General features: G+C 36.4%; 3 protein-coding genes and 1 pseudogene across 5 annotated transcripts; 3 read left to right on the top strand and 1 right to left on the bottom strand.

The window, feature by feature from the left end:
• Positions 1–72,573: 72,573 nt before the first annotated feature.
• On the bottom strand, positions 72,574–98,805 carry ANGPTL5 (angiopoietin like 5). The gene is made up of 9 exons (XM_069469025.1): positions 98,287–98,805; positions 86,989–87,173; positions 86,260–86,404; positions 84,084–84,187; positions 83,112–83,205; positions 80,871–80,971; positions 79,066–79,186; positions 76,797–76,982; positions 72,574–73,508 (listed from the first exon to the last, which is right to left on the bottom strand). Exons 2-9 carry the CDS (start codon positions 87,082–87,084, stop codon positions 73,189–73,191), a joined length of 1,167 nt encoding a protein of 388 aa, XP_069325126.1. The 5' UTR covers positions 87,085–87,173; positions 98,287–98,805; the 3' UTR covers positions 72,574–73,188.
• CEP126 (centrosomal protein 126) lies at positions 97,543–210,836 on the top strand. Its single transcript, XM_069470474.1, has 10 exons — positions 97,543–97,670; positions 105,009–105,128; positions 123,913–124,058; positions 127,127–127,238; positions 135,942–136,140; positions 139,431–141,582; positions 146,270–146,382; positions 148,915–148,990; positions 153,615–153,824; positions 210,625–210,836. Exons 1-10 carry the CDS (start codon positions 97,543–97,545, stop codon positions 210,834–210,836), a joined length of 3,468 nt encoding a protein of 1,155 aa, XP_069326575.1.
• LOC138385655 (U1 spliceosomal RNA) lies at positions 124,156–124,297 on the top strand (annotated as a pseudogene).
• CFAP300 (cilia and flagella associated protein 300) lies at positions 210,811–240,735 on the top strand. Of its 3 annotated transcripts, XM_069469022.1 has the most exons (7): positions 210,844–210,953; positions 211,162–211,243; positions 219,763–219,838; positions 225,763–225,929; positions 233,102–233,274; positions 239,510–239,576; positions 240,607–240,735. In XM_069469022.1, the coding sequence occupies exons 1-7, from the start codon at positions 210,844–210,846 to the stop codon at positions 240,733–240,735; spliced, it is 804 nt and encodes a 267-aa protein (XP_069325123.1). The 3 variants fall into 3 exon arrangements, with proteins under 3 accessions (XP_069325125.1, XP_069325123.1, XP_069325124.1); XM_069469023.1 differs by lacking the exon at positions 239,510–239,576 and having other exon boundaries at positions 233,102–233,269; XM_069469024.1 differs by lacking the exons at positions 225,763–225,929; positions 239,510–239,576; positions 240,607–240,735 and having other exon boundaries at positions 210,811–210,953; positions 233,102–233,329.
• The last annotated feature ends 17,092 nt before the right edge of the window (positions 240,736–257,827 follow it).

Here is a 257,827-nt window from a genome sequence, read left to right as displayed (position 1 = left end):
TGATATTCTTATCCTCAATGTATAGCACCATATATTTACTGTTTTCAGAACATCTAACACATTGTTCTATAGTTATTTATCTACATAATCCTCCCCCACTGTACTCTATGTCTCCGAAGATGAGGAGCAGCCTTTTATTCTACTTTGAGTGAGTTGTTCAAGTCCGAGCACAAGGGATGGAGGAAAGGGAGGGAAAGCACAGGGCAAAGGGAGGAGCACAAAAGAACAGGTTGTGCAGTCATTATCACATTTTTGCTTGGCTATTTGACAATCGTATCTACCAAGATGAGTTAGACTGAAGTTTTCACACACATTCTCATTAATATTTTCACTACCTCTGAAGATGTGTCTGCTTTTCTGGCAATCTGAAAACCTAGCATTTCCGGCATTGCAGTTTGCACTTATGTGGAGTTTGTTTGTTTTCCACCTGGAAGGTTTTTATCCCTACAGTTATCTAAAGATAACTAAAGATAACTAGTAATGACTTTTGAAAACCAAGGGATTTAGAAAAAGTCCACAGAGTTAGTGACAGAGCATTAGTTTTTCCTGGTAATAACGCAGGGAGAAAAACACAGCAACAAAAAGTCTGTGGCTGAACCTACAACATAAGATTATCTTTGCAGAGGTTCACACCGACTAATAATTATTCAGACTGCAAAGAATGAGGAAAGCAATTACCAGACCTGACTGTCATAGAAAGGTCATCTTTAATCTAGGCAACACTGGGTGGTCTCTGTATTAAGAGGGCAGTGGGAAAAGGGGAGAGAAAGTCATGCTGGAAGGAGGACAATCTTGTCGGATGGCATATGCCCTTTAAAATGACTCACCCACTGGGGCCTGACAGTGTCTGAATCCGTTGACCCACAAAGCATATTACAGAACTTACTTTTCAGGTCAAGCTGTTGCCAGAAGCTTATGAACAAGCCTCTCAACTCCTCCCATGTGCTTCTCTGAATAAAATGGAATGGAAGTGCCAAGGAGAAAACAAAAATGAATGGACATCCCAGGGTACAGAGATGATAGGAGGGATCCTCATGCAGTTAATAATTCTTTCTGCATTTCAGATTGAATGATAGCACTAGATCCTTGGCCTTGGAGCCAAGGCTTAAGTATGCACTTGCATCCATTGCAGCAAATAGAAGCAGAGCATGATGAAGAATTGCCAATTTTTAAAGTTCCTGAATTGAGCCAACAGATGAAACTGTGCCAATAGGCAAGAGTTCCCAGAGCTAAGAGGATGGACTCCTTGAAAAAAAAAAAAAAAGAAGAAAGTGGAAAATGAGATGAATGCCCATCAATGGACAGTTGGCAACTGCAGATGGAAAAATGAGAAGGAAACATTTACATGATCGGCCTGAGCTGCTCTCAAAATCTTGTAGACCTTAAGATAAGGATTTCAAGTATATGATAAGAATTATGATATCCTTGAGACAGGGCTCATTGTCTAAACATTTTAGTAGCCCCTACTACATCTACCCTACTTTTGGGTTTATATTATTAATAATTGAATTTAAAACATTCAAATTCTCATTTAGTCCCATTTTTCCTTTTCTAGATTTTTGTTTCCTTCATCCATTTTTATTTGATAATATGCCAGTCTCCCTTTAAGTCATTTGTAAGCTCCTGATATCGCACACATCATTTGCCATATAGTTTATCACATCTTACCTAGCAACAGGAAATATATTTTATATGGCACAAGTCAGGCAATCAGAAACCTATTGTTTTTAAGGTCTTGTTTATCGGTTTTGCAGAAAATAATCGTTATGATTTATTCAGGAGGTTTGCATACATCTGAGTGCCTGAGGCTCTCTACTGCAAGTACTTTTACTAAACATAGAAAAAAGTTGCCATTCATCTTTTATCCTGAGTTTGTGATTTTTATTCATAATGTGTTTGTGAGAATCACACAGGTGTTCAGTAATAGTGGTTCCACATTTTTTCCTGGATTTTCAACTTCTTCCTTTTTGTTGGCTATTTTCTCTAAACATACAGACTTCTCAAGAATCTGACATCTTAAAACACCTACATCCTACACACACGTGTGCAGACACACACACACACACCCCTCCCTTACCCTATCTCCAAATCTGTCTACCTCTATGGCTCTAATTAGTTTCACAACAAAATTCTTGGTATGTTTGTCTAAATGCATTGACTTGGGTAACTCTCTTCTCATTCATTTCTCCATTCACTCTAATCTGACTTTTGCCCAAGATTGCTATTTATATCCTAGTTTCCAAATTCTAAAAATATATTTTGATATTTCCTTTACTGGAGCTGTTGTTTTAGCAATCCATCAATAAATCACCTGAACCAGAGTCTTCAGCTTGGTTTCTAAGGAGCCCAAGCTCTCAGGAGGAGGCTATGAGAGCATGAAGGAGCTAGGATAGAAAAGAGGAAGAGAGAGAGGTTAAGCAAAGATGTGGTTTCCGGTAGAGACTAGTCTTCACCTGATTCCGCAGGAAGCTCTGGAACATAAATTGTACTGCAGAGTCTGTTTCACCCTGAAGCAAAGGATCAGAGCTTCTGCACATTTTGTACAGTCAGACATTGGGGAAATGACCAGGCATAGCTAATAAGGCCCTCTAATTGCCCAAGGGCAAACCTCCAAAGTGAAAGAGAACCCAAGAAATCTGGTGAGTAAACTAACAGCACCTGACATATCTTTCTTCCCATTTGACACTTAACTACTGGTTCTTTCTTGACACACCCTTATTTGGTTTCTGCAACACTCTCTTGGTTCATTTTCTACTCCTCAGCATCTTGGTTTTGCTTCCTATTCCTGCTCTTTAACTATTGTTATTCTCCAGAGTTTTCCCACTCTGCTCTCTTCTCAAGTGATCTCACTAACATGCACCACTTCAAATACCACCAGTATGCCTTTGACTCCTGTCTTAGGTCAGGTTTCCTAGAAACAGCCTGAGATGAGGATCCTTGCTAAAAATTATTTATTAAGGAAATGCTCTTGGAGGAGGGAGGTAAAAGAAGCAAGATAAGTTGAAGAAAATAACCAGTCAAGAATGTGGTCCTGTCTGGAGACTAGCTTCAGTTTGATACCATGGAAGAGCTCTGGATTGCAAACTGCACACAGCTTTGGTCTCATTTTAAGGGAAGAAGGCTGTGCCCCTTTGTACCCTCGTTGTACCCTTATGTCAATCATTGATTTTGGTCTGCCTGAGAAAGCGGGGGGTGGGAGGGATGCTGCACAAAATCTCCTGGGTGAGAATATTAGAGACAGCTAATCTTCTCTGACAATCTACTCAGTCTGACAGCTGTTTCTTAACCAACCCCGAAAGCATCTGCTGAGAGGTGGGTACACGAAATGGTAAAGGAGATTTGGGCAAGGCACCAACATATCCACTACAGTCCACCCTTGCATTGCTCAGATCTACTTGCTTTTCACAGTAAGTTTATTTAATCTAGGCACAACTTCTCCAAGATTCTGATTAGTCACAATTTCTGGGAAAATTTCAAGAGGAAGATCAGTGACATGAACTACAGCCCTAGCTGCTGCAAATGGTCCCAAGGCCATAAATATAACTTATCACCTCCCTCTTCCTATTCTAGATTTCCCTCTACTTTGTCTACAACATCTGAAGTAGGTGGCTCCCTGGTGAGTTAACCAAGAATTTCATCTTTGTGGGGTGTCAGCCCTGGTTACCATGCACTTGTCAGTCCATGGTTGCAGGACTTGTCCATTAACAGATACAAGGAGGCATGGGAGTACCTTGACACCTCAGGATGACATGAATAATAAGTATATTCCTTCCTATTATGTAGCAGAAATCTTTTGCTCCTCCCATGATAATCAAGGTCAATTACTCCAGCAACCATGGTATCTCCTTTCTCGGCTTGCTAGTCGACTAGCCCCAGAAGCCAAAAATGACTAGGCACAAACTGTAGCTTTATGTGTACCGTGACTCTCACGATGCCCCTGATGAAAGCATCCCTCCTCTGCAAACCATAACTTCCAAACCTATAAAGCCTAAATGGTTGGGAGACACAAATTCTCCATTTACTAGGAGCATTAGTGAATAGGATTATTCCTACTTCTATCCTCTGGTTCTGAAACACATATATTTTACCTATAAGAGACACACAGCACCATATAATGGCTGTTGGTTTAAGATGAATACCACATTATGAAGGATAACCTCCCTATTCTTGCAGTGTCACTTCCAGGTTGGCATCTCAGCCACATTTTCAAGAAGTGGCAGCTTCTGTATGGTATGGAATATAGTAGGACCAGTAAACTCATGGACATGTACCAACAGCTTCACCTCTTTTCTTGGACATCTGGTTTGATCTGATGTTATGTGAGATTCCATAATGGTAGAACAGACACTGTGAACCACAGGGTAGTAAAGTCTGAGACACTGCAATACCTGGTAAATAATACCTGGATTTCATGCCAATCCAATCAGAAGTAATCTCTAATCTTTCCAGCATAGAAGGAATCTTGTATAATCAACTTCCTCTCAAGTGGCCCCTGCATAACCTCCATCACTGCTACTAATACCACTCTAGAGCCTGAGCTCATGTCACAGACAATGGGGTGGCCAAGGACAGCGACTGGCAGATGTCTCCTTGTCCTTCATTTTCCAATCATGTTTCTTTCAGGCCCCTCGAAAACCCACTAAGCTATTCACTACTGCCTGTGAGTCCATGTGTACGCTTGCCTTGTGCCAATATTCTTTCCACTCCCAGCTCTGCCCACTGGGAGGATTTCCCCTCATTACTGTGTTTTAGGGACACCCCTGAGTGGGGCTGTAGTGAATCAGTGCCAAGTTCCAACCAATCTATCTGTGACCAAGCTGAGCCTTTTCTTCCTTCATCAATTTGTCATAAGGAACCCTCCATATATAAATTTAGGCTGAAAAGAAGCATCAATAACAGTGGTAGGTGATGGGTGCCTGGACCACTTGCTCAAGGAGCTGACTTGTGCCCTCTGCATGGGCCACACAAGTACCACTCCCATGCTGACTTGGTATATCTGACAGCAGTCAGACCATGATGAACAGTTCTAGATTCATGGTCACTTAGGCTCCATGGGGAGACATTCTGTTTCCCTTAGGGCCAATAGCATGACAAGAGCTCTTTTAACAGTATATAGTCATTGTAAGCTGCATAAAGCTTGTCCTTACTCCAGAACTTTATGGGTCTGCACTGTTTTTCCTATTTGATTTTGCCAGGAATCCAAACAGCAACTTTCTTTACTTAGCAGAGCTGCTTATCCTGAAAAATTAGACCTGTTACAGTGTCTTTTCTTCATCTTGATCTGATCCTCTCTCAAAGTGAGAAACTTTTAATTTCACCAAATCAATTGAGCATGACATAATAACAAGTGTAGAGCATGTTGACGCCAAACCACAAAGAGTCCTAACAAGTTTTGTGCTTCTTTCTTAGGGGTAGAAAGTGCAAGCTGCAGGAACAGTCCTATATTCTGGAAGGGATATAGGTATACCCCGGACCAGTAGATCCCTAAACACCTCACTAATGTGGCATATCCCTGAATTTTTGTAGGGTCCTCCTCCTACCATCTGGAGCACAAGTATCTTATCAAGGTATACAGAATACTCACCACTTCTTGATCAACAGATCCCATTAACATTATGTCATCAGTATAGGGGAGAAATGGTCTTCTGTAGAATGTCCAGACAATCCAGGTCCCCTTGGATTAAATTATGACAAATAGAATGAATATTGTCTTGATAAGATTTTGAATGTATATTGTTGATCCTTATCTTATGAATACAAACTGTTTCTGATTTTTCTTCTTCGTGGGTAAGTAAAAGAATGCATTTACCAAATCAATAGTAACATACCATGTAGGCAAAGTCATGTTAATCTACACTAGCAAAGATATCGCATCCAGTGTACAACTGCATTAGGTACCTACTTGGTTAGGTTTATGGTACCCCATCATCAATGAAGTTACAAATGAGAATTTAACCAATCCTACAGGGAGATCTGGAGCTTAGAAGGACTCTTCAGACTTGTCACAAATCCAGGCCTTTAAATTCTCCCTATCAGCTAATCATTGGCAAAATGCTATTTTCTGGGAAGGAGTATAAACTGGGATGATTCAGTTCCCTGAGGCCAGTGGCAGCCAATATTCCCAGAAGCTGGGGTATAAGTCACCCCTGAAGAAGAGGGCATCTGGGTGAAGCATGATAGTATCTGCTACACTTTCTTACCTTGCCTTTGATGGTATAATCTTGCCACCTGGCCTCAGCTATTCCAGGATCCTATAATACACAGTACTGCTAGGAATGAGTTCAGAAGACCATCTCTGAGGTCTCAGTGAAGCCAGTACTCCCTCACCTGTGTATTCCTTATTGTGCTGGCAAATGGAGTATCCTGAGGAACATGGTAAACCAGTGACTTTTCTGTTCTTATATGGTAGATCCACTCCAGCATTCCTACTTTTCTCTTTTAAGATGGAAATTCTATTAATCCATTCATGAGTTGAAAGGCAATTGGGTTGATTCCACATCTTTGCAACTGAGAATTGTGCTGCAATAAACTTTCAAGTGCAGGTGTCTTTTTGATGAAGTCTTTTTTTCCTTTAGGTAAATACCCAATAGTGGGATTGCTGGATCGAATGGTAGGTCTACTTTTATGCATCTCTGCTTTGTTTAATGAAAAATCCCTTTTCCTATAAGCTTTCAAATAGAAATGCCAGCACATTTAAGCCCCATCTCCTGTGGCCAAAAAGTGTCACAGGAAAATGCCTTCACGTTGACAAATTCTTCCTAATCCCATTGTATATCCCATCCCCCTCAATCTAGCACCTTCAAGATTCCCTTCCAGTCATATTCTCAAACTTCCCAGCAGTACACATAAGCCAGGTCCAGCTCCCCCTTTGACATACACTATTCATCTTCCTTTAGCAAACCAATACTTGTTCAGTTGGTCTATGTAAATATTTGATCCAAGTCATGGAATAATAGCCAGGAGGAGAGACAGAGGTAGATCCTGATAAGGGAAAACATTAGCTTAGAAGGCACTGCCTTTTTAATTTCTTTGCATAGTTTTCAAGTAATGGGGAAGGGACCTTCTATCTTCTAACAATGGGTCGTAGGCCTCTTCTGTAGACCCAGAAGGTTCAGAGGAGTCTAAATATTTAATAACCCCAGTGCATCTATACGAACAACAACCCCATTCCGAGTTTCAGGATCCTACTCCTTCCTCAGCCAGGCTGACCTTGGTGTAGAAGACTTGCCTAGGTTGAAAATTGAACCTCCTATGAAGTTTTACTACTCTGTGCCTGATCTTCATCTGTGTCTATCTTCCAACTGCAGGAGATAAAAATCCCTCTAAACACTGTTTTGGGGGGCAAAGGAGAATAGATAAGCCTAGTGAAAAACATCCCCAGCCCATGGAAAAGTTGTCTGCTGTGAAACTTAGGAACTAGGCCTCACAGCAGCAGGTAAGTGGTAATCAAGCCGGTGAAGCTTCATCTGTATTTACAGCCGCTCCCCATCCTTTATATCACTGCAGAAGCTCCGCCTTCCTCCACCATATGTGAGAAAATTGTCTTCCATGAAGCTGGTCCCTGGTGCCCAAAAGCTTGGGAACCACTGGTCTAGGGCATGTCTTTTGAGGCTTTACAAATTGGTCAAAATCTGTGTGTACTCTGATTTTTCTTTCAGAAAATATCAAAGTCCTAACATCTTTCTAAATGTTTATTTTTAGAATGTTATAAAATCAAACTGATAAACAGATATAAAGACTGAAAGACAATGCAGTACAGAAAACTAATAAGTCGATTATTTTCAAGCCTATATTATCTCAACATCACTCCTAACCCATGGTCAAAAATATTCTGTCACCTGTTATTTAGCATAATTTTGTAAAATTCAGGAGATTATTTGCCAAATATATTTTCCCAAAATTATTTCTAAATGAGCCACTAAAGACTACAAAGAAAGATATGTTGTAACATTCTTGGTGTGAAGCTGTTTAATACAAAATAATTGAACTCCTAGTTGTCAAAATAATGTTTTCACAATACAAATTATAATATATGATATATTAATGTATTATATTAATAAATATAATGTATGAGTCAAAATAACACATGCAATATTAATGTATCTGTTAATCTTGATTAAATCATAGCCCAAATTTCTATGTTGGACGATCTAAATTGTTATTATATTTAATAGCATTACAAACAGGTTAAAAACACATCACATGTTTATTATATGATTTATAACCCATATTACTTGTTATGTAATCTCTCTATCCCTCAGTTTTCTCATCTGTGAAATGGAAACAATCATACTACTGTAGTCATAGAGTTGTGGTTTCACCAAGTAACATAAATAAACCTTTTAGGGCAATGCTACCATACAGGAGGTACTCAATAAATGTTAGCTATTATTATTTTATTCTCTTTAAAAGTAAAGACATATTCAAAGATATTTCAAGAAAGGGTTATGGCAATTCATCTTCAACACTAAAGTGCATCTCACACAGAAGCTATGAATCACCAATAACTAAAGTGACTATCATAACCAACTCCTTATGATAAATCAGTGTCTGATGTTTTACTTTTGTTTTTATGAAAAAAAAGTCTGGGAAAAGAGATTTCCCAATCATGTTTGTAGCATGATTTGATAAACTTTAGAATAGGTTATCAATCTGCTATAATCTTGCTACAATTTTAAGTAATTTTCTTTTTCTGTTCTTACAGATATCCACTTATGAACACCATCATATCATGAAATTACAGACTCAGATTTTAGAATTGAAAAGGGCATTCATGGTCATCGAATTCAAGTTCCCATTCAGAGCAGAATTTACTCTACAGTGTAATGTCGACAACATCTGTGACAAGTTTGGCCTCAACATCTCCTCTGTGATGGACATTTGTTGTTTTGCCTGCTGAGCATACATCCTGCCTTCTTTTGGCAAGAGTACCCATAATTTTCTTCTGGGGCCCTCCTCTACCTCTACTCTGTTGGCTCATGAGAAGGACTCCTATTCCAGAGGTTGCATAAGTAACCTAGGATTGACTCATCAGCATATCAAATCCCCCTACCCACAGGAACTGATTTGGGGGTAGATATGCAACCCAAGTTAGTCCAAGGAAACTGAGAAGAGAGTCTCCCTTTTCTACCAATTTACAACTGGAATGATACAGGTCTGGGTTACTGATGGCTATTTTGCAACTTTTTTATAGCCCGTGGAACAGAGAATAAAGCCAATACATTGGAAAACAAAAATGAGAGATTTAGATAAATAGGTTTTCAGTAACATAATTTGAGTTGTTGAATTACACTACACCTGGAGTTTTTAGTTGAGTGAGCCATTAAATTTCTTTCTTGTTGTTGTGGCTTTGTTTTTGTTTTGGCTTAAGCCAATGAATGTTAGGTTCTCTGTCACTTGTAAAGAGAAGTATGCTAACTGATACAGCAAATAGGTGTGTTCATAAGTGGCTCTTACTAATACGATGTCACTGAACTGAAAGAACTTTCTCTCTATATCCTGCACCCATAAGCTCATTTTAAACTTGAGGCCAACTTTACCCTCCATTACTAAATTAATAGCATCTCTTTGCTGTGTATATAGCCATGTTTGACACGCAGAGAACACTCAGTGAAAGTTGATTGATATATACAAAAATCTACTTTTCCAAGATTATATGAGAGTTAAGATTAATAGTCAAATTGGATCCCTAAATACCATTAACCAAACTGTCTCTTGCAAGATTAACTGCATTTTTATCTTTTTTTCCTTCAAAAGTCTATAAAAACATAGCAGGTATTCATTTGAATCAGAAGCCCTTTAAATAAGCTATAAACAGATTTTAAAGAGTTAAAAATGTTTATATTTTAAAACATCATTGTTTATAATCATTAAAATGGTATGTGAGCCAATGTATAGTATGGTATGAAACCACTATCTAGCAGGGAATTAATCAAAGTATTCCTTGATGTAACTAAATAGGTATAATATCACCAACATCAAGCGTCTGTTATGTGCTTAGACACAGGCACTGTGCTAAGTATTTTGCATACATTATTTTATTTGATTCTCCTAACTATCTATACAGGAGGTACTAATAATGATCTCTCTGAGCCTCAGTTTCTTCATCTGTAGAATAGGGATAAGTAATTACCCAAGATTACATAACTACTAAATGTTGAAACCCAAGCAGGCTGACCTCAAAGCTTATGCTCTCAATCTGAAGAGATCACCCATAAATCTACAAAACATAGATAATCATTCTGAATGGCAAAATAAAAACAAAAATCTCTTTTTTATTTAATTAACCTAAATTCTCTTATTTTTGCTCAAACACATTCAATTTCTCAGAGTGATGTTCAAGAGTCTATAGAATGTATTTCCATCCCATAAATATTTTCATGCACTCTTCAATCTTTAGGCATCATTTCAAAGCATCATAATGAATATTAAGCAATGATGTCTAAAAGTACAAGAGAGTCCACTATAGGTCAAAATATTATGTCAACAGGCCGTGGGAAGAGACTGTTATTACTGAGTCACCCAATTTTTCAAAACTATTTTAGATTCTTACTAAAGCGTGGGTGTCTTTGTATATAGATTTTCCAGCAATGACAACTTTGCTTCCTTTGCTTCCTTTCTAGTCTATCTTTCCCTTAAGAAAAGTTAACCATATTGGGATATTCTGATAAAAGCCATTCTCACTGGAGTTAAGTGGTATCTCATTGTGGTTTTGATTTTCATTTCCCTAATGATTAGAGATGTTGAGCATTTTTTCAAATATTTGTTGGCCATTAGTCTATCTTCTTTTGAAAAGTTTCTGTTCATGTCCTTTGCTCACTTTTTAATGGGGTTGTTTGATTTTTTTCTTGCTGATTTGCCTGAGTTCTTTATAGATTCTAGTTATCAGCCCTTTGTGGGATATATAGTATGCAAATATTTTCTCCCATTTTGTAGGTTGTCTGTTCGCTCTCATGATTGTTTCCTTGGCTGTGCAGAAGCTTTTTAATTCAACCAGGTTTCATTTATTTATTTTTGTTGTTGCTGTGATTGCTTTTGGGATCTTCTTCATAAATTCTTTGCCTAGGCTGATGTTGGCATGGATGAGGAGAGATAGGAACACTCATACACTGCTGGTGGGACTGCAAACTAGTGCAACCTCTATGGAAAGTAGTATGGAGATATCTCAAAGAACTAAAAGTAGAACTACCATTTGATCCAGCAATCCCACTACTGGGTATCTACCCAAAGAAAAAAAAGACATTCTATAAAAAAGACATATGCCCTGAAATGTTTATAGCAGCACAATTCACAATTGCAAAGATGTGGAAACAACCCAAGTGCCCATCAATCCATGAGTGGATTAATAAAATATGGTGTATGTATACCATGGAGTTCTACTCAGCCATAAAAAATGGGGAACTAATATCTCTTGTATTATCCTAGATAGAGCTGGAGCCCATTCTTCTAAGTAAAGTATCACAAGAATGGAAAAACAAACACCACATGCACTCACCATTAAATTGGTACTAATCGATCAACATTTATGTGCACATATGGAAGTAACATTTATTGGAGATCAGGCAGCTGGGAGGCGGGAGGAGGGGATGGGTAAATTCACACCTAATGGGTGCGGTACACACTGTCTGAGGGATGGGCGTGCTTATAACTTTGACTCAGGCAGTACAAAGGCAATTTAGATGACCAAACATTTGTACTCCCATAATATTCTGAAATAATAATTTTAAAAAACAATAAAAACCAGAATGAAAAACAAAAAATAACAAAAAAAAAAAACAAAACACACAAACAGAGAGAGACAGAGCCTGGATTTGAATCAAAGCAGCCTGGCCCCAGAGCCTTAACCAACACCACAGATTGCCTTACATGGAAGGAAAAAATGTTTTGAACACTGGAAAAAAAAAAAAAAAACAGTTAACGATAATATAAACTACAAAGTGATAAGTAATGTAAGACAGAAGAATGACACACACAGAATTAGTCAAGGAAAGCTGACATGGGAATCACGCCATAACTTTTTTTATAGGAAAAGAAAATTTATTTAAAATAAAATCAATGCCCTCCATTCTTTCCCCTAAATCTCAGGATGGTTCATATTGGAATGGTGGAGAGATCTCTGGATTTCCTTCACAGATGTTCCTGTCCACGCACATCATTCATGCATCCCAGGGGCACAGCTGCTGCCATTAGTGACTTATCTAGCTTCTGGTGACAGCACCTTCCAATAGCGATTCCTGAGGAGTTCTATCCACCATGGCAGGAATTTCTATCCTTCTTGCATACCCTGTGTCTAAACAGTGTGTGGCACAGAGGAGGCATTCAATAAATATTTTTGAATAAATTCTTTAAATAAAGATAGATCTTCTCAACCACTACTGTGACTCTATTTGGCAGCAACCACGAATGAAAATTGCCTTCAGTATCTGCTTGCCTTAACCACTCCAAGTTTAAGGTATTTCTGGGCCCTGGAACAGCTCTGAGATTTCCAGACGCTGGATAACTCAAGGGTAATTTCTGAGCACTACTTCTGTTGAGCAATTGAAGGAATGGTCCCTACAGAGCCTTCTAGGCAAAATCATACACAGCTCTTTCAAGCAACAGCTCTCTGAAGGAATGGTCTGTAGAATTGGAATCTGAGTACAAATCCAATAACCATCACAAAGTCACACAGCTAGCTGTCAGTTTCTTCTTCCTGTGGGCCAGACCAAGGTACAATTCCCTTGACCATCCAAGGGAATGCTTTTGATAGTTGAAGTTATCAATAATTCAGTTCATCAAATATGTATTAACTATCTATAATGAGGCAGGCACTCTTCCAGATACTTACATATGGCTCATAAATTTCTCCTAAGGGCTTCAACCTTCACATATGGTTTGATTTCTTACATTTATACAGCACTTTGTAGTTCACAAAACACCTATAAATGTATTTCCTAATTTAGAGCTTCACATCAGTTCTGTCAGACAGACATAAATCATTTCCATTTCACCAATGAAAAAAACTTAGGCTTAGAGAAAATAAGAATGTTGTCTAAAGTCACATCAACTCTTAAATGCCTTGGTAGCCTGAAAACAGCAGAGCTTGTTCTTTTGCCAAAGTCAGGAACATTTTTCACTAGATCTCCCTTTTCATTCTCAGGGACTATATTTTTTTTCTGCTATTGTTATTCAAGGTAGGTATTTATTGATTTATTTATATGTTCTATTTTTAAGCACCTAATCTATTAAGATACTAGAAATACAATGTGTAAAACACCTTTTCTCAAGGCTACTTTATATTCTAGTGAGAAAAATAAAAATATATATAGGTATTCCTAAAACAGGAAGTGACCCATGTCATAAATGAGATCCAAAAATAAAAATAAATAAGAGAGATCACTTCCAGCTGGGGAAAGAGGACAAGTAAGACTTCCTGCAAACAAGACATTAGGAATATTTAACTAAACCAGAAAAAAAAAATCTATTTAATGATCTTTGCAAAACAGCCCATTATTTTGGTAAATTATAAGCTAAAAAAAAAACATGAAAGAAAACTATGACCCATTTAAAGTTCATGACATTATTCTTCCATCAGAAAAAAAATTGAACATGAAAGACATATGCATAAATTCCCACACTGACAAATTGTGGATGCTAAGTTAATAGAGGATCTCCACCCACCCACCCCCAACTCACTTTCCATTGGAGGAAATTTAGAGTCTAAATTGATAGAAAATTATAAGCTTCCCACTTTAGCAGAATGAAAACTCATCAGAGATAAATCTTAGTCAGTGCTGGCAGAATCATCTTCCTCCTGGTTAAACTGCATGTGTTAAGTGGATTTCATATTCTGTTCATTCACTTGATTATACATAACACAAAAAAGTGGCAGTCATGTACAATCCAAATTTGAATCAACTCAAAGCATGTCCTTAGTGCCAATGCAATTACTGTTAGCTTAGACACCCAGGTGGAAACTCATCAGGCAATATTGTCCTCTTATAGCTGATTGTGTTCACCAAAAATGTACTTGCATCAACAACTAGCCTGTCTTGTTTTTCATGTCAATTTTTCCTCTAATTTTAAAGTATTATACTGGAACCATGAAGAGATACGGTTTTGTTTTAGAAAAGCAATGCTTGCAGCTAATAGCTATGTTTGACTTTTTTTTTTCTTTTAGTCACATGTCCGTAAGGGCAGTTAGTATTTGTTTTGATTTCTCTTTCAATGTGCCATTAAGAGAAAAAGGAAAATCACTACTATTTTTTCAAAAGTTCTGAAACTTTAAGATTAAAAACCTCAAAACCACTGGAGTAGAGAAGTCAGGGCAATCATAAGCCTGAAAACAGGAGCCCAGATCGACAGGGCATAGGACACTACAATAGCATAGTGAAATGAGCCATGATGCATGTCACCTCATTCTGTGGCAATAACCAAAATTTAAGTCCTGGAGATGCTAATGCAGATTGTGAATAAAGCAGTTTACCATACACCATATTTATACAGTACTTTATAATTTTGCATTCTCCAAAGTTTTTATATCTTTGATTTTTTTATATTTGCTTTTTTACTTGAAGCAAATATTCTCATTTTTCAGTTGCAGAAATTAAAGCCCAGAGAAGATTTTGACCAAAGTCCAATAATGAGTTTGTGAAGGAGCCAGGACATGAATCTTGGGCTTCTGGTTCCCAGTCCTAGTGCCTTTTCCCCACCCCATATTTCTGCTGGGCAGTTTGAAAAAATTCCAAAGTAAGAGTAAGTGAGCTTCTTTATGATGGTAAGTGGTAGAGTAAAGGGATGCACTTCACTTAGCAAGAGGGGGCCCAAGCTAGTGAATTAGAAACTGCTGTGAGCCAATATGTTCAAATTATTTAAATCCTTTTTGTTTCTTATTTCAAAATATTAACTAAGGGGTCACAAGTGTTTCTGTTTCATGGATACCTTGAATAGTGCTTAAGTCAGGGCTTTTGGTGTACCTGTCGCCAGAATGTGTTCATTATACCCAATAGATAAATTTTTATCCCACACCCCTCTCCCACTCTACCCCTTTCTTGGTTTCTTTTGTCCTTTATATTGCATTTTGCCCATGTGTACACATTGTTTAGCTCCCACTTATTAGTGAGAACATATGGTGTTTGGTTTTTCATTCCTGAGATACCTGACTTAGGATAATGGTCTCCAGTTCCATCAAAGTTGCTGTAAACAACATTATTTCATTCCTTTTTATGGCCAAGTAGTACTCCATGGTATATATTAATATATACCACATTTTCTTAATCCACTTATGAATTGATGAGTACTTAGGTTGATTCTACACCTTTGTAATTGATTGTGCCATGATGAATATTTGAATGCAGGTGTCTTTTTGATAAAATGACTTCATTTCCTTTAGGTAGCTACCCAGCAGTGGGATTGCTGGATCAAATGGTAGATCCACTTTTAGATCTTTGAGGAATCTCTATACTGTTTTCCATAGAGGTTGTAATAATTTGCAGTCCTACCAAGAGTGTATTTAACATAAGTGTTCCTTTCTCTCTGCATCCATGCCAGCATCTACTGTTTTTTAACTTTTTAATAATGGCCAATCTGATAGGCATAAAGTGGTATCTCATTGTTGTTTTAATTTGCATTTGCCTGTTGGTTAGTGATGTCGAGCATTTTTTCATATGTTTGTTGCCCATTTGTCTATCTTCTTTCAAAAAACTTCTTTTCATGTCTTTTGCCCACTTTTTCATGGGGTTGTTTGCTTTTTTCTTGCTGATTTGTTTGAGTTCTTTATAGATTCTAGTTATTAGACCTTTGTAAATGTATAGTTTGCAAATATTTTCTCCAATTCTGTAGTTTGTCTATTCACTCTGCTGATTATTTCCTTTGCTGTGTAGATACTTTAATTTAATTGAGTCTCAATTACTTATTTTTTTGTTCTTGTTGCTGTATTTGCCTTTGGGGTCTTAGTCATAAATGGTTTGCCTAAACCTATGTCTAAAGAGTTTTTCCTATATTTTTCTTTTAGAATTATTATGGCTTCATGCCTTACATTTAAGTCTTTTATTCATCTTGAATTAATTTTTGTATGTGGTGAAAGATAGGGGTCCTGTTTCATTCTTCTGCACGTGGCTATCCAATATTCCCAGCACCATTTATTAAATAGGGCTTCCTTTCCCCAGTATATATTATTGTCTGCTTTGTCAAAGATCAGTTGGTTGTAAGTAGATGGTTTTATTTTGGGGTTCTCTATGTTGTTCCATTGGTCTGTGTCTCTACTTTTATATCAGTACTATGATATTTTGGTTATCATAGCCTTGTAGTATAATTTCAAGTCAGGTAATGTGATGCCTCCACATTTCTTCTTTATGCTTAGGATTGCTTTGGCTATTCAGGATCTTTTTTTGATCCAAATGAAGCTTAGGATTTTTTGTTTCTAGATCTGTGAAATATGATGTTGGTATTTTAATTGAATATGTAAATCACCTTGGACAGTATGCACATTTTAATGATGTTGATTCTGCCAATCCATGAACAAGAGATGTTGTTCCACTTGTTTATGTCATTTGCAATTTCTTTCTTCAGTGTTTTATTGTTCTCCTTACAGAGATCTTCCACCTCCTTGATCAAATATATTCCTAGGTATTTTGTTTTTTTTTTGTAGCTATTGTGAATGGTATTAATTCCTTTATTTGACTCTCAGCTTGACTGTTTAAAAACCAGTATATAGAAATGCTACTGGTTTGTGTACATTGATTTTGTACCCTGAGACTTTGCTGAATTTATTTATCAATTCCAGTAGACTTTTGGTGGAAAGTTTAGGGATTTTTAGATACATGATTATATCATCAGCAAACAGGGATAGTTTGACCTCTCCTTTCTCAATTTGGAAGCCATTTATTTTTTTCTCTTGCCTGATTGCTCTGGCTAGGACTTCCAGTACTATACTGAATAGAAGTGGTGACAGTGGGCACTCTTGTCTTGTTCCAATACTTAAGGGGAATGCTTTCAACTTTTCCTAATTCAATATGATGTTGGAGAGGGTTTGTCATATATGGCTTTTATAATTTCGAAGTATGTTCCTTCTATGCCTAGTTTCTTAAGGGTTTTTATCATGAAAATGTGCTAGATTTTATTGAATTCTTTTTCTCCATCTATTGAGATTATCATGTGGTCTTTGTTTTTGTTTCTGTTCATTTGGTGAATCACACTTATTGATTTGCGTATGTTAAACTGTCCTTGTATCCCTAGGATGAAACCCACTTGCATGGTGGATTATCTTATTGATGTGCTGTTGAATTCAGTTTGCTAGTATTTTTTCTTTTTTTTGAGGAATTTTGCAACTATGTTCATAAGGGATATTGGTCTGTAGTTTTCTCTTTTTGTTGTGTCCTTTCCTGACTTAGGCATCAAGGTGATACTAGCTTCCTAGAATGAGATAGGGAGGATTCTGTCACTCTTGATGTTATGGAACAGTTTCTGTAGGATAGTTACCAGATTTTCTTTGTACATCTGGTAGAATTCAGCTGTGAATACATCTGGGCCAGGACTTTTTTGGGTTGGGAGATTTTTTATTACTGCATCAATCTCACTACTTAAATCCTTTTAAAAGATCAATTAAAGCTACTCAAAGAAAAAACTTCCAATCTAAAAAAAAAAAAATTGGAAAATCTTGGAGTCCCAGAATAATAAAGAGTTAAAGTTCATTTAGGGATATTTTATTACCAAACTAGGAAGTAAAATAAGATTTCTGTATCAATAACTAATAATTGAGAACATTATTTACAAGGTACTTAATGCACACTATACCATTAGATCTTCATCATATCATGAAGCAGGTATTATTGTGGTCTCCATCTTATAGATGAGGAAAAGAAGAAACAGAGAGGTTGAGGAATTTGCCCAAGTCACAAAGCTGAAAAGTGGCAGAGACAGGATTTGAATGCAGGAAGTCAAGAGCCTAGTCTAAAGTCCTAATGACCATACTGCCTCTACTAGCTACTAGTTATTGCATCTAAACTATGTCAAGATGTTATGTCATATACTTTACATACAATTCATATTATTCCTAGGAATCCTAAAATTGATAAAGTCCTCATTTTGTATATTTCACATGTGGAAAAAACAAATTTTAGAGACTACATGAAAAATAAAAGAGCCTGAGAGGAGCCTCTTATGAGAGAGGAAGGGAATAGTATCATGAAAACAAACCCCACAACAAGTAAAATAAGTTATTTAAATGCCCATTTCATTTATTAGTCCACTGGTAACTTGGCAAGAGTCATTTCAGGTAAGACATTTCAAGGAAGGGATAGAAATCAAATTATAGTGGGTTGATGAATAAATAATGTGAAGTAAGGCGAGATGAGGTGAGGAAGTTTCAAAGACAGCATAGAGGAAAGAAGAGAGGGCAGTAGATAGAGGGGACAGACATTATGTCTAACATGAAAGACATTTGAGCATGAAAGACAAAGGACATGACAAAGAGCCTCTATGTAGGGAGAGATTTAAGATATGGGAAGTCAGTGAAACTAAATCCCCTAAAGAGAGTAAGAAAGATGGACTTCATAGCACCACTGGGGGGATTTGCCTTAAACAGAGGGAGGGCCAACCACATCAAGATGTCTGCTATTAATATATTGAGGGGGATTAAAGAAGTGGAATAAAATGCAAAACACCAAAATATGAGTTTATTTTGATAGGTGAAGAAGAGGAGAGATGAGTGGTGGAGAGCCATCTGAGCACACAGGGTCATGGGAAGACTTTGGAGTTCAAAAGATGAGACAGTCTCTGTCAACAAAATGTGGATCAAAAGCTTAACTTTAAGAACATTGGGCATATGGAACAGTATTAGTAACAGCTTGTCATTTGAGGAAGTATAACATATAAACATTGCCCTATCCAACAATACACTCATGTATTTTAGGAAATAAATTTGCTAATTCCCACCACATTATTTTAGGACAGGCAAAATTATTGTGAGTCATTGGTTATGTGGAGCTGCTCCCATCATGATATTTTAATAATTTTTTTCAAATCAATTTTTATTCAAACACGTCCTGCTGCCTCTGTGCCTATGCTTCCTACCAGTACAGTTTCACCTCCCAGGCTGTCCAGAAAGGCCTATGTGTCCACTCAGAAGGAGAGCTTCCCAAGAGCCCACATCAGACCTTTTCAGCAGGGACTGGCTTCTCTCCTCAGTCCTCTCAGGCTGTGGCCCCTCACTACTGAAAGGGCAGTCTGCAGACTATGGCATAGGCAGTAGCTGGGCACTTGTTAGGAATGCAGAGCTTAGGGCCCATCCCAGACATACCGAGTCAGAATCTGCATTGTATCAAGATCCTCAGGCCAGTTGTGTACACACTAGAACTTGGGAAGCACTCGTTTAGACTTCTCATCACAATCTGCCTTAACTTTATGTAGGTCTGCTTGTTTCTCTCTCTCCCAATTTCCAATTTCAATTTCCAAAAGAAAACTGATCATTTCTCATTTGTATTCCCTATAGCACATTTGCCTCTGAAAAAGAGTTCCGAGCTCCCTTAGTTCAGTGTAGGCAGCCCTTCAAATCATTTTCAGGTTCATCTTCTGCTGTTACAAGACCCTAAACCCAACCTACTTGGTTCTACCCACACTCATGCACATTTAAGCCATATGCTGTCATGCCACAATGACTTTTGTCATGCTGTTCTTTTGACCTTTCCAAATCCTTTTCCTCCTGGTAAACTACTAACCATCATAAAAGTCAGTTGTCACCTTTCCTAAAAAGCCTGATCCAACCATCCCATATGCAAAGCTGCTCTTCTTTCTACCACTATTTCTCTTCTTTATATTTCTAATATATAAGGTATAAACATTATAATAATTATCTGTTTCCCCAAATAAAATATGAAGTCCATAAGGGCAGAGCCTGTATTTTATTCATCTTATATCCCTGGCACAATATCTAGCACCTAGGCTGAAATCAAGACATGATTATAATGGTGATATATATATATATATATATGTGTGTGTGTGGATATGGATATAAATATCAATATACTTACCTTACTTTTATATTATATATTTTATTTAAGTATATTAGATTTTATATATAGCATATATATTTTTACATATTCAATTTTATATGTAATTTAATTACGTTTAGTTTATATAATTAGTATATATACTTTACATATATCTAGCTTGTATTTATACAAAATTCATAAATATATTTAGCTTATATGTGCATTTATGTGTGTCTTTAGGATATATGAATTAGCTGAGTTTTCTCAGGAGAAAATATGAGAAGAAGGTCATGAGAATATATCAAAAACAAGGAAGTCGGAGAAAATGTTTTATTCCCACAGCCAAAAATGACTAATACAATGGCATAAATACCATGAGCTTAGGGGATTTGTTTTTGGCAAAAGCTACATGTGCTAAATAGTTACCCAAATATCTAATCACCTAGGTTGCCACAACTAGATAGATAATTATTTTATTTTAGGCTCTGCAAGACTTTAGGCTCTTCTAATTCCTATTTGAACTACTTATAATACAAAAAATTGGTTTTTTTGGTCATAGTTTCAACAATCAATAAATAAACAAGTTTTCATAGAATATTTAAAATGTATAATATCAGAGTCATAGAAGGAATGGTCCCTGCTCCAGGGGAAAGGAAGGAGGGAGTTGAGAAAAAAAGAATTATTCAGCCCCTACTGTATGCCAGACATTATTCTAGACATTTTCCATGTATTCTCATTTTTATTCTCATGACAACTCTAAGGGATAACTGTTGTGTTATTTTCCTCCAACAATATTTTGTATCTATATATTCATAAATTATTATTTAATAAAAAGTGTATCTCAAAATCACCAAGAGCAAAAATGCTCATCTTAGCACTCATCTTTCAGAATAACAATGTCCATTTGATTTTAGACTGTCTGACTAACAATTTTAATGCATCCTGTGAAACAACTTGCCACACCACCAATAAACACTGACATAATACTGTTTTAAGAGCTAAATGTGGTGGAAAAACTTGCTAGAAAGTTTTTATATATAAGCTTCCCCAAACCTGTCAACATTCAGATACTTTCCACTAACAACTGCATCAATACCTGACTTCGGTTGATGGTGAGACTCAAATACTAGGCTAACTGTAATAGGTTTACATATACCAATATGTCAGGAGTGTTCTGAGTCAACACTTCCACAAAGAAGATCCTTTGATACTAAGAAGCCAAGATAACTACTGTTCATAGTGTCATGGTTGTAAGTTGTGTGGGTTAACAGCAACCTTATTGAATGCTCTCAGTTCTGAAAAACACATTTCTACATCTATTGAAATACCAAAAGAGAAATGTTATGGTTAATTTTTTGTATCAGTTTGACTGGGTCATAGGTGCCCATACATTTGGTCAAACATTGTTCTGGGTGTGTCTATAAGGGTGTCTCTTGTTGAGATTAACATTTGAATCTCTGATAGATTGAATAAAGCAGATTTCCCTCCCTAAAGTGGGTGGGACTCATCTAATCAACTGAAGACCTGAATAGAACAAAAAGGGAACTTTGCCTGCTTGACTACTTGAGGGAAAACATCAGTTTTCTCCTGATGGAGAAACCTAAATTCTAGTGCCTAGGACTGTAACTTACACCATAAACTCTCAGGCCTTTGGACTTGGACTAGAAGTTACTCCATTGACACTACTGGTTCTCAGGCCTTTGGACTCAGACTAGAACTACACCACCAGCTCTCCTGTGTCTCCAGCTCACCAACTGCAGGTCTTGGGACTTCTCAGCCTCCATGATCATGTGAACCAATTCCCTATAATAAATTGAGAGAGAGGCAGGGAGAGAGAGAGAGAGAGTAGTATAATTGATAGTTCTGTTTCTTTGGAGAACCCTAATAAAATAACTTATGTTTATAACTCATCACTTGCATAAAATAAAGGACAACACTTGAAGCCAACTCCTTTGGAAATACTAGAATTGTCCATATTCTCAGCAAGACTCCTGTGGTGTTTCAATGATGTGCAATCAGCATAAACATCATGAATTAAAAGTTGAAGTCCCACTCTGTCACAACATAAGGAGAGTAAGCATGGTTACTGAGAGCTCTGGGGAGAGAATTCAGATCACAATTTAACAGTGCTTCCTTAAGGCCTTTACATACATCATGTCATTTAATTCTTATAATAACCATTATATAGACATTTTCCTGACTTTGTAGGCTTTATAGGCTTAGAGAGTTTAAGTAACTAGCTCTATCACTTACTAGCTGACTGACTTTAGTCAATTTAACATGATACTCTTGAAAGAGGATGTCTTCAGCTTTAAGTTGGGATTGGATTGCTTACTCGTAGAGATGTTCTAATGATCGAGTGATGATGTACATAGTACATCTGAAATATAACAAATGTTCAATAAATACTGATCTCTTTTCCCTTAACTGTAGGTCAGCAAAATCCCAATAAATAATAACCCAGATCATATCCTAGAGTCTCATGTAACTATCACAGGTTGTTATTCAAAAAAGAATAAAAGGATAAAGCTCTAGCTGTATATTTTCACACTAGAAAATATATAACTGAGCAGTTCTTCAGCTGCTAGAGAATCTTTAATAAGCAAATTGGAAATTTCAAATTTTATACCATCCAATCAGTCCCAGTGTTGGCATTTCAAGATCTGTTTTGAATGCTGTCACTAAAGTGCTCTTGGAAATTATGGTTTTGCTCGTAAGATTATTTACAAATGTGGCTTCTATTCTCTTAAGCATAATGCTTAATGTATCCTTTTCATCATATATGATTTCTCTGAGATTGTATTGATCATTTTCCACAATGCAGATTATGCATAAAATGAAATTCAGTGTTTGCCACAAGCAAAGGATTATACAGACCTGCTGCTCCCTCCTGAACAAATGTTACCCAGTCCTCTTTACAATGGGTGGTTCGTTGTGGTGTTAGTGGCTTACATCGTTTGGTTTTAGTTCTTTCTTGACTGGTGAAATTGACTCAAAGTTTGGGATTCATAACTTAAGGAAATAGTAAAATTTTCTTCTTTTTAAGTAAAACAGTGAAATATTGTAAAGGATCTTTAGTTTTAAATTCACTTCTTTCTCTCTGCGTGTCCACATTTGTTACATTTTTTGTGGATGCATGACTTCACACTATTATCTAGCTTTTAAAATCACCCCTAATAATGGAATTCATGCTTGACTGTGATAAATTAAATATAATACATAGTCCTAAAAGTTGTATTTACATTTGAAGTTCTTTTCCAAAAGCTTATTTTGTAGAAGTGCGCCTTTTTTGATAGAATGGATGCCAATTCCTTACCTAGTCATTTGTTTTCAACTACAACCAGCTGTGTGATGGGTCTTGGGTACAACTCCGCTCATTCTATGCTCCCTTTCTATACACATTTCTTAGAAATTTGTTTTCCTTATTTAAGTTTAATATATTATCTGTAACTGAGAGATCTTTGGAATATTTCTTTTTACAAAGTTTAGTTTATTCTTTACCCACTTTAGATCAGTTTTTACTCTCAGATATTTTTGCATGGATCATGGGTGAATTTAGCTTGAGAATATTGTGAATATTTCTAAAAAGACAATATACTCATTCATGAGAAAATTTGAATGAAAACATGATAAATTAAATAGAATCATTTTATACTTTTTAAATTTCATTCACCTGTAGTTGGTGATCTTATTTATAAACAGCAGAGAAACAAAACATCATGAGGAGGCTTAAGCAATAAAACATATTTTCTACATCTCTCAACTTTTTTTCCTTTCTTCCCATTCCCCCTTCCCCTAGAAACCACAGAGCCCCCTAGAGCCCCTTTTGCCCTCTCTGTTCACAAGTGTAAGGAGAAGAAACTCTGACTACAGCCAGGAGAGCTGAAAATATATGAGTAATTTTCCAGAACAGTCCCAGGACCCAGTGAAGTTAAAGCAACAAGGAGCCTCTCTGGCCCACCTCACGGTCTTCCTATGTCTGCTGCCTGGAGCCTCTGTCTTCCTGTATTCTCCTCTATGGCCATCCTAAGAAAAGTCCTCATTAGGGAAGTCGACTGATGAAAGAAGTCCTCATTCTCATTGGATAGTTGGTTTTTTCTGGGACTTTTTATCTGACTTATGAGTAAGAAGTAGCAACCACATATATTTTATGCTTCATTTATTAACTTTTTTAAATCTTTACAATCTGTAAGCTATACAGAACCCTATAAATGCTAGGACTTACTTCACTTCTCCAAGGGGGAGTTAACCCTGTTTCCTAACCCAAGCAAAAATCCTCTCACAAATCAAAAATCATTCCACTACCTTAATTGGATAATACTTGCGAGAAAAATACTAACTTTCTCATAAATCTGAATGTTTTTGCAAGTGAAAACAATTGAATTACTGATGACATTGAAGGTTTTACTCATAGCAATCAGAAATCTGGTGGGGAGGGTACATCCAACCCCTGGGGAAAATAAAGAGAAGTAATGAGAAACATCCTTTCAGCTGCACTCAGCTAAATGTGGAATATAACATCAAAACATCCTAAGAAACAAGACTTCCCAGCCTCATAATTTTAGAAGTAACAATTTTCCTATTACTTTTCAGGGAAAAGTTGTTGATCCTACAATTTTTTTTAAGTTATCTTTGAGATTTTATATACTATAATTAATTCAAATACATGGAGAGATGAGGGAGAAGTCTTTCCTTCAAATCACATTCTTCCAAAATCATTCTAACTTAACAAAGTCTCCTAAAACCTTCAGAAAATAGTCATGCATCACTTAACAGGGATATGTTCTCAGAAATGCATCGTTAGGTGATTTTGTAGTTGTGCGAACATCGGAGCGTACTTATACTAACTTAGATGGTATAGCCTACTACACACCTCTGCTATATGGTACAGCCTATTGTTCCTATGCTACAAACCTGTCCAGCATGTTACTGTATTGAATACTGTAGGCAATTGTAACACAACAGTATTTGTGTATCTAAATATATCTAAACATAGAAAAGGTACAGTAAAAATACAATGTAAAAGATAAAATATGATACACCTGTATAGGGCACTTATTATGAATGGAGCTTACAGGACTGGAAGTTGCTCTGAGTGAGTCAGTGAGTGAGTGGTGAGTAGGACATTACCGTACATCACCGTAGACTTTATAAACGCTGTATACCTAGGCTACACTAAATGTATAAAAAAATAATGTAACGGCCAGGCGTGGTGGTTCATACCTGTAATCCCAGCACTTTAGGAGGCCGGTGCAGGAGGATTGCTTGAGGCCAGGAATTAGAGACCAGCCTGGGCAACATAGACCCACATCTCCACAAAAAATAAAAATTAGCTAGGAGTGGTGGCGCTGCCTACAAAATAATACAGTAATTGCATTACAAGGTTATGACTGCTACAACTTCACTAGGCCATAGGAATTTTTCAGCACCATTATAATCTTATGGAACCATCATATATATGTGATCCATATATTGCCCAAATTGTTATGCGGCATGTTACTGTATTGTCTTAGAGCAGTGACTTTGCAACTTTAATGTGCATCAAAATCACCTGGAGGACTTACTAAAACAGAATGCTAGGCTCACATCTGGAATTTCTGATTGAGTAGGAGTGAGATGAGGCCTGAGAATTCAAGATAAGGTCAGGAAGTTTCTGTGATACAGATACTACTGATGTAGGTGTCACACTTAGAGAATTATAGGAGGCTTAAATAAGCTACCATATTTATGATATTAGAGAGAACTACTCTCTAATATCAATATATTTTTGATAGAAAGTTAACCATTAAATGAACAGAGAAATAACTCCTATTATGTCCTGGAATGGTAACAAAAATCTGTATTAGATGATTCAAAAAGTAGCTCTTTCAAAATACAATGTCAGATCCCACTACTAGATATTTACTCAAAGGAAAAAAAGACATTTTATAAAAAAGGCACTTACGCTCAAATGCTATAGCAGCACAATTCACAATTGCAAAGATGTGGAATCAACCCAAGTGCCTATCAATACATGAGTGGATTAATAAAATGTGATATATGTATACCATGGAGTTCTACTCAGCCATAAAAAATGGTGATCTACTACCTTTTGTAACAATGTGGATGAAACTGGAGGCCATTCTTCTTAGTAAAGTATTGCGAGAATGCAAAAGCAAACACCACATGTACTCAATACTAAGTTAGAACTAATTGATCAAAACTTAAGTGCACATATGGAAGTAAAATTCAAGGGAAATCAAGTGGGTGGGAGGGAGGAGGAGGGGATGGGTAAATTGACACCTAGTGGGTACAAATCACACTAACTGACAGAAGGGCACACTTACAACTTCGACTCAAACTGTACAAAAGCAAATTATGGGCCAGGCACGGTGGCTCACGCCTGTAATCCTAGCACTCTGGGAGGCCGAGGCGGGCGGATCGTTTGAGCTCAGGAGTTCGAGACCAGCCTGAGCAAGAGTGAGACCCCGTCTCTACTAAAAATAGAAAGAAATTATATGGACAGCTAAAAATATATATAGAAAAAATTAGCCGGGCATGGTGGTGCATGCCTGTAGTCCCAGCTACTTGGGAGGCTGAGACAGGAGGATCCCTTGAGCTCAGGAGTTTGAGGTTGCTGTGAGCTAGGCTGACGCCACGGCACTCACTATAGCCTGGGCAACAGAGTGAGACTCTGTCTCAAAAAAAAAAAAAAAAAAAGGCAAATTATGTAACCAAAATGTATATACCCCTTTAAAATTCTGAAATTAAAAAAAAAAAACACAATTGGAAAAAAAATACAATGTCAAGATCACACACTGGTTGGCTGATGGGACAGTGGTGAAACGCATGGTACTGTTTCAAGGTATTACGTCAACTTCTACTGTCTCCAACCTATAACCTGAACTAGTCATGAGCTTCACATTGGAAAGATCTTCAGAGGACAACCAGACAAATGTCACCAGTGCCATCTCTGAAAGAAAGAATATCTGAATAGGAGACATTGGAAGCACAAATTAAAGAAAAGTGGAAAAGATGGGGAACTATAAGAAAATGAGGCTTTGAAAAGGCAACACAAAGCCTCACTCATGGTCTGTTATCTGCTACGGAAAGTTTATTCCAAACTATAAGAATAGATCTTGGCTTGATACTGAAAATAAACTTTCCCAGTCTTTGCTCTGTGTTCATTTGTCTTTTTCCTTCCTTCCTTCCTTCCTTCCTTCCTTTCCACTTCCTAATGGTGGAAGTTTCCTATTGATGTTTTTTATTAAACAAGACCACCATTAAGGCTGCATAAAAGTGATGTATTTCATATGGTTTTATTTAAAGACAATCATGTTATAACATTTCTGGAGGGCAATTTGGCTGTATAAAGCAAACACTTCTCAAAAGTATATTCTCTCTGACCTAGCAAATCTGGTTTCTTGGAATTTATCCTGAGGGAAATTAACATGACTGTATCTTCAAATATTAGCAACATGGATATTCATGAGAGCAAGTTTATTTTTAAAACATTGTGAAAACCTACATGTCTAATAAAGTAACATTTTTAAATCTGTGACACATTGAAACAAGCCATTTAAATACTATAGAATAATTTTTAATTGGCATAGAAAGATATATAAGATATAATACATTTAGAAAAACAAGTCTAAAACAGTATGTTTCAAATTACCATTTTGGAAAAAAAAAGTATATATGAATATGCAAAAGACCATAAGTCTACATCAAAATATTAACCTATAATCTCACTATCTAGGCTAATAATTATTCAACTTTTTTTTTACTTGCCCATATCTTTTACAATAAACATGTATAAGTTTTATAATCAAAAAAAATTAAATTTAAATCATTTCAATATTTTTAAATAGTTATGAAGATAATTTTTCAATTCCATAAAAGATAACGAAGACATTGGAGAACTTTATAAAAGCTAATTTTATTTTTGTGTATAGATAAATTGAACCAGGTAACCTTAGGATGGTAAGATCTTACCCAGTTCATAAACAATAAGAAAAAAATCATCTGAATTGATCAGTGGAAATGTTCAACAAAGCAATTATAACTCCATTTCACAAACAAACACCATTTTTTCCATGAAAATTTCCTAGGGTGAGTAGGAACTGACCAATCTTTAAAGAGTGTCACATTATTTCATTGAAAATAAATTTTATTGTTTTTATTTGGTATTCAGTAAATAATGCTTCTATTCATAGAAAGGTAAATATTCCAATACCTACACATTAAAGAACATAAACTTAATTTCCTTTAGTTAATGTGTCCTAAAATATTCTGTCTCAAGTTCTGGCTAGCACAACTGTTTATAGAATAGAAACTACAACCTGCTCGGGAACATGGAGGTATTTCCAAATTGTGTTATTTTCTTCCTTCATGCTAAAGCTTGAATGGCTAGCATGTATACCAACCCTTACACATGCCAACTTCCAATGGTTCTCAAAATGCCAATAGGAGATTCTTTTTTATTTAAAAAGACTGCCTTAGAACTGGATCCTACCATCTAAGTTCTAGTCCCAAGCCTTCCACTAACTGCTCTGTGGTTGTGGTTTAATTACTCAAACAATCCTAGTTTCTTAAATTCCTCTATAATGGTGAAAAGCTTGAAAAAGATGATCTCTAAATCATAAGATTCTTTCTGCCTCTATCATTCTTATTCTAGGGACTCTTTCTTGCTAATTAAATATTCTCCACTTTGTACAAACTCCAAAGACATGAAAAAAATTATACAAATAATTCTCATTATTCTAGAGGACCCTTTGAAAAATGCAAACTGGAAACAATTATAAAGCTATTTATAAACACTTACTATTGGAAATGGAATTTTCTGTTTGTTCAAAGTAAGCAATGAAAGGCAACTTCCTATTGAGAAATCAAAACCTAAGAGAACTGTTATGGAAGTGCCCACAAACGTAAATGACAACTTTTCATCTATTTTTAAATTAAAGTTTACTAATGACTCATCTTTGCTATTTGACTATAGAGTGTATTCAATTTTTATGTTTGCATGCAGTTAAACAATCTTTACTTTTGAACACTGAAATGATTTATATTCTTAATTTGATTTAAAAATAAAATAACACTTCTGAAAGTTTCTAGGTCCTGCTTGTTTAGATATTACCTTGAGCAGCTGATATCAACCAATTAATGTCAATACTACAAGTATTTGTGAATCTATTTGAAGTTTTTGCAATTCATTCACATAATTTATTATCATGAGTATCCAATCAGATAATGTTGCATAAATAAAACATAATAATTCTCATTTTTCAAGTAGACGAGTGAAGAAAGAAACCAATATTATAGTGTGTACTTAGTCATTAAGTTTTTCTAGTTTAAATGAAAGTTCTAATCTAAACTTCACAAAGATTACTAGATATAAATATTCTCTAAACAAGGAAACAGAAGCTCAAGAATTTTTAAAAATTGTTCCAAGACTAAATAATAAATAATGGTGAATTTGGGGTAATAATCAATTAAATATATTAAAACATCTCCAGTTTATGGCTCTTCATGTTTGAACATTTCTAAATTTCAAGTTAAAAGGTATCATAACTCCTCCTTTAGATATTTAGAAATTTTCCACTTAATATTCTGAAAATAAACATCTTTACCCTGAAGGTAATTCAAGTAGATCTTTGTACTTTGCAAACTAAAAAGTCTTACATAAATCATTTATTGAAATACACACTTATTCAATATGGAAACTGAAATATACAAAGCATCATATATTTGCATACAAATGAATAAAATATAAGTTTTCTAAAAGTTAATTTTGTTAAGCAGATCAATTTTTCTGTCTTACCCTTCATATCCTTCACACACCCATTCATCCATCCACCCACCCCTACTACAGGCAGTGACCATGCTAGGGCCGGAGATAACAAAGATGCTTCCAGCCCCCTAGGGACTCACACTGCAGTGTAAGAGACTCAGAAAAAAGTAATGCAATTTGGAAAAAAAAAAAATATTATTATAGAATGTGAACAAAGACCTTAGGGCCTACAGAAAGAAAACAAACTGTAAACTTTTATTTACATCTTTAATGCATCTTTGCCAATCCTTTGTCATTTTGAATTTGGCATTTGAAGTAATATTTAAAACTGCTGCCAAAGCACCAATATTCCCATTGCAAATTTTAGTTAGATGAAGCAGTGGTTTTTAGTGTTTTCTATAAGTAGTTTTTATATAATCTAGCTGTTCAGTGTGCAGCTAGAAAAAGAAATACTTTTATATTTTAAAATAACATTCGCAACATTTAATAGGATACCTGTAGTGATGAAATTTTTCACAAACAATGATAGGACAAGGATACAAGAATATAATAATGTTTGTCACAAAAAGCCAAAAAAAATGTACTATCTTGATTTGTTTGTGACTTGGATAAGGAACATCATAAAGAAAAAAAGAGAAACATTGCCATTCCCAATATTAAATACTTATGGTGCTTTGGAGAGCTGGAAGGGACCCTAATGACATCATCCTCCTTCAGCAGTTGTCTAACAGAATCTGGGGCACTAGGAAGAAGATCAAGTGGAGCAGGAAAGGCACAGACACACAGAGTTGCAATGGTAGGGGAGAGCCGGGGAGCTATCAGCATATGAGTGGGGAGGAATATTAGAGCTCAAATCCAGACAATGCTTGATGGCAAGAATTGATGTAGCTCCTATGAGAGAAAAATGAATGCTAGAAAGAAGACTAAGTATCCGTTATCATATTGCCTACATTAACATAAGCAGTGTAAGTTGCTTCTAAAATCTGCCCATCCTCTTCAAGCTGAGAAGTCCATCTTCCTCCCCACACCCCTACCTCTTTAAGAGGCAGCCCATTCTTTGGGGGTTGGAGGGCTGGGGGTGGGTAAACTCACAACTAATGGATGCTGTAAGCATTGTAGCAAGGAAAGGGCACTCCTCAAATCATGGTTTGGGTGTGGCAAAGTCATAAGATGTAACCAAAATGTTTGTACCGCCATAATAACCTGAATTAAAAAAAAAAAGAGGCAGCCCAAGTATCAGCACAACAAAGAGCTTCTCCGGCCATCTCTCCTCACACTGATCTATCTTTAAGAGGCAGGGCTGGGTTTTGGTGAAGAGCACAGACTCTAAGCCCTGCTGCCTGGTTTACACCAGATCTGCCACTTGTGAGTTGTGTGAGCTTGGGCAAATAACTGAGTTTCAATTTGCCTTTATGAGGGAACTCATGTACACCCCCAATGTAACAAATCAGGACTCTACAATTGCTTTATGTCTTAGTTTGTCTCCTTAGCTAAGGGATAAGATTCCCGTCTGACAAAATTCTAGAGTATATGATAAATACTTTAAGTGCTACTGAAAAATTAGTATGTATTAAATAAATTAAGATTTGAGGTCTGGGAGATATTCCTATACAATAACATGAATTCTCCAGTTCCAGGCATTTGAACTTGATTTCCAAGATGTTTTCTAGCTCACTAAGTCTTTTAGATTACTGACAAGAAACCAAGGCTCAGAGAAGTGAAGTGATAATACCAAGAACAAACAGCTAGTTATCTGCAGGGCCAATTGATTCTGACTTTTATTCTTGTATTCTTTCTCTTATGCCATATGGGTAAAGAAAGATAAGTTGTTTTAATAGTTTAAGTACACGCCTGCCTGTGTGTTAATAAATTGCTTCTTAAAAGCCTTTCAAGAACTATTTTCCATCATTTTTTTTAAAATCAAAAATGCATCAGATATTCTTGGAAGTGAAAAGTGGAGAATCCATGAATAGCTTGGCTATCTGTAAGGTGGTTAAAATAAATACATACAACATATACACGCTATATACACACATACACATACACACACAGTAAAAATATGAACATCTATATTCTCCTGGAAAATAGGGTACAAAATTTTAAGATAGGCACAGTGGGCCATAATCCAAAAAAGAGATAAGAACCATTGATATAAATGATCGATTAATTCTCTTCCACTCTAAAATTCCATGATCATCTCATTAAATCTATTCATTATAAATAGCTAGATTTTTGTGGTCAAATATTTCATAATTAGCATGGACTGAAATATAATACTATTTTAAACTTCAAAAAAGAATCAGCTTAATTTCTATTTATAAGACAATGCTAAAAATAAATATTTTCGTCCTTTCTGGCCGTGGGTCACTGCATTTTGGAAGTCAGGGAACGAGTGAACTTTATATGACAATAGAGAGCGGCACAGCACAAGCTGCAGCTGTGTTTGCATCCGGGAAGGCCACGTCACTCCTCATCATAGCAAAACACCGCTTTCCAACCGTGGGCATCTCAAGCTGTGCGTCATCATTTATGGGAATGCTCTGCCTCCAGTTTGTACCGAGTCAATCTATTTTTAAAAACAAAAATATAATCAATTAGAACATAATAGAATAAATTCAGTACAGTAAAAGGACCCAAGTCAAGAGGGATCAAGAGACACTTCCGTCTTCTCTGGACAACTTGCTGAATCTTGTCCAGCAATTAGTTTTCTCTGCTATAAAAATAAGTTGGGAATCAAATCTTCCCCAGTTTTTTGTTTTATGGGTTTTGGCAGGGGAGTTTGTTATTTGGGGGTTTTTTTGTTTTGTTTTTTGTTTTTTTTTTTTTTTTGGTCCATCTTCTAAAACCTTACTCAACCTAGAGATAGCTTCCCTCAAATTATTTATACCTGGCTGAACAAAGAATGGAAGGAGAACCAAGAAGACCTAGCACAGATGAAGTCATAAGAGGGCTTTTGAATTGTGACTCAGCCCTCCAGAATGCAGTATTATATTTACAATGCTGCAAATTCTCAGGTCAGTTAAAATAATTTTGCCTATATTCAAAAAAGGGAAGTTTAAAAATGCCTTCCAGAAACAAATGATTTAGGATTTCATAGCTTTTTGGAAAATATAACAGCAAACATTTACATATAGGCACAGGAAAATTATTTATTTGGACTCCATCAGATAGAAATTTGGACAAATCTCATATTCACTTTATGAGGCAAATGGATGAGGTTCACTGCTCTCCAGTGATCAAATAAATCAAGAACTGAGAGGGAAGGTGTGTAAGGGAGACTATATGCTAATGTTTGCGTATTTTTTTCTATTTTGTATGTCACTTTCAATTGTTTCAAGAGGAAAAATAAAACCGACATATGATAACATAGCAATTGAGAATTAATTTTTGTCTTAGTCTATTCAGTCTGCTATAACAAACTATCATAGGCTGGGTGGCTTAAATGGCAAACATTTATTTCTCACAATTTGGAGGCTACAGAGTCTGGGGCCAAGGCTCTGGTGAATTTGGTGTCTGGTGAGGGATCTCTTCACAGTTCATAGACGGCCATCTTCTCATTGTGCCCTCATGTGGCAGAAGGGGCAAGAGAGGTCTCTGGAGTCTCTTTTATAAGAGCACTAATCCCATTTATGAGGGCTTCACTCACATGACCTAATCACTTCCCAGAGGTGTCACCTACTAACACCATCACATTGGGGGTTAGGAATCCAGCATATGAATTGGAGGGAATACAAACATTCAGTCCATAACATTTCACACCGACCCCCCAAAATTTATGTTCCCCCTCACATGAAAAATGCACTTATTCCATCCTAATAGCCCCAAAAGTCTTAACTCATTCCAGCCTCAACTCTCAAGTCCAGACTCCCATCTAAATATTATCTAAATCAGATATGGGTAAGAGTCAAGGTACGACTCATCCTGAGACAAATCCCTCTCCATCTGTGAACTTGTGAAACCAAACAAGTAATGTGCTTCTGAAGTACAGTGGTGGGAAAGACACAGAATAGACATTTCCATTCCAAAAGAGAGAAATAGGAAAGAAGAAAGGGGTAATGGGTCTCAAGTAAGGTCAAAACCTAACAGAGCAAACATATTACAACTTAAGACTTGAAAATAATCCTCTTTGGCTCAATGCTTCACCCTCTAGACCCACTGGGGCAGCAATGTCACTCCCCTGGCTTAGTGGGGTGCTGCCCAAGCTCTGAGTTGCTGTGGTGGCCCCTCCCAAGCCACAGCTTTCTGCTATGGCCCTGCCCCCACAGCAGCTCTCTCCAAGGCTAGGATCACAGCCCTGCAGCTCCAGATGGCCCCGTCTTTTGATACGTAGATAGAGGCAGCCATACCTCTCAGTTCCATGTCCTCTGGGCCTGTGATGACTGAACTGCCTTTGGGGTCATTCTTCCACTATCTTTATGAATAGTATCTGGCTTCTGTTGAGATGGCTAATCTATACTAATTTCCATATCAAATGATGGCTTGGCCACACCCTCAGTGTTCTCATTTTTTTTGCAATATGAATAGGCTAAGAATCTTTCAAATCTTTAAGTTCTACTTTCTTTTTGCTTAATAAAAGCAAGTCATTAACCAAGAAAAGTCATTTTTCTTTTCTTGCATTTTACTATAAGAAGTTGGAAGAAGCCAAGTTGCACCTTCAACACTTTGCTTAGAAATTTCCACAGCTAAATATTTAATTTCATTGCTTGCAAGTTCTACCTTGCACAAACTCTAGACTATGAGCACAAATCAGCCACATCCTTCACCATTTTATAACAAAGATCTCATTTCCTTTAGTTTCCAAAACCATCTTCCTCATTTCCTCAGAGACCTCATCAGAATGACCTGTGCATTCCATATTTCTAGCAATATACTGGTCATGATCACTTAGGCATTCTCTAAGAAGTATGAGACTTTCTCTAAGAAGTATGAGACTTTCTCTACAGCTCTCCTCTTTTTTCTTTAGCCCTCACCAGAATCATCTTTAAGGTCCATCACAACAATACAAGGTTTTTTTCTAGCATGCACCTCAAAATTCTTCCAGCCTCTATCCTTTACCCAGTTCCAAAGCCATTCCCACATTTTCTGGTATTTGTTACAGCAGTGCTCCAAGAAGAGAATACCAAGTCCAACAGAATACTGAGTGGGCCCAGCAACAGTCAGTCTTAAGATAGAAATGACACATCTACGATTGAGCCTAAGCTGGCTCAGTGAATCAGTTGTATGAACAGGTAGCCCAGACCTTCACATCAATTGTATTAAGGATTTTTGCATATCTATTAATGAGGGTTATTACTGTTCTGCAATCCTCTTTCTGGTAATGTCCTCTTCAGGTTTTTGTATTGGGGTTATATTGGCTGCAGAAAATGAGTTGGAAAATCTTCTAGCTTCACATGCCATGTCCATTTCACCATGCCTCCCTTCCAGCAACTTTTAACACTTTCCTACACGGTAACAATTAACAAATTTGGATAGTATATACTCCGTTAAAAAATTGGATGAGCAGGTGCATATATTTGCACTCCAAAGTTAACTTAGAGTACGGTATCAGTAATTAGCACTGAGTAGCAAGATTATTGGGGACTTTTTTCTTTATGCTGCTACAATTTTCTAAGACTTTTTCCAGAAAAAGAAAATAATTTTAAAAAATAAAAGTGATGACAAAACTAAGCACATTGGAAAGGACAGAATACCCTGGAGTAGCATGGAACATTTCTTCCTATTGTTAGTTTCTATGGTTATGCTGAGTTTTGGGTACTACAAAGACTGAAGTAGCTGGATGTGCGTGAGTACAATTGATGTCAAAAAAAAAAAAAACCCCTAGGAGATCATTTGTGGCACTGTTGTACAAGAGCTAAAAAAATGAAAAAGCCCACCAATTTGAAGCAGTATTTTAAAAAGTAGAACCAGACTATAGTTCTGAGAAAATTTGATCAGTTTTTATTCTTATCTGGAATTATATCATGCCTTCTCCCTTTCTACTAGGACTAAATTGATTCGGACTGTGCAAGTATAAAGTAGGTAGAGCTTTTTCAATTTTATGCAACGTGAACAAATACCCTAGTGCTGATCTTTCAAGCTTCAGCTGTAACTTCATGATTTAAAAGCGTACTGGCATGCAATTATTGGCTATGTTTTTCTATAAACATTGCATTTTAATAGGTAAAGAAAAAATGGAGGAGTCACAAGAGATGAACTTCTACCCCTCTCACACTAAATATTAGCAGAAGCTCTTTTTTTCTGGCCACTGACCTTTATTTTATGTGTCCAAGCTATCAGAAAACTGCACTAAGAGAACCAGAAAAACTATGTGGGAGGCTGAGCCAGTCAGATATAACTGCTGGGTTCTCTGTTTTTCCTGGGCCATTCCCCCTAGCAGTTTGTAACCAAGGTCTTGAACAGCCAGATCATATCACATCAGCCTTTCTCACATAATGACATTTATAACCACAGCTAGCACTAAAAGACAAAAAATTATAGTTACTATGTGTTATTTCATTCTGCTTCATTCTGGTTTTCAGAAGCCTGAATTGGTAAACCCATTGAGTCAATTCTCCCCAAAATAAAAGTGTCTCAGAACCTTCCCTCTTTGTCCCATCTCCATCATAACTATTACCGCAGTGTAAGATTTTGGAGTTGGACAGTATTGGTTTCAAGTTCTACTTCTCATGTGTGACTTCTGACCAGCTATTTAACCTCTTTGAGCCTGGATTTTATTGTCTATAAAATAAGAATATCTACCATGTGACATTTTTATAAAGATAAAAGATAATGTATAGTAATCACTTAGCATTGTACTTAGTACATAGTAGGTACTCAATAAAATGATGGCTAACTTGTGTTTTATTCTTTAATGTATAATCTAATCTTGATTATGACACCCTCCTAATGGAACTCTCTGCATTCTCTTTCCTCTTTAGTTTATCCTTCCTACTGGTACCAAAGCTTCTATATTTTAAAAAATTAAAAGTTAAAGAAAAGGAATCATACAATTTCCCTATTGATGAATTCAGTTACAATGCTTACAAGATCAACTCTCCAATCCTTATCACATCATAAAATGCCTTCATGGATTGATTCTCATTTCCTTCCACTCCTCTCATTTATCAAGCCAGTGGCAACATTTGAGTATCTACTATATGGAAGGTATAATGGATATGGTGGCAAACAAGACCCCTGTCATCCATGTTAGTGGAACATATATAACAAGCTGCAGCCACCAGCAAGTTTTAACTCTCCCCTGAGCAGGATTTGTTTTAGCCCACTTATGAAAGCATAATTGTTCATGCCTCCAAGTATCAAATAGGGGCTACAATAGAGATGAAGGTGAGAAGAATCAAATCTTATCATGGGAGCTGCCAGAGGAAAGGAAGATAAATATAAAAATGATAAATTCAGCTGCTGGTTTTAGTCTTGACACTGGTGGAGGAGAAAAGTGCTGCAGGAACCAATGAAAGTACCCACAGCTGGAGGACAGTCCAAATCTATTTGAGGTGATTATCAAAGAGACTTCCTAGATAAATTGTCATTAGTGCAGGGCCTTAAAAGTGAATAGGATTTCTACGACTAGGGGAGGTAAAAGAACATTCCAACCAGTGGGAAAAGCAGCAAATGAGGCTGATCCACTTGCCAGCCAAATTTAAAGTTATTGGAGAAACCCATTACTCAAGTGTAATCTTTAGGATGGCTAAACTACTGGAATTCTGGTTGTCTTAAAGCAACCATTCTCAAACTTTGATGTGTGTCACCATCACCTAGAGAGGTAATAAAGCAAATATTGGCTCAGGCTTATTGGGGTAAACTAAGATCTGAATCTGGTTTTGCCAGTTTTTTCAGGTGATTCTGATCCACACAAAATTTTGAGAACCGCTGATTTAAGAGAGCTCAGCTGCTGCTTTTCAAAATGTGGCCCATGACCAGGAGCAGCATCACCTCGGAGCTGGTTAGAAATGCAGGATCTCAGAACCCTTCCCAGACCTACTGAATGAAAATCTGTACATTAACAAGATTCCCATGTGATCCACATGGACTTACAACTTTAAGAAGAACTGGTCTAAACCGGTGCCTCCTAACCCTAGCTTCACATTAAAATCACACAGGGAGCTTTAAAAATTTCTGATACCTCGATAGGACCCTCCGGTTCTTATTTAATTGGAATGGGTATGGCCTGGATGTGGGAATTGTAAAAGCTCCCCAGGTGATTCTACTAATAACAAACAATAAAGTTTGCGAATCTCTGCTCCAAGCAATTTCCAAGTGTTCCTGATTTTTCTTTTGTAAGTTAACCAAAGTAAGATGAGAACCTGGGTCCTTGATAGTTTTTAATTAGTCCCATAAATTCAAAACAAATGTAACTAGAGAAATTTTAATTAAATTATAGAATATTTGAAGAAATTGATCTTTTCATAAACTTTATTTTACATACATGTACACATGCTTAATTTGAAATAGTTATAGAAGGAAACAATAGAATATAATAATGTATCATCTATGTTAGCTCTTCAAGTTGTAGAAGTGTCCATATCCAAAAATTAGCAGCTAGTTGCAAAAGTTTGTATGAATTTTTTAATTGGTTAGGGAAAGCACCTGATTTTAAAAGTACTCCTCTAACAAATAAAGACCTGACATTTAGAGGGTATTTTTAACCTTAGAAATCAATAATACTTGCATATAGACCATGTCTGAATTGTCATAAATTCAGAATTAGCTTATATAATTTAGTTTGATTTTACAATTAAGGATATAGTCTAAGGATACTATGTATTTGAAAAATCATAAAATTAATGGCTTGTAGGTAGGATTTTTAATAGAGAAAGAAAAGTCTTGCTGCATGAAAATCATGGGTGAAACTGAATTTAATCTATGGATTTAATATGTTATTTCCATCTTCTATAGTGTCCTATTACTAGTAATATTTAAGACTATGTTGCCACCTGCTGGTAGACATTTTAAGAATTTAATATAATTATGTAATGCTTATTTTGTTTTAAATTAAATTTAACTCTTTGCTACTGTTTCCAATGAATGTTTCACGTGAAAACTTCATAAGTGAAAAACATTGAACCATCCTATAAATCTGGAACATAATTAAGGCATATTACAAATATGCTTTGGGGAAAAACAGAGAATTTGTGAAGAGTGTTCATTTACATGCAGGGTTTTGTCTATTGTCACCCTCAGTTCAAAGGCTTGGCCCTGTCACTAAAGCTAAGGTTGTCAGGAACCAGGGATAGAGACTCTTCTTTGGCAAAGGCATTGAAGCAGAAAAATCAGATAAGTCTAGGATTCTTGTGAACTATAAAATTGCAATGCTCACATAAAAAACAATTGGTGGCAAAACAGAAAGAAAGTCAGAGAGAAATAGAAAATCATGTGTGTACATATACAGAGACATGTGTATATATAGATATATTAGGAGGAAGATTGTATAGAAAAATATAGGAGATTATTCAACCCCTCTGGATGTGATTGAACGTCTGTCTGTTCCTAAGAAAAAAAGTATGTAGAACCCATAGAAGAAGCCAACATGTGTCCCAACTTCCAAAAAGTGGAAAAACTCTCCAAATTTCCAACAAGGCACTTACAACATTACTACTTATACAGAGACTAAAATACTTAAATACTTAAACAGACTATATCACCTACTCAATGTCACCAGTATAACTTTATGAATAATTTATTGACCTTAGAAACGAAGCATGGGCAGGCACTGGTATTTACAGCCAGTTTTTAGGGATATGTTCAACAATAAAATTCACAAATGTTGATTGATACAAATGGGGATAGCTAATATTCCTAGGTATTAACATAAATTAGATGAAGACAAAGCCTTAATAGTCTGTGAGATAAGAATTCTGTTATTTCATAAACTATGGGTTTGTTTTTGTTTTTGTGTCAATAGTAACCATTGTTATCCCTATATTGGGAACCTACATGTGTGATCTAAGTAACATTATAAAGTAGGAAAGTAACTTCACTGTAGAAAGTGAACATGTTCCCATACTGGAATCTGTGGACTACGGCATCAAGGAAAGAATTAAGAATACCAGTTTGTCAATATCTTGCAACGTAGTCTGATGCAGGTCACTTGGTTTCTATATTTTCTCACCTGTAAAATGAAGTCGACCAGATTAAGGAAGGCAGCTAGGTTTTATGGTGTGATGGTTAACTTTATATGTCAACTTGGCTAGGCCAGGGGACCCAGATATTTGGTCAAACATTATTCTAGATAATTGTGTGAAGGCATATTTTAAATGAGATTAACATTTAAATCAGTAGACTTTGAGTAAAGCAGATTACCCTCCATAATGGGGGCAGATCTCATTCAATCAGTCGAAGGACTTAACAGAAAATATGTGGAATCTAAAAAAGTGGATCTCATCGAATCAGAGAGTAGAATGATGTTTACCAGAGGCTGGGTGGTTGGGGTGGGGGGCATGGAATTGGGGAGATATTGGTCAAGGTATACCTCATTACAGCCAGATAGGAGGAATAAGTTAAAGAGATCTATTGTACAGCATGATGACTGTAGTTAATGACAACATACTGTATTCTTGAAAAACACAAAAAGAATGGATGTTAAGTGTTCTCACCACAAAAATGAAAACTATGTGAGGTAATACATTTGTTAATTAGCTAGGTTTAACCATTCCATAATGTATATATACTTCAAAACTTTGTGGATTGTATATAATAAATACATATGATACTATCTGTCAATTTAATATATATTTTTAAAAAAAGAAAAAGACTGACATCCTCTGGGAAGAAAAGAGAGAATTCTGCCAGCAGACTGTTTTCAGATCAGACTCAAACTCCAGCGTCACCTGTCCCCTGAATCTTCAGCTTGCCACCTACCCTGCAGCTTTTGGACTTGCCAGCCTCTGCCACCATCAATCATCACACAAGCCAGTTCCTTAAGGTCAATCTTTCTCTGGTTCTGTCTCTCTCCCTCTCTGTCTCTCTCTATATACAAATATATGTGTGTGTGTGTGTGTGTGTGTGTGTGTTATATAAAATCTCCTATTGGTTCTGTTTCTCTGAGGAACAGTGACTACCACACATGGTAATAGATTAATATTAGGTAAAGTTATAAACAATGTCCATTTGTAGGTTAAAATGAGGCATATTATTCCCCAACACTTTCCCCACATTAAGGTAACTGATAAAGCAAAATTAGTCTTCAGAAAAAGAGACTGATGGCTTTGAAGATTAAAATAGTTTGACATCATGAGGAGGTTATTCTGCTACAATAATGCACATTCCCCCTGCCCCGCTTCTTGCAGCCGACCATCCAACTACTGCTCGCTGTGCTGAAAGATAACGCAAAGGGATCTCTCCTACAAAGGGACACATGTCCCCCTCCAGACTGCTCCCCACCTCATCTACTGTCTGATGAAGGGGCCCATCAGACACTGCACTTTCTTCTTTGTGATAAAAGATGCAAGATGCAATAATTTATCTTTTACTTTGGAGGGAATATCCAAGAACACCCCTGACCACTGGACCCCTAAAACGTCATGGATGTGACAAGCCCTTGAATCTTCATAAGGTTTACCTGCCTCCCACCCTTTGAGGTACCTGTGTCCCACAAAGGCCTCCTGCATGCGACCCAGCTCTTGCTTATTCTGCCTGATTATCTTGGTCAATTCAGGCTGCTGTAACAAATTACCACAGAATGGGTGGCATCAAACACAGTTCTGAAGGCTGGAATACAAAATCAAGATGCTGTGATGGTACACAAATAGTTCTGACTTAAGCATCACAAAAGCTATCCATGTAACCAAAACAGTTGTATCCCCTTCATATTTTGAAATAATAAATAAATAAATGGAGAAAACAAAAAAAAAAGAATAATGATCATAATAGAACTTCTGCATTTCTTCTCAAAAAAAAAAAAAAAAAATCAGGATGCCAACATGATTAGGTTCCAGTGAGGGCCCTTCTCTGGATTACAGACAGTTGTCTTCTTACAGTGTGAAAGAATCAAGGAAGCTCTCTGGGGTCTCTTTTATCATGGCACTAATGCCATCCATGAGGGCTCTGTGCTCATGACCTAACCACCTGCTAAAGGCCCCACTTCCTAACACCATCATATTCAGGGTTAGGATTTCCACACACAAATTTGGTGAGGACACAAACATTCAGTTCACAGCACTGATCAACATACTGTCATCAACGTGATACATTCGTGTATGATGCTTTTCGGATGTCCAGATGATCCAGATCTCCATGGACTATGATATGGCTAAGGGAGGAAAAGTTAACATGGCCTGGAGAAAAATATAAATGTATAATTTTGTCCATTCAAGGATAACTCTTTCTGATCCTCTTTTCTCATGAGGATAGCAGCCATATTACTCTACTCTAACATAAACACCATACCTGACATGGCACCTGCAACTGGGGTGAGTGTTTGGCTGCCCCTGCCATAGTCTGTAGTGATCTTCCAAGACCCATATGGTTTCCACAGGGGGCAGAGTGGGAAGTTAAATGGAGATATGATAGGGCCACCACTTCTGCATCCTTTAGATCTTTAAGAGTGATACTAATCTCCACCATTCCCTGTCCCCCTATGAAATATGATTTTGTTTTTTATTTACTATCTTGGCTGGTACTATGTAGGGTGATTTCAGGGGCTTCCTCTTAACCTTTCCCACAATAATGGCCTTACCCAACAGGCTATGAATCCAATGTGGGTGCTCCACAAACTCCCAAGTGTGGCAAACCCAACTGTACATTTGGGGACTGGGAAAATGACCACTGGGTTCATTCATGGATCCAATGGATCCACTGTAACCTGGGCCTTGTCCAGGACTCCATTTATTACATGGCATCCCTCTTCCATGAAAATGCTTTGGTTCTCTGGTATTAATGTCATTTCAGATCCTGTGTTTAAGAGTCCTTCAACTATTTGTGTCTTCCTCTTTTCCCAGTGCAGTTAGGTGAAATGGCCATAGGTCCATTTTAGGAAAGACAGGAAGATCATGACCATGCATACCTGCCATGGTGCTATAGAGTCCTTTCCTGAGAACTCAGTTGCCTCTTAGTCAATGTGTTCTGAGTTCTAACCCAGCTCGGGTTTGGATATTGGGCAAAAGACTGTGATTTTTTTTTTAACTGGGAACTGCTGTAACTTTGCCTGACCTAGTAGCCAGGAGGGAGCAGGTCCTGAGAGGGGCATGTGTCACTTCGCAGCAGAGACTCCTATGCATTGTCTTTCAGCACAAGGAGGTAATATTTCTTAATAGGAAGTTGAGGGCCATTTCTGCATGTTAAAAAGATTCAGGAGAGTGTGAGAAGCCAAAATTTGAGGCAGCATCTACCCAGATATCCTCATTCTATGTGTTGGGGTCCTAGACTGTCATAATCAGGGCCCTGAACTTGATATAACAGACTTGTGTTGGTGGGATCTTTAACCATTTTTGACATTCATTCATTTCAACTCTCGGATCCTTGGCTTGGTCCTCATCTTGATGTGCCCTCCTGATACAGGAGATAAAAGGTTTTTTTTAATATATACAAGGAGCCCCAGAATTTCTGATCTAATTTTTAACTGCCTGTTCATTATGTTTCTGTGGCACAAAAACTCTTAAGGACATCCATTCAATTCACTCATTCTGACAGCTTCTCTTTCCTCCATATGTCTCAAACACCTGACACATTGCACCCACTAATGGTTTCCCTACCCACCGTAGACCATTAAAATATACCACCAGTGAAAGTTGTATGTTCTCCTACCAACAGTAATAGGGTCCTCATTTCCAACTAAGCAGTAAGTGATTCATTTCCAAAACCCTATCATGTCACCTACTTTTTGAGTCTATATTTCTGGTACCAATTGTTGCAGGTTGTGTTCTCCAGAAGCTAACTCTGAGACTGAATTGGGGTGCAAGATTATTTTCTTAGGAATTAATACTTATGAATGGGAGGGGGATGAAGCAGACCTGGGCAAAAGGAGAAATCAAATTGCAAGGCAAGTCCAACAAATCTCCTAACCAAACAAGCACAGCTCAAAAGTGAGTGTTGCTTACCAGAGTTATCCTGCTTCGGGCTGCAATGGCTAGGATTTTTTACCTGCCTTACTGAATCACTGGGTGTGGATTTCCCCAGCAAGGGGGTGACTCTGAGTAAGAGTGCTTTCTACCACGGAGGCTGGCCCTGAAGGAGCTGTTTGGGCACCGCACTCTTCACCGCTGAGCTTCTATGAGTGACCTGGGTGGCACATCTCTGCATCTACCACATGGTGGCAGTGGAGAAAGGACTGGGCTAAGCTATAAAAGGAAAATTCATCTGCCAAAATAATTGTAGAATATGGCTATTTGAAGTTGGCAAAATATGGGGAAGATGTATGGGATTGGATTGGAAAATGTGAGGCTGCCAGACCAAGGAAGTACTAAATTTTAGTTCAGGCTGTATTTAGTGATATGGGTATAATTACCAGATCATGGACTCAACTATGAAAGCTGAAGCAGCTGGAAGTTGCTTTTTTGCTTTTCATTTAATGGATAGAAGCTTGAACTCAAAGGTGGTCCAAGCTAGGTTCTGGCCTCTATAGTGTAAATGAAGAATTTCTGTCAACTAAGACTTTGCAAGATAGAAACCCTGGAGTTGATTTATCACATAGGAACCAGACAATCACCATCTACCTTCAAAAATATCCTGTTAAAACATGCAGAAGACACACTCTCTCCATCAATACATAGGAGAGGAGTGTGTCAACATCTCCAAAGTATTATAGTGGTAGTTCTCTGTATACCACAATGGTGGTGGAAGATGCTAAAAACTAAATGGATTCCCTAATTTCAATGCTAAGATGTTTCTGAAGAGGCAAAATCAAGTAACAATACTTCACCAGGGGGCTCTATAGCTCAAACCATTCTGTACCAGAAAACTCTACTGCTTTTCATAAAAATCACGCCCACTTTGACTCTGCCAATTGTTATTTGAACATGAAATTACTAGGATCAAAATATTTGGACAGTTCAATAATGTTCAACTTTTTATATAACAAAAATTCTGTGTCTTTGGAACAAAGGTCTGTTTTAAGCCTCCAATATAGAGAGCCATTGACCTTCACCAAATTCCTAGTGCTGTATCAGTTCACAGTCCAAGAACCCTTTAAATATAAAGGAGACCAGCAGAACCACCACAGACAGATAGCCAGACTGTACATTGCACAACTTTAGAGGGCACCACTCCCTACTATGATGACTTTCCAGAATAAGGCTATGAAGCATCTTGAGGACTGAGTCTTGTTTTCTAATTTATCCAAAGTCAGTACTGGCTGGGCACGGTGGCTCACACGTATAATCCTAGCACTCTGGGTGGCTGAGGAGGGAGAATTTCTTGAGCTCGAGAGTTCAAGACCAGCCTGAGAAAGCATGAGACCCCATCTCTACTAAAAATAGAAAAAATTAGCCAGGCATGGAGGTGCGTGCCTGTAGTCCCAGCTACTAGGGAGGCTGAGGCAGGAGGATTGCTTGAGCCCAGGAGTTTGAGGTTGCTGTGAACTGGGATGATACCACAGCACTCTAGCCTGGGCAACAGAGCAAGACTCTGTCTCAAAAAAGAAATAAAAACAAAGTCATTACTGAAAGTAAAATGTGTCTGATGAAGAATCCTGCCTTAACATCACAAGAAGTTTGCTAATTCATCCTCTTGGCTTTCACTAATGGCAACTACAAAAATTTTTAAGGCTAACTATGTGTTGGAGAAAGCGAAATACACAAACCTTTCAGGGATTATTGGACATTGGTTCTGATAGTTAATTCCGGGGAAACCAGAATGCTACTGTGGTCTTCTTGTCATAGTGGGGACTGGTGAGGATCAAAAGATAAGTGGGTCATTGACCCCAGAGCACTTTATCATAATCCCACTGGAACCTGAAGACACCACACGGTTATTTCCCCAGTTCCTCAATGTTTCATTGTTGTAGATATCCTCAGGAACTGGCAGAATCTGCACATTAACTTAGGACCTATGAAGGAATGGCTGTTATAGTAGAAAAAAATAGAATAAAAGCCCCATTAGCTCTTCACTCTATTAAGAATAAATCAAAAGCAATGTTTCATCCATATTATTAATAGTATCTCTAAAGTCTTGAAGAAATTCAGGGTTAAGGATTTGTATCACATCCCTACTTAATTTTCTAGTTTGGCCACTGTGAAATGTAGATGATTCTTAGAAAATGAGAGAGAAATATTTTAAGCTAAATCAGGTAAAGACTCCCCTTGCTACTCTTGTGTGTGAAAACCTGATAGCATCTAACTACAAGCATCTGCAACTCCTTGTCTAAGGGCTTTCTCTTGCTACCAAAGCCAACTTGACCAAGTATAGAGCAAATCAGAAGTACCAGGGGATTAACACACCCATAGACTAGCCAGCAACCAAGAACTTACAAGAGCCCTAAATTGGGATAACTCTGAGATGATTACTTCACTGCCTCCCACAGTTCCCCAAAGGGACTGAGACTCAGTTGCCAAAAAAATAACCTGCTCGATAACACTCCCCATACTGACTTCCTTCCCTTTTTGTTTCATTCACTTTCCTAATCCCTTACCAGTGCTTCCTCAGAGTCTCTTCCAAATAACCAGTTCCACCCAAATCCTATCTCAAGGTTTTCTTCTGGGGGAACCCAGCAGAAGAGAAATCTATGTCAGTTAGAAGCAATGGATTATAAGTAAGTTCCTTTATAATTAAAGAAAACTCTCAGGAATATTCCAAGATTTCATTTGTAGAATCATTCTATTATAGAAATTCAATAATACTGATATCAAGGCAAAAAGAACAAAATAATAGCCTTAGCTTGTGAACCCTCATTCCCAACTTGATGTCAGAGAAACCTTTTCAGCTTCCAATCATTCCAGAAGTACATGTTCCTATCCCTTGGGCTACTATGTTCCCTGCAGTCACCAATATCTTAACCTTGTTCCCAGCTTATCTTAAATTTTTACCAGAGCCCTCTTTTGGTCAGCTACTCTCCCTAGAAAAAAGTGCGCCTACCCCACAGGTTGACATCTTCCAAGTGCTCCATGACCTCTCTACCTTTAACCACATCTCCTTCTCCTTTGCTTGAGCCTAAACGTCTTACAACACTAGCCACTCCATAACATGCCCAAATTCCATTAATCACCACAACAGCTCTAAGGCAGCTAGATACTCTGACTTTAGAAGCAATTTGAATGTTTTGGAATGCTCACCCCTCCACTTCCCACCAGCCCCTCCACATGGGGTAGGAAAATGGACATAAGATATGTAGACATTGAACAATTGATAGAGGGAGCAGAAATTAGATTGCAACATGGATTAGCTTTAATAGTATGAAAAGCCTACTATATTTCATCAGTATCTATTATCTCAGCGAATTAAATGCTCTTTACTCCACCGTGGCTTAGGAGCATGGTAGGGTGATATTGGGAGAATATTAAATAACTTTGTCCAACTGTGGTAATGGGCTTGAGGTGTCATCAACGTGAAAGGTTAGACTTGAATTCTTATTTAAAAATAACAGAAACTTAAGCTTATCTAAGCTAAATGAGGGATGTACTTTAACAGTGATGTCCATGAACTCTGGAGAGATAGAGAGAGGGAGACACCAATCATCTTGTGATGACTGGAATTTCTGCTGCCACCTTCAAGAAGAAAATTGAAAACTTATGGTCTATGCACATATATACACACACACATCCTAAGGGTAAGATTTTATCACTGGGGTCAATATCAAACAGGATGGAGGCATTGGCAGGAGACACCCCTAACCTGTTCCTGGCCCTTAATTATCTACTGAGATGGACTCCAGCACAGGCTCATACTTTGTTTGCAAATATGATGTGATAGCCCCACTCTAATTGGTGAAACAACTCTCCCACAGCGCACAAAGACACAGCCTAGACAAGTATTGTAAACAACACTACTGGCACAAGGAGAATTTCTCATCTATCTCAAAGTTTTTCTGTAATGCTCTACATTTGGGATGCATTTCTATTACAAAAATGAGTTCCTAGGAAGAACACAGGGTTGGGGAAGGGTGCAAGATAAACAGGAGGAAGCAAGGGAGAAGAAAAAGAAGTGTTCTCCAGCTTGTGATGCAATCTCAGGCCAAGTACCCTTGGACTGGAATCACTCAACAGACACTGGGGACAATTTATACTGTCAGGTCCACTGTGGTGGCACTAGAGGGAACACAAGTGAAGTTGTAGCTGAAGTCCAGAAAAGATGTCTGTGCTATTAATAAATATGTTCTGGTGTTCTGAGATTATGGAAGGGGGATTGCAGTGGGGGATGGTGGGGAAAGATTGGATAAAACAGGAAAATTAATAGATACATGGCCTGCACAGGGGAATGGGAGTGGCAGTACAAGAGGAAAGGTGGCAGGCTCACACAATGAAGCTGTTCCTTTGGAAGCCAGGGAGCAGCCCCCAAACAGCAAAAGACTTCCACAAAAATTCCATTGACATTTCCAATCAGCTGTGGCCATTCAAGAGAAAATCTGTACAGAATTTGGGACCAGATGTTTCAGGCATTAGGGAAAACTTAGGGCAACTCATCCTTCCTTCCTTAGTTAGCAAGGAAAATCAACCATAAATATGGCAGACAACAATTCCCAGAGTGAAATGCAAAGCTACTATGAAGTAGCTGGCCCTTATGCAAGAAAGGCCCTGCTTTAACTGCAGCTATTAGTCCAATTCTTTCTAGGCTGTTGTTCTTGTAGTGATTTGATGTTACTTCTGAATACACGTAATGGACCTGACATCACACATTTTAGACTTCTCCTGACCATAAATTCTAAAGGTGTGATTACTAGGATGGAAGCCCTCACTAGAGAGTTATAAGCAAAGTTTGAAGAATTAGTTGCCTCTCTTCCCTGGGTTCACAGTTTCCATACCTATATCAGCAGTGAGGATCTCTGTTGAAGATCCCCAGTTTAAGACATTTCTGCCCGTGCCAAAGGATATCACTCAGCCTAATTCACCAGGACGCTTAACCCAGAGCTTCTCCCTGACTTCAAGGAGGAAAAGGCCATTTGGAAGCCCAATGTTTTTATACTCCTCATCATCAACACCCTGCTCCAGCATATCCCCAAGTGATTTAAGTTTGTACAAGAGTAGACCTTTATTATTCCAAGAAGCATCCTCCATCAGCACACCAAACATATGAGGGATGTGTGGAAGTGTACAGAGAATCCTTTCTCCCACACTGAGGCACTTTCCCCAACAAGAAATAAGAATGCAGTTGGTCATAATAGGAAGTCTATTAGACTTGAGTAGGATTTTAACAGGGAAAGATGACAACTACTTAAAGATAAAGCCTATTGAGATCCCATGTTAGTATAACCTTTAGTATGAAGTGTGGTGTATGTCTACGAACATAAAATTTATAATCCAGAATTAAGTGAAACTTAGCCCTTGATCTAGTCTCCAATCTATGACAATATTTGGTACATTGGCAAGGGCCCCTTTGGGCAAGAAAAAACTAGTTTAGTTATGATGAATCAATTTGTAATAATTTTATTTTAACTCATAATGTAACCCTTGTTTGGTAGAATTTGTAAGATTAATTTGATTTTTAACAAAGCCTATGATACTACAAATATCAAGGATAAAATGTACTGGGATATTGAATTAAAAACATCTATAAGGTGTGCTTCCATTGAAACCTGATTCCTCCAAAAATCCTTGCACCTATAAAAGAAATGAGAACACTATAAGAAATGATCAGAATCAACTTCTGTAGAACTATAGAAATTAACCAATGGCTTGCACCAATCTGGGAATAATTTATTCCATAAAAATTGCTGAATCTTGGTAAGAACAGGGAGGTTTATAGTTTTATAACTTGCCTTATTCCCATCTCCCCTCCTCAGTTCATAGACTCAAAATCCAATAACATACAATCACAGTGGAAACCAGCAGCCTGTCATACACCAGAGAGGATAGAATGGAGTTGGAACTCCTTCAAAGCATGTTCACAGAGAATTGTCATTATGTTGTCTGCCTGTTGGTTCCCTAGAAGATCCCATTAACAAAGCTGTCTTTATTTTACCTTACTCAGACCTCTCTCATTGTAAAAAATCCTTTTCCCCAGGAGTGTTTGTTGAAAACAATGAGAGGCAATTGTGTAATATTGTAGCTACCTGAAGCAGTGGATAATAGTTGTGACAAACAATAGATTAATTAAAAAGCTTAATGGAAAAGCTGAAGAATAAGCTGTCTGTCCATAGGGACTTTGAAAAGCTATGACATATTCCTGAGAATCTAGAAGGTTTCAACTCAAAATAAGTGACTGAGGCAAAGATCTCAATCAATGGAGGTTTATTAAGCCAAAGTTGAAGACACATCCAGGAAAAACACAAACCACAGACAAATCTGTGGCTGTTTTTCTGAACGGAAATTTCACAGTTTCCATATTTAAGGGGAACAAGTCATGCAGAAAGGAGGGGAAAAGGAGTAGGGTGTGGGAAGTGAGGCAAAAAGATTATATTGTAAGACCTAGGAAAATCTACATTTTACAAAAGATAAGGTGAATATTAGAAAATAGACTAAAGGAAGCCTCAATTGTATAGATGTCCCTGGGTAGGTAGAAGAATGGTTTCATCTATCTTATCTCTGTTCTGCACCTAGGAAGATAAGCTTGTAATTCATTATTAGTGTGGAATCAAACATAGTTTAATTTTAGGAGCTAGACTTAGCCTGTAGACCCAAAGTTATACTTTGCATGTTCTTGTTTATGAGAAGCCAGCAAGGAATTTCCTTATGAATGATCTGTGGAGCCAGTCTTTTGCAGGTGTCTGAGGCCTTTACTTTCCCTTCTGTGTAAGGAGTGTGTGGGTGGGGAGAGAGTCTAAGATTTTTTTGTTTTCCTTTATGAAGGCCACTTCCACACATAAAGCTGTCTGCATGTACAAGGCTACACATATGCTCAGGAAAGGCATGCCCCCAAAACACACACACAACTTCTCAGCGAAGATTGAGAGACTTATTATTCCAGACATTTAAGAAAATTTCTGGCCGGGCGCGGTGGCTCACGCCTGTAATCCTAGCACTCTGGGAGGCCGAGGCGGGTGGATTGCTCAAGGTCAGGAGTTCGAGACCAGCCTGAGCAAGAGCGAGACCCCATCTCTACTAAAAATAGAAAGAAACTATATGGACAACTAAAATATATATAGAAAAAATTAGCCGGGCATGGTGGCACATGCCTGTAGTCCCAGCTACTTGGGAGGCTGAGGCAGTAGGATCGCTTAAGCCCAGGAGTTTGAGGTTGCTGTGAGCTAGGCTGATGCCACGGCACTCACTCTAGCCCAGGCAACAGAGTGAGACTTTGTCTCAAAAAAAAAAAAAAAGAAAAAGAAAATTTCTAACCAATTTCTAATCATTTTTTGCCCATTAAGCTAATCAATCAGATATTACAGTGACCACACATGAAAAAGAATAGACTTCACAAAATTATTTCCAAAACTCACTAAACAAACAAATAACAACAAAAAATAGCAACAACAAACCCTGGGGAGTGGGTAAAAATCTGAATTCCAGAGCTCCAACATTATATTATTAAAATGTCTAATTTTTAACAAAAAAAAAATAAGACATGCGAAGATATAAGAAATTATGGTCTATACAAGCACAAAAAAGAAAATCAATAGAAGCTGTCCCTGAGGAAGACAGATATTGGACTTATGAGACAAAAACTTTAAATTAGGCATTTAAATATGTTCACAGAACTAAAAGAAACCATTTCTAAAGACCTACAGGAAAGTATGAAAATGATCTTTCACCAAATAATAAATATCCATAAGTAGAAATTATTTTTTAAAGAACCAAATGGAAATTCTGGAGTTGAAAAGTATAATAACTGAAGTGAAAAATTCACTAGGGGAGCTCAACAGCAGATTTGAGCAGGCAGAAGAATCAACAAACATGAAGATAGGTTGATTGAGATTATCCAATATGAGAACAGAAAAGAAAAGACGAAGAAGAAAATGAATAGAGCCTCAGAGTCCTGTAGACACCATCAAGGGTCCCAATATATGCATAATGGGAGTCCAAAAAGGGAGGAGAGAAAGGAGCAGAAAAAAAATATTTTATAATATTTTGGTCATAAGAATGACCAAAAACTTTCCAAATTTGATAAAGTTATAAATTCACATACCCAAGAAACTCAAGAAACTCCAAATAAGATACATCCAGAGATGGAATAAAAAAAATTATAAAATTGATTGTGGTGATGGCTGCACAGCTCTGTTAATATACTAAAAGACATTTAAATGTACTCTAAGGCTGTAAATTGTATGATATGTGAATTACATCTCAATAAAGCTTTTTTTAAAGAAGGGAATGAGGTCCTGACTCTGGACAAACCTTGAAAATATTATGCAAAGTGAAAGAAGCCAGTCACAAAAAAGACCACATAGTATAAGAGTCCATTCACATGAAGTGTTCTTAATAGGCAATTCCATAGAGACCAAAAGTAGATTTGTGCTCTCAGGGGCTGGGAGGAAGGGAGACTGGGAAGTTACTGACAATGGATATGGGATTTCTTTGGGTGGTGATGAAAATATTCTGCAATTAAATACTGACAATGATTAAACAATCTTGTGAATATACCAAAAACCACTGAACTGTGTACGCTAAAAGGGTAAATTTCATGCTATGTAAATTTAATCTCAGTTTTTATGAATGCATTTCTCTCCTCCCCAAAAAATTCAGTGGTGGAAGGATATAAAACCATTTTAAAGCTTGTACATGTTTATGAGCATGCTTGTGCTAGAAATTTGGTAAACTGAAATGTTTCTTTAAAACAATACCTACACCTTTTTGGGAGAGAGTTATTACTTTGGAAAATGTCCTGTTTCTTTTTTTTTTAATAAATAGTCAAAGTTGCAGGAAGAATAATAATGAGCAATCTATAATTTAAAAGGCATGACCCAGTGTCAGAGGGCAGACCGTATAGGATAGTTATCTTAGAGCTGAACCAGGACAACTCTGCTTATCTCCAGGAATGCCTAGGATTCTGGCACTGACTCAGCCAAGACAGGGACAGTGAGCTAATGATTTATGATGTGCTGTTTAAATTTCAAATTCTTCTGGTGGCAGCCAGGACCGGTTTGTTTATTGATGTCTTATCCCCGTCATAACCAGTTGGACAGCCTGGCTTGGGTGTGTGACCAAGAGAGACATAAAAGACACTGCTGGAAACTTTTAAGTACCTTTCCCAAAACAAAGATTTATCATCACATAATTATTGGCAATTCAATCTGAAGACAAAGTACATTCTGGTACAAATAAGAAAGACATTGGGGAGCTACTCCTGGAAGTTTCTTGGGCCCCTGTTGCTTGCCTGCACTCTCTTGCTTATGCTGTACTATATTGTTTGGCTTTATGAAATATGCTCTTTGAAGCCTTGTGAGTCTCTCAATTATCCAACCCAGTGCACTCTTTGCATGAGTAATGCATTCCATACTGCAGACCTTTTTTTATAAAAAGTAAAGGAGCAGCAGCCTCAGAAATTCTATTTCAGTGAAACTTTCAAAACCCTGTAAGAAAATAAGTGTTGTCCCATCCCTGGGGCAGTGTCAACATCCCTAGCAGTTGTTCATGGAAAGAGATGCCAAAGAGAATGTTGCCCGTTCCCAAACCTGGAAATCCAAACCTTGTTGCACAATTCAAACCATGAAAATTGGTGCATTCCACAGACAAGAGTGCAAGAGTTACACTGTAGAAGAGAAGCTTATGCTGGTCAACAACTTTCTCATCAGGGCCTGGAATTAAGGGTCAGGCAAACAATCCCAGAATCTAACATTCGACTCTTGAGTACAGCCCCACCCACATTATCTAGACCACAGGTCTAGGTCAAGGACTCTCATAACCTTTTAAGGCACTTTGGCAAATGCATCACAAATATCCTCTAATAATATCTGGGTAGGAAAAGGTTTGGGGTTGAAATATACCTGAACAATTCTGGAACCTGAACATCCAGTTGGAGAACAAGATCCCAAAAAATCTCCTACTCATACAACTCACAATCAGCTCCAATGGACTCACCAGAGCCTTCCTTTGATATAGTCATATCTTTGTGACACAGATGTTCAAATTTCACCACTGAAAAAGTATCAGAAGCACATGAATCCAAACCTGCATGGCTTCTGAGTAGGCTTTAGATGTTTTCCGATGCATTTCTTGAGTTCACACTACAAAGAAAGTAGCCAGGGAAAAGCATCATTCCCTAAACCTAATTACCAGACCAACCTCTTCTGGTTGCTATTTAACCAGTCTGATCATCCACTGTCATTCAATCTGTCATCCTTTCTACCCGAAGTGTAACCAGTGAACAGTGTGGCTTGCCACCACCCTAGAGAGTTTCAGCAATATCCTGGCTCTCAGTTCTCTGACCTTCTCCCTAACAAAGACTACCTATGGGTTTGTATTAGTCCCTCACCTCCCTCCCACCCATGGCTTATTCTGCACTTCATTACAAGGAGCTATTTAGCTCTTTGACATGTGAATCAACCAGCAGTTAGTCCTTTCCACTTGCTCAGAAAATAAGCAAGATTTACAAGGGAGAGTCCTGAGGCAGGCCTTCTGAAGCTGGAAAATAATTTGAACCTCTCCAAATAAATTAAGCCGGCAGGGAATTGAAGTTGATGAGGCATCTAAGTGGGCAATAAAGAACTGGGATCGGGTGGAAGGAGAGCCATGCAAGGCGGATTAAATAAGTAGCACCTGGGAGAATCTCCCAGCCAAGGACTCTAACTAGCCTAAGCAGCCCACTATGCGGTAAAACAAGTTTTCTTCCTGTCTTAGCCCATTCAGGCAGCTAGAACAAAATACCAAAAATTGGGTAGCTTATAAACATAAAAAATGTATTTCTCACAGTTCTGGAGGCTGGGAAGTCCAAGACCAAGTTACATTCAGTGTCTGGGAAAGGCCTGGTTTCTGGATCATTTCTTGTTGAAATTATTCATTTTTTCTGTGTCATCACATGGAAGAAGGGGCAAAATTTCTCTGGGGCCTCATTTTAAGGGCACTAATCCCATTCATGGGGGCTTTATCCTTATGGCCTAACCACCTCCCAAAGACCTCACTGCCTAATATCATCATATTAGGGATAGGATTTCAACATATGAATTTGGGGAGACACAAACATTCAGACCATAGCACTTCCTTTGTCAATACTTCCTGACAAAGTCTAAGGAATAATGAAGAAACAGAATCTCCTAAACTTTTCTCTCAAGGTTCAGTGTTTTCCAGAAAGAAAAAAAGAGAAAAGTCCTTCTTTGAGGACAAAGTTTAGAACTTAGCTCTTATACTCCAAGAACTTACTCCATCCCACCTAGAAAAACAAAGAAAAGGTGAGGAGGAGAAAGAATGAGGAAAAAAAAACAGTTTTGGTTTTCCACAAGCCTTGGCTCAAGCCTCTGTTCAAATCAAGCCTCTGTTCAAATACTTTCTAATCCACCCACTTCCTTTTCCCCTCGTTAGAGTTTGCTTAAAAACCTAGAAGGTGTACCTGCTTGACCAGTGGGCGGGCAGGAGGTCTAATTGGCTAACAGCCTAGAAGACTTGATGGTGTCTCTGGGCTCATTAATTTTATTAAACACGTTTGAGCTGGAGTCAAGTGTGCATGTTGGTAAAGGAGAGATTCATTTATTCCTTCATTCAACAAATATTTATTGTATAATTGCAATGTATTTGGTGCTGTTCTAGGCACTAGGGATTAGTTATGAAAATACAGAAAATCAGTGTTCACAAACCTTACACTCCATTGGGGTAGTGATCTCTGTCCCACCGGAGATGGCAGACACCATGGGAGGTTAACCTGATGATGGGTTTATTAGAGTGGATAAGGGAAAAGAAGGATAATGCCCAGGTTTATGCTTGAGAAACACACAATTTTTCCTCTGTGTTTTTCCCCTAGATTTCTAAATTTCTCTTATGTCTTCCCAGCCTGCTGACACAGACTGTATCCCCTTAGCTGTGTCCCCTCAGCTCTGGACTTGATTCCACATATTCAAGCCCATGTCCACATTCCTGGCCCCCCCATGGGGTTGTGATGGAAAACAAATGATTTAATGGAAGAAGAAATTATTTCTATACTCTCTTGTTATTGATATGACCCTTCGGAATTGTCTGACCAGGGTCCGCACCTGTGTAGCCCTGCAGTGCTCTCTCTACCACTTTCCATCAGGGAGCCAACCATTCTCTGGCCGTGGCCATTTGTCCACCTGCTTTTGTAGGTCACAACATCGACACAGCTATTCGTCGGTGCCCATATCCTGACTCCCCTCTCTGTTGTCTGCATTATAATGAGAACTTCAAAAGTTTATTTTCACAAGTATGCTGACCAAAGTGGCTGAAGTCCAGCAACCTAAATTCATTTCTCTGCATTTTTTTTCTGTCCTAAATATCACTTCATCACATTGAGCACAGGTAGTATTCTCCCTTTAACTCTATGTCTGGCATAGACATAGACACAAACCTTTTCCCAAGGGTCCCTTATAACGTCTGGGATGTACTGGAACTTTAAAACACTAAAATAAAAAACAAACAGATAAACACAGATGGCTCAAGAACTCTGAAACGATATTGGGTATTGCCCATGTGACGACAACTAGGAATAACTATCGTACAGTTAGGAGTCGCTTTATATCCTATGTAATGACACACTAACCATGCAATACGTGAAATATTTGCCTCTGACAAAGCTACCCACATACATTAATGAGAGATCTGTTTCCTCAAGCACTCTTGTCCACCTCAGTGACCTTCACAACTTTTCAGTGATCCTCACATCCACAGTAGCTTGACCTTTAAAGCTTAGGAGTAGCACTCATGTTCCTTCATTCACTTCCATCTCCCCCTCACAGCCCCCATCTGCATTAGAGTGATCCATATATTGCTTTCAGGAATGTCAACAGAAACACAGTGACCCATGTTCCCCTCTTTCACCCTCGTATCTCTTTGTGGCAATACTAATGTCCTTTATGTGGCATTTCAGCCCCACCTCCAGGTTTTCTCTAATGTCTTCCAAAGCTCAAATTGCTTATGTTGTAAGAGACTTTGCTAAAGGCTCTGGCATATGTAGGGTTAATAGGCTTTTCTTGAGAGAGGCTGCCAGGTGTTCCAGGCCACTGTCCAAACTTGCAGCCAAACAGGCTTCTTTCCAGCCTATTTAATGTAGTTCCAGGTACCACGGAAGATTTAAAACTGGGGATGAGTGAGGATCGGTATGGTTTTTAGGGATATAAAACTAAGTGTTTTGGAGCTGCCTCTCTCTCCTTTGTGATTTTATCTTTTACTGAGCTCCAAACACTCAGTTTCCCTCCTTTTCTTTGGCTGTGTAGGAAGTGGCTTTGTGATTGCTAGACTGAGGTAGTTGGGGCATTGTAAGAAAAATGGGAATTTCTGGAGGTATGTCCACTTAAATGGTTGGTGTGGGCACAGGGCTGATTGTGAAAGCAGCGTCTCCATAGGGCAGTCGAAGGGGAAGGAAGCAGCTTGGACTAAGGCATTTTGACCCACAAGGGAAGATTCTTTTGCTCTATTCTAAGGATCATGTTTTGGGAAGAGGTTAGAGGGAATTCAAGGAAGCCCCACTTGAAGGGAGAGGAATAATAAAATACTAGCACATTTTTCAGTCATTCTCACAAATCTCCAATCACAGTCCAGTGGGAACAATTCCCCAGTGCTAGCAGGAAAGGTGTGATCAAGGTAGAGTAGAATGGTGGTTACCAGAGGCTGGGGGGAAAGGGGAGATGTTGATCAAAGGGTGCGAAGTTTTTGTTAGATGGGAGGAATAAGTCCAGGGGTTTTGTTGCACAGCATGGTGACTATAGATAATAATAATGTACTATGTATTTGAAAATGGCTAAAAGAAATGGTAAATATTTGAGGTGATGGATATGCTAACTAGCCTGATTTGATCACTCCGCAATGTATACATGTATCAAAGCACCACATTATACACCATAAATATACACAATTATTACTTGTCATTCAAAAATAAAATAAAACTTTAAAAAAGAGAAAAAGTAATATATGCCACAGAGGATTCACCAAGAGTTATGGAAGTGACAAAGCCTAAGCTTTGCTTCTAATGGACCTGCATTGAAGTCATGGCGCTGCCACTTGCAAGCTAGGTGACTATAAACTAACCAGGTAATCTGTTCCTCCATCTGTGAAATGGCAAAAATACTTACTACAACGTTTTTTCCTGAGGACCTGGAACATCTTCCTGAGAGATAAAGTCACTATATAACAAATAATATTAATAGGTGTAGGAATTTGGTTCGACCTAGGCAACCATTCCAGAGCCATGTTAAAGGCAATATTAAGACATATAGATTGGCTCAGTGTCATTCAACAAATTACTTTTATCCAGAGGGCTGTACCTTCCTCCTGTGTAGTTCTGTTAGCAAGTCTGAACTCTGAATTTGATAATGCAACAATGTCTACACTGCTGTTCAAACCTGCTCTAGTGGTGGCAGTTATTCAGGGTTCAATGACTAAGAAGACTCTCAGGATCCAAACTGGCAATGCTGGCAAATCCAGTTTATTGCAGGAAAAGAATACAATGTAGCAAGAGCATTAAGGTTAGAATATGCATCTCAGCCAAAGGCTATCTCAAGAAAGGGGTCCAAAGACCCTGGGAATGAGTTCTAAGTATTCTCCCTCTGCAGGGATGTATGGGTACACTTTTCTCTCAGGTCAGGCACCATCCATCACCCACATATGCACAAACCCCTCAGGTGCTGTGAGGTCAAAATGGAGTTACAGCCTTCCAATACCTGGCTGGTCATGTAGACACAGTCTTGCTATATAATGGCAGAGCAAGCCCTCTGACGGTTTAACTGAGACCAAATGCAAGTCATAAATCTCGCTGTTATCAGTAAACAGTACAGATGAGCTAGCACAGAGGTGGGGCTGCATTAATTTAGCTGTGATCAAATAAGGCCACATTCAAGAAACTTCAATTAGATATACTTAAAAATGTACATTATTTTGTAAAAATCTAACTACTATGTACTTAATAATTTCAAAAAATGAAAACTATTTCTGAATGTTAAAGTTAATTAACCTTTTAATGACTTTATTGTGTCTGCTTTTTATTGGAAAGCATTTGAATATTTGGTTGCAGCATGGAAGTTTCCAGTTTCAGTTGAGCCTCTAGATGAGTATCAGTCATTTGTAACCTTAAGGGCATCTTGATTTGGACTAGGTAGGAGGATGTAGGTTCACAGCAATAAGTGGTTGAAAAGCAAGAAAGCATTTTTCGGGCATGTTGCCGAAGGTATGGGTATTCTGCATTTTCCCATGTTTCAATTGGATTTTTCTTAACATCAAACAATGACTTTAAAATGTCATCTACTGAGACCTCAATCAATTCCATCTGTAGTTCTTTAGGTGCCTTGGTGATATCAACTAGGTGAAGCTGAAATTTTAACTTGAGTGTGATGTCATGATTCTGAAAGTAAGTGAACCTTTCATTGTATTGTCCAATTAATCGGTCTATAACAGCTGTGTATTCTTCAAATGATTCACATACATCATCCTGCTCATCAATGACCTTTTCTAACTGAGGAAAATGTTCATCCAAAATTTTCTTTTGAAGAAGTGTTTTTCAAAATGCTTGGATTTTTTGCTACATATCACATATAGACATAGTTTTACCTTGCAAAGAAATATTCAAGTCGTTTTGATTTGATATCACACAGAAATGCTGCATTCCTACAGAAATCTTTTTTCAACAATTCACATTGCCAATTCTGTTCTTCATAAAATTTAACTATCTGTTCTGGCAGAGATAAAATTTTGGCTAACACCTGTCCTTGTGATAGCCAACGCACTTTCAAATGATAAGGCAAATCCACACTGAATACTCATGGTTCACCTTTAGCATGTCATGAAACTGATGATACCATGTTGCATTTGCACAAATATAGTTAACAGTACTTATAAATTGTTGCAAAGTGTCACTTAAAATAGTAGCTTCACCACAGATATTTTGCTGATGCAAGATACAATGAAAAGAAATAAGGGCATCTGGATCTGTTAATACTTTTTTACCTGTGCAATAAATCCTTCATGTTTTTCTGTCATCAAAGGTGCACCATCTGTACATACACTCACTAAATTCACCAAATTCAGTCCAGCTTCATAACATTTATCTTCAAAGTTGTTGAAGATATCTATTCCCTATGTTCAGTTCCCAAGAGTGCCCAAAGCAAGTAACTCTTTGGAACAAAGAAAATCTTCTGTTAGGATCTGAATGAATAAAACCTGAATAAAACCTGCAATGAGTCAGTAGTATCAGTCAATTCATCCAAAGTGACTGAACAATATATATTTTCCTTTTGAAGCATTGCATGAGGTTGTTCTGTTAAGTTGAAGGCTAATTCATGCTGCCAATAAGTTATGGTTCTCCTTGAGAGAGGCAGTTGTTTGTACTTTGAAACGTTATCAGAGTCTAAGCATACTACTACTTTGACAATTCATTCTTTCACAATTTCTACATCTCTGAATGGCTTCCCTTTTCCCCCAAATATATAAGCAACTTTATAAGTTGCTTCAGTGGCCTTATTTCCAGGTCTTATTGCTGCTTGGAAGAATTGTCTTTGCTTTTGCTTTTCATCTTTTAATTTCTGCAATACAACCTTACAGGCCTCTCCCTCTAATTTAAAATATTTGTGGTCCTGACGAGTGTTATAATGTTGATAAGCATTGAATTTCTTTAATGTTGATATTGCAGCATCACAAAGCAAAAAAATCATCTTATCCTTAGCAGAAGCAAGATAATATTGCATTTCCCAATCCTCACTAGAAAATCTGTTTTCTTCCTTCAGCATTCTCTTGGTCTTCTTTGACGTGATGGGCTGTTAAGCCAACAGAATTTAAAAATATTGTCAACCTGTGCAACTATTCACAAATTCCACTTCAAACAGAAACACAGTGCACCATTGTCAAAGCTGATAACAGACTGGCATACTTGACCCCCATAAACTCTTGCCAACCAGCCTGGTGCAGTAGTGGCACCAGCCAGGTGGGTAAAGTTAGAACTAAATCACAAGTGTAGCAGATGTCAATTTAGTCCTTATGTCTTACTAATGTTCTAATTGTACTGGTCAATCTGGGAGGATTATTTCATTGAAACGTATTTTATTCTTTGGTATTTTAAATACGTTCATTTTTAAAATAAAATAAAAATATGAAAGACGAACAAAAATGTGTTAATATTAATAAAAATAAAAGGATTTGTTCTGTAAAATTTGGATTCAGTCATAAGGCCGCACTTAAGGACCCTGAAGGCCACAGTTTCCCCACCCCCGAGCTAGTAAAATCCTTTCCAAAATTCCTCAGACTCATGATTGCAAAAGTTGTGACACTATTAATCAGTATATTCATGCCCTGACTAGGGGTCAGTGCTATGAAACTTCAGCAAAATGACTTAGGTTAATTCCAGCCCTGGTGGAATTAACCTCACAGCACACAATCCCACACCCAGGCACCAGAAGCCATGGTACAGTGTACATTAAATCAGCCCCTAAAAAATGCCCCTGTCGATGTGGCCCTAACTCATGATTTCACATTTTCCTTGTACAGTCACACATTACTTAACAATGAGGATATGATCTGAGAAATTCGTCCTTAGGCAATTTGGTCGTTATGCAAACATCATAACAAACCTGAATGGCACAGCCTACTACACACCTAGGCCATATGGTGTAGTGTGTGCTCGTAGGCTAGAAACCTGTACAGCATGTTACTGTACTGAATACTGTAGGCAGTTGTAACACAATGGTAAGCATTTGCTTATCTAAAGATATCTAAACACAGAAAAGGACAGTAAAAATACAGTATAAGAGGCTTTTTTAAAAGGATACACCTGTACCCTTACCATCAATGGAGCGTGCAGGACTGGAAGTTGCTCTGGGTGAGTCAGCGACTGAGTGGTGAGTGACTGTGAAGGCCTAGAATGTCACTGTACACCACTGCACATTCTATAAACACCATACACTTAGGCTACAGTAAACTTATTTGTTAAAATTTTTTCATTCTTCAATAATAAATTGACCTTAACTTACTGTAACTTTTTTACTTCATAAACTTTTTAATTTTTTTTCTTTTTAACTTTTTTGTAATAACGTTTAGCTTAAAACACAAACATTGTACAGCTGCACAGAAACATTTTCTTTATATCCTTATTCTATAAGCTTTTTTTCCTACTTTTAATGTTTTTTATTTTACTTTTTAAACTTTTTTGTTAAAAACTCATACCAAGCACACGCATTAGCCTAGGCCTACACAGGGTCAGTTTCGTCAGTATCACTCACTGTCTTCAACCTCTACATCTTGTTTCACTCAAAGGTCTTTAGGGGCAAAAACAGGCATGGAGCTGTCATCTCCTGTGACAACAGTGCCTTCTTCTGGAGTATCTCCTGAAGGACCTGCCTGAGGCTGTTTTACAGTTAACATTTTTTTATATAAGTAGAGGGAGTACACTCTAAAACAACTATAAAAAGTATAGCATAGTAAATACCCAGGCCAGTAACATAGTCATTTATTATCATTCTCAAGTATTAGGTACTGTACATAATTGTATGCTCAGACTTTTATATAACTGGCAGTGCAGTAGGTTTGTTTGCACCAGCATCACCACCGACAGCTACACGTCACTAGACAATAGGAACTTTTCAGCACCATTATAATCTCATGGGACCATCATCATATATGCAGTCCACAGTTGACCAACACTTCACTATGCAGCACAGGACTTTCATTTAAAATAATAGCGAAGGGAAGCTTTTGCCAGCTGAGACCATTTTGCAAATTAGCTGTATATTTGCTGGGGCCCAGTACCTAAGAGGAAAATGTACCCTTAGGGATAGCAAGAAGACAGAGCTGGGAAACTGTTCATTCTCTTGGTCTCCCTCCCAAAGGGCCTGGATATTTTTCAAATCGTGGATAATCCATGCTTGCCTGAGGCAGCCCCACCCTCCTGAGGGACTTATAGACAAGACCATTAAGTGGTTAGTGTTTCTTCTTGAAGATAGTTTATCTGGTACTGAGTCCTTTTGAACTGGGAGAGGTAATTCCAGATGACACTTCACACACCCCCTAACAGAGGCTCTGAAGTTATTAACACATAAAAGGACTTCTGGCCAGGACACCCTACCCCAACATGTCAATGCGTATCTAATGAAGCTGCCCACCCAATCCTGTTCTGGTGTCCTGCACCACAAACCCCAGCGCTCCTTTTATTCTCAGATAGCCCATGCATTTCCCAGCCCAGCCAGGCCCAGAATAGCACAAATCAAAAAAATGTGGGATAGTTGTGAATCTTTGAACACCAGACATAAGTGAATAACACTTAAGGCCAAAACTCAAATATTAATACAAAAAGACTAATAACTAACATGCTGAAAGTAAGCTACTAGAAAATATTTTTTAAAAGAGGTTTGGGTATAAGAGTATATCTCATTATAGATTACTAAAGTACATTTGGTTATAAACTGTGGAAGCATAACCACTAACCCTGTCAGACATTATCTTATTTGTAGGAAAAAGCAAGGACGAGGGTCATTTATCTTTTAAGGAATGTAATGACTCAGGCAAGAGACGTGGGGAGCCATGTGCTCTCCCCTGTTTTGTCTTCAAAGCATCTTTCCGAAGAGCTGCACATCGTTGCAGAGCCAGGGGCTTTGTGAAATCATGCTGGCAAGCAGAAATGAGCAAACACGGCCTCTCATGTTTGCTACTTTGTCTCACAGGAGTCAGAGAGATCAGATCGAATGACCACATAATAGATTTGGACGTTTAAGTGCTCCAAAGCTGATTCAGTGGTTCCATCATTGTGTTGAGGATGACTTATGAATAACCCATCAGAGAAACAATGCATGTAAGTTCAGTGGGCTTAGAGCAGTGGATCCATTGCTGTGGACCTCTCTGTCTACCGTCGCAAGTATTGCTTGCCAAGAAAAAAGGTCCTAACAGTAGCTGCCTGAGAATGAGCCAATACCAGAGCAGGACTTTCACACATAGTCTTTTATCAGTCCATGTAGCATAAGATTGGATTGTTGCTGCCACAATAAGTCTTCAAAACATAGAAAAAGGACACAGGGACACAAAGGATAAGGACTGCAAAAGGTAACTAAAATCCACATATATGGTTCGCAGAACAAGTGATGACCACTACCGTTGCAAACTCAGTGTTCCATGCTTCTTTCTAGCTTTGCTGGCCATGAATGCAAGCATCACACAGTACTCTTCATTAAGTCCAAGGCTCCTTGCTATCTTTTCTGGGAAGGAAAGGAACAAGAATGAGCAGGACACCCCTAAGCAGCAAGGACAGTTTTTCCAATAAGAATAGTAGATGGCAGCCATTGCCAGACTTTTTCCATCTAGGTTTCATCTGGTTGATGATTAAAGGCAGATATCATTGTTCATGAAAGGGAAAAACTTGAGGCGAATATCCATGTAAGGCCCCATCTCAGAAAACCATCAGTCATGAGCCATTTATAGGTAAAACCCAGATACTGTGAGCTCTGAATCTTTTAGCTGAAGCCAATGGGTTTCCAGGAGCCTTCTCATGTAAAGTTCCTTAAGAATCAATATGGAGAGGAAGGACCCCATAGAGCTAACTTTGCTCTCAGGGGTTTGAGTTCTTCCTGAAGACATTAAAAGATGGGGAAAGAGTGGTCCTGGGAGAGGTCAAGGCTGAGGAAATGCCATCCCAAGCAGAGTTCTGTGACCTCTCAGAACCAGTTCAGAGATGTAGCAGCACACTACTAGGGTTACCTGTCTCCTCTCACCAATCTGAGCTTCTCAGGTCCAGGACAGAGCATGGCCAAGGCTTAGTACTCAATGAAATTCAGAGAAGCTCATCTTACTTGTATGTGCAGGGCAAAAATAGATTACCCACCTAAGGGCAGAATATCTGAAAATGGATGGATATGTTGACTTCTTTCAAAGAGGCCCAAGAACTTGAGGCCAAATATATTGGAGCTTGGAGAAATCAGACATAAATAAACACCCTGATGAAATTATTTGCCACAATCTAGGAGCATCCTCTAGGAAACCAAGGAGAACTCCCTAGGATGACCCACTGGATCTTAGTTGGTGGAAATTTATCCCAAGATGACAGAAAGTTATAGCAACTTATGGTGTAACTGCTTCCTGATCCCTGAAAACAGCTTGATTATCTGTTATTTGCCAGAGGAAGCTAAAGATATAATGGATGAGTTCTCAGAGAATGGAAAGGCCCCCTATCCCCATTAATAAAGGGAGAGATTGGGTTAGAGGAACTTTGGTGCAGAATAAGACCCAGGTTCTGGTCTCAGATTGAGCAGTCCCATTAGTATAATCTTGAGATCCTCACCAGGCGCATCTCTCCCCCCATAAAGTGGGCATCGTGCCCCTCTAGATAAACAGGGCCTAGAAGCACTAGTATATAGAAAGAGATGGAATAGCTCCATATAGGGCAATCTAATGGGGCTGCAAACAGTCCTTATGACAGTATGTGGGGTGGGAACGCTGCAGGATAGTCATTTCCTGAATGGGGAGATGGGCCTTTCCCAGATGCCTGGTTAATAAGTTGATAAGTCTCCTAAAGAATTCCTTTAAGTTCTCCTCAAGGAATGTTGACCCATTCTGGGATAAAGGGTTGGAAGCAGCAGGTCTTGTTAGACTCCTGAGGCTTTGTTTTGGTGCCTTTTTACCAGGTCTGATACATCTCTCAAGGGGATTGGAAATTTAAGACCAGAAATTGGGCATTGCCAGCACCAGTCCTGGTAACCCATGTCCCCTTGGATAAGCCAGCGAGGCTGCAACACCAAGTACCTCTCTGATTGCTTTTCTCTCCAGTGAGCTTAATCTCTCACAGATCCTTTTCCAGTTCATCTTGAATCTAACCCAGGATTCAGCAGACAGTTTATGTAAAGGACAAGATAATAAATATTTTTGCCTTTGCAGACCATACAATCTCAGTGGGAACTCCTCAACTCTGCCATTGTAACATGAAAGAAGACATAGACAATATACAAATTAGTATGGCTGTGTTCCAATACAACTTTATTGACAAATAAACACAGATAGTGGGCCACATTTGGCCTGTGGGCCATACTTTGCCAACTCCTGATTTTAACTATTCTTACTTCTAGACTCAGACCTGTCTGGGGCAATAACAGGTCTAGTGTGGGCAGGCCTGCATGGCCTAGCCATGTGGGAGAGTCTAGAACCCTTTTGGGCCCAAGTTCTCGGCAAGAAAAAGAATGAAGACAAATTGGCAAAGAGATATCAACTTCTCTATCAGCTACCACAAGGCTTATCTTCTAGCCATGATGCTTGAGAATCTTAGAACAAGATTTTTTCTCCCAGTCTAAGACTTCCTGCTACCCTGTATATGACCTCGTTTCTGAGACTATGCAGTGAAAGCAACCATCTAACTCAGATAAACATGTGGCCTCATTAACCTCACAAGGTGATAATCCTTCAACTCTGACATATGGATGTTAGACAACAGTGTGAAATTGTCTCATTTGTCATTTCTCTTAGTTTGAGTTTGCCCAACAGCAAAACCAAAAACAAGGACTTGAGTACAGGTAATTTTCTTAAGAGCTAAAAGATGGATTATCCCTGTGAATGAGCTCTGAAGTCATGTCATTACTTCATAAGATTATCTCCTGCACAGAGAGGCAGTAGTCTGACAAACAACAAGACAATTCCCTGTACATCAAGAATGAAAGAATCAACCCTTGAGATTATTAATAACTCCCAGGCCCACTCTCCTACTTGTTTAACTGCTTGGTCATCCAACTTCATCCATTTAAGGCTCGACCACCTAGATCATTTTTCCTCTCCATCCTAAATCCTTCCATCCTTCTTAGAGGTTTCAACACACAAAATCCTGGTGCCTCAATTCTCTGACCTTTTTACTGCCCAAGACTAAATACTTGTATTTGTCACTCACCGTCATGGCCATATCCTAGACCTCACCACCTGGAACCATATGACTCTCAGAGCCCTGTGTTCAGATAGCACCCCAACCCAGGCATCCAGTTCTTCTCACTTGCTCCGGTGAAAGGAGGGGCTACCATGGGCCGCAGGAGCCCCAGGGCAGGGATTCCTTCCAGAAAATACTCAGAGCCCTTGCAAACCCCTTCTGATCCACAGATTCACTTTTCCTCTCTAAAATACCCTTGGATAATTCTTTGAAAGCTGACAACACAGGGGAGGAAACAGATTCTCTTAACTTTTGCTTTTGTTTGTTAATTTGGGGTGGGCAGGGAATCCAGCTGACTTTTCCCTCAGGGCCACCTCTCCTAGGGTTGAGGATGAAAGTCGAGGAAAACTTTTTCAAAGTCTCTCTCCCAGGGAAAGGCTCTGGTCTTAGTCCTAGTCCCTAGGGGTGACTCTACCTACCTAGCTAGGTAATGGAAAACAGTGAAGGAGTTTAAAAAAAAAAAATAAACACAAATACAACTCACTTTATTGTTTCTCACAGCTTTGTTTAGGGCAGACATAAATCATTCTTCTGCCCCAACTTCTTCCATTTTAAGACCAGTGTTGGCTCTGTCAGGCCTGTGCATCTTCAGCTGTGCACCTGGGAGGAACAATGTGCAGCCTAAGCCATGAGCTATGTTCTGGCTATTCACAGAGATGTCTGCCGCTTCTGCCCTGGAACATTCGTAAATACCCAGGGCACACAGACACCTAGCAGGGGACTAACTGGATGGAGAACATATGAACTTAAAGATAATGGTTCACATGTACAGTCATGTCTCAGTATCTGTGGGGGACTGGGTCCAGACTCCCCCACCCCATGCCAAAATCTGCAAATGCTCAAGTCCCTTATATAAAATGAAGTAGTATTTGCACATGACCTATACACATCCTCCCACGTATTTGAAATCATCTCTAGATTACTTATAATGCCTAATACAATGGAAATGCTATGTAAATAATGCTTATACTGTATTAGGTTTTTATTTGTGGGTTGGATTTTGTTCCAAATATTTTCAATCTAAAGTTGGTTGAATCACCATTGATTGAATCCATGGATACAGAATCTGGAATCCACAGATTTGGAGGGCCGACTGCATTCTAAAGAAATCTATATCTGTTTATATGCATATTCATGTGGAATTAAAAGTTTGATTCAAGCACTGTCTTCCAGACGGTACAAGATTGAATAAAGTATTTAATTTCAGATTATCAACTGTTTTGATATTTTTTTATGGCAGTAAATGTTTACTTCTTATATGTCTGGCAAGTTTTTGAAGTCCTATTTTGAGATGTCTATGGAGATTTTTTAAAAATGTCTTTTTGTGATAAAATTTGCATCCAAGTGTGAAATTACAGTTTTATTAAAGACAAAAATTAAATGATTTCAAATGTGTTTCTAAGAAACTTAAAAGAAATCAAAGTTTTCATTATTCTATTTGTTTCAGTTTCAGAAGCCTAGCGTTGCTGAAATACAAAATGCTTTGGGCATTAGTGGAAAAATGAAATAGCTCCAGTCTTATTCCCAGCTGTTTAATGCATTAAATTCTTAAGCACCACGTAACGAGTATCTGACTTCTTAAACTCTACTTTTATAGAAAACAAAAAGCATGAATATATTAAATGTATAATACTGGGAACAATGAAATGAAAATAGCCTTTTATATGCTTTGATATTTCCAATTTTCCTCATTGCTATTTCTCAAAGCTTTTCTGGTTATGCTTGTTTATTTGAATTGAAAGCACAGGTCCTATGAACCTCTTACATCATTCCTTGGATAGTGAACAACTATGAGACTGATGGCGAGTCTGGTTTAGGCTGATTTTAATAGGCAATAAAGTCTTGGTTTTGTTTTCATCTACCTAACTATCTCCTGCTATTACATCAACATATGGCTTTCCAAACTCTTTATTTATAACATCACAGAAAACCTATTTCAGAACCAACACAAGGATTGATTTCCCCTTACTTAAAGGAAGATTCCCTGCACAATGACACAGTGAGGACAGATGGCTAGAAATAGATTGGGGCAGGGCCAGCCATATACGAGCCTCCATACTGCCCGCCACACCCAGCTGTGTCAGCAAAATGGACAGGGTTGAGAAGACCTGTGTTCAAATTCCAGTTCACGTATGCATAAGTGGGATTGCTGTGGTTACATAATGGATTCAACTGTCTTCATCAGAAAAGTGAGAATACCTAACTCACAGGATTTTCGAAGGACTAAATGAGATCCATGCCTAATATTTAGTACAGTGTCAGACACAGAATAAACACTAACTGTTAGCTATGATTGAATATTCATAATTATGTGTATGTGGATATGTTATATAAAATTAGGATAAGCTGTTTTCTCCTGACTATTCCTCTGCTCTAAACAAATATTATCAATATACCCGTCAACAAGGTTATATCAATTTACATTACTACAAAAGGATGAGTAAGCCCATTTCCCAGCTTCCCAGTGTATAAACACTGAGTAGTGTTACCTGATGTAAATGCTGATGTTAGGTCTTAATTATCATGGTGATTTATGAGATAATTTCATGTTTATTGACCACTTATGTCAACTGCTGTTCATGCATTTGCCTATTTTATAAGGATGTTCTTTTCTTAGATTTTAGGATGCATCATATATACGGAATAAAATCTGTCATTTGTATTTGTTAAAATACTTTTTTTAGTTTTTCCCTTGTCTCTAATTTTGCTTATGATGTTTGGGGTATATGGAAGCTTTAAATATTCAACTAAATCAAACAAAATCTTTCTGTCTTTGAAATAAAAAGATTAACTCATATGTTTCCCTCATATTACATTTGTTTTTTTATATATTTAATGAATCTGGAATTATTTTTATTTTTTAGAGACAGATCCTCACTCTGTCACAGGGTTAGAGTGAAGTGGTGTCATTATAGCTCACTACAATCTCAAACTTCTGGGCTCAAATGATCTTCCTGCCTCAGCCTCCTGAGTAGCTAGGACTACAGGTACATGCCTGGCTAATTTTTTCTATTTTTGCTGGAGACAGGGTCTCACTCTTGCTCAAGCTGTTCTTGAACTTCTGACCTCAAGCAATCCTCCCACCTCAGTCTCCCAGAGTGCTAGGATTACAGGTGCAAGCCACTGCACCCGACCTGGAATTAATTTTTACACAAGATGCTCCTTTTTATTTTCAAATTTGGGCCATTTTTCCCATTACCATTTATCCATCTGTCTCTTCTCCCATGGATATAAAACTCTACTTTTCCCATATTCTATATTACATATTTTTTATCCATAGGATTCTTATTCTACTGACCTTTCTGTTTTCCTCATTATAACTCTTAATTTTATAGCTTTATTGTGGTAGGCAGGATTCTAAGATGGCCTCCAAGATTCCTGGCCCCTGATATGCACACGCTTTCTCCCAGTTATTCAGTCAAGTACTAATCTATATACTGCTGTGAAAAGACATTACAGATGAAATGAAGGTCCCAAATCAGTTTATTCAGGTGGGCTGACCTAATCACTTTAGCCCCTTAAAAGCAGCCAGTTTTCTCTGGCTGTTCTGGCTAGTCACAGAGGTGGAAGTTAGAGAGATGTGTTCTCTCAATTGATGTGGAAGAAAGCAAATATCCCTCTACCAACATCTTGTATTGTTACAAAATCCTCTCCCACCCCCAGAGCACATTGCTCATTAAGACAAGTGGGCTTTCCTACCTGCCACCTGGAGTATTTTTCCCACTAAACCCTATTTCCCATCTGTGATGTGTGTCAGCAATACCTTTGTCCTCTTGACACACTGTTCCCGCATCAGCAAACCACTCTTGGTTCTCACACCCACTACTCAACGAAGTACATCTGGGGCCCTGTACATCGTCTTCTATTCAAAGTTCAGGATGCGTGTTGCTATTTAGACTTGTTTATATTTTTCAGTAATGTTTTATAATTATTTTCAAATAGATCATTACTTGTTTTTTTTTTTTTTTTTTTTGTTGAGACAGAGTCTCACTTTGTTGCCCAGGCTAGAGTGAGTGCCGTGGCATCAGCTTAGCTCACAGCAACCTCAGACTCCTGGGCTCAAGCAATCCTTCTGCCTCAGCCTCCCGAGTAGCTGGGACTACAGGCATGCGCCACTATGCCCGGCTAATTTTTTCTATATATATTTTTAGCTGTCCATATAATTTCTTTCTATTTTTAGTAGAGATGGGGTCTCGCTCTTGCTCAGGCTGGTCTCGAACTCCTGAGCTCAAACGATCCGCCCACCTCGGCCTCCCAGAGTGCTAGGATTACAGGCGTGAGCCACCGCGCCCGGCCTCATTACTTGTTTTTAGCATACCTGTAAGTACGATAGCTTTCAAAGCTCTCATGAATAAGTTAACTTTTTTCTATTTATGACTAATCTATGCTGGCATAGAGAGAAGCTATTGGATCTGTATATTTTTTTTTTCTCCAACTGAACACAGAGTGTTTACTGCCAATTAAGGTGTAAATGGATGAAAGAATAAAGCATTCACCTCTTAAACAGAACCATTTAGCCATGCAAGTCCTCAAAACATGAAAGAATGACCTATAATGATGTCATTCACACTATGGGCATATAGTACTGCTACCTTTTATGCCTGCTTCTAAGGCATGTGGGAGAATAGATAGCAAAAAAGAAAAAGAAAAAAAAGAACAGTTGCTACAATCCCTTAACTTTTCCCAAGGGTCAGGTCACTTCATTTCTGGGCATCTGAGGCTCAAGATTATTAACCAAAATATATATACCTTCTCCTTTGCAATGAGGTTTGAGATCTCTTAGTACTTTTACAGCTTCTCACAAGGCATTCTGGAAGTCACTGTCCACTGCTGATCATTCACAAGTCAAATATGTCTTCCCACTCCCAAGCCCAAAGAAATGAAAATTTCTTGTTGCTCTCTGGATCAGTCTTTCCTTTAACATCCCAACATTTATTCCCATTCTTCTTTTGCCCTCATTGTTTCCATCATCTCCACAGCCTTTATGATGAGACAAAAATGTGGAGCCCCTAGACCTTGCAGTACCATAAGGGAGATTGTCTCAGCACAGGCTCAGCAAGGGTTTTAAGGCCCAGAATACAGACATTAGATGTGGCTTGGGAAGTAGTAAAATTATTGCCTTAACTTGTAGATCAATTTGCCTCTGGTACCCATATCACTACAGGTATAAAAGGCAAGGAAGCCACAGTTCTGTGTTCCTCTAACCTAGCAGGTACCTTACCCCACTGCCAAGACACAGAACCTCACTGTGTGTCTGTGGGATGCCGAGGAGGTTGTGGGGAACCGTGTGTACCCACCTGCATCATGTACATCCTGCTCATGATTTATTCACTGTTTTGAAAGGATATCAAAGTGAAAACAACCATAAATGATGACCCTATTGTCATTTTTGCATCCCAGAACCAAATCAAAGTCTGGTTCTGACCTAGCTTAGCCCTATTCTGGGTTCAGCTACCTCACCCTGACATCTATATCCTCAAACCTACTTTTAATTCAGTCCTCTTCCCACCTCATTTTTCAGCCACTTCTCCCTTCCTTTGTGAATTGTATAGCTGCTAACTCTGGACAAAGTACCTTTCCATTCAAAACTAATTCTTAATTGTTTCCTTAGTCTCTCTTATCAGTAAATGACACTTGGCCTGCCACATTTCCTGCTGCCCTCTCCTGTGGAATCCTCACCATCCAACTCCTTCCAACTTAGTAGAAAAAGTAGAGAGGACCAGGTTGTGCCTAGAGTACATCTGGACCACGGATTCATCATTCTTTCTCCACCAGCTTTCATGTGAAGTTCGTACCATTCCTACTGGTTTAAAAAGAGTTAAGATACAGATGTGGTTAGGATGCAACTGATCAGGATATAAATGTACAGTAAATTTATTACAAATGAGAACAAAATTATTAACCATGATAAAATTTGAAAACAGGAAGAAATTTATTTTGGCAGCAAACTCTTATTACCTGTAAAATATTGTAGCATCACATAGAAATAGTAAATGTTTTAAACACTGTAGTTTATATATTAATCTGCATAAAATTTATTTCTTGTAATTGTCTTCAATAGAAATTATCTATAGATTATATAATTAATCATATAAAGTCAATATAGAAATAAGTAAAAAAATACTCTCTTCAATTTTCCTGACAACTTACTATGGTTTATATGCTTCAAAGAAAAGGTGAAATCTTGTGAAAGCACTATCAATTTCAGGAAGACAAGTTGTAATCCACTTCAGATGAATTTTATTATATATTATTAATATAGGTAGTAGTAAAAACAAACAAGCTATGTTTTCTTTTATAAAATGGTACAAAATTGAAGTTTTCTAATTAACCCATCTAAATGCCATCTACAGTCAAACTTTGGCTAACGTGTTTAAAACACTAAGCAGAAAGACAAACTATATAAAATCTTCAATATATTATCAAAAATAATTGTGGAAATTGCATTAATAAGTTAAAATGAGATTATTTAAAATATGGATTATAAATTCTTCTAATTTTCATGGAAACAGATTTAATCTTGACAGGTGAGCTGTTTTTGGTCCATGTGCCCCACTGAATTCCAGTTGCAAGCAATTTTCCAGGGGAGTGATGAATGCCGTTTAGATTTGCTAGACCACACTGGTTGAACCACCAGCCAGTGTTGTTATTGAGGTGACTGCAGCTCTTTGTGGAGTGACCATTGACCAGGCATGCAGGGTGACACCCGTCATTATCAACATCCGATGTGCTGAAAGGCATTGCATTTTGATTATCTTCTTTTCTGAGACCCCGGAATGCATCACCTGGGTAAAACAGAATTTTTTTAATGACTGAATTTAAAGGCAATTTCCATTATTTTAATCAACCATTACCAGCATAGTAGGCAAAAGCATTGCACACAGAAATAAGGCTTAAATTATTTTTCTACTGTTTATCATGTTAAAATCTGTCGTGCAGATTTTAAATCTTTTTTTTTTTTTTTTTTTTTTTTTTTTTTTTTTTTTTGAGACAGAGTCTCACTTTGTTGCCCGGGCTAGAGTGAGTGCCATGGCGTCAGTCTAGCTCACAGCAACCTCAAACTCCTGGACTTAAGCGATCCTACTGCCTCAGCCTCCCGAGTAGCTGGGACTACAGGCATGCGCCACCATGCCCGGCTAATTTTTTGTATATATATCTTTTAGTTGTCCATATAATTTCTTTCTATTTTTAGTAGAGACGGGGTCTCACTCTTGCTCAGGCTGGTCTCGAACTCCTGACCTCAAGCGATCCACCCGCCTCGGCCTCCCAGAGTGCTAGGATTACAGGCGTGAGCCACCACGCCCGGCCCTTTAAATCTTAATAAATTCTTCAACATGACAAGCATCTTTAAATGGATATTTGTAATAAAATTCACAATCCAAAATGGAGGTTTGGCTGTGTAGACAAAATCAGATAATTTAGGCCAAAAATTATACTTATAAGGGCCTGTCATATTTTGGGGAGACCAATATGGTAATTGATAATTTAGGAAAAGAAAATAATTTACACAGGATAAATTTTGATATCACTACCACTCATATCACTTTAGATAAGAGAGGTGTGAATGAAAGTAAAACTTCTACTTTTAAGAAACTTAAATTTATAGTTACAAAAGTTGTTTGGATTCTTCAGGGGCCAAGTTTATATAGAATACTTAATGGCCCCAAGAAAATTTCAGCTATACTCCTAAGGTGAGCCTTTTTTTCATGGTTCTTCACATGATATATGGATCAAATGGATAGTAGGTAAAACAATACTATTTTTAAAGGGCTTACATTGGACCTTGTATATATGGTATCCTGATATTTACAATATTCCTGCAAAGATTAAATATCTTTCCCAAGACAACCCAGTTAACTAAGTGGCAGGAGCAGGAGCCATATTTTGTTTTATAAAGTTCCATAAAATTAAAAGAGTCTAGGTAAACCCGTAATACCTATGTTTCATCTGTATGTGAACTTTGGCTAATATGATTGAAACACTAACTAAAAGAGAAGCTGCATAAAATCTGTGGAGAAACCAAGGACTATGTTTGTTTCATTATGCTTCTGAATTTTTGGCATCTCTTGTGATAAATCTTTTGAGGAGCCTGAAGAACTTCATTAGCAGTTGCAGCCTATCTTATACCCCAGCTCTGCTGATTATTAAAGTCTTTGACACTGCACTGCATGGGAAACAAAAATACATACATTGCAGGGATATGCAGAGAGTATATAATTTTCGACACCCACACAGTGTAATACCTTTCAAAAGTTGATATGAGAGAGGCAAAACCTATGAGCATTGCCTAAATTGTGTGATCAGTCCATGGATACTCTCCAGCATCAGAAGGATGATACGTCATATGGGCTCCTCAATGGATTATATTTAAAAGCTCATATTAAAAATATATGCATAGAGCTATTTCCTAAAAAGAATAGTCTGTTAAATCTCAACCACCATGTTTTCTATGAGAGTGTAGTTGAAGAACATGACACTTTGTTTTCTCTGAGAACCCAGAGAAATTTCTCTCAAGTTTTATAATCAGGAATATTTGTGCTTCTCATTAAACAACTGTGTTGCTCAAATGCTCAAAATTATATATCTATTTTTGCTCTGAGCTCAAAAATTTGTGGCCCACCTCTACCACACACCTGATCATACTTAACCCTCTGGTTTTATTTATGTTTCTATCCTTGCATTCTGCTGACACCTTTTTATTTTATTATTTTGATTATATTATGTGAACAACAGCTAAAAGTTACTTAATAACCTTATTGGGAAAATGTAGAGCATGGCAAAATCTGAGAGTTCTGGAATGAAAAAAATGTTTGCCATTATAAATTTTATCTTCTAATTAAATGCCCGTCATCTTTTAGAGAACCCCCACACAAACTTTTGCTAAAATAATATGCTCCATATCGGATAGTTCTTTATACTTTTAGAGATGAAACATTAAAAATTGTATATTGTAACTATTTCAAATTTTCCCTATATATCAAAATTTCAATTTCAGATCTTCACCTAATATCCCAAGCCTAAACCTCTCAGATGTCATAGATTCCAACCATACCAGACAGCTCTCTGCACCCTATAATTTTCCTGCTTCTATGCCTGGAGTCAAGCTGCTCCATTTGCCAACATTCATTTGCCAAATGCCTACCCATTCCTCCAAGACCAGATCAGTGGTTCTCAATTGTAAGCATGCTGACATAACCATCTGGCTCAGACTTGCTGAAGAACATGTACTTTCAAAAAGCTTCCCAGGTTGAATCTAACATCACCTCCTTCCATGAAGATTTTCCTGGATATAATTAATTAGAATCATTCTCACTCTCTCTTTGACCACCAAAGCTCTATCACTATTCTGTGTTTTCAATGTTAGTTATTCTCTCCTCAATATTGTGATCACTTAAAAAGCTGGGAACGTATATCATTTTTTTTTATTTCTAGCACTAAATATACATATTGAACAAATACCATGAACAGCAACAACAGAGGGGTTGAATTTAGTATTTCTTAACTCAAATGACTAAATTTTAAGCATTAAAGTACAAATTTAATATCAAGTAGTTGGAAGTTCTAACCAATTAAATTTATTTGTAAATGAGTAGATGCATCAAAGTATAGTGAAAAGAATACTAAACTAGTTGTTCTGTCAACCTGGGTTCTTGCCCTGGTTCAAGTGTGATAATTTGGGAATCTTGGGCCAGTCACTTAATCTTTTAGGTTTTTTCACCTGTAAATTAAGAAGAATGGAGATCATCTCTAACATTCCAGGACTTTAAATGTCAGCCTCTCTGAATATGAAAATGGGACTCATACCTTCCAAGCCTACTCACAGGCTCTCTATCCAAAGAATCAACTAAGATTGCAGATGGCAAATTGTTTTAGAGCATTTCAAAATCATGAGGTGGTACAACAATCATAATAAAGTTTCAAAACTCAAGATCTGGCCAGCTTTCTCATTCCTAATTTTGTCTGCTATTAGTTATGTGTCATGTATCAAGAGAAATGCATTATTTTTATCCTTATGTAATATCGAGTCAGTTATATTTCAATCTTCTGGATAATTTTAGGAATAAAAAACTTACCAGCATTTCCTGAATACCGTCCTAAGTGCATTTTAAAAAATCTTGTTTCATCCTCTAGCCAAAAATTATCATATGATGCATAAGCAAATGTGTCATCTTCAGATTTCAAAGCCACATACAGCATAAAACTGGTATTTTTCTGATTTACTATGTAAAAAATCTTTTTTAGTCCTAGCCAAAATTCTCCTGTAAAAGAAAATGCTTTATTTTAATATACTTTAATACAAATTAGAATAATCCTTTGTTGTTGAATGTTTGGTCTTATTTAGTATTTCAATAACTCTGAGATGGCTTACATAAATAATGAGAGGGACTGGTTGGCCTAGCTCAAATTATCAGTGTTTGCATAATTTACAAAAAAAAAAAAAAAAACAGCAAAAAATCTTTCTAGTTCTACTTCACTAGACTGGAGAGAATCAGACCCTGTTTCATTTTTAACTCTCTAAATTAAATTCAAAATTTCATTTAAAGTCTAAATTAAAAGTCAAGTTTTACCTTGAGGCATATCAACACAAAACCAGTGGAAATATTATGGCAGGTAACAAAATGTTATGTACCAATAAATGTTGGAGGTTTAACCTCCAAATCAACATCTCCTAAAGAAACATTTTCCGAAACTTCTCAGTTGAAATTATTTTCTTCTGTCTTGGAGAACACTTTCTGAACAAATGCTTCTTTGTTATAATGCAGTTGGTCAATTATCTATGACTGGAAACATAATGTAGCAACACTGGAGTATGCCCAGGTTTAGGGTCAACAGTTCCAAGATGACTATAGATCCAAGATGAATTATAAAACTCCCTAATTCAGACAACATACTTCTTGCATGCACATTCTAGCCAATGGCTTTCTACCTTCCCTGCCTACTGTGGCACCCTAAATGTATATCTGCTCTGCAAGATACTCCTCTATTTGAATTATAAAATTACTGAAGGAATTAACAAACTTCAAGGAATTTGGGGAATAATGTGACAGCATTCAAACTCTTCAAAACATAGCTAGGATATTAAGTGCTTCTCCAGAGCTCACCGGGGCATTTTAGTTCCACACCCGCTTAGATCTGAAAAGTATCCTGAGGAGGCACAAGAAGAAAGTGGGCACAGTAAGATGGGTCCCTAGGGGTATGGTTAGTCTCATGCAGTCTGTAACATTTCAATTTAATGTCCCTGCCATCTCTCCCCTCTACCCGAATCTCAAATTGAAGACTTAACAATACATTTTCCTTAATCCCACATAGATTTTAAAAAAATACACCAGTACAAAGCATCCTCAGTTTACAAGAAGGATACTTGCCTGAAGACATTAGGTCAAAACTCATATTGTTTCCCCATAGAAATAAGCATGAAGTAAGGAAGATGACAATTCAAAGCTTATATGGTGACCTATGACTACTTAAATTTAGGAGGAAGCACTCAGTGGAAAATTAAAGGTAATACTGAGAAAATACAAGTATATTAACTGCACTCTACAACATGGCAGTTATCTGACTATAAGGCAAAATGCCCTCTAAAATCATTGCCATGTGGTAGCATTTTTACCACCAGAACTAATGCTACCACTTACTGAATCTTTGGATGACATCATTACGGGAGGTTAAAGATTTTAAATTATAACAGCAGTAACTGTAAAAATTACCAAAATCACCTGCAGAGGTTCCAATGAATGTAAAAATACTTCAGGGTACATAAATACTGGTGTTTCTTTTTACCAGCAAAAGTGATGTTGCATGTGGCAATATTGTATACAGATTTTGCAATTCACCTGGAGTTATAATTTTCAAATTTTGAGCATAATGATCCTTATTGATATTTTTATTAAACACTATGCTCAGTTCAAATAATTTGAATTTGCACATACATGTACCTTGATTGTTCATTTCCTTTGCTAGTGTACACACAGCACACATAATCAAGAACTGTAAGATCTATGAAAACACTGCCTTTCAGTCTTTCATTGTGCAAACAGTGTGAGTACCTGCCAGATCTCTGGGGGGTACATAGTAAACACTTAATGAATGCCCAATTTAGAGTTTTCAGTTAAATCACATTTCAACAGATATCTAAAATTAAAGATTTCCAGATTTCAACTGAAGATCTACTTATTTTAAATAATTTGACAAATGAAAAGAGGTTATTTTAGTCATATTTTGATATTTATAAGGATTTGTTATTTAATGTTTTTACTGAAGATCTGATCAATAGAGACACAGTCTATAGATATGATACCAAAAGGAAGAAAAAAGTTAGAGCAGAAATACATAATATTTGACCTAGAAGGTCGCCAAATCCATCCAGATAATCACACCACAACCTTTGGAAATCAATCATCCCATCAATCCTTTTCTGTATCACAGTCCATCCGCCTCCTCTGTAATCCATGTCGCACATTACCTAAAACAGGCCCAGAAAAGACCAAAATAATGCACTATTATTTTTATTATTTGATATAAAACTCGTGCTTCATCCTTAAGCCTAGAGAAAGAGAAGATACTTCCACTGAGTTTTCAGTGCAATTGTATATGCCATTAATTTATTAATATTTTTGTATCTCTAGAAATAATACTGTTTATTATAAAACAAACATCAATTAACCTAATTACAGTCCCTGAATCAATCATTTTTAAAAATACATAAATATTTGCAGCATTTTAAGGTTATTCTCTTATTCCTCAATTCTATAAATATTTTTCAGTTTAGTAATAAGAGTATAGATCTGATGTGGCCAAATAATGTATTTCTTTACAAATTAACCTTTTCTTTGAATTGAAATGCTGGATTTTTTTTTATCGTGTTAAGTATGTTCATGTGCTTGTCTTTGATTGTTCTTTTCTCCCACACACCTGGAAGGCTTGTGTTCAAACTGGCATTTTCATACAGAAAGGTACAATCTACACCCACTCAGCAGGTGCTCACAAGTGTAAACTGCCCAGAAGAGGACTCCTGTAGGGGAAGTCATAGCAGTGACATAAAGAAGAAAGCAGAGCAATTCTTCTCCATCAAGAATTTCCCACATGGAGACAGAGAAAGGCAGTGTGGAGGAAGTTAGCGAACCAACACTTTCTCACAAAAGGGGTAATTATGCATCCCACTCTTCACAAAATTTGAAGCTTTCCTTTTCAACATCCAGTTTTGAATCTGTAGGTGAAGTAATTTAGGTAATTTTAAAATTATTTCCCACATAATTTCCAATTTTTTGACACTTTGTCAATAGATAAAAAAAAATAAATAAATAATGGTAGTAACTCTAAGAAGAGAAACTGGTAGTACCTACTTAGAAAAAAGTTATTTTTTTGTGTAATAAATACTGTAAGTAAAATATAATAAAAGTATCATAAACTTCCTTATCCACAAAGAAGTGTTCAGAAAAATATATATTACATATATACTCACACACACACATATTCCATCATTATGCATAACCTCTAGTAGAAATTTCTACTAAATATTCTAGGATAAAACTACTAAGGATAGACATAAGAGTAATTTATTTTGTCCATTTTAAGAATGGATCATCTTCTCAATCTGCCTTGCATGCCAATGAAAGGTTTTTCTAAATTATTAATTTCTCATATAATCACATAAAATCATTTATCATCAAAAGAAGTTATAACTGTATATAGGAAGGGAAATCAAAATTATTTTTGGTAAACTTCAAGGCAAAGCACATCAATATTTTCTAATATTCATTGGCTAATTAAAGCAAGTATTTATATTTCATAGTTCTGCCTACTATATAGTTCTGCCTATTATTAGAATAATATAAGACCTTGCACCAAATGATTTACTTTACCTTTTTCTTTTTTTAATACATTCATTCTAACATTCTATAAAGGATTTACTTTAAAGAGTGTAACCACGGAAACTCAAATAGAAACATGAAAGACAGACTCTCTAGTTCTTTTGTTGGTTCATGATTTGGGCATTAGAATTCTAGAAAACAAAAATTTTGAAACTGGAACTTTCCCTAATGTATTTAAATTTTTTCAGGAAACATTTAAATATTAAAACAAAATTTTAATATAGATTAAATCGGTTGGATGTTTATCTTATTTCACATAATAAGGGAAAACCTTACCTCAAATGGGTAACTAGATCCTTCTGGGTGAATTATATATAAACCACTTGGTGTTTTGGTGACAGAGCCAATGGTATCTTTAATATCAGTGCAATCTAAACCTAGAAAAGTAAAATTAGTTATTTAGGATATTTTCAAGTGTGCATTTAAGATTTAATCATTTTCCTGTAGAGAATTGATAGTGCTAATTGAAATTACCATAATTTCCATTAATAATATCATAATATTAACTTCTTGGAAATGAAAAATGGTCACAATTTTAGAAATAAGGAGAAAATATAAGGAAGAACAGAGATTAAAGAATTTATGCTGCAATAAGCCCTCACTAATAATAGATCACTGTTAGTGATTAGTGTTCTAAACTGTTTAAAAGTTTCATTTGGCATTGACACTTATTTAATATACTTTCTAATTATGCATTCTCTTTCCCAATAAATAATGCCCTTTTGGGAATCAAGGCTTATCGTAGAGGGCATAATGTGTAAAGGAAATCTATATGAATGAGGACAAAACTGAAAGGAATAAGCGAATTAACCACTATTGACACATCCTTGTCTACTCTAATCCAGACTTCAGAGACTGATGTGTTGGAGACCACTATTACCAGTAGCCAAAGGAGAAAAGGAAAAATAATTTTCTTCACCAAGAAGAAATTATGCATGAGGCCAGAGCCTACTTTGTTTACAATAGTTAGAACTGTAGCACCCCATAATGATCTTCTACAAAGTATTCATCTCCCCTGGATGGTAAACATATGTATGTGAATACGGATATTCCATTTTCCGGAAGATACTCCACTCTGTAGCATCTTTTATAAATGTGATAAAATAAATCCAACCCTCAGTGTCAATTATCCAAATGCCTAGCTTAGAATCCTAGTTCTACTCCTAACTACCTGAGAACCATTAACTAAGTTGCTTAACCCCTCAAAGCTTTATTTTCTTCATGTACTATCAGAATAATAATAATGCCATCTACTTCATAGTGTTATTCTGACAATTTACATAGTAAGCTATCACATAAAGCCTTTAGCACAGTCCCTAGCAACACAAATATGCAGAAAATATTATCCACAAAAAGTCAGCTGTAAAAAATTATTTACTTTCCCCTTAATTTTCAGAAGACATAGATTTGTTCTGAATTGTTAAAAGACATTTTTATAATGACTTTATGCTCACACATATGATAGAAGTTCGCAGTGAAGGACTGATCTGGGTTGGAGCATCTGCTTTGTCATTACCATCCAGAGAAATGTGAACAGATTATTTCCATTTTCTGAGCTGGATATTCCTCATCTAATGATGATCATTATCATAGCAAGCCTTTATATTGCTCTTCCTATGCATCAGGCAGTATTTTAAGAGTTTTTCATTGTATTTGCCCATTTAATCCTCACATCAACTATCTCAGGAAGGTACTATGAGTTTACTGATGAGAGAACTGACATCAAGGAAGCAGCAGATCAAAGATTTGAAGCCAGGCAGTCTGTGCTCTTAATTAACTACCCTGTTACACTTCCTATATAGAGGTAGTTATGGGGAATAAATGAGATGCAATAAAATAATTTAAAAACAACAAAATAACACGTGCCTCTCTTCCTACCTATTATATAGAAGATTCTCAGGCACTGTTTATTTTCTTACCTTTCTAAGAAAAACATAAAGATCATATATTAGGCCCTCAATAACCTTTATTTGCTTGCAACATTTTGGTATGAATTCATATTTATAAGGTTTATAGGGCATTTTTCTTAGAAGCCCAGGCCTCTATGAATTAATATGCTATCCCTTAGAAAGTACAAAAAATGCTAACTTTCACATTATTTTTGTCATAAATTTCTTTTTCTCTTCAAATTTTATGTCCCAATTTGAAACCTTTCAAACATGTCAAAAAAATTTTTATATAGGTGGGAGGAACTCTGAAACTTTCTTTTCTTCTAACTGAAGATGAATTATTAATAAAATATAAAGAATAAAGCTGCATAAAACTATGCTATTTTCAACAGATTCAGGATATCTTTATATAGCCATGGCTTTTAAATGGTCAAAAAAGTTTCCCATTTTAGGAAAGTACACATTATCTGTGGTATAATTTGTTTAATGCCAGGTATGAGTCCTCCGGTCTATTAGAGAATAGTGAGCTGTATTTTTTCAACAAAACTTTTAAATTCACCAACCTGTCCAGGAAAATTTTAATCTCTAAGAGACTAATATGAAAAGGCTGAAATACCAATGTTCTCACCATGTGACTGAACTGGTCTGTGAGGAAAGGGATCCAGCTGTTTTCTAAAAACTTCTGAAGTCAAAAGGAGAACTCGATTCATGAGCTCATTAACCTAAACACGCACATAACACAAATGCACATTTAAGTAAATTTATGTTTGAACAAACCCCCTTTAGCTAAATTCTGTAACTGTTTTCTCTAAGCCTCTTATAAACCCAGCTCTGAAATACATAACGATGCTCATTTTTGCTAGATTGAATCCTGACTGTTTTAACGAAGAGTAAAGGCATAACTAAACAGCAATCATTAAATTCAATAGTGTCTGCCTCCCTAGAATTAATTTTATCTGCCCCTGTTTCTGCATTTGGCAGCTTCTGCAGGTATGTTCTTCATACCTTGCCTGAACCATTGCTATAGTTTCTTATCTCCCCCTATGGCTCTTCCTCAAGCCATCCTCCACACCAGCTGTCAATTGGATCACGGCATTTCCTTACTCAAACAAACACTTCAAACACATGCCTCACCAAGTTAGTTCCTGACTATCCTTTTAATTAGTTTTCCTTATAAACTCTCAACTTCATCAGCCATTCCACCCTTGCACCAACTCCAAAAAGGTCTCCCCAAATGGAATGCCCTCCCCTCTTTATCCAACCTTTGTGACTTTTAAAGAATTTATTCATCTTTCATGATTCAGCTAACAGGCTCTGTCCTCTGGGAAGCTTTCTTGGACCTTAGGTTTCTTTTTTGTGTCATACTAACAGCCTCTACATTTTTTCAACACATTTTTCTCCTCCACTAGACTGTATGCCCTTTGATTGAAGGTCCATTGTTTTTATTGCTTTTTGTTTGCCTAAGGCTTACTATGGTGCCTCTAATATAGTAGGTACTAAATAGATGTCTAAACATGAATGCATTAAAAAAAGGTTACACCTCCAGCTAACTATAGGTCAACATGCATATGCAATAACAACACGACTAAAAAATCCATACCTGATTAGATAAATAATCCAAGGAAACTTGTTGTTCATCCATCATATTTCTTAGTAGTTTTTTGGTACTTCGTGTGTAGGAAACAATAGAATTTTGCAAATTTCCTTAACCATAATAAAAAGCATCTGCTAAATATTATGTTATAAGAAATAATTACAGTGAAAAATGATAAATTTTACATGATTTTGGATAAACATGTAAACAATAATATCTCAGTTTAACTTAATACTCAGAATTATATATTTTAGATAGTATATATTTTAACTCAGGATTAACCAAAAAACAATTGTTTCAATACTTCTTAATGAAAGTATGCTTTTTAATAATATAGGCTACCCCAAATAATCTGTTATAATTAAGAGACAATATTCTGAGTGTAAATTCTCACTTTAAAAAGTGAGAAGAATAGAGGCAGGAGGCGTAGGATTCATCAATTCTTACTATGGAAGAAACTAAAAGGTAACAATTTCATACCAGGCAAGTTAATTTTAAAAATAAATCTTTGTTTTAATCCTGTCTATTAACTATATTTTTATATAATTAAATTACTAACACATACATACACATACACATAATAAATCTTAGTCAAAGATTTTGGTTAGTTGGTTTCTGACTGAACTTTTACTATACATTTTCCTTCATAAAAATGTTTTTATTTTAATATAGTATTTCTTATGGAAAATTTGTAAGAACATTTCTTCTTTTTTTTTTTTTTTTTTTTTTTTTTTTTTTTTTTTTTGTTGAGACAGAGTCTCACTTTGTTGCCCAGGCTAGAGTGAGTACCGTGGCGTCAGCTTAGCTCACAGCAACCTCAAACTCCTGGGCTTAAGCGATCCTACTGCCTCAGCCTCCCGAGTAGCTGGGACTACAGGCATGCGCCACTATGCCCGGCTAATTTTTTCTGTATAGATTTTTAGGTGTCCATATAATGTCTTTCTATTTTTAGTAGAGACGGGGTCTCGCTCAGGCTGGTCTCGAACTCCTGACCTTGAGCAATCCACCTGCCTCGGCCTCCCAGAGTGCTAGGATTACAGGCGTGAGCCACCGCGCCCGGCCTGTAAGAACATTTCAAAGAACTTTTTTCCTGAGGCATTTGAGAATGTGTTTCCATAATGTCCCATCGTCCCTACTATTTCAATGTGTATTTCTTACTCCAAAGACATTCCCAACAACACAATCATCAAAATCAGGAAATAAACACTGGCTACCTATATTCTCAGACCCTATACAAGTTTCACTCATGATATCAATGATGCCCCCTACAACAAAAGGACCCACATATTATTGCATATGTTATTCTTTAAAAATTTATTTTATTTCTAAGTTTCTCTCCCCCGGCAGTAGAATCATATTAATAATTCTTGATATTTTTAATTCTACTTCACCCAGCTTCATCTCTCCTTTTTACTTTCAGTGTCTCACTTTCTATTTGCTTTTTCCTGGATTAAGACATTGTGGTAATGGGCCTAAAGCTTCACTCACTACCTTAGTTTGAGAAGCCTGAAATACTTGTATTCCACATAGAGTTGATTACATTAAAGTGAGCTTTTTTTTTATACTTGCTGACCTAGGAGTTACAGTCCTGTAAGACCTGAAACAGATCATCAACTCCACCCTTTCTGATCCACTTTCTTCACCCATTCCCTACATACATATATTATACAATGAAAATTACGTGGTTACTAGTTTTTTTTTTTAATTTAGCTTAAAGCTTTTTATTTATTATGTTTAGCTGTATAAATTGGCTGTGAATTTGTTTTATACCTATTGTATTAGTTATTCTAGTGTTCAATACTAACATATTAGTTTTTAGAATCCCCTCCACCCTCTAGCCCCACCAAAAAAAAACTAAGGTGAAATTTCCTAGTGATCAAATGAAAGTAAGAAAATAGCTCTAGCTGAATTGATGAGATACTACTATCAGTGTATTCTGGTTTACCCCTTCCCTCTGTGGCCAGTTGATGTCACAGGGCTGGCTATATGGAAGAAGGACACATTCATTTATAGAATATTTACTAAACATCCATTATATGCCAAACACATAAAGCCTCTAATCTAGGATGACCAGGATGTATATAAAACAACCCAAACAAAAGCTGAGGTATATTTCTTCCATGTCTACCTTAGAACTAATAAATCATATATCTTTATAATTATGGTTATTTTTAATACTTACTACACATGAAATGTTTTTCTTCTCGTGTAATTTTAGTTTTAACATCGCATGATATCTCACAGTCTTCTTTATAAATAGTATCATTACTTTTACTTTCATCTTTCACATTAGATACATCTTCTACAATGTTAACTACAGGAGACGCCTTTACATTAAAAAATAGGAATAAGAAAAAATACATGACATACATAGCATGGCCTAATATATAATAAACAACAAGATTGTAAGGAAAAGGTTAAATTTCAGAACATATGAGGCTGATCATTAGAAAAAATAATGAACTAGTTATTTCCACAAATAAATCTGTTGTATAAATAAAACCAGATGGATAAATTTGTTAATTTCCTAGGTAACCAAACACAGGACTATATTTGAAATATAAAAGTTTATAGAATAGCTTCTTTTTTTTTAAAGCAAAGTGATTTTTTTTTACTACCAAATCAGACATTTCATTATCAAAGTAATTGGAAAATTACAGGCTAGTTTTTATCCTAGGCCTGAAATTTCTTTAAAAATTTTTCACTAGAAATTTATTGAGTCAGTCCTCAGTTTATAGTTTCCTAAGTTTAAAAATAGTAACATTTAAGCAATGTCAATATTTGTAAATAAATGTTTTAATTGTTCCATAAATTTTATTTGGTAGCATAATTAATCTCTTCAAACTTCTAATATATATCTCAAAAGCTAATCCTACTTTCCTAGCTAAAAGAATATTGCTAAAATTCTTACCGTAGGATGATGTATACAGTTACCTTGTACAGCTTCTCCACAAATAAAAATACATACATTTAAGAACAAGAGTAAGGCTTGGGATAGAGACATCATACTTTTCTTGGATAAATGAAAACACTTCTTCAAATATCAGTCAGCTCTCTGTGGAAAGAACTACAGTGCATAGAGTCTTCAGTTAAAAGCTTCTGGAAGGTGTACAACAAAAACAGAAGCCAATACTTACTAGTTTCCATGCCCTCGTTTGAAACAACACCCTTCATATGAAAAACAAGGTAGCCTCTAGAGATCCTGTCTTTTTAAGTCACATAAATACTTTTTATCACTTAATGCCTGCATTATAAATCTAGCCTTTTGCAACATAGGAAATAAATGGATAGATAAATAGATAATAAATAAATAAATGATATAGGTAGATAAATAAAGCATGAATTTATAAATTCATCTAATTTTTGTGAGTCAGATTTTTTCCCTTGGGAAAAAAATACCTTTGATAAGCTATACCTCAATAATTATGAACTGATTTACACAAAAACAGTAAGGAAGTAGAAATGACTGATGGAGTGGGAAGAACATTACATTGGAACTATTTCTATAAAATGCTAAGTAGAAATTTGATCAATGTGGGCATTCAAAGCAAATAATTCAGACTTAAAATATGCTTTTAAAATGCCAAATCTTTAGGACTCTAATTAATGTGTATGTTTTACAATTATATTGTTAAAACTGCAAAAATTCTGAACATAAGAGAAATGATGTTACTGAAAATGACAGCTCTCTGAAAGTTAACAGATCAATGTCTGTAATGAGTCTGCAAATTTTCCCTCAGCAATGGCTCCTTCCCTTCATTCTATAAACATGCCTAAGTATTTGTTATCCTGAAATTAAGAGGCAAAACAAAACTTTCCTGAGTCTTGCTTCTGGTTCAATGTATTATTTTCTCCATCTCCTTTCCTAGCCTGAGAACTGCAGGGCAGGGACCACACCATAGTTTTTATAGCACAAGCATAATAACTGAAACACAATAGGTGTTCAAATATTTACTTAATGAAGAATTATCTTAAGCTAATTGTCTATTCTCTCACTTTACTTCCTCACCACCTATCATTTAAACCCAAACACTCTTATATTTCATTTACTGAAACAACTTTCTCAGAGCTTCTCCAGTGAAGCAGTGAGGTGGCTGGGAGTGCTGGCTCTGAGACCAGACCACCTGGTTTGAAGATTGATTTCACCACTCCCTTACTCTGGAAACTTGGGCAAAGTTACTTAATATTGCTATAGCTCAATTACCTCCTTTGTAGAATAGAAATTGTTTTATGGATGAAAATAATCTAATATATTCTACGTAAGCACTTAGCACAGTATGTGAGGAAACAATAAGCATTCAAATGTTAGGTGGTATCATCATCATTATTATTAATATTTCACTTGATCGATATGCAGTTCTAACATTGCTGACAATATTGATGATCTTTATAATTTATATTAGGAGTAAATGACTATATATCTTTAATCTTAAATTTCTAGTTGAAGTCTTATGAAATTGAAATGAAGATGGCAGAACTTTAGCAAATTTAAACCAGCCAGATGTTAAAATTCTTTGTTCTTTCACAGCTTGCCCAGAGACAAACTCAGGAAATTCTTATTTGAGCAAGAAAATACTCTGGCAGAAGATGGAAAAAATAACCTCAGCCAAGATCAAAGTAAAAGCACAAAAAATTGTCCATCATAGGCTGCTGTATGATTGCAAGGTTAAGTTGAATTAAATAAGCAGGAAGCCATTGCCTCAGTCTGTCTCTGTAGTTTCAGTTCCTTTATAGCAAACTGTAATCTAATTAAGGAGTATGTTTTTTGTAACAAATAGCTAGGTTTCAGCCAATCACAGGCAGCCAACAGATCAGACCATGCCCGAATAAAACAAATGCTCAGCTATAGCCAATTAAATGATTCCTCTACTTTGTTTCTGTGTTGGGCTTATAAAAGTTTGTTGCTCACACAGCCAGGTGGAGCTCTCTGAACTCCTTCTAGTTCTGAGTGCTGCCCAATTCATGAATCCTTCTTTGCTCAATAATCTGTTCAATTTGTCTGAAGTTTTTTTTTTTTTAACATAGTATTCAAATTAAATAAGTTATGTGGAACATGCTTTGTAACCATAAAGTAATTATTATTAGTTTTATTTGTAAATAAAACATCACTAACAATTTATGAGACCATGCTAATGAAATTGGGTGTCTAACAGGCATCTTGCATTTAACATGTTTAAAGCCTAACTCTTGTTACTTCTTCCACTCTCTACCTCTTCCTCCCCATATTAGTAAATGACAATACCCTTTATCTAGGTGCTCCAGCTCCAAATCTGAGAGTCATATTTTGACTCTTTTTTTTTCCCTCACTTACCACAACCATCCATCAACACATCTTATTGGCTCAAAGCTCAAATTTGAAACACTTCTTGCCACCTGCATTGCTACCATCCTAGTCCAAATCTCTGTCATCTCTCACCCAACCTGCTATGATAATCTTCTAACTAGCCTCATTGTTTCTGGTCTCATCCCCTATTTTCTAGTTTCCCCTGCAGCAGCTAGAGGATCCATTATATTATGCTACTCTCCTAGTAAAAACTCTCCTTCCATTGGAAGGAAGTTGGATTTTACATTAAGTCCTTGCATACAGTATGAGTCCCCATTGAATCTGGGCCATGTACTTGTCCACTTCTCCTACCTGACTCTATTCTAGCCATAGTGGCCTTTCTGCTATGCTTTAAACACCACAATATAATTCTGTTCTTAGAGCCTTTTGTACTTATAACCTCTTTTGCCTAAAATATTCTTCATCCAGATATTCGAATAGCAATCTCTTTCCTTCATTCAGACCTCTATCCTAATTTCTCTTCCTTAGAGGCTTTTCCTGAGCATTCCATCTCAAATAGAACTGACAACAGTCTCAATCCCCCTACACTAGTCCATTTTTCCCTGTAACACTTTTCATTACCTATTATATTCTAGTGGAGAAGAAAAACAAATATAAGCTTCATGAGCATAGGGACTTCGAAGTTTCATTCACCTAGAGAGTGCTTGGCACATAGTAAGTGCTCAATATATATTTTCTCAATAAAAAAATGAATTATTTTATGGTTTTAAGGTGTGAAAGAAAAAACATATTTAATACAGATATTTCCTGATAAAATATAGATATTTTAATGTAATATTCTTCTTTATTGCTTAAATCATATTTGCTTCTACTGTCAAGAGATGAAGTTTGTAAAATTCTTAAATTATCTCTCTATTATCCAAATGTCTAATCTTAAAGCCTTATTTTAGAATCTAGGACTACACAACTTAAATAGAATGTGGAAAACCTGCTTAATATTTTGAAGAAAGAAAGAAAGAAAGAAAACATTTAAAGGTCAAAAAAATCCTGTGATAAAAATATCTGGCAAACTTATGTTTAAAATTTCTTTCCTTCTTGGTCGTCTTTGTAAAACAACATTTTGCATAAAGAATGATTATATAAGTAGGCATTTGTAGGCAATTGAGAAACAAAATTATGCTTCTTAATGCTAATATACCATGCCAAAAAGCAGTGAGGTGCCTAGGAGTTATAAGATATCAAACTAATAATATAGTAAAAGCTAGACTTTCAGGAAGACTAAACATGCCTAAATAGTCCAAACAGCAACCACAATCTTCTCACTTGTATTTGCACTTTATGTTGTCCTACTTTGCTCAATCAGCCCTGGAGAGACAGACATGTGATGACAGCAGTGGGAATAGAGTCAAGGCCAATGCCTGTGGCTAGGCCAGTTAAAAACTTGCCAAGATAGCAAATTGTCCAATTGTATATATTTAGCCTTTTTTTGTCAGGATTATATATTTTATTCTCTTGGCATGATCCTGAAGAAGACTTTATTATGTGTTTTAGGTTTTACATAAAAACTGGATTTGTGTGGCACTTTAAAATTTCAGTCTCAAATCCACAGAGCCTTTGTCTCTCACGCTCCCTGTGTCAGCCCAACTTGGATCCCTCTTTACTGTTCCTTCTCCTCTGCTCCAGGATGCCCAAGTGACTAGTGCAGCCTCTGTCACCCTGTGACCTTCAGGTTTTGGAAGATCTGTAGAGAGGATGCCAGGACACCATGGAAGCTGGGAACAGAAATCTCCCAAGGGGAACAACCAGGAAGGCTGACTAGAAGCAGGCTGCACTCGCCACTCTCAAGGAAAGGGTCAAAGGTTGCGGGTAGATGTTCACTTACGGAGAGACCATCTCAGAGAGAGCATTGTGAATCATCAGAGAAGCCACCTGAGACACCCAAAGTAGGGGACAGAGAGGCAGGGTGATCCGCTTAGCAACATTGGAAGGTACCTGGGGAAGTGTCCACACATGGGGAAGGGTTAGGAGAGATCCCCAGGACTCTGCTCTCCCCCAATAAACACTGAAATCTCAGCTGCAAGGGGGCTCCCCCACCACAGCAGGCCTCCCTACTGATCAGGGAGCTACTTGGAGACTGTGCAGCAGCATCGTACCCACCAAAGAGTGGGCACAGTGTGGTCCCACCAGCTTCTGGTCCCAGATCACTACAACAGATGCCAATCTGTGCTCTCAGCCCCAGAGCACCCAGTCTGCAGAGGAGTTGGCTCCACAGCAGCCACCTCCCCATTACCCCTGCCAGGACAGGGAGGGACCAGGGAGTGCGGGATCTCTCGTGTACATTGTGACTGAGTGCCATGCATCTCCCCAACCTCCCCACCAGCTGCCACCCAGGGATCCAGGCAAAACAAATGCTCACCAGGCCCCAGCATCTGCCGCTGCCATCTGGCCATCTCCATAGTGCTGCCAGTGTCACCTGAGGAGCTCTGCAGCAGCTGCCACAGTCGGACTTGGTGAAGGGAAAGCTCCAGCCACTCTGGCTCTGCAGTGGGGCACCGTGCATCTCCCCAGCCTCACCAGGCACCAGTGGACCAGCTGCTGCAGCCCATGGAGCCATCCCACTGCTAGCTGCAGTCCCACAACCCACCCATGCACTGGCCAAGACCCCTGACCTGTCCAGGAACCCACCAAGGTCTCATGACTCACATAGGTACCAGCCAAGTTCCTGTGACCCACCACCACCTGCAGTCTTGCGACGCACCCAGGCACCTGGGAAGGTCCCATGACCCGCCCCATCATTGGCTGCAGTACTGCAATATGCCCAAGTGCCCTCCAAGGTCCCACAGCCCACCCAGGTGCTGGCCAAGGTCCCACACCCATCCAGGCACCCATCAAGGTCCTATAACACACACAGGCAACTGCCAAGGTCCTGTGACCTGCACAGGGTCCTGCCAAGTTCTCATGATCCACCCATCCATGGGCTGCATTCCTGTGACACATCCAGGCACCCACCAGGGTCTACAACCTGACCAAAGTGCCACCCAAAGTCATGCCACCCGCCTCCATGGAGAGAGAATTGCCAGCTCCTTTTTCAAGCTTTCAACAGCAGCCTAGGAACCAACACACCAATCCAAATGAGTATCCCCTAGGACTGACATGGACTGTGACAACCAAATAGAAACAGGGCAATGCAGGAGAACAGCTGCATTACAGGCTCTCAGTAGATCTGCCGCCCTCCTGCTGGAGCAATCCTCCAGAGTGGGACAACAAAGCATTATTTAGGGATTTCACCTCCTTCTCACTATGTTGCCAGCAAGGGAGAACAGGTGCACTGCAAACCTATCAGCCCTGAGCTGAGAGAAGAGGTTTTATATGAGAAGAAACCAGCAAAAGAATTCTGGCGACATGAAAAAACAAGCTAGTTTGACATCCCCAAAGGATCACAATAGATCCATAGCAACTGACCCCAACCAAAAGGAAATTGCCAAAATGTCAGAAATATAATTTAGATCATGGATGGCAAATACAATGAATGGAATTGAAGAGAAAGTTGAAAACCAAAACAAAGAAATAAAAAAAATATTTCAGGACATGAATGAAAAACACGCTAAAGAGGTACATGATATAAGAAAGGATACGTCAGAACTTAAAGAAATGAAAGGGTCATTTAGGGAACTACAAAATACAGCAGAAAGCTTCAACAACAGGCTATATCTAGCAGAAGAAAGAATCCCAGAGCATAAAGACAAGGCATTCGAACTAACCTAGTCAGTCAAGGATGCGGAAAAAAGAATGAAGAAGAATTAACAATAACTCAGAGAAATACGGGACTATGTGAAATGAGCCAATATACAAATTATAGGTATCCCTTAGGGAGAATAAGAAAAAGCAAAAAGCATGGAAAACTTATTCGAGGGAATTATGGAGCAGAACTTCCCTGGGATCACCAGAGATTCAGATATCCAGATACAAGAAGGTAACCAAACACTGGGAAGATTAATAGCAAATAGGGCATCCTCAAGACACTTATTCATCAACCTGGCCAAAGAAAAAATGAGGGAGAAAATTCTACAAGCTGCAAGATGAAAGCAACAACTAATTTACAAAGGAAAACCCATCAGATAAACAGCAGACTTCTCAGCAGAGACAACCCAGAAGGAATTTGGGCTCCACTTTTAATCTTCTTGAACAGAACAACTGCTGGCCTAGAATTTTTTATCCTGCAAAACTAAGTTTCATGAATGAAGGAAAAATAAAGACTTTTCCAGACAAGCAAACACTAAGAGAATTAGTCACTATTAGACCTGCCCTATAAGAAATGCTCAAAAGTACATTATGTATACAACAGCACAATAGATACCCACCAGTGTAAAAACATTTGAATGTTATATCTCACATATCTTATAAAACAATAGCACAAGAGGGAAAACAAAACAATAAGGTATCATCAAACATGATGAACAGAACAGCATCCCACATATCAATGCTAACACTCAATGTGAGCAGTTTGAATGCCCCACTTAAAAGACATAGACTGGCTGAATGGATGAAAACACACAAGTATTTGCTATCTCCAAGAAACACATCTAAACCACAAGGACAAAGACTCAAGGTGAAGGGATAGAAAAAAAAACGTTCCATGCAAATGGAAACCCAAAGCAAGCAGGTATAGCCATTCTCATGCCAGATAAAATAAACTTTAAATCAAAAATGGTAATAACACGCCTGTAATCCTAGCACTCTGGGAGGCCGAGGTGGGCGGATCGTTTGAGCTCAGGAGTTCGAGACCAGCCTGAGCAAGAGCGAGGCCCCACCTCTACTAAAAATAGAAAGAAATTATATGGACAGCTAAAAATATATATAGAAAAAATTAGCCGGGCATGGTGGTGCATGCCTGTAGTCCCAGCTACTCGGGAGGCTGAGACAGGAGGATCGCTTGAGCTCAGGAGTTTGAGGTTGCTGTGAGCTAGGCTGACGCCACGGCACTCACTCTAGCCTGGGCAACAGAGTGAGACTCTGTCTCAAAAAAAAAAAAATGGTAATAAGAAAAGACAAATTAATGAACACAAATCAGTAGCATTTCTATACACCAATAACAGTCAAGCTGAGAATCAGATCAAAGACTCAATATCCTTCACAATGGCTACAAAGAAAATAAAATACCTAGGAATATACTTAACCAAGGAGGTGAAAGATCTCTACAAAGAGAACTATAAAACACTGATGAAAGAAATTGCAGATAACACAAATAGAAAAGCATCCTCTGTACATGGATTGGCAGAATCAACATCGTTAAAATTTCCATACTGACCAAAGTGATTTACAGATTCAATCCAATTCCATCAAAATACCAACATCTTATTTCACAGACCTATAAAAAATAACCCTAAGCTTTCTTTGGAACCAAAAAGACCCTGAATAGCCAAAACAATCCCAAGCAAAAAGAACAAATCTGGAAGCATCATATTATACATCATATTATACATATTATACATCATATATACTTCAAATTATACTACGAGGCTTTTGTACCCAAAACAGAATGCTACTGATATAAAAGTAGAGCCAGAGACCAATGGAACAGAACAGACAACCCAGAAATTAAACCATCTGCCTATAACCAATTGATCTTTGACAAAGCAGACAGCAACATACACTGGGAAAAGGATGCCCTATTCAATAAATGGTGCTGGGAAAATTGGACAGCCACATGCAGAAGAATGAAACAGGACCCCTATCTCTTGCCATATACAAAAATTAATTCAAAATAGATAAAAGGCTTCAATGTAAGGCATAAAACCATAATAATTCCATAAGAAAACATAAGAAAAACTCTTTTAGACATGGAGGTAGGCAAAGAATTTATGACTAAGACCCCAAAGGCAAATACAACAACAACAAAAATAAATAAATGGGACTCAATTAAATTAAAAGGCATCTGCACAGCAAAGGATATAATCAACACAGCAAATATACAACCTACAGAATGGGAGAAAATATTCACAAACTATGTATCTGACAATGGACTAATAACCAGAATCCACAAAGAACTCAAACAAATCAGCAAGAGAAAAAACAAACAACCCTATTAAAAAGTGGGCAAAAGACATGAACAGCAGAATCAAAAGAAGATAGAAAAATGGTCTAAAAACGTATGAAAAAAGGCTCAACATCACTGGAAAATGCAAATTAAAACTATAATGAGATACCTTCTTACCCCTATCAGAATGGCCATTATTAAAAAGTCCAAAAACAACAGATGCTGGTGTGGATGCAGAGAGAAAGTATTGCTTGTACACTATTGGTGGGACTGCAAGTTAGTACAACTTCTATGGAAAATAGTATGGAGATTCCTCTAAGAAATAAATGTAGACCTACCATTCAATCCAGCAATCCCACTGCTCAGTATTTACCCAAAGGAAAGGAAATCATTTTATCAAAAAGATACCTGCCCTTGAATGTTTATTGCAGCACAATTCACAATTGCAAAGATATGGAACCAACCTAAGTGCCCATCAATTTATGAATGGGTAAAAAAATGTGGTGTTTATATACAATGGAGTACTACCCAGCCATTAAAAGGAATGAAATAATGTCATTTGCAGCAACGTGAATGGAACTGGAGACCATTATCCTAAATGAAGTATCTCAGGAATGGAAAGCCAAAGACCATATGTTCTCACCAATAGGTGGGAGCTAAATTATGGGTACACATGGCCACAAAGAGATATAAGGCACATTGGAAATCAAGAAAGGAGAAGGGTAGGAGGGTAAGTGTGAAATACAAACTTACCTATTGGGTACATGAACACTATTCTGATGGACACACCAACAGCCCTGACTTCCATGTGACAAAAACGGTTGTACCCCCTTAATATTTTGAAAATTAAAAAAAAATAAAAAATAAAATATCAGTCCCCAGAGCACTTTCCAATTTGAGTTATTGCATCCAAGTTTGCAAATATTATTTTAAATAGTTTCAACAGGAAAAGTTTATTATTTGAACTCTAAAAAATGAACAAATTGATTCACAAAGACAGAGACATTTAGTGGTGGGTGAATAATCTTTATTTGGTCTGTACATTCTGCCTCCAGTCTGGGAGTTTTTCCATGAAAAAACTGGCTGAAATACAGTCAGAATTTTTATGTGCTTTTATACTGGGCTCCAACAAAAAGTTGCAGACTTTTTCCAAATTTTCACTTGCATAGCCATTAAACCAGTGGCTCAAAAATCCATTTAATTTTCCATATTTCCTGAAACAATTTCAATACAATGATCTCTTTTGGCATATCTTCCCGGGAGATTAGTAGGTTTGCTGTGATGTTCATTTCCAGAATCTGGCAGCAAGGCAAGGAAGGACCATTAGAAGCCTTTGAAATGTTGACCTTATAAGTAGGGCAAAGGCGAGGAAGTGGACTGCAGAGAGAATGGCAGAAGCATCATCGAGGGGGCGAGAGAATGCAAAAAAGGAAATTTTCCACTTCACAAAACTTTTTTTAAAAGACAGTGTTTGGGGATAGTAATGCCCTGGACATTACTCACAACTCAAAACTCCACAACAGGATTCGGTAGTTAAACAACAAATCCAACTCCAAATTAACCCCCAATCTTTTCAGAATCCGCCTGGTGGCATTTGCCTGTATCTGGGGACTTTGCATCTCACTATCTTTAGCCAGTCTCAATACCCCCAGGAAAACACCCTCCTAAAAATGGAGGTAGGAGTGAATCAAACTATGACGCATAATTTTGCTAACTCCAGCAAGGACGTAGGTACCCTGGGATGCCGGGGTCTCTACCCGCTGCCCGCAGGACAGCTCCCAACAGGCGGGGCCACGGCTGCCTCCTATTGGCTGCCTCTGGCCCGGCCCCGCCCCTCCGCCCCGGTTTCCGTCGCCAAGGACGCGGCGTCGGTTGGTTGTCAAGATGGCGGTGGCAGGGTTCCTGCTGACACCTCTACTATTGCCAGGGAAGGTCGCCGCTGCCGCTGCTGCCGTCGCCACTACAGCCCCCAGCGCCCTTGTGCGGGAGTCAGGGCTGCCGCGGCCAACCCCTCTGCGCCGGTGACGTGGGGCCCGAGAGACGGAGTGCAGGGAGGGGCCGAAGAGGAGGAGAAGGAGGAGGAAGCCAGAGCTGCCATGAGGGAGGCGCTAGGGAAGAGCGGGGAGGCGGCGCTGAGGTGAAAGATGCTGGCGGGGAGGCCCGGAACCCGGAGCGCGGTCACCGGACTGGGCACTGAATCCTCGGACACCCTCGACAGAGCCCCCCTCAGCCCTCGGGAGAGCGGCGGGCGTCACCGACCTGGCGCTTACCTGTATCCTTCCCAGTGTCTGCCCAGGTAGCGGAGTTAGAAGCGGGGCCCATCTTTTTTCCCCGTTAGATTTCCCATTACCACTGACGCAAGGTGATCGAAATTAGCAAGTCATCTTAGTGCGAATATTTGCTTTAATATATGTCGTTGCTCTCTTTAGACCAGAAATTATATCATTTTTTTCCTAATTCCATGGCCGCTTCCCCCACCACTTTGTTATCCCACTCTTTCTTCAACTTCTTTGTCAAATTTTTGTGAATTGTAAAATAACATCAACCGTGTATTCTGTGGGGATTATTTTTTTGCCTTCTGGAATTACGCCTTTATGTTCTTTGCTTACATATTAACCACTTCCTGGCTAATCATGCTACTTGGAGAAAGAAATTGCACAAATAAGTAAAATGTTTTGCTGAAGAGTCCATTTTGACAGTTATCCTAGCATGGCCCTAAATCCATTTACCAGAGCTGCCAAAGTCTAGTACAGTTTGGTAATTTGTTTTGTTTTCCATCTCGGCCCAGTCTGTTGTCAGAGAGACAGCAGAGAGGAAATGAGAAGCAAGGGACCTGGACGCTTCACAATCTGGATTAGCTCTGATTTTTCCCTAAGAATTGGTTGCACCCTCCTTTCATGTTGCTGTTGGTTGCATTTTAGAAAATTGAAAGAGTGAAAGAGTTTTGTTATCAAAATACGTAGATCGTGTTTATTCCTTTAGAAAATGTTATGATAATTAGAATTTAACCTTAGTATTCTCAAAGGACTTGGGTGGTAGTGATGGTGCTGTGTAATCATCATCTTCATTCCTGTCAGAGAATGGAATGCCTTCTCTTTCCAAGTTAACCCCCATTTTCTTATCCCCATCGTCTCCAACTTCTTCTGGGATGTTCTTTACACTCGGTTACAATTTTTACAGCAAGTCAACAATTTGTATTGAGTGTCTGCCCTTTGGAAGACACTGTTCTAAGTTCCAGGGATACAAATCTAGTGAGGAAGACAGGTATGTACAGAGCTTCACTAATGGTAAAATATCCCTCCTCAGATCATGCTTTCCTCAAGCTTCTATCCCTTCTTTCTGTCTTTATTTTCTTTGGCCAAGTTCTCAAAATAATAGCCCGCAATAGCAGCTTCTAGTTCTCTCATATATTCATTATTAATCCTCTTCAATTTGGCTTTTGCCCTTGCTACTCTCCACAACAGTCCCCTCAAAGATGTACTCTGAAATGAAAAGAGTCATTTTCTGCATAATTTAATTCTGCCCCCTTGACATTATATTTTCTTAGACACTGAATTCCTATTGCACTGACCCTAACTTATCTCTAAATCTGAAAATAGGGAAGCATTGTAAATGGCTCACTGACAAAGTGTATCTTTCCATCATTTTCATTAATGAAATAGTCATAGATTTTATTTTTTATAATTTATATGTTATGAACTTAGATACAAATAGCAAAGAAAATATTTGTAAATAAAATTGAGCAATACATGGAATGAACACACCAAGTAGACTCTATTCCAAAATTATAATGATGGTTTCCTATAAAGAAATACATTACTAAAAATATACTTAAAACACTAAATATATAGTTAAAATTAGGCAAATTATAAATTATCACCTTAATAGATGACCAATAGACTTTAATAAAATCCAACAACTTTTTGCTAATGTGTAGTGTGTGTGTGTGTGTGTGTGTGTATGTGTGTGTGTGTATTTGCTGGTTTATAGATGTTATTGCTAGTATTTATGTGTGTGTATATATATATGTATAAGTATATTTAAATATACATATTTAAATTGGAATAGACGAATTCTTTTGAACATAGTAAAGACTGTGACACTAAATCAAAATATTATGTTTACTAGTTGGAGAAACACTAAAGCACCTTTTATGTAAGTATCATTTTGGATGTTCTTAATTTCTTTAATGTTTCCCATTGGATACCTGGTACAGAGTAGGTGCTCAAATTAACTGAATGACTAAATGGAAAAAACAAAAAGAAAACAAATGAAAGCACCATAGTCTTCAAATAAACAAGTGTCTTGGTAAAATTTCTATATGTGATTTGAAATATAAATGCAATACTCAGAGGCCATACAGCCTTCTGTTGAAGATGTTTTCTCATTGGAGTCAGAACTTTCTGACTCTAAAGGCTGTAAAAGAACAAAACCCTATGAAGTTCATCTGATTAAAATTAGCTAACATTTCAATCTCTTATAAGAGTTAGAAATAGAATAAAATTTGTTTAAAAAAAAAAACTAAAATGTCTCTCATGTCCCCTTCATACTATGCCTCTTTTTTCCTTATAAATATTTCCAATCTTTGACCTTTCCATTTTATCCTAGCACTCACCTTGCTTCTCCTTCTCCTCTGCCCAGTTTATACCCTATTCTTGATTATTTGCACATATTTACTCACCAACATCCTTAGCTATTTGCATCTCTCTCCTGCTTCAACTGCCCAGTAACTACTACAGTCCTGCTTCTCTATTCCTTTATGCAAATAATAAAAATGCTGTCAGAGATAAATCACAAAACAATACAGACTGTACCACTAAAGACTGGATTGATGGTTTCCAGCTTCACCTAAACAACAATTGGATTCTTGTTCCTCTTAATGCCTCTGCCAGATCTCTATCACCTCCCACCACCCTCATTAAACTATTTTACCACTTCATAAGACATAAATGCCATGAACTCCCCCTAAGTCCCTCCCAACAAACAGTGCAAACCCACATACTTCCACCCACCTGCCTTTTTTCCCCAGCTCAGTGATGGGATATTACTTTTACTATAGGAAGTGAATCCATTCACTTGTGCCGTTATTTCCATAGCCTCTCTTCTTGGTAACCTTGGATTATAAATCATCCCACCTTTCTTATAATTTACTTTCAATTTCTTTGATTACAAGAACCCTTTTAGCTATATTCTAATATCTCCCATCTCTTTCTTATTCAGACCTCTAAAAGAGTGGTCCATATTCACTGTCTCTGCCTTGAGTCACACCTTATACTACATTCCAAAATACACTTGAGCTGATAAAAAGGGTAAATATAAAATAAATATAAAATTGTAAAAATTGGCCGGGTGAGGTGGCTCACGCCTGTAATCCTAGCACTCTGGGAGGCCGAGGCGGGTGGATCGCTCGAGGTCAGGAGTTCGAGACCAGCCTGAGCAAGAGCGAGACCCCGTCTCTACTAAAAATAGAAAGAAATTATCTGGCCAACTAAAAATATATATAGAAAAAATTAGCCGGGCATGGTGGCGCATGCCTGTAGTCCCAGCTACCCAGGAGGCTGAGGCAGTAGGATCACTTAAGCCCAGGAGTTTGAGGTTGCTGTGAGCTAGGCTGACGCCACGGCACTCACTCTAGCCCGGGCAACAGAGCGAGACTCTGTCTCAAAAAAAAAAAAAAAAAATTGTAAAAACTGACAAAATAGAATTTCACATTTTTCATGTATTTAAAAGTATAGTAACTTAACCTATTGAAGGGAAAGAAGAAATTTCAAAGGAAAAAATATTTCAAAAATAATACTAATTTAAACCATTAGTGTAAGGAGAAATTGTATAATTAAATAAAATTTGAAATATCTGGTGAAAAATGCTTGCACTAACTATGATAGAGAATTATCTATGTTGTTATACCTGTATTGAACTTACTGAAATTGATGGGTTTTTTAAATCAAGTTCTCAGTAGATAAATGGCTAGTGACTATGAACTAACCATTCTCCAAGGAGAAAAAAAATTAGTAATCAACATAGAAAGTGTACTATTTTGCTAATATATAAACAATAAAAATAGTTTTGCACGTTGTCTTTCTAAAAGAAAGTACTACTCTGTGCTTATGAGGTTTTATATTTCTAATGGTATATAAATTTATATAACCCCTTTAGAAACCTTTATAAATCCATAATGCATTAAGAGTTGTAAAATGCATATGCCTTTTGTACTGTTACATCTACCTCAGAGAATTTTCTTCAAGGGAATTATTCAGCAGGCTTTAATTAACCCATTACTGTATTCTAAGAACCATGCCAGGCATCAGAGTTATAGAAATGTAGAGGGGACATATAAGATATACTCACAAAGGTGTTTTCATCTGGTGGAGGTTAGAAAAGGCCTCACAGGGAAGAAGTGCTTGAGGTTGTCTTGAAAGGATGAGTAGTTAGCCAAGCATGTGCCAGGAGATAATGGTATGATACGTCATGGCTTGTTCTGTTAATAATTATATTTGTGTGGCTGGGCATAGGATTCATATAGGGAAATATTGAGAAACGAAGTTGAAAAAACTAGATTGTAAAATGTTTTATATACAAGTCCAAGAAATTTGGAATTTTATCATGAAGGTGATAAGAAGCTTTTAGAGAACAACAAAAAATAAGAAACAGGCTGCATGCAGTGGCTCATGCCTGTAATCCCATGCTTTGGAAGGGCAAGGCGGGAGGATCATTCCAGACCAGGAGTTCAAGACCAGTCTGGGCAACATAGGGAGATCCTTTCTCTACAAAAAAAATGTTTTAAAAATTACCAGGACATGGTGGTATGTGCCTGTAATCCCTGCTACTAAGAAGGCTGAGGTGGGAGGACTGCTTAAGGCCAAGTTGCATTGAGCAATGATCATACTCCAGCCTGGATGGTAGAGTGAGACCCCCATCTCCCTGGGGGGGAAAAAAGAATGAGAAACACAATCAGATTTGCATTTAGCTGGTTTGTGTAGGTTCAAATGAGGGGATGGCCAGTTTAGGAGTGAGGAGATGAGTTAGAAGAATACTGAGGTAGTCCAGACAAGGGATTTAAAGTGCCTGAGCCAAGACAGTGCACGGGGATACTGCAGAGGAGAAATAGAATCAAGATAACCTTAATGGGTTTGGGGAGAAAATGGGTTGTATAATGCGTGATTATTTGTGATGGTATTAAAACATATTTTAAACAACCTAATTGGAGAAAGACTTAGTTGGGAGATAAAGAGGTGAGGAGAAAGTAGGGTAGAATAGACTGTGCTTTTAAATTATAATCATGTGTTATTTACCCAATTCTACTAGGTTTAGTTTGGTTTGTTAATGTTAAATATATAAAAATTACCTTCTTTTGCACAGGTATTTATCAGTGATTCTTATGGAAATATCTTACCTTTACAATACAGCTCATATAAGAACCAAAATTTAACCAGCCATCTAATATTTTTTAAACTTGAACAGCATGTTTGAAAAGATGCAGAGGCAGCAGCATTTTTTATAATTCAGCAGGCAAAATTTATACAATACCATTTTATACATATATAATAGAGAGTAATCTGATTAAATTTAAGACTATATGGTTGTCAGAACATTACAAACATTTGTGATTTTCTTTATGCTCTTGTGATGAGATCTCAAACATGTTGAACAGAGAGCAGAATTGTCTCCACTTGCAGCATAGTCCTCCATGCTTCTCACACGAGCCAAAGTAACTTCCCTCCCCTGCCCCCATGTTGCCCATGTGTACCCTGAAAGGAAGTTATGCTTTCCTTTAATCCTGAATTATGACTTTTAGTAGTAACTGGCCATCTTGTTGAAATCTGTATCCTACTAAAGTACTCTATCAGAGAAGTGCAAGATAAATCTTTTCTTTTTGCTTCATTTTTATAAATCCTTCAAAAGAAAACTAAAAATATCATGTGTGTGAGGGTGTTTGGGTCTTTGTGTTGAAGTAGTGCAAAGTTTTATAAAAAATGAAAGTAAAATGAATTATTGCCTATGGTATAAAAGTGGTTAAATAGCAACATAATTGAAAACAAATAAGCTCCCATTAGCAAAGATTTAAACAACAAAAAAGTTCAAATAAACATGATTATTTTGAAATATATAATAATAGAGTTTCTTTATAATATTGATGCTGAATCACAGTAGGATCCCAAAATTAACACATTTTGAATTAACAAATTATGTAAAGCATAATATATTGTTGAATGTATTTTTGTATTCTGTTTTACCACTATTAATCAATTTATGACATATAAAAAATTTTGATTAAATGCATCTCAAAGAGAATTTTGAATCTCTATTTTTGGGAAAAAAGTTTTTTTAAGAAGTTATTAAAAGTTTTTTTAAGAAGTTATTCTAGGCCGGGCGCGGTGGCTCACGCCTGTAATCCTAGCACTCTGGGAGGCCGAGGCGGGTGGATTGCTCAAGGTCAGGAGTTCGAGACCAGCCTGAGCGAGACCCCGTCTCTACTAAAAATAGAAAGACATTATATGGACACCTAAAAATCTATATAGAAAAAAAAAAAAATTAGCCGGGCATAGTGGCGCATGCCTGTAGTCCCAGCTACTCGGGAGGCTGAGGCAGTAGGATCGCTTAAGCCCAGGAGTTTGAGGTTGCTGTGAGCTAAGCTGACGCCACGGCACTCACTCTAGCCTGGGCAACAAAGTGAGACTCTGTCTCAACCAAAAAAAAAAAAAAAAAAGGAAGTTATTCTAAAAAAGACAAGTAGCTATACCATATAATCTGTAACTTTAGTGGAATCTCATAGGCATCTACATCTAATGATGAGGTACTGAATGTGATAAAGTGGTGATTGAATTAACATTTTTTTAAAAAATTCAAAATTATTAAAAATAGAAAATTACTGTGACAAATTTGATAAAGATATTCAATAAGAACAGTTATATAAGTTTGGAAAATCAATTAATGATATCAATACAAAACTGTTTAAGGAAAGTTTAATTTTATATAGTAAATTTCAAATGAATAGATGATTAGGATAAACAAAATATTCCTTTTCTTTTCTGGCAAACTTCTGGATAAATAGGTGACTATGCATGGTTTTCCTAGTTTTTTTTTTTTTTTTTGTAACCAACAAGTAAATCACTAAGTAAATAATCTATATTCCCATATATTCCAATTATATTGCTATTTTATTTTTTAAATATTTGAATAGGACTTTCACACTATAAAGGATCTATTGAAATGTTTAATTTATCTACTTTCTATTAGTGAAATAAAACCTTCTTATTTCATTTTCTTTTACACATGCCTAAGAAGGCAACTAATTAGCAAGTACTCAGAGATCTGTGTAATGAATGACGATATGCAGTCTCCTTATCTGAGCTCATGATTTCTAAAAGTAATTGCTTCCTCCCTCCTGCCCCCAGGGAAAGTGAGATATATCTTAGGTCCTAATACCAAGTCAGAATTTTTTTACATAAAACAGCTGCTGGTGGTACACTGAAAATGTGTAAACATACTAATTGTTCCATAAAAATATCATTACATCATTTTCATGAGGTTGTAATTATATTTATCAGATAGCACTGACACTCATCCATTAAAGATGTAAACCATTGTTCTTAACTTATCATATCATTAGAGATATGAAAATCTACCTAGAGAAGAATTTAGAAGAAGAGCGCCAAATATTACTGCAGCAACAAAAAATATGTCGAAATCGAGCACGTAAATATTTTGTGGAGTCAAATAGGAGAAAAAAGTAAGTAACTGTATTTTACTTAGAAGTATAGAAATTCAAAGTCAATATAAATTAATATTTTCTGTACTTTAAAGCACTTTATGAACCTAAGTCATGACAGTGCTTTATCTGTAAAACACTGATCAAGATTAATGTAGCTTTGTAAATTTTATTATTATTTTTCTGCCTAAAGCATAAGGATGGTGTTGTATTGTCTAGTTCACTGACAACAGTCATTTTTTTGGTTACAAAACAGCTTATTACAGTGTCGTTTACACTACTTAAGATCACTATAAAATCAGTTATCTTCTGTTTTATCATTTCATGATGAAGTAAAAGATTACCAATTAGTATTTAGTCTCTAATAGAATATAATTTGATTTTGATTTATAATTCACTTTTATATAATTTTACTATATGTGCCACCCTTATTCATTCAATCAGAAACATGGGGAAAATATGAATAATGGTGGAAATGTGATAAAAATAATTTTATCAATAACTACTAGAAAAAAGGAGTTTTCTAGCATAAACTAGAAACTATAATAAAGTAAATATGCAGACTATCCAATCACTGCTTTACATTTTTCAGGATTTTAAATTATTATATTTGTTTTTGACACAGAGCAGTTATGCCATTTTTTATTGTTGTTGCTACCTTGTCCATATTTCTGCAATACATGTACAGTAGAAAATCTCTAGAGTTTATTAACTACATCATTGGGTATATGTTGCAAATCTCATTTGGGGAATACAAAACTATTTACCTAAAATTTTTTCTGGCATTATATTTCTCTCTAAATTAACTCTTTTATTGTCTGATGTAGTTGAAAGTATCTAAGGAAACTTCATTTTGTTGTTGTTTTATAAGCATATATTTCTGTTTTTCTTTCATATAGACTTAAAAGTTCAGATGATGAGACAAAAGTCTTATGTAACTAACTGGCAGAATAAGACAGAATGTGGGAAATTTCCCATAGAAGAAGAGGAAAGACTACCAAATAACAGATGAGGGACAAGCACTTGGAAGGGTCTCTAAAATCTATGATAAAAGATTCGTTAAGTATTTGAAAGGCAGAAAAAATTACCTAGAGAATCAATGAAATAATTACTTGGTGAACATAAAGTATGAGGCAGCTGCATTATCTATTTATAAGAATATTGGAGCTTGGAGTTTCCCATAAAGCATAAAAAAAGTAGAATATACTTTAAACAGTAAGTCATATTTATCAAACCTCCACATACAGATATATACTATAAGCTAAAAAATATAAATGGATTCAAATAAGTTTAGATATCAATAGGTTTAAATATTCATGGGTAATACACTCATACTATATTAAAAGAAATTAGAATATTTGGAAATTATCTTTGACTATTTAGAATGTCGTAGAAGACAGTAATTTACTCACTCAACAAACATTTACTAGGAAAATCCAAGGTTTCATATTCTGGAGAATAAAAAATAAGAGGTATGATCCCTGCCCTCAAATTACTAACAGTGAAGTAATAAAGGATGGTAATGCTATGTATTATAGTAAATACTATGATAAAGTCACTTATGAGGTACTGTGGAAGTACATCCCGTAGACTTACAGGACAAGGAAGAATTTCTGGAAGAGTAAAGTCTTATCAGTTAACCAAGAGTTAGCTAGGGAAGATGAAGAGGAAAAGTGCTTTATTCAGAGAGAACAATATATGAAAAGGCCTAATGTTATGAAACACAAGACAAAGGTTCTATGTGACTGATGCTTGGGGAAATGTGGACGAGTATCAGGAGATGTAGCTATAGAGTTGGTAAGAGACATTTTATGAAAGAACTTTTGTGCCAATCTAAAGAGATCAAACCTATCCTTAGATGCTGTTGAAGGAGTGTCAAGATCAGAATTACATTTTAGTTCATTATAGCAAAGAGGTAGAGGATGAATTAAAAGCACAGGCTGGAGCCAAAGAGTACAGTAGAAAGCTGCTATAATGTTCTAGGCAAGATGATGGGTATGAAGGAGGAGTTGGGATTGAGTAGGTAGAGGTCAGGGGGAGTTGAGGATTAATTATAAGTGGTGCATGAAGAACATTGTCAGAAATGAAATACATATAGATTATGAAAACTTTGTTTTAACATTGTAATATAAATCTTTCTAAAATATAATTCACATTTCTATAATCTTTTATATAGATTATGATAAATGTGGTTTGATTTTTTTTCTTCATGCCCTGGAATCATTATTATGAACATCCATCCAGTATTCTCTCTGTTATATTACTGTATTGCCCTTGAGCAATTATTAAGCTTTATATAGTTTTCAATACGTAGTTTCTAACAGATAAGCTTGGTGAGTTCTTCCAGTAAAGATTTTCTATCTTCTCCTTCACTGTTAGCTGTAATTTTTCTTTTTAAAATTAAACTCTTTATTTTGAGATAATTATAGATTCACAGGCAGTTGTAAAAAATAATACAGAGAGATTCCATATACCCTTTATGCAATTTTCCCCATTGGTAACATCTTGCAAAACTATAGTACAATATGAAAACCAGTATAATGACATGTATACAGTCAAGATACAAAACATTTCCATCACCACGAAGGTCCCTCATGTTGCCCTTTTATAGACACACCCACTTCCCTCCTACCCCTATACCCTGGAAATCACTAATCTGTTGTTTCTCCATTTCTACAATTTTTTTCACTTCTAGATTGTTACATAAATATGATTGTACTGTATATAACCTGGGATTCATTCAGGTTGTTGTGTGCATCAGTAGTTTTTTTCTCTTTGTTTCTGAGTATTATTCCATGATATGGATGCACCAGAGTTTGTTTAACTATTGACCCATTGAGGACATCTGGGTTATTTCCAGTTTGGGGCTATTACAGAGTTGCTATAAACATCAATGTGTAGGTTTTTGTATGAACATACGTTTTTATTTCTCTGTGATAAATAACCATGAATATAATGGCTTGATCATATGGTAGTTGCATGTTTAGTGTTTTAAGAGAATGCCAACTGTTTTTCCGAGTCATCCAGTTTTTCCATATCCTTACTAGCATTTGATGTTGTCGCTATTTTTTATTTTAGCTATTCTGATAGGTATGTAGTAACATCTCATTGTTTTAATTTGCATTACCCTAATGGCTAAAGATGTGAAATATCTGTTCATGTGCTTATTTTCCATCTGTCTATACTCTTTAGCGAAATTTCTCTTCACATTTTTTATCCATTTCTAATTGGATTATTTTATCTTTTACTGTTGAGTTTTGAGAGTTCTACTATACTCTAGATACTAGTCCTTTGTCAGGTATAATGTTTATAATTTCCTCTTATCCTGGAGATTGTCTTTTGATCTTCTTGATAGGGTCTTTCCCAGAGCAAAAGTTGTGAATTTTGATGAAGTCCAGTTTGTCATTTTTTCTTTTTATGGACTGTGCTTTTTAATGCCAAGTCTAAGAATCCTTTATTTAGACTTAGATCCTGAGAACTTTCTTCTATGTTTTATCCTAAAAGTTTTACAGTTTTATGTTTTACAATTAAGTCTGTGATCCATCTTAAGTAAATTTTTGTATGAAGTGTGAGATGCAGGTCAAGGTTTGGGGGTTTTCTTTGGTTGTTTTGGGATTTTTTGTTTTTGTTTGTGTGTATATGTGTGGTATTTTGCCTTTGTCCAATTGGTCCAGCATTCTTTGTTGAAAGGCTATCTTTCCTCCATGAATTGTTTTTGCACCCTTCAAAAATCAGTTGGACATATTGGTTTGGGTCTTTTTCTGTTGTCTGTATTCTGTTTGATTAAATTTTGTGTCTATTCCTCCACTAATACTACCCAATTTTGCTTACTATAGCTATTTATTATCTTCAAATCACAGAAGCTGATTCTTCCCATTTTATTTTTCTTTTTAAAAATTGTGTTAGATATTCTAGTATCTTTGTCTTTATATATAAAATTTAGAATAATCTCATCTAAACCTGCAAAAAATATTGCTGGGAGTTTGATAGGAATTGCATTACCTATATATCAATATGGGATGGGGAGAATTGCCATCTTTACTATGTTGAGTCTCCTAATTAGTCTACTGAGTTTTTAATTTCAGTTATTATGTGTTTCAATTCTTTTTTTTTTTTTTTTTTTTTTTTTTTGAGACAGAGTCTCACTCTGTTGCCCAGGCTAGAGTGAGTGCCGTGGCGTCAGCCTAGCTCACAGCAACCTCAAACTCCTGAGCTCAAGCTATCCTCCTGTCTCAGCCTCCCGAGTAGCTGGGACTACAGGCATGTGCCACCATGCCCGGCTAATTTTTTCTATATATATTTTTAGTTGTCCATATAATTTCTTTCTATTTTTAGTAGAGGTGGGGTCTCACTCTTGCTCAGGCTGGTCTCGAACTCCTGAGCTCAAACGATCCGCCCACCTCAGCCTCCCAGAGTGCTAGGATTACAGGCGTGAGCCACCGCGCCGGGCCATGTGTTTCAGTTCTAAAATTTCCATTTTATTCTTCTTCATATTGATTCTTTAGATCTTTATTTTCTGAGACTTTCTATTTTTTCATTTACAAACATGTTCATAGTTGCTCATTGAAGCATTTTTATCATGGCTGCTTTAAAATCTTTGTCAGATAATTCGAACATTTCTGTTGTCTTGAGGTTGGCATCTATTGTCTTTTTTCATTCAGTTTGAGACCTTCCTGGCTCTTAAAATGACAAGTGATTTTCTACTGAAACCTGAACATTTTCGTATTATATTATGAGATTCTGCAACTTATTTAAACCTGTCACTTTAGCTTCTCTTTCTGACACAGCTCCAGCAGGGAAAGGAGGAAGGCAGCCTCACTACAGATAGATGAAGGTAGAGGCCTAGGTTCATCTTCAGCCTCTGTGGACACCAAAGGGGAGGGCTAGGAGGGTTCCTTATTACTGCTGAGCTGTAGTGGAAGTTCCAGCTTCTCACATCGTCTCCACTGACACCACAGTGAGAGTGGCCTTATTACTGCTGGAGGGTGATAAAAGTCATGTCTCTCCACAAGCCTCCTCAGACACCACCGATCCAGGAGAGGTAGGGGCACCTCTTACTGCTGACTGGGTGAAAGTCCAGACTCCCCACATAGTCTCTACTAATACCAGGGTGGGGAGAAAGCCTCATTACTACTAGGTGGGCATGAAAGCCCAGCTTTGCACTCAGTTTCTCTGACAGCATCCCTGCAGGAGGGTTGGGGGACCTTATTTTAAGGGTGGAAAGGGTAGAAATCTAAGCTCCCCGCTCAGTCTTTGCTGGCAAGATAGGGGAGGAACCACAGTGTTTTTTCTGTGGTGATTGGATGGAGTAGTAGGGTTATTGTCTAAGTTTTCTGCCTTGCTAATAAGCTGACCTTTCCTGGGGCTAGAGAGAGCGAGCTTTTAGTTGGGGCCTTTTTTTGTCTAAGCTTGTTGATGTTTTCAGGTTTTTTTCTTCTGCTCCAAGTCTGGGATATAGGAAACAAAAAGAAAACCCAGAGAACATAACCATCATGTCCTTCCTGAGGCCCAAAGTCCCTAGCTTAGACTCTTATGGTTTTATACATCCATATATACACACAAGTCAGTCCTTCAGTATCTATCCATGGGGGATTCATTCCAGACCCCTATGGAGACCAAAATCCACAGGTGCTCAAGTCTTTTATATATTAATAAAATGGTGTGGTATTTGCATATAACTTATGTATATCCTACCATATACTTTAAATTATTTCTAGGTTACTTATAATACCTAAAATGATGTAAATACTATATAAATAATGATTATACTATATTTTTCTTTTTATTTTTCATTGTTATATTGTTATTTTTTTATTCTTTTTTCCACCAAAATATTTTAAATCTGGGGTTGGTTGAGTCTGCAGATGCAGAACTCATGGATATGGAGAACCAAAACTATATATATAATGTTCAGGGTTTTTAGTTGTACTTAGTGGAAGAAATAGCAAAAAGTATGGCTACCTCCATTTTTCCAGAAGCAGAATTTGTTTCTCTTTGTTGTTAGTATGTCACTTTCTAGATGTTCCTTCACCTTTTGAAAAAATATTTCTAATACACTATAAACTTAGTAAATAGAGGATTTTGTTAAAAGTTAATCTACGATAGGAATAAATGTGAATAAAAGACCTAAGGACCTCACTTTTTTAAATTTATGTGCTTTAGTTAATTGATATTGACATGTTTATTTTGGCTGACACTTCAGTCTTTAGAGAAATGCGATATTATTGTATTTTCTCTGTATTGTGGACATTACTAATTCTATGTGGTAAATCAGAATATGGATCTTTGTTGCTTGAATGTTTTCCCTTCCGACAGTATGTTAAGGGTCACTTGTGACTTTTCATTTGTTTTCTTTTGCAGTCAAGTGAAAGACAATTTGTTGGAAAACATGATTTTTAATATAGACTTTTAGGATTTCAAATAATTTTAAATCTTGGCAAGCACAGGATTATAATCTGGCACACATGTTCCTTTGCCAAGCAGTGTTTCACTCGTTTTACTCAGTATTTTCTTGGGTTTAGTTTTACTTATTATAGGCTGTGAGCATTGTTGTTTGTAAAAAACAGTATATTTTATTCCTAAAAACTATTTTTCCTCTAATTGCATTTTTTAATTTGAAAGAATGATACTTTATTCCTACTTTTTATTTTTTTAATTTCTAATTATCTCAAAATATATTGAGTTTTAAAGTTAAAATATTATCATATCTCTAAAAAGTTGTAATTACCTAAATCTGAAATATGGTTTCATGCAGAAAAAAGAAATGTATCTTAAAAGGCAAACTCTTCAGTTGTACATATGTCTGTCGTGACTTCAGGTACTCTTAATACTAATACTTAGGTTCTATTGTTAAAGAGAACTGTTGCTATGATGGTTATTTGTTGACTTCTTAAAAGTATTCCAACAGAAGGAAATGGTGCCCCATAGTTGTCGACTCCTGGGAAACTAATAGAACAGTTTGGCATGTGGCTATCATTTGATGAAGTGCCTTGCTTTGAGCCAAGATGTTCTACATGTTTCATGAAGCAGAATTACACATGTTAAACAGACCCTTCAAAAGTTGCTAAGGCAGACTGTGTTTCTTTTGTGGAAAAGGTTAATTCCAGGGTTAATGGGAAGCAGCAACATACTTTTCCAACTCTGAATTCTATAATGGTAGAGAAGCTGTCTTTCTCATTTTTATCACCATTTCCTTCTATTCCCACAGCACTTACCACAGTGCCTGGCACATAACAGTATAAAAGGAACTCAGTAAATAGTCATTGAGTAAAGAAAGAACTATAGTAATTATTGCTATAATTGCTTATTATAACTTTTTACTGTTGGGCCTGTCACTGAATTCAAGAGTGGAAACATCTATTTGTTGGTCACATTCCATCCCCGGTTTAATTTGACTTGACCTAGTACAGGCTTTATTTTCTATGGTCCCAAAAAGTACTGAGTGAAAGTATTATTACTTTCTGCTTACATTTTAGCCCAGAGAACAGGTCCACTATGGAACAATATGAAATGATAAGGATGATAGTTTGTTATCAGTGATTTTCTGATCATAACAAGGAACATACCACCTCTTAGCTTTGGAAATCCATCATTCCTCATTGCCAAATTTTGCTGAATCGGTGGTATTTTCTCAAACATGCTAAGTTTTTTATTTCCAAACTCAAGATCTTTGCATACTATTTCTTCTGCCTAGAACACTTTTTTCTCCATTTTCTTTTACCATTTACTCATGTATATTCTGAAATTTTAAGCTTAAGTATCATGTTTCCAGAGAAATATTCCCTTTACCTTATTTAAAGTGGGTTCCGCTGGTTCCCTATCTCAGACTAAAGTTTCTTTACTATCTAGCACTTATGGCAATTAGTGATTTTGTGTTTACTTGGTTTTGCTAGCTTGCCTCACTAGATAATAACTGTGTGGACTCTATCTGTTTTACTTACTATTATATCTGCACTAGATAAATTATTAAGTAAAAATGATAAATAACTGCTTTTAAAAGTGCTTTGATTATATTTGAAGTTGACTAAGGTCAAATATTCATTCAACAATTATTTATTAAGCATCTACCAGGTACAAGGTAGTACCTGGAATTTCATCATATTAATACCAGGAATTCCAGAAATTAAAATTTCAATCCCTATACTCAGTGAACTTAGAATATAATGGGGGGGGACAGTTAAAATGCAATTAATCCTTCCATTCAACAACTTTATTGAGTGCCTGCTAGCTTCTTTGTAATTTCAGTGTCTAAAATTACAGAAGAAAACAAGAAGACTAACTTGTTTAATGTTTAATCAATCTAACTTGGTGGCCTGTCATTTTCTTGAACTTCACCTGTTCAATGGCACTTCACCTCAGCTGTTACCAATTACGCCTCCACCTCCAGAATCTCAGTTTCAGGCATCTCAATCTCCAATCTATACCTCCTATCTTTCCATGTCATTTTCTCTAGTACCCTGAATTCAGCAATATGGCGTCTTAGAAGACGCCACCAGGTTTTCTAATCCGTTTATCTTATCACCCTTTTTCTGTTCATCCCATCCCTCATATTCTCACTTCTGTTCAAACTGACCTTCTTACTCCATGGTCTGTCATTATCTTTCCCTTGTATATACCCTCAAATCCCTTGTAGTCAATCTCCACCCCCTCATAGCAACCACTGTTCTAAATTTCTATCATCAGAATTAATTTTGCCTGTTTTTGCATTTTTGTCTCTGGCTTCTTTCTCTTAATGTTGAGATTCATCTATGTCATTACATTTATCAGTAGTTCTTTTTTTATTGCTAAGTGGTATTCCATTGTAAAAATGTATCATAATTTATTTATCCATTCTCCCATTGATGGACATTGGGTAGTTCTAATTGAGGGCTAGTAATAAAGCTGCTGGCTGAAAGATAATTCAAGCCAAAATGGTAAAACATGAGATTTCCTAAGAAGGAAATCTTTTTGTGGATGTATGTTTTCATTTCTTCTGAGAAAATAACTAAAAGTGGAATTGCTGAGTCTTTGGGTATGTGTATGTTTAACCATATAAGAAGTAGTCACACAGTTTTCCAAAAGGACTGACTTTTTTCCACTCACACCAGGAATGCATGTAAGTCCCAGTGGCCTCATAACCTCCTAGTCAGTCTTAATTTTAGCCATATAGTAAGTATGAAATGGTTTTAATTTGCTTTTTCCTAACTGGCCATTCCTGTAATTCTTATGAAGTATCTTTTTAAATATTTCATCTATTTTTAAAATTTTAAATTGGGTTGTTTGTCTTCTTCTTGTTGAGTTGTAATATTTTTATGTATATATAATAGATACAAGTCCTTTGTTAAAGACATGTATTACAAGTATTTTCTTCTAACCTGTAGCTTGCCTTTTCATTTACTTAATAAAATCTTTCAAAGAGCAGTTTTAAATTGTGATGAAGTACAAATTATCAATTTTTTGTTCTATGGTTAGTATTTTTTATGTCTTCTCTAAGACATTTTGTCTACCCCAAGGTCATGAAGATAGTCTTGTTTTCTTCTGGAAAGTTTATACTTTTAGATTTTAAGGTTTAGTTTTATCATTCATCTCAAATTATATGTGTGTGGTTTGATGTAAAGATTGAGGTTCATTTTTTGTATAAGTTTATCTAGTTGCTCCAACACTATTTGTTGAAAAATTCTTTTCTGCATTTAGAGGCTTTGGCACCTTTTTGGAAAATCAGTTGGCCATATATGTGAAGGTCTACTTCTGTGTTCCATTAGTCTATTTACCCTTATCCCAATATTATACTGACTTGATTATTGTTGCATTATAGCAGGAATTCTCAACAGCATACTATTGGATGATATAATTCTTTGTTATGGGGGGATGCCTTGTGGGAATTTTAGGATCAATTGTAAGATGTTTAACACCATCCTTGTCCTCTACCCACTAGCTACCAGTAGCCCACCCCACTCCTGACAATTAAAAATATCTCTAGACATTGTCAAAGGTCCACTGAGGGAGAAGGAGCAAAACTTCCCCCAGTTAAGAACCACTTTTTTATAGTGAAATAAGGTACTGTGTGTCCTTCAATTTTGTTTAAATTCAAGATACTTTTGCCTATTCTAGGTATTTTTGCTTTTCCATATAAATAAACCTGACTGGTTTTGAGTGGGATTGTGTTGAATCTATAGATCAATTTAGATAGAATTGATAATGATTTGAATTCAATTAACAATAGTGCGTCTTGCAATCCATGAAATATAGTATATCTGTCCTTTTGCTCCCTTTTTTTGTTTGGGGTTGGTTTGTTTGTTTTTGTTTAATTTCTCTCAGCAGCATTTTCTGGTTTTCAACGTAGGGGTCTTACGTGTCTTTTGTTACATGACTCCTAAATACTTTGTATTTTGTGATGCTATTATAAACGATTTTGTTTAATTTTTTTCCATTGTTTGTTGCTTAAATGTTGAAATACAAATGATTCTTCTATATTGACCTTGTATTCTGACAACTTATTAAATTTGCTCATTAGTTCTAGGAGTAATTTGGGGAAGTTTCCTCACATTTCTAGTTTGCTGAGAGTTCTTATAATTAATTGTGCATTGAATATTTTCAAATATTTTTTCTGCATCTATTTTGATGGTCACATAGCTTTTCTCCTTTTTTGTCAATATGGTGAAATACACTGATTAATTTTGAATTATTAACTTTGCATTTCATGGATAATCCTTATTTGGTAATGATGTGATATTTTTAGATAAATTGCTGGATTTTATTTGCTAATACAGGTTGATTATCCCTTGTCCAAAATGCTTGGGACCAGAAGTGTTTTGGATTTAGTACTTTTTAGAATTTTGGAATATTTGCATATACATAATGAGGTATCTTGGGGATGGGACCCAAGTCTAAACATGAAATTCATTTGTTTCATATATACTTTATACATATAGCCTGAAGATAATTTTATACAATATTTTTAATAATTTTGTGCATGAAACAAAGTCAGTGTACATTGAGCCATCAGAAAGCAAAGGTGTCACTCACTATCTTAGCCACCTATGTGGACAATCTGTGATTGTTTGGTGTCACCATCATTCCTGACTAAATTTATTTACCTATTGATGAGCAATCATTTTCTTACACTTATTCACACTTTAAGTACTTAACAGTAAAAAAAAATGACATACTTTTAATATAGTGAAAAAATAATGTGTTCAGGGTAACTAAGCAGCACAATGGCATCACCAAAATACCTGTGTCACCTGTTGAACAAGCAGTAACAACAGACAACACAGGCTTTCAGTCTCCATGTTGGTGCTCAAAACGTTTTGAATTTTGGAGCATTTTGGATTTCAGATTTTCAGATTAGGAATGCTGAGCCTGTATTTTGTGAATTTAATGTAAAGTTTATGAGAGATACTGGTCTATAAATTTCTTTTTTTATAATGTGTTTGTCAGGTTCTAGAATCATGGTTATTAAACATGTCCTTATAAAACATGTAGGGGAGTGTTTCTTCCATCTCTATATTTTTTAAAAGGTTGAATATGATTGTTCTTTTTTAAATATTTGACAAAAAAATAATAAAATATCTGAACATGGAGTTTTCTTTTTGGGAAGTGTGTTAACTATAAATTAAATTTTATTAATAAATATAGAGGTTTTTCATATTTTATTTTACTTTTCTTCTGTGTCAGTTTTGGTAAATTGTTTCTTTTAAGAAGTTGGTCCATTTTTTCTATGTTGTTGAATTTATTAGCATAAAGTTTTTCATAATATTCACCTATCATTCCTTTAAGGTCTGTGGTATTTATAGTGGTATCCTTTCTTGCATTCATTATATTATTTTTGTTTGGTCTTTTTTTTCGTCATTGTTCTTGCTAGGAGTTTATCAATTTTATTAACATTTTCAGAAGCAACTTATGTCTGCATTCTCTCTATTTTTTTTGTTGTTGTTTACTATTTCGTTGGTTTATTCCCTTATTTTTATTCATTTCTTTCTTCTTACTTTGGGATAAATTTGCTCATCTTCTATCTTCCTAAGCTGGAAACTGGCAGAATTGATTTTAAACCTTTCCCCCTTTGTGACATAAGAATTTAAAATTATAAATTTCCCTCTAAACACTGCTTTTAACAAATTTGATGTGCTGCATTTTCTTATGTAGTTCAAAATGTTTTCTTCTCTTTTTTTTTTTTTTTTTTTTTTTTGAGACAGAGTCTCGCTCTGTTGCCCAGGGTAGAGTGCCATGGCGTCACGTCAGCCTCCCTCACACTCAAACTCTTGGGCTCAAGCGATCCTTCTGTCTCAGCCTCCCGAGTAGCTGGGACTACAGGCATGCACCACCATGCCCGGCTAATTTTTCTGTATATATTTTTAGCTGTCCATATAATTTCTTTCTATTTTTAGTAGAGACAGGGTCTCGCTCTTGCTCAGGCTGGTCTCGAACTCCTCTCGAGCTCAAACAATCTGCCCGCCTCGGCCTCCCAGAGTGCTAGGATTACAGATGTGAGCCACTGTGCCCGGCTTTCTTCTCTTTTGATTTCTTCTTTGACCTATGGTTTATTTAGAACTGTGTTTTTGTGGGTTTTTTCCTTTAATTTCCAATTATTCAGAGCTTTTCTAGATATAATAATTGATTTCTAATTTAAATCTGTTTTGATCAGAGAAGATACTCTGTAAAATTTAAATCTTGTGAAATTCATTGACATGTATTTTATGACTCAACATAAGATTCTTATGATGTACTTGAAAAGAATGTGTATTGCAATTATTAGGTATAAATAATTGTTGCTCTATAAATATCAACAAGGTCAAGGTAGTTGATAGTGTTATTCAAATCTTCTATATTCTTAGTGATTTTTTTTGTCTAGTTCTGTTATTAGGAGAGGGATGTTACAATATGCACTATGATTATGGATTTGTCGATTTCTCCCTTTAGTTTTGTGTTTGTTTCATGTATTTTGAAGGTCTGTTTTTTTTTTTTTTTTTTTTGAGACAGAGTCTCACTTTGTTGCCCAGGCTAGAGTGAGTGCCGTGGCGTCAGCCTAGCTCACACCAACCTCAAACTCCTGGGCTCAAGCGATCCTCCTGCCTCAGCCTCCCGAGTAGCTGGGACTACAGGCATGCGCCACCATGCCCGGCTAATTTTTTCTATATATATTTTTAGCTGTCCATATAATTCTTCCTATTTTTAGTAGAGATGGGGTCTCGCTCTTGCTCAGGCTGGTCTCGAACTCCTGAGCTCAAACGATCCGCCCACCTCGGCCTCCCAGAGTGCTAGGATTACAGGCGTGAGCCACCGCGCCCGGCCTTGAAGGTCTGTTTTTAGGTTCATACACCTATATAATGTTTGTGTCTTTCTGATGAATTGACCTTTCTATAATTATAAAATGTTATTTTTTGTCTTTGACAATACTCCTTGTCTTAAAGTCTGATATTAATACAGTCAAATAAATTAATCTGATATAAATATAGTCAAATACTTTGATATCAATGTAGTCAAATAAATTTCTTATGCTTTTCCATCCTTTTGCTTTCATCCTGTGTACATTTGCAATTAGGTCTCGATTTATAACTGTTAGAGCAAGTGCCAACTCAGAAACTGTGAAAGGTCTGAGATTTTATCCTACTTGCAAGCCAATAATTTAGCTTATCACAATTTCATTCATACCAATGATATATTTGTTAATTCATGTTGCCTGTTTTGGAATATTAAACAAATAACTTTTGTTTCCTTATTTTTGTAAGTATTTGCTGTACTGCATAAATGCTCGGTATCTTATTTGATGACTCAGATATGAGATATTACTGAACAACTTGAAATACTTGAGTTAGAGGAAGGTTTATATCACCATTATTTAACAAATTCCCTTGAGAATCTAGGCACCTATGGATTCCTCAAACCAGCTCTCAGATATACAATTTTGTCTAGAGTTAGCTCCATGTCAGCCATATATTAAAGGATAATCCATCAAAGCATTTGCCCAAGAAACAAGTCTATAATGATCACTAAAACATCACTAACATAAATCAGTAATACATACCAGCTGACTAAAGTTCCTTCCTTACCTAATTAGATAAATGTAAATTGTTCTCATTACCAATAAAGTAGGCAGTGCTTCACAAGAAAAATACAATAGTACAAAAAAATCTCTGGAACAGATATCTCTGTTTAAAAAAATCCAGTAGTTGTAAGTTGTTTTGTGCAATTACATGCTGCCCTATTGGTGATGAGACATAAAGATGACAGTTGCCTAAGTTGGCAATTATAGTCCACTAATACTCTGAAACTGAATAATGCATGGCATAGTGCTGTTTGTTAAGAATATTTTGATATGAAAACACTAATTTCTAATATGGTCAGAAAAAGGTTTCTTGGTCAGAAAAGCATATATAATAAACTGATATGATAAATCATTTTTAAAAACATAAAGAAGTAAATAATTTTTATTAATAAAATTTCTTCTCATCCCTACTAAATAAATGTTAACTAGTTAAAGAAATACTGGTTTAAAATTATTATTCTGGTCATTTGTTGCTTTGTAACAAACTTCCCTAAAATTTAGGGGCTTAAAACAATTTATTATAAGTCTGTGTGTTGAGTAATTCAGCTGGTTGATTCTCATTTGGAAGTTTCATGCTGTTGCACTTGGATTTTGGCTGTGGTTGGAATTATCTGAAGATTCTACTGAGCTGGACATTCTAAACAGCTTCTTCAGTCACATGTCTTGTACTTGGGCTGAGATGGCTAGAACAGCTGGAGGCTGGCCAGGTATCTGTCTCCATGCTCTCTCCTAGAGTGAGCATTCCAGAAGACCAAGTTGGAAGCTGCAAAACAACTAGCCTGGGAAGTCACACAGCATCAGTTCCATAACATTCTATTGGTAATAAGGAAGTCACAAGGCCAGACTGATTAAAAGGGAGAGGACTGCATAATCATGGTTCATTGGAGACTATGTTTGGAGACCAGCTACCTCAGAAGTACATTCATGTTTTATTCCACTTGACAGATGATTTTAATCTCAAGTAAGAGTATATAAATTCAGAATTTTCTGAGTTGACTCAGCTTCTGCTAAGCAAGCCACAGCCTCCTCCTCCCTACAGAAAGTAGAATATTCTATTAACGATTCCATTTAATTGTTTCTGTTTTCTTTATCTTTCTTCAAAGACTATTTTAAGTACATTGATATGTTGTACGGCAATCACCATTATCCATCTCCAGAACATTTTCATCTTCCCCAGCTGAAATTCTGTACCCATTAAATAATTCCCTTTTCTCCACTCCCCTGTCTCTGTGAATTTGACTACTCTAGGTACCTCATAAGTGGAATTATACATTTGTCCTTTTGTGACTGGCTTATTTTACTTAGCAGAATGTCTGCAAGGTTCATTTATGTGTCAGAATCCTTTTGAAGACTGAAAAATATTACATTGAATGTATATGTCACATTTTGTTTGTCCATTCATCTGTTGATGGACAGTTGGATTGCTTCCACCTTTTGGCTATTATGAATAATGCTGCTATGAAAATGGAAATACAAATACCTGTCTGAGCCCCTGCTTTCACTTCTTTTGGGTATAGTCCCAGAAGTGGAATTGCTTTATCATATGGTAATTCTATGTTTAATTTTATGAGCAATCACCATACCATTTTCCACAGAGCTGCACCATTTTACATTGCTATCAATAATACATAAAGGTTCCAGTTCTCCAAATCCTTGCCAACAGTTCCTATTTTTTGTTTTGTTTTGTTTTCTTGTAATAGTCATCCTAACAGGCCGGGCGCGGTGGCTCACGCCTGTAATCCTAGCACTCTGGGAGGCCGAGGCGGGTGGATCGCTCGAGGTCAGGAGTTCGAGACCAGCCTGAGCAAGAGCGAGACCCCGTCTCTACTAAAAATAGAAAGACATTATATGGACAACTAAAAATCTATATAGAAAAAATTAGCCGGGCATAGTGGCGCATGCCTGTAGTCCCAGCTACTCGGGAGGCTGAGGCAGTAGGATCGCTTAAGCCGAGGAGTCTGAGGTTGCTGTGAGCTAAGCTGACGCCATGGCACTCACTCTAGCCTGGGCAACAAAGTGAGACTCTGTCTCAACAAAAAAAAAAAAAAAAAAAATAGTCATCCTAACAGGTATGGAGTAGTATTTCATTGTAGTTTTAATTTGCATTTTCCTAATGATTAGTGATGTGGAGCATCTTTTCATGTACCTATTAGCATTTGTATATCTTCTTTGGAGAAATGTCTATTCAAATGTCCTTTGACCATTTTTACATCAGATTGTTTTCTTGTTGAATTGCATTTTTTATATATTCTTGCTATCAATCCTTATCAGATATATGATTTGAAAATATTTTACTTCATTCCCTAAGTGGCCTTTTCACCCTGTTGATAGTGTCCTTTGACCCACAAAAGTTTTTAATTTTGATGAAATTTAACCTATTTTCTCTTTTGTTGTCTATGCTTTTGGTACCAAATCGAAGAAATTATTACCAAACTCAATGTCATAAAGTTTTTCCCATATGTTTTCTTCTGATAGTGTTATAGTTTTAGCTCTTATATTTAGATCTTTGATCCATTTTGAGTTGAGTTTTATATATGTTGTAAGGCAAAAGTCCAACTTTATTCTTTTGCAGTATCCAGTTTTCCCAGCACCATTTGCTGAAAAGATTGTTCTTTCCTCATTGGAAGTTTTTGGCATCTGGTGGAAAATAATTTGACCATATATGGGAGGTTTTTTCTGGGCTCTCTAATCTATTCCATTGGTCTATATGTCTGTCTTTACGCCAATACCACACTGCTTCACCATAGATTTGTAGTAAGTTTTTAAATCAGGAAGGGTGAAACCTCTCACTATGTTCTTTTTCAAGATTATTTTTGCTATTTAGGATCCTTTGAGATTTCATATGAATTTTAGAATGGATTTTTCTATTTCTAAAAAAAAAAACAAGTCATTGGGATTTGGATAGTGATTGGACAGAATCTATAGTATTGACATCTTAACAATATTAAATCTTCCAATCCATGAATATGGGATGTCTTATTTGTTTCTTTTTAAAATTCTTTCAGCAATGTTTTGTAGTTTTTGGTGTACAAGTCTTTTACCTCCTTGGTTAAGTTTATATCTAAGTATTTTAATGCTATTGTAAATGGAATTGTTTTCTTAATTTCCTTTCTGGATTGTTCATTGTTAGTGTATAGAAATGCAACTGATTTTTGTGCATTTATTCTGTATTCTGCAGCTTTGCTGTATTTATGTATTAATGCTGGTTTAGTATGGAATCTTTAGGAATTTCTACATATAAGATCATGTCATCTGTGAACAGAGATAATTTTACTTTTTTCTTTCCAATTTGGATGCCTTTTATTTCTTTTTCTTGCCTAATTGCTCTGGGCAGAACTTCCAGTACTATGTTGAATCAGGTGGTTAAAGCAGCTCCTTATCTTGACCTGGGGGAATTCTTGAAGGAGATTGTTTAGGGAGCTAAAAAATCTACACTACATCACTACATCCTACCTACCACAGAGTTGAACTAAAGTTCTATATGCCTATCACCTGGAAGTACAGTTCCCTAAATCTGAATTATTTCGACTAAAATAATGCTCCAGCCAGGGGAGGTCTTTAGGATGGTTAATTGTAACCTACGGCACTAAAAATCTTAAGAGTTCTTACCAACCACCCCATAACCCCATGGATTCCAAGGAGGTTTCCTTGAAGGCTTCTCTACCAATGATTTACAAGCTTGCCTTTTCATTTTTCTCATTTTCCAGTAGATAATTATTGAATCATAAACACACACACACACACACACACCTTCGAAGGACAAAATTAATTCTTTGAGACAGTACAGCTTAAACTAGAGAACATAAATTCAAGTGCCTACAGGTAATTAGAAATAAATGGAACAGGAAAATTAAGAAAAATAGGGAATGGCAAGGATTAGGGGCAGCTATTTGTACCCATGTGTGGTTAAGAGTTCAGGTTTGGCTGAACTCAGGCTCAGGAGCTCAGGCCTGTAATCCTAGCACTTTGAGAGGCTGAGGCAGGAGGATCACTGAGGTCAGGACTTTGAGACCAACCTGAACAACATAGCAAGATCCCATCTCTACAAGAAATAGAAAAATTAGCTGGGTGTGGTAGTGCATGCCTATAGTCCCAGCTACTCAAGAAGCTGAGGTGGGAGGATTCCTTGAGCCCAGGAGTTTCAGATTGCAGAGAACTATGATGACGCCCCTGCACTCTAGCCTGGGCAACAGAGTAAGACCCTATCTCAAAAAAAAAAAAAAAAAAAGAGTCCAGGTTTGCCAAATCTTCCAAATTCTCAAGAGAAGCTGGAAGTCCATTTTTATGTAAATTTTCTGGATTTTCGGCATAGTTCAGACTTAACATGACAGCCAATTTTAAACTTTGGTTTAATTTGAAAATGAAAGAAAAAGAGAAATTTATAGTGTTTTCTTGACTACCCCATAATTTGCAAGGCTGCTCCTTTCACCAGTGAATTAGTTCTTCACATTACAGAAAATAGTATAGCTTCTTGGAAAATAATTCTTCCACAGCAGGGCTTAGGAGGTAAGAATGGTTATACAGACAAGGGCCTCATTACAGAGTCTTCTCTTAGTTGCAAAAGACCTGGATAAGGTTCTGAAATTACCATTTACAAAGATATTTAAATTCTTAACCAAGGAGCTGTTTTTGAAAAATCTAAAATCTGTTGTTTGTAAGTAAAATTTTGAAACATGAAAACACTATTATACATTAAATGCATTGTTTTGAAACTATTTCCTATGTTGAGATTTTTAAAACTTATTGCCTATTTCTGTTGCCTACTTTATGTTTTAAATATAGAGCTTTTGAAGAGAAACGAAAAGAACAGGAGGAAAAAGAATACCAAATCAGAGAGCAAATACTGCAGCAAAGAAAACAGAAGTTTGAAGAAGTTACTGAAAAATTCCAGCGCGCCCATATTCCTCTTTCACAGCGGAGAAAAGCAGGTGCCTTCATTTCTAGAAAATACGAAAACAAAAATTATAGTTTTAATCACATTTGACTTAAGTAGACAATAAAATGGTAAATTAAGAAATGAAGTGGATACTTACCTGCCAGGCAAGATACCATGATCACAAAGGTGGTTTTCCCAGGGTGAGGCTTATCCATTGTACTCCAGGTGGGCTTATTCCTGCGATTTCCCATAAGTTGTGATAGTGGGGGACTGTGTTTGCACTTTCCCCTGTGTCATTATTGAGAAGAATAAAAAAACAAAACAAAAAAAAAAAAGTAAATTAGGTGGAAACTCAAACTAAAAAGAGCAATATGCCATTTGAGTAATAGGATTTTAACCAAAGGAAAAATAGTAATTTGATTTAGATTTAATTTGGAAAATATTTTGTTAGCTCTATTAGTAAATTCTGAAAATTCACAAGTTTGATTCAACTTCAAACTGGCTTACAATGTTTTGTCTTTTTTAAATTGACTTAGTAAGTAGCTTAATAAAAAGAAAATTTAACATTTGGGTTCAGGAAATTAGTGTCACATTCACTCTAGCATTTTATTCACAGTTTGGTTCAAATTCATATTTAAGAGACTGGCAGAACAAAAAGAAAATCTACAAAGTAATATGCCAACAATCTAAAGAACTGGAACCAATCAAGAATTTAAATATGATTGTGGTTGGTTCTCTGGTATCACATCTACATTTTTATACCATAAATAGTAAGACAGAATTAAGAACAATATGTCAAAGCTTTATAAAGAAAAAGTATAAGCAGAGCCATTATGTTTTCAGTAAACATATGCTGTTCTGTGTTGTACTTAGCCCTGAGCTAAGCTGAGATACAGAGAAATCAAATTGTATTCTGCCATTAAAGATCTCACAATCTATTTTGTAAATAAGAGTAATATGAACAATTAATGTCAATAATGTAATAATAATTGCTATGATAGCAGAATGTGTAAAGTACTATGAAAGCACAGAGGAAAGAACACTAAACCTATGTAGGGACATCAAGGACATCATTCCTGGAAAAATGACATAAGTTGGGTCTTGAAGAATGAGCAGTTTGCCAAGCAAAGAGAAAATAAAAGGACATTGCAGACAGAAGGAACAGCTTGTGCAAGTAAATATGTATTTCAGTGTATCTGAAGCATGGAATGGGAAAAAATAGAAGAAAATGGATATGAGGCTAGAAAAAATAAGTTGGAGCCAATTCTCAAAGAATTTTTGTATGCCATGCTAGGAATTTCATCTTTATTCAAATGCAGTTCACTTAGAATTTTTTAAGTGGAAAGTAAGCCATTACAGTGTTAGTAACAGATCTTCCTATTAATAAGGGAAGCTAGTAAAACTGCCCAAGTAACAATAGCTTAAACATGATAGGGGTTTATTTTTCTCATATAATATGAAGTCCTGAGGTCGGCAGTCAAGAGCTGATTTGATGGGTATGAAGTGTCCATGGGCACCAGACTGCTCCTGTCTCTCAGCTCAACCATCTTTATTACATGGTTTATATTTACACTCTGATGGTCACATGGTAGCTGCTAGAGCTCTAGCCATCATGTCAGTGTTCTAGGCAGGAGTAAGGAAGAAGAGGAAAAGATAAAAGGGTATATCTCTGAGCTCCCTTTAAATTTTTTTCCTAGAAGCCCCCACCTATCTGTTTTTGTCTAAATTAACTCCATCTGCAAGGGAGTCTGCAAAATATAATTTTTATAACGTGGGTATATTGTTACCCCTAACAATATAGGGTCTGTTACCAGGAAGAAAGGGAAAATAGATACTAGGTATGAAGCTAGGGATCTCTGCTATAATTAGATCCATGTATTAGAAAGATAATTACAGTAACAACATGGAATGCAGAGTAAAATAGAGACTTACGAAAGTAGATAGAGTAGTAGAAGACTATTTAAATAATTGTAGAAAGAGATGTTAAGCTCCTAAATTAAAGCAGTACACTTGATATGGAGATAAGAGGTAATATATTCAGGAGATAGAATCAATAGAATTCAGTTACTAATTTATCAAAAGTGGTGGAAGAAAGGCTAGGAGGAGAACAGTGTGCCTGAGAGCCTCATACATTTTAAACATTCCAATACTTTTTAAATGAATTAATTATTTTGGTGGATGATGGTAATATTAGTCAAGGTTACAGATAAAGGAGGAGAATCAGGTTAGAGGTACAAAAGATCATTTAAGTTTTAAATGCATTTAAATGATTTTGAGCTACCCATGGCTCATCTAAATGGGGAACTCAAATCAGCAACTAGAAATATGGGTCAGAAACTCAAGAGAAAGATATGGAATAGAAATGTATATTTAAGAGTCATTAATGAACAGATATATAGTTGATAAATGAAGCTAAATAAACAACAGAGTATAGACCATGGATTGAGGACTGGGCCCAAGATAGAACCTTAAAATACACTAGCATTTGCTATAGGTAGAGCATAAAGAACAAAAAATGGATTTTGAGGAGTGGTTATCAAGAAGGCAGGAGGGGAACATACAGAGCAGTGTGTAGATGAGTGTTCATAATAAGGTATGACCTTGAACAAGTTACTTGCCTTCTCTATACCTTAGTTTCCTTGGTTATGAAATTCAAATAGCAACTGCCTCATAGGCTGTAGTGAGGATTAAGTTAGTTAATACAAGTGTTTAAAAATAAGGTCTATAATGGTAAGTGCTTAATAAATGTTAATTGGTATTTTTATATGTTTCCCTTTTCTTCATAGGAATATTTCTAAATTTTGTCAGAAATTTATGGGATTATGAGATCAAATATAGAGGGGTTTGCATGCCACCATAAAGAGTCTGGACATTTCTTGAAGTTTCTTTTTTCCAGATAAATATTCTTAAAATTAGTGATGAAAATTTTGAGGTAACAGTTTCTCTTTTGGAAATTGGATGTCAAAATTTACAGTATTTACACTATTCCAAAAAAATATTTTCTTTTTACAAAAGTTTTAAAGTAATATTTTATCACTGACCAATTAAATTATATATAAAAGAGACCATTGAAGATAAAGTACTTCTGTACTATTTGACCTTTCTTTATTATCCCCTTAGTTTTTCAAAAACCAGTCCCTCCATTAGAAGAGGCCCTCAAACAAATACAGGAATCCAATTTAAAATCAGAAATAAACCTTCCCTTTTCCTACAGACCAACAGTAAACTGGAGGTAAGTGATTTATGATTATTATATGTAATTCTTAATGTATATGATTACATAGCTTTCTTGTCACTGAGTGTAGGCCTTTTCATGAGTTACTCCCCACCTCTGTCTTAGAGTTTATTAATTTATTTTCACAGATTAAATTGAGGTAGAGTGAGAAGTAAATTGCTCTAAGTGTAAGTCAGAATTTCAATTTGTTGTCTTAAAGTCTTTGGTATTATAAATACTGCCTATGTTGGATAATCTTTTGTGGAAAGTATCATCAAAACTATTTTAAAATATTGATATTGGTTATTGTTCATCTTTACTGAGGAGAAAAAAATATATTGAATTGTAGTAATATAAATTTAGGTAAAAAGAATAACTCAATGGTAGAAATGGGTTTTTCTTCACTAAAAATTTTTCCTGGATGTCTTAAAAAGGCTACAGTGTCTCCTTGTTCTCCATGGTGGCACAAGTGAATCATCTAGAAGGGATAGAACGGACCAACCAACCACTGGGCACCCTCTGAAATCCTGTATTTTCCATTTATTTATTCCAAATATTTGTTGATGTTACTACATGCATAGAAAATCAGGCATTTAAAGGGAATATGGAGAAGTATACTGTTATAAAATATAATCCTTAGCATATAACCTAAAAGAGAAGTGAAATAATGCTTCAAAAATATAGAATAGTACCATATAGATAATAATAGTAATATTTAACATTTATTTAAAGACATCTACAATTCAGACAATAAATTATGTTAATATTTTACTTGTGTATAATGTTATTCCAATTTTAGAATACCTGTGGTCAATAGTTCCCTTGATCAGGACTAAAAATAGATAAATTCATCCTCTCAGTCTTTATTAGAGTTCAGGAAAGACTACATGGAACAGAGAACTCTTCAGCAAAGCTTTGAAGAAAATAGGAGTTAATTATGGAACAAGTAGGTGGATGGCATTCCAGGCAGAAGGGTGAGCATATGCAAAGGTCAAGAGTGACAGAAGGTGGCCAACTAAAATATATATAGAAAAAATTAGCCGGGCATGGTGGCACATGCCTGTAGTCCCAGCTACTAGGGAGGCTGAGGCAGGAGGATCGCTTAAGCCCAGGAGTTTGAGGTTGCTGTGAGCTAGGCTGACGCCACGGCACTCACTCTAGCCAGGGCAACAAAGCGACACTCTGTCTCCATAAAAAAAAAAAAAAAAAGAGTGACAGAAGGCATGATGTGTTCTAGAAGTAAGGGTATGGCTGAATCATAGATGCAAAATGTTGATAGCTTGGCTAGATATGAGATTGGAGAGATAACTGCATCTGTATGTTAAGGAATATAAACTTTATCCTGAGAGTTTAAGAGAAGTCAATGAATATTTTAAGGAGATAGATGATAACATCAAATTTTCTTTTTAAACATATTATTCCAATCCACTGTGAACAACTGTGGCTAATGAATTGAAAGAGAAGGCTATATCAATAAATGTAGAAATTATTTGGTTTAGAGCTCAAGAGAAAGATTTATGCTAAAGGTATTTAAAGCCAAGTCAATGGATGTCAGCCATGGAGAATATGTGCTGTGATGAACAATGAAGAACAGCAATATTTAAGGAAGTGGAAAAAGAAGAGAAGCCTGCAAATAGACTAGCTAGAATGGTTGGTATAGGACTAGTAGAGGGCTGTGCCATGGAAACTAAGGAGGCATAGAGATTCATGGGAAAAAAATAATTTACAGAGATCAAATAGCTTTTAAGGAATCAGACATAAAAAGTTGTATCAGTCAGAATCCTGACAGGAGGCAGGAGGCACATTTAAAAGGGGTGACTGAGAGGTTAAAGAGGGACTAGGAAACCAACAATGTATGGTGAAGCACCCCCAGACTTGACAACAAAGTCAGTATTATCAGCACAGACCTGAACTGAAAAGAGCTATAGCTGTAGAAGAGGAAGCCTGAGCATGACTTGTGGTCCTAGGTAGAGGAACATAGCACTGCTAAACCAAGCCCAGCAGGAAGCCAGAGGAATAATTATGCAAAACCTCTTTCTTTTGTCACCCTTCCCTCTCTTGCTAGTGCCTTCCATTGCTTAAACTCAGCCATAAATCAAAGAACAAAGGATTATTCAGGCTCGTGGAGCTCAGAGTCAAGTGGAGACCAGAGAGGAAATTATTGCAGTAATCCAAGGGATAGATAATTAGTGCCTAAACTAGAACAGTACTTTTTTGTATAATGAAGAAAGGATGGATCTTATTAAAGAATAAAAAGATTTTGAGTGGTTAGAAAGAAAGGATGATAGAGATGAAAGAATGAAAATAATGCTTTTGCACAATGCAGAAAAGTGACATAAAGAAATAAGAGTTTAAGGATATTGATCCAATAGAAGTATATGACTTGAAGTATAGAGAGAATAGGAGGAAAGCCAGCAGGAAAGCAGCAGGAAAACCAGGAGATATCCAGCCATGAGTTAAAAAGATATATGTTAGAAGGGTGATAATGAAGCAAGAAAGAAAGATAGAAAGAAATTTCATGAAAAGAATAGATTATGAATTTGGTATATGATAGAATAAAGAAAATGGAAAGAGAAAAAAACTGGAAGAAGCTGAAATGTTGAGTTTTGATGATTGAGAAATTTTGGTGACCTTTTAAAAATTCCATTTGCATATTCTGAATCGAGGGGATAAACATCCATGTAAAAATGTGTGAAAACAATTTGACCAAAGATCAGGTTGAGAGTTGGTCAAGGCTATAGAAATAGATTTGAAAATTATGATTGTATATACTATTGCTTAATTTTTATGTGTCCTTTTTGTCCACCAAATCAGATTGTAATATTCTGGTGGACAACAGCTAAATCCTACATATGCAGCTATTCTCTGTAGTACTTAGTTTAGCGCTATGCATGTTGGAGGTATTCAATAAATACTTTCAATAGAGAAACATCACCAACAAAAGTGAACACTTCTCAGAGGGTGTAAATATGGCCTGATGTTTAATAGATGAGGAGGATATTCATCAAGACATACACTGAGAAGTAAATTCAGACAGAAGGAATATTAATGTGTTAAAAGGCGTAGAGGCATGAACGGCATATTGTGTTAAGGGAGCTACAGGTAGTTCAATTTGGCTAGTGTGTACAATGAGAAGAGAGTTGTGGGCAGATAAGTTGGAAAGGAATCAATGAGTTAAATCATAAAGAACTTTGTTAAGGAGTTTGTTCTAAAACAATTACTGAAAGATTTGGAGCAAGCACACAACATTTATGTTTTAAAAATATTGCCAGAATGGAAAAGAATAGGATAAAACTAAAGGTGAGAAAACCAGGTACAAGTGGCACTTTAGCTAATGAAAATGATGACTTCTTGAGAGCTATATGGGAGGTAGATTCAACATGATTTGGTAACTATTTAAGACCTGGAAGGTAATTGGGAGGAGTCAAGGATGACTCCAGAGCTTAGATTTGGTCAGTGAATAGATAGTGAAATGCTTTATCAAAATAAGGACTATGAGGTTAAGAGGGTAGATCTCAAGCTAAGTGTTCTTAACACAATAAAAAAAAATTTTAATGACTATGAGGGAGGAATAAATATGTTTAGGGGAGGAAATAATTGGAAGGAAGATAAATTGTAAGCTTGAAATACTTATGGGATATTCAAGAGCCAATCTCTCATGGTAAGAAATTTGGGCCATGAATGTAGATATAACAGTCATCAATGAATGAATGAAGTTAAAGCCATGGCTCAATATCCACCAGTGATGGTCTTAGATTCAGCTAAACAATCAAACTTCCATGACTACAATAGGCCATATTTGGCTTCAATTAGAGAAGGACAGAAAACACTGCATGCCAACAAGGGAACATTCTTCAGTAGGGGGAATCCTTATAGCAGACCACAAAGCAGTTGAGGGGCTAGTCTTTGCTATATCCCTACCCCCTACAAGTGACAGCTCAGCTTTGTAAGGATCACAATGTAAGATCACAATGGTTAGCAGGTGGATTAGAAGCTCCATGTTCCAAAAAGGAACCAGTATTTCTTGTAATGGCTCCATATGAATATCTTCCAGGACCATTCAAGAGACATGTCCAGTAATAAGAATTACCAAACTCAGGGAAACCCAAAACTATAGTTTCTTATCAGGTATCTATGGTTTATTCACAGTCCTCTTAGACCAGATGCAGTTTACCAATGATGCATCATTTCTACCATAATCAGTGTGCCTTGTGATACAGCTCAAATCCTTCTAATTATCCAAGGGAACAAACTTAGCAATTTAACCCAAAGTTGAATTGGTCCATAGAGGAGAACAGATTTTGTTAACCCTTTACTCACAGATATAGATAAGATTACACAGACAGTGTAAGTAAGATTACACAGATAGTGTAAGATCACACAGAGAGTATAGGCATAGTAAGAAAAGAAGAGTGTCACATAAACTCTCAAAAATTCCAGCATATAAAGGACAAAGAAAGAAGCTCAAGGAAGAGCCTGAGAAGGAACTAGAGAAGTAAGAAAAAAACCAAGAGAACATGATGATATGAAAACCAAGGAAATTAAAATCAGGAAAGATAGTGGTCAAGAAGTGTCTATTTTTGCAATTATTAGGTCAATTATTAGTTCATCACAAACAATGCAATACATTGATGTGAGAGAAGTGGAAGCCAGATAGCAGTGGATTAAGGAACAAATGGAAGTAGTTGCAGTGAAGGCAATATAATTTTAGAATAGTCTATGGAAAAGCTTGTCTAAAAAGAGAAGGTGACAGACAATTAGAGGGGGTCCTGGGATTTAGGGAATTTAGGCTAATAAAAAAAATGTCTAAATTATTTAGTATAGAAGTAATGTGCATTTTTTTTAATACAAGGTTTCACTTTCAAGTTTCTTTTCCTGTGTATCAGTTGTTATCCTTATGTTAATCAGATATTTTTAATTAAAAAATCTCTTTTGTATCATGAATGAAAGCATAGGCATTTCTCTTGTTCAACAGTGTGCAGTTGCTTAAAGTCTTAGAAGAGTTAAACTGGAAGCACAACTTTAATTTCCCTCTAGCAAACAAATATATAGTTATGATTACAGCAAATGTGTGCTAGGATCATTAAATAACACACATCATCTTTGTTTTATGAGTAATGATCTTCATTTTGTATTAGAATACCTAGTTTTCATGTTATTATTGCAATGTACTATTATGACTGTGACTTCTTGATATCTATATAATCTATGTGTGTGTATGTTTATATATAACATAGATGTTATGTATTTGGAAAACAACAAATGTATACAATGTATAGAGAGAACACTGTGGTTTACTTATTAAAAAGTTGGACTTATTTCCACAGATAATTAACACTATTAAATGATGTATATGAAAAGTGCTTTGTAAACTATACAATGCTATACAAATATGAGATATTGAAATACTAAGAATCAGGTGTTAGGTTAATGGGAATATTTATATTTATTGAAAGTAAAATTAAGCTACAAATATTGATAAACTATTATCACATTAAAAATACATTTTCAGTGGACTGTAAACCTAAAATGTGTTAAGGAATAAAGTAATGCCAAGAAACAGGGAGCTTCCAAAGAAGCAGAGTATATTAGTACTCATGAAAGATTGTTCTAATGTGGAAAATGTTAGTGGTAGAGAAAAATAATTTAAGATGTTGGTAATGTAATAATCTAAAATAAAAAAATATATATGTGAAAAAGTTCAGGGCATTTAATGCTTAAGTCTCAAGAAAAATAAGAGAATAAATTCTTATGAACATAGAAGCTGCTTCAGCAAATAATGAAATATAAAATATTAACAACGGACTAAAGTTAAAAATGTAAGAAATAATCAGCCTTCTATCACAACCAAATCCTTATCATAAAGTTAATATACTTGACCCTCTGGTAGGTGTAGAGTAAAAGAGACTATATTCTCTGTCACCTATATTAAATACTTATACTTTAATAAAATGATATAGTTAGATATCTATCTCCAATATCCATGTATTTGTGGTGAGATAGTTGATCCTGAAACACTTCATACACTGAGAAGTCTGGCCAGAGCTGAGCAGTTGTCTCTGACCTCTATTTGCCCTTTGTACTAGTGCTTTAAATCAGATTTTCAGCCCATACTTATGTATCTGTATGACTAACAAATTCTGAGAAGTGAAAATACTCTAAGAGCAAGGAAGGAGATGGGGGAGCCCGAATAAACTATGTACATTTTTCTGACTATGTAAGAGGACACTAGTTTATCAAAGGAAGATGATCATGGACCCTAAGGATAAAAAAAATAACATGAATCAGAAACCTAGAGGCAGACCAATAAACCAAAAAAGCCATCTTAATAAGGCTATCTTTCTACCTGCCTCTCGAAATGCTTTTCCACTTGTGCAGATCCATTCCTGCCTGTCCAGCTGTCTCCACACCTGATCCCTACTTATCTGATCAGCTGTCTCCTTCACGGGCCCCATTGCTATCCCACCATTCCCAGATTCTTCCTAGCTACCCAATTGTTTCTCCTACCCGCCAGCCCCATACCCTGCCTGTCCACCCATCTGTTCCCTCTACTCTTCCAAAGACCTTTTTACCAGCCCCATTACTGTCTTACCCAATTAAATATCTTCCTCATCCTCCAGCCCCAGTTACTTCCAGAATTTCTAACAGTTTCCCTCGTCTACCAGCCCCAATTCCTTCTGGCCCCCCTGATCATCTACCTCACCCACCCAGAAGTTCTCCAGTCATTCCTGATCCTGACTCACAGAACAAGTTATTTCACAAAACATTCAGACCCAAACATTTCCTTCCAGCACAGCGTTCTACCCCAGCCACTCTAACGCCTGCCCTTGTTCATCGTTCCCTTCCAGCCCGACTGGTTGTTTCCCCAACCCCTTTGGAAGCTCTCCCTGTTTTGAAGCCTTCCTTTTTATCCAGTCATCCCCCTCATCAGCCAATCCCCACTCTTTCTTATGTCACTCCATTGCCTGAACATCCTGCTAGCTTGGATCCTTTTCAGTCAGTTCAGCAGTCTGTTCCACAAGCCACAACATTGTCAAATCAACCCCAGGCCTTTGTAGATCATCTGCCCGTCTCAATTCTCTGTCATCCACCTCCCTGTCATTCTCCATCTTCTTTGTCTTCATCTCCTTCTAGTTCCACATCCTCTTCTTCCCACTCTATACCAGTTTCTTCCTCATCATCCATTCTTACCTCTCATTCGACTTCCTCTTCTACTTCTCCATCCTTACCTCCTTCATCTATCCCTCCTTTTTCCTCTCCTTTGCGTTCATCTCCCTCTCCATGTTTTCCTCCAACTTATTTAGCTTTTCCCTCTCCAGTTTCTCCAGTTTCTTCTTCCTTTATGATTTCTTCTTCCTTTCCCCCCATGCTTCATTCTCCCTCTACTTCTACCTCCCCACTTCCTTTTATTCCTATCCATTCCTTCAATGCTCCTCACTGGGGGAAGAAAGTAGAGAAGAAAAGAGAAGAAAGTGGAGTAGAGAAGAAAGGACTAGAGAAGAAAAAGTTGAGAGACGACAACTTTAAAGGTAAATAAATCGAGTTTATTAGATATTTTGTAGATTTAGCAATATTTTGTTCGGGATGGGTGACTGAAGGGGAAGGATCATGTAAGAGTAGGAAAGTGTAAAAGGAAGAGACAGACACATACTCTCAATGTTCAGGATCTTGTATTAAATACCTTCTTGCTCTCCCTGATTTCCCCATGATCTCAAAGAGATAGTTAAGAATCTAGTAATCATTGACCTCGACTATTCCAGTCTGTCCAAATAAAGATATATATGGGTATTGGAGATAGGTATATGTTACATGTGGCCATGTGTCACCTTCAAAAACATTTTTATTCCTACTTAACTGGGAATAATTAAATTTAATTGGGAATAAATGTCCTTGGAGTTTTCACTACCAGCCCCAGTGTAGCAGTCAGCTATATGATAGTTTAATTCCCATTGCATCCTCCCCTAAAATCCTTCCTTAGTTTTTTGTTTCTTTTTGTATATATGCTGAAATGGAACATGCAATAGGTTTCCAGAAGGTACAAAATTCTAATAGAAGATGGTGTAATGCACTGATAATTTTGAGGTGGCACTTTCACACACTAAAAGTAGACTCTATATTAAAGGTACCCCTTCTGTAACATGAAAACCATGCTTATATTTCTGAAACAACCAAAAACAAATGTGTATATTTTTCACCATTAAGATCCAAGCTCCAAAACCTAGTTAAGTAGGGAAGAAATTCCCGCCTACACTGACAAGTAGTTTTCATATTTTCTATCTGCTTGAATCTTCAGTCAACTCTATTAGGGTTATGGAAACACCTACCAGCCATGACATCAACTCAGAATGAAGGGTAACATAGCATATTATCCATGTAGGAATGCTCTTAAATAACAGAGGACTAACTCTACACATCAACAGGAATTACTTCTACCCCATCCCAAATGATAAGAGGAGTAGGATATAATAATCAAAGCCTTGAGTAATTGGGCATTTCTACATGAAAGCAGAGTTCTTTGGCACTGTAATCTCACAACCATGTTTATTCTACTATTGATTGCCTTAAATTCTTACCTTAATGTCGATATATTTCTCCAATATCCTTATATGTGGTTATCTGGACAAACACACACATATTACACAAATGTGTCATTTGTATACATATAGAAAGAAATTAACTGTATTTAAATGCACTAAACATTTTTTTATGTCTGTTTCACAGAACTATAGATTCTGCCTTGCCTTCAGCATTGTCAAAAAATGATCACAACCATCAAAAACAACCCTTATCCAAAATCAATTGTGATAAAGAAATGAAGGAAAACATCAGGGCAAACTTGACTACTAACAAAAATGTGTTCCAGCTTAAACTGGAGGAAACTCAGAAACTCCTGGAAGATCAGCATCTAAGCAGTTTGCAAGTATGAAACTGTAAATATGTTATTAATATTTTAATTCCTAGTACTAATTCTGCCCCACTTTTTCAGTGTTCTCCACTAAAGAAATGTATATCATTAGCCAACAGTAGGCCATGAAAGAGTGTGGATGAATCAGCACAAATTCATCATAGATATTGTAGAAATAATTTTTTAGTTTTTTCCTTACCTTTGAAAATACAGTGTAATATAAGTATTACTGTTAGAGGTTCTATTATAAAAAAAGCAACCTGAAAATTATAATAGATCTGGATATTAGTTTCTTAATAGAAATATGGCAGAATTAGCTAGAAATGATGTTGGTAATCTATCCCTACTAGGGCATTCACTTTGTTATTTTTTTTCTACAAACAAATATAGATTTCTACCGATTTTCCTACATATCCATGCAATTTTTATGAATAATTACACATATTTATGAGATTCTTAATAGGCTAATATCAAGATTAAATTCATAACCTTGGCCTGATTCATCCAACAACTAACCAATACTGGCAAGGCTAAGAGCGCAAAGCAGGAGATTTCTGCCAGCTACGATGATATGCCTTCCTGCCATAAACAACTGTAATTCTGAATTAAATATACAAAACAACTGCTTTTAGACATCAGATAACAAGTAGTATAGGATGTGATCTTAAAAAAGGGAAATAAATGAGATAAGCCTTATGATCACCAAGGCTTTCTACCTAGACATATTCTCTGGATAAGCCTCAAAAAACTCCACGAGTAGTCTAGCTGTCTGTCAAAAAAACTTAACACTCTCTTAAAGAAGACTATGACATCTACATATGCAATAACATAATGCTCAAAATGTTAATAATCAAAACTTACCAGATATATGAATAAGCAGGAAAATATGACCTATAACCAGGAGAAAATTAGTCAATATAATCAGACAGAAATAACAAAGATAATGGAATTAACAGACAAGGAATTTTAAACCATTTTTATAAATATTTTCAAGGAATTAAAATAAAAATTAACAATGAAGAAAAATAGTTTAAAAGTAACCAGATAGACCACCTAGATCTGAAAAATATAATATCTGAAATGAAAAATTTACTGGCTGGACTTAACAGTGCAGTCATTGTAGAAAAAAAAGATCACTGGACTTGAAGACATAACAGTAGAAATTATTCAAACTGAAGCATTAGGAGAAAAAAGGCTGGGCAAAAAAAGAACAGAGTGTTAATGAACTGTGAGACAATATCAATCAACACGTTTAATTAAAGTGCAACAAAGGGGGAGAGGAAATATTTAAAGAAACCATGGCTGAAAATATTTCTAATTTGATCAAAATTATGAATCCACATCCAAGAAGCTCAATGTACTCCAAGAAGGATAAGTGTGCATGCACACACATGTGTAGACACGCCACACAAAGACACATCAAAATCAAATTAAGCCAGAGGATAAAAAGATATGTTACAGGCAAGGGAACAAAGATAAAATGGACCACTAATACAACTTACAAACAAAACTTGAAGCTGATCATAATGTTTCATTGTTTAGGAAGGGGGAAAATTCTGGGGGAAAAAAAGTATAGTTTATGAAATCAGAAGTTGCCAAACTTCTTTTGAGGCACTTTGGGAGATGAGGCAATCACAGACCTGTGCAAACAGAAATGTTAGAGCTGTGGACATCATACTTATATCTAGAGGGAACTTCTAACCCAGATTTTTATGTCTCATTAGATGCAATCTCAAAAGAAGCCCTCCAGGCCTGGTTTCCTTATCATTATCAATCAAGATAACTCAATTCCAAGAACAGGCATTGAAGTGGATGTGCTTTGTTTTGTTCTCCTAACTGGGTTGAGTGAACATCACTTTGAGAAGAGCGCCAAAAGATATGACAATTAGGGAGTAAATACTAGAAATATAAAACTCTCATGAATCATTTTCAAGACTTATTTCACAATAATATGTCAATTAGAATTTGCTATATAAGCTTATTTCCTTGCTCTTGGTTTACTTCCTGGGCTAGAAAAAGAATGTATTTTTGTCTAGTATCATATTTAAATTGCCTAAAATTTGCGATAAATCTTAAGGGACACTAATTTTCTTTGATTTCATTCAACTTTTTGACTAGATTTACAATTTTAATGTCTTCTTAAAATTTATTTCTATATATGTGACACAGATTAATGCATTCTAGATATGTGTGAGAAATTAGAAATATTTTAAAACATTTACCATACATTGAAGTGATCATGAAATTTTATTAAAGATTGATAAATTTCAAGGGAATTTCAGTGAAATAGTGATGAGAATGTCTATGGAATTTATGGAAATTATTACTCTGCTATATCTCCAAAAAGGAGTCATTAAAGTCAATATTTGACCTTAAATTCCTACTTGAATTACTTGGGGAATTTAAATAATACCAACATATGGGCCCATCCATATATTGTATTAATCAGCAGAACCTGGGCATACATTTTCTTTTATTTTGAACCCCCTTTCAAGAAAAATGGCATACATATGGTTTACAAAGGTCCTTATATAATTCTAACATGCATCTAGAAAGGGTTGCTTACTAAACTCAACCTTACCATAGCCCACAAAATTAACTTTTATAAAAAGATGTAGCCCAGCTGGGCACAGTGGCTCACTCCTATAATCTTAGCACTTTGGGAGGCTGAGATGGGAGGATCACTTGAGGCCAGGAGTTTGAGATCAGCCTAAGCAAGAGCTAGGCCCTGTCTCTACTAAAAATAGAAAAATTAGCTGGGTGTGGTGGCTCGTGCCAGTAGTCCCAGCTACTCAGGAGGCTGAGGCAGGAGGATCGCTTGAGCCCAGGAGTTTGAGATTGCAATGAGCTATGATGATGCCACTGCTCAAAAAAAAAAAAAGATGTGGACCCTACCAACAGGAAGCTCACTCACATTGGGATCACAGAGCCTTTAGGAGCCTCATTCAAGTACAGGAAATGTTTCAGGAAAAAATACAATTTGTAAATAACTATTTTTCAGAATTTCACTTCTTGTTCTGAAACTGTCAAGAAACTTCATACTCTAAGTGGAATAGCAATAACAAAATTATTTTCTAAGATATAGCTGTGGCTAGAATAAGTAGGTAGTTACTTTAGGAGTTAAAATTAAAGCATGCATGCTTTAAGTCTTTGTTACCTTCTTATTTTTTACCCTGAGGATTGCTGCAATAAGGATTATTTCTATACCTACACTGTTTATAGTCTAGTAACGAATGGTGTGTTGAATCATTAATTTTGGCATTTAAAAATTTCTAAGCTATAAAACAATGTTCTCTGTTTTCCAGAAATTTTGTGATGAAGTTAATCAGATAACCAATTCTGAAACCCTCTCAAGTATAGACAGTCTTGAGGCTGCAGAGCATGAAGAAATATATTTAACACTTATTAAGGAGCCTTCTACATCAATCCAGCAGAATACCATTTCCCTCAAATCAGCAAATTTGCAATCAACTAATCTGAGCTGCCTTGATGAAGATAAACTGTCATTCTCTAAAACTCAACGTATAAATAATTGGCTTACCAATTTAGATGCTCCAGATACCCAGACTGTCACACCTTTCTCGGATATTTTGAGTAAATCCAATGTTTCACCTGCATGGGAATGTTTTAATAGTCAAGAACAAAATATATCTACTTTGAGTAGAACTGTGGAAAGACCCACAAATACTGCTGATAATTCAGTGGCCTTTGTATATAGTCCACCCATATTTGTAGTAGATAAAAAAAGTGAAAAGACCTCTGAAATTAGCACTATGAATACAATTGACTCCACTTCTGGAGCATTCAAAAGAGAGAGGTTATTAGTTACTGAGAACCCAACATTTAAATTCAGCAAAGCCTGGAGCACTTCAGATACTCTAGCCCAGGAAGTGGCTACCTTTTCAGACCAAGAGAAATATTCTGAATTAACTCAAGAAAATAGAACCACTTCAGTTCCTACTTCGTGCGTACCAGTGGCAACACCTTTAGTTTTGCCATCTAATACACCATCGGCTAAACCTTTAGCAAAGAATAATATATACATAAAAGAAATAGACCCAGTACAGTGTTCTGATAAGTTAGATGAATTGAAAGATGTTAAAGATGAAAAGATAAAATATTTTCATTGTAATAAGGCAGAGTTGCCTTTATTTTCAGACAGTTTTCAAGCTGCCTATATACCTCACAATCCTGATTCAAAATATGAAAAACAAAAATTAGCTGAAACATCAACATCATTGTCTAATGTAATTCCTAATTATGACTTAGTTGGCCAGCACAAGAAAATGAAATACAACATTCATGAGAGAAATGGTGTGAGGTTTCTTAAAGGTATTTTAAAGAAAGAATCTAAATATGAGCATGATTATCTTAAGGCACTAATTATAAATCAAGGCTTGAAGTTTGGAAATCGAAAAGCAGCAGCTATCAGAGATAGTATTGAGTTAACAAAGGAAAAAGAAAAAGGTGCAGAAATCACAAAGACTATTAAAAAACTGAGGTGGTTTGATCAGACTGGTGATATAGAAAACAGTGCTGAAGACCATCAGTCACCGAAGAATGAAACAGGAACGACTCAACAATGGCCTCAACAATTCCACATTAAAAGTGGTGCTGGCAGCAACACAATTAATGTTCCTGCTAGTGCTGAAAATTCTTCTGATAGAAAGAAGTCCGAGGATGATTATTTCTCAGAAAATGTCACTGCTTTAGGAGGATCTGGAACAGACCATGTCCCTTTGAATTGTTTTATACCTTCAGGTTGTAACTTTGCTAAACAAGCCTGGCCAGCCTCAAAAAAAGAGGAAAGTAAAATCTCTGTCCATAACGGTGATTCTAAAACCCAGAAAGGTAATCCACAAAGAGGTGGAGCAAAAGTAATTAGAAGAACAGGATCTGCAAAAGTCCAATCAGGCTATATATATACAAACAGAAGAGGCACTGTCATTCATCCACAGTCTGCAAGCAAAGTCAACACATTTATACGAGCTCAGGGTAAGCTAATTATGCCTCATCCTCCTCCTAAATCTACATCGAATATTAGAAGTGGTAAAAATATACAAGTGTCTCAGTGTCAATCAGTAATACCTGAAGATTCTCAAAACATTATGATACATAACTGTTTTAATTCAAAACATATCCTTCCAACAGAACACAATTCGAATCAGTGGAATCAAGAAAGTAGTCATCCACTCTCAAATGCTGGTTCTGACCTAGTCACTGTGATACCATCTTTACCATCTTATTATTCTTCTGAGTGCCAAACTTTAACAAAAATAAATTATTCAAATGGCACTCAAACAGTTGCCCAGCAAAGTGGGACATTATATTGTACACAAAGAAGTCCTGTTTATGAAGAAAGTTATCAGTCTGTGACTCTTAAAACTACTGAAGAAGAATCAGTTCCCTTGAGGAAAAGAGAGCATAATATCCTGCATCAAAATGAGAGGGCTGCTGGTAAGAATAAATTTATATTTTTTTTAGATAAAATGTACAACTTTTTAAATTAATGTGAAATTGTCCTTATTAAGATATGGCAATATATACTGTATAGATATTAATATTAAATAACTTAGCTTTATAGGAATAACTTACCCTCTTGAATATTGTAACTTTTTCTGTCTAGTAGCTGAAGCTTTTAAGAGAATGATCCAACCTTTGCTCAACTAAAATTAGAAAACTTTCTCCACTTTCATTTTTTTCCCATGAGGGAGGACAAGGAATAGGATCCGATTCTTGTCCCATATTATTCTATCTTTACTATTGTAGTCAAATTTTCTGTCAAGGTAAGCACAATGAAAAATATTGCTTAAATTTATTCTAAACAAGTGAATACATGTAGTATTATATATTCCTTTATTTTTCCTTAAAATGTTTGTTAAATTGAATTGGTATAAGCTGATAGTAGATATACCTAATTCATTCGCCCGTTCCTTTTTCAAAAGTACGACAGCTCTGCTTTATCTGCTATGTATATTGGTTTTTCATGTGGAGAAAAAAATGATATCATTGCCTTAAAATTTTTTGAAAATTAATTCCCTATAAAATACCATTGCCCTTAGTAGCTGGTTGACTCCTCATGAAGCTACTTTCCTCTTTTGAGAGAATGGACTAGTAAGAATCCATCCAACAAGTAGGAATCAGTTGTCTTTTGAGAAATAGTTAGGACTGGGGCACGGAGACATTCAGAAAAGCAACTCTTCTTTTTCCAAAGATATGAATAAATATTAGTATATAAAGAGAGAGTTTAAAATTTAATATTCAAAGTCTTCAATTAGATCATGAGCTTTTAAGGACAAGAGACATTTTTGTAATTCATCACTCTATCCCAGGTCTAAGTGCCTGGCACTTAGTAGTCACCCAGACTTTTCTTGAATTGAACGATACAAGCCACATTAGCAGATGGGAAGCTAAATGCAAAGACTATAATCTAAAAATCTTCAGTCTTGTCTACAAAAATCTAGATTTTAAAAAAATTATTTTTCTCACTAAAAGCTTCATTCTCTTCATTCATTTTACAATGTAACTTTAATTTTCTCAATACTTTCAAAAAATAAAGGTATCATACAGATTAGATATTCTAAAATAAATAATGGTAAATAATAATGGTTACCTTTTTTGAGTTTCTACTCTTTGGCAGTCATAAGACTAGGTGCCTTACACTTCTTGTTTCATTTAAACCTTATAACAACACTGAGAAATAAGTATTTTTTAAAACCCTATTTTGCAAAGGAAACAGAATTGCCCAGGGTCAAGAGCTAGTAAAGAGCAGAATTGGTATTTTGACCCAAATCTCTATGGCTCCAAGTCTTGTACTTTTTCTACTAAAACTATATAATAAATATAGTTATTAAGCAAATATTACATATCAGACTTTGTGCTAACCAGGAAAATACTAGGAAACTTATGTACAAAATAGCTTATGTACAAAAGGGTAGCATATTAAAGTTCTCTCATTCTCTGATAAAAGAATGGGATGCATATATTAAACTAGAGAAATTATTATTTTCCTGACATTTAATCAAAGGAGGTAGTTCTCTCAGGGATCTTTGTATAAGGGACATTGGGAAATGTAATGAATTTTAACATTTTTAGCCATGTTTTTAAAGAGACAGAAATTTTCAAGCTGTTGTATATATCTATACCTCTTAATACAATGATTGCATTTAGAATATCTAATACTAATAATACTACTTTATATGTTCAGTCATTTAAGCTTTTTTTTCAAGCTATTTAAGTACCAAACATTTCAAGTGAACCCTTTGCTAATACTGGATTATAGTTCAGTGAGCATTTGTTTTTGTTTTGTTTTTTTCCTACTCTCCTATTTGCCAGGTCGTTCTATTCTCACACTCTTATGTGCTCAGAGTTGACAGTTGTGGAGGGCATCTTGCTCTTTATTAGCATTCTCAGAACATTCTAGAACTCTCTAGAAAAAACTCTATTCCCATGAAGTCTAAGCCATTCAACCATACCACCACCTGATTTCTCAAGTCATTTCCCCACTAGAAGATGACTTTGGCATCTGGTTCACAGTCTTCATTTCTGTGCAGAGTGTTTGCCATCATACTGGATAAATCAACTTTCACGTGCATGAGCAACACAACACCCTGAACTCTCTGAATCCTTTTTCATCTTTAATGACTCTATACCATTCTGCCTCAGCTACCCATTCCCTTTGTCATATAATGGACCTTGTCAACATTCATATCTCCTGTGCTTCTAAAATCAGTAAGTCAAGCACATTCTCCTCTCTACCTACAGTCTCCTATTTTCTCTACCCTTACTCCTACCGTTCTTCTTTCTCACTGAGATCTTTAGTCCATAATTTTCTCTGCTTTCTCATTTGAATTCATCAGCTCTATTTTTATTTTCTACTCCTTATCCAGCTTAGATTTAATAGCCTATGGTTTCAACAATTTTTATGCCAGTATCCTAAACTCTTTGCCACTTGGTCTTTTTTGTCACACCAATGAAGCAACCCTCCCTCCCTGGGGCGGGGGGAAGAAGGGGGTACAAATTATCTACTTTCTCTCTGACTGCTCCTAAGTAGCAGAGAGAAGTCACACAATGTGGCAGGCCCATAGATTACACTGTAGATTCATGATCATCAGCCTCTGATGACCAACATTACTGATTATTCCTACTGTTTCTCTGTTAAATTCACTCTCCATTCTTTGCAATAACTATTTCAGGCATTTCTTCTTCCCAAATATCCAATCTCTCCACTTCTCCTTTCCTATCTAATACTTTTACCTACTCATTTTTCCCAGGCCATATTTCAAAGGGAATAAATAACAAAAATGAGCAGAAAGTTGTAGAATATACGTTAGAATAATTATAAAAATAAGTTCCAGTATTTAATAGTATAGTAGGGAAATTATAGTTAACAATAATTCATTATAGGCCGGGCGCGGTGGCTCACGCCTGTAATCCTAGCACTCTGGGAGGCCGAGGTGGGCAGATCGTTTGAGCTCAGGAGTTCGAGACCAGCCTGAGCAAGAGCGAGACCCCACCTCTACTAAAAATAGAAAGAAATTATATGGACAGCTAAAAATATATATAGAAAAAATTAGCCGGGCATGATGGTGCATGCCTGTAGTCCCAGCTACTCGGGAGGCTGAGACAGGAGGATCCCTTGAGCTCAGGAGTTTGAGGTTGCTGTGAGCTAGGCTGACGCCATGGCACTCACTCTAGCCTGGGCAACAGAGTGAGACTCTGTCTCAAAAAAAAAAAAAAATAATAATAATAATAATTCATTATATATTTCAAAATAGCTAGAAGGGGAGAATTGTAGTGTTCTCACACAAAGAAAAGATAAATGTTTGAGGTGATAAATATCCCAATTACTCTGTTTGATCATTACACTAAAATCAACAATATTTAAATCAAAAAGAAGGGCATGATCTCAGAACCACAGTTTTTAAAAATATAAGATGATCATATGAATTAAATGCTATAGATTTGAAAATGTAGATTAGTTGGATAAATTTCTACAGAAATCATTAATTATCAAAATTGCCTTAAGAAGAAATAGCTTTCTATAATAAATGAATAAAAAATATTATGTATTAACAACATATAAAATACTTTTGCTCTCATATATTATTAGTAATGCTCTGAATGCTTGATTTTCTAATGTCCTATCAATCATGAGGACTTCATTCCATATATCATTAGCTAATATCTCACAGCATAATATACAATTAAGGTAACAGTTTTTTTGATAATTCTTGAATTTATGATACTTTGTTACAGATGTGCTGTCATTGTCATTATGTGGCAGAGTTTGTAATGAAAATAAAAAATGTGTCAGCTCTGCTATTTTTTTAACCTATCTTTGCAATATTGTTATTTTTGATCTATGATTTTGCAAGAATGTTTTTAATTAGTCTTATAAAAAGCATAGTATGTTTTTAATTAAATAATCATACAAAAAGCATAGAAAAATAATATAATAAACATCTGTGTACCTACCGCTCACCTTAAATAAAAGATTACACATACAGTGGAAGCCCTACAAAAGTTTTTTCAGTCACTTTCCTCTTTTGTGAGGGCTTGTTAAGATACCTAGTAGGTATGCATAAATCCACTTACCTGGGTACACATAAATTTTAGAAACATTGCAGGAAGCTGAAGAGCACTAATGAATGATGCCATTATGATGGTGGCAGTGAGAGCACTGCCATCCTCACACTTGAAACTTCTCTCGTTTTAAGATAACTGAGTTTACTGCATACAATATATAACCATCTTCCTTGAAAACTAACAAGGGTGCCAGTGTCAACCATATATGACATAAGTTTAATTTCTAATTTTTAAATACTAAATATAAATTGGAATTCTAACATGTTTTTTTACCACACCAGTGGATTATCTTACATAACCTTCTGGTGTTCCAGCACCATGCTCTGGAGGTCACCGCTCTAAACTATCAACCCCTCAAAAGCAGGGATTTTATTAAATTCATCGTTGTAACTATGCTATGCATAGAACATGTAAGAGGAGCTCAATAAAATCTGCTGACTGACTAAAATTTACAGAATTTTCTGTGATGTTTGAAGGTAACGTGACAGTTTGCAGTGGATATGTATTATCTACTCAACTTGCATAATTTTTGATATTGTGCTGGCATTTGTTTAAGATTCTACTGTTATGAGAAGAAAACGAATTGTCGAAAATAAACGGAAAAGTCTTTTAGAGAAGAAAAGACAAAACTCTGGATCTGTAGGACAGAAGTATGATAAGCAAATGAATGTAAGTACAGTATTAATAAAAATCTCTATTCAACTGTGAAGAATTACTTGGAAAACAGAATGCTCTTACAGGACTGTGCTGTAAACTGTATACCACAACATAAATATAAATATATGTGAAGCAGTCTTGGAATCTTTATGCTAAGAGCTTATTGTACTATACCTATTTGCTACATTCTATAATAATTAGTATATAATCAGTTACTAATGAGGATTTTAAACCAACTTTAAGAAATCACTATTATTTTCTTTGTCATTATTAATAGCCAATGCTAGAAAAAATGAGGTCATTTACAACAAAATTCAACAAAGTTATTTTAATATACATTAAAAAAGAAAGGTAAATTAGAGGCATACATAGAGGAAGCAAGTATGCTAATCATAAAGACTAATATAATTCCATGTGATTGAATATCCTATTTGGATCTGAGCTTCCTGGAAGACATGGCAAAAAGGAAAATTGGATGACTTATGTAATTCTCAGTGGGTGTTGATAATGATGTTGTTGTTTTGGATATAATATTTTAAAAGACATTTGTCATCGAGGACCTTTTATAGGGGACTTTGAAGTAAATAATGAATATGTTCCTAGTAACAGTTCAACAACAAATGAATAGTTTCACATGGCTGTTTGTGATAGAGATCTTCAATAAAGGCCAAAAGCATAATAACAATTTAAAAATAAGTAGAGGCAATTCTGTGAGAGCTAAGTAAATGTGGTCTAAATATGACATTTTCTAGATGTCTAACTTGATCCAAGGATTGACTTTAAGAATATTAAGTCTTTATGGATAAGTAAATAACATTTCACTCGGAGTTTCTACTTTAAATATCACTTCTGACTTTTTAAAGAGAACTTGAATAAGGTATCTTATGAAGAATTTACATTCCAAGTTATAGGTTGATGGTCCTATCATTTGTATATTATAGGAAGTAGTGATTTTTATATATATGGATAAGATGATTATTATAATACGGAGAACAATCAACCTTGATCTAATCTTATCAGCAAAACAAGTCATTTAGTTATATATTTATGAAAATAAAGTTAGTCACATTACCAACATAGTCTTATTGCTTAATAACATAATAATTACGAAAATAACTTCCTGATTACAAATACAATAGTACCTAAGTCCTTCTATTTTAGCTTCCATATTGTTCCCATTAAACATTGCAAAATCCATAAAGTGAAAACATCTTTTACCCTTATTTTTCATTTTTATTAATATTTTTTTTAAGTCTAAAGGTACTATATAGTTGCTATAACCAAAAAAATGAACTAAATTCTAAATGCCTGTTAGTAGTGCCCTTTTTAAATTTATTCTTATTTTACTATTTTCTATTCTATCTCTTGCTCCTTTGCATTCTGTCTTACTATCTTCAGAGTCCACTTTTGTCCTCCTTTCCAGAAGCCTCAATCCCACTTTCACATACACGTCTTCCACTCACACATCTGCTTACACATCTTCCGAAGTCTTGTTAGTCTTAGAATAGGTCAGTGTTCCTGAATCAAAATTTTTCATTCTTATTATTTTGTTTTGTTTTGTTTTGTTTTTTACCAAATGACCCTTATGCCACTTATTATTTTGTTTTGTTTTTTATTCCAGAGCCTAACCCAGGGTTCAGTTATTACAGTAGTGGCCCTTGTCACCTTGTATTGGGAAATGTATTTTATCATACTGGATTTTCTCCAGCCCACCACTTCTATGTGGGAAAAATCTAACGAAAGGTGGAAAAAGCACAATTGCCACTTTGCATCAGGGTTTCAGTCCAAGGTATCTCATTCATGTCTCTAGTGGAGATCAGGGAAGACTGTGAGAGCTATTGAAGGAGAGGTGTTGCAAAAATCTGCAGTTACTCTTCAGATCAGACTGAACAAAGGTTAGGTATAGTCATAGCCAGGCAGTGTTATCTTAGAGAAAACAATCATTTCTTAAAGTGAAACAGAATAAGAATAAAGAAAGAAAGTAGATCACATTCAGGGAAGAAGAGATGGTATATCTCAGAAAGTGTTGAATAGGTGCACTTATTGCCAATGCTCTGAGATTTCCCTTTTCCAGGTTCTAAGCAGCATTGGGTCAGCTATTTCTATTTTAAGCTTTGTCAAATAAGATACTTATCTATCCTTGGCATTAGCCATAATCAGAGGCTTTTGTCTAGTGATTCACCCTTACAATGATAAACCAAGTGGGCTATAAACTTTAAAGTAATTTCTTGCCTTTCCTTTAATTAGCACTTTTGATTACCACTCAACTTACTTTACCTCTTCAAATATCCAAGACAACATCACAACCTGAAATTTTTTTGGTGGACATAAAAAACATTTTTTAAAAATATTCAGTTGTGATAAAAAGGCTTCATTTCAGTAATTCTTGATTTCATCTCCAAATGAAAAAAGAAAGTATACAAGCCACATAAACAATGATAGCTGAAAATATATACAGCAACTAAAAGGTTTTTAAAAGTCCATGTACATATTATGAATTTTAAATATGGAATTATGTTTTAATTCAATATTCTATTTTTATAGAATTTTAGACAAGGTATACAGCTAAGTTCAAGTGAGCCAAAACAAACTACAAGGGGTACTTCTAATATTGAAGAAGGTATGTTTTAGTTTAAACGTTTTCCTCCAATCTTGTTCCCAGTGATTTTTTCTTCCTTGTATGTATATTCCCAGGTGCTTAGATATTATGTGATTGTTAAGCCTCCATTTAGAAGCTGAACTTTCCTCACCCCTGCACATCCAGGTTATTGCCAGAGTTTCTTTATTCTAAGTAATAACGTACTGAACATCTTTCTAATCAATCTATTTCCTGACTTTTCAATTATTTCTGTAGGATACATTCCCAAAATTAAAATTAAAGTAACTTACATGTAATTGGCATCCAGTAAATATTTGCTGAATGAAACTCTGTGTATTAAATGAATACTGGATCAAAGGAAATAAGCATTGATATAGCTTTTCATACATATTTTTAAAGTATTTTCCTGAAAAGCATTCATTCAAAATTCTTCTGGTGGTGTATGTCCAGTGGTGTATGTCAGCTTGAGGTAGGATCTTCAAATATTTGTTTATATGATAGGCAAAGAAATCATATTTTATTAGTTTTGATTTTTATTAATAATATATTTAATTGTTTTTGTATGTATTTTTTTGGTAAATTGTCTCTTCATGTTCTTTTCCTTAAATACTAGAGTTTTGAAATTTTCTTACTGATTTCTGCAAATTCTTTAAATATCAAGGATTCTAACTGTTATATTAGTTATAAATGTTTTCTCTATTATTTGCATCTTGTTCTACTTATGTTATATTTTTACATATATAAGTTTTAATTTTTATTTGTTTGTCCAATAGATGATTGTTGAGAGCTAATTTTCTGCTTATAAGTACATATTGGATATACAGGTTGAGCATCTCTAACCCAAAAATCCAAAATCCAAAACTTTTTGAGAACTGACTTGCTGCCGTAAGTGGAAAATTCCACACCTGACCTTATGTGATGGGTCACAGTCAAAACACAGGCACACAACATACAGTTTATTCAGCATTCCCAAGGTGAAAAAGACCTTCCCAACTCCCTTCATCTGTGTTATATCTTTTCCATGCATGCCCAGATTTCTGCACACAAGCATGCCCACAAAGAGTAATGAAATAGCACATGTGCAGGCCAGGTGTGCCAACAACAAGCAGGTTCCTTACTGAGACCCCACATGGGACCAAGACCTAGATGCATTACTTTTTTCTTATTCTCTGCTTTATGATATAGAGATATTGTTGAAAATGTCAAAAAGGCCTGCACATACCCCTATGAGTGACAATGATAAGAAAAGAAGAAGACTTTATATTTATCTATAGCATAGAAAGTTAAGCTGTTGTAGAAACTGGACAGCAGTGTAAATGTGAAACATCTAATAGAAAAGTATGGTATTGGAATGACCACATATGTGATCTGAAGAAACAGAAAAATAAACTGTTGAAGTTCTATGATGAAAGTTATGAACAGAAGTTAATGAAAAATAGAAAAATACTGCATGAAGCTAAAAATGAAGATCTTAATCATGCATTGAGGTATTGCGAGAGTGGATCTCTTGGCATCACAATGAACACATGCCACTTAATATGGTATGCTGATCATGAAACAAGCAAAGATCTATCATGAGGAACTGAAAATTGAATGGAATGTGAATATTACACAGGCAGGCTACAGAAATTTAAGATAAGGCACAGCATTAAATTTTTAAAGATTTTTGATGATAAAGCATCTGCTGATCACAAAGCAGTGGAGAAATTCATTGAAGATTTGCCAAGGTTGTTGCTGATGAAAATTTGACACCAAAACAAGTATATAATGATCGTGAAGTATCAATGTTTTGGCATTATTGTCCCAGAAAGACACTGACTACAGCAGATGAGACAGTCCCTATAAGAATTACTACTGGCAAGGACTGGATAACTATGTTGGGATGTGCTAATGCAGCCAGCACACGTAAGTGTAAACTTGCTGTGATAGGCAAAAGCTTGCATCCTTGCTGTTTCTAAGAAGTGAATTTCTCACCAGTCTATTATATGCTGACAAAAAGGTCTGGATCACCAGGAACATCTTTTCTGATTGGTTTCACAAACATTTTGTACCAGGGAAGCTGCACTGAATGAATGACAACTGCAAGATTTTGTTATTCCCTGACAACTGTTCTGCTGAAATTCTTATCAAAAATAATGTTTATGCCATGTACTTTCCCCCAAAATGTGACTTCATTAATTCAGCCAGGTGACCAGGGTATCCTTAGATCAATGAAGAGTAAATATAAAAACACTTTCTTGAACAGAATGCTAGCAGCAGTGAACAAAGGCATGGGTGTGGAAGGTTTTTAAAAGGAGGTTAGCATGAAGGATATACTGTTGCCAACACTTGGAACACAGTGACTAAAGACATGGTTGTGCATGTCTTGCACAACCTCTGGCAGGCGACTATGTTCAGTGATGATGATGAACAAAGTGGTGACTTTGAAGGATTCCCTATGTCAAGTGAGGAAAAAAATGATGTCTGACCTCCTTACATATGCAAAAATTACGCCTTCAGAGTCCATCAGTAAGCCGGAAGAAGGGGATGTCAAAGAAGTTTTTAACACCGATAATGAGGCTCCAGTTACTCATTCATTGACTGATGGTGAAATAGCTGAAATGGTTCTAAATCCAGGTGATCGTGATAATAATGATGATGAAGATGACATTGTTAACACTGCAAGAAAAAGTGCCTATTGACAACATGGTGAAAATATGTGATGGGCTTATTGAAGGACTAGATCAGATTGTATTAATAACAACAAGAAATCGTGTCAGTTTCTAAAATCAAAGATAGGCTTCTAAGACAAGAAAATGTTGTTGATGAGGCAGATGACTCTGAAGGAAACATTTAGAAAAGTCATCCAGTAGAATGCCTCCTCATCCCTAGAAAACCCACTCCTGGTCCATGAACTGCTTCTGATGTTTCTTCTCACCAAAAAAAAAAAAAAGAGAGAGACAGTGTACAGTAACCTTTTAATCAAAACGCTGCATCATAGGTGGAGACTGAAAGCCTGCTATTGTTTGTTGTAGCTGCTGTTTAACAGCTGACTAGTGATGCTTCTGTGCTGCTTAGTTGTTATCCTGAACACATAATTTTTCACTATATTTTTGGCGTGCCATATTTTTTACTGTTAAGTACTTAAGTGTGAATAAATTTGAAAAAATGATTGCTCATCAGTAGCATATGAATTGAGTCAGGAATGTTGGTGATGCCAAACAACCACAGATTGTCCACATGGGTGACTGAGATAGTGATACCTTTGCTTTCTGATGGTTCAATATACACTAACTTTATTTCATGCACAAAATTATTTTAAAATATTGTATAAAATTATCCTTCAGCTATGTATAAGGTACATATGAAACAAATGAATTTCATTTTTAAACTTGAGTCCTATCCCCAAGATATCTCATTATGTATATGAAAATATACCAAAATTCTAAAAAATCCAAAAATCTGAAACACTTCTGATCTGAAGCATTTCAGATAAGGGATACTCAACCTGTACAATAATGAACAAAACATACAAAAGTATTGCCCTTCAGAAATTTAAAGTCTATTAGAGAAGGCTGACCTTAAGTAAACATGTTTTAGTCTTTTCTTAGTGATTTCGCCATTACTTTTAAGTTCAAAGAACTTTCCCAATACAGAAATTTGGAAATGTTTGTTTCTTTTTCTTTTATATTGCTTTAGTTATTAGGTTGATTTCTTAATTTTAACTCTTTAATTTCTTTGGAATTTGTTTAAATGCACAGTTTGAAACTCCAAATTGATTCTTTTATAAGCAACAAATTATTGAATCATCTTTCCCTTCTCAAGATTTTGAAGCTTCTTTGATCATATATTCTTATATCTAATTGAGTTTGTTTCTAGACTGTCAGTTCTGTTCAGCTGATTATCAAATTTTCTAATCTTTCCTAAAGTTCCTTTTCACTTAGTGTTTATTTATAGTTTATTATAACTGCTATAATAAAGACAATCTTCTTCATCTCCTTTTTGTACCACCAATGAATAACAAACACACAACACAAAAACCATATTACCTAAACTTAATGTATTTTTTTCTTTAGTTCAGGTAACACTCTAAGAATTTTTATTAACTCACTGCCATCATTTTGAATATCTTTTTTTTTTTTTTTTTTGAGACAGAGTCTCACTCTGTTGCCCAGGCTAGAGTGAGTGCCGTGGCGTCAGCCTAGCTCACAGCAACCTCAAACTCCTGAGCTCAAGGGATCCTCCTGCCTCAGCCTCCCGAGTAGCTGGGACTACAGGCATGCACCACCATGCCCGGCTAATTTTTTCTATATATATTTTTAGCTGTCCATATAATTTCTTTCTATTTTTAGTAGAGATGGGGTCTCACTCTTGCTCAGGCTGGTCTCGAACTCCTGAGCTCAAAGGATCCGCCCACCTCGGCCTCCCAGAGTGCTAGGATTACAGGCGTGAGCCACCGCGCCCGGCCTGAATATCTTTTTTTAAATTAAGCATGGGAAAATGCTAGATAGAGGATCCTGATAAGTAAAATCCAAAGTAACAGAATATTTACTGAGTTTCTGTTTGTGAAATGAATACATACAGACATATATCAGTTAAGTATGTATCAGGGATGATGTCAAAGACAAAAAAGGATGAAAGAATGATTGATGTAAACTTTCTGTAGTTTCAGATAGTACCTCTGAGTTTTTGATGGCTGAAAACCTAGTGAAAGCATCAGTACCTGAGGATGAAATTCTAACTGTCATGAATAGCAAGCAGCTACAGAAACCAAATATGGCTTTAAATGAGACACAGCAACTCAACATCTGCACACTGTCAGCCGAAGAACAGAAGATTCTACAGTCCCTTAATCGTCTCAATGAAAGGTTACACTGTAAGTATGGAAGAACAACTTCTGTAAGAAATGTTGTATTTTTTACTTAGACAATTTTGATTTAAACTTTAATTTAAAAATCGGAAATAAAAATATAAAATGTATCCAGATTATCACCTAGTTAATTTAGTAGAAATAACTGAGAATATATTTGAATATACCATACTATTTCAAGTATACCATATCATTTATGATGATGCCAATTTCTTTGCCAGGCTTAACTGTCTTTTAGGAATATGTGAATAGACTTCTGTTTCAGCAGTGGACAGGCTAGGTATCTATCCTGACCATCCATCAAAACAACCATAAATTTTTAATTATTTTAAAAACTTTAAATACCGTGGTGAGCCAGTAAGAATGTAAGGAATTCTTAAGACCAAGAACTAAATATAGATAAGAGCCAAGAAAGATAAGGAGAGTGTTGCAGCTGGCTTTTGTCCTGAGGATATTTAACTCATGGAGTGAAATTGAACTTTGCTTTGCTTTTCATGCCTCACAGAAAAAAAGGGAAATGGAGACAAAACCCAGGGTCTACTTAAGATGAGTAGTCTTATAGAAGATCCTCTCATCATAAAGCTAGGCCACCCAAAGAGCTAATGCCCTACATATACGTTCACAGAAAAGATGGGAAAGGGTGGGGAGGAGAATTAAAAATAAAGCTTGCATTTCTTGAACTTCAGTGTTGTGCAGATAATGGAGGAGAAATCATCCCTGAGAATTTGGAACCATACCCTAGTTAAGTATCACACTAATTTATAGTCATAATTATATTGCTTGAGTGGTCCTTAAAACCTCAAGCAAAGAATTTAATTTAGAATGATCCCAAACTGGTAGTATCCCAAAACACCTGGAAAAAGTAAATTTATATCTCTCCTAGAGAAACCTACCTATGTTCCAGTCCTTGAAGAATTATCACAAATGAAATCCAAAGAAAATGAGCAGCCCACAATAAAAAGTTAAAATAAATAATTTAATCCATAAAGGAAAAAGTTACCATAAAAAAATCAGAAGAAACCACAAGACAGAATAAACAGACTCAAAAAGGATTTAGATAATGAAATTACCAGACACAGACTATAAAATAACCATGTTTATATATTTTAAAGCAATCAGAAATAAGTTTAAAAATACAATCAGGGAATAAAAAACTATAATGAATGAACAAGCATATTTGAAAAGGGGCCCAAATAGAATGCCTGGAAATGGAAAATATAATAATTGAAATTTAAAAATCAACAGATGATATAAACACTAGATTACAGACATCTAAAGAGAGAATTAGTAAACTAGAATATACATCAAGGAAACTTATCCAGAATAAAGTCCAGAGAGGCAAAGAGAAGAAAAATATGAAATAGAGCTTAAAGACACAGAGGAGTGAGTAAAAAGGCCTGAAAGGCCAGAGGCAAAATCTGAAATGATAATGGTTTTCCCAATCTAATTGAACAATACCAACCCACAGATTGAACAACTCAGCACATTTCAAACAGTAAATAAAAAAAAAATCCCCACCAAGATATATCACAATGAATTTCAATCAGCAACAAAAAGGCAGAAAACACTGAAAATGTCAAAAGATATTAAATAATGTATTTGATGTGCTCTGAGAGAAAGTAACTCTCAAATTTAAATTTTTTTTTTTTTTTTTTTTTTTTTTTTTTTTGAGATAGAGTCTCATTCTGTTGCCCGGGCTAGAGTGCCGTGGCATCATTCTAGCTCACACCAACATCAAACTCCTGGGCTCAAGCAATCCTTCTGCCTCAGCCTCCCGAGTATCTGGGACTACAGGCATGCACCACCATGCCCGGCTAATTTTTTCTATATATATTTTTAGTTGTCCAGATAATTTCTTTCTATTTTTAGTAGAGACGGGGTCTCGCTCTTGCTCAGGCTGGTCTCGAACTCCTGAGCTCAAACTATCTACCCGCCTCAGCCTCCCAGAGTGCTAGGATTACAGGCATGAGCTACCACACCCGGCCAAATTTAAAATGTTTTTAAAGTGAAAATGTCTCTAAAGAATGAGAGTGGATTAAAAATATGTTCAGACAAAAACTAAAGACTTGTTAACAGCAGACTCTTACTAAAGGAAATTCTAACAAATGCATTTCAGCAGACAGAAAATCTCAGATGGCCAGTCTGAAAGGGCAAATTTGAACAAACATTGTATAAAACAATAAATATAATAAAGTAGCATGTGTTTCAAAGAGAAAAAAGTTAGAATTAAAATACCTACCAACAATAGTACATAAGTTGGGAGGATATAAACAGAGTTAAAGTATACTAGAATTTTTATATTGTTAGGGAATTCAGTAAACATATAGATTAAATTTGGATGTGGATAATTAACATATGCCTGTGGTAATTACTATAGTCACTACTAAAGAACTAGAAATAAAATATACAACTTCTAAACTGATAGTTAAGGGAAAGTGTCACAGAAAAAAATACCAAATTAATTCAAAATAAGACAAAAAAGGGGAGAAAAATAAACATAGAAAAGATAGGAAAAATAGAAATACTATTTCTATTTTTGATGGTATATACAAGTATATTTATAATAAATGTAAATGCATTAAATGCTACAGTTAAAAGACAGAGGTTGTGAAATGGAACTTTACATTACAACTATATCCTGTTTATAAACAATATATTTAAAACATAGGGATATAAAAAAACTGAAAGCAAAAAAGATGGCAAATGCATACCAAGCAAATTCTAACCAAAGGAAAGTTGATTTTGATATAATATTATCAGACAAAACTCACTTTACAGTAGAAAGCATTACTAAACATAAAAAGGATCAGTTTATGATGATCAAAGCTTTAATTCAAAATAAGTATATAAAATGTTTTATATGCCTTTTAAAACATAACCTCAAAATATATAAAATATTTTTAATCATGGTGGGAGATTATAACATACCATGGTCAGTAATTGATAGGATAAACAAAAGATCAAATAGATGTATAATAATTGAATATGATTAACAAACTTTATCAAAGGGACACATTATTTGTAAGTACACAAAAAAATTTATAAAATGAACCTTATATAATACCAGAAAACAAGCCTTAATACATTTCAAAGGATTGGAGTTTTACAGGCCACATCCTCTGACCACATGCAATTTACCTAAAAACTAATAATAAAAAGATAACTATTAAGAAACACATATCTAAATAAGCTATTATTCTGAAAAAAAGTACCATAATGGAAATTTTAAAATATTTAGGTCAATAATAAAAATATTTTATATATGTATTATCAGAGTTTTCAACCTCAGCACTGTTGACATTTTGGGCTGGATAATTTTTTGTTGTATGGACTATCTTGTCCATTGTAAGATATTCAGCAGCATCCCTGGCCTCTAACCACTAGATGCCATAGCACCTCCCAGTCATGACAATCAGGTATCTCTAGATATTGCCAAATATTCCCTGGGTGGCAAAAATCACCTATTGTTAAGAACCACTGAATAAACACACACACACACCAATGTATGTATTTTGTGTGTATATATTTCATTTCTGCCTAAAATGTAGAAAGCTAGAATGTGTCCATCCCACCCTAAGATCAAGAAAAAGCAGATAAATGACAAGAATTTAGCTTTTCTAAGACTAATTAGAGAGTTGAGGTCAAAGCAAAACCAGGTAGCCTGACCTCCAAGGAAAGACAGGAACTTCCAAAGAGATACAGGGTGTGAACATTTGCTCCCCATGATGCAGAGTATGAGAAAAAGAAATGCTAGATACCATACAAGCTGATATTAGAAATTGGGTTCAAATTTTTCTTTTTTTGTTGTTTTGTTTTTGGGGATTTTTTCATTGAGATTAAGTACCTGTTTTATTAGTTGATGCATGTGGGGATTGTAGTCTAAATATTTTAAGTCAAAATATGAAAATGTATGTTCATTCATGAACATTTCAAAAATGTAAAAGAATATTTTTTTCTTTGAGTATGGGTCTACTTGTGGGAGCTCCACATTATCTTCATTTTATAAAGCAAACCCATAATATTAATACTTAGTCTGTATTTTCCACTTTGGACTTCTTTAAAATGTAACAAAAAAAATTTAAGACATTTGCAAAACAATCTAGGTCTCCAGATTTTTTTTCCTCAAGTTTTTTGCAGTTGCATTGTTAATATCTAATTTAAGAGCAGAATTTACTAGGTTTTTCAGAGTGTTCAATTTGATTTTCATGGAAGCAATAGCCCTCTTTCTTTTTGCACTCATATATTATTGATTTTTGCAATTACAATGACAGATTAAAAAAAAAACTACCATAAACTAGTTTGGGAAGAAACAGTCAACTAAAATGAGAATTTTATGAAAACGACCAACTTCATTGTTCCTTGCTATATATATTATACAGTATGTACTCTTTTTTTGAGGAGGTGGAGTCTGGCTGTAACTCAGTATAATGATTCTGAGATTCATTCATGGTGTATGTATATCAATATTTCTTTCCTTTTTATTGTTGAGCAGGAATCCATTATATGTATATGCCACCATTTGTTTAGTCATGTACTTGTCAATGGACATGTGGGTTGTTCCAATGTGGGGCTATTAAATATAAAAATGCAATGAACATTTGGGCACAAGACTGTGGACATAGTCTTTCATTTGTCTTGGGTAAATACTCTAGGAGTGGAATGGCTGGGTTGTATGGTTAAATGTATGTTTAACTTTTTAAGACACTCAAACGGTTTTCCAAAGTGGTTGTCTCATTTATATTCCCACTAGTAGTTCACAAGAATCCCTGAATGTTGGCTTCTGAGAATCAGTTACTACACATTCTTGACAAGACTTGGTATGTTCAGCCTTTAATATTAGCCATTCTAATAAGTTTTTGTGGTATCTCATTGTGGCTTTAGTTTTCTTTTCCCTAGTGACTAACTACTGAGCATCTTTCACATTTGCATCCTTTTTTAGGGAAGTGTCCAAATCTTTTGTTCATCTAAAAAAATTAGATTGGCTGTTTTCTCATTAAATTATAGCATACAAACTTTTTGTTGATATGACACAAATCTTTTGGTAGCTATACATTTTGCAGATATTTTCTCCCAGGCTGTGGCTTTTCTTTTCATTTTTAAGTCGTTTTTATATTTTTATTTTATTTCAGAGAAGTTATTGTTTATTGTGTCATATTTAAGAAATCTTTGCCAACCCAAAGTTACTAGGATTGTTTCTTTTAGAAGTTTTATAATTTTAGCTCTTACATTTAGGTCTGTGATTCATTTTGAATTCATTTTTTTATATGGTATGAGGTAAGAATGAAGATTCCTTTTTTAAAAACATATGGCTATCCAGTTGTTCTTTTTTTTTTTTTTTGAGACAGAGTCTCACTCTGTTGCCCAGGCTAGAGTGAGTGCCGTGGCATCAGCCTAGCTCACAGCAACCTCAAACTCCTGAGCTCAAGCGATCCTCCTGTCTCAGCCTCCCGAGTAGCTGGGACTACAGGCATGCGCCATCATGCCTGGCTAATTTTTTTCTATATATATTTTTAGCTGTCCATATAATTTCTTTCTATTTTTAGTAGAGGTGGGGTCTCGCTCTTGCTCAGGCTGGTCTCGAACTCCTGAGCTCAAACGATCCGCCCACCTCGGCCTCCCAGAGTGCTAGGATTACAGGCGTGAGCCACCGCGCCCGGCCCAGTTGTTCTTATATTTGTTGAAGAGATGATCATTTCCCCCATTGAATTGTCTTCTCAACTTTGTTGAAAATAAATTGATCATATATGTGTGTGATTATGTTTCTGGATTCACTATTCTGTTCCATTAACCCAGATGTCTGTCTTTATGCCAATACTGTATAACAAGTCTTTCAGTAGCATTCCTATACAACAACAGCAGTCAAGCTGAGAATCAAATCAAAGACTCAATACCTTTCACAGTAGCTACAAAGAAAATAAAATACCTAGAAATATATTTAACCAAGGAGATGAAAGATCTCTATAGAGAGAACTATGAATCACTGAGGAAGGAAATTACAGACAATGTAAAAAAATGAAAAAACAGATCATGCTCACGGATGGGCAGAATCAACATTGTTAAAATGTCCATACTACCCAAAGTGATTTACAGATTAAATGCAATCGCCATCAAAATACCAATGCCATTTTTCACAGATCTAGAAAAAATAATTCTACACTTTGCGTGAAACCAGAAAAGAGCCCAAATATCCAAAGCAACCTTAAGCAAAAGGAACAAATCTGGAGGCATCACTTTACCAGACTTCAAACTGTACTACAGGTCTAGAGTAACAAAACAGCATGGTACTGGCACAAAAATAGAGATGTAGACCAATGGAACAGAACAGAGAACTCAGATATAAAACCATCCACATATTGCCATCTGATCTTTGACAAAGTAGACAGCAATATACACTGGGGAAAAGAATCCCTATTCAATAAAATGGTGCTGGGAAAATTGGATTGCCATATGTAGAAGATTGAAACGGGATCCATATCTCTCACTACTCACAAAAATTAATTTAAGATGGATAACAGACTTAAATCTAAGACATGAAACCATAAGAACTCTAGAAGAAAATCTTGGAAAAACTCGTCTAGATATCAGCGTAGCAAAGAATTTATGAAGAAGACCCCCAAGGTCAACCACAAGCAACAACAAAAACAAATGATTAAATTAAAAAGCTTCTGCACAGCCAAGGAAACAAGCAACAGAGCAAATAGACAACCTATAGAATGGGAGAAAATATTTGCACACTATACATCCAATAAAGGTTTAATAACTAGGATCTACAAAGAACTCAAGCAAATTGGCAAGAAAAAAAATCAAACAACCCCATTAAAAAGTGGACAAAAGACATGAACAGAAGCTTTTCAAAAGAAGATAGATTAATGGCCAATAAACATGAAAAAATGCTCAACATCACTAATCATCAGAGAAATGCAAATTTAAGCCACAATTAGATATCACGTAACCCCAGTGAGAATGGCTTTATCAAAAAGTCCCAAAACAATAGATGCTAGTGTGGATGTGGAGAGAAAGGAACACTTATACGCTATTTGTGGGACTGCAAAACTAGTGCAACTTTTATGGAAAATAGTATGAAGATTCCTCAAAGAACTAAAAGCAGATCTACCATTTGATCTAGCAATCCCACTACTGGGTATTTACCCAAAGGAAAAAAAGTCATTTTATCAAAAAGGCATTTGCACTAGAATGTTTATTGTGGCACAATTTACAATTGCAAAGATGTGGAATTAACCCAAGTGCCCATCAATTCATGAGTGGATTAATAAAATGTGATATATGTACACCATGGAGTACTACTCAGCCATAAAAAATGAATTAATACCTTTTGCAACAATCTGGATGGAACTGGAGACCATTCTCCCAAGTAAAGTATTGCAAGAATGGAAAAGCAAATACCACATGTACTCATTATTAAATTGGAGGTAAACAATCAGCACTCATGTGCACAGAAGGAAATTAAACTCAATGAAAATCATACAGGTGGGAAGGGGGAGGAGAGGATGGGTGAAATCATACCTAATGGGTACAATGTACACCATCTGGGTGATGGGCACACTTACAACTTTGACTCAAGCAGTACATAAGCAATCCATGTAAATAAAACATTTGTACCCCTATAATATTCTGAAATAAATTTTCAATAGATTGCTAAAGGATGAATGTGGACTGTTGTGAGGATGTATAACCCCTGGGAGCCTCAGGCACGAGGGAAATTTACACCTACTCACAGATTCTTCTCCATGGATCTACACTGTGTGTTCATTAGAAAGATAAGATGCAGAGCAAGAGACCAGAGAAACCATTCTGGGTCTCCCACTGCTGTAGGAAGGGCATGAAGCCCATGCAGAACCTCGCCTCCTGCAGGATAAAAACCATAAGGTGCTGGGGCAGAGGCAGCAAACCTTGTTGAATGCCCTCAAGGCATAGGTAAAGACTTATTGGGGACAGGGGAAAGGCAAAAGAAAAAAGCCTTGACCCCTGGGATAGGGACAAGAAACAGTCCAAAATGGCAAAGACCATTACAGGTATCCTACTATTTGAGGAGAGGCACAAAATTCTCTTGCACAAAACCTGCCAAAGAGACAAGGCAAAGTTAACTGCCAGGGGAATGAGGACAGAGAAGGCACATGGGTCTGTTTAAGACTGAGCCTGGACCAGGACAACAGAAAAACTCCCCTATTCCTCCACCACCAGGCCAACAAGTATATAAAGTAACAAGCAATAGAAATCTGCTAGGAGACAGGCAGGAGCATAGAGAGAGATCCCTTCTATTGTGCTTACACAGAGGAAAGCCAAAATCTGAGAGGGGAACGGGAACATTGCAGGGGATTGGGGGTGACAGATATGTGAGAAATAAAAGCACTATAACAGAAATGGAAAATGTTTTATATGTGCTGATCAATAGAGTCAACACAGCTAAGGAAAGAATCAGTGAATTTGAAGATGGGTCAATAGAAATTTTCCAAACTGGAACATCAAGGGAAAAAACAAAAAGGTGGGCGACAAAAACAGAAAACAAAGCATCCAAGAGCTGTGGAACAATATAAAGCTAGTCTAATAAACATGTAATTAGAATTCCAGTGTGAGAACTTGCATCCTTTTTTGCTGGGAAGAAGGAGCTAGTGATCTTACGGGAAGTTGAATTTAGGTACAGTCCCTCTCACTTGGGGTGAAGACCTGTTCTTGGATCCCAGATAGCACATTTCCAGAAAAGGTCTGATAAACTTCTAGGATTATTTTCAGACAAGCTGTTTGTCTGAAACAGCTTGTTTCAAACTCCATATTGAAATAATACTAAATAGAAAGAAAACAGATTGAACTCCTACCACAAATCACTCACACAAAAATCAAGGTGATTAAAAAGATTTAATGTGAAAGAAAATATATAAAGCTTATAGAAGATAATGTAAGAAAATATCTTTAACCTTAGGGTAAGGAAGGATTTCTTATGTAGAGCACAAAGAACATAATCCATAAAGGAAAAAATTAATAAATTTGATCATATTAAAATTACAAACTTCTCTTAATATGAAAACATTAAAACAACAAAATAACAAGTCACAAAGTAAAAGAAAATATAACACATAAAGGACTCATTCAAAATATGTATAAAATTATAAATCAATAAGGAAAAAAGACAATCCAATAGAATGGGGAAAAAAGACTTGAACAGTACTTCACAAGAAAGGAAGCACAAATGAAAATAAATATTGAAAGATGCTCAATTTCACTAGTAATAGAAAAATACAAGTTAAAACAATGAGATACTCATTAGGTAGAAGTTTCAAAGCCTGGCAATACTATGTGTTGATAAAGATGTGCAGCAATAGCATCTCTTATATAATGCTGGCAGGAGTGTAAATTGGTGCAATCACTTTAGGAAATGTTTTGCCACCACTAGTTACGTTGAACGTGAGCATACCTTACAATCCAGCAATTTCACTTTTAGATGCCTACCCTAAAGAAAATCCTCCATATGTCCATCAGGAGACATGTACAAGTATATAGAGATCATCACTGTTTGTAAAAACCAAAAATATAAAACATTTAAACTTGGTATATTCATCTGATGAAATATTATTCAGCAAGGAAAATGAATAGACTATAGCTACACACATCATCATGGATGAATCTAAAAATATATAATTTTAAGCAAATAAAGGCAAATCACAGGAAAAGAAAGATGATACAATTCCATTTATGTGAAGTCCCAAAACAGATAAAATTAAATAATATTATTTTTCAGGGATGTATACATATGTGCTAGAATGACAAAGAAACAAAGTCAATATAGTGGATTGGTTACCTCCTTGGGTGAGGGAAGAGAATACAATATGTAGGGCATTGGAGAGGCAGAGAGCTCCAGGAAGCTTCTCGGATAGTGATAATGTTCAAATTTCTTAATCTAGGTGATTACACAGACATTAGCCTTATTAATTAAAATATGCATATATGTTTTATACATTCTTTGTATGTATGTTAATTTTAAAATTAAAATTAAATTTTAAAATAATATATTAATAAAAAGCAGGAGGCTTCAACCACAAAAGCAACATAAAACTAAGGCTATAAAGATATAAAAATTATGCAGATAAAGAATAAAAACCTCGGCCGGGCACGGTGGCTCACGCCTGTAATCCTAGCACTCTGGGAGGCCGAGGTGGGCGGATCGTTTGAGCTCAGGAGTTCGAGACCAGCCTGAGCAAGAGCGAGACCCCATCTCTACTAAAAAATAGAAAGAAATTATATGGACAGCTAAAAATATATATAGAAAAAATTAGCCGGGCATGGTGGTGCATGCCTGTAGTCCCAGCTACTTGGGAGGCTGAGACAGGAGGATCGCTTGAGCTCAGGAGTTTGAGGTTGCTGTGAGCTAGGCTGACGCCACGGCACTCATTCTAGCCTGGGCAACAGAGTGAGACTCTGTCTCAAAAAAAAAAAAAAAAAAAAAAAAAGAATAAAAACCTCAAGTCAATAATTGGAGGATTTTTACTTCTATATGATACTTCTACTTATTTAAATGCTTCTTATAAAAGATTCTGCCTGAATTATTTTTATTTTGCTCAGATGCTTCCTATTGTATGGACAAAAACCTAAAAATTGAAAAGGCAAGCATTGACTAAATTATTCAATTTCTTATGCCTTAATAACTAAATAAACATCTCTTTTTTCCTGAGAGGCTACAAGGATGAAATTCATTTTGGGGTTTAAAAAAAAAAGAAAAAAGGAAAAAGAAAACATAACATTTAAATAAATATGATTATATAATGGTCAAAGTACTAGGATTTCTCTTATTAACATAAGTTTTATGTAATTGTTTCTAATCAAATTGCTCTATATTTGGACCTAATATAAAAACTATTTCTGGGGTTGATGGGAAAAAAAAGCCTCTTACTCAATTTTGAATATTTGGACACATCAGAATTTAATATTTGATTCTTTAGTTATTCTCTTTCAATATATGTAACTAAATTATTTTTGTATTCTGGTATAATTATTTCAGATGTACAAGAAACCCTTTGCAAAAATTCATCCATCAAAAATACTTTACAAATAATACCATTTCTGGTAAGTATTTGAAGAATTTCTTTTTTCCTTATTTTAGGAAACTTTATGATTTTATGTACATATCAATACAGGTAAGAACCTGTATTAATATTAATATTTCTTGAAATTGGTTTTTAGGGTTTTTTTCCTCAATCAAATTTTTATTGTAGGCTGGGCACTTTGGCACTCACGCCTGTAATCCTAGCATTCTGGCAGGCCGAGGCGGGAGGATCGCTTGAGCTCAGGAGTTCAAGACCAACCTGAGCAAAAGGGAGACCCTGTCTGTACTAAAAATAGAAAAAATTAGCCAGGCATGGTGGTGTACACCTGTAGTCCCAGCTACTCAGGCTGAGGCAGGAAGATCGCTTGAGCCCAGGAGTTTCAGTTTGCTATGAGCTAGGCTAATGCCATGGCACTCTAGCCCGGGCAGCAGAGTGAGACTCTGTCTCAAAAAAAAAAAATAAATAGATATTACTATTCTGAATTTTTTTTATTTTTTGCCTTGGCACTAGATTCTCGTAAAAATACACACATAAATGAAAAACAGTCATTACATTCAAGACTTTGCAATTTAGTAGGGAGAAAGACATACACACAGATAGTAATACAAATAATTGCAATATAAGGTAAAATAAGACTATGTGAGGCACAATCTTAAGAAACCACAGAAGGAAGAAATTGTATCTGGCTGGAGGTGATCAGGAGACATTTAAGTTTATCAAAAGAAAGAAGGGATGTTCTCAAACTAAGATACTAACTGTCTGGGGATGGACATGCTTGAAGCTCTGACTTGGGTAAAGGCAATATATGTAACCTAAACATTTGTACCCCTGTAATATATATGCTGAAATAAAAAACTAATAACAAAAAAAATCACACAAGAGGAAAAAAAAATACCATCTGTACTCTCACAATTCTCAATTTAGGTGTTCAACAAAGGAATGTTTTGTCAGAGAATTGATTGGATACTTGCCCAATGTTTTTTATCATGTGCTCTCAGTTCTGAAGTTTTGACAGGAAAAAATAGATTATGCAAGAATTTCTTACCCATGTTTCAAGGTCTTGCTATACTCTGGGTACAATAGTAAATAATATTAAGTAAGAGGCTGTTTCTGCCCTCATGAAGCTTATTATTTACCTCTGGGTACATGATTCCAAGAGCAAAAGTGGCCTTTGGCATTTTTAATGCTGTGATTTTTAGACATAACTCTTTTGGCAATGGTCACTTTAATTCCTGATAGATTTTTTTCATGGCTACTTTTTAGATACTAAATTGGCTTTTCTCTCAATTTTTCATCTCCACCAATTCAGCAAGTAAAGTAATTTTTACAGTGATAATTTTTCTGTACCTGAATTTCGAATGTGACAGTTTTCTGTCATTTATGATGTTTATGACATTTATTATTCATTATGATGATTCTTATTTCACTTTAGTGAGATAATACCTATAATGACTAAGATCATTCTATACACTTCAACTAAACTTGAATACCTGTAAGTGACTAATATCACTTCTATACACTTCAACTCAACTTGATAACAGTGTACTAACTATAGACAACTGAGCATGAATAGTAAATACTACTCAGTATAGAAAGTCATCTCATCAAGAAATTACACTGTTGTGCACATTGGTGCATTGGTGCACTGGTGCACTGTGCTAGAGTATACAGCTAGAGTAACAAATAACTAAAAAGTTAATGGTCTTGATTGGGGACTGCTGGTAGGCTTGAAATCATTTTTATCTTACAACTTTTTTACACTTTATAACAGTAAACATTAGCTTTCTCCAGTCTCTATTTCCAAACATATTATTCTCTCTCATTTTTAACAACATCACTAACATAAGTCAGAACCTTCCATTTATTTTCAGGGAAAATGGTATAAAATCAAAGAATTATTAACTGACTGTTTAAACAACTGGCATCAAAATTGCTTTGTTCACCATATCCTGCATGGAGATTTAGATATTTTATTCTTGTCTTTTTTCTGTCATTTTTATTTTATGTTATTTTAATCTTTACTTGGGTTCACCAATTGTTGACATTTTGCCATGTTTGCTTTATCTGATGGGTGGATGGAAGGATGGATGGAATAGAGTTATATTCATATACACAGAGAAACATATACTTTTATGAACTATTTGAAAGTAAATTACAAACATCATGATACTTCCCATATACTTCAACATACATACTCTCCTAAGGACAAAGACATTCTCCTACATAATCACGATACCAAGAAATTTAATATTGATACAATATTGTTATCTGATACACATTCCATATTCAAAGTTCCCCAGTTGTCTGAAAAAAAGTGTCCTCTATGGCTGTTTTATTTCTATGATCTAGGATCCAACCCAGAATTATCCACCACCACCCCAACACATGCACATTTTTTTTTCCTTTGGGCTATTTCCCCCATCCTATTGTCCTTTGAGTTTCTTTTCCCCTACAGCACATAGTTGTGTTGATTTAGGCTTCTCCTCTCAGTCTTGGAAGTGAGCTGATGTATTCATTCCTGCTAAGATGTTCATCAGGAATTTTTATAAATGATAAATCATTTAAAACCTTTAAATCATTTAAAATCAGTGTCTGGAAAGAAAAATAATGAACTTCTAATAGAATTTCAGACACTTTAACACTTGAGTGAGAGAAATATTTGGGGGCAGAAGAATCTTCTCAGTGTCTCTCATAGCTCAGGCAATCACCTGCTTGCTTTACCACTGCTTAAAGCAAGTGCAAGTCTTTGATTTCAGAAGAATTAAAAGAAAAAACTGCAACCCACCCTTTCTCATATCCCTTCATTAGGCACTCATACTCATCTTAATAATAATCATCATCTACCTCATAGAGTAAGTGTGAGGGTTATGTAAGATAATCGTCCATGTAAAGATCTTAAAACAGTGCCTGTAACATAGTACATGCTAAATACATGTTACATTGCATTATCATTATTGCCACTATTCTGATCATCTTATTTGTTTAAATTGTCTCCAAAAGTTTAACATTCCCAAAATTACATAAATGAAATTTACATGCAAAACAACTTTTCCTTGTAAAAATTTGGAATTATTCTAAGAACCTTTGTAATCCCACCTCCCTTTCCTCTTACTTCTCACTACACAATGAATCTTCCATTCCAGCCAAGCATGTTTACTATATTGCCCATCAAGTTTGCAATACTCTATTCTTCCTCCATGTCTTTTCAGGATTTGCTTATGTTCATGCCTAATTCCTAAGTGCACATTAATGTTTTAGGTTTTGTTTGCTCTACTTTCCAAATCCAACCCATTTAAGCACCAACTTAATGTCACTTACTCCATGAAGTCTTCCATAACCAATCCAATTTACAATGCTCTCACCCTCCTCTGCCCTTAATACTGTAGTATCTCAGGTTTTGTACTTATACTCCACAGACATTTTTGTTAGTTGTCTTTCTAAGTGAATAATCTTCTTTGGAAATACTGTTGACCCTTGAACAATGTGGGGTTAGGGGTGCTAACTCCCCATGTAGTCAAAAATTCACTTATAAGTTTTAATTCCCCAAAAGCTTAACTAGTAATAACCTACTGTTGACTAGAAGCCTTACCAATAACATAAATAGTCAATTAACATTTATCTTGTATGTTATATATATTATATACTGTATTCTAAAAGTAAGCTAGAGAAAAGAAAATGTTATTAAGAAAATCATAAGGAAGAGAAAATGCATTTACTATTTATTAAATGGAACTGGATCATCATAAAGATCTTTATCCTCATCATCTTCATGTTGAGTAGGATGAGGAGGAGGAGGTGGAGGTAGAGGGGTTGGTCTTGCTCTCTCATGGCTGGCAGAGGTGGAGAAGGTGGAAGGGGAGGCAGGAGAGGCAGGCACATTCAGTGTAATGTTTATTGAAAAAAGTGAACCTGTGTATATAAGTGAAACTGTGCATTTCAAACCTATGTTGTTCAAGGGTCTGCTGTACATTCTTGAGACCTAAATTGTTTTTTACCTACCTATCTGCTTCATAGAAACTTGTGTATACTAAATACTTAGAAATTATTTGACTTTTTATGACTTTTTTATACTTGGTCTTTGGATAGACAAGTTACCTTTTTTCCAACTGCAATACAAATGTAGTGATTTATTTGAACCTGAAAGTTTTTTTCTAATATATCAAAGCATTGTTTTATACTCCACAAAAAAATGCCACTGTTTTTGGAGTTCTTCCAAAGCCCTTTAATGAGTGTTAATATTTAATAAATTAGTACTCCTTAATGGCAAGTGAACATTATTGAGATACAATTAGAAAGAAGAAAGGAAACTTATACTTACTGGATTCCTACTATTAAAAAGTACAGTGCCAAATGGCTTCCCACTTATTCTCTCTTATTTAATCTTCTTGAACTGGAGACATCAAGTAATTTTCCCAAGGTTTCAGAGTTGTTCATTGGAGATCCAGTATTTACACTTTCCCCTACAAAATCTGTTTTGCCTTTTATTATCCTTTTTCAATTAATGGCATCATCATCCACCAAATTTCCCAGACACAAACATTTGTCTATCCAGGCTTCTCATTCTCCCATACTCCTACTCAATAAATCTTCCTAAGTATATATACTAAATACATCTCAAATCCATCTACTTCTCTTCATTCCTACTGATAATGTCTTAGTTTAAGAATGTATCATGTCTCTTACAATTGATACCACAAAAAATACAAAAGATCATCCAATACTACTACAAACACCTCTATGCACACAAACTAGAAAATCTAGTGGAAATGGATATGGTTCTGGAAACACACAACTTCTCTAGCTTGAATCAGGAAGAAATAGAAATCCTGAACAGACCAATAATGAGATTAAATCAGTAGTAAAAAATCACCGAACAAGAAAAAAAAGCCCAGGACCAGATGGATTCACAGCCAGATTCTATCAAACCCACAAGGAAGGGGTGGTACCTATCCTACTGAAACTATTCCATAACACTGAGAAGGAGGAAATCTTCCCTAACTCATTCTATGAAGCCCGTATCACCCTGATACCAAATCCAGGAAAAGACACAACAGAAAAAGCAAACTACAGACCAATATCCCTCATGAACATAGAAGCAAAAATCATCAACAAAATACTAGCAAAATGAATCCAATAGCACATCAAAAATATGGTTCACCATGATCAAGTGGGTTTCATCCCAGGGATTCAAGGATGGTTCAGCATATGCACATCAATAAATGTGATTCACCACATAAATAGAATTAAAAACAAAAACCATATGGTCATCTCAATAGATGCAGAAAAAGTATTCGATAAAATCCAGCAACGTTCATGATAAAAACCTTAACAAACTAGGCATAGAAGGAATATACCTCAAAATAATAAAAGTCATATATGACAAATTCACAGCCAAGATCATCCCGAATGACATAAAGTCCACTGTCCCACAGGACTTCCTTTGTTACCTGCCTGTCTCCCATTTATTCTTCAGAACTTATCTCCAGTGTCATCCTTCTGAGAAGGCTTTTTCAGCCCAAGCTTTGTGCTAACCAAAATTTAGAATTTCTCCCTTTTGGCAACCATAAAGTCTAATTTTTTCTTTTTGAAGAAGTTATCATATTGTTCTCCTTATTCATTGAACAGGCATTGCCTGAGTTCTTCCCATGTGTCAGGCACTCTGTTAGGGCTGCAACTAAAAAGAGGAAAAAGTAATTTGCATTCAAATAGAGACAACATGCAAATAATGCAATATAATAGGGTAGCTGCAGTGCATCCTCAAGAGACTTGCCATTGCTTAGATTATGATTTTCAATGTAAACACTGTGACTCTTAGAAGCAGAATTTTCATTTTATAGTATTTTATTTCTTTTTAAAACAAAATAAATTTAATGACTTTTTTATAATTACCCTGCCAAGCAACTTCTTTAGCCCAAAATATGTTGTTAAAGTATCTATAGGGTATTATATGGGTTCCAAGTGCTTACTGTAGAAAAGAATAGTATTAAATTTTGACCATTTACACAGTAGATTATGATAGAAAGCACCTCTTGGGCACATTTTACCAATAGCAAGAAGTGAAGGTCATGAGTTATTGTAATTAGTATGATGTCTTACACAGAGTGGTACTCAGTTTTGTTGAGATTGACGTATATGTAACATTTGAGAATTTGAATTATGAGTTTAGTCTTATTAAAATCTATAACCCATAAGGAGATCTATCTGTTCCAGTCTATGAATACTACGTAAAAGAATATTTTGCAACTATGTTACAGAACACCCAGCCAAGGACCAGTCTATCTCCTGATGCTGGATCCAGATTGCAAAGAAAATACTGATGAAGCATAACAGTAACTATTAAATAGAATCATTATTTTTCAAATCTCCTGTAAATATATCATATTTCTGTATTTGTTAATGATTTAAAACACTATAACTGTAAAATAAAGGTAAATCATAACATAGGTAATAGAGATAAAATGATTAGTTTACATTTATGCCATAAATTATACTTTATTATGTATTTTATTGATAAATATATTTTAATGAATGGAAATACTTCATGGTTTTCAATAAGCATGCTACCAGATACAAGTTTATTCTATTTAAAAACAAAAAGAATATTTTGTTATTGAAATTATGTATTAGCTATAGTTATAAAGCTTTGTTTTCTGAAATTCCTAATAAACTCTTTAAATTTTTATACAGTGGTGTAAAAGGTTTATTATTAATAACAGCCCACATAAATAACTAAGCTATTTAAGACTTTGAAAATCTCTGTACTTGGTAACATTGGAAATGTTACCAATTGCTCTTATTATGAACTCTGCATGTTCAGAAATTAATGTTATCACTTTATGCAGGAGTGATTCGTCTCTAAAAAACTGACCACACTAGCAGAACCCACAAGGAACTGAAAGGTAAAAATAAAAAATAAACTGTAATTCCACTTGAATTACTTGAGTCACCTGACCAGTATGTTCTTTTCCTCATAGGAATGTCTACTTAGGAAACCAGATATATATTAGAAGTCTGCTTTTTAATGTATAGAAGCAAGCTAAAAGTTGTATTATTTTAAATTTTTTCACAGAATTATGATAGCCTCACGTATCCTTTTATTTTCCCCCAAATATTTTTACTGCAGGCTCTAATCCAAGACTATTTTAAGCTGAATTTCTCACTTCCAATGGCATATCTAAAGTGTGAATGAAATGACCAGAGTGAAAATCCATCATATTAATCTCATCTCAAAAGTTTCAGAGCTTCCCCTTTAGCTACTGGAGAAAATCTGCACTCTTTAGCATGACATATAAGGCTCTTCATATTTTGAGTCTTCCTTTCCCACCTAGCATCATCTTTATCACCTTTCCCACCGTACCAGTTATTCCATTATACAAAACTACTTATAATTCCCCAAATAAAACCTGCTATTTCATACCTGTTTGTCTGTGCATGCACTATACCCTTACCTTGGAAGGGCTCCTCCACCCCACACTTTATTTACATCTGCCTGATATATTCTCACTCATTCTTTTAAATCCTGTTCAGGTAGAACTTCCTCTGTTTTTTTCTTTTAAATAATCCTCTGTACTACCTCCTCTATACAAATTATGTTCTTGGTACCTGAACTGAATTTATTTGTATACATATATGTCTCTTTCTCTAGATTAGGAGCTCCTGGAAGGTAGAGATAATCATTAATTTCTGTGCCTTTAGGAATTAAAATGGTCAGGGCACATAGTGGCATATCAAAATAATGAATAAAAGAAAATATTCAATCATTCAATGTATCAAACCCGTGTTATGTGTTAGGTACCACTCTATGTGTTAGGGATAAAAACAAATTAATTGCCATCGTAAAACTTATATTTTGCTAGAGAATATATATGTATATTCTATAATGAACTAATGAAAACTAAGCGTGGTAGGGGAATAGAGAGTGATGAGAGTACTATTTTAGATAGAGAGGTAGAGTGGTCAGAGAAGGTGTCTGAGAAGGAGTCATTTGGGCAGAGTCTGAGTGAAGTGAGGGAGCTAACTTTGGTGGTAGTAAGAGACTAGCATTCTACATAGAGGGATAAGTGAAAAGGAACCTGATACAAGAGTACGCTTAATCCTTTTAAAAGGATCACTCTGTCTAGTGTCCGGAGAATACACCAGAGGAGGCAAGGAGGTGGCCAGTATTTAGGGAGGGGGACCAAGTCAAGAGCTTTTGCAATAATTTAAGTGAGAATTTATGGCATAAACCAGATTAATAATGGTGGTGGTAATAAGAAGTGAGGAAATATAGAATATACTTTGAAATCCTTATTTTCTGATGAATTGAATATAAAGTATTGAAAAAAGGAGGAATCAAGGATGATTCCAAAGGTTTTCTGCCTGAGTACCTGTATGAATGATGAAACCACTTACCGATATGGAGTATACAAGGTGAGAAACAGGTAGGTGTTGAAAATCAATTCTTAGGTTTTGACATGCCATTATCACATGCGGTGATATTGATATTGAATAGGCAGTTAGACACGCAAGTCTGGAATTCAGCGGGAAGGTCCTGGCTGCACACATAACTTGAAAACCGTCAGTATATAGACGGTATTTATAGCCATGAGATTGAATGAGATCTCCTGTAAAGAGAATGTAGCTAAAGAAGAGTTCTAAAAAGTCAAACATGAAATCGTTTCAAGAAGGAGGGAGAAATCAATTGGTTCAAAAGCTAGTAATAAATTTGAGTTAGATAAAGACTGAGAAAAACCTATTGGATTTGGCTACCTTGAGGTCATTGATGGCTTTGACAAAAATGGAGTCAGTGGAATATTGGGGTATAAACCTGATTGTAATGGGCTCAAAAAAGAATCAAAAAAAGATAATAATAGGATAATAACAGGAATTTATTGGTAACTTTATGGTAATATACTTAAAAGTTAGGCAAAATGCAATTAGTAGACAGAATAATGGTCCCTCAAGATGTCCACATTTTCCTCCTTGGAATCTGTGAATATGTGACCTTACAAAGCAAAAGGAATTTTGTGGCTATGACTAAGTTAAGGATCTTGAGATGAGGATATTATCCTGGATTATCAAGGTGGATCCAGTGTAATCACAAGTGTCCTCATAACTGAACGAGGAAGGTGGGAGAGTCAGTGTCGGTCAGAAATTTGAAGATGCCACACTGCTGGCTTTGAAGGTGGAGGAAGAGGCACAAGCCAAGGAATACGGGTGGCCTCTAGAAGTGGGAAAAGGCAAGGAAACAGATTCTCTTCTTGAGCCTTTAGAAGTAACACAGCCCTGCCAACATCTTGACTTTAGCCCAGTGAAACCCATTTCAAACTTCTGACCTTTAGAACATTAACATAATATATTTGAGTTGCTTTAGGACCCAAAATTTGTGGTAAGTTATTTCAGCAGAAATAAAAAATTAATACACTATTAAACATAATATATTCATGGGTAAGGGGGTGAACATTTTGGGGCACCATTATTTTATCATTATCCACCCTCTGGCCCCCAAAAATACACGTCAATCCCATGTACAAAATACATTCACTCCATCCCAAGGACTCTGAAGGCCTTATGCCATGATACCATCAACTCAAAGTCAAAAATTTCATCTAAATATCATCAGATCAACAGCCAGATATGGTGGCTCATACCTTTAATCCCAGCACTTTGAGGGAGACCAAGGTGAGAGGATCACTTGAGGCCAGAAGTGGCCAACACAGTGAGACCCCATCCCTATAAAAAATGTTTTAAAAACTTAGCTAGGCATGGTGGTGCACACCTGTAGTCCCAGCTACTAGAGAGGCTGAGACAGGAGCAGGACTTGAGCCCAGGAGTTTGAGGTTACAGTGAGCTATGATTGGGCCACTGCACTCTACCCTGAGTGACAGAGCGAGACCCTGTCTCTAAATTAAGAGTAATAAGTAATTAAAAAATAAATATCAACAGATCAAAAGTCCTAAATCTCATCATCTAAACCAGGTAAGGGCTGGGCACAGTGCCTCATGTCTATAATCCTAGCACTCTGGGAGGCCAAGGCAAGAGGATCACTTGAGTTTAGGAGTTTGAGACCAGCCTGAACAAGAGCACGACCCCGGCTCTATTAAAAATAGAAAAAATTAGCCAGGTGTGATGGTGCACACCTGTAGTCCTAACTACTCAGGAGGCTGAGGCAGGAGGATCACTTGAGCCCAGGAGTTTGAGGTTGCAGTGAGCTATGATGAAGCCACTGCACTCTAGCCAGGGAGACAGAGCAAGACTCTGTCTCAAAAAAATAAATAAATAAATAAACCAGGTATAGGTGAGCCTCTGGATATAATCCATCCTGGGGCACAGTTCCTGTCCATCTGTGAACCTGTGAAACTCAAGAACCAATTTATGTGCTCCCAAAATACAGTAGTGGAACATGCATAAGACAATAGTTACAGACATTTATGTTCAAAAAAGGAGATAATGTAAAGAAAAAGGGAGTCATTGGTTCCAACAAATTTCAAAATTTCCCCCAAACAAACTCATTAGGTTTAAGTTCTGGGAATGGCCCTCTGTTATTCAAGGCCCCCCTGCTCTGATTCTCTGCTTCACTCTCTGGGCCATCCTTTCTTTTTCATAAAAGGTAGCACATGTTTGCAGAGGAGTAGTTTTATTAGCCTGCTACCTGCCTGTAGAAGTGTCAATATCAGATAACTTTCTTTCATTTCATACTCCCTCTGTCCTTTTCAGTCCAAGGTGACAGTGTTTCTGCTGATATAAAATTCTCATGAAACTTGTGGGTCTTCTGTGTATGTTTTAGGAATTCACTCCATTAGACAAGAGGCTCCTCCTAGAAAGTCATATCGCTATTTTTGACTTCTGCAGAGATAGCCAAGGACATCTATTAGTCACATACTTAACCTTCTTATGGCATGTTTTATGACCAAACACTCTGACCTTTTGATCTTTCTGTGGTATTAGCAAAATTTTTTATAGCCACACCACTGCCTTTTTCTATCCTGACAGTGAATTTCAATTTTAGCTTCTTTTGCAAACTTGTTAGGCTGAGAATTTCTTAAATCATCAAGTTATATTTCCTTTTATTTTACAGTTCCCTCAATCTATTTCTTTCCTTTGGCATTTTACTATAAGCAGCAAGAAGAAACTCGGCTGCACCTTCAACACTTTGCTTGTAAATAACCTCAGCTAAATGTCCGATTTCACTGTTTATAAGTTTCACTTTCCACATAACTTCAGGACAAAATTCCATTAAGTTTTCTGCCACGTTATAACAAAGATCCCCGTTCCTCAAGTTTCCAATAACTTGTTTCTCACTTCCTTCTGAGCTTCGGCAGCAGCACCTTTTACATCCATAGTCTAACAACAGTCTATTCGTGATGACTTAAGTATTCTCCAAAATGATATATGGTTTCTCTACCCTGCCCTTCACTCCTTCTGAATCCTCATGAGCAGAGTTATTAACATCCATATTTCTACTAACAATTTGTTCAAGGCAATCTGGATTTTTCCCACCGTGCTCCTCAAAATTCTTTCAGCCTCTGCCCACTGCCTAATTTCAAAGCCACATTCACATATTTAGGTATTTATTACAGAAGCACCCTATTTCAAGTACCAAATCTATATAAATTTCCTATTGCTTTATAAAAATAACCACAAACTTAATTGCTTTTAAAAATCACAAATTTATTATCTTGAAATTCTGAAGGTTAGAAATCTGACACTGGTCTCACTGGACTAAAATCAAGGTGTAGGTGGGTCTGTGCTCCTTTCTGGAAGTTCTAGGGAGGGAAGGATCTGTTTCCTTGCCCTTCTTAGCTTTTAGAGGCCACCCGCATTCCTTGGTTCAAGGCTCATTTCCTTCACCTTGAAAGCCACAATGGTGGGTCAAATCCTCACAACACATCTCCTTGCTATCCTCTTCTGCTTCCCTCTTCCACTTTTGAGGACCCTTCTGATTACATTGATTCGCCCTGGATAATCCTGGACATTTGTTTCAAGATCAGCTGATTAGAAAACTTGATTCAATTGACAACCTTAATTCCCCTTTGCCATGCAATCTAACATATCCACAGATTCTGGGATTAGGAAATGGACATCCTGGTGGTGGGGGAATGGGTGGGCATTAGTCTACCTACCACAGGGAGGTAGAGTCAAGGGAAGACCTGGAGAATAGAGACTGCTAGTCGTCCTCTAATATTCATTCTCCCCCTTTTCCCTTAGTAACAAAATCTGTTTTAGAGGTACCTAGCCACCAGAATAAAAGCAATGTTACCCAGCCTCTCTTTCAGCTAAAAATAGCTATATGACTAAGTTTGGAATTGTGTCCTTAAAGAGAAGGAGAAAGCCCTCCTTTTCCCTTTCTACCTCTTCCTTCTCCATGCTGGCTGGAATGCAGACTTATGGCGTATCACTGTACCATGTAGTCATAGCTCATAGCTGGGACTGGTGGAGAAGAAAGCTAGATGAAAGAAACCTGAGCCCCTGATGACATTATAGAGCAGAATCACCACATCAGCTAAAAGTTTTATGTGAACAAGAGATAAACTACCTTGTTTACACCACTTTTATTTTTAATTTCTGTTGAAACAATCTGACTTAAATACTGGCTAATGTATTTTTTAAGGTGAGAGATATTATAATGTTGTACCCATTCTTCAGAAGCAGGTGGACCCCTATTCAAAATTTGGTTCCAATGTGGAGACTGATGATACCACACACAAGAAGGTATGAAAATTTTATTACTAACGTAACATAATTGGAGTTTCTGGGCACAGCCGGTCAGGCCTCGCAAGCAGGGCTGAAATGGCTTGAGAGACCTGGAAAAGGAAAGGAGACTAGCCCGGGGTTTTTATTATGGTTGGAGGGTGGAGGCAGGTTGAGGGTTTCTTTGTGCAAGCTGGGGCTTGAATCTCCTGATTTAAATCTACTAGAGACAAAGGAAAAAGCACCTGGGCTTTCTTATTAGCATGCCAGCTATGGAGCAGAGGGGAGGGGAGAGGGGTGAAGCTCAAAAGCGGTCAGCAAACATCAAAAAATGGAGTCAGATCCTTTATTATAGATAGCACAATTGTATGCAGTTAAGAATGATTCAGGAGCAAGAACCATGTCTGCAGGAGCAAAGTCCTTGTGTAGGTAATGAGGATTAGGCTTTAGTGCAAGGGAAAAAGTTGGCCTTATATAGGAGAACTGTGCAGGGAAGACAGATATATGAGTACAGAAGCAGGTAGTTTGGACATATGGCAGCAGAAATATGAGGAAGTTCTCTTCTACTAGCTTTTATTCTCTGTTAAATAAGAAGCAAAGTCATCCACTGAATGAGGAGAGGGAAGAAAAGTAGAAGATTTGAGGAGAGAGAAATTATCTCACAGAGCTGGAGAATAAATTGTAATAGAGAAACTTGAGGTATTTGAGTTGTGTTTTGTACCAGTCTTTGTCAGTTCATCTCAAATAGTGGTTGGATTTGGCCAGGGTTGAGTTTCTACCAACCATCTCAGCCTACATTTCCCAGAAAGCAGCATGAAACAAAGGCCTTATATACTATTTATATTACTGGAGTGACAAGGATATGAGGAAGGGAAGGAGGGAAAGCCAATATGAAGATCATTGATGCCAAGAAATTGAATTTCCAAGGCACTGGATGGATTGTCTATGTGGATGTTGAAATCACCAGAAATGAAAATAAGCAGAGTAGTGTAAGAGAAAATAAGCCAGATGCTAATAAAATCTTCAATGAATTGTGAGGAGCTTCTGGAATGAAGGTTAATGAATCTAAACTGAGAGGTGAGAAAGTATAATAGAATATTCTCATATATATTTCAAAGGGGATGGGACTTTTTATGAAGAAGAAAGGAACAATGGTCTGGAACAGCCCTTCTCAAACTTTAGCATGCTTCCTAATACCTACTCATCTTGGTAAATACATTTTCTAATTCAGTAGGTCTCAGGTGGGACCCAGGTAAGACCAATGCTCCCACTCCATGGACCACACTTTGAAAAACAAAGTTCTAGACATATAAATTTGGCTGAACACTGGGATCACTTGGGGAGCTTTAAAAAATACTGATACCTTGATCATACGTGAGTGCAGCTTGGGATTTTAGATTTTAAAGCTTCCCCAAAGAATTCTAATGGGCAGCCAAGGTTGAGAAACACAGGTCTAGAAGAAGTGATGAGAAACAAGAAGATCATCTACCCTGCTTTGTCACCCACCCTTTGTCCAGGTCCAGGTTCATGGGGAAGGGGATCAAAATCTAACCTGCACTGGCAAGGAATGCCAGTGAAGCTGTCAGTCCACATACCTCTCCCATTGATGGTACTGGAAATACACTGAGAAATTCTTCGCCTTTGGATATTCTTTTTCTGGACTTCTCTTATTCACCAATCTATCAATAAAAGATCAGTACTACATAAATGTTTAATTAACTATTAGTTATAGTCAAGTATACTGAAAGAGATTTATGAAATTCATATCTCAGGAATAAATTTTGCTTTGCTTCTCATTTGTAGTATGTAAATGGTCTTGCCATTTTTCTTTCATTTATTAAATATTAAGTACTATCTATGTGCCAAAAACTTTGCTACACTCTAAGAACACATCATGAGCATAAAATTAGCTGGGTGTGGTGGCACATACCTGTAGTCCCAGTTACTCGGGAGGCTGAGGCAGGAGGATCACTGGAGCCCAGGAGTTGGAGGTTGCAGTGACCTATGATTACGCCACTGCACTCCAGCCTGAGCAACAGAGCGAGACCCTGTTTCAAAAAAGAAGAAACAAAAACAAAATTACTAAGGTCAGCTCCTTTCTTCTTCACTCCCTTCAGTGTGGTTTTTGACATGAATTTAACACAGTTAAATTCATTTGTCACAATCTGCATTCCATGTTGCATTCCTCCAACATCCTGGTTGATATTTTTCTTAGTTGCATATAGTAAAATACACTCTTTGTGGAAAACAATTCTATAGGTGGTGACAAGTGCATAGAGTTGTGTATCCACCACTACTGTACCATGCAGAGCAGCCCTATCATGCCAAAAATTCCCTCATACAGACCTGAGCAACCACTGATCCAGCTTTTGTTTCTACAGTTTTGCCTTTTTCCAGAAAGGGAGAATGCTAGAATAAAATCTGTGGTGCTGGATTGAAGTTGGAGGTATGTAGAGAATTCTTATGATATTATGTTGCTCAACATCCATTTTGAACACAACTTTCTCATGCCAGAAGCAGGGCTCAGTCCCCTTTACACAGTTTCCAGTTCTGCATTGCACCAAATGGCTCAAGCCAGTGGCCAAATATAAGAGCTTAGAGGTATCTCTCCCATCTAGCTGACTGGGCTCCCCGCTTTCCTGCCTCTTCCTTTAAATGGACCATTCAGGCATTTGCCTGTGAACTTAAATTGGCCCACACTCTATTCCTGTATATGTCCTGCTAGCCGCCCAGCACACTTTGTCTCTTTTTGCCTGAGTCTTCATTCTTGCCTAGTGAGACAGGGGGACAGAAGACTGCCCTCCTGATTCAGTATGCCCTGTAAGTAAAAATCTTTGAACTTATTTCCTACTGTGGCACTATATTAAATTTGCACCTCCCATCTGAAGAACCAGGGGCTGCCCCAGGCATGATTAGAAATCCCAGCACCAAAGTGATAGGCACAAACTGGACGTGGGTCAAACAAGAGCCGTAAGGGTGGCTGCCAGCATAAACAAGTGTCTCGTGTGAAGGACCCCAGGCACGGTCAGACAACCAGACGTTAGTTTACCTCCAAGTAAAAGAAGTATCCTGTGAGAGGCACACTGTAAACACCCGAATCCCGCTCTCCTTCATTTCCCATTCGAGTAGGGCTGCTAGCTGCTCTGGCACTGGAACCCCAATTTAGCAGGGGGCTCTCAGAACAAGTCATCAGCATAAATTCATGCTTTTTAAAAATATAAATACAGACAGATGGAAAAAGAAATATCATTGTGTGTATACATGGATTATTATATACGCATATATTTCCTTGCTAAGAGGACCTATACCACCCAGATCTTGGTTTCTAAATACCATTCTCTAATTAAAGGAACCAGGGTTTTTAGAGACTCCAGGGCTGGGGCAGGGAAAGTACAAGACAGATAGACCTAGGGTAAGAATGTATTAAGTAAAAAATAAATAAAATGGAGACATTCCAAAAAGACACAGGAACCAACCAGAAAGAGCTCCCAATGGCCAAAGTTGGAACAATGTGAGCAACAAAATAAATAATGATAATACTGGATGATAACCCAAAGAATAAAACAAATATATATGTGCCCATACTGATACAAATAAATGATTGAATAAATAGATGAGGAAGAAGAAACAACTCTTCTTTACAGAAGAATTCTAATTTGTAAATGTTAAAAAAAATGAAGGAAATATAAAAATCACCATTAGAAAACCACAGAATTAATTGTTGCAAGCAAGATCCATGAATGCATACTAACATTTGTTAGAAAGTTCAAAGAGAAGCAGGATACTTTGAGGATAAATAGCCTCAAAGTATCTCCCACAAAAATATTTATTAAGCACAAAGGGGAAAAAAGTAATAGAAACCTGGCGGATATCACCTGAACCAAGTGATCAGGTTAAAATTACCAATAAAAAGACATATCAATATCATATTGTATCCTGATATAATGCACCAAGAAGGTGACATTACCTCTGTGGCATTTTTCCCAAAACTTCATAACTTCAATGTAATCAAGGGAAAAACATCACAGAAACTCGAATTGAAGGATGTTCCACAAGTGTCAAGGTTATAAAAGAAAAGGAAAGACAAGAGATTATCACAGATCAGAGGAAACTAAAGGACATAACCACAAAACTTAACCTAACATCTTGGATTAGACTCTGAAACAGAATAAGGACATTCAGGGAAACAAAACTGGTGAAATCCTAATAAAGTCTGTAGTTTGTTAGTAGTAGTATACAAATGTTCATTTCTTAGTTTTGGTAACTGTACTATGGCTATGTACATGTTAATTTTAGGGAAAGCTGAGTAATGGATATACAGAAACTCTGTATCATTATGGCAACTCTTTTGTGAGTCTAAAGTTATTTCAAAATAAAAAGTTAAAATTTTAAAAATTCTCAAAATGTTCAAAATCTTTTATTTACCATATTTTTGGTTCAGAACAAATGTCACTATAATCATGTAAAACATTAAAACATACATTTAATAGTTTGTTTAAAAATATATTAAGGATGGATGTGGTAGCTCACACCTGTAATCCCAGCACTTTGGGAGACCAAGGCAGGAAGATTGCTTGAGCCCAGGAGTTTGAGGTTGCAGTGAGTTATGATGATGCCACTGCACTCCAGCCTGGGCAACAGAGTCTCAAAAAATAAAATAAAATAAAATAAATATGTACACATAGATATATGTAAAGCACTTATATGTATATGTCATTTAATATGGATTATACAGAGTAATGTTCTTGCCCAAAGGAATTAATAAATTTAGACAGTGTGTTTCCAAGCTGCATTCCAAGCCCGGTATCAGTGATACAGAAGAGAAATTTCACCCACACCCCAAGGTGCTTGATAATGAGGCTGCTTTTCCTACTGCACCTGCAGCAAAGGTGAGAACTCTGTGAATGGGGAAATAGCGTGAGAGACTTTGTGAGGTTCACAGAGTCTTCACTGGGATGCTGTAGGTTTTCATGGTCATAAGCACTCATTTGCTTATAGTATATATCTTATCAAAAAGACAAAAATACTCCTCTTTACTGGCATACTGGAGAAAACAATATATTAAGTTCTGATTATTTGAAAGGAAAAAAAGTCTATATTCCAAGAAAAAAACTGATTTTATCTTGTAGTAAAGAACTTTTCCTGTAACAACAGCTAACATTTATTTAAAGCTTATAATATGCCAAGTCCTTATGCAAAGCTCTTTCCATGTAAGATCTCATCTAATCCCTCCCCCCCACCCCCCGCATCCCAATGAGGAATTACTGTTGTGCCCGTATGTCAAATGAGAGAACTCCGGTGTTGGAAGGTCGAATAATGACCCAAGGTCACAAAGCTAGGAAAAGAAAAAAACCAAAGTCTGTTTTACTTTAGAGCTGACTTAACCCCTATGATGTACAACTAGGTTTCTTTACAGAGCAGAGTTTTCTAGCTGATTATGAGTATAGGCTTATTTATGAGATTTAGAATGAGCTAAAAATATTTTTTTAATTTCTACAAACATAACTAAGGTAAACATATAACAAAAACTTTTATAAACAAATGCATATACCACTTGGATAGAGAATTGTTTAATTTGCCACATAAATATTAATACTCAGGACATGTTGAAACCTGACTAAATCCTTTAAGATTTGTAGACCACTAATGGAATGTACTAGTCACTCTGTCTTCTTAACAGCAAAGATGTCAGGGTCATTACCTGCTAGCCAAATGGCAAACAAAACCACTTTACCTAATTGGCCTAGTAAATACCCGCTAGTATAAGGGAGGTGTGGAAAAACAAGGATTATTTAGTCTTAGCCATTGTATTTCTAAAGTGAATATCATCCTCCAAAGCATCAAGGGAGAAATACTAGGGAAACCTAGATTATCCTCCAAAATTCCCTGTCCTTTTCATATTTAGCAAAGCCTAACTCTCCCTCACCGTCAGCAAGTCAGTCTGTCTTTGGTTTGCTTTGGACGTTGGATAGCTGCTTTTTAGTGATATACACAAAATGAGAAGGTAGAAGGATCAATGGAGAGATTATGTAGGAAATGATCTTGTTACAGCATCTGTTCATAGCACGTTTATTTGGTCATTGACTAAATATGTATTTTAAGTACTGTCTATGTGCCAGTCACTGTGCCACAGCTAGAGGAAAAAAAAAAAAAAAAGAATGGCACATCCCCTGTTCGCCAGTAGTTCAGTTTCCCAGGGAAAAGAGACATAAGTAATCAACTATAATAGGCTGAACTCTCAAAGGAGTGAAGTAGGAAAAGCGCATACTTGCTCTGTCTCGGAAAGTCAGGATATCAGGCTCAAGGTATAAACTGGAGTTCACCACGCAAAGAGGAACACAAACAATATTGCAGGAAGGGAGAACAGTGTGTGCAAAGCAACTACAAGTAGCTCAGCATGACTGCAGTTCAGCTTGCAAGCTGGGGAGTGGCAGGATATGAGACTGGAAAGGCAAACATAAGCCCAAACGACACGGACAACTGCCTCCTGTCATCGATCGTACTTACCTTCTTACTAAATCCTAGAACATGTCTTAGTTATCGATTTCTCCCTAACTCAGTGTGTACCACGTAATATGTCCTCAAGTAACAGTAAATAACAACCCAACAGTCATTTTTAATGTAATTTTAAGTCTGTCACAATCAGTTGTAAAACTAGGTCAACTTGTATTAAACTCTTACTTGCCTGAGATTTAAAAAAAAAAAAAAAAACAAGTAATGTGGTATACTGCCCTCTAGTGGTTATAAAGCAATAAACTTTTCTATCACAGTCAATGCCTGTGGCTTTCACACTTTTTAGTAACAGTTACCCAAGAGGTACACCGTGATATTTTTCCATTCTACCGTAGTTTATTTTAAAAAGCAACGTTCCTTACAAGCAGTAAGGAACCACCCACTAATAGCTTGCCACCCAGTTTGACATCAGTGGTCTCTGACACTTGTTTTAACATATTGTTTATAAATATGTCACATAAACTATGGTTCATAATTTAATTCATTCTGAAAGTAGATATGGTCTTTTTCTCAAATGTTAGGTTGCTTAAGTTTAATAATACAAATAATATTAATAATGCAAATAAAATTCCCCCATACACTAGTATTAATAATTATACCTAGCAAACATATTACTGTTTCTAATTTATATACATTTCACATGTATTACTTCAAGTCTTTAGTACAACCCTCTGTTTACTTTTATTCTTCAGAGTTAAATACCGAATTTCCTTAGGCATAACAAGACTTAAAGATATTTAATTATCTTTAATGCTTATTGTTATAATAGGTAAAAATTTAATAAAATATTCTACATGACAATAGGGAAACTGTTAAATTATGATACAGTCATATGACAATTATGCAAACATTAAAATAATGTTTTTGAAGAATATGTAATGAAATAAAAAAAATAGCAATGATCCATTGCTAAGTGGGAAAAGAGGGATATGGAGCTATACTTATAGTGTGTCAACCATGGGAGGAAGCAAACATACAACAGAAAGAAAAGTGGCCAGGCATGGTGGCTCACACCTGTGATCCAAGCACTTTGGTAGGCTGAGGCAGGAGAATCACTTGAGGCCAAGAGTTCAAGATCAGCCTGAGCAAGAGTGAGACTCCCATCTCTACAAAAAAAATAATAACAGAAAATTTATCTGGGGCGTGGTGGTACGTGCCTGTAGCCCCAGCTACTCAGGAGGCTGAGGCAGGAGGATCCCTTGAGCCCAGGAGTTTGAGACTGCAGGGAGCTATGATGATGCCACTGTACTTTAGCCTGGGCAACAGAATAAGACCCTATCTCAAAAAGAAAGAAAGGAAACAAAAGGAAAAAAAGAAAAGAAAAAAACAGAAGAGAAGAGGCAGGAAAGTAATGCAATAGACTATCAGCAGTGGTGTTTTCTCAGTAGTAGGATTGCAGGTAATTTTAATTTTTTCTTAATTTTTTTCTATATTTGTAACACTGTCTACATTGTATATGTACAACTTTTTAAATTAAATAAGTGAGAAAAAATTAAGAGCAAATGAGATTGTCTCCTTTGATAGAAGTGTACACAAGAAAGAAGAATCCCCCTCAAAGTCTGCCTTTCCAGATTTCTTATGAAGAAAATCCTATAACAGATTTCCTATACTGGAGGATAAGTTTGCTTGTCACAAAAGCATCTTCCAGGGTATTCCTTATCCACAAATATTTCTGAAAGGGGCTGTTAGATCTTCAGAATAAGATGAGTAACTAAGCATAACTTTGCTTTATTTCCTCCTGTATATGAATATCAGTGAAAACAAACTCTCCAAGAACTTTCCCTTGGAAAGAGTACATCAGCCTGACTTTTGTTCCACTGGCTGGTGCTTCTGACAGCAAAGTATGAAAGCACTGTTACAGTGCTATGCTAAAGAATGGTAAACTAGGTACACAAAAATATACACAAAAATGCCTTAGTTATTGTTATTGCTTATATTTCCTAAAATTTTGATTATGACTTAAACATTTATGAAACATTTAAAGTATTCATTAAAATCTCTCCATTTTTAATATTTTGTCCTCATATTTTATTGTGTATGTAGTAGCTGTCATAATGGCTTTCTTCTAAAGATTTTTACAATGTCTAGATTTAAGCAGTAAACTTTCTAAGAATTTTAAAGAACTTTACACATCATATACTCCAAACTCCCCATATTAAAAATGAAATTCAAGTACTTTTTAAATGGCCTTGGCTAAAGCTTCAAATGTCCATGGAAACAAAACTAGTCTTTTGCCTTTTGGGTTTCTGCAACCCAGCAAAGAAAGGAAAGAAAAAAAAAAACCTTTACAGGCCGGGCGCGGTGGCTCACGCCTGTAATCCTAGCACTCTGGGAGGCCGAGGTGGGCGGATTGTTTGAGCTCAGGAGTTCGAGATCAGCCTGAGCAAGAGCGAGACCCCATCTCTACTAAAAATAGAAAGAAATTATATGGACAGCTAAAAATATATATAGAAAAAATTAGCCGGGCATGGTGGTGCATGCCTGTAGTCCCAGCTACTCGGGAGGCTGAGGCAGGAGGATCACTTGAGCTCAGGAGTTTGAGGTTGCTGTGAGCTAGGCTGACGCCACGGCACTCACTCTAGCCTGGGCAACAGAGTGAGACTCTGTCTCAAAAAAAAAAAAAAAAAAAAACCTTTACAGAAAAGTGAGAGCTCTATAAATCACTGCATTATTGGAAATCAATTCAAAGCTATGTGATTTATTTATGTATTCACTCAATACAACTTTATTGAGTAAATCATCTCTGTGCTTGGGACTGGGGACTACAATAGGGATCAAATACCGGCGCGGTGGCTCACACCTGTAATCCTAGCACTCTGGGAGGCCAAGGTGGGTAGATCATTTGAGCTCAGGAGTTCAAGACCAGCTGAGCAGGAGGGAGACCTGTCTCTACTAAAAAAAAAAAAAAAAAAAAAAATAGAAATTAGCTGGACAACTAAAAATATATAGAAAAATTTAGCTGGGCATGGTGGTGCATGCCTGTAGTCCCAACTACTCAGGAGGCTGAAGCAGGAGGATCGCTTGAGCCCAGGAGTTTGAGGTTGCTGTGAGCCAGGCTGATGCCATTGCACTCTAGCCGGGGCAGCAGAGTGAGACTCTGTCTCAAAAAAAAAAAAAAAAAAGATACTGTCCCACTAATCAAGAAATTTATTGCCTATGAGATCATAAAGGCTGGTAAATAGGCAATTACAACAAAGTGTGACAAATGTTACAATAGGAGTGAACACAGATTATAATGAGGTCATATAGAAGAGCCATCTAATCCAGGCTTGGGCATGAAGGCAGGCTTCCTAGAAAAATGTGACTACTAAACTGAGATCTAAATGATGGCTTAGACAAGCAAAGATGGAAGTGGAAGTAATTTCAGGCATTAGAAAAAGCATGTGTCAAACTCAGCCCACTTTACCCTTACTTCATAAATCTACAATTCAAAGAGTACTGAGAGAGCTTTCAGGCAAAGAAAGCAATTGAAAACACACTTCTATGTCTGCTCCTCCCAGAAACCTCATTTAAATGACAATTAAAGATTAAAAAGGAGAAAGTAGGAGAACAAAGAGAAACAGAGGGAAGATAGCACCATGACTTTGAAGGTTAGAAAGTAGGTGGTCAAGTAGCAACTGATTTAGCTAATCAAAGAAAGCTAAAACCTATCTATGCTGGCAGCGGGGGAAGCCTAAAGTAAGCCAGTCTGTCCTGCAGAAGCCCAGAAAGGCTCACGTTTGAAAGATATCAGGTAACTCTGAAAACTGGTGGTAAAGGTAAGATTGAAACAGGATTAGTTGAAAGTCTGTTTAAAAAACAGGCCTCAGATCCCAACCCCACACCATACAGCTGGACCACTCCCCCTCTTTAATCAAAGCAGGAACATTTAACTTTAAAACTGAAAATAAAAGAGAGCTTCTTTAACCTGTTAAAGGGCATTTTATCGGTTGCCAGTTGCCGAGGTGCACACTGTTGAAATTTCCCCTTCAGGACTGAGGAGTCTTTGCCCAGCTGATGGGAATGTTGGCAGCTGACAGCTCTCAGCTGAATCACTCTCCAGGCATTTCCCTGGAGCCAAAAGACACCTCACACAGGGTCATGCTCAGTCCCTGAGGGCAGCCCTTATCCAATGCCTGGTTAATGCGGGGCATAAAGTCCTGGCCCCTTTGCCTCAAGATAGGAAAATTTTGAAAGGCATGACTGTACGCAGGCAAGAAACAAAAAATGTAACTTTTTAAAAGAAAAGATACTACTTATTATGACAAAAAAAATTTAAGTACCAACGATGAATCTTTAAAAAGCTATGCAAGCCTTTTCTGGGAAAACAAAATGTTGAAAGACATTTTAAAAGACTTAAAGGGAAGTATATGCCACGTCTTTGGATTTGAAGACTGAATATCATAAAGATGTCAGTTCTTCCCATTGATCTTAAACATTCAATGCAATTGCAACGAAAACACTAAAGGGCTGTTTGTGTAACTTGACAAGCTGATCTGAAAAGTTATGTGAAAGAGGAAAAGAATGAGAATAGCCCAGATACACCTGTATAAGGAAAACAGCATGGAGGTACTTGCCTTATCAAATAATGAGGCTTAGCAGAAAGCTTTTATAAGATAATGTTGTATTAACACAGGGGTACATATAAAAATCAATAAAATAGTATAGAGAATCCCAAATAAATAAAAATCAATAAAATAGTATAGAGAATCCCAAATAAATAAAAATCAATAAAATAGTATAGAGAATCCCAAATAAACTCGTGCAAATAAAAAAACCGGACATGACAAAGCAGGCATTGCAAATCAATGGGGAAACAATGGATGTGCAACCACCCATTTCCTTTCGAGAGATAACCTGCAGCAAGGAGGATGTTGGCCGACAGCCTCTACCAACTCAGCTGTACCTTCCACATCTACCACAGTGCTCACACCAATGCCATGCTTCCCCTGGGCTGCTCCCAGTGATTGAAGATTGTGAGTGTACTAGAAACGGACCATTCTTGCCCAATGGGGGGCTTCTCTAGTGGGCAGTCATTGCGCAGAGGTGCCTCACTGGCCTGGGGAAGACTTTCTCAGAGCCACTTCTTCCTTCCCTCTCTCTTTTCTCAGGTGTCAGACCCACATCTTGATATCAAGGCTTTCCTAGCTAACTTCTCCTACTCCACTTTATCCTTCCCAGGTGTTTCCTAACAATAAATCTCATGCACCTCTAATACCATCTTGGTATCTGCTTCTCAGAGCAACTGCACTGCCATAGTTGGTACCAGGAACAGTCCAAGAAAGCAAACTGTTAGGTGGAGATTGGTGATTGGATCACTCCCTAGCTGTCAAGGAGAACCTCATACTGAGTGGAAATGTTGGCCACAGACTGTCCCTGGCACAAGGCGATGGCCCAACTGCCACTTCATAGGTGATGACCTTTGAAAACATCCCAGTGGAGAAAAAGAGGCTTGCCAATGCAAGAATTCAGGCATTTAAAAGATTCAAGTGGGGACAATACCTGCAAAGACAGTGGCTGGTTATTACTAAGTTGAATTGAAGCCGTTCTGAGTGCTAAGGAGAAACTGAGAGCAGTTAACAAACAATTAAAGGCTGAATGTGAGAGCCAGAGTCCATTTGTGGAGGTACTGCTCATCATCTACAACCAAAAGAAGGTAAGAATGGAGGAGGAGGTAGCTGAGCACAGTGGTCCCGATAAAGAGTCACAATGCCTTGCTCGATTTCCAGAACTGAGCTAATTTTTAAATCTGGAACCCATTAAATAAAGAGATGGCCTGGTCTCCCAGAAGAAAGACCTGCAATACCCCCAACAAATATATACTGCAACGATTCCTTCAGGCCTTGTCTAAAGGCCCCATGGCCATTTCAGCGAGTGTACATTAAGGAAAGGGGAATATTTAAGGATTATTGGACATAGAATCTTGGTCCACACTGTTCTTTAGCTACTCCAGGATGTGATCTACCAAAACAAGGGAGTAAACCAAGAAAACAAAAATAATAAATCTAAGAAACAAGAGAGCTGTGGAGGCCATGAGAATGTGTTTTGCAGGCCTCCAGCTATGGGAGCATAATGTCCAAGGACCTCGCTGATGTGATCTGAGATCCATCCCAGCCCAGAAAATAGGTTCTTGGACGACCCAGAGCCAACACAGGAAAAGGAAAAACAAACAAACAAAAATCCCCGGATGATGGTAAAGGAAAACTTCAGCTGTGCAGCAAGCCTAGAAAGTGACCAGTCAAGACAAGTGCAGAAGGAATGACCACAAGAAGGTAAAATTGATAAAAAATCTACTATGTTTAAATGTTATTAGGAGGATATTTGCACTCTGGAAGAGAAAAATTAGTGATAAATTACATAGAAAATTAAACAGAAAAATCATAATTTTTAATGATAGCCAAAACAAAAATTTGAATAACAATATATATTCATAGGATACATGACAACAGCAAAAATCATATTTAATTATAATAATGCAAATGTTCAATATTAATCTAACAATTATAATGTATTGGTAAGTATTTTAGTAGGCTGGGAGAAAGGGAAGTATGGTGGAGAAGGGTGGAGAATGGCATAAGGAAATACAGTAACAGTATAATAGGTCATATATGAAACAAATAACAAGAATGTTGTTTTGAAATGTGGAGGTGAAAACCAAAAGAAAAAACTAAAAGAATTAAAAATTATCTAGGGAGAGCAATGGAGGAATACTGCTAATTATTTCATAGTAAGACTTAAAGAACTATTTTATTTTTAAGCTATATATAACCTTGGTAAAGTTTAAATTCAAAATAATTATTAAGCAATAAAAATGTTTTTAAAAGCAATGAAATTGTGACAATTTCACAATCATATATGATTATATGAGTTCTTTGCTCTGCATAATCAGTGCTAAAAATAATACTAAAAATTTTAAAATATTTTAAAGAAGAAAAAAAAGTTCTTAGAAATCAATGAAATACACCACAATTAAATAAACAGGTGGTTCATAAAAGAACTAAAATGTGGGCCGGGCGCGGTGGCTCACACCTGTAATCCTAGCACTCAGGGATGCCAAGGCGGGTGGATGGCTCAAGGAGTTCAAGACCAGCCTGAGCAAGAACAGAGACCCTGTCTCTACTAAAAAATAGAAACAAATTATCTGGCCAACTAAAAATATATATAGAAAAAATAGCCGGGCATGGTGGTGCATGCCTGTAGTCCCAGCTACTCGGGAGGCTGAGGCAGTAGGATCGCTTAAGCCCAGGAGTTTGAGGTTGCTGTGAGTGAGGCTGACGCCACGGCACTCATTCTAGCCCGGGCAACAGAGCGAGACTCTGTCTCAGAAAAAAAAAAAAAAAAAAAAAAAGGAACTAAAATGTGAATAACAATGTAAAAACATTTCATCTCAGAATTAAAGAAATGAAAGCTGGCCAGGCGCAGTGGCTCACGCCTGTAATCCTAGCACTCTGGGAGGCCAAGGCGGGTGGATCACTCAAGGTCAGGAGTTCGAGACCAGCCTGAGCAATGAGCGAGACCTCGTCTCTACTAAAAATAGAAAGAAATTATCTGGCCAACTAAAATATATATAGAAAAAAAAAAAATTAGCCGGGCATGGTGGTGCATGCCTATAGTCCCAGCTACTCGGGAGGCTGAGGCAGTAGGATTGCTTAAGCCCAGGCGTTTGAGGTTGCTGTGAGCTAGGCTGACGCCACGGCACTCACTCTAGCCTGGGCAACAAAGCGACACTCTGTCTCAAAAAAAAAAAAAAAAAAAAGAAATGAAAGCTTAAAAATGAACAATGAGGCCAGGTGTGGTGGCTCAAGCCTGTAATCCTAGCACTCTTGGAGGCTGAGGTGGGAGGACCTCTGGAGCCCAGGAGTTTGAGGTTGCAGTGAGCTATGATGACACCACTGCACTCTACCTGGGGTGACAGAGTGAGATTGTCTCAAAAAAAAAGACAATGAGACCACTTCTAGATCTACATATACTCAAGAGAAAACGTATGTCCACACATAAACTTGTACATAAGTGTTCATAGCAGCATTATTTATTAAACCTAAAAAGAAGAAATAACCCAAATGTTCATCAACTGATAAATAGATAAATAAAATGTGGTATATCCATACAATGGAATATGATTCAGCAATAAAAAAGAATAAAGTTCTGATACATGCTACAACATGGATGAATCTTGGAAACATTAAGCTAAGTGAAAGAAGCCAGTCATGAAAGGTCACATATCATATTATTCCATTTATATGAAATGTCCAAAATAGGCAAATCCACAGAAACAGAAAATAGATTAGTGGTTGCCAGGGACTGGAAGGAGAAAATAGGGAATGACTGCTAATGGGTATGGAGTTTCTATCTGAGGTTATGAAAATATTCTAAAATTAGTTAGTGGTGATGGTTGCACAACTCCACTAAATTCTGTGTACTTTATAAGGGTGATGTTACGGTTTGTGAATTATATCTCAATACAGCTGTCATAAAAAAAAAAAACCCGCAAAGGACATTAAAAATATTAAAAAATAGCAATGAGAAATGTAAGGTGGAAGAAAATAGTAAGATTACAAGGGAAAAAAACAAAAGAAAAGCAGAAAAAAAAAAACCCACAATTCAAGCAAATGTATGTCATGGTTAAATAAATGAATGACAAAATTATAGAGATTTTTTGCTCATGGCTAGAGGTCACACACTGAAGTTCATGTCTCAAATTTGAACACAGTCAGTATAAGGGTCATATTTCTTTTGTTGTGTCATTTCTGTATACAAAATATTGTATTTTACACACCAATTATCACCAAAAAAATGTTTAAATAGCTCAAGATAATGGTATATAGTGGTATACAACATTTTTTAATGGCTAGAGATTAGAATAAAAACCTATCACAAAATCTATTTCATCAACACAGAGAAGTAGGCCTGTGTTCTCCTTGGCTTGAGAAAAAACAAAGAACAAAATGGGATTTAAAAAAAAAAAAAAACTATTAAAGCCATGAGCTTAGCAAACAGATACAGTATTTCTAGGAGAATCTAGCTGATCTATCCTAATGTAAAATATTCTGTTTGTTATTTATTTAGATTGCTTTCCAAATGTTTGTACTATCTGAAATGAGTAAGGTTTTCAAATGACTTTTTGCCAAACAGATTGGGAAGGCAAAAATAGCATCAAAGACCCAGAGAAGCTATAAGAGCCTTACAAGAAAAAACTTGGAAGGTGTGCTTGACTAGGAAGCCAAGAGGACCTTTAATCCAAACAAATCATGAGCCAAAATTATCATTTTAAATGGGAGAGAATGAAATCAGCCTCTTTCACAAAGCCAACTCATCGCCTTCCAGTTTATTTCCATGACAAACCAGCTACAAATTACATGAGATTTCATTGACAACATTCGTTTTTTAATCATTTTCCAGTCAATTTTGTAAGTCAGGTATAAACAAAAGGTAATCTCTTCCTAGAAACATCTGCTAGGGTATTTATCCTACATAGTGCTTTCATTGACACATATTCACTCTCGATCATAGCAATTTTTAAATAGCTCATGTAACTTTTAAATAATTCATATAACTTTATCTTTCAGCATGGACACCTAAAGAAACATCAAATAAAACCCTCCAAATTTTTTCAAAGAAAATAGAAACAAAAACAAAAAGGGATTGTTCTAAGGAATAGGATATTCGAGCACTGTATTTCAGATACTCGGGAGGCAGGAGTGCATGTAAGCCTTCGAACCCTAATATATCTGTCCCCTAAGTCGAGTTTTTATTTGTAATGAGTCAGAACCCTTATGACAATATTAAAATCTACAAATTATATTCACACTTTTGTTGGATAATCTTAAGATTGTTAAAATAATCTTAAAAATAATTTTAAATGTTTCTATTCAGTTACACTATTTTAAGAATGTCTCACTCTCAAAAAGTGATCATTTTTATGTCCCACAATTTCCAGAATACATTTAAAGGTAAAATTCACTCACTGTAGCCAGGGCAACAAAGCGAGACTCTGTCTCAAAAAAAGTAAAATTCAGACTTCCTATTAATTAATTATTTTGATATACCTTTTTGTACATTAAAACAATCAAATAAAAATAACTTAAGTGACAGCTGATTTAACACATAGGATCCAACAATAGATTTTCCCATAAGGGGAAAGGTAAAAAAAGCTCCAGCTATTTCGTCAGTCAGCTTCTAGTGAGGACCCACTTTATGTCAAGCCCTCATAAATTAAGCTACTCTAGATAATTTTCCAGAAGTAAACAGTGGTGTCATGGTAGCTTTTGAATAAGTTACAGTAATAACAATAATAACTACAACTGACTACTAGGCACAGTACATGAAAATCCCATTTAATGTTCCCAAAGCCTTAGAATGTAGGTGGAATATTTTTTTCCCTTTTAGCAGATGAGAGCTGTGAAGCACAGAGAGATTAAGAAACTTGCCAGAAGCCACACAGTTAGAAAGTGTGGCAAGCTGGAATTCTAAACCAGGTAATCTGACCCCAGAACACACACTCTTAATACTACTTCTTGAAACTCAGAATGAATTTTCTTTTGGAACCATACTGTAACTGTAATTAGTCTTACAAGATAGTACCTAAAAGCTTATAGACAACAGAGAATACATACACAACTGAACTCTAATGACTAATGAGCTGATTCAGACACAAAAGGAATTAGTAGCATAAGGAGTGTTTTACCTCTATTTTTAACAATGGCCATTATCTTGAAAAAAGGTTTTCAACCATTGTAAAGCCAAAGAATCCTCTTGGCAAGTGAAATCTAACCCAACACTTCAACTTCTAAAAGAGATAAGATTCTCTGCCATAGAAGGTGCAAAAAAAAAAAACCAGAAAAGAGTAGGAGTAGAGCTCTGATTGAAGTGGGAAAGGAAAAGTCAGACTCTCTCCTTCCTCCATTCTGCAAAATAGAGCCTGAGATACTTCCAAAAAACTCTGGATTTCAAGGAAGACAGCCTGAAAATCACTGAAGTAGGCAGAAGGATTGCTGTAGACCCAATAGATCTTGTTTTGCAAAAATCACTGGACTAATATCTTATGATGTTCTTGTAGACAAAATAGATAAATACGAGTTAGAAGATAGTACAGTTACATATAGCAACAGATCTGTCCATCTAATGGAAGGCTTTTGGTGTCATGCCAGAGGACTTTGTATCTGTCCAACCCCATCAACATTTCTCATCAATAACTTGGATGAAGTCCTTCCTAGAAGATATGCCTATGGAAAACAGTTTAAAATTATCATCAAACATAATCAAGAAAAGTGTGAACTGCAAGCATTTCAGGAATATACATTTTTAAATGCTGACTATTTTTCACAGAAATCCTTTTTGATGAGACCTAGTATGTAGGAGTAGACCCGTGAAGGAGACAAGGCATTCAAGACTTCATCTTAAACTTAATGAATCCAAAGGTTAATTCATCTCCATCCCTGCTCAGTTAACTTTGCAGGTTTGAATCCCCCACTTGCCCACCCCCACCAGATTGCAGTAATGGATTGCTCACAAGACCATAAGGAATGCCAAAACCAAAAGAACAGAAAACTAAACTTCAAGAAGCCAAAGTGAACTCCAAATTAAATGGTCTGGAAACAGATATTAACACCAGTGTAAGGAGCCACAATGAAAGCAAAAACCAGGGAGAGAGGTGATAACTGATCCATGGATCTCAAGGAGTGGTCTGAGTCTTATCTTGTTCTTTTGTTTTGCTTATGTAAACTTTGCTTGATCAGCCAAGTTTAAAGGTCCAGAGTTGAAACAGACACAATTCTTTCCAAGGTAGAATGGAATCGGTATTTTCCTGGTTAACACAATGGGAAGTTGTAATGAGTTCCAAGCTGTTCTTAAAGTGAATGCATAGTCACATGACTTCTCTTTCAACACCTAAGCTCTCTTCCAAATACATTAAGTACTTGAACTGCTGTTGATATCCAAATCAATCTAATGCTTTTCCATTCTGTTCCCCATCTCAGACTATCAGAGCCAGATAGGTGTGCCAGGTAGAGGACATGGTTTTAGTTGGCCAGGTGAAGCAAGGAAGTGGTGGAAGATGGGAAGATAACCATAGAAGAGAGTAATTATAGCGGGAACATGCTGTGGTTTGAATGTGTCCCCTAAAGTTCATGTGCTGAAAACTGAATTGCCAATGCAACAGTGTTGAGAGGCAGGCCCTTTAGGAGGTGTTTAGATCATGATGGCTCTGCCCTGGAGAATGGATTAATGCTGATCTCAGGAATGGGTTCCTGAAAAAAGGTTGTGTTTGGTCCTCTTCCCCACCCCTCACATGCACTCTTTTGCCTTTCCTGCCTCCCACCATGGCATAATGCAGCAAGAAGGCTCTTGCCGTATCGCAGCCTCCAGAACTGTAAGAAATAAAGTTCTTTTCTTTGTACATTATCTAGTCTGTGGTATATCTATTATAGCAACACAAAACAGACTAAGCCAGAACATCATAGGGTTAGTGAATTCCACAAAGATGAAAAACTCAACGATATCCAGTTGTTGCTATCTTTTGTTGTTGTTTTTCTAGCAAGGCCATGCATATATGTTGGAAGGAAAAATAAATGGTGCCTCCCTTATTTCCCAGTAACAGTAGGTCTATGCTTTGTACTATTAGTAATATTCACATAGCAGTGTTTTTGATTGAATTAAATGAAAATCCATGGAAACTGTTTAGAATAATGCCTGGTAAAACAGTACATGCTCAAAAATATTAGCCAGTATTTTATTATTATACTATCATCATCATCATCATCATCATCCTGACATTATCATCTTGGAACCTATTAGTCCTCTTGAGCAGCTTACAAATCTTCCAGGTCAGCTCCAGGGCAGCTGTGGAGTGGTGGTATAGAGAAATGATGGTACCATGAAATGGGAGTGTTTCCACCCAGATTCAGGATAAGGACAAGGCCAAGTCAAGAGAGTATATGAATGACATCTTAAAAACTGAGTTCAAACTGTTTAGAGTATGTCTTCTATTAATTGTCCTCTCTGGACCAAATGAGTAGTGATGCTTCCTGTAGGCCTAGGCTCTCGGGAGTTTGGCTAGGTTGGAGATCAGAATAAGAAAAAGCAGAAAATGATCTAGGATTCTCATTAAACTGGTGTGTCAGTAATGACAACACAAAAAGAACGCTAGGGAGGTAAAGAGTCTGATGCAGTCTCTGCAAGCCTGCAGCGATATAAGTATGGAGATGCTTGATTTTGGACTTTGACATAGCTCAGACCCTGGCCACCAGTTCTGTTTTAAAATGACCCCAATTTAGGGCATCTGTTTCATCTCCCAGGCAGAATCTGAAAATATCCTGTTAAGTAATCTTTGTTCAGGATTCAAGGCCCACATGGGAAGGGAAGCTAGGTTGGAGAAGAAGGTTGTATGATAGTTTGTGGGAATCATAATGCTATTGGCAGAATTCAGAGGTAAAAGAAGTATAGGGCGTAGATTTCCAGGTAAGAGAGATTAAGAGCTAGAGAAAAACATGTATAATTTATACCTCGGCCGGGCGCGGTGGCTCACGCCTGTAATCCTAGCACTCTGGGAGGCCGAGGTGGGCGGATCGTTTGAGCTCAGGAGTTTGAGACCAGCCTGAGCAAGAGCGAGACCCCACCTCTACTAAAAATAGAAAGAAACTATATGGACAGCTAAAAATATATATAGAAAAAATTAGCCGGGCATGGTGGCGCATGCCTGTAGTCCCAGCTACTCGGGAGGCTGAGACAGGAGGATCGCTTGAGCTCAGGAGTCTGAGGTTGCTGTGAGCTAAGCTGACGCCACGGCACTCACTCTAGCCTGGGCAACAGAGTGAGACTCTGTCTCAAAAAAAAAAAAAAAAAAAAAAAAAAAAAAAAAATTTATAACTCAATAATACAGTACAATAAAATTCCCCAACTGTAAGTCAAAAATTTGATTAATTTAATAAATGTGTACCATAATGTAATTAACAACACAATCATAATGTAAAAATTTTTTTTTCCTTTTTCTTTTTTTGTGTTTCAAATAAAGTCTGGTTTTATTGCTTTTGGCCAAAAGCTGTTGCAGAGCTTACACAGCAAAAGTCTGCTGTAACTTCATCTTCCAGGTAAGTGACAGCTTGGGAGTGTGCACCTAAGAATGTTTTTTGAGTAGAGCTTTGATCTTGAATAAATATTAGTTGAAATTTATTTGAAAAACATCTGACATGGATCTAGGCAGATTAAGTGAGGAAAAAAAGTATATATAAGAACTGCTCCTAGCTGGGTGCGGTGGCTCAAGCTTGTAATCCTAGCATTTTGGGAGGTTGAGGTGGGAGGATCACTAAAGGCCAGGAGTTCGAGACCAGCCTGAGCAAGATCAAGATCCCCGTCTCTCTAAAAAATAGAAAAATTAGCCTGACATGGTCCAGTAGTCCCAGCTGCTAGGGAGGGTGAGGCCAGAGGGTCATTTGAGCCCAGGAGGTTGAGGTTGCAGTGAGCTATGTGCCCTCTAGCTAGGAGACAGAGCAAAAATAAAAAATAAAAAAAAGAACTATCAAGCCTCCAAATGCAGGACCATTGGGCTTACCAGTTTTTTATAAAAGATACTACAAAGGATACACATGATGGGATGTATAGGGCAAGGTATGGAGAGAAAGGACATGGAGTTTCCATGCCCTCCCTGGGGGGCCACCCTCCAGGATTCTCCAAGTGATCAACTATCTGGACGTTCACATGATGTAAAACATTTTCATTACTGCAGAAAGTGTCTTCCTTCCTCTTTGCAATCAATCCTCTCTCCCCTAACAACCACTGATTTGCTGCCACTAGAATTTTAACTTTTTTAGAAAGTCGTATCAATGGAATTATGCAGTCAAGATGGCTACATAATTTGCAAAATAAAAATGTGGGATCCCTTGTTCAAAAATTATTAAGAATTTCAAGGAAGCAAAAGCAGAACATTAAACTGAGCACAGAGGCTTTCTGAATATGGGACATTGTGTGACGGCATCGGCCACATGCTCATGAAGCCATGTTGTTGCATGTATCTGTACTTTCTCTCTTTTATTGCTGAATAGTATTCCACTGCATGAATGTACAATTTATCTCCTTACCAATGGAGGAACATTTACATTGTTTTCAGTTTGCAGCTGTTACAAATAGAACTGCTAATAAACATTCAAATATTAATACAAATCTTTGTTAAGCAAATGTGACAACCACTACACCAAAAATACAAATATTTTATGTCTTTTGAAGAGAAGTTTTTAATTTTGAGTAAGTCTAATTTATCAACTTGTTTCTTTTATGGCTCATACTTTTTGTGTCTTATCCAAGAAATCTTTACCCAACCCAAAGTAACAAAGATTTTCTTCCATGTTTTCTTTCAGAAGTTTCATAATTTTCGGATTTACATGAAGGTCTATGCTCCATTCTGAGTCAGTTTGGTATATGGTACAAAGTATGATTCAAAGTCATTTATTTAATTACTTATTTTGCATATGTGTGTCCAATTGTTCCAGCTCCCTTTGTTGAGAAAGGCCATTCTTCCTGTGGTGAATTGCCTATGCACTTACACTGAGGTCTATGATCCATTAAAGGCCTTTAACCAGAGGAGTGACAAGATCCTTTAACAAGACCATGCAGCTACTATCAGGAGAATGGATCATAATGAAGCGAAGAGAAAGAAGAGAGATCAGTTAGAAGACTATAGTTCTGGTGAGACAGGTTGGAAACTTGGACTGGTGTTAAGCCGAGGAATGATGAGATCTCCGTGTAGTTTTAATTGGCATTTCTCTAATGACTAATGATGCACAGCATTTTGCATGTGCTTAGTTGCCATCCATGTATCATCTTTGGTGAAGTCTCTATTCAAACCTTACCCCCTTTTTTTACATTTAGATCTAATACCCACTGGACAATTTTAAGCACAGAAGTGGCAAGATCCCATTGTGGTTTTGTTGTTTTAATTGGCATTTCCTGAATGTCTAATGATGTTGAGCTCTTTAACGTGCTTACTTTCCATCCATTTTACAAGTGTGTATTCAAATCATGTGTCTATTTTTTTTACACTGAGTTCTGTAATTCATTGGAGGGTTTTAAGCAGAAGAGTGACAAGATCTTTTAACAAGATTCTGCAGCTGCTATAAGGAGAATAGATAATAACGAAGCAAAAGTGGAATCAGAGCGATCAATTAAGAGATTATCTGTAGTCCAAGTGAGAGACAGTGGGGGCTTGTACTGAAATGGGAGCAGGAGAGATGTAAAGAGATAGATTTGGAATATGTTCTAGGAGTAGACTTGATAGAAGCTGCTGGTAGATTAGCTGTAGAGGATTGAGAATGATGGGAATCTAGGGCCATTCTTATATTTTGGGATCGAAATGTAAAGAAGATGGGGAAGGCTGTTGACTAGGATAGAAAGGACTAGAATATGGTGGAAAAAGCAAGAGTGGGAGGTGGTCTGTTTTGGCCATGTTACAGCTGGTGCTGGTTAGACCCACATGCGAGGTGTTAAGGAGGCATTTATAGATAAAAGTCTGGAGATTCAGACAGAGGTCAAAGCCAGGGATTGAAAAGATTGGCATGTAGATGGTATTTATATTCTTCTAGTAATTTTATGGTTTCATTATTTAGATGTATGTCTTTCATCCACTGGAAATTGTAATACAGTGCGTGGTAGAGATTTTATTTTACCCATATGGACAGCCACTTGCCTCAGCGCAGTTCGGATCTGTAATTCTCTTAATTCCATACTGTCAGTACTCTCCTCCTCCCCTCCTGCCCCTCACCTCCAGAATAATGTCCACATTTCCCGTCTGGGTATTCAAAGCACTCAAGGGACTGGTCCTATTTTCTTTCCTTCTCTATTTCATTCACTTTATGGTTTTCAAGTTGTACTCTGATGAGCCCCGGGGGAGTATATAAAGCCCTCTCAGAGCCATCTTGGCATGAGATAAGGGAGCAGACAAGGACCCTATCACTAGCTCTGACTTCAAACACTAGAACTCTCCTTTCACCCGATTTTTATGTTGATGCCTCCAAACAAGAATTTTACTGAAGAGATTCAGTTGCTTAAAAAAAAAAAAAAAAAAAAAACTTCTGGTGTGGTGGCTCATGCCTGTAATCCCAGTACTTTGGGAGGCTGAAGCAGAAGGATCATTTGGGGTCAGGAGTTCAAGACCAGCTTGGGCAACATAGCAAGACCCCTTAAAACATTAAACATTAAACATTAAAAACATTAAAAAAAATTAGCCAGGAATGGTGGGCCTGTTTGTCGTAGATTGGGTTCCACCGGAAACAGACCTTGAGACAGAGATCTGTGCACAAGAGGTTTATCAAGGCATGATCTCCTGTAAAGGAAATGAAGGAAGTAAGTAGAAGGAGAGGAGATATTGGAATTATGAAGCAGTTACAACAGAGAATTCATCAATCCTAGATGTTCCAGGGCTGGGCACGGGTGGCTCACGCCTGTAATCCTAGCATTCTGGGAGGTGGGAGGCCAAGGCGGGAGGATCACTTGAGCTCAGGAGTTCAAGACCAGCCTGAGCAAGAGAGAGACCCTTGTCTCTACTAAAAATAGAAAAAGTTAGCCAGGCATGGTGGTGCACACCTGTAGTCCCAGCTACTCAGGAGGCTGAGGCAGGAGGATCACTTGAACCCAGGGGTTTGAGGTTGCTGTGAACTACACTATCACCATGGCACTCTAGCCCGGGCAACAGGCTAGAGTCTCAAAAAAAAAAAAAAAAAAATATATATATATATATATATATAAAAATTAAAAAAATAAAAATAATAAATTGAAACTAAAATTAAAAAAAAAAAATCCTTGATGTCCCAAATTGAGGCAAGGTGGCAGCGTTGTCCAGTCAATGTATTCTGGCTGCTTTGGGAAGGTAATGTGCTTGCTTTAGGATGGGTGGAGTTTCATGGAAGACAGTTTTCCATAGACCAGCAGTAGGGGTGGGGGGGAGGCAGGGTGGAGCTCAGGCAGTGATGCCCGCCTGCCCAGTTCCTAAAAGGCCACGGACCTACCTACCCTAGCCGGGTCGCAGCCGCTGGTTGGGGACCACAGTTGTAGGCAGTTCCTGGAGAAGGACTTAGCCATAAGCCATCCACAGACCACAATCCCATGGGTGCCTCAGTTCTGAAGGGGGTTCGTGGTGACACACCACAGCATCTACACCACTTCTTTGCATTTGCTCAGCCTATTTATTTTGTCAAGGACATTTCTTACCACCTCCGAATCCTACCCATCCATTAAGCCCAGTTCAAATACTATACCTCCATTAAACATTCCCTGATTCTTGCCACTGTACATAATATCTTTCTCCTCTAAATATCAAGCACTTTATATTCCTCTTATGGCACTGTGGCATTTATCTTGTTTTACCTTCCATAAGAGCTATTTTTCACTTTAATAAATTGTGATAACTTTCTAGCTATAACCCCAGCAATAAACTAGGACCTGAGGATATAAAGTGATCAAAACAGATATGATCCTCCCGATGCTTTAAATAAATAATGGGAAGTTAAAGAGTTCACAGTACTAGAAGATACGTAGGATGAAAATTTAATTCCAATGAGGGTGTAAGGAAATGACTCTCTAAAGAAGTGATATTAAACTCAGACCAAAAGGATAAGTAGGGAGTATGTCAGTGAAAGGGGCTGATGGGGATAAGGAGTGGGGTGTATTCAAGTAAGAGAGGGCAGTAAATGCTACAAGTGACATGTGTGGACCCCTCCCTCTGTGCCAGACTTCATCTTAGGTGCTGAGGCTCCATCACTAAACAAAAACAAGAAGAAAAGTTCTTCCTCCATGGAGCTTCCATTCTAGAAAATAAAACAACTTACTATAACTAGAGTTTAGAGAACAAAGGAGAGAGTGGTGGAAGACACAGCTGAAGAGGTAGGTAGAAGGCAAACCACTAATAGCCTGATGAGGATTTGAAGATTTTAATACTACGGGACATGATCAGATTGTTTTTTAAACAGTCATTCTGGCTGTACTGTACATGTCCTATCTCCCCTTCTATATTGCAAGCTTTTAGAAGACTGCTGTGTAACTAATTTACCTTCCAGCTCATAAGGCCCCTTTGCAAATAATAGGTATCCAATAAATAATAATAAAGGCTAACATTTGAATGTTATGTCCTGGAGACTGGTCTAAACACGTCCCATGTATCAACTCATTCATCCTCGCAACGCACTATCTCAGCTGGCTGGCCGAATGAGAGTAAGTGTGTTTATTTGGGGCATGGGAACCTGGACACATCTGAGAGTCTACAAATATTAGTTCTATGTGTACAGTAAGAGGAGAGGGATGAGCAATGGATGAGAAAAAAAAAAATCAAAGTGCCAATACACAGCTCCATATGCCTCTGCATCTTACTCGAACAAAATTATTTTAAAACATTCACAATGAGCTAGAAAGCTAAGACATACATGGACAGAAAAACTGTGTGATCCTATAGCCAAAAAAAGACTTGTGTACACATTTGCATATCTCTAGAACCCGCACCCTATCTTCTGTATTGATAATTATTCAAGTGTGTGTCTAAAGAACATGATAAGCTGATTTACCAAAACCACTGTGCTTTCTGAGGAACTGTTTATTACAAACCATAACAATCTCTTAAGGCATCAGCAACAGCCTGTCCCTCTCTGAAAAAACATACTGAAAAAATATATAAATAAAAAAATCTTGAGAATTCGTTATCTGGGATCTGCAAAGAGACCTGTCTGATTGGACTGGGAGACACCCTCACCCCCCAGGTCCCTGACATTGCAACACACCAATGAAAAAGACTCACCTGTGGCCTAAAAGCAGCTGTAATTCCCAGAATGAGAAGCTAGATAAATATTACACTTAGAACAGGCACTCAGGAATAGTCACGACTGAGCCTCACAAGTATGTTTATAGTTCCAAATGAGAAACAACACAAGGAGCCATGGCAACTTAGAAGATGGGGAAAGGCAGATAAAGGTGAGAGGACATGAAGTGCTCATCCTTAGCATGGAGGAACTTTGACCAGAATTCCACTCTAATACATGAGTGTAAAACAGCTTAATGATCCTTTTCTTCAAGCACCCCCAAACAGTTCTTAGATTAAGTATAGGTTTATCTGTAGGTTTACCCCTGATTAAAAAAAAAAAAATATGTAACTAATGATCAAGAGCCATCCTCCTCCCTCATTAGCCCCTCATTTCTGAACACCAATGTAGGGGTTCTCCAACTAAATCCCCTACTTTGTCTTTTTAGCGTTTTCCCCCATCTCAGACAATAGTTACAGTCCCTCGCTGGGCCTTAGCCATCCCCTAAACCCCGCACCCACCCCACAGTGCTGGAGGCGGGGCAGATTCATATGAGTAGGAAGCTGGGATACCTTGCTTTGTAACATTTCCTAAACTTTGTTTAAACAAGTGTAAACCAAAAACAGGATTTTTGCAATAAAAAGTATTTTTATAGAAACCAAGGAGTAACAAGAGTTGTACCCAGCCATTAGGAAGGTAAAGGAACTGCTTTTCTTGACAGCCCTAAAAAGCTTTAAATTAATGTCAAAGACAGGAGTCCTGTCACGGAACAGAGAGACATGTTCCAGCCCCTACTTGTTTATATCTTCCTGAGGACATAAGGCCACCCCCACCCTATCCCCCCCATGCCCCACCCACACTAAAGGAAAGGCAGAAACAAAAAGGCAGTCCAGTTTAACCCTTTCCTTTACCACAGGGCCCTTTAACTGCCAGCAGATAATATTAATTACATCATGAAACCCCTGCTGTGCTAAACAAAGCCAAAGTTAATAAGCAAATAATAATGATGCTTATTTTTTAGTCAGCACATACCAGGCACTGTGATAAGCACATACATATGTTTCTTCAATTAATCCCTGCAACAACCCAGATGAGGAAACTGAGACAGAGAAGGTAACTGGTCAAGTTAACTTCACACAGTAAGTAGCAGAGTGAAAAGCAGAGCTGCTTGACCCTAACATCTATGCTTTAACTACAGTTAAAGCCTATAAATTAAATTTATACATAATAAATTACCTGTAAATTTACTAAAATTAAAGTTAATATAATTATAAATTTATTCATAAATAAATCACCTACAAATTAAATTTATAAAATGGTATTTACTCAAAGATGATCACTAAAGCTCAAGTTGTTTTAAATTAAATATATCCAGGCAGCAATTGTGCCTATGGCTAACCTGAACGCTTACAACAAAAATATAACTGCCTTCTTAGTGAAATCATTTGTATTTTCACACATATGATGTAATATAGATTGATAGAATTGGAATCATTGATTCATTTACACAATAAATTTCTTGGAATCCTCTTCTGTGTGCCAGCCTCTAAGGATACAATGTTGAAGAGAATACTCAAGTCTCTGACCTCTTATATTATTGGCCACTGAGGGAGAAAAAAAATTAAATCTATTAATAGAAGCACACAAATATTTAAATAATTTCAAACAGTTATAAGATTTTGTGGGGGACAAGTACATTGTTGTGAGAGAATAACCAGAAAAACTAATATTGATTGGTGATCAGAAAAGTCCCTCTAGCAAATTGACTTGTAACTTGAAACTTGAAGGATGCATAGGAAGTAATTAGGCTAAGAGGGAGAGGGAAGGAGGTGTTCCAGCCAGAGGACCTTGAGCCCTGAGGCTTTTGCCAAGGCCCTCAGCAAGAAAAAAGCTTGGCCCTTTCACAACCAGTGATCCTTGAGTAGAGAGCCAGGGAAAAAGATAGGAAATGAGGAAAACTAAGTAGGCCATAAGGATTTTGCATTGTACCTTACATGCACATGGAACCCCATTGAAGGATTCTGAACGGTGTAGTTTTATAATCGAATTTATCATTTTTTAAAACTCAGTCTGGCTGCTGAGTTCATAACAAATGTCAGGTGAACAAGAATGGAAGAGGAGACCCATTAGGAAGTTTTACTTAAAATTGTTCAAGCAAAAAGATGGTGGTGGCTTAGACTAAAGTGATAACAGTAGACTATGGAAAGAAGTAGACAGATTGCATACACCGTTAGGAGATTATAAGATTTAGTGATGAATTTGATATGGGGAAAGATAAGGGAGGGGTGAGACAAAGTGGGGTCAAAGATTAAGTCTCAGTTTGCTGAATTGAGCAACTGGGTAGATGGAAGTAGAGAATAACTTGAAATAAGAGTAAAGGGAGCTCATGTGCCCAGTGAATGCATGTTATCTAAAACAGCACTTCTCATTTAATGTGTATGTGAATCACCTAAAGAGTCTTGTTAAAGTACAGATTTTGATTCATGGGGTCTGGGATCAGGCCAGAGATTCTGCATTTTTACAAGCTCCCAAATGATGTCAATCAATGCTACTAGTCCATAGACCACATTTTGAGTAGCAACGCCCTAGTATATATACCCTATGCTCATAAGATTGCAAACTTTTTGCCAAATAAGAATAATTTTTAATTATCACAATTTCATAAAAGTCTGAGTATAATATTTTAATTACAAAAAAGAACATAATCTAAAAATAAAGAAGTTTCTTTAATCAGAATAGATTTAATTTTATCAGAAAATACATCACTTTTATTTTGCTTGTTTGGCCACAGATGAAGTGAATTTTTACCCTATGTGCCGAAGGTACATGGCTGTATGAGAGAGTAAATACTTGAACAAAACAGAGCTTCTAATAAGGTGGAAAAATAAAAGAATGAGTGCAGGCTAAGCAACAAAAAAAGTCTGAAAGGATACATACCTAATAAAATGTTATACTTTCTAAAGTTATATCTCTGGGATGGTAGGTAATTTTTCTTCTTTTGTTTATTTTCTGTATTAAATATGTGTTGCTTATGCAGTACTTTAAAAAAATGTAAAGATAATTTGGAGGTACTAGAAAAGAAAAAACACCATATGATTGAATTAATGAGGGTTACATAGAACATATAACAGTCATGCATATTTGAGTGAGAACCAACAACTAGAAAATCATCAATTCCCAGTAAATATTGAACTCAAGACAATATACTTAAAGTATAATCACTGATTATAAGGTTGAAAAATGATGATAATTTTATCAACATAATACAAATTATTTATTTTTGAGTAATGCAAAAAATAAGCAAAAAATTTTCTAAACTTGAATTAGTATCTTAAACCCAAAATGAAAATAATTATATCCACATTTTTATTTTTGGATTTTTTTTAACATAAAAATCACACATGTCAAACCTCATCACAGTGTCTACTTTAAATATGTGCAGTTATTCATCAATCATACTTCAATAAAACTGGAAAAATCAAGAAAAAATTAACTAGAATACTATGTGCTATGGAAAATGCTTTTATGAGGTACTAAGCAAATTCCCACCTGTTGAATAGCATATAATCTAGTTGGAAAGATCTTCACAAAACATCAGAAAGATAAAGGTCCAAAATAAATATGATCACATATTTGATCATCTAAAGATCTAAATGAATTCAGATAGAAGCATTAGAATAAATTCCTTCATGAGATGAGTTTTAACAAATTTTAAAGAAAGTGTGGAACTATTTTCCTCATTGAATAATCTAGAAAACTTGCATTGAACTCATGCAAAAAACATGTTAAAAATATAAATTCCTAGGCACCATCCAAGACCTACTTAATCTCAGTGTCTGATGGTAGAATCAAGGAATCTACATTAATAGCTCCCTCAGGAAATCCTTCCAAAATTAGCTGATGTTTACAAGACCTTTCTTTCCATAGGCTCATTTACTCATGATGTGCAAACTGAAGATTGAATGACTTTCAGTGGTCATGCAAGGAAATTTGTGGGGCCCCAAATGTTGTCATGTTTTCAAAGGACATTTGCTGATTTGGGGGGGGCTATGTGTAGTATGCTGAGTTGCCCAGCCAAAGGCTCCTAAAATGCAGAGTGAAATCTTCCATAATTTCATGGTGCTTAGAAGACAAAGTACTAATAGAAGGATGAGGCTTGCCTCAAATACATATGCAGTATTCCTCTGAAGACATTTGTTAGATTTCAGTGCTGAAGAGCATGGGAAGCTAAATAATAAGCTCAACGGCTCTGCAAGGCAGGACTGAATCTTCTCATCTTTTGGGGCTGAGAAGATAGACATCTGTTAGGTTCTCAATCAAAAGCTGGGGGTCGGGGGTGTTGCCCAAGTTATATAAACAAAAGAGACAAACTGCACTTCAGTCATACTAAAACTACAGCCCAGCCCTTACCCTGCTGAATCCCTGATTAAAGTTATCGGCTATGTACTCTACTTAACAGATCATATGTTGAATATTTTCTGGTAGAAAATAGTATCTCCTGAATCTTTTATGCTTTTTAAGTATGCAATATCTTACATTAAAAAGTTGTTAAACACATGAGAAGGAAGAGAAACATGATTTATAAACAAGAGATAAAATAGTCAAAAGAAGCAAACCCCAGAATAATCCTGACTTTAAAGTACTCAAAGACTTCAAAATAACTCTGATTACTGTGTTAAAGAAAGAAAACCATACATGAAATGGGTGAAAAAATTGAAAACTTAAATAGAATCTATTATACAAGATTAAGATGAGCATTTCTAGAACTTAAAAATAATATATCTGAAATTGAGATTTGAGCAGAAAACAGGATTAGTGAATTCAAACTCAGGTCAATAGAGAGTGGAAAAACTGAAGTACAAGGAGAAACAACAGATTGAAAAAGGTATAACAGTGCCTAAGAGACATATGGGACACTGTCAAAAGTTCTAATATATCTGTTACTAAAGACAAAGATGAAGAAGAGAGCACTCTGGGAGGCCAAAGTGGGAGGACTGCTTGAGATCAGGAGTTCACTTTTGCAGAGATCCCGTCTCTACAAAAATAGAGAAATTAGCCAGGCATGGTGGTGGGCACCTGTAGTCCCAGCTACTCAGGAGGCTGAGGCAGGAGGATCACTTGAGCCCAGGAGTTGGAGGTTGCTGTGAGCTAGGCTGACACCATGGCACTCTAGTCTGAGGTGACAGAGCAAGACTCTATCTCAAAAAAAATAAATAAAATAAAATGACAAACTCAATTTAAAATTTGTATGGAAGTGCAAAGGCAATAGTCTACGTAATTTTGAAGAAAAAGAATAATAAGGCTGGACAACTCATACCATCAGATATTAGGTCTTTATATAAAGCTACACTAATCAAGACAATGTGGCATTGGTGCAAGGACAGTCCAATAGACAAATGGAACAGAACAGAGAGCCCAGAAACAGTCACTTGATTTATTTAAAAAAAAAAAAGTGCCATTGCAATTCACTGGAGTAGATGGTTTTATCAACATGTAGGGCTGGGTCAACTGGAAAACCATAGGGAACAAAATCAACCTTGAGCTTAAAAAAGTTATTTTGAGATGGATTATGGACATAAATATGAGACTATCTTCATAACGTTGTTTATGCAGAAATCAAACTGAGTCAGAGGAAATTAATAAATTGGACTTAATTAAAATTAAGAATTACTGAGCATCAAAGCTATAAGCAAGCTACAAAGAAAATGTTTGCAATAAATATATCTGGCAATGGACTCCTATCCAGAATATTTAAAAACTTCCTAAAAATTAATAAGAAAAAGACTAACAACGCTTCCTCCTAATGGACAAAACACTTGAGTAGGCACTTCACTAAAGAATATATCCAAATGCCCATAAGTATGTTTAAAAGTTGCTCAACATTAACTATCAAAGAAATGCAAATTAAAAATCACAAGGGGAAATTAATACAACCTCACCAGAATGGCTAAAATTTTAAAACACTGACAATATTATGTGTTGACAAGAAGGTTGAATAACTGGAAATCTCATGTATTGCTGATTGGGGTGTAAATTGATCTATTTTGGAATTTTTTTTGGCAGTATCTAGTAAAACTATACATATCATATAACTGAGCAATTCCAATTTTGGATATATTTCCAACAGAATTGGTGCATAAGTATGTCAAAAGATATACACAGGAGTATTCATAACTGCTTTCCTAATTGTCTCAAACTGAACAACCCAAAAGGATAAACTGTCGCATAGTAATGGAATACAAAACAACAATTAAAAAGAATCAATCTGTCTCCCTCTCCTCTATCTCTCTCTCTCACATCTCTCTGTGTGTGTTTCTTTTTTCTTCCTCCCCTTTCTCTCTCCTGCTGCAGCTGAGAAAAAATCAGGATCAGTTCTTAAGAACTAGGGGAAAAGGAAAGGAAGTTAGCAAAGAGGTGGAAAAGAACTATCCCCCTATTCTGAAGGCCAGGTGCACTGCTATTAGACAAAAAACCGCAATTTTCAATAGACAATAAGAAATATGTTTTTCATTAAACAGCATGTTATGTAGTGTAGTGTGTATGGAAAATTTTTTTAGCCTTCAGATGTGACTTTTACAGGAAAAAAAAAAGATAAGCCAGATGATAAAACAGAATAGTCACATAGACATTTGTCTTCCAAAATAGATAAAACTAATTAATTCAGAATAATCTTTTCTTCAGAAACGTTTGAGTCATCAGACTTAGATAACTATAAACCTGACATGACAACCCTGAGACTAGGACCCATGCTGAGTAATCATTATTGAGTTAACATCAACAAGCCTCGATTGGCAATCTTTCTCCATCCTCGCCCCCTAGTTTCCATAACCGCCAAGCCGGGGGTTGGGGACTGGCGCGGCTGGCACCGGGAAAGGTGGTGGCACAAGCAACTCTTCCCCTCCGGGCCCCGCCCTGCGGCGAGGCGCGGACCCCTCGGTCGGGGTACGTGCGAGGCTCCGCCCCCCGCAGCGCTGCGCAGACCCGACGGCTGCCGCGTCTCTATGGAAACGGCCTCAGCTCCACAAAGCTAGGGGCACCATGGCGGCGGGGGAGCCCGGAGACTTGGGCCGCTACTACTTCAGGTTCCTGCCTCAGAAAACTTTCCAGTTTCTGAGCGCTCCGGAGACCACCAGCCGGTTCCGCCAGTGGTGAGGGGCCGAGAGGCAGGGAGAGAAGAGCCCCTCGGCCGGGCGTCTAGGGCGCCCAAGGCGCCCGAGCCGGGTGGGCCTAGGCCTGAGAGAACCCTGAAGTCGCTGTGACACCCGGGCAGGGCGGATTCCGTGGGTGGGATGGGCTAAGCCTGCACTCCGAGAGGGTGCCCGCCCCAAGCTGACTTGTTTTCCTCCTCTGTCCCAGGTCCATGCTGGGCAGAATCGAGGCGCAGGCGTTCGGGTTTGACCAGACCTTTCAGGCGTATCGGAAGGATGATTTCCTTATGGTTGGTATAGGGGGTTGGAGAGTTCCTTGGTTCTCTTCTGATTTTTAACCTTCCCCCACGTCGGCATAGACTCTTGTGAACACGCCATTGCTTAGCGACGTCGTTTTCTTGGAGTTTGGGAATAATATAAGGTGCAGATGATACTTTTTAAAGGAACTTTTACATTTCCCATCACCACAAATTTGTTTTTCATCTAGCTCATTATTTTACTACCTCCAGTATCTTGCCTGAGTATCTTTCCAATTTGGAAAATCCCTTTATCTCTAGAAAATGAGTTTCCCTCTTCTTTAATAGGCACACCTCATTTTAAAATATTATTACCCAGGTTTATCACTAGCTTTATTTACTAGGCTTAGCTCCAAATGCCTTTTGGTTGTTTCTCAAAATCAAATCCACCCTTACAACTGGGTAGTTCCAAATGAGAAATTCCAAAACAAATTTTAAGCAATGGCATGAAGGTTAGAATAAGTCTCTGGCTGCTTGAGGTGACGATTTTGAAAGGGATAAAATTCACTTGGAAGTGTTAAGTTCTGGTGTGTTTGTTAAAAGTTTAATCCTGTTATTTTCAACCCTGTTTTCTTTCTCCTTAATCAAATGGAAAATAATAGTTATGGTTTGTGAAATTATCTTCATTCTTTGCCATTGATTTCCATCATGCATTGCCTTTAGTTTATAGTTAGCGTAGTTTATTTACTCATTCACAAACACTTCCTGAGGGCCTGTCCTGTTCTAGCAATTCTGTCAAGTGCTGAGGATACAAGGAGGAACAAGACAAGAGCCCAACTTTCAAGGGTCTTACAGCCTGTGGCAAGACTGCCAATAAATGAGAAAAAAGTCAGATCACTTCATATAGTGATAAGGGTAGCAAAGAAAATAAGAGGAAATGGAGAAGGGGGAACATTAGGTAGGATTGTCTTATAGCTCTGTAGGCTAGCAGTCTTAAATCAAGGTGTTGGCAGGGCTATGATCCCTCTGAAACTTATAGGGAGAATCCTTCTTTGCCTATTTGTAGCTTCTAGCGGTTGCCAACCATCCTTGGCATTCTTTGGCTTGCAGCTGCTGCACTTTGATCTCTGCCTCTGTCGGCCACATGGCTTTCTCCCCTCACCAGTCTGTATCTCTTCTCTTTTTATCAGGACACCAGTCAGATTGAATTAAGGGCTGGCCCTATTCTAGTATAACCTCAACTAACTGCATCTGCAACAACCCTAATTCCAACTAAGGTCACTTTCTTTTTTTTAAAAAAAAAAGATGAAGTCTCACTATGTTGCCCAGGCTGGAGTGCCATCCATGGCTATTCACAGGCATGATTATAGCTCACTGCAGTCTCTAACTTCTGGCCTCAAGCAGTCCTTCCACCTTAGCCTCCCGAGTAGCTTGGACTACAGGTTCACACCACTGTGCTTCACCTTAAGGTCACTTTCTGAGGTTTCAGGAAGGACATGAATTTTGGGGGAGGACACTATTCAACCCATAACAAGGGCAAATTGATTACATGTCTATTTCCCTCTACCTAAGATAGTGTTATAATGTGATTATAATGTTACTGATAATGACATTAATGATATATTTTAAATATTCATGGTTAGATTTTTATCATTTTTTATATTTTTCATTTATATCAGTACTAGCTCTCAATTTAATATATATATATATATATATTTTTTTTTTTTTTTTTTTTTGAGACAGAGTCTCTCACTCTGTTGCCCAGGCTAGAGTGCCATAGCGTCAGCCTCCCTCACAGCAACCTCAAACTTCTGGGCTCACGTGATCCTCCTGCCTCAGCCTCCCGAGTAGCTGGAACTACAGGCATGTGCCACCATGCCCGGCTAATTTTTTCTATATATATTTTTAGTTGTCCATATTAATTTCTTTCTATTTTTAGTAGAGACGGGGTCTCGCTGTTGCTCAGTCTGGTCTCGAACCCCTGAGCTCAAACAATCCACCCACCTTGACCTCCCAGAGTGCTAGGATTACAGGCATGAGCCACCATGCCCAGCCTCAATTTAATATATTTTTTAAAGAAGATCAGGATTTTAAATAACTAAATTTTAGAGTGCTGTAAAAATTTTTATATAATTTACTTATTCAATAAATATTTGTTGAATACTTACTGTGTCCCTTCTGGGAGGTGTTAAAAAGATGAAAAGATCTGACCTGATCCCATCTTATAAGGCATGTACAATTTGAGAAGCTAGAAATGTAAAGAAAATTTTTTATGACACAATAAAATAATTGCTATAATAGAGGATATAGGAATGGGGGGGGGAATCACCCAATGAAGGGGCTTTGGTGTCAGAGAAAATTTCATGGAGAAGGGTGTAGAATTAATTCTGGTTGTTCAATAGATATGGAGCTCTTCAACAAATTCAAGATTCATCCATAAAACTCCACAAATTTCCATAGTACCAGGCAGTTTTTTCTAATTTTCAAGGTCTTGATGTGTTTATCATTTTTTCCCATGAGGTAGACAGTGTTATTCCCATAATTCAAAGGAATATACTCCTACAGTCATTATTTTTACTCATGTAACTAACTTGGAAGGAAATAAAGCATTGTGCTTAAGAGTATGGCCCAGAAGGGGATTTACCTTGAAGCTAATGAATCTTTGGGGCCCCTCATTGGCTTAAGTTCCTCACTTACAGAAGCACCTTCCAAGGAACTCTGAGAGACTGTAGCAATATGTGCACATGGTTTTTGAAAATTTTCGAAAGTAAGATATTTTTGTATTCTTAGAGCCCCTAAACTTGTATAAGCTTGAGGCCCTTTTACAAAACCTGGATCCTCCCCCGATTTGACTTCTAATTAATGGTCTGGGTTCAAATTCCAACTCTGCCAGTTACAAGGTATGTGACTTTTAGCAAGTTACTTAACCTAACCCAGCCTCCTTTTACCTTTTTACAAAATGGTCACAGTGCTGGGCACATAATAAGTGTTTCATAAGTATTTGAATGTGAAAATAATACTGAATACATAATGAGATTTTATGAAGATTAAATGAAATAATATATACAAAATATTTAACAAAATGCCTCATAAGTACTATTATTGTTATAACATTTGTACATTGCTTTACCAAGTATTTTTCTACAGCAGTAGTGACTCCTGTGCACTCAGATTTAGCTTTCAGCACTTTTTATACATTTATCATTAATCTTACATAGGTTTGGTATTTTGACCCCTATTTTACAGCTCAGGAAACTAAAATTCAGAAAGGTTAAGTAATTTGTGCAAGAATGGCCCAGCAAAGGGCAGAACCCGGGTATTTTGACTCTACATTCCATGCTGTACTTCCATCCTCTACTACCAAGACTCATAACTGAACAAAGGGTATTGTTTAAACCAGAATTCCAGAATTTGAATTTTCCCTTTCAATTTAAAAACAAATTATGTTCCAAAAGTTCATTTGTGAAGTGATAAATGGATGGAAGGAAGGAAACATTTCTCCTGCAGACATTTTTTTGGTTCCTAGGTCTATACAGATAAATAGACACAATTAAAGACAGGGAAACAGATCAAAAATTGCTTTGCAGAGTGAAAAGTGATATAATACATACTATAGCCACAAGGTACTTTGGTGGCACAAAAGAGAAAGTGATCATTTTTGACTTAGGTGGTCAGAGGAGGGTTTATAAAAGATAAGACGAGGTAGGGCCTGAAGGATGAGCAGGAGTTTGTCACATAAACAAAGTGGTAGAATAATGTTAGAGAGAGAGGTGGGATGGTATTTTAGAAGACCTCTTGTGCCATGCAAAGGAGTCTGGGCTTTATCTAGCTAACGAGAGTCACTGGAAGGTTTTAAGCAAGACTTTAAAATTTAAACTATCGGGATCACTTTGGCAAAAGTGTGGAGGATGGGCTGTTAGGACTGAGTCAGGAAGCAGTGAAACCAAATTGGAGACTGTTGTCTGCTAGACAGTATAGGCAGGGCGATGTCTTGAATTAAGACAGTAGTACCAGTATTGCCCAGAGAGATAGAGGAGGTCTTAAGGACTGATAAGATATTGATAGTAAAGGAGAGGGGGACGTGTAGGATGACTCCCAAGTTTCTGGCTTGGTGGACTGGAGTGGCTAATTATGCCATTCAGTGTGTAGAAAATGCAGAAGAATAAGGAAAATGAGTTCAGTTTTAGGCACGCTGAATTTGAGGTGCATCCAAGTAGCGATATTCTAGATAGTTGAATATAATATCTAACTTTTGGTCTCAAGAGAGAGCTCTGTGCTCAATATACAGTGTTGACATCGTTATCATCAGACCAGGGCTGATGAGAATTTTCCACATAAACAACTGCAGGGAAGCCCCTTAATTTACAGAGCTTTCCTAGAGGCCTACACAACACTTCTGCTTACATCTTATGACCAGAACTTAGGCATGTGACCACATCCCAGGGAGGCTGAGAAATGCAGACAGCTGAACACATTGTTGTTCCAAATAAAGTCGAAATTCCTTAAGGAAGAGAGAATTGATATCAGATCAGAAACCAGCAGTCTGCCAGATAGATGGTGTATCAAATAGCCTCTTATATTAATTTAGAAATACTCTCTTTCCATTGTATATGCTGGATATAAAAAAAATAAATAAAAATAGAAGTACTATTTTTTCCACTTTCACATTTTATGAAACAAGTTTATTTAAAATCTTCATATGCATTTTGACATCATTATATTTGTTATTACTGTAACTAGTTTATAAGTGATCTAATATTTTTCCAAAGCACATCAGCTTTCCTAAAGTCAAGATACAGAGAGTCCCTTCTAATGCCTCACTGGAAATTCTATAACAAACCAAAAATGCCATTTGTATGTATTTAGGACAGTTTTTTAAAAAATTCATTTATTACGTATATAATAATTGTACTTTCAATACTATAACTTGCATTATTTCATTTAGGGAGCCTTTATAAAGACTTATTTCCTCTGGTTCTAGGTCAATTCACCGCAGGCCAGTTGGTCTATGTCCATTTATAATGACATAAAAAATATATAATTGTTAAGTTTATAACCCACAGAAAAATTTACTAAATCTGAATTAAATTTCCCTCTTTTTAAATGATTCTTTCAGAGGTCAAAAAAATTCAAAACCAGTATGACTTAAGGTTAATTCCAGCTTATGTGTCTTTTTCAAAATGTTCTATTATATAAATTAAAATACTTGCATGAATACCTTTTAACATGAAAGACTTTGAAAAGTTGTAAGGCAGCTTCTTTTTCTGAAGAATACTTTGGGGGGAAATTTTTTATGATTTTCATAATATTTTTTATAATTGATACCTTCTTAAAAAAATATATGTTTACCTTTATTCCTTACCGTTAAAATGTAAAATCTCTGAGAACTGAGACTTTGTCCTGCTTGGCATAATGTAGACATTTATAAATAATCAATCCTCACTTCACGTACCTGATCCTCTTCACCATTCCCTTTCTCATTAAATGGCATTTATTCTGCCTAGTTTTTCATAAAAAAAAAAAATCCCAGGAGTCATCTTTGATTTTTCCTATTCCCTTTGTTTCTCCTAAATATCATTGAATACATCTACTTCTCTACCACCCCACTTGCTACCACCTTGATTGATGAGAATATCAGCTCCTCCAGATTACAGCAGGCACCTCCCTTCTAACCACTTTTTATAGCCCTTCAATTCATTCTCCACACTGCAGCCAAAATGAACTTTAAAAAACATGATTCTAGTTACTCTCTCTTCTACTTAAAACCCTTCAGTGTCTTCCCCCTGCCCTTAGATCAAAATACTGATCGAGATCTAGATCAATTTTAAATCAAGATTAAAATTCTTCACTTGCCATAAGGTCCAGTTTAACTCCCCATCCTCATCTGACCATTTGCCCTTCTGGGTCACACTGAACCTCTTCACTTTTCCTTGAATGGAAGATCCCATCCTTTCTTACCTTACAGCCTTCAAACTTGCCATATCCTCTACTTTAAAAAAATGGTCTTTCCAGTCGCATACTGGAACCAGTTTAGGAGGGCCTGATTGCTAAATTTTTAGGAGTCTTTGCTGGTTGCCAAGCTTGGCAACTTGAAATTCATCATGGAAATCAGCAAATGCTGCAAATCAGGGATTTTTTTGGAGGGAGGGATGTCAGTTGTTAAACATTTACCAATATACTTCTTTGCCCGGCTAATTCCTACTCACCTTTCAGATCTAAACCTTAATGTTCTTTCTACATTAACCGTTCTTCCCAGCACTGAATTCTGCCTATTATGTACTTTTATAGCACCTACACTTTTTGGAACACTCATAGCATGTTACTCTCTTCCCTTTTAGTCTATAAACTCCATAAGGTCAGACACTGTGTCTATTGGATTTTAGAATTAGAAAGTCAAGGGTACTATTAGTTATGTGATGGGAGCAGGAGCCAGATACAAAGGAATGAGTGGTAGATAAAAGAAGTGAGACAGCTTAGATTCCTCTCTCAGGAAGCTATTTAGGAAAAGAGAAGGTGATCACTGAAGGGAATGTTGAAAAAAGGAAAATATTTATTATAACAATTTAAACAACAAATAACAATTCATAGGAAAAGTCAAAAATCTTAACCTAATCTAATTCCCAACCCTCTATCCCCTCAACTCAGCTCTTACCACAAGTCTGTAACCACCAATTCTGAGGTTAATCATTTGATACATATTCTCCCTTAGTTTTCTTTATGCTCATATGAATGTATACAGGTTTTATTTTGTTTTATTATATACATTACTATTAAACTATCCTCTTTTGACTGAAAATATTTATGGTTTTCCCTTAAGGTCAATACTTAATCCATTCAGGGATGTTTAGTAACTGCTATACGCCAGGGTAAGCCCTGGGGATATAGCAGTAAATAAGAAAAACAGGACCCCCTGCTGTTATGGAGCTTATATTCTTTTTTTCCAGTAGCTACATACTGTCTGCTATAGATGCACTGTATTTTATTGATGGACATTGAAGTTGTTTCCAGGTTTTGACCTTACAAAAAACAATAGTTTTTAAAAAACCCTTATATGTAAATCTAACCTGCTGGTGGTTTCAGAACCCAAAAGTAGAGTTTATTGGGTCATAAGATATGCATGTATTTATTGTTCAAGATAATAGCAATTACTTTCCCAAAATGTTAGAAAGATTCACACTTCTGCCAGCAGCTTGTGGGAGTGTCTGTTTTCTGGTCCTGTCACCAGAAATTACCAGTCTTTTTAAATTTTGGCAATGTAATGGGTAAAAGTGGTATCTTCTGGGTTTTATGTTCATTTCTTTAACTGTACTCAAAATTGAGCATCTTTTCATAAGTTTATTGGTTATTTTTATTTTTCACATGCCTGTTTGTATACTTTGATCAGCTTTGAAACAAGCTGTTGGTTTTTCTTACAAATATTGCACTTTTGTTTTAACCACTGGATATTTTAACTTCCCCTTTCTTTTTATCGTATTTGTTGCAAATATTTTCTCTCTGTCTGTTGTTTTTCTTTTATTTATTGCTCATCATGGACATTATATTTTCTGGCTGCCCAGTACCTTTTGAACACCCATGTGATTTGGAGTTAACTTCCACCCTTAATTTTTGGAAAGTCCAAGTGGAACCCCCCAAAATGCAAGGAACTCCCTTGCATTCACAGCATGAGCCTGGGACTTAGGTTTACCGATCAGGCTCATCACCACTGGGATTTTGAAGTGAGCAACTTAAGGAAGGGGGCACATAAAATCCATTCATTGGCAAAGGTGGAGGCAAAGGCATCCAGCTTTCAGGCAGGTGTAAAATAGGAGTGGCCTTGTTCTATGACCGCTCTGAACATACCTGATACTGGAAGCTAAGCAGGGTTGAACCGTGTTAGTACTTGATGGGAGAAAGTGGTAGTGGCTTCCTCTAGTACTTGATGGGGATGCAGCAAGAGTGGCAGTTTCCTCATCAGGGCAGTCCTGCAGTGATTCTGGATCATTCCTGGGTCTAACTTTGAGCCTGATGCACTCCACCTCCTGAAAATTTTCTGGACTGCCAGGGATGCTTTTAATAAAAATTGCTTGTGCCTTTTCAGCCTGAATCAGTTGCTGATGTTTGGAACTAAAACTCTTGTCTACTTTATTGTCTTTTGCCATATAGAAAATTTTCATTTTATGAAGTCAAATTTATCACTTTTCTATTACATGCCCCTGAAAAAGAATTAAATTGATAGTTACTTTTAGATTTAGATCTAGTATGTGAGTGGTTACTAAGACAATTCAGAAAACAAGATTGAAGGAAAACAAAGTTTTCAAACATTATATAACCTCCAAATATTTACTGAAAATCATTATTTTCTATTTATTAAATTAAATCCCAAAGACATCTGTACTTGGATACACAATGTCATTCATATTGTCCCAATTTAAATGTAATAAAACTTCTTTTTAAAACATTTATTATTACTTAGACATTTACCAATTCAAAATTGTGTTTTCTCCCTATTTGAATTAAATGAGATTTTATTATAGTTAATTTACCATTGTTTATAATAAAGAGTCTAACTTGTTTCCTTCAAATCTGTATTTTAGGCTTTTTTCAAACACCCAAATGTTATTCCCAATTTGAAGTTACTTTCAGATTCTTCTGGACAGTGGGTTACATTAGGTAAATAAAATTTATTTTCATCTTTTCAGGTAACTATTTTACTGTTATCACAAATTTTGCCTCCGAATTTTTATTATTAAAATACAAATTGTGAATAATGACTCATCTGTTTGATAGAAACAAAATCAAGTATGACCAACTGTGCCAGGCCTGCCCTGTATCTCTCTGCTGGGAGTCTATTGCTACTGTCCTGGCTTAGCACATAAGAGCAATTTTTCTCTCTTTTTTTCATTTGAAAGGTATTTATTTTATATCTTCCATGTACTCTGCGAGATGTGGGCAACATTAAAGCAAATAAGAGAAAACCTATACTCAAGGAACTTGTTGAGATGTTAAAATATATGTATGTGTGTGTAACAATGTATAAAAAGTGCTATCATAGAATCGGGAACAAAATAAGGGGAGTGATCAGTTCTACTCAGAGGGAAAGGAGCAGGAAAGATTCAACTGATAAGGGGATGCTTGAGCAAAATCTCAATTGGAATGGTGACATGAATTTGTGACAGATGAATAAGCCAACCATGGAACTTTTTTTATAATAATGATATATTAAATCATGGAGGAGAGAGTCTTAAGTTCTCAAAGGCAAACTTTTTAATAGTAATATTTTTATAATACATTGAAACAGCTAGAAATTTTTAAAGAAAATTACCCAAACACAACACTCACTTAAATCTCTTAAGTAACTCTCAGATCAAGGAAAAAAGTCAGAGAGTTAATAAAACACTACTTTGAAAACAAAAACATGAGCACTGTATTTTAAATTTTAGGTTGAGGTCTCTTAACAATAGAATAAGTAAAAGCAACATTCCATTTAGAAGGAGACTCTGGTTGGTATGGATTTGTACTCAAAAAAAATGCAAATTGGCCGAGCATGGTGGCTCTCGCCTGTAATCCTAGCACTTTGGGAGGCCAAGGCAGAAGGATCGCTTAAGCCTCGAAACCAGCCTGAGCAAAAATGAGACCCTGTCTCTACAAAAAATACAAAAATTAGCTGGGTGTAGTGGTGCATGCCTATTGTCTCAGCTACTTAGGAGGCTGAGGCAGGAGGACCACTGGAGCCCAGGAGTTTGAGGTTGCAGTGAGCGGTGATCGTGCCACTGCACTCTGGCTCAGGAGACATATCAAGACTCTGTCTCAAAAAAAAAAATGCAAATTGATTTTATTTTATTTTTTATGTTCAAAGACAGGGTCTTGGTTTGTCATCCAGGCTGGAGTGCAGTGGCGTGATCATAGCTCACTGCAACCTCAAACTCCTGGGCTCAAGCTATCCTCCCACCTCAGCCTCCCCAGTAGATAGGACTACAGGCATGTACCACCATGCCCAGCTAATTTTTGAATTTTTTATAAAGATGAGTTCTCACTGTGTTGCCCAGTCTGGTCTTGAATTCCTGGGCTCGAGTGATCTTTCCACATTGGCCTCCCAAAGTTCGTGAGCCACCATGCCCAAGAAAAGAAAGTAACTTTTCTTATAGTATTAGTCAAGAACAAGATTACAGACAGTTCATAACAGTTAGACTTAGTAGGTCAGATTTTATTGCTTTTGGCTAAAGACTATTGCAAAATTTAAGAACCAAAAGCTGGTACAGCATGATCTTCAGGCTGCTTACAACGTTAAACTGAGTATCTGAGCAAATATATTTACTCATCTCAAAATTTTTAAAAGGAAATAATCAGAGCCATGTATCACAGTGTTTATAAAACATTTTTACAGTAATTTTAGTTAATTCATTTGAAAAAATAAGGTTCACTCAAATAAGTTTTCAACCTTCCCCCATATTGGTACATAACACAAAATGGCACTGACTTTTTTCTAATATTTGAAGAAAGCATTGCAAAAAGAGAGGTTCTAAAATTCCACATGTGCCTGATAGGATGAATTCCAAATACTCTGAAAAGTAGAGCAGAAGGGTAGCACTCCATTTCAGAAGTAGAAGTTTTAGTAGATTGCTAGTAGTCTTCCATTAGCTCATTTTTATCTCTTACTTTTCTTTTTCTAGTATATCAGTCTTCTTTCCTCTAATTTTCCTCTGGGGACCTCTATAAGCAAAAGAAACAGCTTTTTAAAATAGGAGAAAAGACATTCTTTTGGCAAGTGTATCAGTTCTAAAGAAAGTGATGATGGAGCCTCCTTCACTATTAGCTGCACTGCCTAGATGGCAGTTGTTGAGGCTGCTTCATTCTCTCAGCCAGCTGCCATTGCCCCCTTTGTTGTGACATACTTTGTCTTTTTTCAATAGCATATAATGGATGTTTTCTATGTGCTCAGCTAAGGACATCATATACATTACTTCCTTTAATTCCCAAAATAACTCTAAGAGAGGTATTATTATATATCCCAGTTTTACAAATGAGGAGTCAGAGACATTAACTAAGTTGTGCAGCTTTGTCCAGCTGTCCAAGTCGGGTTTAAGATTCATATCCAGGCTCCAGAATTGAAGACCTTGACCATTTTCACTCTTCTGCCTCTGCCATTTCCATGTTGATGAGGTTGCTAGAAAAGTACTAATTTAAGACATCAGATAAAAAGGAAATACCTACTGTTTTATAATGCTAGTATTAAGGGGGAAAAAAGCAATGTAATTCTTAACTTTCTATATGGGGTCATAGTGATTCATAATATATCTTACAAATACTGGAGACATAATTTAATGAAATTCCTATATAACAAGTTAACATATGCTATGGAATGAATTGTGCCTCCACCCCAAATTCATATGTTTTAAGCCCTAACCCCTCAATGTGATGATATTTGAAAATGGAGCCTTTGGGAGGTAATTAGGTTTAGATGAGGACCCAACACTGTTTCCTTCGTGATGGGATTAATGCCCTTATAATAAGAGGAAGAAATACCAGAGCTCATTCTGCCATCTAAGAACACGGAGAGAAGGCAGCTTTCTGCAAGCCAAAAAGAAGGCTTTCACCAGGAACCAAATCATCTGGCATCTTGATCTTGGACTTCCCAGCCTCCAGAACTTTGAGAAATAAATGTCTGTTGTTTAAGCTACCCAGACTATGGTATTTTGTTATAGCAGCCTAAGCAGACTAATACCTATTTCGGTACAGAGAAGTGAGGTGCTGCCATAACAAATACTTGAAAATGTGGAAGTGGCTTTGGAACTGAATAAAGAGTAGAGGCTTGAGGTGCATGCTAGAAATATAGATGTTAGGGCAATTCTGGTGAGAACTCCCAAAGAAACAAGGAACATGTTATTGGAAACTGGAGGAAAGATGAACTTTGTCATAAAGTGGCAAAGAACTTGGACAAACTGTGTTTCAGTGTTTTGTGGAAGGTAGAACTTGCAAGCAATGAAGTTGGAGATTTAGCTGAGGAGATTTCTAAGCAAAATATTGAAATGTAGTGGCTTGCTTATAGTAAAATGTAAAAGGGAGATGAATTGAAGAAAGAATCATTAAGCAAAAAAGAACCAAAACTTGAAGATGTAGAAAGTTCTAAACCTATCCATATTGTAAAAATGAGAAAGCTGGTTCTGAAGAAAATGCCAAGGGTATGGATAAACAGCCCGTTTGGTAAAGAGATCATGGTGCAAGTCATAGACAAAATCACCCATTTCAAGAGAAGTCAGGAATAGAGAGAGAATTCTACCAGCAAAGACACTGTCACTTTGAACTAAAGGGGCCAGAAAAAACGAGATGAGATGAAAGCAGGCTGTCTGACTTCTTAGATCCTACAGGACCAGATCATAGAGCTATTTAAGGCAGTTCAAAGATCATCAGGGCCATCAGGGCCACTACCTCCATTTCAACAGGCCAGATAGCCTTCAGCCAAAGCCTTGGAGGCAGGGCAACCCTGCAGAACCTGGGGGCCAAGTCAGCAACATGGAACCTTGGGAGTTGGGCCACCCAGATCCTTTAGGGCCCTACTGGGTTGAGGAAAGACCTCTACCCGGGTTGAGGAAAGACCACCAACCCAGTGGGTCCAGAAGGCAGAATATCAAATCAAAAAGATTATTCTTGAGATTTAAGATCTAAGGGAATTTACCTTGCTGAGTTATGGGCTTTCTTGACACCCATCACTCTTTCCTTATTTCCTATTTCTCCCTTTTATAATGGAAATGACTATCCTATGCCTGTCCCACCAATGTATTTTGGAAGCACATAACTTCTCTGTGATTTCTTAGGTTTACAGCTGGAGAGGAGTTTTGCCTCAGGATGAATCATACCTCAAGTCTCATCCATATCTGATTTATATATTTAGATGAGACGTTAGAGTTGATGTTAGAATGAGTTAAAGCTTTTGGGGCTGTTGGAATGGAATGAATATATTTTGCATGTGAGAAGAACATGAATTTGGGGGTCTGGGGTAAAATGCTATGGACTGAACTATACCCCCAAAATTCATATTTTGAAGCCCCATGACGATCCCCTCCCCCATCAAACCCTAATTGCTTTCCAAAGGCCCCATCTCCAAATACCATTACGTTGGTAGAGTTTCAGTGTATGAATTCTGAGGGCAAACAGTTCAGTCTATAGCAAATGCTATCTTTGTGTGTCAAATTAAGTGGTTTGAATTGAATTACTCTTGCCAAACTGTCTTGCCATTCCCCAAATCAGACCTAGGACAGATTAACTAAAATGTTGTGCCCAATGTCAGTCCTGTGTCCACCAACCGATTTTCAGAAACTGTCAGGTTCTACACTACTCTTGTTCTTTGGTCTTTCTACATTACTCAGAACTACTCTATCATTTTCTATGGTCTTCTTTTCACTTTATCTAATCCCCTGGGGAGGATTTTTCCTCTGAAACAAAAGGAGCTTCTCTTAGCAGCATAGCTTTTGAAATTACTGAGGCATACACATTTCCTGGCTTTGGCATCTCTCTTGCCTCCACACTAGTCCAGTTCTGGATCAGAACGTAGAACAACAGGTCCTAGCATGACTCTAGGTAGACAGCCAAAATAGAAATGCAAACAATTGCCAGCATTACTCCTCTTAGGCACAAGCTGCTTTTAGGTCAAAGGTCCAGCAAATGTATCCCTGGAGGGGATACACCAACGGCCACCACACCTAGATTTACAATTTCCTTAGAAGTTTGAGCAAAAGAACACCACTCCCCTTATATCTGAGTGGGTACATATGTATATGTGTGTACATAAGAGACAGATTCAGTGATTGATTGAGGTAATAATAAAAATATTCACTTTAATTTTTGTGGCTTTCTATAATTTAATAGAACCATTAGTAGCAGAAAATTCATTCCTGAAAGATATATTCAGGAAATAAGTGTGGGGATGGGGAAGGTGGGTGGGGGAAAGAACTAAAGCTACAAGAAAAAAATAGACAAAATGCCATTATTTCAAATTTCTGTAATTCTGAACTTGTGATAACTTGATTAGGGCCTGGTTTGAAATGTACCTTGACTTGGAAAACTGTTTTTTGTAGTAAGCACTGTAAATAGAAATGTTTACTTTTCTTTTTATTTATTTGTTTTTTTTAGTTTTTCCTATTTTATTAACTGTAAGGGAGAAATGTTTAAATGGAGAGAAAATGTTTTCAAGATGCCCTCAAGGACTTTACAAACACCCATGAATTCAAATTTTTGTAATATGGATTATAGGGCAGTAAGCATAATACGAATCCAAAATCATATAAAGCAATCCTGTGCTTTTCCCATGCATTAAAGGTGGTCTAAGAACCCTCTACTACGCAGAAAAATGTATTTCACTTTTAAGTATTCCTAATTTACATTCATCTGGTCCTGAAATGGTGAGATTTTGTTATAAACTTTTAATGATTAAAATAAAAATTAAATAAAATCCATAAGCTAGTATATCTTTTAAATATATAAAAATATGTAATAATTGGCTGCTTCTTAGAATCTCTGCATAGTGATTTATTTTGGAAATGATTGAGAATACTAAGTTAATTTTCAATCTCTATTCTTTATAAAATATCCTTTTTCAGGAACTGAAGTGAAAAAAATTGAAGCTATAAACGTTCCTTGTACACAGCTTTCAATGTCATTTTTTAACCGGTTATATGATGAAGATATTGTACGAGACAGTGGACATATTGTTAAGTGTTTAGATTCTTTTTGTGATCCATTTCTCATTTCTGATGAGTTACGAAAAGTAAGTACAGAATTTTAAAATTTCACAGTGGAATTTTATTTCAGGAAATGCAAAATGTCAAAAACTTTTGCATGCCTAAAGCCTGTAAAATACCTCTTGTTAATAAATAATGATCAATATTAATCATTACATTGGTAGATTTCTTCTTAGCACTTTTACTATCACCTTAATTATTTGTGTATTTCAGTAGTTCTCTAGTTCTCAAATGGGTGCTACTAACATCTAATGGGTAGAGATGCTGCTAAACTCAGAGGGCAGACCCTCACAACAAAGTTATCTGGCCCAAATGTCTACAGTGCAGAGGTAGAGAAATCCTGGCTTATGTAATTAATGGCTATTTTTCTTCAATATGGGGCTCTTAACATATAAAATGAATATTTTTATATGTATTAATTTATTTTAAATGTGTTTCAAGTATGTGCCTGAATGACAAGGCTGAATACCAGAAATGTACCTCAAAAAAGCAAACTCAAACCAGAGTTAACCTCACATGATCTTGGAAAATGTGGCATTAGATTAATACTGTTGCTTTTGCCCACCATGGTGGATGGAAAGTGGGTTATTTACATATTCAAATGAATATTGTAAACATCCTTGGAGTTAAATAATCTTTTTATATCATTGCTGAAATCAACAAAGCCATTTGATTAGCTAAATTAAATTTTGTTTTAATGAAAAGTACGCTGAACTTAGAATCAGAATGTGTGGATATTACCTAATTCCTAATTACCTTACCTTGTTCCTAATTTATGATTTACAAGATAATAACCTTGGGCAAATCATTCAATCTCTTGAGCCTCAGGATCTTATCTGTACAACATGGAGATGAAAATGCCCATTCTACCTTTTCCCAAAAATCATTGAGAAAATGAGTTGAAACGCTTAAGTGCACTTTTACAAAATACAAAATGTTGTTGGAATGTATTATTAATGTGATTATTATAGTTATTGAGAGTATTAAAGGTGGTTAAAAATTTGTGCTTTGACATCAAATAAACATAGGTTCAAATCCAGGCTTTATCACTTAACAACTATGATACTTAACCTCTCTAAGCATCTGTTTCTTCATCTATAAAATAACCATAATGTGAGAATTACATGAGATAATGCATTTAAAGTGCTTAGCACAGTGCCTTGCACTTAGTAAGCTTTCCACAATATTTACAACTACTACTAACTACTACTACTATTATTATTCTCCTCCATTAGAAGAGAAGAGAGAAGTACAAGTCTAATATATTGCAAATCTAGATAGGAATGAACCAGGAAAGCTGCTGATCTACCATTCTGGGCACAGGAATCCTGTCTGTAGGAGATAGGGAGATATCCAGCCACTGTATGCATTGATCTACACTAGAGCAATATCTAAAAGTACTCTTTAATTTAGTTTAAGAAGAAAGTAAGATTAACTTACTGAGAATAACCAAACACACACAACTGAATGAGACTACATATAGTTTGCTCTTGAATTAAAGGAGGTATATTTGTATCTAACATGAGATAATATACATGCTATACAGTGGGGATCTGATATTAATTTCTACTCCTCCTTACCAAGAATAAGAAATTACTACTCAGGAAATGTTTAGTCTGGGTTTCCCTCCTTTTGGGTACTGGTAATGTCAGCTCTTCTCTCTCTGTCTTTCACTGTTCTGCTCTGGCGTAAGGATCTGAAGACCCTTACCTTTAATTTCAGATAATTCACTATCCCTTCTACAGGGAGAGCCTCTTCAATTTATTTTTAAAAAGAGTATTTATTTCCCAACAGAATACTCTGGAAAGTTTTACCCACTTTTTAATGGGATTAATCAGTTTTTTGCTGTTGAGTTGAGTTCCCTTTATAGTCTGGATATTAGTCCCTTGTCAGATTAATAGTTTATAAATATTTTCTCCCCTTCAGCAGGATGTCTATTCACTCTGTTGATTGTTTCCTTTGCTGTACATACTTTTTAGTTTAATATAGACACATTTGTCTATTTTTGTGTGTGTATTGCATGTGCTTTTGAGGTCTTAGCCATATATTCATTGCCTAGACCAATATCCTGAAGTGTTTTCCCTATGTTTTCTTCTAGTAGTTTTAAAGTTTCAGGAATTATGGTTAGATCTGATCCATTTTGAATTGATTTTTATATATGGCAAGAGGGATCTTGTTTCATTCTTCTGCATTTGGACATTCCATTTTACTAACATCATTTACTCAAGAAGATGTCCTTTCCCCAATGTATGTTCTTGGTGCCTTTGTCAAAAATCAGTTGGCTATAAATATGTGGACTTATTTCTGGGTTCTTTATTCAGTTCCATTGGTCTGTGTGTCTATTTTTATACCAATACTGTGCTGTTTTCGTTACTATAGCCTTGTAATATAATGTAAAGTCAGGTATTTAGGTCATTAAATATGAAATGTCCAATTTCAAATTAAAAGTTCAGTTTATTATATATCAAACAAGAAGCAGTACAATTAATCAAAGTGTGTGCCTAAACTATCAACACAGTTTTGCCATCTTAGTGGTAGCTTGTTTATGCCAGCAGCAAAGAAGCCTGGAGAGCAAGTGGCGATGAAAGGCAAGGCGTTTTCCATAGCTTGTTGAGAATTGGATATTTTTCCTTGCAAGAAGTGGTCGAGAACTTGGCAGAAGGGGTAGTCAGTTGGTGCAAGTTCTGGTTAATATGGTGGATGACAGAGAGTTTCCATGTCCAGCTGCTATAGTTTGAGCAGCATCATTTGTGTGATGTGGTCGAGCATTGTCTTGCAAGAGGATTGGCCTGTCTCAGTTGACCAATCTCGGCTGCTTAATCACAAACATCTTCATCATTTTGTCCAGTTGGTTGCAGTAGACATCTGCTGTAATCAACAGACCAGGTTTCATGAGGCTGTAGTGGATAATACCAGCACTGGACCACCAAACAGATACCATTAGCTTTTTTTGATGAGTATTCAGTTTTGGAATGTGTTTCGGCACTTCATTTTTATCCAATCATTGTGCTGAATGCTTGGGAATCCACTTTTCATCACACATAACAATACAGTGTAGAAATCGTTCACCTTATATCATGACAGCAAAAAAAGTCAAGCTTCCAGAAGATTTCCCCTCTGACACTCGTTTAATTCATGCGGTACCCATCTATCCAGCTTCTTTACCTTGCCCATTTGTTTCAAATGGTCCAATATTGTTGGAATAGTAATGTCAAACCTTGCTGCTAATTCACACTTAGGTTGAGATGGATTCACTTCCACTACAGCTTTCAGCTCATCATTATCCACTTTGGTCTTGGGTCACCCACGTGGTTCATTTTCAAGATTAAAGTCACCAAAATGGAACTTTTCAAACCATCGACATACTGTGTGTTTATCAGCCACATCCTTCCCACACACTTCATTGATATTTTGAGCTGTCTGCACTGCATTGTTTCCAAGACGGAACTCATATTAGAAAATAACATGAATTTTTTACTTATCCATGGTTTCACAAAAATTTCCCTAAAAAAATTTGAAAGATAATCACAAACCAAACCATGCATTTGAAAGAGTAAGGATGTACCTTCACAATAAAAATAAAACAAGCAGTGTCAAAGTGAAATGTCAAAGATATCAACTGTCAAACTTAGTACTTAAGGAAATCAGACATTTCATACTTAATAACCTAATAGTATGATGCTTCCAGCTTTGTTCTTTTTGCTCAGAATTGCTTTGGCTATTCAGGCACTTCCTTGGTTCCATATAAATTTTAGCATTGTTTTTTAATATTTCTATGAAAAATGACATTGGTATTTTGATAGGGATTACATTAAATCTATAGATTATACTGGGTCATGTGGTCATTTTAATAATATTCTCCTGATCTATGAGCATGGGATGTCTTTCCATTTGTTTGTGTCCTCTTCAATTTCTTCCAACAGGGTTTTGTGTTTTTTTTGTAGAGGTCTTTCACCTGCTTGGTTACTTTTTATTGCCAGGCATTTTTATTACTTTTTTGTAGCTATTATAAATGAGATTGTCTTCTTGATTTCTTTTTTCACTCTTTAGAAATGCTACTGATTTTTGCATGTTACCTTTTTATCATGCAACTTTATTGAATTTATCAGATCTAAGAGTTTTTTGGTGGTATCTTTAGGTTTTTCTAAATATAAGATCATGTCATCTGCAAACAGGGTCAATTTCACTTCTTCTTTTTCAATTTGGATGACTTGTTTCTTTCTCTTGCTTGATTGCTCTGGCTGGGACTTGTAGTACCCTGTTCAATAGGAGTAGTGAAAGTGGGCATCCTTGTCTTGTTCCAGTTCTTAGAGGAAAGGCTTTCAGCTTTTCCTCGTTCAGTATGATGTTAGCTGTGGATTTATTATATATGGCCTTTATTGTGTTGAGGTATGCTCCTTCTATGCCTAGTTTGTTGAGTTTTTGTCATGATAGGATGTTGAATTTTATAAAATGCTCTTTCTGAGTTTCTTGAGATAATCATATTGTTTTTGTCCTTCATTCTATTAATGTGATGTATCATGTTTATTGATTTGCATATGTTGAACCATCCTTTCATCATTGAGATAAATCCCACTTGATCATGGTGTATTACCTTTTTGATGTGCCGTTGGATTCGGTTTGTTAGTATTTTGTCGAAGTTTTTTTGCATTTATGTTCATTAGGGACATTTACTGTAGTTGTATTTTTTGTTGTGTCTTCTTTTGGCTTTGTTATCAGGGTAATACTGGCCTCAAAGAATGGGTTAGGGAGAATTCCCTGCTCTTTAATTTTTTGGAATAGTTTGGGAAAAATTAGTGTTTGTTCTTGTTTTTAGACTTGGTAGAACTTGTCAGTGAAGCCATCTGATCCTGGGCTTTTCTTTGTTGGGAGACTTTATTACTGATTCAATCTCTTTAGTCATTATTGGTCTGTTCAGGTTTTCTGTTTCTTCCTCATTCTGTCTTGGTAGATGATATGTGTCCAGGAATTTATCCATTTCCTCTGGGTTTTCCAGTGTATTTGCTCATAACAGTCTCTGATGATCTTTTATATTTCTGTGGTATCGGTTATAATGTCTCCTTTTTTGTTTCTGATTTTATTTGGATCTACTTTCTTATTTTCTTGGTTAGTCTAGCTAGTGGTTTTTTTTATTTTGTTTACATTTTGAAAAAACTAGCTTTTCATTCCACGGATCCTTTGTATTATTTTTTAGTCTGTATTTCACATAGTTCTGCTCTGATCTTTATTATTTATTTCCTTCTACTAATTTTTGTTTTGGTTTATTCTTTTCTGTTTTCTTGAGGTGTAACATTAAGTTATTTATTTGAAATCTTTCTACTTTTTTGATATAGGTGTTTATTGGTATAAACTGCCCTCTTAATATATTTTTTGCTGTATCCCATAGGTTTTGATATGTTGTGTTTCAATTTTCATTTCTTTCAAGAAATTTTTTGATTTCCTTAATTTCTTCATTGACCCATTCATTGGTCATTCAGGAGCATGCTGTTTAATTACCATGTATTTGTACAGTTTCCAAAGTTGTTTTTGTTATTGATTTTTAGTTTTATTCCATTGTGGTCTAAGAAGATACTTGGTAGGATTTCAGTTTTTTAAAATTTGTTGAGACTTGTTTTGTGGCCCGACATATGGTCTATCCTGGAGAATATTCCATGTGCTGATGAGAAGAATGTGTATTCTGTAGCTGTTGGATAAAATGTTCTGTACAAGTCTGTTAGGTCCTTTTGGTCTAAAGTGCAGTTTAAATCCAGTGTTTCTTTGACAGTCTAGATGATCTGTCTAATGCAGAGAGTGGGGTATTGTCTCTATTACTGTCCTTGAGTCTATCTCTTCCCTTAGATCTAAAAATATTTACTTTATATATCTCAGTGCCCTAGTATTGGATGCATATGTATTTACAATTATTATATCCTCTTGCTGAATTGATCCCTTCATCATTATATAATGACCTTCTTTGTCTCTTTTTACTGTCTTTGACTTAAAGTCTGTTTTACCTGATGTAAGTATAGCTATACTTGCTCACTTTTGGTTTCTGAGTGCGTGGAATATCTTTTTCCATCTTTTTACTTTCAGTCTATATGTGTCTTTATAGGTGAAGTGAGTTTCTTTAGGCAGCATATAGTTAGTTGGGTCGTATTTTTTTAATCCATTCAGCCAGTCTATATCTTTTAAGTGGAAAATTTAATCTGTTTACATTCAGGGTTTTTACTGATATGTGAAAACTTGTTCTTGTCATTTTATTAATTATTTTCTGGTTGTTTTGTATATTCTTTTTACCTTTTTTTCTCTTTTACTGTTTATCTTTGCAATTTGGTGGTTTTCTATAGTGATAGCATTTCAGTCCTTTCTCTACCTCATTTGTATGTTTGCTCTACCAGTGAGATTTGTACTTTTATATGTTTTCATAAGGGTAGATATCATTCTTTCACTTCTAGATGTAGGACTCCTTTAAGCATTTCTTATACAGCTAGTCTAGTAGTGATGAATTACTTCAGTTTTTGCTTGTTTGAGAAAGATTTTATATCTCAATTTATGAAAGATATAAGAAAATCTCCCACATCAGATCTATTTTTCTGCTTTCTGAAGGAGGTAGCAAGATCTCAGGAGAACAAGAATCAACGTAGGTAGGTGATGCGTGAAGTGATCTTATTAGAGGAGATCAGGAAACAGAGAGGTGAATATGAGGCTCCAGCACCCAAGTGGTTCAAAATAGAGTACCTGTGGGGTAAGGAGAGTAGTGACCCAAACTCTGTTAAGTGAGAGGGCTTAGAAAATGACCATTTGTGGTTAGTCTCTGGATAGAAGCAAAGATGAGAAAACTATGGGATAGAGAAGTTTGGATATTTATTTATGCTCTGATTTATTTCCAAATAAGATTTGAGGTGACCTAACACTAAAAATGCAGTTGCACTAAAACAATTACTAAACATATGAGCTAGAATAAAAAAATAAAGTGAAAGATGGGGAGACTTAACTGCTTTATTTTAAAATTTGATTTGTTCCTTTCCTTGCACATCAGTACCTAATGATAAAATGGAAGCAAATAAGTGCAGATTGCTGATTACTCTTTCCTGTTGCTTCAGGATTGGTTCTTAAAATAGGTGTAAGATTATTTTTTAGTATATAAATTGAAACTTTTGAAAACATAAAAATTAGAACCTTGAGTTATGTTACATTTAGATGAATTTTATTATCTTAGGTTTTGCTAATGGAAGATTCAGAAAAATATGAAGTATTCAGCCAACCAGATAGAGAAGAGTTCCTGTTTTGTCTTTTCAAACATCTTTGCCTTGGTGGAGCCCTTTGTCAATATGAAGATGTGATTAACCCATATCTGGAAACAACAAAGCTTATCTATAAGGATCTAGTGAGGTAAAGTTGCTAGATCACAATATGTAAATCTCTAATTAAGAGAATAAGTTATTTGTTTGATAGCATTATGCAGCATATCTTTGTGGTCATATTAACAACCAAAGTTTGTAAAAAATAACACTACCCTGACCCCTCTTATAACCTCCTCACCCTATTTCAGGCTAGAAAGATTTCTAGATTTCCCTGCCTCTCTTTTAGTTCTCAGTCTTCTCATTGTTCATCTACCTCTTCTCTCTTTGTTTCTTCATTCACACCTGTCACCCACTTTATCCCTTATTAGCAACTGCCATCTTTCCCAGCTTCCTTTATTTTTCTTACCAGGACTCCTTTTAAATCTCAAAGGAACACAAGAGATTCCTCAGGATGTTTGAGTTTGCTCAACTAATAGTAAAAATTATTACCTTTGTTCCAAAGAGATGGAAGAATTTTCATCTAGGTGTAATCTTTACCTTTCAAATTAATCCCAAAGCTATATAGTTTGTTTCAGGTATTCTAGTAGAGTTTTTTTTTTTTTTTCTTTTTGAAGATCAAATGAGAATTAAAATCTTTACAATTTTTTTTTTTTTTTTTGAGACAGGATCTCACTCTGTCACCCTGGCTGGAGTGCCATGGCACAATCATAGCTCACTGTAACCTCAGACTCCTGGGCTCAAGCAATCCTCTTGCTTCAGCCTCCCACCTAGCTGGGAATACAGGCAGGCACATGCCACCCTGCCCTGCTAATTTTTCTATTTTTTGTGGAGACAGGGTCTCATTCTTGCTCAGGCTGGTCTTGAACTCTCAGCCTTAAGCAATCCTCCCTCCTCGGCCTGCCAAAGTACTAGGATTACAGGTATGAGCCATTGAGCCTGGCAAAAATTTCTTATTTATACTTTTATTTTAACTGAAGTAAATATTCTTTGGTTGGATTTTTAAATTATGAAGATATTAGATTATCTACATAGGAAAAGAGGATAGAAAGAAGAGAAAGGAAAGGTCCTGGAGCTCAGTTATATAATTTTACTTTAATGAGAAAACAATAGTATTAGCTTTTCATCAGATTCATAATTGTTACTTTACTTATACTGAGCATTTTAATTCTCATATCCATTCCATGTGTCATATAGCTATAAAACAAACTGCATAATTTAGTTATTTTGTTTATTTAATTTATTTCTGATATGATTTTAAAAACAAAATATTTTTATAATCTGTCTCTGATTTTAATGAAAAAATTATTGTGTGAATACATAAAGATTATTGGAAGAGATATGTTAGAAACAGAATTTCAGAAAAAGCATACATATTCCTATAACAGATATATCCTGTCATAATCATTTGCAGCTCATGTGAACTTGCTAGACCACTTCTAGCACTCCCTGAATATACTCCTCTATGTACCCTAGACATACACACACACATACTACCACTGCAGTGTGTTGTGCCCCGTCAGCCACATGAGCCTGTGGAATTCCTCACTACCGTGTGCTGCAGAGGAAGAGATTCTATTGGAGATATTTGAAATAGAAACAACTTCAGAACCTAAACATTGCAGAAACTGTTTTCCCCAACATTCCTTTCCCCAGATTCTCATTTGTGATTCTCTTCTACATTTTTTGGGTGCTAAGAAAAAGTATGACTTGAAGAGTAATGGCCACTTATAAAATGAATAGCCAAAATACATGACATCTTACAGGAAGAAAAGGAATTGTCCATGGAATCACTTAATCAGGCAACAAGCAAGTGTTAATACTGTGCACAGAACTCTAAAGAGGCTACAAGAGGAGCATCAGAGAGTCCTTGGCCTTAAGGAAATTACGACAAACTAACATATTAAATAATCAGCTAGGCATAGTGGCTCACACATGTAATTCCCACACTTTGGGAGGCCAAGATGGGAGGATTACTTGAGGCCAAGAGTTAGAAACCAGCCTGAGCAACATATCAAGACCCCATTTTTACAAAATATAAAAAAATAATTAGCCAGGCATGGTGGCTATAGTGCACCTGTAGTTCCAGTTACTCAGGAGGCTAAGGCAGGAGGATCGACTGAGCTCAGACATTTAAGATTGTGCACTCCAGTCTGGGAAACAGGGCAAGACAGACCCTTCCTCTAAATAAATAAATGAATGAATATAGATGTAAAGTAACTAATCTTTTATAAGTAACATTTTTTTAAAGTAAAATTTTTTATATAATCAAATATTCAGTTATGTTTGCAGCTCTTTATGCTGTAATTAATACCCCAGGAGTTCAAAAGAGGAAATTGTCAGTGTGGTTGTGAGCAGTCGTGGAAGTCTTGATGGAATAGAGCCCCTGAAGACCAACAAGGAGGAGGGCAGTCTGTTCCCACTTTAGAGGAAATAGATCATAAGTTTGTCATTCTGGGGAGGCTGGGAAGGAGACCAGCCCAATCATAGCAGTACATCTCTTTGAGAATCATTAAATATTTGTCTGATGATCTAAGTTTAAGTATGCTTATGAATTTCTTTGCTGAAGGAGGAGGGGATATGAAATTATCTTCCCAAAGCAACTTCAGTAGAAAATTATGATCAAAGTAAATATTTACTTATTGAAGATGGCTTACTTGCCAACACAAAGAAATTGAATGAATTAAATGATTTCAGAGTTCCTTAAGGGCTACGTTGGCTTGCTTATCACATGTACTAGTTGAGGCTTTTCTAATATTAGTCATGCTGATTTGGGTCAGATGCTGTGTTATTTGATTAAAGCCATGGCATTTAGTGGTAAAGATATAGAATGGATCAATATAGCAGTTGTCAAGGAATATTTAAGTAATGGAAGCATAGGTAGAACTTGAAATATCTTTAGTAATTTTTCAGAATCCTGAGCCACATGTTCAATTAATTTTTTTTTTTTTTTTTTTGAGACAGAGTCTCACTCTGTTGCCCAGGCTAGATTGCCATGGTGTCAGCCCAGCTCACAGCAACCTCAAATTCCTGGGCGTAAGCAATCCTACTGCCTCAGCTTCCCGGGTAGCTGGGACTACAGGCATGCACCACCATGCCTGGCTAATTTTTTCTATTTTTTAGTTGTTTGGCTAATTTCTTTCTATTTTTAGTAGAGGCAGGGTCTTGCTCTTGCTCAGGCTGGTCTCGAACTCCTGAGCTCAAGCAATCCTCCCACCTCGGCCTCCCAAAGGGCTAGGATTACAGGTGTGAGCCACTGCGCCCGGCCTTAATTAAGTCATTTGTATCAGCCAATTTAACCAAGAAGGGTATTATTTCCTATTTCTTTACTTGAATATTAGGTGTTTTTGTATGCTTTAAACAAAAACATTTGCTACCTTTTTAATTGTACATGTTTTAGGTACTTTACAGTGTCTAACCTGTGCTTGCAAATAAACATCATCACTAATACATTCTAGCAAATTTCATCCTTTATATTGATAGATGTTGGGGGCACACTACAGAGTATAATTTTAGAAGTCTGGCTCAAACAAAAGGGTAAAAATGTTATTAAAATATATTCTTCCTCATCCATTATTACAGGTCCTATAAAATATACCTTTTAAATGTTTTGAAAAATGTTTTCTTTACAAAGATTAAGTTTCCTTAAGTCAAGTAGGTAATATTTTAGAACCATTTTGTTAAGAGTAAATGATCAATTGTTTTCTTACATTTCAAAAATGTATAGGCAGAAATAATTCCATAGCTACTAATGGTGCCTGTGTCTTTTCTGCTTTAGATATCGAACACATACTCTTGTCAAAGTTTCTGGAAAGTTCCCTCAAGCTACATATCCATCCCAGATGTGAAATTTTATTATTTGAACTGAGAGGCTTAGATTATAGCCTTCAGATTCTAGTTAAGCAGTGGAGCCCTTGTTTTTTAAAACAAGCAGAGTTACTTAGAATGGTCTGTACCCTGAAGATTAGAGTCAATATGGGACTGATACTCAGCAATTACCACAAATGATATTGATAAAACACAATTATTTTATTTTGAAATCATTAATATAATTATACTTTTTAAAAATATTATATGGAAATTATATTCTAGCAAACTTAAAAACTAGTTATCTGAGGATGGTGTTAATGATGGCCAAAGATCTGATATAAAGCAATTATTAGTAGACTACCATAGGGCACTAATGAATATCACCTTACATTTCGTTTTTATTCTTAAGAAATAAAGGACAGGTGAGACAGTACTTTGGCCTATAAAAAATTAGACAAATTATTTTAGAGATATTTTAAGTAATACTAATATAGGATTAGAGGTAATAGAATGGAATAATATGATTTATTTATATTAGTAACCAACTAATAATGTACAAATGGTAGTTTCTTTTTTAAATATTATACATATGATACATGTTAATATGTGTTAAGTGATTATTCAAGCATCAAATACTAAATTTTCCTCTAAGCTGATTTGATAAACACGAACTTTTACAAGGGCTTTTTTTTTCTTAGTTTTTTTTAACTGGGAGATAATTTACCTAGAGTAAAACGGACCAATCATAAATGTACATACAACTCAGTGAATTTTTACGTAGGTTTACACCATATAACTGCTCCAGACCAAGATTTAGAGTTAGATATAACCATAGACATGTTCTTTATTTTGATCTAGGTGGTTATATAGGTGTATACGAATGTTTTATATGTAGTGGTTATAGTCATCCTTGGGTAAACACGAAATTTTAAGTATAGTCTTGAACTTTTAAGCAGTATATTTTAGGCATTAGAAAAAGAAAAGAAAATGAACTTAACCTATGTCATAGAAATATTTGGAAACCAATTTAATCATGTGGTACCTGGGTTTAAGTCTGAATGAAATGTCTAGTAGAGTTGAAAAACACCTAAAAATCTTGAACTCCAAAATGGCATGGGCTGGCCACCCCCAAAAGGTACATGAGCTCAAACACACACACACACACACACACACACACACCCTTTCCGCAGAGTCCATCTTCTTCATCTCCCTCTTTTCTCTCTCCCCATTACTTTTACATATGTAGGAGAGAAGTAATACTTTCACCTGATAAAGTGGAGAAGAGTGTATTTTCCTTTAAATTTTACCTACACATGTATGATACCTTTGATCCATATGTATTTATAGAATGTGCAGGTATGGGATAAACAGCTGATGTGTAGGGGAAAGAGGACTGGACTCTGAGTCATCTGGAGTCTATTCCAGAAATATCATTTATATTTATATTGTCTTAATTATATCACATAGCTGCTCTAGTTCTGTTTTCTGTAAAATTGACAAAATAATGTCTATGTCACTTGGTTGTGTGATCTTTAAATGAGATATATGGAGATATTTTGCAAACTGTAAAGCATTATAAATATAAAATATATATAGGTAACAAATATATAAATCTATATCTGTAGCTTATTTCTTCAATCCTCAGTTTACTTCCTCACTATATATTGCACAGGTAATCTTTGTGGGGAGAGTAACTGAAAGAAAGCTACTGAGAGACAATTATGTTTAATATGATAAATTTAGCAACGTTTAATTTAAAAAATAGTTTTCATATAGATTATCTCAATTAATTTTCAAAAACTAGAAGGAACCACATTATGCCCAGCTTACATATGAGAAAACTGAGGTTCAGAGAGATTAATCTTGCTCCAGGTGAAAACAGATCAGTGGCAGAACTGGCATTTGTATTTAGGTTTTTAATTCTTCAGTTTAGTATGCTTTTATCTATGCATTACAGCTGTCTACATTTCAGTCTGACCTTTTTTTTTTATGTATTTTCTTTTTTCTTTTTTTTTTTTATTTCAGCTCATTATGGGGGTACAAAAGTTCAGGTTATACATATTGCCCATGCCTCCCCATCCCCCCGAGTCTGAGCTTCAAGTGTGTCCATTCCCTAGACAGTGTACATCGCACTCATCGTGTAGGTATGCACCCATCCCCTCCCCTCACCCCATCCCCCCCAGTCAGAACTTCAAGCGCATCCATTCCCCACAATCCATACTTATTCAATAATTGTCTCTGTGGCCTGGGAGGGTCATTTCATCATCTGAGTCTCAGACTGATCTCAAACCTTTTAACTATAAAATTCAATTTTCTGCTATTTCAATTCAGTTGACCTTGCCCATCCTTGGATGAAGCATCAGATGCCATTGTTTCAAAACACTTTAATTGGATATTGTGTATTTCCATGTTTTATATGAATAAGAACACTTAAATACTAAAAAGGATCATTACTTAAAATGTATTATATCAATGCTTATTATATGTTAAATGTACCCTTTTTCCATTTTTTTTAGTGTTCGAAAGCATCCTCAAACCAAGAAGATACAAATTACCTCTTTTGTCTTCAAAGTTACAGCCTATGTAAGTGTGAGGGAAAATTTGCCAGCAGATAATTTAACTGCTTGTTAGTAGAGACATTACAATTGGAATTAACAATTAGGACAATGTTATGCCTAGGAGAAAAGACTTTGATATTTAGGGTTTTGTTAAAATTAAAAGTTGATAGAGTATGCTTTTGTTTGGAGAACAGTTTGAACTTTTTTCTTTGGCTTCCTTTCTGTCATCTGTGTCTAATAATATTCCTGCTTATTTTAGAGCTAAATCTGTGACTCCAATGGAGTAGAACACAGTTCTCTAGTCTGTTAAACCATAATTTATAGGGCAAATAAGTAAGAATGCCATAAATATCTTTATATCACAGAATCTGATAACTTGAATTTTAGTATCATACAAAAGATTTTATTACTTAGGAAGCAGTCTTGAAGTATCTTCATTCAATCACTTAATAAATATTTATTAAATATCTACTGTGTATCAGCTAGGTCACAGTGATAAACAAAAGAAACAATCCCTGCCCTCATAGTACATAGGGACCATGTTCTAAAAGGAAACAAGATAGAAGAAAATTGCTAAATAGAAATTTTATAATATTAGCATTTTAAAAGCCCTTTTTTAAAATGATGGGATTTCCCTTTGGACTATAAAGTTCCTTAAGGACAAAAATTATGCATGTATATATATAGAACATATGTGTTCCTATCATAGTAGACTGAACTGTCAATAAATATTTTAAAATATTAGCTAACTGCAAATTTCTGTCAAAGATTTTATGTATGTTTTATGATATTTTGACAGAAAATATATCATAGTAGAATATGTTGCTTATCACTTAAATGTAATTGTAAGGCCAGGTGCAGTGGCTCAAGCCTATCTGTAATCCTAGCACTTTGGGAGGCAGGAAGATCCCTTGAGCCCAGGAGTTTGAGGATTTAGTGAGCTCTGATCAGGCTACTGCACTCCAGCTTGGGTGACAGAGTGAGACCCCATCTCTAAAAAAATAAAAAATAAAATAGTAGTTGTATACTAAATAACTTAGGTTTATCTTTTTCAGGATTCTGCTGGTATGTGCTACCCTTCAACAAAGAATCATGAACAAACATTTTCTTATTTTATTGTGGATCCTATCAGGCGTCACATTCATGTTTTATACCACTGTTATGGCGTGGGGGAAATGTCTTAATGCTCTTTCAGATTATCTACTATATTTGCTATTTTTTATTTATCATTTTTCTATTTTAATACTAATTTATATATAAGTATTTACTTTGCAAATTAATTCAAACAAATGTGAAGAGCCTACTTAGAGCAGAAGAAAGCAAACACCAGGATGCCTTTCTTTAAATTTGCCTGGAATACTAACCAGGAATCAAATTTCATCTCTAATAAAGTCTATACCAAAAAAGTTGTGGAATTTTTAAAGAAAGTTACAAGGAACTAAAAATCTAGTTCATATTTGTTGCATTAAAGTTTAGGTGAGTCCTCAATTTTCCACGTGTTTTATTTTAGAAGCTGATGAATTCTGGATTGAAATTGTAGCAGAAAACTAAACATCTCTACCACTGGTCATTAATATGAATTGTTAGTTTTTTTGACCTGTTTCATTTAATAACATTTCTTCACTGTATAAGGGTTTATATCTCTAGAGCTGGGGAAAGCTTAACTATCCTTTTGCTTCATTTATTCTACTTAAAATTCTCAATAAAAAAACAATGTTCTGAAAGTAATTGTAAACTTTTTATCATATAATAGATTAAAACTGCAGCAGTTCCACAGCTAATACAAGAGCTACATGTAAACAGAGAAAGTTGCCCTGATGGCATTATGAAATAGGCAAGAGTGAGAAGCAAGTTGTCCTAGTACTGTCTCTCTTTGCAGTCATAGAATGAATGTATAACTTAGTGGTTTTTTTTTAATGGAAAAAGGAAAAAGTGATTGACATATATCCCATAGGTGATGGAGAGGCTGCAAGAATTGAGCCTTGGAGGATGAGCAAGTTTGGAATATGTGTTTTTGTATTGTAGAAATAAAGATGATAATCTTGGATTTGAAACTGGATTTGAATCTGGAAGGCAGTTGGCAATTTCGGTGTAGAACTAAGGAAAGAGTTTGTTTTACTTCTAGTACCTAGCACAATGCCTTGGTATATAAATGTTTGTTGAAAGAATAATTGCTTTCCAGATATGTTTATAGTATCTATAGAATTTTTTAAAAATTATATAAAAACATAAATTCAAGAACTAAAATGTCTATTTCCTACCTGTCTTGCTGCCTGCCTTACAATTCCCTACAACCTGGAGACCCTCTCAATCAGTTCGTCAATCAGTAACTCTTTTTTTTAATAATGCCTTTTTTAAAATTTCAGCATATTACAGTGGCATTAACTTTTTGGTTGCATTTATTGCTTTTGTACAGTTCCAGCCAATGTTATAAGTGTGCCCATCAACCAGATAGGTGTACCTGTTAGGTATGAATTTACCCAACCCCAGCCCTTCGTCCCCCCCTCCCACCTGCTTGATTTCCAATGAATGTTATTTCCATAAGTGCCTGTAAGTGTTGATCAATTAGTTCCAGTTTACTTGTGAGTACATGTGGTGTTTTTCCATTCTTGTGATACTTCATTTAGAAGAATGGTCTCCATTTACATCCAAGTTGTTATAGAAGGTATTAGTTCCCCATTTTTTTTATGGATGAGTAGTGTTCCATGGTGTACATATACCACATTTTATTAATCTGCTCATGTATTCATGGGCACTTGGGTTGATTCCACATCTTTGCGACTGCGAATTGTGCAGCAGTAAACATTCTAGTGCAAGTGTCTTTTTTATAAAATGACTTTTTTCCTTTGGGTAAATGCCCAATAGTGGGATTACTGGATCAAATGGTAGTTCTACTTTTATTTCATTGAGGTATCTCCATAATGCTTTCCTTAGAGGTTGTACTAGTTTGCAGTCCCACCAACAGTGAACAAGTGTTCCTTTCTCTCTGCATCCACACCACCATCTGTTGTTTTGGGCCTTTTTAATAAACGCCATTCTTACTGGGGTTAGGTGATATCTCATTGTGGGTTTGGTTTGCATTTCCCTGATGATTAGAGATGAACATTTTTTCATATGTTTATTGGCCATCAATCTTCCTTCTTTTGAAAGGCTTCTGTTCATGTCTTTGCCCTCTTTTTAATGGGGTTTCAGTAACTCTTTTTAATACCAGTTCTCTGCAAGGCACTGTGCAGTTCACTTTGGGGAAACACACTCCCTATAAACTTAGTAGGGAAGGTAATCTCTTAAGAGTGTGACTACTGTTAAATTTAACCTAAAGCTGCCTCCTTACGTGTTTTAAGTTCAGCCTAAAAGTTTCTCTGTACTTAGTGAACTGTAATCTAACTGGATGTGTGAACAGACTGTAACCTACTCTTGTACTAATCACCAAGTTTTGGCCAGTCAAATTCAGCCAACTGTTCAAACTGTGTTCAAATAAGGCAAACACCAAGCTGTAACCAATCTAGCTGTTTCTGTACCTCTTTTCCATCTTCTGTACGTTACTTTCATTTTTGTGTCCATAAATCCTTTCCAACTGTGCAGCAGCACTGGAATCTCCCTGAACCTATTCTGCTTCAGGGGCACTTCCTATTCACTAATCAATCTTTGTGCAATTGAACTCTGTTTAATTTAATTTGTCTGAAGTTTTTCTTTTAACACCTTAGTGATTTGATTGTTACATGAATTCAGAGATGGAAGAGATCACTGTGATGTAGACCTAAGAAAGGCTTGGTCTGGCTTCTATGGAAAGACTGGTAGAGTTTGAGCAACTGAAGAGGAGAACAGTTAAAGGGAGTGCATGATGTGGCAGGGTGCTCTGGGCCTGGGCATGGGGTGAAATTCCAGAAGCAAAAGATGTGATAATACTAAGAAACTGCCAGTGTTTTTTCTCAGCTCGAAAGGTGGAGGTAGAAAGCTATTTTGAAGAAAGATTAGTCCCTTGTTTTGGGAAAGTCATTTTAATGACCTATGTGTGATTATGTAAATTATCGGTATTGAGAGGCATACATACATACATAGTAGAGTGATAAAGAGCTGGAGCTGGGCTGGCAAGATGTCTGGATTCTTAATTCTGCCATTACTTGCTATGTGACCTTGAGCTGGTTACTTAACCTTTCTGTGCCTTAGTTGTCTTTTCTGTAAAATGGAGAAAATAATAGTACTCTCTTGTAGGTTATTTTGAAAATTATATGAATTAATATATATATTGGGCATAGAATGGTGCCATGCCAATAGTTTAAATGCTTATAAATTTTGGCTGTATTCATTCTCTTTTGAGGAAATATGAGAAAAGCTAAACTGTCTACATAATAGTACAAAAAGCTGTCTTCTTTAGGGTCAGAATTGCTTTTCTATAGATTATTATTAATTTGACTAAATAGCCTGTAAGAGACAGGAAAATTGGTTTTTCCTCTTTCTGGGATCCCTAGAGAATGGAGAGATCCTGAGCATGAACTCCAGGTATTTCTTTGGCAGCATTTTGCACACTTGCAATTATTTGCTCAACTATTTGTAATAGTTTGTTTAATGTCTATCTCTCATGAAAACAACTGTGTCTTTTTCATTCACCCTAATATCTCCAGTACCTACCAGTGCCCAGCACTTGAAAGACACTCAATAAATATCCATTCTCTTGGGCTGACAGAGTCCATTTGATGGAGAGAAGCTGGCCTTTTAAGTGTGATTCTGGAGAGGGTGGAAAGTGACAGAGGAGGAAAGGTTGGCATCTGAGGTCAGACAACATTAGTATGGAACCCATCTCTGTAGGGCTTGGCTGGTGACTCTAGCAGCCTTTATATCTATGTGCTGATCTTAAGTTTTCTGTGCAGTAGTTCCTCTAGTTATCCCTAACCCTTTTGTTAAATTTTGCAAACTATTATGATCTGAATTTATATTACAGTCTGGATTTAGCTGTACAGTGTGGGATTAGATATGCAGCCTGGTTACATGCCTGGGGCAAAACTGTCCCTAGAGAACAACAGCAGCAGCCTGCAGAAGCCAGCTTTTAAAAAGCAAACAGTGATCAACTAAGAGTTTAGGGGTTGTCTGGGTGACTATGGTGACAAGTGACAACAGAGTGGTGTTCTGGGACTTGAGAACATTTTTCAAAAATTCCAAAAGTTACTTAAAGAGAAGGGTCTCACAGAATTGTAATTTGGACATTAAAAAGAGGGACTTAGGTTGAAGGCTGGAGGACTTGGGACATTTAGGTCCCATGAGCAAAAATAAATATTAATACAAAGGCATAAAAACTCAAGGGGGTTTGGAGGGACATGAGTACATCTGAGTAGTTAAAACTGAGGGGTTCTGTCCAGGAGTCTGGATAATAACAGAGAAGACAGATTAGTGTGGACTGGGCCACTGAAGTCTGTGGGTGCAAAGCTAAGAAATTTAAATCTTTTAAGTAGGTGATGTACAGGAGTCATTAAATACTTTTGAGCAGGGGTAGTAGCATCATGAAAGTGATATTCTGGAAAGATTGGTTCAGCAATGATGAGGTGAAGAAAGTCCGAAGTCCAAAGATCAAATAGAAGATTGCAGTCATTGTTAAAGCACAGATTTAATTGATTTGAGTTAACAGCAACGAAATGCTCATTAGCAAAAAAAAAAATCAAATATAGTCCCAGAAAGGGTGAGCAGGTCGGATGAATTATGGAGTGTTGGGTATTTGAGGTACTGAGAACTGGGAAGTGGCAACTGTGGTAGGCAGTTGTGGTCAGAGAGGGGAAATCCCTCATCCTGAGCTCTGCCTTGCATTCAGAGTCACGGGCCTATCTTCCTTGTTCCAGCTCGTTCTCAACCAGCTTTGGTCCTTACAACTTTGAGAAATACATTTGAAGGTTCTAGAAACTGACTGGAGGCTTCTTAAGGAAAACTTTCTATCCTGAAGGCTTTTCAGTCATCCAATTATTCAGCAAGTATTTGTTAAGAGTATCATTCTCATTCTTTCCACAAATGTTTATTGATTACCTATTGTGTGCTGGTCACTTTCTAGGCACTGCAAATACAGCAGTGAACAAAACAAAAATTTCTATCTTGGGGAGCTTTCATTCTAGTGCCTATAACTGTGTTAGGTGCAATGAGAGATAGAAATACCCAGTTACTCTCCAGAAATTTGAAGTCTTGTTGGAGACATAAGGTAATCATTAATGTTAATATTACTAATAGTATAAGACAGCATATAAATATCAGATGCCTAGCAGAGACTGTAATTGCTAAAAGATTTCAGAGCAAGAAATCATGTCTTCATGGGGTGGTCAGGAAATTCTTCAAAAAGGATCTGGGAGTCCTGTTAGGTAAAATTTGTGAAGGAACAAAAAATGAGGAAGGGCACCTTGAAGAAAAGCAAAAATCAAGAAATTTTAAAACTGTTTCACATGCATGAGTATATTTCCAAAGTAACCTAAAACTTAAGTTTTGTAGGGGTTTCCTAGTCTTTCTCTTTTATATTAACTGAATGGTTAAAATATTACTTAGCAAGAAATTAGATTACCCATATATTTCTATTTTTATAGTAGCAGCATTGTCTGACAATAATAGGAACAAACTAGCATACCTCATCAGTCAAAGGGTGTGGTTATAGTTCTGGAAGCAGAATGACAGTATTATTACTGTTGTGCTTGACATGTCTTATTTAATCCTCTCAACAACCCTTTTGAGGTAGGTTAAATCAGTAGAATCTTTGGGGTTGTAGGTGAAAAAAAACTTGATCCAAATTGTCTTAAGCAAAAAGTATGTTTATTAGCTCATGAAAATTTATTAGCTCACTGAAAATCCAGTAGTAATTTGGCCTGACTTTTGGCCTGATTTAATATAAGAACTGTTTTCTCTCTCAGACCATTTTATGTCTGTTGACTCCATTCTTAGATTGTCTTTCCACATGATGCAAAAATGTCAGTATACCTAGCATACTTCCTGTTGAGTTCAAGAACAGTGGGAAAATAACACCTATTTCTGTCCTAAGAATTTCAACAAAAGTCCCATCTTGTCAAACTGGCTCAGATGGGGTACTGTGCCCATCCATTAGCCAATCCCTGCAGCCTTAGAAATGCTAGCTTTAGTTTGGCCAGACCTGAGATGCATACTGCTCAGCTAGAGGCAGAATCAACAACGCAACAGCCAGATGGAGGAAGTAGGAGGAGAACCCAAAATTCAAAATAGAGAGCAGTTACCAAATAAGATGAGCTGCATCGTATATGAGCAACATTGTCTCACATTAAGAACAGGAGTAAGCTAGCTTCCCTCATCAGTGAAAAATGAGCTTACAGTTATGGAAGCAGAAGATATGGATATACTATATAACCATGGTTCTGTATTTCTGCACATCTTGTATTTCAGTACTGAAATACTTGTACATTTTACATATGAGTAAGCTAAAACTTAAAGAGGTTAAGTAATTTACCACACATCACAGGCAAGTAAATGATGGGTCCAGGATTTGAACCCAAATTGGTCTCACTCCAAAGCAAATAACAAATGGTTTTCACTCCTGGCTTTGCTTGAGAATAACAAAGCTTTTTACAAATACAGATGTTCCTCAATTTACAATGGGGTTATATCCCAATAAACCCATTGTAAGGTGAAAATATTAGAAGTCAAAAATGCATTTAATACACTTAACGTGCTGATCATAGCTTAGCCTAGCCTACCTTAAATGTGCTCAGAACACTTAACATTAGCCTACAGTTGGGCAAAATCATCTAACATAAAGCCTATTTTATAATGAAGTGTTGAATATCTCATGTGATTTGTTGAGTACTGTACTAAAAGTGAAAAACAATGGTTGTATGGATACTATGGAATGCATATCGCTTTTGCACCATTGTAAAGTTGAAAAATCTTAAGTTGAACCATCATAAGTCAGGGATTGTCTGTACAGATGACTGATCTCTACCTCTACCTCTGGTAATTGAACCAGTTCTGCAGTGGGTTCCAGATACTGCTTTTTCTCTTTTAAGTTATATGTAAAAAATAGTTAGAATGCCATAATGTGCCCTCCATCCAGATTTGACAGTTAAAATTTTGTCACATTTAATTGAAATTTTAAATGGAAATTCTTAATTGAGATAAATGTATATTCACATGCAATTTTATGAAATAATACAAAGACATCCCTTGAAAACTTTACCCAGTTTTCCTTAATGGTGACATTTTGCAAAACTGTACTGTAATATAACTGGAAAATTTATAATGATACCTGCCAATCTTATTCAGATTTCACCAGTTTTACTTGTATTCATTTTTGTGTGTGTGTGTGAGTACTACACAATTTTATTACCTGTGTGAGTTTCTCTATTCACCAGCACAATTGAGATAATCAACACTTCCAACACCACAAAGATACCTAATGTTGCCCTGTTATAACCATACCCACCTCCCTTCTGCCTTTACTTCAGATTTTCTTAAAGCTTCTGCTCCCAAACCATTTCCTTCCTTCCCTTTCTCAAGGTAACCAATATCCTGAAATAGGTGTGTATCCTTCTCCTGCATATTTTATACTTTTACTACATATGTATGTTTCCATTAACAATATACTATACTGTTTTCTGTTTTTTAAAATTTACATAAATGCAAACACTCTATATAAAGCTTTTAGCAAACTTACTCTTTTTATTCAGTATTTTCTCAAATTTATCTATGTCGATTCATATGCTCTTGTTCATTCATTTTAACTGGATGGCTCTACTGTATTTATCCATCCTCCCATTGTTACATATTTTGGTTGTATAAACAATACTAAAATGAATATCTTTGTACATGTCTTTCTGTGAAGTGTTGTCTAGGCTTATACTTGTGGAACTCTCTGGTTATAGGATATATTCAGCCTTACTAGATATTGACAGATTGCTCTTCAAAGTGATGGCACATTGGCGATATGCTCCCACCACTGCTGTAAGAATTACCATTTCACCACTTTCTAGACAGCACTTAGGAGTATGTCACATCTGTAATTTTTTTTAATCTGGTAAATGTAAATGGTATTTATTATTTTAATTGCTTTGACTTTCTTAAGAGGTAAAGCATTATTTTATATATTTCCTTGAACATATGTATTGATTCTGGTGGGCAACTCCAGGGTTGGGAACTACTGGTCTGCCCTCTACTTCTCTAGTTTAAAAAAAAAGAGAGAAAGAGAGAGAGAGGAAGAATAGTTGAAAACAAAAGAATAAAAGACAGGGAAGTATGCTATCTCTTACAGTAAAAGCTGCATTCATTAACACTAAAAGTTGCATTTAGTACCCCATTTAGCAGTGTGCCAACTGGTAAACTCTAGCAGCTTGCATACCTGATATCCTCTAATGGCACTCTTGAGTCTCCTGACTTGGCACACATGTTAAATTTCGTTGGAATAGGTAGGCTAAGCTGGGTTTAAATAAGGTTGAAACTTACCATTCCTGTTTATGTTTCTTTTCTTTCTCTCTCTCGTTTTTGTAAGGAGAAAAAAATAACCTCACTGGGCTTTAACAAACACTAAGAATCTATAAATTATTTTCTTTATCTTTTTTGTTATTAGAAAGGTATGTGAGAGAAATAGTAGTAAAGTGGAAACCACCTATGATAATATAAATTAACTTTAATTCTACCAATTTTTTTTATGAACTAGCACCCTTTATTCCCTTAACATATTATAGAATAAAACACTATGCTTATAAATATTTAATAAATATGAAATAAGTTTAAACATACCTCTGAAGTTCTGAGAGAACCAAGAGGAAGATATCAAAGTCAGGAATGATCCATAATGAAGGGCCTCCTTGAGAAGGGAATTGAGGTGCATTTAAAAAGAAACAGCTATAGATTGGCTTAAAGGTGGAAAAATTTATAGGTAGAGAGAATTTACATGCTATGGTGCAAAGGTAGGAAATACATGTGGAATTACAAACTTTCTTAAATAGAGCAACAGATCTGCTTAGAAGAGTAGATCATTCAGCTAATGTCTATTGGGCGCCAGGCACCATGCTAAGCTTGGGGACACCGTGGTGAACAAAATACATAATCACTGATCCAAGAAACTTATAATCTAGTGACCAAAAAACATGGTAAAATACATAACGTAATTGTAAATTATGATTTTTCTAGGAAATAATAGTAGTAAGTCTGAGAAGACAATTCGCCATCTAGCCTTTCCTGTTCCTATCAGTCTTCTGTGTTTCTACTTCTATTTCCCTCAAGTGTCATTTTCACTGTTGCTAGCCCATTCAAAACTGCAGTAGGTACCTATTTTGTATCATACAGTAACAACAACTATGATGACGTTAACAACAATAACTTAAATTTGCATGACACTTAGACTTTTCCACTTAATAAATGTTTGCATATTGGAGAAGTAATCTCTCATATTTTACTTTTTTTTTTTTTTTAAAGATAGTAAATAGTGTGGTGGGATATCTCCAGACCAGGAACTGGAAGTTCTGGCTCTGCCACTGAAGAGCTGTATGGCTTTAGGCAAGTCATTTAAAACAGTGCTGTCCAAGAGAAATTTCTGTGACGAAGAGTCTGTTATCTATATCTGTGCTATCTAATACCATAGCTACTAGCCACACGTATGGATATTAAGTACTCGAAATGTGGCTAGTGTGACTAAGGAACTGAATTTTTTGTTTAAGTGTGGCTAGTTGCTGTCATATGGGATAGTGCAGGTTAACCTCATAAGATCTCAAGTTCTGTAAAAGGAAAAAGTTGGGTTAAGTGATCTCCTTTGCCTTTTAGTTCTAAAATGCTGTTACTCTAATTTGGCACAGAGAATTCTTTGGCATATTATAAGAATTTAAATTTTGACTTCCTAAAACCAAATATATTTTTAAAGAATGTTACATGTACATTCTATGTGTACACTTTTTACACATAGAAAATCTTGTCAAATTTAATCAATTGTGTATAAATAAATGATGTTTTGGACTGTCTTTAGCATATATTGTGACATTAACAACTGAAGAAGAACATGGGGTACTTAGAGAGGATTCAGAGGGCTGCAAGATGATTAAAGAGCTGAGAATCAAGGCTGAGTAAAGGTTAAGGGACTGAGATTGTTTAGAAAAAAAGACTGAGGGAAGATTGAATAAGTCAAGTATATGAAGGGTTTTAGATAGAAATGGTATCCAGCTATTCTCCACTTACTAGACAAAACCTTAGGAACTTATCATAGGTTAAAGAAGAAATAAGTTAGGTATTAGGAGGCACTTCCAGAGAGTTTGCTATATTAAATTCTCAAAAAAAATTAGTTTTCAACTTAATGGTTTTTAAGACATTTTTGTGCCACGTCACATTAAAGATATGTGTTTGTCAAAACAGCAGTCACAGAATGTTAAAAACTACAAAACAAATTGGAATCACTGCTTATGAGATCTTTTAAAATAGGATTAGTTGTCAGCTTTCAGATAAGATTCAAAATATCAGTTTTTGAGATCCTTTACAACATGAATATATTATCAATTAAATAGATATTTTCAATTATCAACTAAATATTAATACATCTTATATATTAGATATAGATATTTCTGGGATAAGTGATGAGATTAAAGTATTTAATTATAAAATGAAGGTATTTACTTTGATGCATAATGTTTACAAAGGATGATATTTAATATTTATAGAACAAAACCAATGTAGAGTATAAATAGAGTAGTGGATCTCAAATGTCAACATGCATCAGAAGCACCTAGAGGGCTTGTAAAAACCCAGATTGCTGTTTCCACCTCCAGAGTCCCTGATTTAGTTGGTCTGGGTTATGGCCTGGGAATTTACATTTCCAACAAGTTAGTGATGCTGATGCTGCTGGTTTGGGGACCACACTATGAGAACCATTGACAGAGAATAATATATTTAGTATTTCTTGAAGACAAATTCCCATTTTTAGTATCATTTAGTAAAGTATAGTCAATAATGAGATCTAGTAGGCTCTATTTTCAAGCCAGTGTTTGGAAAGCACAAGCCCGAATTTGATAACACGTATTATGTACAGCATTTGGGGGAGCTACTTGGTATAGGCCCCATTCGATTCTGCACTAAGCCTGAAGGGCCTGATACTCCAAAATTCTCTATTTATTGCTCACAGTTATTTCTAGCTTATTGCAGAGGGATCTCTTTCAAGTAAAAGTCTATTTAATAGTTATTGATTAGCATCTAATGTTGAACATGGATAACGACTGACAAAGACTATGATCATAAACATTTTATATTGAGAATTCAGAGCATAAATTAGAATGAAGGAATAAGTCATTTTAGGACTATATTAATTCACAAGTACACGCAAAGTGTCTTCTAAATATAAAAGTGGAGAACTCTTAAATAATGTCTCTGAGTTGAATAATTAAGTCCCATCAGGTCAAGCAGAAATTTTTCAGCAAGATGTTCCTTCCAGTTTCTCTTCATGCAATTATACCAACTCAACTAAATCTCAGTCTCCTTAATCCACACAATGATGAAATAATAAAAGCTCATTCACACTTATTTTATTTGATCCTCATTATTATCCTGTAAAATAGGAATTTTTATACCAATAACTACCAATGCCTAACACCTAGCCAGCACTCTATAAATGCTTTTACAAATGTTTCCTCTTAATTCATCCACTCAATGGCAGACATATAGTTAGTAGATGGTACGAAGACCCACAAACAGAAGGAAATAAGCAGAAGTTCTGAGGCTGTTGAAGCCATGAGTGGACAAATCATGAGGAAAAGAAGGAAGGAGAGAAGGTTCTCCAGTTTTAGCAGAAAGGAAGGCCGAGTCTCAGTAGTGGGTCACCATGAAGGTGATACACAAATAGAGAGTGATTGATTCTGAGGAATTACAAAGTTACCCCCAATGTAATTAGAGTGACATTAAATCCTAAGCAAGACACAGGTAGCTGGCTCTATGAGGCCTGGCTACATTTCCTAGGACTGTTTCTTTCTCCCTTACTTCCTATGAATTCTTAAGTTGAACCCTCATTAATTGAGGTAAACTATGTCTCTTGCATTATGAAAATCCCTAGAAAGTATATTATCCAGTAATTTTTTTTCTAAACAGCACTTTAAGGGAATGAAAGTTTTTTTTGTCTCTTCACACTTTCAATCTAACTTCCCAAAGATCAACCTAGCTTTGTCCTTAATGTTTAATATTAAGATAATATAACCCTACTTGCGAGCCAGGATGTGTGTGGGGGGGAAGACTATATAACCCTAACCCAGCACTACTGGTCAAAAGAAATAAATCAAATTCTACTCCTTAAATGACACTTCCTTATCTTTCTACATACATAAATTTATTGATAACCATTTTGAAATGCCTGAAATTAAACGTAATATTCCTAATGGTGAATTTGAGCTCTGGAATCAGAAATGTAGGTTCAAATTTGGCTCTGTCATGTACTAGCAGTGCAACTTTGGGCAAGTATTTAACCTCTCTGTGCCTCAGCTGCTTCATGCGTAAGAGGTTGCTTTTAATTTGAATTTTTAAAGAGCTGTGTAAGAATTAAATGAGATACTCCATTTAAAGCAGTTAATACAGTGTCTGGCACAATGTTAACTGTTACTCTTATTCCATCAAAAGCATTTGAAAACTCAGACAAATTCATTAGCATTTAGTAAATGTTGTGATGTCTTGGAGGTATCTGGTATAGGAATATCTGTCTGGTTTGTGGAGACTCAATTTTCAAAATTAGAATCATGGCAGCAAGGTAATTGTTTGAGATTCAACCCATACCTCTACTTTTGGGCTCTGGGGTCTCTTCTTTTCTATATTTACTGAACACCTCTTATTTGTTAAGCATTGCTGTCATAAGGATATAGAGATGGGAGACACTGCTGCACAAGCACTCAGAGGGGTGTTAGGGACACAATACGTATATAAACAATTGCAACAAACTATGGCCAATGTAGGCAATGGCAAGATTCTAGGTGAAGCCTCTTGCCTACTGTCAGGTGGGGACTGCTGAAAAGGGAAGAGCCAAGAAGGGCTTTCTGTCAGAGCAGTGGTCCCCGACCTTTTTGGCACCAGGGATTGAGTTCATGGAACACAATTTTTCCACAGATGGTGGCGGGGTAGGTATGACAAGCGATGGAGAGCAGCTGTAAGTACAGATGAAGCTTTGCTCACTCACCCACCGTTCACCTCCTGCTGTACGGCCCGGTTCCTAACAGGCCATGGACCAGTACTGGTCTGCAGCCCAGGGATTGGGGACCACAATGCTAGTGGTTAAGTCTGGGAGGCTGAGTTTCAAGGGACACCAGGTGAAAGGTGGGTAAGGGAGTTCTAAATAGCAGTAATAACATCTGCAGAAGCAAAACGATGAGAGGGAAAATGGCTCACTCAAGGAACCACAAGTGGTTCAGTGTACCTGGAAAACAGAACACATACAGGTGAGTGGCAGGAGATAGGTTAAGGAGGGAAGCAAGGACTAGAATGATTAAAGGCCTTACGTGCCATACTAAGGGGTTTGAATTTGTCCTGAATTATATCACACCACGATCAAACTTACATGTTGGAAAGATCACTCTGACATCAGAATAGAAGTCTGATGGAGCCAAGTAAAACTAGAAGCAGGAATATGATTTTGGAGGTTCTGCAAAAAATGACAGGAAGTGAAGTAGAAGTAGAAATGGGCATGGAGTTAGGTGGTAGGCTTTCAGAGATCTGAAATAAAAGTAATATAAATTAGTAACTGGTTGGATATAAGCAATGGTGAGAGGGAGGTGACTAAGAGAGCACCCAGTTTTCTGGCTTGAACAAGTATGTGCATCATGATGCCATTAACTGAGATGGTGAATCAGTGGGAGGATGTGGCTTGGGAGGGTGTGTGTGTGGTTGGTGGTGGAGGAGGGTAGGGATAAAGAGTTTAGTTTTAGGTACATTGAGTAAAAGGGTAAATGAATAAAAGGTGAAGAAGTGAAGAGCAGGCATGTGGACCACTTTTTCCAAAAAGGTACCTGTTGAGGGAAAGGCTTGTGAGGATGTACACAAGTTTCTGTAGGTTCAGGGAAAAATTTTCAGGGCTTTTGTGCATAGTGGCCTCCATATTTCTGAGCAGTTGGAGATGATGTCATTTTCTGAGAAGTGGGGGGATGATGAATAAATGGGATGAGGTAGTACATGGTTAAGTTTAGAATAGCCATACTATATGAGAAGAGGCTCATTGCAGATGCAAGGAAATATGGTTAGAGAATATAAATGTGAAAGGGCACCAATCCACACACTTGTGAGATTCCTTTCAGTTGCCCCCAGAAACCAGGGTGTCAGCCAGGCTTCCCAGATGCTGGGAGAAGGCTGGCCACTTCCTTTTTTTAAGTTCCCAGTGTAGGTAGACATGCCAGAATGCCAAGATGGGTATGTTTCAAATGTTTACACTTAGCAAATCAATACTTTTAGCACATGATAATTACAATGCAAAATAATTGTGCTATTCACCACGTAATTGTAGAATTTACTTAAAATATTAATTCATAATGCATGACAGATAGTGTCATTTGGTAATGGGACAAAGTTTAAAGTTCTACAATGAATGCCTTCTTGTAGTTCTATGGTGTAGGCATATCTCTGGGATGGTAGTATAATCTTACTTGGACAAAATATCAAAAACTTTGATTGAAGCTTTTCATGAATGTGGGGCCTGGGCCCCATAAGCCTTAGAGATTGGATTGGAAAAGACAGGTGATTGCATTAATCCAGTTTAACAGACCCAGTTCATTAAAATATATGGGACAATGGAATTGAGGGCATAGATGATTGTGAGAGGTTTGAGCAATAGATTATGATTTCCAAACTGAATTGGCATGAAAGTTGTTTCATTCTGTTTGTGCTGCTATAACAAAATACCACGGACTGGGTTATTTATAAATAATAGAAATTTATTTCTCACAGATCTGGAGGCTGGAAAGTCCAAGATCAAGGCAGTGGCAGGTTCAGTGTCTGGAGAGGGCTGCTCTCTGCTTCCAAGATGGCACCTTCTTCCTACATCCTTCAGAGGGAATGGATGCTGTGTCCTCAAATGACAGAGGGACAAAAGGGCAAAGGGTCCAAATGCTGTGTGAAGCCTCCTTTATAAAAGCCTTAATCCCATTCAGGAGGGAGGAACCCTCATGACCTAATCACCTTCTACAGGCCTCACCTCTTAATACAAATGCATTGGATATTAAGTTTCACCATGAATTTTGAAGGGACACAAACATTCAAATCACAGCAGAAGTGAAAGGAGGAGGAAATGATAGGTTGGAGAAAAGAGAGAGATCAACGATAAATGAGGTGCGGGTAATAAAATGAGAGAACCAAATGGTTATTAAGGAAATTGTATAGCATAGTTTGATTTCACAACTGGAGTATTTCTGGATGACGACAGCATGGAAACATAGGGGCAGCTGGCTAAAGTGAAGTAGGGATGAGCATCCATTGTAGTTGAGAGGTCAAGTTATCGTAAGACTAGTGTTTTGATATAGTGATACATGGACATTAAAAATGATCCAAGATAATGGTGGATCTTTGTATGAAGAAGGTGTCTCCCCATTTCAAGGTGCCTTAAATTGATAATTGCTCCAAAAATGGGGCAGGGGAGGCAGTAAGGGGACAAAGGATTGAATACATGTTATCTTTATGCCTTACTAACCTATGACTGAAATTTTACAGATGAGGAATAGTAAGTTATGAAATCTTGGTTGATGATACAGAAGTGCTTACAGAACATAAAATAATTCCAAAGAGCCTTTCAATCCACTTACCAAAGTAATTTTATTCTCAATTTAATGGCAGGTGAAACAATATTGAACAAAGCAAATTTTGCTGCATCTTAAGTCCTTTAATTATAGTGTTCATAGTAGTAAATGTGTTAGTAAAGGGATAGCTTCCATTACAACTCCAGGTTTTCAACCACTTTGGTTCTTAAAGTTTTCTTTCAGGTGAAGTTATTAATGTATAGTTTCTGCCCAAAGGCTTTGTTTGTGTGGATTGATTATTGGATGTGAGAGGAAGGGTCCCCGAGGCTGTGCTTAGAAAATGAGGAATGCTGCAAAGGAGAGGCTATGTCACTACCTGTGAAGTAATCTGTGAATATGGGACAATGATGACAGCGGACATTGATGCAGAATTTGCCATATGTCAAAAAACTGGGCTAAGTATTTTATATCCATTGACTCATTTAATGTTCCAACAACTATGAGGTACCCCTGACGCTAATACTAAAGAGTAGGAAACAAGTAACCCGTGCAATGTCTTACAGCTAGTAAATGGTGGAATTGAGACTTGAACTCAAAACTTTGTAACTCCAGAACCTACAATTTTGTTGTTAAATACACCTGGCATTTGGGGTTGGGGGTAGGAACAAATCCAAGAAGCAGTCACGAGAGTCACTTACACTGACTCTTTTCTTCAGACAGGAAACTGGGGGTCCAGAGCAATTGATTAGAATCTTCTGTTGGAATTTTCAGTGTCTATGCACACTGATAATCAATGTGGGGAAAAAAAACCAGAATTTTGAGTGTCTGAGGTTTGCTCTCCTGGCCCAGCCCCTACCATACCAAGTGATACAGATCCCTTCTCAGAATTCTCCTAGACATGTTCTGGCTGGAGGAAGAGATTATCTTTTTTGCTCAGGGGCCCTACCCTTGCTTAATTCTATTGATACCTCTGTTTCACTAGCATTGCAGACAAAATCATTAATACGAGAACCAGAACCAGAATCAGAAATCTTTAGAATGGGCTAGTAGATTTAAAATCAGATTGATGTTGCACACCACTGTGAATATATATACTAAAAAACCCAGACATTGAATTTAATGGACAAATTGTATGTGGATTGTATCTCAATAAAGCTGCTTTAAAAAAAAAAGTGACTTAAAAGACAAATTTTGAATGATTTCAAATGGACTCCTTGACATATGACACATGGAGAATCAGGTAGGTACCTGGGATGACCTGATCGCCTATTCATTTCTTACTGAGTCCACATTGACAGAGTTCACCCTCGTGCCAGGCACAGGATGACAAAGGCTCCCAGCCCCTTGAGGATGAAAGATAGGGATAGAGGAATGCTGGTAACCAAAGTTAAGCATTGATTTTTTTTTTTTTTTTTTTTTGCGTTGAGGTTCTCAGTGACTATGTTCCAAGTTTGAGTGCTAAAACAGTTGATGTGATTTTCACTTTTTAAAAAAGGCAATGTTTTTGCTTCTTTTAGCAACTTACATTGAGTCACAGACCAAAGCTTCAATCACAGTAATCGTTTACCCTTTTGAAGTGGGTTTTCACATACTAAGGGATAAGTGAAAAGTT

The sequence above is a fragment of the Eulemur rufifrons genome, chromosome 6 (assembly GCF_041146395.1).
Source record: "Eulemur rufifrons isolate Redbay chromosome 6, OSU_ERuf_1, whole genome shotgun sequence".
In the NCBI taxonomy this organism is placed as follows: Eukaryota; Metazoa; Chordata; class Mammalia; order Primates; family Lemuridae; genus Eulemur; species Eulemur rufifrons.
Note: the sequence above shows the minus strand (reverse complement) of the source record. Positions and strands in the feature narration are given on the sequence as shown.

Excerpts from the sequence above, each read along its gene's own strand:
- ANGPTL5 (XM_069469025.1), bottom strand. The coding sequence starts at position 87,084 with ATGATGTCTCTATCCCAAGCCTTACTCTTGTTCTTAAATGTATGTATT. Across the intron at positions 84,188-86,259 it reads AGAAAAACATTTCATGTGTA|GAAATTTGCAAAATTCTATT; the intron begins GTAAGTATTAAA and ends ATTATGGTTAAG. Across the intron at positions 83,206-84,083 it reads TGGATTATTTATCTAATCAG|GTTAATGAGCTCATGAATCG; the intron begins GTATGGATTTTT and ends GTGCGTGTTTAG.
- CEP126 (XM_069470474.1), top strand. The coding sequence starts at position 97,543 with ATGCTGGCGGGGAGGCCCGGAACCCGGAGCGCGGTCACCGGACTGGGC. Across the intron at positions 136,141-139,430 it reads AGCATCTAAGCAGTTTGCAA|AAATTTTGTGATGAAGTTAA; the intron begins GTATGAAACTGT and ends TCTGTTTTCCAG. Across the intron at positions 141,583-146,269 it reads TCAAAATGAGAGGGCTGCTG|ATTCTACTGTTATGAGAAGA; the intron begins GTAAGAATAAAT and ends CATTTGTTTAAG.
- CFAP300 (XM_069469022.1), top strand. The coding sequence starts at position 210,844 with ATGGCGGCGGGGGAGCCCGGAGACTTGGGCCGCTACTACTTCAGGTTC. Across the intron at positions 211,244-219,762 it reads GGAAGGATGATTTCCTTATG|GCTTTTTTCAAACACCCAAA; the intron begins GTTGGTATAGGG and ends TCTGTATTTTAG. Across the intron at positions 225,930-233,101 it reads TTTCTGATGAGTTACGAAAA|GTTTTGCTAATGGAAGATTC; the intron begins GTAAGTACAGAA and ends TTATTATCTTAG.